This window comes from Prinia subflava, chromosome 9 (genome assembly GCF_021018805.1).
Source record: "Prinia subflava isolate CZ2003 ecotype Zambia chromosome 9, Cam_Psub_1.2, whole genome shotgun sequence".
In the NCBI taxonomy this organism is placed as follows: Eukaryota; Metazoa; Chordata; class Aves; order Passeriformes; family Cisticolidae; genus Prinia; species Prinia subflava.
In genome coordinates this window covers 19,055,857-19,294,386 of record NC_086255.1, presented here as the reverse complement: position 1 = coordinate 19,294,386, position 238,530 = coordinate 19,055,857, and the positions used below count along the sequence as shown (strand labels likewise).

General features: G+C 47.5%; 9 protein-coding genes across 13 annotated transcripts; 5 read left to right on the top strand and 4 right to left on the bottom strand.

The window, feature by feature from the left end:
• Positions 1 to 11,213: 11,213 nt before the first annotated feature.
• On the top strand, positions 11,214 to 13,827 carry ELOVL3 (ELOVL fatty acid elongase 3). Its single transcript, XM_063406420.1, has 4 exons — positions 11,214 to 11,326; positions 12,013 to 12,144; positions 12,678 to 12,829; positions 13,406 to 13,827. Exons 1-4 carry the CDS (start codon positions 11,214 to 11,216, stop codon positions 13,825 to 13,827), a joined length of 819 nt encoding a protein of 272 aa, XP_063262490.1.
• A 3,508-nt stretch (positions 13,828 to 17,335) lies between these two features.
• LOC134555083 (basic salivary proline-rich protein 2-like) lies at positions 17,336 to 18,614 on the bottom strand. The gene is made up of 3 exons (XM_063406437.1): positions 18,567 to 18,614; positions 18,313 to 18,461; positions 17,336 to 18,182 (listed from the first exon to the last, which is right to left on the bottom strand). Exons 1-3 carry the CDS (start codon positions 18,612 to 18,614, stop codon positions 17,336 to 17,338), a joined length of 1,044 nt encoding a protein of 347 aa, XP_063262507.1.
• Positions 18,615 to 21,032: 2,418 nt separating this feature from the next.
• Positions 21,033 to 42,740, bottom strand: PITX3 (paired like homeodomain 3). Its single transcript, XM_063405773.1, has 4 exons — positions 42,478 to 42,740; positions 28,473 to 28,613; positions 23,573 to 23,778; positions 21,033 to 22,554 (listed from the first exon to the last, which is right to left on the bottom strand). The coding sequence occupies exons 2-4, from the start codon at positions 28,579 to 28,581 to the stop codon at positions 21,991 to 21,993; spliced, it is 879 nt and encodes a 292-aa protein (XP_063261843.1). The 5' UTR covers positions 28,582 to 28,613; positions 42,478 to 42,740; the 3' UTR covers positions 21,033 to 21,990.
• Positions 42,741 to 49,050: 6,310 nt separating this feature from the next.
• On the top strand, positions 49,051 to 150,223 carry GBF1 (golgi brefeldin A resistant guanine nucleotide exchange factor 1). Of its 2 annotated transcripts, none has more exons than XM_063405752.1 (40): positions 49,051 to 49,302; positions 54,661 to 54,766; positions 56,068 to 56,134; positions 109,606 to 109,737; positions 114,787 to 114,905; positions 115,476 to 115,584; positions 115,948 to 116,008; positions 117,640 to 117,694; positions 124,406 to 124,541; positions 125,466 to 125,695; positions 126,151 to 126,319; positions 126,497 to 126,708; positions 127,271 to 127,369; positions 127,768 to 127,962; positions 128,271 to 128,457; positions 128,938 to 129,078; positions 129,631 to 129,719; positions 132,214 to 132,416; positions 132,838 to 132,961; positions 133,259 to 133,384; positions 133,976 to 134,058; positions 136,299 to 136,535; positions 137,477 to 137,570; positions 138,731 to 138,907; positions 139,365 to 139,429; positions 139,531 to 139,654; positions 140,226 to 140,297; positions 141,177 to 141,271; positions 141,716 to 141,869; positions 142,081 to 142,303; positions 143,552 to 143,715; positions 144,029 to 144,275; positions 144,671 to 144,870; positions 145,750 to 145,900; positions 146,247 to 146,377; positions 146,732 to 146,833; positions 147,411 to 147,524; positions 147,759 to 147,936; positions 148,137 to 148,274; positions 148,585 to 150,223. In XM_063405752.1, exons 1-40 carry the CDS (start codon positions 49,295 to 49,297, stop codon positions 148,869 to 148,871), a joined length of 5,604 nt encoding a protein of 1,867 aa, XP_063261822.1. In that variant the 5' UTR covers positions 49,051 to 49,294; the 3' UTR covers positions 148,872 to 150,223. The 2 variants fall into 2 exon arrangements, with proteins under 2 accessions (XP_063261822.1, XP_063261823.1); XM_063405753.1 differs by having other exon boundaries at positions 49,052 to 49,302; positions 144,671 to 144,858.
• A 3,609-nt stretch (positions 150,224 to 153,832) lies between these two features.
• TMEM150A (transmembrane protein 150A) lies at positions 153,833 to 162,910 on the top strand. The gene is made up of 7 exons (XM_063405778.1): positions 153,833 to 154,069; positions 155,795 to 155,842; positions 157,961 to 158,032; positions 158,177 to 158,244; positions 158,331 to 158,458; positions 159,258 to 159,435; positions 161,223 to 162,910. Exons 1-7 carry the CDS (start codon positions 153,990 to 153,992, stop codon positions 161,465 to 161,467), a joined length of 819 nt encoding a protein of 272 aa, XP_063261848.1. The 5' UTR covers positions 153,833 to 153,989; the 3' UTR covers positions 161,468 to 162,910.
• A 225-nt stretch (positions 162,911 to 163,135) lies between these two features.
• NFKB2 (nuclear factor kappa B subunit 2) lies at positions 163,136 to 173,907 on the top strand. 3 transcript variants are annotated; one of them, XM_063405757.1, is made up of 24 exons: positions 163,136 to 163,235; positions 165,974 to 166,157; positions 167,216 to 167,260; positions 167,611 to 167,689; positions 168,159 to 168,199; positions 168,299 to 168,397; positions 168,640 to 168,791; positions 169,386 to 169,492; positions 169,640 to 169,798; positions 169,885 to 169,989; positions 170,133 to 170,218; positions 170,334 to 170,472; positions 170,552 to 170,671; positions 170,769 to 170,954; positions 171,118 to 171,259; positions 171,396 to 171,510; positions 171,710 to 171,917; positions 172,008 to 172,177; positions 172,337 to 172,439; positions 172,553 to 172,782; positions 172,964 to 173,033; positions 173,151 to 173,323; positions 173,399 to 173,510; positions 173,606 to 173,907. In XM_063405757.1, exons 2-24 carry the CDS (start codon positions 166,113 to 166,115, stop codon positions 173,719 to 173,721), a joined length of 2,802 nt encoding a protein of 933 aa, XP_063261827.1. In that variant the 5' UTR covers positions 163,136 to 163,235; positions 165,974 to 166,112; the 3' UTR covers positions 173,722 to 173,907. The 3 variants fall into 3 exon arrangements, with proteins under 3 accessions (XP_063261827.1, XP_063261825.1, XP_063261826.1); XM_063405755.1 differs by having other exon boundaries at positions 167,150 to 167,260; XM_063405756.1 differs by lacking the exon at positions 163,136 to 163,235 and having other exon boundaries at positions 163,303 to 166,157; positions 167,150 to 167,260.
• Positions 173,908 to 175,340: 1,433 nt separating this feature from the next.
• On the bottom strand, positions 175,341 to 212,838 carry PSD (pleckstrin and Sec7 domain containing). Its single transcript, XM_063405779.1, has 17 exons — positions 212,650 to 212,838; positions 208,848 to 209,739; positions 208,665 to 208,767; positions 207,552 to 208,020; positions 201,579 to 202,022; positions 192,706 to 192,900; positions 192,126 to 192,206; positions 191,509 to 191,621; positions 190,663 to 190,721; positions 190,026 to 190,115; positions 180,435 to 180,478; positions 179,043 to 179,221; positions 178,144 to 178,214; positions 177,403 to 177,560; positions 176,970 to 177,114; positions 176,208 to 176,351; positions 175,341 to 175,957 (listed from the first exon to the last, which is right to left on the bottom strand). The coding sequence occupies exons 2-17, from the start codon at positions 209,613 to 209,615 to the stop codon at positions 175,718 to 175,720; spliced, it is 3,303 nt and encodes a 1,100-aa protein (XP_063261849.1). The 5' UTR covers positions 209,616 to 209,739; positions 212,650 to 212,838; the 3' UTR covers positions 175,341 to 175,717.
• An 8,006-nt stretch (positions 212,839 to 220,844) lies between these two features.
• On the top strand, positions 220,845 to 224,756 carry FBXL15 (F-box and leucine rich repeat protein 15). Its single transcript, XM_063405774.1, has 4 exons — positions 220,845 to 220,990; positions 221,788 to 222,038; positions 222,767 to 223,269; positions 223,638 to 224,756. Exons 2-4 carry the CDS (start codon positions 221,856 to 221,858, stop codon positions 223,825 to 223,827), a joined length of 876 nt encoding a protein of 291 aa, XP_063261844.1. The 5' UTR covers positions 220,845 to 220,990; positions 221,788 to 221,855; the 3' UTR covers positions 223,828 to 224,756.
• Positions 224,757 to 224,902: 146 nt separating this feature from the next.
• Positions 224,903 to 236,405, bottom strand: CUEDC2 (CUE domain containing 2). Of its 2 annotated transcripts, none has more exons than XM_063405775.1 (10): positions 235,908 to 236,405; positions 235,005 to 235,134; positions 231,854 to 231,945; positions 230,862 to 231,005; positions 230,475 to 230,536; positions 228,909 to 229,042; positions 227,895 to 228,065; positions 227,488 to 227,549; positions 225,779 to 225,839; positions 224,903 to 225,411 (listed from the first exon to the last, which is right to left on the bottom strand). In XM_063405775.1, the coding sequence occupies exons 3-10, from the start codon at positions 231,925 to 231,927 to the stop codon at positions 225,265 to 225,267; spliced, it is 855 nt and encodes a 284-aa protein (XP_063261845.1). In that variant the 5' UTR covers positions 231,928 to 231,945; positions 235,005 to 235,134; positions 235,908 to 236,405; the 3' UTR covers positions 224,903 to 225,264. The 2 variants fall into 2 exon arrangements, with proteins under 2 accessions (XP_063261845.1, XP_063261846.1); XM_063405776.1 differs by lacking the exon at positions 235,908 to 236,405 and adding an exon at positions 235,317 to 235,455.
• Positions 236,406 to 238,530: the final 2,125 nt, after the last annotated feature.

The window sequence follows — 238,530 nt, the reverse complement described above, 5'->3', positions numbered from 1 at the left end:
AAATAAGAGGTTGATGGGATTTGGGATTTATTTTCAGATAGAAAATATATTGCCACAAATTTTCAGCATTCCTGCCTGTTTCCAGTTGCACTATGGTGACCTTGTTGTCATCTCCTAGCAGATGAGTTTGGGCAAGGGGGTGGAGGTGGGGCATTTTGTCATCTCTGAGGTGGAAGAAGGCAATCATTACTGCTGCCTACGTGAGAGTTTGGATGTTTAGATTAGGCTGAATATAGCAAGAAAGTTGGCAAGCTTGCAGCTTGGTGACAACAGTAGATTGTTTTGAACTTGAAGAAAAAAGAGGGAGAGGACAAACACACCATATTTGCAAACTGGTGCACCAACAGAGACACCATGGTTTGATGAGGACAGAAACCTGCACATTGCTTTGTTTGCAAATAAAAGAGCAGACAGAAATATTTGAGACCCAAGAGCCTATGCAGGCTTATAAAAGTGTGAGTCTATTTTGATATGCTTCCTCCTTGCTATTCACAATTTCAGAAGGAATTTCCAGCAAGCACCACATGCAGCATTAGCATGTTGTCTCCTATCAGATATGCTCTTCTTGAACATCTCATGGCTGCTTTCATTCCCAAAGGTATTGCACAGTTAGGAGGTGGGTCTATCCAAAGAGTCAAGATATATGTAGTCTATTAAAAAATGGTTCCACAATTTGATGACAACTATTTCTAATGGAGTAAAGCACTAACCTGGCCAAGGACCCTGTGAGTAAGAAGTCAAAAAGCACCCCTGAAGTAAAGAGTCTTGCCTAGGAAAAGCTGTTTACAGGCTTAGAAACTGTCAGAAGCCATTCTGTAAGTCATACGGTGATTTTATAAAAGTATTTGAATATACTCATTAAAGATGAAGGCTCCTCTAGCTTTTCCAGCTTTATTTCTGTCCTCTGTAAATCTTTTCCTAATAAACACATAGCTTTCTCTCTTGACTTTTCTCCTTATTATTCTTTCAGTATTCAATACAGAAGAAAAGTATAACAAGGTCTTAAAGTAGTTATTAAGTTAAATTAGGAATAATGAGTAGCCTGTCACACTTTAAAGCCATGGTGGGGGAAGGGGTGTAGGTGAGCTTTATCCTTCATGCAGCTCTGCCTTCAGCTTGCTGCCTGATCTCTGGGCATGGTGCCTGCAGTTACTAAATGCCCTCCCTGTTATAGGTACTGAGGCAGGCACGCAGGGCTGTGGTGTAACTCGGGAAATCAACAAAATGAAACTGGGGTTTATGAGGTAGCAAGCAGGGAGCAACCTTTTTTTTTTTTTTTTTTTTTTTTTTTTTTTTTTTTTTTTTTTTTTTTTTCCCTCAAGGAAAAGTAGTATATGAGTCAGTACTTTTCAGAAGAGTGAAGAAGCCTCACCCAAGAGCTGCAATCCCAGCTGAGCTGTCCACAGGGCAAAGCTGCCTTCTGCTCCTCTGTCTTGCTCCTGGCAGGACAGGGGGATCTTGAGCAGGACCCAGCAACACCCGCAGGATGGAGCAACACCCCCGGTCTCGGTGCTGTGTGCGGATCTCCCTGCAAGGGCTCTGAGTGCTGCGGGGAGGTGTTCGGGGCACGCTTGAGCCAGCTTTTCAGGTTCACCCGGCCCCACAGCTCCTCACAGAAGTTCTCGGCGTGAGGCGCGGCAGCCCTGTGACTAGGAGCCTTTCTGGCTTGGAAACACCCTGGGTTTGCAAATGAATGTTTTCCAGGTGATGGCTGTGCAGCTCTGCCCAAACCCTGGGCTGGGGGCAGCTCCTCTGCCGGGAGCAGCTCCTTGTGGGGAATAGGGGAAGGGGTGAAGCCACACGCTCGCACGGCTCCTGTTATGACCCCTCTCCTTAACCCCGTGCCAGCAGCTGGAGCACACAGCTGGGCCTGGCACTGCCTCGGAGGCTGCTCCCCTGAAGGACTTTGCTACCAGCTCATAAACTACTGCTGCTCCAGCCCCAGTGTTGGCTTTGGAAGGGTCCCCGCACACTCCTGACAGCACCTCCATGAGAGAATCTGGCTGTGGGTTACCGAACAGCCACATCAATTCCGTATCTGGTTTTTCCAGCCTAGTAAGGTGGCGGCACCAAACTGTGTCAACAAAATTTGGCTAATAAAGAGGAGCTGTCTCCCTCTGCAGGTGAGTGTGAAAACGCTCCATCTGGCAGAGGAAAGCCTCGAGAAGACGATGATTTTTACTTACCCACCGTTTAATGACAGTAAGCAAAAAGCGCTTCTGTGACAGGAACCCCTTCCCTTTGCCTGTGCATGGCTCAGCCCTAGCCCCTCATCTTTGCCTGTGGGTATCTGCATCATGGCCCCATGCACCTCTCTGATGCTCTTGAGAGTGTGGGCAATGCTTTTTTCTGAAGCTTCCAGGTTACAAGTGTTTTCCACAGAGGAAGGCAACGAGCCAAGTTCTGCGAGTCCCCAGTCCCCAAGCGTGGCCATTTGCCATTGACAGCACTGCTGGAGCAAGCTAGTCCCTCTGTCCCCCCAGGGCCTCCTTAGGGCTGTGTCATGGCAAATGGAACTGCACAGCAAATCCTGAAGGCAGTGCGGTGGAAAGCAGCTTCCTCCCAGGTACTCTCAGGCAAGACATGATCTCAAAACCCAGAAATGCTCATGGTCCCTCCCAAACTGTGCTTTCGGAAGGGCTTCCCAAATCCTTGGAAACACCAAGGACAGATTACACACCAGCCAGGACCTGGGCACTGTGCCTTTCAGGACAGCTGAGGGCAGCCAATCACTCCAAATAGCTGACAGATATCTCAGAATACAGAAAGCTCCTTCCTTCTCCCTGAGCCTCTTCCCTCTTTTTCAGGGACTGCTGCTAAGATGCTTCTCCCTCCCCAGCTGAACTAATTTACCCCCATCACGACCACTCTACCTGCTGCTATAAAAGACTCTGGGTGGGATGTATCTGGGACCAGTTATTTTTCAGTTTCTTACATCTAGTCTCTGTGGTGCCTGTAGTAGGAATGGCTGTGTAGCAATGTTTTTAAGGAAAACTTTTGAATTATTATTTAGTAATACAACTGTGCTAGTGCTGTGGTAGTGGTGCTGCTGAGTAATCTAATCCTGTCTCCTTTGAATTCAGTTATAAGAGTTTCTATAAGTTCTTCCAAGATCAAACCATGTGCTAATGTAAAATCCAGCTATATTAGTAAAGAGCTTTGCAGAGCTGAGTATTCTTCTGTTATTGGCAATCCTTGAAAACCAGAGGGATACTGCTTGATTGTGAAGAAATAAGTGTGGTTATAGTGATATGCAGAACCACATACCTGTAGTTCAAAGGAAGTTGATTTTGAGAAATCCAAGATAACAAGGAAGGTTGGAAGAGTTATTGAAAACAGAATGGTATGGTTCACAAGGACAATGGCAGCCCCACATAGCTAATGTTTGCTTTTAGACAAGTACGTCAATAACTAGAAAAATAATACTCAAAGCATTCTTGAAAAGAGCACTGATTAGCCTGTATATCTTGATGAGGAAAAAAGAAAAAGAAGCAACCTTACACATTCTGCAAATGGTAAACCCTGTGTTATAATGCCAGCAGAGTTCAATAGATTCTTTGGATGGAGTTGAACTTCAGTGCCCTTCCTGCGAAGCCTTGGGCAAGGTCATCGATCAGTGCGGGCAGTGGTAATGCTGAATTTGGGGCTCTAGGCAGGGAAATATTAAAGGCTATGCCCTGAATCCACCAGTGATCTACAGGAATTGCTATTAAGAACAGTCCTTTTTAAAAACTAAACTAACTGGGAAGGTGGGTTGAATAGTTAATTTTCATTAAAACTAAACAGGTAAGAAGCTGAGATTCTTGGCAAGAATAAAAGACAACACTGGTAAAGCTGATCTTAAGAACCCTGCCTGTAGTTTAGGTTATGACGTGGGGAGGAGCTGAAGAAACAACTGCAGACCTTTTGGGCAGAGCAGAGACACCTTTCACAGTTGGGTGTTTGGATTACATCCCCTCCACCTTTTGTCAGGACTGCCCAGTAGCAAAAGGAGTAAGCCCCTATACTGTAAGAAGAGGTTGGGCTTGATCAGGGAAGTTGCATTACAGTAAGTTTTGTAACAAATCACTTGAAAAAACCCCAAATTCTGAACAAAGGCTTCAAGGCTCTTCTCCTTATAGGTCATACCTTGCTAACCAAGGATTCCTCTAACTGTATTGGCTCAGAGCTGGGTAAAAGAGTGTGGGTTCTTATTACCAAAATATTATCACTATTCCAAAGGTGTTTCATAAGGGGTTCTGCAAAAAGAGGCAAGTAACTGGTGGTGGCAATCCAAGCTTTACTGGGGATCAAATTAGTCTCAAGGCAGAACCAAATAGAATGAGTGCTGATTAGTTTAGCTTCATTAAAAGGCAGAAAAAAGCGCTTTCTGCTGGGGTTAGAGGAATAGCATTTTAGTCCCACTTCTGTAGCCAGGGGGTTCTACAAAGCAAAGCACTGAGCTTTGGTTTTGTGCTCTCAACATTGTCTGGGATTGGTTAATTTACCTGGACTCTGCAGTCTTCTGATAGACTTCAACCAGAGGAAAGAGGTGATGTTTTGTGCATGTCTGGTGTTGGTGTCACTTTTGCTAACAATGACAGCAGATGATTCAACTGGGGACTGGAGCACAAGAATGATTAAGTGGAGAGGGGCCAATATAAAGCCATTGGCAGAGTCTGGCTGTGGATGACCCTGGGGCAATTTTGCTAAGTTTAGCAAAGCAGAAGGTGCATTGTACTTTTGAGAATGCAAGGTGGAGACCTGTTACACACCATGACCAGTGTAGGCAACAGCTCACATTGGCAATTTTGTCAATGCAATAATGTTGTTATTGTGCTGTGGTTTATTTTACTCTTATTTAAGGCACAGGACCAGTTCTGGTTGAGAAATACTGACTGTTTGTACAAAGTCTCTCTCTAATGAACACTTCAGAAAACCCAAATAGGTATGTGCATGAACGCCTTTAGGCGTTCTTGAACTCAGCCTGAGCTTCGATTCTTCTGTGATAAAGGCGTAACTGATTGGGTTGTTCAAAGGACACCCTTGATCTTAATCAGAAGTCCTTCAATGGGATTTTTGTACGTGTGTTGGTTCAAGAACATTTTAGTTAAACTAGTCTCTGCCTCTAAATTTTTGACTGTGAAAACAGACACCAACAAATTAAATTAGCAGATTCTCTGCTAATCTCAGGTTTTCTGGATTCTGTATGTGTATCCAACTATTGTTTTCTGAGCAAAGTGTGAAGACATAGCAACTCCAGGCAAAAGCCCAGCTGCCCACTCAATGTACTTGTTTTAGTCAGTGTTCCCAAATACCAGTGGCCTCCTTACAGGCTTTAGAGAACAAAAGGGTTTGTAAATGATAGGGTATTGACAAAAGAGCTCCTCAGAGGTGATTTGCATCATGGATGTTTTACATGGGATTTGTAATCCTTTGCCTAAAGTTGATAGCATTCTCGTGAAGGGTCATTGCATGACATCTTCGGGTTAATAGCTCCTGATGTCACCACCATTTTGTTTAACCCTTAGGATGTTTAACCCCTAGCCCCTTTGTTAGTTTTTGTTCAAAGGTCTTTCAAAGTGGTAAAAGCAACTAGGTCAGAGAGCAAGAAATAACTTGGCCACTAGTAAGGACTTTGAGTGGTCCCTTTTGAGAGGTCTCATATTCCCATTCAGTGCATCTGCTTTGGGTATTTTTCACACTTGGAAAACACTGTCTTGCAAGGCAGAGGGAAGGCAGATACATCCAGTGTGTTCCCCATAAGGCATCTTTAAAAGTATGTATGTATGCATGAAGGGACAATACTTTGTCATGCTCTATGCTAAATTGTTCTCAAATGCCAAAATTTCTTGATGATCACACACATCTTTGAGAAGGACCATGCCCAAACCCTGCACAGTGAAGATCTGATACAGGTACAAGGACTGCTGATTATGGCTGTATCTTGCCAGGGTACAAAGAAGAGATGCTATTGCTGAGCTGTGTCTCTTAATGGCCTCCAGTCAAACATCATGCAGGGAGCTACAGTGAGGGTTGTTTCCTCTGATACTGCACTGTTGTTAAACCCCAAACTATTTGTACCAGCCTACTTGGGTGACTCTTGCAAGGCAATGAAGCTCATCTGAGACTGGGGAAGCAGAAGGAACACAGGTGGACTGCTTGCAAATAGTAGGGGATCCTCTTTTCCCCCTGGGCCTGAGGACATGTTTCTCCAGGGGAGGACAGTTAACACCTCGAGAGAGTCAGGAAGGAGCACAGCAAACCTCCTGCCTGCTCTTGCTTTCGGGTCTCTGTTCAGGAGGTGATGCCTCCCTGCACTTTTGCAGTGTTTGCTCCCATCTAATGGCTAAAGATCTGAGAACCCCTTGGTGGGGACCTTGGTGTCCCAGGCCGTGGTGGCTGATGCCAGAGGGTGCTCTGTGGTAGCAGACCTGTGAGGCATCGAGCCTCGGGTCCGGACTTGTTCATCATTACCCAGCACTGGGATGGGGTTTCCCACAGCTTTTCCTGCAGCTCTGATTGCTGGTGTTTATCCCTGTATTCGTTTACATCTCCAAAGGAATGCACCTGTGCCATGGTGGCTGGGAGAAAGGGTTACAGCTAAACTTGACAAAGCAGGGCAGTGAAGGCAAATCGGTAAATTTGCACAGGTCTTAGTCCTCCCTGAGTCAGTGTCTCCTGCCTACCTCCTGACTGAACATCTTTACACCTGACACTTGCACTGAAACTCTTCCCCCTCCTTGGAACAAGTGATGCCCACTGCCTGGGTTTTACCCAAGCCAGCTATTAATATTCTTTTGCAGACTGGTTGTAATGAAGCCTCAATCTATGCAAAAATGTCTGTGCTCATGTGTTTCAGGCTTTGGTTTTCAAATAGATATGCTATTTATTGTGTTGCATTACTTGCTGTTGCCCTTTCTAAACAAAAGTGCTGCCCACATATGAAGTGCCAGAAAATGTAAATAATATATCATTTTGCATCAGCTTTTGTATCTAGCGGTTGTCATAGAATTGTTTGGTTTGGAAGGGACCCAAACATCATCCAGTCTCAAGTCCCCTAAAATGAATAGGTACATCTTTAACTAAATCAGCTTGATGAGACCTCTGTTCAGCTTTGAATGTTTTGAGAGACAGGACATCTACCATCTCTACGCGCAATTTGTTCCACTATTTCACCACTTGTGTGGGCATAAGTTTTGTGTTAGCTGAGTGTAAGCCTGATAGCTCAGGATAACTCCTCCAGCACTGTCTCTGTCAAGCTCTTTGCTGCAATATGTGTTAAAACTGGGCTGCTTTCCAAAGTTAGAGAATCAATCAGGAGAGAAGGTTTGTTTCTTTATCCTTACCATTTCTTCTTACCAATTAAACCTAATTAAAACTAACTGTGATGTGTAAAACCATGCCTTACATGCCATGCCACTTCTGTTGGTGTCAATGGAGTTAAAAGATATTTTGATCAATAAACACAAAGATTGTTCTTTGTTTTCATGGTGTGGTCAGTCTGGTGAAAAAGCTGCCCTGGGACGACCCATATATGAAGTCATGTCCTCTGCAGTCAAGAGGGTCATATGGAATCAGGTCATTATCCTAAGCTTTGATGAAAGCTTGCAGTGCTTGCACAAGGAGATGCCTCCATGGCTTTCACTGTTCTGATGTGTAAATCACAAGTAACAATCACAGGCAGTACAACAAGCTGATTTGGAGGTGGTTTTGTGCAATAGCCCAGCCTCCTGGGCAAAATAACTCTCTGCTCTCTGCACTGGTGGGGCTGGCAGTGTAACTCAGACCAGCAAGGCCCAGCTTGAGTCAGGCTGACTCTTTATGTACTCTTGTCCTGCAGACAAGACCCCAGTCAGGGGTCTCATATTTAAGGCCAATCTGAACTGCATATTATACCTGCAACTAATTTTTTTTTTTTAATCAACAACACCTGTTTCCCTGTCCTCACCTTTGTGGATCAGGCAGGTAGTTGGTGGCAGTACAGTGACAGTCAGCTAGCCAACAGGCAGTTGAAGACTTTGGTGGCCACATTGCCTCTGACCCATAAATTATAATGTTTTGCCCATTTTATGGAAGCTGCTCACTTGACTCCTGCCATGTACCCACTATGTTTAAGTCCTACAGACTTTTCTGTGTCATCTTTTTTGTGTCACTTGCTATGGAAATGGTTGATCTGTGAGGCTAGGGACTTGTAAATGCTTGTTGTCCTTTATCTTTCCCAAAGTTTTGAGTTTGTTACTTTGTATTATTCTTTAAAAAGAGTTTATGCACTCTGTCTTTCTAGAAACCACTTCCTGCACTTTGGATTGTACCAAGATTTGGCATGTTGTTGCTCATTCTAAATGGTGCCTGGAGTCTTTCACAAATATCTTCATGCTCTCAAGTCTTGACAGAAGGCAAATGTGCTATCTACCACCAAAGCAGTCCTGTTGCAGAAAACTTATTTTAAGACTTGGGATTCAAATTATGATATTTGTGCAAAAATCAATTTTCTTGTGCTCTTGACCACAGGGCAAATAAGAGTGTAGGTGATGCTCAGTCACCATATCAGAAACTAGTTCTCTCTCCACGTGTATTGGTGAAAAAGTGAATCTTTACCAGAAAACTGAAACTCTTGTTGAAAATAGCAATTTAAGCTTTAAGTGAGAATTTCATCTATTTAGGGTTACCTTGAAGAAAAATTATTTCTGGAATGCTGTAGAAGCAGTCTTATGGGACTCAGCTCTCTGTAAGGATCCAATGTTATTTCATAGTCCTCACAAAATTGTCCTTTCTCTTTGGAGCCCTACCCAGCCATTTTGGGCTCAAAATAAAGATGTAGAGGCTTCTGTTCCATACGATCTCTGTCTCCTTCCCACTCAGTTGGAGGACAGAAGAACGAAGTGGTCCCCTCCCACTGATTCAGGACTGCAGCTCTGCTATTCCTGCTGTGTGTGAAACGTTGCTGGGGCTCCGTTTCCTCACCTGCAGCAGCTGAGCTCTGTGCAATTCACTGTGATGTGTGAAAATAAGCTCATCTGTTTATTTACAAATCTCTCTGATGTCTATATTGCATGTCAGCTTCTAAAGCATTCTGAGTCCAACAGAGTTTCTGAGCAGTGCCAGTGACCAGACATTGAACTTGGCAGCTCTCTGCATGCTAATCCACCCAGACTCAGGAGCGCAGACAGATGTATTTGACAGCAGGGAGAAAAGAGGATAACAAGAATGTCACAACTGCATCTGGATTGTGCAGTGAGCTTTCAGTCTGTGACAAAGCCTGCCTTATTAAGCAAGAAATGTGTCTCAGAGGACACCAAGAGCCTCATCCCTGCTATCTGCTGCTGTTCTTTACATGTGTTGATCTTGTTCCCATCTGCCAAGGAGACACTTGGGGAGGGCTGCCAGCTGCCTGCTCAGGTGGTACCAAAAAGCTGCAGTCATGAGCTCCTCCTGTAACTGTACATGCCACCACCTAAGAGATGGATGGACAGACCTGCCCTAGGAGAGGTGTTCTTGTTCATGTGGCATGAAACAGTTTCAAAATTAAAACTTTACTGAACCTAGAACTAGATTAGGAATAAGAAATTATGTCAATTTTGGGATGTTTTCTAGTCAGCTAATCCAACTCATCCTTACATCTCAACAGGTGTTTAAAGGTTTTTCCTCTTCTCATGTGGTATCTTATGTAAAGGAGGCCTTGTTTAAAAGTTTAATAGTTGCTAAAGCATAGGTGAAACAAGCAGGTATTTAGTACTTGTAGTGCCTCAAACAGCCAACAACTGTACTCTGTCTAAGAACAGCGAATCCACAGACAATATGTAGGCAAAGAAGTCAGCAACAGTGAAACCATTGTCAAGAACATGGAGAAGGATAAATGTATAAGGTTCCAACGTGGCTTTACTGCTGAATAATGAAACTCATCATTGACTTGTATGCATTAGAAGAGCAAAAAGTCTGTGTTACTGTGCTATCTCTTCTCTGCTCTAGCCCCTGGCTTTATTGGTGGTTGCATCTGGTCTTGTGGTGTGCAGAAGCCCTTGGAACAGACTAAAGATTCCTTCAGCATGTACCTGAGTATTCTGCCTGGTGATGCTACTGCCCAAAGCAGGTGATGAAAGATAAGTGACCCAGGAATGGAGACTGCACAATCCCTGATCTGCAGTCCTCTGGAAGGCGAAGGACCTCCTTGGAGCTGGAAACTCTAAGGTGAGAGCTGTGCAAGCCACAGTGGAAGCTCATGCCATGTACAGGGTATTTTCCCTGTGGGGTAAGGTAAAACCACTGCTGCTGCTATGTGTAAGCTGAACTTTCCACAGACACATGCAAGTGCTCTGCAAAATGGGGAGTATAAGTCAGGAGTGGTGCAAAGATCACCAAGGGATTTTAATTCCTGCATGTCAAATTCTTTCCTGATTTTCTCACACTACTGTGTTATCAAATACAGAGAAAATTGTGGATGCCAAATCCCTAGAAGAGTTCAAGGCCTGGCTGGATAAGGCTTTGGGCAGCTTGGTGTGGTGAAAGATGACAGAGGGGTAGGACCTAGGTGATCTTTAAGATCTCCTTCAACCCAAAGCATTCTACAATCCTATGAAATATCTCACCCAGGCAAATGTTCACCTGTTTGAAGAGGCAGCAGTTAAGCAGATGACTTGTGTGCAGGTGCAGTGAAGCCTGCATGAGGCAAACCCCTCTCAAGTCTGTGAGCTTTGGAGGGTGCAGCTGTTGCACATGTGTAAAGGCATAACACTTGGGAGAGACAGCAAGATGTGTGAAGTGACCAGAGGGTGCAATGAGATAGGCTGCATTCAGGGGACTTAGACTGTGCTGGAGCCATTTTCAGCTGCAGGCACTCAAATGGGAGATTACCCAGAACAGATCTAGTCTCTAGCAGTGGCCAGATGCTTCAGTCTATGGTGAAGAAGGCACAACAGCTAACTGCAGTCAGGCTGAGGGAATTTCTGCCTGCTGCTGGTGCCAGCGTTATGATCACCTTGCCCATCTGCTGAGGGATGAGCTGGGCTGCATGTGGAACTGGAGGACCTCCGGCTCAGCCTGACTGCGTGACTGCACCGTCCCCCTCCTTACCCAGCACAAGGAGTGGGAGGACCTCTGGCTCCCGTCGGACCGGGCGGCTCCCGGTCCCGCCCCCCGCCGCGGTATGATGCTGGGGCGGAGCGCATTCCCGGGACTATATACACCGTGATGTGAAGCGTGCGCGAGTGGCTCGTTTCGGGTCGCTCCCGGAGATGCTGAATATGGAAGTGAACATTGACCCGTCGGAGCTGCAGCCGCTGGGGGAGTTTGACTTCGAGAAGAACTTCAATCACCTGGCAGCCAGGAAATGGATGGAGGAGAATTGGTGAGAGGAGAGGAGGTTGCTGACCTGGTGCATTCCAGACCCTGGCTAGCCCTATCGGGTTCTGCTGCTTTGAGCAGAATAGGTGTGAGGATCTTCGGTTCCAAGGAGAAGAAGGTTGGGGATCTCTGGCTGCATACCTGAGGCTCTGGAGGATGGGATGCAGCAGTACATGTGGCAGAGCAAGCACTGGTCCAGGTGTGCTGTTGCTTGTAGGGAGATGGTGACATGACAAGAGGGCAAAGAGCACCCACAGATGGCCACTGCATGCCATCCTGCACTAAAGCCTTGGAATGTGTGGGATTTAACACAAGGCACTTGAGGCTCTAGCTTACATGAAACTGGCCTTTTTAGACATCCTGTACAGACATCCTCTGCCTGTAGAGTGTCATGTGTAAAGGAATAAGATGCACTGATCCATCTGCTTTGGATCCTGCTCACAGGCTGCCAGGACCTGCCTTCATCCCATCAAGGTCTTGTGGAAAACTCCATGATGTAGCAGTTCACTTTCTTTTGTTCAGTCCCCAGGGTTCTTGCTTGCTCACTTTTTTGTGACCAAACCCAACCTTAACACGAGAATGGGAAGTCTTTTGTTTCTTGGTGAGAGTACTTTGCTGGGGCTACAGAAGTCTGGCTAAAAATAGGTCAGTTTGGTCTTTTCCTGACTGTTTCCTCTTCTCTACTTGCAGGCAAAAGTCTTTTATTTTTTCTATTATTTATTTCATCCTGATCTTTGGAATCCAGCACTTCATGAAGGAACGGAGGCCCTTCAATCTGCGGGTACCACTGGCCCTGTGGTCCTTCAGCCTGACTTTGTTCAGGTAAGAGTCTTTCCTAAATCTGGAGACAGCTGTAGGCCTTCTCTCAAAACTTGATTGGTAGAAGGCCCTGGTTATCCACTGCATCACTAGGGAAATAAATTAAATTTTTCCTCTTGAAAGCCATTTCCACCTAGAGGAGTGACCTCCTTATACAAGTCATTTATTTCTCACCAGAAATACTCCAACAAATCAAATGAGTTGCAAAAGGGTTGCTGGGGAGAAAATCATTAGTGGTAGGAGAATTGTCCTCCGTTTCTCATCAAATGTGGCAGCTTTTGCTCAAGTGCCTCCTAATGCAGTGGAAGCAGGGGGTGTAATGAAGGACTCTGATGCTGTTTTGTCTTGCAGGAATAGGTTTTAAATCCTGGCTAAAACCTGCTAGGAAGTCTAAGAAGGCAAACGTTTGTTAAATGTCTCTGAGATTGCCCTGAGCATCAAGATGGAGTCAACTGAATATCCACAGGTGCAGAGCTATCAGAGGCTATGTTGAGGCCCTGGGCACAGTGTTCAAGTCTCCTCTGGTTTTCTTGCAGTTTCATTGCAGCCTGGCGGATCTGGAAGCAGATGGCCTTCCTCCTTCTTACCAAGGGATTTAAGCGTTCAGTATGTAGTCAATCTTTCTATGTCCACCCTGTTTCCAAACTTTGGATGTATCTATTTGCAATCAGCAAACTTGTCGAAATGGGTGAGTCTGAAACTTCTCCTTATCCTGTGTATTTGTAACAGCTTTGCTTTTACAAGCAGATTTTCTTTTACAGGTCTCTGTCTAAACGTTACTTGGAGAAAACGGTTGCTTATCCTTGCATGTGTTACTCATTTTCTTGCTCCCTGTTGCTCAATTCAGATGATATGCTTGCTCTCCATGGGGTTGCAGCCTGATGTTACTGTTCTGTTTGATCCCCAGGCAAGAGTCTGGACCCGCAATTCTGCACCATGGCAAGGGGGCAGCAGACAGGCAGGGAGGGCTGGGCTTTCCACACAGTTTTCATAGAAAGAAGAAGAGCCAGTCAGAAATGCAGCGCAGATAGAGCTGGGAAAGCAAGCCTGGGGCAAGGGGCTCTTATACTATAAACATGCCAGAAGGTAGCGTGCCTAAACAGTCTTTTTCAATACAGATTATTTCAATAGGAACCTAGCTTTTGGTGGGATCAAACAACATAATGGCTTCAGGATTGAAGCTTGCTTGGTCTGTTTCATGTGAAAACTTGTGCAACTGCTGTGCTTTCACTTGGCTAATGATACACCTCTCCCCCAACCCCAGGTGACACTCTGTTCATTGTTCTCCGGAAAAAGAAGCTCACCTTTGTCCACTGGTACCACCACTTGCTCTCGATGGTTCTATCCTGGTATGGCTATAAGAATATGTCAATTGCTGTGGGGTGGAACGCAGCCTTGAACCTCGTTATCCATTCTGTGACGTACTTCTACTACACTGTGACAGCCATGGGCATCCGAGTACCCCGCTCCATTGCCATGCTAATCACCACTGCACAGATGGTGCAGATGACAGGATTTGTAATAATTAACATCTTTGTCTTCTTCTGGAAGGATGATAAGCTCTGCCAAACTACCTGGTTAATACTTTTCCTTTCATTGGGCTTGTATACCACTTTATTGGCCCTCTTCTGCAACTTCTTTGCGAAAAGATACCTGAGTGGCACCCAGAAATCAAAGTGCAATTAAAACCAAGGGATGGAAGAAGAGATTGGGATGAAAGTGGAGAGAAAAGGAGAGGGAAAGGGGAAACTTTTCACTTCTGTCTGGAGCCCAAGTGCCTGATGGGATAGGTGTGATGGGGTTTAAGAAGAGATCACTGTGAGTAACTTCAAAGTGACTTGCACATTGGCCTTTGGTGTGTCTGTCTTGCAGTGGGTGGCATGCCAAACTGAGGTGCAGGTTATGGCAGGCTGGTAACAGGAGAAAGGGGAGGAGGCTGGGGGCTGGACACCTCAGGGTTGTGGTTCTTTTCTTTCTTCTTTCAAATCACTTGGGTTTGCTTTGTGCTTCATTTCCTTCCTGGGAACTGATAGAATCCTGCATGCACCCAGACTCTCCTTGGGAAAAAAGGTAGGGAAACTCCTCTCAAAGCAGCACTGCCCTCTCCATGGTCCCCAGTTTTGTGGAAGAATAGAGCCCAAACCTGCTGCTACTCTGCAGGGAAGCTCTAATAGATTACTGGTGGGAACAGCACTGAAATGGAAAATTCCTACTGTTTTTAAGGTTGTGTAGGGAGGGGGTCTGCCTGGGCTCTCACTTCTCCTCTATGATGCAAGGAACTGAATCCCAGGCTGTTACCTGTGGCGTGCCTCTTGTACAATATTAAACAATCTATTTCACTTGACTAGCTACAACCTTAAACCCTAAAAGATGAGCAGCGTCCAGCTCTGTTCTGCAGAGTGTGTCAGGCATTGCCAATGGTCCCAGCCCATGGCCAGTCTCATTGGCTGGGGTCAGAAGGGTCCCAGAAAAAACCCATCTCTAGGTGCATCTGCCACTGGGTGATGTGTTAAATAAATACTGTCATTTATGGACTGATTGATTGTTTTCTTTTATGCCTTTTTCATACTTGACCCTTATACAGAACTGTGAGAGGAGTGCTACCTTCTCTATCTTGATCCTGTGTCTTCCTGAGGGTTAGCGACCTGTCCAGCAGGCTGTCCCTCTGTGCTTACCCCTTCTGCAGTCATCAGCTGGTCATGCTGCCTGAGCGCCTCTGCTCACCACCAGGGAGCTAGAAGTGAGAGAGAGATGATAAAAAGATCAGGCCATTGTTTTACCATCTGAAATGAGCATGTCACTGTGCTTCATAAAGCCAAGATATGCCTCAGAGGATTCTGAGCCTCTGGGTGGGTGTTGGCTCCTACCTGGTGAATGAGATTTGGCCTTTCATGGCAGTGGACTGGAAAGTTACCACAGAGCTGTGGGCTGCACTTTCGATGCTGGGAGATGGCAGCAGCCTGTGCCTTGTCCAGCCTTCCCTGACAAGGGCTCCTGCTCTGGACTTGGCAGCATGTTGGGTAGTGGTGTAACAGCACCCTCCCCAGCTGTGGGAAAGGCACGTGCAGTCAGCTGAAGTGTTGGGGAATAGGAATAAACTAGCTTCCATATTTAGAAGGTCTCTTTAGAGAGGGGGTGGTGAACATATGGGAGAAATGGGGTGGTCTCTCTCCTGCATGGTGCTATTTGGGGCACTTTTGGTAACAGCTGTGGTCCTGGTGAAGCAACTACCATCTCTCCTGTCTGTCCACAGCTGCCCCAGGCATGTTCCCTCAGCTGTGTCGGGTATCTGTGCCAACACACAGAATCATAGAATCATCAAGGTTGGAAGAGACCTTTAAGAACATCAAGTCCAACCATCCACCCAATACTATCACTGTAACCACTCAACCACATCACCCAGCACCAGATCCTGATGCTTCGTAAACACCTCTGGAGTGGTGACTCCACCACATTCCTGGGCAACCTGTTCCAATGCCTGACCACCCTAATAGTGAAGAATTTTTTTCTCATATTTAATCTCAATCTCCCATCTCATCTTTGGGCCATTTTCTCTTGTCCTCTCTGTAGGCAGAGTAGAAGAGACCAGGTCTCACTTCACTGCATCTTCCCTTCAGGCAGCTGTAGAGAGTCATGAGGTTCCCCTGGAGTCTCCTCTTCTTGAGACTAAAAAACACAGCTTCCTCAGCCATTTCTCATAAGACAAGTTTTCTAGATCTTTCACAAGTCTTTCTGGGCATGCTCCAGCACCTCAATGTCCTTTCTGAAGTGACGGGGCCAGAACTGAAAGCAGTACTTGAGTTGTGGCCTCACCAGTGCCAAGTGTGGGGACATGATCCTTCCCCTGGTCCTGTTGGCCATAGTATTCGTGCTACAGGCCAGGATGCCATTGGCCTTCTTGGCCACCTGGGCACATTGCTGGCTCATATTGAGCCGAAGTCCTTTTCTACTGAACAGCTTTCATGCCATTCCTCCCCAAGCCCATATCTCTACCTGGAGTTGGTACAACACAAGTGCAGCATCCAGCACTTCATCTTATTGAACCTCCTGCAGCTGTCCTTATCCAACTGATTGAATCTGTCCAGGTGTCTCTGTAAAGCCTTCCTACTTTGAGGAGATTAACACTCCCAGCCAACTTAGCATCATCTGCAAATTTACTGAGAGTTTACTCAACCCCCATGTCCAGATCATCAATAAAGATATTAGGACTTGCCCCAAAACAGAACCTCAGGGAGCACTGCTAGCAGTCGTCCACCACCTGGATTTATCTCCATTCACCACAACTCTCTGGGCCTAGGCAGACAAAAAACATTGAAGAAATGGTGTGTTCACAGTTGCTCTTTTTCTACCTAAACTGCCTGAAGTAGTCTTGGTGCTACAGAGGTGATGCTCTGTGGGAGCTGGCTGATCCCCCTTGCTCTGCAGGTGCTGCCCCCACTCAGCAGTGCAGGGTCCACAGCAGAGCTCTGGAGGCAGGGCTCTGCATCTCCAGAATGTTTCAGGTCTCTAAGAGCTCTTTGTAGATCCATCCATGCAGGCTGCTGGAGTAGGAAGTATCTTTCAGGGGGCAAGAATCAACCCAGTAGAAGGAGGGTTCACAGAGAGTATCTTGTAGGAACTCTCACTCCCCCATCAAAGAGGCATTGCAGCTTTTCAAACAGCCACATCCCTCCACACAAAATGAGGATACCACCTTTCCAAATGCTGTCAGGAGGCTTTGCCTTATCCCCCTCCTGCCCTGTGCATTCCCTCCTTCTCCAGGGAATGCATATCATCAGCCAGCCCAGCATCCACAGCTTTGGTCTGCTGTTTTCTCTGGCAAAAGAAGAGAGAGCAAAAAACTCCCCAGACCCAGCTAAGCAAAGATTTTGCATTGCTGTTGTTGTTTGGCAAGTTGTCTGGAGTGCCTACCTGTGGGTGTGAGGAAAGTGGTGGTGCTTTCAGGGACTTGGGGAGCTAATAATAGCTAATAAGCTCCAGGTCAGTACTATTCCCCTGAAGCTTCCTAGAAATGTCTCCTCCTGGTACTCTGTGAAGAAAAGTCCTTCTTATGTGTGCTGGTGAGCTGAAATAGATACCAGGCCTGCTTTGGAGGGGATGTATCTTGAGGGTTTGTCTATTTTTGTTGTATTGGGGTTTTTTTACTTTGAGGGCATCGAGAGCAATCGGTTGCCTCCCGTGGAGGAATCCTTGCTCACGGGGAAGCTGTGGTCCCTGCTGAAGGCTTCTTTGAGGACCCTTGCACAGCCTGGGGGTGGATGAAGGAATGTGTGGAGAGTGCGGGATGCAGGGGAGCAGCCCCGCAGCTCTGGCAGGGGCCGGGCAGAGGACGGGCTGCAGGCACAGAGATGTAACGGGGCGGGACTGGACCGACCTCCGGGTTGCGAGAGCCGGTGAAGCCGGGCTGGGGAGTGGGGAGGGAGCGAGGGGGGCGGGTTTTCCCTGAGGCTGTATCGGAGTCACGGTGGTGGGGAGGTTTTCCCCTGAGGCCGTATCGGTGGTGGGGAGGTTTTTCCCTGAGGCCGTATCGGTGGTGGGGAGGTTTTTCCCTGAGGCCGTATCGGTGGTGGGGAGGTTTTTCCCTGAGGCCGTATCGGTGGTGGGGAGGTTTTTCCCCTGAGGCCGTATAGGTGGTGCGGAGGTTTTTCCCTGAGGCCGTATCGGTGGTGGGGAGGTTTTTCCCCTGAGGCTGTATCGGTGGTGGGGAGGTTTTTCCCCTGAGGCTGTATCGGTGGTGGGGAGGTTTTTCCCCTGAGGCTGTATCGGTGGTGGGGAGGTTTTTCCCCTGAGGCTGTATCGGTGGTGGGGAGGTTTTTCCCTGAGGCTGTATCGGTGGTGCGGAGTTTTTCCCCTGAGGCTGTATCGGTGGTGGGGAGGTTTTCCCCTGAGGCCGTATCGGTGGTGGGGAGGTTTTCCCCTGAGGCCGTATCGGTCCCGCGGGCGGCACCCCCTGCAGCCCGCCGCTAGGTGGCGCCGCCGCCCGCGCTGAGGGCGCTGGCGGCCGGGTCGGGCGGGACCCGCGGCCCCGACGGCACCGGGCCCTGAACGACGACCGGGACGGAAATTAGCGCCACCTCTCACGGCTGTAGACCTGAGCCCAGCTTTAACGTGTACATCAGCGGCTCGAAGGCGCGCACCCACCCACTTCGGAGCTTTACTGACAGCACGCACCAAGCGAGAGGAGCCGGAACATCCTCCGCGGGGTGAGCAGGATACGAGCCAGGGACGGGCCGTGCTGCTCCTCGGCTGAGGGGAAGAACCGACGGCAGGAGCCGAGGACGCCCAGCGTCGGTGCGCTCTGTGCTAACCTTCAGACACAGCTGCGGAGGAGTGGACAGCACAGGCCGTGCCAGTGATGGGTGCTAAAGTCTGGCCTTGGATAAGAAAAGTGCAAGGAAGAGTGTATTTAGATTTTTTTTTCAGACCTTCTCGGTGTGGTGAACGTCACACAAAGCAATCCTAGAATTAGTCATTGTTATCAATGAGAATTCTCGCGGAATTTCCCCCTCTTCAAAATGGGGACTGAGACTAAAAGCCAGGAACTGCACACAGTTAAATCCCCCCTCAAAAAAATAAAATTGAAAAACCAAAACAAAACCCAGAAAAAAATCTACCACACACACACAAAACCACACACACACACACACAAAGAAAATCCCAGAAAAAAACCAGGAAAAAAACCCCAAACGAACAGAAAACTCCACCAAAAAAAGAAAAAGCAAAAAACCAAAACCAAAAACCAAAACAAACCCACAACAACAACAAAAAAACCCGCAAAAACCAAACCAAAACAAAAATCCCAAACTAACTAAACCAACCACCCCCACCATCAACAACCAAAACAAAAACCAAAAACAAACAAACAAAAACCCACAAAAAAACCCCAACCGATCAAACAAAAAAACTGGATCAAATAGTCTCACTATGTGTAAGCAGTGGAGATGAGCAGGAGCTGTGGGCACATCAAGAACAGAATCTGGTCAAAATAATCCAATTTTCCTCTCTGACAGAGTAAGGGCATGGTGACAGAAAGCTTTGGCTGCCAGTCAGATGGCTTTTAAGGATGATCTACATGGGATTTGGGAAGGTACAAAACCCACTGGATAATCATACCCAGGGAGTTATCCACAGTTCACTGTTGAAAAGGAAGGGGTCTGTTGAGTGAAATTCCGGGACATCTGTTGTGGGTCTGTTTTTGCTCAGCACTTCCATTAGTGATCTGGATGATGGAGGAGAATGTGCACTTGCTAAATCTGCAGATTGGGAAGTATCCAGCGACAAAGTTATTTGCCTAACAGGTCTCCAGAATAAGAGTGATCCTGCTAAAAATGACATGCTTGGGGTTGCAGTATCAACAAGATGCATCTGGGGAGGTACTGGGGGCTTGTGAGAGAGAAGTCTTGGGTAAGGTCTGCAGAAAACGTGCTGTGTCTGTGCTGGACCAGAGAGCATGATGTCCAAGTCCTGGCCCCGTGGGGAAGAAGCTGAACGTGAGAGGCTGAACTGGTTAAGCTGCACCAGGAAGGCAGGTGGTATTTGTCAGACAGGAAACATCTCCCAGAGCATTCTGCTGCCAGCTTGCTCAATTAGTTATTTGCTTTTGGCCATCTCTTTTTTCTGTAGATTTTAAGGTTTTTCCCGTGGTTGTGTCAGTTGTTAGGTACCATTCTACAAAGAGCTTTCAGCTCAGAGCTGGTGTGTGGTTTGCCATCTGGTCTGGATCCTACGTGGTGCAATACCTCTGACTACAGAAACAGACCACAGCATCTTCTCCATACAGCATGGGAAGGAAAAACTTGAGCCAACTAACCAGGCTGCAGAGCCACTGGCCACATGTACCAGTTACCTCAGGTAGGTACTGAGTCTCTCCTGCTCAGGAATCAGAGTGGTCTGGAATAATGTTAATTTAAATGACAGCATGAAAAACCTCAGGCTGAAAAATCAGGCTGACACCTGTGACTGCTTTCAGCATCTGCTCTCGAATACCTTCAGAAGCAACTGCTGCCTGTGAAAGAGGCTTTGGCAAAGACTGAGCAGTTTATATGCTTGGTTTGTGAGAGACCTCTTACTGTGTCCTAGTGAGGATCCATTCTTAGCAAAGAACTTGCTTTCCCTCTGCATGCTGACAATATTGCAGAACACGGGTTATGTCAGATTTGCCTGTCCTATTCTTCCTGGTAGGACAGTTTGTTGTGAAGATACTTTAGGGCTGGTTTTTTTCTATCAAAAGAGGAAAGTAAAGTATTGGAGTTGTGTTTTCCCCTTGGAGCTTGTGCTTGATGAAGGAAAAGGTGATTGCACTGGGTAGATGTCCTGCTCCCCTGCTGCATGTGGAGCTTCCTTGGGCCCTTGGAGGGATCTGCTGCCTCCCTCTGCATTGGCTGAAGAAGCAGCTTTTCCAGGTGCCTGTATAGATTGAGAGGGCCACCTCTGTTTTACAGCTTTCCCAACAGAAACTGAGCATGGCAGGTTGCTGCATCTGATGTCTCCCCCTGGGGACCACTGCTCGGAGCCAGAGTGCCTGGGGGGATTCCTCTGCCCTGGGCTGTGGGAGCCCAAAGACACTGGCCCCATCCAGCACAGCGGGGAAGCCTGAGCTAGAAGCTTCCTGCTGCACTGGGTGCATGTAGACAGGAAACAGGGAGGGAGCTTGTTTTTCTCTTCCTACTCTGTGTGGGATTTTTTGTTCTGAGAAGCCAGGTGTTTGATATGTAAGTGAGGAACATGGAGTACTCTTCCAAACGTCGGCCCCTGTTCCAACTCAGACTGCCTCATGCTGGTGCTTCTAAGGATGCTCACCTTTACCTGGGCTGCTCACACTTGATTTCAGAATCTTCAGATGCAGGTTTGTGCTTTCAAAAACCACACAAGCAGAAGCTTAAAGGGTTTGTACCAACTTTTATTATCTTTTTTGGAAATGGGATTTGGGGAAGGGAAGGAGATGTGCAAGGAGGAGCTGATTGTTGCAGATGGGGATGTTTGGGATGTATGCTGGCAGCAGTGTGTCTGACCAAAATGACTGAAGCAGCAAAGCATGACAGCCAGCCTTGGAGGATGTGCTTCCTTTACAGCATTTTTTGTTTTAAGATCTACTTTGTCAGTTATTTCACATACAAAACAAGAAAGCATACTTTAATGTCTCTATATGTATTTGTATATATATAAGATAGATATATATATACACAAATATTTTATATTCTTACAACCCCCAGCTCCTAAAGGTTTCAAGTCTGAAGGGCCATGTGTATATATGCATTATAAAGAGATGCCAATTTACTGAGACAAGGCTTCCTTACTGGCTGTATGATAAATAAATGGGCAAGATAGCTTTCATCAAAATCTTGCACATGTGTAGAGAATATGGTTCAGCCAAGCACCAACTGGCAACCCCCTTCAAGCTGTCCTGTGTCTGGCTGTTTCCTGCAGGGGTGGTGTGAGGCTGCCTGTGCTGTCCCAGGAATTTGGGGGGCTCACCCCTGTGAAGCTTGGAGGGGCAGATGGAAACATGGTTGTGCTGCCCATGGGTCAGGCACCCTGCATGTTTGGGCTCCTATTTCCCAATGGGGCTTCCAGTAGATTCTTTTGGTTTATATTACCATGGAGGAGAAGGTTTGGTGGGCAAGGAGGGAAGGGGTTTTGAAGGGGAAAGACAGTCAAAATTCACCATACAATAGACAAATCTTCATAAAGGTTCGTCTGCCTGCTCGTTCTTTTCTCTCTCTCTCTCCCTGTCTCCCTCTTATGCTCTTATGTTCATTCTCATTCTCTGCAGGCCGTACACTGTTGTAGGGCTAAAGGTCTCCTTTTGTCAGGCTGAGGTCAAGTCCCTGGTTGGCAGAGGGCAGCCCTTCATACAGGCCTGTCCACGGCGTACTGGCAAGGGCTCAGGTTGGAAGCTGCTGTCTGCACCGCTGGGTAGGTGAAGTTGGCGTGCTGCTTGGCCTTCAGCCGCAGGCTGGCCAGGCTGGAGTTGCACGTGTCCCTGTACATGTAGGGGCTGGCTGTTGAGGCATAAGGACAGGCACTGGATGAGACAGCAGAGTTGAGGCTCGGGCTGTTCAGATTATTGATGTTTCCCAGGTTGTTGAGGCTAGGGGCTGGTACTCCGGTCACCGCAGTAGGGACCATGGATGAAGGCATGGTCATTGAGGTGATGGAGCTGGGTGGGGAGAACATGGGCTGGGAGGAGAGGGGACTGACGTTCATGGAGTTGAAGAATGGAAAGCTCTTGGCTGAGAGCGGACTGCTGGCAAGCCCCTTGGTGGCCCAGTTGTTGTAGGAATAGCTGGAATACATGTCGTCGTAAGGCTGCATCAGTCCATTGAACTGGGCTCCGAAGCTGTTCTTGCACAATTCAGCCTGTTGGTTCCTCTCTCGTTTCCTCCACTTAGCTCTGCGGTTTTTGAACCAGACCTGTAAGAGAGAGAGAGGGAGGGCATGGGAATTGCTCTGGCTGACCTGGCAAGGGGCCTTGCCCTGGTTTCTTTGCCCAGAAAGACAAGAGCTCTTGAAGGGCTAGCAAAGCTCCCAGGGAGATGGAAGGCTGAGCATCAGGAAAGAGCTGCAGCAAGATGTCTGGGCTTCAGGGCCATCTCCCAGCAGGAATCACAAAGTGGTCCTCAACTAACAAACAAAACCCCAAACCACTGCCATCTCACAACACACAGAATAACCCACCTCACTCAACAAACAGATGCCCTTTTTACATGAAAAAGAGAGAAAAATACTTGCTGTATTTCCAAGTGACCACAGCCAGGAGGAAGGGTTGGAGTTATGTGACTTGGGAGCAAAGTATTTGGGGAATGTGGCTTGAAAGCTGCTGAACAAAGGAAATAACGTCTCTTCTTTTGACTTTACCTCAGGACTGGTTTGGAGTGGGGTGTTATAGGTCTATCTTCTAAAAGGAAAATCTGTTAGTGTTAGAGGGGTTCAAACAATATAACTTCCTAGAGCATGGAAGCTGCTGGAAGGCTATTCATGGTGCAGCTAAATAATATTTCTAGTAGCAGAGAGAAGCTCTCACTCCAGCTGGAGCCCTGCCACACCATGCCTGTGATTGCACATTGGTTTGGGAACTCAAAAGAGTTCCCTCCAGCACGGGTAAGGCTGGGGAATGATGGTACTGAAAGGAAGGGGTCTGCTGGGTTAAGGCAGCCAGCTGGTGGGACTCTGTGGGGCAGAGCCTGGGTTTGTATCTACCTGTATAATTGCAAGGTGGCCCTGGATGGGGAAGGCACCACCAGGATGGGGGGCGTGTGTGGCAGGATATGTCAAATCTCAAGTGCAGACCCTGGTGAGGTGCTTCCAAGACAGGGAAATTTTCTAGTGCTCCTAATTCCTTCCTTGGTTCGAGGACAGCTTGGTCATGTATCACAGCAGGCTTCTTCCCCACAAGCTCAGGCCCAGGAATGTGGAAGGGCTGCAGTCCTACCCGGACTCGTGCCTCTGTCAAGTTGGTCCAGACTGCAATCTCCTCCCTGGTGCTCATGTCTGGATAACGGTTTCTCTGGAAAGTGGCTTCCAGCTCTTGGAGCTGCTGGCTGGTGAAGTGCGTCCTCTGCCTCCGCTGCTTCTTTTTGAGCGAGCCGTCTTCAGGGTTGGAGTCGTCCGTCTGGTTTTGCTGGGACTTCTCAGTGTCTGTGTGAGAAACACAAAGATACGAGAGATTCTCTGAGTTAACTTGTGGGCTTGGATGCAGCTGGGGGGCCTATCCTTGGGGCAACCAGTGCATGCTCAGTGAGGTCCACTTCCACTGCAGCCACCAGGAGTGGTCCCATCTCCCTCCCTTGTCCTTGCAAGCAGGCATCCACGCAGCACCAAAACCAATCCCCCCTTCATGCAGCACAGCTTGTCTTTGTTTAACTGCCACAACAGATGTTAGCTTCCAAGTGACTGGATTTAGATTTTCCAAACTCCCAATATTTGGGTTTCATTTGTCACAGTTCACATGGGGGATAGTGGCAAGATTTACTCAAATCAGAAGGTAAAAACTCTGCTTAAAACTCTCTGCCTAAGGTGTCTTTTAGAAAAACTGAACAGAAATTGACACAACACAGCAAAAGATCCGTTCATGTTTCTGTGGACAAGTGATGGGAAAAGGCAAATTGCAAATTGATAGCAAGCTGAGGCTCTTCAATTAATTATACCTGAGGAACATACATTTTCACTCCACTTCTTGCTCCTTTATGGTCTTACTTAGGTGCATATGTTTTGATTTTTAAAAAAATAGGAAAAGGCCTTTCTTAGACCTTACCATGAAGCATTCCAGCATCTCCCGTCTTTCTGTCCCTGCCCTCCTCCTGATTCACAGATCCTTCTCCTAGAGGAATCTTTCATTTCACTGCCCTTTAAATTAACATCTCAAAACTCTCCAGTGTTCACACTGATATCTCACTGAAATGTGCAGCTCAACCTCCTGCTTGGCATCCAGTCCATGTCTGCATGCTGAGCTTTTGGCTGCTGTGGGTGGAGGTGGGCAGCCAGCTGCTTCCATGTGCCACAGCCATGTTGGGGGCTATGCAAATACAAGCGGGCAAAATGCAAATAGGGGCAGAATGCAAATACAAATATCTTCCATTTAGTTGGCCTCCACAGAGTGCCCAACTGCTCAAATGTGACAGTTTCTTTTATGATGGAAGAAAGCTATAGCTTGTGTTTAATTCTGCTGGGAATCAAGACAAGTCACCATACCGGAAAACATATTCCAGTGAAAATAAATATTTTCTGATGTTTAACTCCTACCTCTGATCTAGAAGCCAGGTGAAGCATTTCCAAATGAAAATCAGGTCTTCAGCAGGGAGAGGAGGTGTTCTTTTACAATGGGAAATAGTCAGCTAAACTAAATAGAAATTTTTGCAAATAGCTACCAAACTGTTCCACCTGGAAGAACCTTTGAAAAAATCTTGACATCACTGGGCTAAAATTGAAATTTTTGTTTGGTTGCAGTTCTTTGAGAGGATGCTAGTTCAGAAGGCTTCAAAGTCCAGAAAAATCTCTACACAAAGGTGTCTGGTACAGCCCCATAATGAGTAGGGAGGCAAGGAGACAGCAGCCTAGAACACAGCTGAGTTAGTGAAAAAAGGGATTCCACAAGTCAAATGGATGTGCTCTGGAATAATAGGCTCTGTCTTTTCCATTTAGTTTTTATGGGGCATGCCAGAGGCCTAAAAGTATCTGAGCCCCTACAGAGACTGCTGCAGGGCACTGCTGTGCCAACAGCAAGTGCTTTAGTGGGCCCCAGACCAGGAAGATGCTCCTCTCCCAAGAACCTGGTACCACTTGTTCCTATGCCTGTTAATTCAGAAATATTTTCCTGCTGTTCCTGGAAAACCCTCCTTGTACTTGCCTTTCTTCAAAGGGAGCAATGCTGGAGTTGCAGAGAGCATTTGCAGGAGAGGTGCTGGCTCTCCAGGGAGGAAACCCTGGCTGTGGTCAGTGATTTGCTCCCCACCAGCCACCTCTAGCTTCTGTAGCACATCTGGTACTATCCACCACAGGAATGTGAATGCAAGGACAGTGAGATGGCCATTGCTCACAGCAGCAGGGTATAAGTTGGTTCTTCTGAGCAGGAAGGTGCTATGTCCTGTTCTCAGCATCAGGACCAGTTTGTGTTTCCATCCAGGCTGTACCTGTACAAGAACTTTCTCAGCACACTCTTGAAACAAAGCCATAGGAACTGAAAAGTGGAATGAAAGAGCTTGGTTGTGGTCTTGTGCTACTCTTCTCATTTTCATGAGCATCTTTGTTTGTGGATCCCATATTCAGCAGAACTCTTGGAAGCATGCTCTTAATGTGGATTTCTATAGCAGTTCTTGCCAAGAAGATTAATCTCATCTCTCTAGCTCAGTCCTCTAAACCAGTATTGGATGTGGGAGATTCCTGCACTATCCATCTCCAGAAGAGATTAAATGGGGAGTGATGCCACCCATCTGAGATAGTTATTAGAAATGGCTCAATACAGATGAACGGACAACATTTGGTTTGTTTGTTCATCTGCTGAGCCTGGGTTAATTAGGAGCCTGATGCATACAGAGGATGTGTTCTCACCAAGGTCCCTGACAAAATTCATTTCCAAAGGGGCTGCTGTGAAAAGAAGGCTATGCCCTAATCAGGAACTCCTGCCCAGGACTGCCCTTCTTCACTCAGGAAGAAACTATACCAAGAGGTAAAGAAAATGGAGTGAAGGTACCACTGGTTTATGGGCTACATCTGGGTGAAAGAGATCACAATATGTCTTGTTTGGTATTCGTCTTCTCAACACCCTCTGGGATACCTACTTTCCATAAATCTTAAGTCTAAGGAGAAGTAGGAATCCCAGCTTTGAGCCTTGAAAATCTCTGCAGTTCATCTTGGTGTCCTCTTTGTTTCCATACCTGCTACCTGTGTTTCTTTCTGTCTGTCATCTCTTTTCTGCTTCTTCTATAAGCAGGGAATAAGTGTCCTCTGTAAAACGTGCAGAGTTTTGACTGATTGCAGTGGGGCCCCAAACTGTGGCAATACAGGGAAAGAAAGGAGCCCACAGAAAGGATGTGGGTGCTTTGAATCCATGCTGAAGAGCACAATATGGGGAGATGTGGGGCAGTTCTATACCTACCTCACTCCTCATCCTTGCTCTCCTCTGACCTGTGCTGCCTGATGAAACCTAACAGAAGGGGGTGTCACAAACTATGGCATACAATTGGAGGACACTTGAGACCGCTGGGTACTAAGCCCAGACAAGCAATGCTTGTGTTCACTTCCTTGTGAACTCTTGTGATCTCTTACTTGTGTGGATGAACGAAGCAGGGCCAAGGAGAAGTAGGGAAGCTGCTCTCTTGAGGGGAGTCAAGAAGTGCTGGAAGTGCAGCCCTGCCCCTGTCCCAGGCAGCCCTTGGTAGCCAGCTCTATTCTGCCTGACACTGCTGATGCATGATGCAGAGGCCATCAGCCTCCGGTGCAAAGGCACAAGCTGCTAGCATCTGCATACAGGTAATGCTGACAGTCACCTCCCAGAACCATTTTATTTCTAGTCTGCTTAAGACAGTGGCGAGTGATGTAGCCAGGCATCCAACGTTTATTGTCACCCCAAAATAGGTTGTGGAATATATCTTGGACATGTTCGCCCACTCAGTGAAATGACTGTGGCCATAGCTGGAATTAGCTGCTCACGCCTAATGGAAAGAAAAGTCAGTGCCTAAACTGGCACTTCTACAGCATGCCAGGGTGGGCTCAATAGGGAAGGCCACTTGAATGGAGACACTGCCATGCATCCAAAGCAGCTGACGAGGAGCCACTGAGCTTGGGGATGTGCCCAACTAAGGTACGTGTGCAGTGGGGAATTTGTCAGGTGGATTCTCTGACTCTAGTTATCCCAGTGTAACTCCCTTCATGATACTTTCTCTGGGGAATTTTAATCTGCATCATTATCCTTATTAGCTTTTGTATGCGGGTGAGCCTGGAGGCTTTACACGGAGAGAGCGGGCTGTCCCCAGCCCTCACTCCCTCATGCTGGCACTGGCAGAAGCAGCTTTGCATTGTCCTGACACATCCAGAATAAGAAGGGATGGAGTGGTAACCCGACAGATGTAAAATCCAGAGGAAACCATAGCATTTGGTAGCTGATTTCTGAACAGGTGTGAATGGTGATGTTGCTTATTCAGAGCCTGACAAAGAATCCAGCAGACTTAGGGTTTGTTTGGCCTTTGGGAATGGTCAGAGGCACCTCTGTGGGAGAGCAGCAGAGCAGTGCACAAAGGCACAGGTGAGGAGACTTTTCCAGTTAAAGCAGGAGCAAGACAGTGCTTCCCTTTCTTCTCATCTTAATGCCTGAACCTGGAAAGTTCAGCCTAAGGTTTATCTTTACCATGGAAAGTTTAAACCCAAACAATTTAAACAGAGGTAAAAAAAGATAAAGGAGCAGTTTAAAATTAGGTGTAACCTTCTGTGCCTTCTGTGCCAACTTGCTATGTTGTGGGGAGAGCTCTCCTGCTCTGGGGATCCTGTTTAGGCAAACACAATAATATCTTGATTGGGCTGTGACCTGACTTGCCTGGCTCTGGCCTGCCATGGGCTGTACCCTTGTGAGCAGTGGCTTCCTGCAGCTAGGGCTAGATGACCCCACCACTGAGATGATGTTCCCAACCTCACAATAGCTGTCATTGCAATATGGACCCTTATGCCTTTTCCCTGCTTGTTGGCACAGCCATGCTGCTATGGCATTTTGCTGGCTCCAAGTACAATGGGAAACTGTTCCTCTGGGAGCACTGCAGCCAGCTCCTGCAAGCCACTAGCCACCCAGATGCAACCACAAGGATGGGTCAGGGTTTTTCTTGTGTCTTGAACATTGCACTCACCACTGTGGTCCTGCCCTTTGCAACTGTGCTCGTGTTGAGGAGTTCCAGAGTCCGAGAGAGACAAGGCTGGGCTGCGAGCCTCCGCGTCTGCCAGCAGGTTGAAATCCATGGGGCAGGGATGGGTGGTGGAGAAGAAGGAATCTGAAAAACAGTAGTCACAGGGTGATCAGAGAGATCAATGTGTGTGTGACCTCTCCTTACCACCTCCAGCAGGGAGGGAAGGTCTAGGAAAAGGAAAAGATCCTTGTGTGATCCTTGGACACCTTTGAGTTTCTTGGCTGGAAAATGGACATACTGGGCTTTCAGCTGAGCTTCCCTATAAATCAAAGATCATCTAGTGACACTTCTATTTGCAGCCTTCAGAGAAAGAGCCTCCAATTTATAGGTGACATTCAGACTGAAATAGCAACGCCGGGAGCATGCTGTGTAATGGAGATCTGAGGAAGTGTTTCTGGGCCAGCCAAGGGCTGTTAGCACCTTCCCCAGTCATCCCACCTCTCCCATCCTCCCTGCCCAGCTTCCCTCCTCTTTCTCCCTTGTTTCTCCATGAGCTGGTCAAGCCCCAGCAAAGCTGTTCAGAGAGCGCTACATTCACACATCCCCAAAGAAAAGCATTCCTGTGCCTGGCACTGATAGGAAGGCACATCTGCCTGCACAGCCACTGCTACAAGCACAGATCCAAGCAGCGCAAGTGGACCAAGCGGTGCACAGTTTATGAAGGCTGCATTACTTTGAATGGACCACAGCAGCTTCTGAAGCTTCGGCCACTCCCAGCTGATACCTCACCTTCTCAGCTAGGGATCCTTTTCCTCTAAGACACAACAGCTGATACACTATTTCAGGATCTGGGACCTCTGGGTCTAGGGAAGTTTGGACCAGGTGTTTGGGACTTTCAAACTTTAGTTGGGGATCATTTGTGAAGGTTGGATCCTGGGTGGTGAAGGATTGCCCAGCCTCTCAAATCCATGCATCTCAGGGAGGGAATGTGCTGAAGACAGTCTGGACTGTGTTAGTTTTTAGACATGTAAACAAGAGATTAATCACATAGCTGTTGCACCTCATTTGGAGGTGGATGACAGTGACTAAGAACGTATTTTCAGAGCTGTCTAAAGCCTCCTTTAGATAATTTGCACAAGGCTGCTGCCAGGGCCCTTGTCAGGGTTGATCCCCATACCTTTAGTGTGCTTTCCAGGCTGTGATGAGAGGGAAAGGAGCCATTTATAATGGTTATCTGGCTGGCTTCTGCAGCAGATCTCACTCACAAAACCCCTGCAGTTTTCCTTGCTCTTCACTTCACTTGACCTCCATTCACTGCCTCTCCCAGGTACTGGTGGGGCAGTCTCAACACCAACCTCAGTCAGCACTCTCTGGAAGCAGCACCAAATTAACAAGGACCTAGTTCTGGTTTCCCAGACCTTTGCCTTGCTCTGGGCTTCTCTTCTCCTGTGGGAGAGAAGTGGCAGGACTCCATCTTTGCCATGAGACTGGTTTCCATTTCCACTTCGTGGCAAGCCTGACCTTTGATGTCTGCTGGCTGTGTTAAGCTCCTGGCAGCAGCCAGGCACAGCCCTGTTGCATTCTGCTGTGTGTACATATATGAAGTGATGCGACAGGGGCTGTGTTTTCTTTAATACCTTTGCATGGAGTAGGGGAGTCCATCTGCTGCTGATATTGCCATGGCTTTTAGCATTACTCTCAGAATTATGCAGAAACGCGCGGTGAATTAATTCCATGGATTAAGTCTTGATTAAGATGTGTGTCACTTTGCTGTCTCAGAATTTATTAAGAGCCCTTCTTGAGTCTGCAGCAGATGGAATTTCTGCCCAATGTTTGTAGATGATAATTTCCCCTCTTCTACAGCCATTTGCATATGATTGCATCTGTCAAGCACAATTTCCTCTCTTCTAGAGCTTGACTCTGTACTGGACGATTTAAGGAGGAATTCAGATCCTTGCCTTGCTGTAACTCAAGGACAGTGTCCTCCTGTGCAGGGTCCCGTTTGCTCTTTTTTCCACATCTTGCATTGCTTTCATCTGTACAAACCAGTGTGAAGATAGTAAAACCAAGGGGAAAGATCCTACATAGGCAAAGTTCCATAGGTGTAAATGACAACACAACATACAAGGCTCAGGAGAACCTAGTCCTGGTATTGAAAATCTATGCCCCATCCTGGGCTGCACCAATGCAGTGGTTGCAAAGTTCATCCAAGCTGCTGGACACAACACAGCATGCAGGCCTGCCTCAGAGATACAGTGGGCACTTAGATTAAAACTGGTTATGAAGTGTGGCCAGTATTCAAGTTTAAACTGGGACTTGTGGCTGAGCACAAGTTTGCTTTGTGAACTGAATTTAAAAGCAGGAGAATTTCAGAGAGGAGATGTATGTATATATGTAATTGCATAACCTACTGCATGTGCCATATATGGTGGTGTCAAGGAATGCCTTCTCAGTTTGCTCTGAGCAGGTCATGGAGAATAAAAAACAAGGGCAAAGGGGTATCTGCTCAGCATGATTATAAAAGCAGGAAAAGTCTGCAATGGTAACAGCACATGAGGTCTGTATTTACCAAAGGCAACCCCATGCTACTGACGCAAAAGGCTGTAAGGTATTCTTCAAGATTATACAGCCCTTTTGGATTTTAAAAAAGGAGCTTTTGTCCACATTGGCTAGATCTTGCTGTAGGCAGAGACATTAAGAAAGTCAATGCTAAACCTTCATGGCATTTCTACTACGTTGTTTGCCCGGTCTCAAGGAATCAGTAAAATCTGCACCTCAAAAATATTTTTAGATAAAATCAAATGTACCATCTTCATCTGACTCTTCATCTCACTTTCTTTTAACATAAAAGAACGGATTTTTAGGGACAGCTCCTGTACTAGCAACATGCAGCCAGGCTTGCTCAGAGGGTTCAGTTTGGTAAAACTAGGCATGGCTCCCAGCCTGGTCCAGCACCTGTACATCCTTCCATCGATGTATGTTATTGCCTCTGAGGTAAAGGTTCCCAAACCTCTAACAGACACATCTCTTCTTCCAGTCACTGCCCAAATGTATCCTTTCCTTGGTGCCCATGTGAACATGCTGTGGCCACCTGTGCAAAACCCTCCAGCCAGACAAGGAATTGCCTTCTCTGCTCCACGGGCATAGTGGAGGGCAGGGGAAGAGCAGCCCTGGCTTTAGGCCGTTTTTCTTTTCAAATGCACCCCCTTTCTATTTCTGTGTCAGTTCCCAGCTGCCCGAGCCAGGGCCATTTAGGCAGTAGAAGGAGGACACTCCTTTGTGAGGAGGGCAACCTTGTTTACCTGAAAAGAGAAACAAGGGTCCCTGTGACCCGTATCCTGGTTCTCAGTAAAACACCGCTCCTTCACGTGGGAGCAAAGAGGCTGTTGCTTGGGTTAGGTGTTTTGTTTTTGGTTTTTTTTTTGGTTGAGGGTTTTTTGTTTGTTTGTTTCTAAGGGGTGGGAAGGAAATATAAAGGCTGACTTCAAGCAAAGTAAGGCCAGTTATAGGAGTGGCATTTGTGATGTGGGTCCTGCCCGATGAGAGCTCCCTAGAGACTGACTAGTGTGTGCTGCTCGACTCTCTGCACTGCCATTGGGGGGCAAGCTTCCTGCCGGACCTGCTTTGACAGGTTGATCCGGGAGTGAAAAGCTGTCTCTTACATTGTTTTGATGTTATTTGACTTCCCTTGGGCATGCAGGGGTGCTTCAGGAAGGACCTGATGCTTCAGGTTCCAAGATAGCAGTACAATGACCACTGATGACCCGAGGATAGGAGGGACGCCCTAAGTGAGCCTCTCTTGAGCAGATCAGCACAGCGCTGTGGATCTGTGAGCTCCCTGCCTCCAGCTGGGACAGGAGTAGCTGAATCTTCTTGGAACTGCTGATCTCCACAAAAAGTTCAGGGTTACCCCTCAGGCTGAAAGATACTCCAAAATCATTTGGAGGGAAGTGTCCTTTCATTCTTGCATCCCCTGAGGTGAAGGTATGATGTTACACTGGATTCTTAGGGTCAGAGCTGTCTCTTCCTGCTCCATCAATCGCAGAAGTCAAACTACTGCTGATTGCTTCACTCCTCCCGTGCTCATATTCCCTGTGTGCCGGCTTACTTTTAGGAGAGACTAACATTTGCAATGCTATTTAAATGTAGATTTTCAGGAAGATGATCTGCCTCTGTACTTTGGTCCCTGTGAGGGGCTGAGGTAAGGTGGAACAGCCCCTGCCTCTCCCTCTGCTCCTTGTCGAAGAGGAAGTGATTGAGAGTGTGCCTGTTCCCTTTCGGAACAGCAGTTTCTTCTCTGGATATATGTGTTTGTTCAGGTGATGGTGCCATCAGAGTGCCTGTGGGCTGGAATAACAAGTGCCACATCAGCACAGCATGTGAATCGTGCAGCAACCAAGAGTCAGATTCTCTTTGCGGGGCAACACAAGTGCTGCCTGTGAGGGGCTCTTTCCCCACTGCTAGAAAGTAAGAAGAATGGAGTGCAAAATGAGTTAATATTTGTCTCCTTGTGACTATAGCAATATAACTATGGGGAGACCAAGGTCACCCACTGCTAAACATCTCCATGTAGCTTTAAATCTCTAATCTTAATGGAGTTGCAGCAGGAATCAAAAGCAACCATTAATCACGGGAAGATAAACAGCAGCAGCCAACTGGTGACCCGGAGCACAGGGCCATTATGGGACAGGAGAGCAAGCTGCCTGCCTCCAAAAACATCAGGCTGTGCACAGCCTCAGGCTGCCTGAGCAGTGGTTTCGGGTGCACACTCAGAAGTGGATCATCGACCTCCAGCAAGGGCTGAGTCACAGGTTATAATAAACTTTATTTCTCGATTTAGTCCCTACAGCTGGGCAGTAACCCCTGAGCTCCTGAGGGTGACTTCATAGTGGTATGTGCTCCTTTGAAGCCTGGAACACAGTTTGTGCTTTTGTTCCTCTCATCAGTAGGAACTGCCAAAGCTTCCTGAGGCACTTAATGGCTTTGTTGTCAGAGCAAGTTGTCTGGCACTGCCCCGCACATGGATTGGGCTGCAGAGCACTGAGAGTCGTGCATGGAACTGCAGTAGCCCAGGCTCTTGCTGTCAGGCTTCCTAGCCACAGCTGGCAGCAAGGACCTGAGAGCTGGCAGCTTTCTGACGAGGGAGTGCAGGTTATTTCTCCTTTTGTGCATGGCTCTAAGGGGAAGTTCCCAAAATTGTGAGGTGGAAAGAGAGTAAAAGGAGGTAAGGTGCTGCCACTGACTTGTCTTATGATGTACGTAAAACTATTTGACTGTTCTGGGATTGTATCCTTCATCTCAGAAATCATGTAAATAAGCATAACTGAGCTGGTGGAGGTAATGAAGTTAAATTCTTTGAAGTGCTTTCAGATCCTCAGATGAGAGGTGCTAGGAAAATGCCCAACCATGCTGGACACCGCCTAATGCATTTCCTGGGGGCTAGATGCAGCCTGCAAGATGGGATTAGGCCACTCACTTCCCTCACTTTGACATGAACCTCCGGCTACATAGGACGATGATGGCTGAAACCTCTGCCCTAGGCAGCAGAGGGTTAATAAACTGCCTGTATTCCGGAGGATTATCACAATGGAAATGTCCCAAGGATTGACAGCTCCATACCCATGTCCACAGCAAAAAAAGCCCACAATGGAATGTGTCCTGTTCGCTTATTTGACGGGCTGCACTGTGCCCCTGCGCTGTAGAAGCACCCTGATGTCACCATGCCCATACACAGTGCATCGCTCCCCACAACAGGTGTGTCTGCAGTCCCCCAGACTGGTGCACAACCTGCCAAGCTGAAGCATTGGGCTCTGGAGAGGCAGGGTAATGTGCTTGGGCTTGGCTTAAAGCAAGTATTTTGCAATAGTATCTTTGGACCTCAATGCTACCCTCATCATACCTGGATAGCTTCTGAAGTAGCACACAAAATTTGGAAACAAATTGCTAATTTTAGCACTTCCAGACTTTCTGCAAAGTTGTTTTTTTTCCCTAAACTAAACATTCATAGTTCTTGCATTCTTGTAAGCATTGTGCTTCAGGTCTCACTGTGTTCAGCTGTGTTTCCAGTGTCCCTTGAACGCTATGCGTCAGTGGGGTATTTGACACCTTGGATCTATCAACCAGGACTGGGATTTTCATTCTGACAGATTGTGCAGATACATTAATAAGGCTATGCTTTGTTATGGCTTCTTTTGTTTATTAGGCATCTGGAACAAAATAAATCAGTAAAAGCTCAGTTTTGCCCAAACAACTTTGGATTGCACAAAGTTGCAGGCATGATGTAGATCCACTGTGCAGGAGTGCTAGGAGTGAGAGCACGGTCTGCAGTTATGGGAGAAGAAAAGTCCTTCAGGGAAATTAATCCCTTTGTTTTGGGGAAGGGAGAAAAAAGACTGATTTCAGTAAAAAATTCTGCCTAGGAAAATCTTGCAACTGAAATAAAGGATCTGCTAAAGTGGAGTGCCAGCACTGGCCTGGTCAGAACATACTGACTATTCATCCCCACCTGCCCTTGCCCACTCCTGCAACTCTGTCAGGCTGGCTCCAAAGCAACTTGTGCCACTGCTGAGGGATCTGCCTGCATCTGCATGAGAGGAATAGCTGCACAGCCACAGTGTACAAGGGATCGTGATCTGCTTTTGCAGAGCCAGGAGCAAGGCGAGAGAGTTGCAATCCAGGATCCTGAGCAGGAATGAGAGGTGCAGGCAGCCTGTCTGCAGCTCAGCCGAACACGCGCTGTTCATGCAGCAGCAAAGGCCACCAGGGCCTGGCATCAGCAGATCGGTATGTGTTGCTGTATTTAGTTGGGCGATTGTATAAATTTGACTAATTATTCTGGCAGTCAAAGGAAACTGGCCTGATTCCTATGGGGGCTGTGCTTGCAGAAGCTGGGCAGGGTCATTTCTGTATCTCTGTGGCTGTAAAGTTGGCTCATTTTAGGGAGGCCCAGATAGCTCTGTGACTCCAGCTGCTGTTAGGAGATTTGTATGCAGATGGAGGGCAGTGGATGAATCAGATGTTATCGAGGATGTAAATGAGTCTCACAATTAGTAAACACACTCAAGAAGGTTCCTCATCAAGTGGGTAATGCAGGAGGCTGAAGGTTGGGATGGAAGCCCTGCCACCAGCATGTCACACCACTGTGGCTGTCTGACCTCCGTGCACTAGAGCTGCCAGTGTCTGCCATCCATCATCACTTCTGGAAATATTTTCTGGGAACCTTCAATTTGATCACAAACATTTGGTCTATGACAGAAGTCAGCAAAACCAGCAGTTAGAAAGAAGTTTTTTTGTGGGGAGGGTTGGTACTAGATCATTGTTTTAAAACAGCCTGTCAGAGCTCAGTGGGTTGCAGAGCCACAAAGGGAAAAGAGGTAACTGCCTGGAGTTCTGTGATGGCTCCACCAACCACCATGGCCAACGAGCAGCTCTGTTGGTTAAGGCAACAAGAGCCCAGAAACTGCTGGCTTGCTCCGAGGGATGCGTTGTCTCAGTGCAAACCCGCAGTGCTGGAGGGGGCCGATGTCTGCTGTGCTTGGCTGTAAAGCTTCCTGATGATTTGTCTTTTTTCCCTCCACCGAGTAATTTGTATTTAAAATTTTTTTAAAGCTCTCTGGCAGGAAGATCCATGAAGAATGGAGACTGCCGTGAATAAAACAAGTGGACGATCTCAGCTCACAGAAGCCCTCCCCTCCTCCTTGCGATACTGCAGCTGGTAGGGCTGGGGCAGGAGGGGGGGGTGGCTCCGGGAGGGATGCTGGTGCTTGCTCCTTCTCCACCCAGCATCTTTATGGACCTTGCAACATGGCCTGAAGGTCAGCCTGTTTACCCAGACACTGTTTGAAGGGGCCGAGGGAGGCACTTAGCAAACACTGCCGGGGCCGATCCCGATCCCAATCCCGCAGTGCTTCGCCCGCGGCCTGTGCCCGGGTGTCCTGTCGTGCACGGGCGAATGCTGTGCGTACCGGGGCGAGGAGGAGGGAGGGCGGGTAAGCAGAGAGGGCTTCTCCCGGAGCCCCTCGCCCAAAAGCCCCACTCGAGGCCGTGGTAAAATGTCTCGTGGACCTAAATCCAGGGTACAACAATCACTGCAAAAGCAGCACCAAGAGCTTTGACTTTGGGAATCCTGAAATGTGGAGTATGGTGCCTAAGGACTGTGTACAAAGTCTGCCTCTTTTTTTTTTCCCTCCACTCCTACTCCACCTCCCTATCCCGCCTCCCCGCCCCCTGCCAAATCCTCAGTTTTTCCATCTGCTCGAGGCCGCATCCCATGCGGAGCCCTGGGAGGTAGGCAGTTTGGGTGGGTAGGGGAAGAAGCTGCAGAGCCCTAATTACTCAGCCAGTCTGGCCCTCGGGCGATCGCATCAAAGCGGCTCGGAGAGAAAAGGCATGGGGCAGAAGGATGTGAGCCATCTCACCACGCTGCTGGCCTGCGTCACACCACGTCCCGTCCACGGGCCAGCCTGCTCTGGGGACGGGGCTGTACCACCAAAAATGCCTCTGCCCGCCCAGACCCTGTCAGCCTGAGAGCAACCTCTGCTGCAGCTCCAGGGCTTCCCACCCTGCCCTGCACCTCGGGCATATCCGAGCTCAGGCACTGGGGCACTGTTATTAAAATCCACCCAACACAAAGTAAGCTGTGAAACCCTTTAAATGGGACAAGAAAGTCCATATTTTTCATCCCTTTGGTATTTCTCTCTGCTTAGGTGTGGATCCATATGGAGGCTGACCTTTATAGCTCAATTAATTTACCGTGATGATCTAATTTTTTTTTAAATTATCCTAGTACATCCAAGTCCTCTAAATCCTCTTCCTTATTTTGGAAGAAAACCTCTATGCATTTACTTTTTTAAAAAAACAGCCTTCAAATAAATGCAAACAAATAAACCCCAAACCCAACTCACAGAACTGGAAGTTGGGATATTGTGGCACCAAAAATAAAACTGATGGAACAAAAAGGGAATTTCATGTGGTTTTCATTGTCAAGTCTAAGCTCAGAAACAAACAGGAAATAAAAATGCCTAAAACAAAAGAGATTTCTTTTAAACTGTGTTCAAATCTAAGTGGGGAGCTGCTTTACGAGGGAGGGATTCTATGTTTATTTGCTTTTCAAAAAAAGGAGTAAATAAAAATGTCCACACGCAGACAGGTCAACTTGATTTACCGTTAAATCCTCATGTTTCACAATGGTAATTTATAATCCGCTTTTTTAAGAGAAAATTAGACTCATATAAATGGCAGCATTGCAAAGGGGAGAAAAGGCAATGAATGGTGGAAAGGCTGCTTCTGTTTTAAATAAGGTTGGGGGGAAGAAGGAATGGAAAGAGAGAGAGAAGAGAGGTGGAAGTAACTGCGAACCTCTAGTCCGCAGAGGTTTTATTCCATCGTGGAACAATTGTTTTATTATTCCATAATAATATGGAATAATTTGTTTTATTCTATCTTTGTATAATAATATGGAATAATTTGTTTTATTCTATCTTTGTACTTTTTCAGTTTTTGCAGAGAGCTCGGCAGGTGCTGAGCCTTCTAGCCTGTGCCACACCATTGAAGCTCCCCAAGTAGCAATTTAATGTATTTATTTGAAAAGAATAGCCTATAGGATCAGTGCTATGTGATTCACAGTGGCATATGTGCTATATCCTCCCAACCGAAGTATTTCTTAGGCTTTCAGATTTGGGACTGGGAAGTTGTTTGATAGGGGTTTACAAACAGCGATCTCAATCATAGTAGCTCTGATGGTGATTTTTAGGGGTTAATTTAGTGCACGCAGGACTCGGCTTCCCCAAGCTCAGGATCTGCTAAGATCCCCAGTAACTACAGCCCCATTCATGCATCTCAGAACATTTTGAATAGTTGAAAAATCAGAGGAACAAAATTAATATCAACTTCTGCAAATCCAGCTCTGGTTTCCCTCCTCTTTTGCACTATTCAAAAGGGTGTAAATGTTTATTTTCTGGTGGAGCTGTGGTTTAGGAGATAGCAAAGAGCATCAGACTGAGGGTCAAGGGACAGAGGCTGTATTTCTGACTCAGTTTAAGTAATTCTGACACAGCTCAATTTCTCCTCTGCTCAACAGGGATATTTCCCTTCATGCTAAATCATCCAGAGATCCATGTATAGAAAAGCTAGTAGGCTCCTAAGGAGAGCGATCGTAAGGTTCAGGTCTTCAGAAATGACTGTTCCAAAGCTGAACCCACACGTTACAAATCAGTGGGAAATTTCCTGTTCAGGGGTAGAGGCTTGGCTCTCTTCTTGAATCTGCTGGGTAATACTCTGACACTGATGGGAAGGAGAGGGACCTTCCTTGCTCACCCCCCACCTCTTTTTAAAGCCTAATAACAGAAATGTCTCTTAGCTTCTGCCCAGCTAGATCTCCTAGGTCTTTCCTGAAAAAAACTTCTAATATTTAATTTTTTTGCCGAAACCAAACAGATCTATTGCTAACAATCCCACAGGAATTACTCTGGCTAGGCTGCCATACCCGTCCTCCTCTAGGGTCAGAGGGAGATGAGGATTCAAGGAAGTCCTTTCTCACAGAAGTGACCCCCCTCTTTGCCGAGTCTGGCCCCGGTCCCTTGTGCTGCCAAGCTTCTAGGATCAGCCTGTGGACTCCCTTAAATGCCCCAAGGAAGCCCAGAGCTAATAACCAGCTTCATTCAATTCCCAGTCACATTATTATCCAATCTGCCAGAGGCATTAATATTCAGAGGTGAGGCGGGAGGAGGGCAGGGGTGCTGGCGAGGGGGAGCAGCACACAAAGAGAAGGAAGGGAAGTGTGGCGGACTGGCCTCAGAAATATTCCTTCTCCAGCCGTCCGAAACCTCAAACTATTTCAGCTGGGTGTTGACAATAGAGGGTTTTTCAAGCCTCAGCACGAACTTTGATACCAGCTGGTAGAGACTGTTCCCCAGCCAAGAGCAAATGCCCAGCCTTGGCAGAGCCTAATGCCCTCAGCCCCAGTGGCCCACAGCAAGAGGGGGAGCTTTGCCCCCTCTGCCATCAGGCCCTAAGTAAATATCAATCTCTGTTTTTTAAACTGCCAGATAAATATCTGAGCCTGCTCAGAAATGCCACAGCCTCCTGTTTCTGACCCTCCTCCCTCCATGGCACCACAGTCTCATCCCATTGTCTTCCTGATGCAGGGTGCACAGCTTGAAACCAGCAGTTCTCCCCATCTGGGACTTTGTTCCCAGACCCAGGTACCTCCCCTGTCCCCAAGGCCATGGCACATGTGCCAGGTCACGAGACAGACCTCATGTCCCCTGCTCATCTCATCTTCCTTTTGGAGCGGTCTCCTAGATCAGGTTTCTGGCTTTTTCTTTTTGGCAGTCTCCAAAGTCAGCCTCACCTCTCAATCTCAAGGTTTTGGGTAACATCTGACAGAGAGAAGATACCTTTTTTTTTTTCCCAGCTCTCTGTAGGGAACATTAACCAATACTTTTGCAATCCAGTCACAATTTGCTGATCTATTAATTGCCTGAATTAAGCTCTTATAGAAATGTAATAGATATTAATTGAGGCTTGCAACAGTTCCTCTGACAAAGATTAATATTGGTTTTTAAACCAGTGCCTTGGACAGGAAAATAGGTGGGCTTACATGGGCAGAATCAGGGCTGCAGGTCAGGCAAACCCAGGAACTACAGTAACAGCAGGAAAACCACCACCCTTGCCCATACCCCTCTCCAGGCTGGCAGGGAATGTCATCTCCCTGTGAGGTTCTTTATGAGGAGTACTGGGCATGGTGTGACTATTTGCTAACGAAAAATAATTTAAAAAATATTAAAATCAATCTCTGCTCTTCTTCAGCAGACATTTGTGAAAACTGAAAGCAGCTACCATGATTCTACCAGTCCTTCAGGAGCCAGCAGGCAGCCTTTTGTCCCTCACAGCAAGGCACCATCAAAGCCTGAAGAAACACGCATCCCTTCAGCTCACCATCAGGATGAGGGGCTTGGATGTGGTGCCACGAGCCAGGGAGACACTGATCCCATCACCAAAAATGTGGTCCTTTCCCTGTCTTTGGAGGACGGGACAGGAACAGAGGTGAGACTGAAAGACACCTTCCTGAGCAGTTGCTTTTAGCATCTCCCAAAATTGCAGATGGGAGTGAGCCATCTCACCCCTAGCATCCTGTGTTCCAGGCCACGGGCCATGTGTGGAAGACCCACAAGTTTGTCTGGGGGATGCCAAATTCCTCTCGTTGATTTCAGCACTGGATTCCACTTAGCAAGTGGACACATCGTGGGCCCATCAGTCGGGAGGCTGCTTGCCTCTCAGATGAAAGAACGGAGGAGGACATGAGGGACTAGTTTTGATTTCTGCATTGCCAGCTCGAAGCATCAGACGGCTGCTGCGGCCGGGGGCTCATCTCCAGGCTCTGCAGGGCACCGGCGTTCTGAAGCAGCGTGTTCCTCTGCGGCCCCTGTGCGGAGCCGAGCTCTGCACCTGGTAACGGGGAAGGGTGCGGAGCCCTGGGAGCTCCGGCCAAGGGACTGCTGCCCGAAGCTGCTTAACCCCAGCAAGGAGGGGAGAGGGGGCTGCGGCAACCCCCTTCAGCGCCTCTGCAGGGCCCTGGCGCTGCCGGGGACAGGAATCCAGCCCTCTCCCCTCTCGTCCCCTCAGCTGTCCAGCCGCGGGGGCGCCGGGTGAACGGCCGACAGGTGTGCTTCGCTCGGCGGCACCGGGCCCGCCGCCCCCCTCCCTGAGCCCACTCCAGCAGCTGCGGCAAAGCGCCGGCATCGGCCTCCGCCTCGGTCGCCCTCTCCCGCCGGAGCCGCGGCCAGCCGGGACGCACCCGTTCCTTACTCCCGCTCCGAGGAGGAGGTCGGGGGAAAGGACAAGGGGGTGCCGCACTGGCGGGCTGGCTCTTTCCCCGGAGCCGCACTCGTTGAGCGGGAAATAGACGGGGCAGCGGACAGTACCGGGCTCCGTCGGGAGCCCGCTACGGTTGGCCGGGCTTCCCGGGCACTCAGCGGGACGGGGGAACACCGCTCCGCACCGTGCCTCGGGTCCCGGGGAGGCGGGAGAGCCCGTGCAAGCGCCCGGAGGCCCGACAGCCGGTTCTGCCCGCAGCCTCCCAGCGCCGAGCAGCCGCGCTCCGCCGGGGACGCTCACTGCCCCCGGCAGAACTGCCGCAGGGTCGGCGCTCCCTCCCAGCGGCCCGACCAGGTCTGTTACTCCCGGTCGGGTCCCCGGAACCCCATCCGCCGGCGCGCCGCAGCCAGCGGCGTCCCGGGGCAGATTCGCTCCGTCCGCGGGGCCGGCTCGCTTCTTCCCGGCGCTACAGGGAGGTCGGCTCTGCTGTAAACAGGAGCCAGCCCTTACATAAATATCATTTATCCAACTGTCCAAAGCCGTCGGGCTGCCTTCCTTTTCCCCGGCGACATCTACCCGCCTCTGCTCCCTGCGCCTTTCCGCCCCGGACCCTGCAGACAGCTGAGCCGCAGCCCTCAACGCCGTTATTTACAGCGAATCCCGGCTAGTTTAAACAGCCCCTGCCCCGCTCGCCCGAGTGGAAAATGACTAAGTTTAGCAACGTCGAGAGACTACAGTAGCGCTTGTCGGGAAGGGGCCCGCGTCGGCCCCGAGGGGACGGTCGGGGCTGCGGCACCCCCACGGCGGCGAGTAGGGGTCGCTGGGCCCTGCAAGGGCAGAGCAGTGGAAGCGCCGTGTCCCAGTGCCAGGCGGGCAGCGCTCCAGGCAGAGATGGGGGACAGTTGGGCCGCGCACAGCCCCGGGACCCCTTCTGGATGGCAGGGCAGGGCTCTATCCGCCCGCTCTCACCTGGTTGCCGCCCCTTGACCCACGGGAGACGACGGAAAGTCGGCCTCGCGCGGGACTGGGGCTGACCCCGTGCTGCCGAGCAGAGCACACCGAGCCACCCCGCCGGGGATGCTCTTATCAACCAGCATTGAAAAGATGACCGCCGGCTGGGTAGTATGAAGGGGCTCAGAGAGAAAGGAGGGGAGAAGCTCGCCCGGAAGGCCGGGGAAGGAAAGGGACTTACAGTGGCTCCAGATGCGGGTTCGGTTGAGCGGACTTAATCCTGCGAGAGGGGCGAAGCTGACCGCCGCCCCACGCCCCGGGCTGCTCTGCCGCTGTCAGAAAGTAAATTCCCCCGGCTCGCCAGCCACTCTGCGCGTCCCTACCGGCCCGCGGCTCACGGGGAGGGCGGAGGCGGAGGGCGCCGGCCGACTGCCTCCCATTCACCCTGGCCATTCACTTTATGGCGGGCGGCCGGCGCCCCCCGCCAGCTGCACCGGGCGCCCCGCTCCCGCCCGCCCCATTCCAGCTGCGCGCCCGCCGCCGCCCGCCCCGTCCAGCGCCGCCCGCCCCAGCACCGCCCCCTCCCGCGCCAGCCAATCACCCCGCGGCTCATTTACATACGGCGGCAGCCCTGCCCTCCGATTGGCCGAGGGGGCGGTAGGCCGCGCCCCCCGCCTGGCCCCGCCCCGTCCCGCGCGCCGCTCAGGGTGAGCGGCGGGGCGGGCGCGGGGGCACGTCCCGGGCGCGGGGTTCGGTGCTCCGCCAGCCCCCGGTGCATGGACAAGGCACTCGTGTACACGTACACTGATACACCGCTCCTATCGCTGCACACACTGCCTAACTGGATCAGTGCTTGGCGACCCGGTACCCTGGAGCCCGTGCTGAGCATCCGCTTCTCTCAGTACTGGCGCGGCGAGCCTATTCGGGTTTTGCAGTTAGAGCTACCAGCCAGACAAAGGTTTTCTGGGCGAACCAAGTCCGTAGTCAGCTGGAAGCAGTGGAACCGTTCCGCTGCGCGATGGAGCAGCAGAACAGAGGATGCTTCATCATAGGCTAGTTACCGCACGCACTGTTGCGGATCTAGGCGGTACCGGCAGCGCTTCTCTGGCTATACTGTGCCGCTCCTACTGGGACACGGAGGCTTCTGGCTGTACGAAAAATACTGCGCTCCTGCCCGCTGATGAGTCTTTTGGAGCCCAAATGCTGCTCGTAGTTTGGATTCCAGCCTGGCTTCTACCGAAGTTCACGGCAAAATCCCGGAGTGTAGGGTGCGATCATCCCCTGAAATGTCCCCAAATGCTTGTACCTGCTACAGCAAGCCTTGAATGTGTTGGCACCCACATTTTACTCCAACTAAACAGGTCCCCTCTCTCCCACTGCTTATAGGGAGAAGTTTGCTGAAGCCGGGCTTAGCATCTCTGTCCTGCTTTGGGAGCCCAGGGGAGAGGTTTGTCCCTGTCAGGCTCTTCTTGATCTCGATGTGTGATTCTACAGTCTGCTTTTCTTGAGGTCACCCCCATGTCAACCTGCTCTCCAATTTATGATGTCAAAGGTCACCCTCAAGCTCTTCCACTGACATATTTTAAAGATTAGGAAATAATGTGAGAATAGTCGTGAATTTTAACCCTGAATGAATTACCAGCCATACTTGTGGAGCCTAATAAATGCATAACATGACATAAAGATACACGGGAAGACATGGGAAGACAAATGCACACGAAGCAACACAGGATGTTAAAAGAGGTTAAGCAGACCCAGGCATTATGGATTACTGTTCAAAAACATGCACTGACATGTCACATCAGTAGAAACACAGAGAGTTTAAAAAGAATCACAACATTGACACACTTGTGAGAAATAACCGTGGTTTTTACATGGTAGTAATGGTACTAATGGTAGTAATCTGGGGTTTACTGCTCTTTTGCCTGCCAAAAATGAGAGCAAACTAGATCACATCTGTTTCTAGCTCAGATTTTAATCCACCCCGGCATAGGTTTGTCTCCATTAGGAGAGACAGATACAGTGTAACAGCTCTAGCACTTTCCACAGGGCAGTCTACCACTACATGCCACAGCGAAGCAGAAAACCCTGCATAAGGTCTGCAGTAATGACGGGACCTTATTTTCTTTTCAGTTGCCTCCCTCTCCCTCCAAACCTTTCACCATCAGTAGCCTGCTGCAAACACAGTTTGTGCTTACACTTACAAGTAATAATGAAACAAGTGTATTTTTAGCTATTTCCCTTGGGCACTATGTCACAAGTTGGTTCCCTGTAGAGCACAGTGTAAAGACTGTTGGATTAATCCATCCGGGACCTGCAGAAGGAGTCTGTCATCAAGGCACCCTCAGTTTAACTGCTGGACTGACCCTTGAAGGGTGTCTTTGGGAGGGAGGGGTCTAGTGCTTGACGTGTAAATGTAGACCTTGTTGGTTAGTGCCAAGACCTCTTAGCTGTAGTGCATCTTGTCACGCCAGCAGGAGACTTCATTGCTGGGGAAGAGACCAAGAACTTCACATGGGTTCAGGAGACCAATGTATTTTAGACAAAATAAAATAGAAAAGAGAAAAAAATACAAAAGCAAACAAAACCAAGAGTGACCCTGATTCATGTCTTGGCAGAGAGATGGGATATGCAAAAGAAGGGAATTACTCAGCATCTTAGATACCCTTCCTTTTTCAACTGCTGGGAAGAGTTTGTTCTCAGAGAAGACCCTGTCTCTGCCACAGATAAACATGGTCCTCACATTGGATGGGTTCACTACTCTTGGAGAGGGTGCAGTTGTTGATGATCACAGTTTAGTTGCTGATGATCACAGAGATCTCTGTGTCTTAACTGATCTTTTGGCCATGCTGGGTCCATGCCATCAAATGCTTTAAAGATCAGGATTCAAGCTTGAATCTGGCTTGGCTTTCATGCCAAAAGATGGCCTAGAGAGCAGAGGTCGGTTTGATGCACTTGTGGCAGCCAGGGCTCCCACTGCAGCATGCTCTTCTAGTTGGCATTTGACAATCACTGTGGGCTTCATGCCCAGGTGTATCACGTAGCTGTAGTCTCGCCAAGAAGTGACAAAGATATGACTAATTGAGCCCAGCTTGCTCCTGCCACAAAGGCATGGCTTGCCTTGGCCAAGAAGAGACAATGAAAACATTACACTGGGAAGTTCACTGTGGGAGTTTGATGTCACTGGGAAGTGCAGGAGTGTTCTGGAGACATAGGCTAAGGTGAACAGCCGGCAGGGTATTTTAGATTTAGGAGTCTGCTCTGCAGCTTTAATATTGTACTTGGTATAGTTTGTACAGTTTTTAATAGTTTGTGTAGTTTCCAGAGAAGTGTTTTAAAGTGTTTTAATTGTTTCTGCAACAGCAGCTCTGTTGTTTCAGTTGTAGGTCCTGACTTGGATGCAGGTCATGTCAGATGCTGCACATCAGTTTTCCTTTGGAGATCCTTCAGCTGGCTTTGGGCTAATTTCCACCTGAGCTTGCTCTGGAAAGGAGCAACTGCTTAGAAACACTGTGTGCTGCACACTTTCAGTAATGGTTTTGGGGTGCCTAACGCTGGGGAGAGTGGCTGCACATAGTTTCTAGCCATGACAACTGCTTGTACCTTCTGAGAAAGTCCATCTTTCTGCCCTTTTGTTTAGAGACCTTACTACGCCTCTGAGAAGCAGCAAAAGCCTCCAAGAGGAGGGGAGGAAGTTTAATCTCTCTCAGACTACTTGACCTGCTGGAAAATCTCTGTATTACAAGTGCCCATGGATCTGATAACTGTGCTCTGTAGATAATCATGAGCTGGTAGTGCCTGAGCCAGACTAATGGACTGTACAAGGCTGGTGCAGATTGCAGAGGTGCAGGTGGTTGGCAGCATGGATCTCTGACACTCTCAACAAAGGCAAGCAGTTGGTGTGACATGGAGACATTGCTCTTTGCAAGGGGCTGGCTGCTCAGATGCCTCAGATAAAAGCAGGTGAGCTGACCAAGTACCTGGGAAAGGCCTGAGGGGATGATTGTCAGAGTTTGGTGAGTTTGCAGCCCTTCCATATGCTTCTTGCGGGCTAAGGAAAAATACTCAATACAGAAGCTGCTGAAAAGCTGAATCTTTGCAGTAAAGATAAAGCCAAGTTTTCCTGACCAGATAGCAGGAATCTGGGAATTTGCACAGACTGCTTGTCTGATCTTTGGTTTCATGGTACCATGTTGCAAATAAGATCTGGTGCATTATCTTGGAAATAAAGGGACTGGGGACTATCCTGTATGCTGGTCCTACACCTGGATCTTTTGGTGTAGAGTGCTCCCACTTGCCCACATGTGTCCATTGCTGTGCACCACTCACTTCAAACACTGCTAGATCATGCACTCCAGGCAACCCAGGTTTCCTCACTGCTGCCAAGCTGGGGACGTTGGTGCCACACTGTCACATCAGCAGGATTTTCTGTGCAGCCAGGGTGGTGCTGGGCTGTCTGAGGGCTGACTAACGCAGTGCTGTAGTGCGAGTGAGTGAACTCTCCTCCACAGGCAGTGTGGGGCCATACCACATTGTTTTTCTCTCCAGACAATGCAGTGCTGGATTCTAAGTAAAAATGCAAAGCACATTGCAATGTTTGCTCTTTATTAATGCACTAAGATGCATTTGGGTAAAGCAGAAGGCTCCTGCCTGGCTTGGTTTCAAGCTCCGTGACAGGCTTCCATAAATAACACCTTAGCAGGGTCCAATACACCAGATCTGACTGGGTGGGAGCCTGAGTTACACAGTGAGCACTGGAAGGGGCAAGAAGGCATGGAAGGGGGTCCAGACCCCTTCTTGGCAGGTCAGGCAGGCTTGACAAACCTGGACTGAGCTGCAAGGTGTACAGTGGCTAAGCCAGCACCTGAAATCCCCTTTCCAGAGCAGGCAGCAGATGGATGGAGCAGCAGATGAACTCCTGTGGATTTCAAAATGTCTGGCAAATACCACCAGGCTGATAGCATCTGCTAGAGTGGGGCAAAAGGGAAGGAGAAAGCACTAGCAACTAATTTGCTTGTTCTACAAACAAGCAGATTCATTCATTGCCTAGGTGGCATATGAAATCTGGGCTCAGTGAGTATTTGACTGTTTTATAGCTGAGAAATTCAAGATGAATTGCATGTATCATGGCTGTTAGCAGAGGCTGGAGAAATACATCTTAGCATCTGAGCCTATGGCTAGACCACTGGGGCATGCTCCTTCTTGTTTCACCTCTAGGGAATGTGGCTGCTTAACGCAATTACAGCTTAAATTTCCAAATCCAAAGACTTCCTGCATGCTGCCAGGCAAAGCCCAGCTACAGAAGGTCCCCTGGCGGTGTCAGAGCTGGGAGGTAATGGCAGTTTCAATGTAAGATATGTTGAATCTCAATCAGTCTGACAGCTAATGATACATGAAAATACCTGGCCATTTTTTAGGGCGGCATTGGGGTCAGCCTCAGATATCCCTTTGGCTGGCCAGGGAACAGTCCTGTTGGATGTTCCCCTGAGCCTTTGTCTGAGAACTTTCCTCAGCCACACTGTGGTAGATGAAGTTGTGATTAAAAGTGAATTAATACTTTTTGACCTTTTCACCTTTCTGTTGGCTCCAGTGATTTGTGTTTTCCCTACAGAGTGTAAGATTTTGGGGTAGCTGTTGCTTTGACAACTCTTAACACCTGTCACAAGCGATCCCCAGGCTGACATGATCGAAGATCCTAGAGCTGTAAAACTGTAAGGTAACTGCAAGGACCTTCTGTCCTCTGTCCCAAGTTCAATGGGTGGAGGCTTAAACAAGTAGTGACCCCTGCAAATTTCTGCCTTTAAGCACACCGCATAGATACTGGAGCATAGACATAGAAAGCGCTTGAGAAGGTGGGAGCAGCACCAAGAATTCATTTTGCCAAGCACTGTAATAGCTACAAAGCTGTGATTGTTTCTGCTGCAAACAGCAGATTAATGAAGTGGCTTCATAGAGCAGTTAAACTCCATGGTGGTCTCTGTCTGCCAGGCTCGTTGGGCTGGATGAGCTAAGGCTGCAGCTCGTGGTTTGCAGCCCAGCTTGAGCACGGAATCAGTTGTGTTCAGGTTTGAGAAGAGGTACTGGGGAGCAGGACTGCAGAGAAGGGAGAAGCGGCGTGTGCTCCTCTGGGCGCTGTCGTGCGCCGTCTCCTACCAGCTGCACTCTGTGCTTTGTTCAGTTGCATTCTCCTGCTCGCTCACGGGAAACAGCAGAGCTACGACACAAGGAGGTGTTCAGGAGAGAACAGAACGGTTGCAGGGGATCATCTCCCAGACGGCTTCAGCGGAGGAGCTGCAAGAAGCTGTAGAGCAAGTTGGGAAATACTCGCGAAACACGGCGGAGAGGCACTGCTTCCCTTCGGGGCTGTGCAGCCCCGGCGCTGACACCCACAGCCGCACACCCTTCGCTCGGGGCTGTGCAGCCCCGGCGCTGACACCCACAGCCGCACACCCTTCGCTCGGGGCTGCGCAGCCCCGGCGCTGACACCCACAGCCGCACATCCTTCGCTCGGGGCGGCCCCGACTCCCCACACGCCCCGGGGAGCGGCTCGGAGAGCCCCGGCCCACAATGCTTTGCGAGGACAGCCCTCCCGCCGGCTTCCGCCCGGCCACCCGGGCTGCGCCCGCTCAGGCGCGGCTGCGGCGCAGCACCGCACCGCGATTGGCCAGCGGCTCTGCTGGTTCCACCCTCTCGCCTCTCATTGGCTCTCCGCCGCTGTCACCGTAGGGCCCGCCTCCTCCGGTGGCAGAGCGTGTTCCCATTGGGCTCCGCGGGGAGCTGCGCGGCGCATCGTGCGCGGGTTGGCTGCCCGGGCTGTCCGTCTGCGCAGTAACCAGGCAGCGGGTCACGGTGCACCGGTTTCCACGTCAGTGCGAGGGAGCGGGGCCGGTGTCCCTGCCCGTGCCCCGCGGACCCCGCGCTCCGCGGCCTCGCCTCCGCCGCCGCCGGCAGGGAGGGGCGGACAGGGGGCGAGCTGAGCCCTCCCGCCCGCGGTGCCGCTCGCCCGCCCGGTTATGTGAAGCGGCCGCCGCCGCGGGGAGCTGGCGCCGCCATTTTGGATGCGGGGGTCAGTGCCGGGCAGCGACCGCCTGTCGCGATACTGTCGCGACGTGGGGGCGGACGGGAGGGAAGCGGCGGCGGGGGAACCTTGCGCGGCCAGCGGGGGGCGGGGACGGGACCGGGGCAGCCCCGGGGGCCGGGCGCGGGTGGGGGCGGCAGCCGCCCCTCCGGCCGGCCGGGACTGACACGCGTGGCCGTGCCCACGGGGCGGAGGGCCCGCCTGGCAGCGGGAAGAGCGGGGTCAGGGCTCTGGAGGGAGCTGCAGGGTGGGCTCTGCACCTGCACTGGCGTCCGCTGCCCTGCGCCACGGCGGCTTGCTGCTTGACATCGCTGGAGACAGGCTTGTCCTGGCATATGGTCAGCTCCCGACTGTTGCAGGGGAAAGCTCAGAGCTCTATGTTTTGAGTTGATGCGGGGGCATGTTTCATAGTTTCAACAGTATGAAATAATTGGAAGAAGGAAAATGCCCCTCACTATAATAATCTCAGGTTTCATTTTTACTATGCAGTTTTGATAGGTAAATGCGACTTGCCTTTCTTTCCTTGGTTCCCAGGCCCAGCCTCGCTGTTGCAGCTGAATGTGGAGGCTTGCAGAGAAGCTTGTCCCTCTCTTCCTTTCTAATGTGCCACCCCTACCATGTTGCTGCTGCTTATCTTTTAAAGGGCATTCTTAAATGCCCAGAATTGCAATAAATGCCCAGGACCACACAGTTCCTTTCCATACTTACAAATTATTGCTTTGCATCACTTTTGTCCAGGCATTAGGAACTAGCCTTTGGAGAAACATCCTGACTTCTCTGAACTTGTGCTGCCTGTGATGCTTTCTGTGGCACAGTTATTGCTTGAAAAACCTAAGCAAATTAAATTTCTGTACCTTCCATGTGAGGTTTAGGAGGAAAAAAAGGAGCTTTCTGATTGCCAGTTGATCTTCTGGGAAACAAAGTTGGCTGTGAGATTGTCAGGAGTTGTTTGTGATTCATTATGTTCTGTTTTGGTAGCAGTGTATTGTATCAGGACTCTGGTGGCCAAATCTAGGTCAGAGGCTATCTAGATTATTCCTGCATTGTCATAAACAGTAAAAATTTAGGTCAACAGAAGCTTACTTTGAAATATTACCTTTCTATGTTGTGGTTGTGTTGATTATTGGAGTAGTGTCACTGGGTTTAAATCAGGTGCCATAGCTGAGGGCTAAAGTTGATGATAGGAAGAAGTGACCTGATAGAAGTCTGCCAGACCTTGTTGTTTCTGATGCTAACTCTTGCTTGTTTCCAGAAGAATTGCAGACATTTTGCAGCAGAAGAGGGAGTGTTTCATAAAACTGTACCCAAGACTTCCTGTGGTAATACTAGGAATAATTTGGCTTCCTATCTATTGAGATGTGTTGGGCTAACACGTTCCAAGGTTGAGAAATGGAGTGTTCAGTGCATGTGTGAAATAACATTTGCAGGTGTAACTCTTGCCGGTGTTTTTGTATGAAGATTCTACGTGTGTTGCTATTTCACAAGTCTCAGAATAGTGATAATTATTATTATTATACATAGAACACTGTTGAAAGTCTTGACAACATTATAAATACGAACTTTTGTTCTTTTATGACATGATTAGGCATCAGCCTTTTCCCACTTAGTGTTCCCAATGCTGTTATCAGTGAGGCTGTGAAAGTGAACAGCCTCCCTTCTTCTCGTGGTGGCCCGGGCTCCTTGTTGCCTTGGTTTGAGGCTGTCCTCTTCACTGTGCTGCCTGCTGAACTTCTGTGCAGGAGCATATCTGAGGAGTAGTCTGCAGTTAAAAGCAGATGTGTGAATCTGTCTTGACAAAGAAACAGGAGTTTATATACAACTAACTGAAGGGTTAAGGAGCTAAAAAGCATTCAAAATTTAATATGTACCTTTCTTTGTTTTTTTCTTTTCCCTAACTTAAGACCACAGAACTGAATCCATTTGTTTCTGTATTGAGCCTGCTATCTTTTTGTGTTTGAATAAGATTTTTTTGCAAGAAAGGCATTTATTCTTGATTTGAGATCAAGAGGTATTGAAACAAAACCTCTACTAGGGAGGGTGTTTCAATTTTTTAAAATTATCTACGATATTAGTTCTGTTAACCTGTTCAATGCTTTTGCAATATCCCATTCTTCAGACCCTGCCTTTGTAACATTAAGCCTGAATTCAGGTTAACATTTTTTTCTTCTCTAAGCTGAACAAATGTCTAGTGGCTTTGCTTGACTCCCACCATGCTCTTATAAACCCAGCTGATCATTCAGTGCTGGTCTGGTAAATCATGTAACTTTTTTTCTCTGCTGCTTCACACCATTCTTTAGATACAGGCCATCTATACTGAGCTCTCAAGTGTGATCAGTTATTGCTTGTGGTGATGCTACAGTTGAAGGAACATGTACAGAAATTATCTAATCATTTAAAAGGGGGTAGCCTTTGGGAAGTTTAGCCATCACTGGAAATAAACGTTTAAGTTTTTGCAGGGGTGGATGATTCTTAGCTTACAAGGTACATATCTGTGAAAATAGTTGTTTCTCTTTCCTGCTCACTCTGTAGTTATTTTCTGTTTGCTTCTCCAACATGAAGTTGCAAAGGTCCTTTGCATAAGTGAGGCTATTTGGCTTTATGGTTTACTTTGGAATGTGTGTATGCTATTGCTTGGTTAGCTGCAAGCTTAAATATAAAGCAGTATTTCCCTCCATCTCTACCCACTGTTGGTGGGGAAGTGAGCTCTATGTCTGATGTTCAGAGTCTGAGTGTGAATTTGCATCCCTAGCATGATAGGTTGTTTCAGTTGCACTGGTCAGGTGGGTTTGTTGGTGTGCATAAAGTGTATTTTTGTGCTTTTGAGTAAAGTTATATTTAATGGAATCTGCAGTGGGGAAAGGAGTGTATTTTCATTGAGTCTTCTCAGACAGTTGGCAATGAAATACTGCCCTAAGATTTGCAGGGTTTTAGTATGTCAGGAGAGCCCTGCCAAGTAATGAGTTTTTGCACCCTTCCTTGAAAGGATCAGGTGAAAAGGAAAAGGTGTGTATTGGAGGTTTTTGTCTATTTTCTTCATATTTTGCTACTTGCAGTTAGCTGGGCATTTTTAGTCTTCTACATTCAGGAGAGATGGAGTTTAAGAAACTTTTTATTTAATTGTTTACTGTTAAAAATAAGGGAGAAGAAATAGAAGTCTTACAAGCAGATTCAATATATGCAGAACAGCATTTAAGCTTTGGCATCACTTTAAATACTGTCAAAACTATTGAGTATCTATATGTGCAAGGTTTGTAATATGTCTGTCTGGTATTTACATGCTTTTTGAAATAATGTTTCCATGCTAAATGCCTGGAATGGTGCTACACATTTTACATGTTCAGTACTGTTTTGAAACAGTGAAGACAGGAAAAGCTTAGGTTTGACAAATATGAATGTATATAGTATTTCCTCAGAGGTACTTCCTTGGACTAGAATTTTGAGCCCTGAAACTGCTGATGTAGAAATACGGAGAATAATGGAATTACTGAAAGAAAGAAATAAATAAGCAAGGAACTTTACATGAAGGAGAAATCTCCCATTCATGACTCGTAGTAAAGCAAGGACAACAGAGTGAAATAGAAGAATTCTGATCAATGGTATTTCAATGCAATCATATGAATAATGTATGGAATAATTTACTATTGAGGATGGGAACATCTCTCAAGCATTAGCCACATGAGTAGGAAGTGTATTGGAGGTTCTCTTATATATAGCTGTGGAGGAAGGATATAAACCTTTGTTCTTCAAGGCACAAGCAAATTACTTGGAAGCACTATTTGTCATGACTGCTCTTAAAAAATACGTTTGCCTTTGCTCTTAAATTATTGTCTTACACCTTGGAATACCATTATGTATAATTCATTTAATGAAATAAGCAATTTTGCCATATAATTATTCATTTTATTGCAAACATCTGAAAAAACGAAGCAACAAATCTGATACTTTTGATGAGGTATCTTTCTATAATACTTTGCTTTCTTTCCATTATTTATGGAGTCCTGAAGCAAATTAGCCTCTTTCATTCAGAGGATAGTTGTGTATTTGAAGCATTGTTGATAATTCAGACATGTTAATTAACATGGAGCCTGACAGATCCAGGATATATGTTCTGAAATTTCTGTGGTGATCTTTCTGAGGTCTTCAGGAATCCACCAAAACCACTTCCTTCCAGCTTTGCTTTTGTTACATGGGCAAAAATCCTTCTCATACGTGCTTTATTACCCCCTGCCTTCCCTTCCCAGCTGAGTCCTTTAAATGAGCCTGTCAGATTTGAAAGTGTTACAATCAGTGTTTCACCTGTTTCCAACCTTTTGCTTCCCTGTTGTGATTTCAAACTGGAGTCCTCATTTTCCTTTTGTTCTTCTGAAAAAGTCTCATTATTTGGCTACCATACCACTAAATCCGTCTCATTTACAGACATGGTGTCCTCTGACTCTTTGGGCTCTTTGTAAGTCCTGTTTATTGTTTATAAACATTTGTGTCTGTTCATCCCCCTTCATTCTTACTTCCTCATGCTTGACTGTATCTGGGCTACAGCTAGTATAAAGAGAACAGTAGTTTCCTTTTCTTTTCCTCAGACTATTACAGATCTTTCTTGCTTTTAATTTTTTCCCCTATTCTGCCTCTTTCTGGGTGCATCAGTTTAAGTTTTTTCCCTGAAAGACCTCAAACTATGGGAGAGTGTCTGCCTTTAGCTTTCTCACTTTTTCTCCCTGTGTTCCATCCAGTTTTGTCTCTAGTTTTGCTTTTTTCTTTGTAGGGTTTTACTCACATCTTTTTTACTTTCCTGCTTTCTTGAAAGCTTTGTTTTGTGAAGCAAGTGTGAAATCAATGTCTGTTATAAATTGCTTTATTTTGTCAATATTTTGAGTCCCAAAGAGATTTGCTCTGTCCATCCTATTCAACCCACTGATGCGTATTTAAGAGAATACAAGGTTTGTGTTCCATGTAGGGCTGCAGGAATTTGCATAAATCCTGGAGATGCATGTGTTACTGCATTGCCATGTCTGTCCTGGTACCCCAACACTTTATCTTTCTGTGAACTTACATAGACGAGAAAAAAAATGAGGAATATGCCTTGGCAAAGTGATCTCTTGCATTACAAAGATCCTCTTAGAACTGTCTGCTCTCATGGTTTTGAAAACACACTATGGAAAAGTGTCTTCTTTTGATAAAATACTTACGTTTGTTACATGTAATAAGTTGTATTTTGTAAATGCGCTAAACAAATCTGAGACTTACTTGCATCACTGCGGCCTTCTCTTGGTTAGAGTCAACTTCATTTCATCTGAGGAAGACAATTACTGAGAGAGGCTAGAGATTAATTAGAATTACCTTTATTTTCAGAATTGTCAGGATGGTGGATAAGAACATTTACATTGTACAAGGTGAAATCAACGCAGTGGTGGGAGCCATAAAGCGGAATGCCCGATGGAGCACTCACACACATCTGGTAAGTTGTCTTGAATTGTTGCCATATGTTGCAGTAGGTAGAAACTCCTATGGCAGAAACCACCTGGCTGTGGAAAAGTACCTCAGCTTTTTCTAGCACTTATTATAGTACTTTTGTAAGTAAAGTTGGAATAACTTTCTGTATTGTTTACATTGTTTTTTGGCTTCTCATGTGCCAGTGACTGCAAAAGCTGCAAAGCTGGACGTCTTCTACCTTTTTATCCTGTAAATCTGGAAACCCCACATTGTGTTCTGTGTGGGAATCATCTCATTTAGACTTTTATCACCAGGGATGTCATGGATTTTGCATATATGGTTTTATTTTATTTAGCACAATGTCTTTATGTATCTTTTGTACCGTCTTGGTGAAGACAATCTTCATCATGAAAGCTATGAAATAAAAATTGAGGAAGTCATTATATATATTTTTAAATTTTTCATGTGATATAGTATCTGTTTTCAGCTGTTTTGTTGCTGCCATCTATATTCCTGACTAAAAGGTATTAGTAGTTTCAGACTTGCTTTGGTAAAAAGCCTAAACACAGTGTTTCTGAGTGTAGCCGTGCTTTGGTGTGTTTATGGCTCCGCAGTGTGAAGGTGTGGCTGTGGTACCCTGTATCAGCGGTGCCCTCTGGAATGTGCCATGAGCAGCAGGTGGCTGCCATCCAGCACAAGCGGTGTCAGTTTGTCCAAGGGCAGGGCCCTTTCTCTTTCCAGCAGGCGTTTCTTCATTAGAGCTCGCGGCCTCTCCGTTTGAGCTGTGGGTGCGGCTGCACTCAGCTTGGAGAAACTGCTGCTCCTTCTTATTTTAATATCATAAAGATAGACTAAGGCTAAAGGATGCAGCTAATTCATATAAATATTGCACTGTGATTCTTTCTCTAAGTTATTTTAATGGCATAAAATGTCATTGTATTTCTGTTCCCATTACAATCTGCATAGATTAACATTATAGCAAATCCAGATGAGCCATTTCAATATGGTGTGAGTTAGATTTGCTGTGAAATTTATTGAACAGCAGAAGGCTCATCAGAAATACTTCTAAGGACAATAAAACCAAACCAGAATGCTCAGTCTTGGACCTGTGCTTTGACGCTTGAGCCGTATGATACTGGGGAGCACTGGCAGGAAAATAAAAATGCTTCTCTTAGATTTGATGGTGTAAACATGCTGACAGTGATAAACTCTAACCACAGCACTTCTGTGAATGTGATGGTGAGGTCTTTAACAGACCCATTATTCAGATTTGTCTGCAGGAATATTTTGCCTAATTAATACTTACTTCTTATATATTACCTATAGGATGAAGAAAGGGATCCCCTGCTGCATAGCTTCAGCCACCTAAAAGAAGTGCTGAATAATATAACAGGTAAGCTTCTACAGGAATCAGCAGCTGTGTGCAGCTGCTAGGGTATATGCAAATAAATGTACAGGTGTACTTATTTGTCTTATTTACTATCTAGAAGTAATTTATTGAAGAAGAAGAAAAGAGGAAATATGCATATACTTTTGGGCAAATTATGCCAATGTAAGCTAGCACAGAAATGCCACTGCTGTCACTGTCTATAGGGATAGCTATATGTGTGTATGTAAATATATTTTTGTGTGTGTATGCACACACGTATTCTTGTTAAGATGCATGTTTCTTTGATATACTGAAGCTTGTTGTAATATATGAAATGTGTATTATCATGTATAGCTTTTTTGTGATTTGTTTATGCCTTCTGATCTGTGAGTGATGGAAAAAATCTGCTTAGAAAGTGGTTTCTGTCTTTTTTTCCCTCACATTCTTTGGTTTGTTAGCTTTCATCATGTGTTATCATGTAATAAGTGAAGCACAGACCTCTGTTTCTATTTGAGTCTCTTGGATTTTAAGTGAAAGACTGACTTTGTGATCACCTGCACTGAAGGAAACTGGAAATCTATATTGATTAGAGAAATAGAACACAAGGCTATGGTGTGTATTCTGACCATTGCTTTTCTCACAACTCATCTTTCTCCCCCTCCCCCAACATTTTCTGGTTTTGTAGTTTCAGGAGTGATTGTTTAAGTGTAACCCAAGTATCTGTTGAGAGTCTGAAGGTGAAGCTAATCCTAAACTCCATATGGCATTCTGCATGTTCTTGCCAGGATTTTTCTTACTGATTGTAGTATTTGAAAGTAAACTTCAGTTCTGGTCCCTTTATTACAGTGCACTCAGAACTGCACTCAACCTTAGTTTGAGATGGACCTTTTGCATTTCTAACTGTGAAGCATGCTTATTCTTGCATCAGTGCTGAGTCTGGAATCCCATTAAAAGTGTGTTGCCTGGAAGCATGGTAGTGCTGCTTCCAGGTGATGATTACAAGAGGTGCTGAGGACACGTGCCAGTTCTAAACTTTTATTCCATCCTCTTTTGTGTCTGCCTGTAAGTGTAATGCTTTGCTTTTCTTTGCCAGGTTAACTTCTCTGGTTGTAAGCAGGATTTTTCTGTCACACCATGACATCTTAGGGAACTCCTGAACAGTTTGCATTTCTGGATAGTGTCTTTGTTCTGGATGTTGTGCTTGTACCTGGACTACATGACAGTCTGGATTTGTGGGTTCTTTTGTAAGCTCATCCACCTTCTGTAAGATATGTGTGCAGTCACCAAAAATGTATCGGGAGGAAATTTTACTTTTCTCCCTTCTATGAGATAATTTTTTTTTCTTAAATAAGCTTCCTGAAGTTCTTTGCCATTATTGCAAATATCTCTTCTCATCAGCAAGAGCAGGGATTGTCAGGATGCTCAAATAAATGCAGTATAAGTAAATGTCAGGGACTGGCCATTTATCTAGAGCAGCTAGGTAAAACATGCTGTTGGCTTGTTGGGGAAAAAATGCAAGTTCACTATCTGCTTACGTTAGAGAAAGCAAAGTTTAATGTACTGAGAGATTCAGATCTCCCTTTGTATTAGTCATCATATCAGTGTGGTTCCTGCTGAGATAATAATTGCTTATGTATGGGGATGATAGCATGTTGGTTTAACTACACGGGATTCTTTTATACAGGTAATTTCAGCTGCAGTGACTGCTATTTACTGACTTGTGTCTTGAGATGAGACATCATTGCTGTGCTCCATCTTTTTTCCATTTTAGACATGGACTTGTTCCCAAGCAATACTTTGAATGATACAGAGTCTCCTGCATCATCTTCCAGGCAATCAAAAGTCTAGTCCCCAGCATTGCGGGTTTTTGGTGATTTTTTTTCTCTAGACCTTCCTTTCATGTCTCTTTCATTAGCTCATGGAAACGCATTGCTTTTATATTTAAATTTATTCAAGCTGTAATCTTTGACATTTGAGTTAGCTTTTAGTACAATTTTGCATTTATAGTAATATATATTATGTATTTTCTCAATCCCCCAAGAACCCATTTTAATCTGTTCCGGATGCAAATTTCAGGCTGCCTTGTCCCATCTCCCCTCTTGCTCTCTCCCTCCCTTCCCCTCCCCCATGGAGCATGTTTGATCAGGTGTGGCAGGAATATCCACTGTCAAGCTGCGCCCTTTATATTAGTCAATATTATCCTTCCTTCCCTCCCACTCCCTTCATTCTCCTCTGGGCTTTACCAGTTGATTTATAATTTTGGAATTCTCATCGGAGTCTGTAATACAGTTTGTTCATTATTTAACCAAAACCTGTTTAATGAGCAAAGAGAGGCTATGTAAATGTTAGGCATGTTGCAGTGGAGTACCTTTTGTTCTCCTCTGAGCTAGTGGGTATTAACTCTGTCATGACTGTGATGCTGAAATACCCTGGTCAAGGGTATAAAGATGCACTGTATGCCCCCAGCAGCTAAAGATCCCTGTTTCAAGGTATTGCTCCTCAAGAGTAACTAAACTACATTCTGGAAAGCTTGCCTCCAACTGAGTATGGTACCCCATGCTGTTGTAACACCTCCGTGTGCTCTTGGAGGAAGCATGTAGAGAGGTGTGTTCCTCAGCACAAATAGTCCTGTGCTTATGGTAAGAGTAACTTCACTTCTACAGCTCAGCATACCTAGCTAAGGGCCTTGAACCTGAATTACATTTTGAAATTTCTCTTTAAAGTTCTGATAGATAAACTTCATTTCTGTGAGAATTTTACGTAGATTTATAAAAAGAGTTTAATAATTTGAAAGTGAACAGCGTGTCCACTCTGATCCACTGTCAGTTGATTTATTGGATACCATTTTTACATATTCATGGGCTGCATGTATTTTAGCTACTTTTGTTAGTGGTTGGCTGAAAAACAGAAAAGGAACATAGGGGTTTTGTTGTCTTGGGTGATGCACAAGTTAATCCTAGATAAATTTAATAGCTGAATGCTTACAATGCTAAGATGACCACAATAAGCTTAAGTGGGATGGCATGTCTCATATTTCTAGTGCTTAGAAAAAGCAGAAGGCAGTGTCCTGGATTATAACCATATGGAAGCAATGACTATCAAGCTTTCTCCATGCATGCCAAATTGAAATATAGCTACATTTTCAAAGGTTATTTTAAAACTGATGAAAATCTGTATTGCTACACGTTTGGATCTAGGGCCGCTGTCACCACAGTCTCCATCTGACTCTTTTTTAAAGTGAGCTGAGTACTGTGAAAAATATGTCTGGGTGTTGAAATATTTGTTCATTTTGTCAGTTTTGTTATGGATTCAGGTCACCAAAAGGAAGCTTATTTTTAATATCCAGTGATAACTGAGCGCTGTCTCTTTCAGGAGTGGTTCCAACTTAGGATGCTCTCTAGGTCAGCAGAGAAAGGTTTTATAACCACAAATAATTGGAAATATGAAGTAATTATAAGCCTGCTTTTCCATGATTTCATGAAGAGTGGGTTTCTTTAAATGCTTCTCTGGCTATTGAAGTCTTCAGACCATTCTGGTATGATGTAGAGGTAAGAGCAGATACTTCTGTAGTCATTCTTCTCATTACAGAATTTGTGCCTTGCTCTGACCAGGGAGATGAGTCAGTAACCAGGATTTTCGTGCCTGAAGTGCTGCCTACTGGTGTGTAGGATGGCTTTAGGACAGGAATGACTGGATACAACTGTCTTGTACAAGTCATGACTGCAGTGGGAGAAGTAGGTGTTTGTGGAAAGTGTGTGCATTGAGAGTCTATTTAAATAGGGTTTAAACTAGATAAACACACCTGTGAAGAGGTGCTTGTGTATATTTTAAGTCCATGAGTGCCAGACTGCAAGGTTTGAGTCCTTTTATCCTCTGGTGGTTCAGAGTTAGTGCATTTAAACAGAAGCTGCAAAGTAAGCTGTTAGAAGCACTCTGATTTCATGCACATTCATGACATTTTAAATGAATGCTTGTACAGTGGGTTCAGAAGAATCTTTTCATGGCTTATTTCAGACAAGAAGCTGCTGCAAATCTCCATCTTTAGAGGGTTGGCTGGGGCATTAAGAGCTGGCTAAAGGTCAAATGACTGTAACCGTAGGAGAAGCTTTGCCCAGTGTACTGACTTAATATACTTGTTACTGTAGCCATCAGTTTTGTGGTATGTAGACTTGATAGCACACTCACTTTCTCATGTCTGAGCTCTGTAAACTGTTTTTATGGAAAACCTGACAGTTGTATAAAACAATAAAGGAATTTTATCCTGATTTTGGATTAATGTCTGAACTTTTTCTGAAAGATCTAGTATTAAGAAGTGGTAAATTCATAGTAAATATAAATATGTGACATCTTCTCGATGCTGTTGGTTAGAATATCAGATGTTCATTCAAGTTAAGAAATCAGAAAAAGTGGTGTTAGGGTTTTTTGTAAAGGAGTGTAGGAATTAGGCTGTGTGAATTTGTGCTATGTAAAGTGTTGTGATGCTTATTGCTTTGCAAGTAACAGCAATACTGTATTTTATTTATTATTTAGATCTCGAGTTTCTGCTGGAAGTGCCTGAACTTACTGGCAAATAACAAATATGATGAACTGCATACTGTGCTATTTCTCCCATTGCTTTCATTGAAGGATAGAAATGTTATCTAGACCAGCCATTAAAAAAAAAAGCTTTTTTTCTGTTGCATGTCAGCTTCCTATCAACGATCTGGAGTGTTCACTGATCTTGTAGATCATGTCTGTTCTTGCGATAACTCAAAAAAAAGAAAGGGAATTTTTTTTTTAAATAACAGGTATCCATACGTGTTAACTTGGTATTTTTGAATACCAAGAAATTCAGGCTAACATTTAGCTTTTGTTGTGTTCTCTATGAATTTTTAAAGAAGAATGGAAAGGGTATAAGATAGAATAAGGCTTCTTCCATAGCTTTAACTTAGCCTCACTCTAATTAGTGGATGACAATACCATTTTAGTCTATATTGAATGACCTGATACTGTGTACAGAACTGGTAATTTATTTATCTTCATATTTTTTCTTACTGTAAGAAATAGGAATATTAAGGTACCAACTTAAATTCAATGCTTTGCTTGCAGGTTGAATCCAGACTTGAGTTTTACCAACTGTGTTTGGACAATACAGTAAAAATTGTCATTTTAAGAGCAAGTTTCTAGTCTAAATGAATGCACACATCCTCCCAACTGCACAGAAAATGTAAACCAATGCAGTATTTTTGCTTTGAAGCTGCAGGTGGTTCCAAATACTCTGAGTGAGCATCAAATTAATCAAATCACTGTGTTATGGCTGAGGTCTTTGAATCTTCCTGAAAGATATTTTTAGCATAGTTATTGATATTTTGGTTTAGATTTTCTTGGTGTTTTCTTGGAGAAATAATAAATCAGACTTTTCCTAGGTGCTTTTGTTAACCTTGTGCTTTACTTTCTAGGTGATCTTCCCAGAGTGGCACTGATGTGCTCTAAGAATTGTAGCTGCACTGCATCTGGGCTGGGAACTTCTCAAGCCCAAAATGAACACAAGCATTGTCATAATTTCACTTAAGATTTTGTTTACTTTCTGTATAAAGGCAGGAGGAGAAATGCCCTTGATGAAGAATAATTTGCACCAAGACAAGCACCATAGTCTTTTTCAAGACTTTTTTCTTGTGTACAGGACAGCATTTATGCAGAATGCGTGGGGAGTGGTGGTGTCACTGAGCTCTAATTGATTCTGTTGAATTGTACATTGAGCCCTTCATCACAGGCTACTGAATGAAATTAGAACCCCTGAGAAGGAGAAACTTGTCATTGACATATTTGTAACTAATACTGACAGACAGAAAGGGATAAACTGTGGTTGTGTAGAATCCTTAATTTGATAACTTTTTAGCTCTTGTGTTAATCTTCTGTTTTGTGTTTCTGAATAGTAAGAAACTTAATGAATAAAATTGAAAGAAGTGGAGTGAATCTCAGAATGTTTAGAGCAAAAAAACCCTAACCAAACTGGTAAGGTGGTCTTCACACCAGGTATTTCTGTATGTCTCCTGAAGTCCCTTATACAGTTCAGTCCCTTTGTGATTCCTCTTAAGCATCCTTTCAATACAGTTCTGAGTGCTAATGACTGGCAGGTACAGGCAGGAGATGGTGCTGTTGGAAGGAATTGTTTCCTGACCCCTAATCCTTAAGGACCCAAGGATTTAGATGGACAAGCACTCCTGGCTGTTGCTTGGAAGAGTTCCCACAGTAGGCTTGTTCTGTAACACCAGCCTTCTGTTCCTGCTGCAGGGCTGGGCTCTGAAGAGCTGCCACATGTGCATGGTGTGCAACTGACTCTCTCTTGTTCCACGCTTGTTGAGCAATTACTTTCCCACTTGTTGGGCACTCCATTATTTCCTTCAGTTACTGCTTCTGTGTGAAGTGGAGCCATGAAGGAAATGGCTTAATGGATGTACATTAGGGGACAATAAATTGCAGTTTCATTTGGTGGACAGGCAGTACCAGATGCTGCATGGAAGCTGAGGTTCCTCTTAAGTCAGCCATTGATGTTTTATATCGAGATTTTTTGATAGTGATGTTTTTGTTTGATGTTCAAGGGTAGTGAAAAGGAATTGTGCCCATTTGCATTATAGTAAAAACCCTCTGGAAGTAGGAGTACACATGAAATTGCTCAATTCTGCTAGCAGTTTACTAAGTATTTAGCTCTTCTGTTCTGTCACCTTCCTTCTTTTACCTGTCCTATTTCCTCACTCAGTGGATGCCGTCTAACCTGTTAAAAATATTGTCACAAAGGGGATTTATTTCAAAGAAGCAATAACTTGTGTCAGAAAGTGCAGGTGCATATTTATATAGTTGCATAATGTGTAATAGGACTGCCAAGAAGTGTTGATCGTGCATACACAAGAAGCATACTGAAGTATTCCTCATCTCAAAATCTGCAGTTTAAGAGGGTAGCAACAGAGAGAAATCACTGAGTATACAAAGTTGTTAAACACTTGAGGGTTTTTCTTAATTATTACCTCAATTGTTCCTTCAAACAGGCTGTTTTTGGCTGATCCCTAATATGGTTTATACCAAGGTGTGAGTTTGAAGGAGAGGTTTGAAAGAAGATACAATTGGGCAAAATGGCCTTTTCTTCAGGAGTAGTGCAGGGATCTGTGATGAAGTGCTGCTTCTCTCAGTGATTAGTGTGGAATAAGAAAGTCAGGAAGAAAAGAGGTAGAATGGCAGGAATTAAAGGTATGTGTAAATGTAGCAGACTAATGAAGAACATTGTTATTAAAATAGCAGATTGATTGGTTAAGGAACGTTGATAGTGAGGGGTGGCTTGCCTGTTAGAGGTAAACTTGCAGGACCTTTTTCTTTTTAAGGTAACTAGCTTTTTAGCTGTTTGAGTGTTGCAGAACACACTATTGTTGAAGGATTATTTTTTGTTTGTGCTTAGTCTAGAGGGTTTTTCTTTGCAATCAGAAAAAAAGTTAATCTTCCAATGGACGTCCTCATGGTAAGTTCTTAAAAAAATGTTGGATGGACAGTCAAGATGATATTAACTCAGTTGGTCAGAGCACGGTGCTGATAACACCAAGGTCGTGGGTCCATACAGGCCATTCACTCAAGCTGGACTTGATGCTTATTGTGGGTCCCTTTAAACTCAGAATAGTCTTTAATCAGTTGTCTTGCTTTTGTAATTTGTCTTTGGGAAATGATACAAGACAGCAGATGTGTCCAGGAAAGACATAAAACTGGTGCATAGTCCTAGGAAAACTCTGGTCATCTTTTAGATGACATGATTTTAACTTGCTTTTCAGCACTTTTCAGAGTTACAAAAAAAGTCAAAATGTGATGTATAAAGTCCGCAATAAAGCGGCTTGAAGATTGGGTCTGAGGTTTTGTGTTGGATTCTGAGGTGAGAGATCAAAGTGTCATGGATGAACTTTTATTGGTATCAACAGATACATTCTGAGTAATAACTTTGTGAGTGAATGGAAATCTGTTGTTTTGTTAAAAGAGTGAGGAAGGCTGAATAATTAAATGAATTAAATGAAAAAAATGAATGAAATATATGTAAATGTTTTAGGGGCAGTGAATCAGTACATTTCATCACAAAATTATAGGAGATAAAAAACGCATATTGAAAAGGAACATTTATCAATGGTCATTGTAGAAAAGGGATAGATCTACACTGATATTGTATGATGCACTGTATCCATCTGACTTGGAAATGGTACTGGAAGTGTTAAAACAACCTGCTCTTGCTTTGAGCTCCTAACTGGTAGATATTTCTTCTTTAATTGAAGAGCATGGATAGACATAGAATCCTCATCTGTTGAACTTCTTGAAGTTAATATATCTGTACTTTTTGCATGGTGCAGTTGTGAAGTTAAAACTTGTCAGTTCAAACCACTGTTGTGTTCAACATGTTGCGAAAGAAAAATCAGGTGTATAGTTTTGTGAGAGTTGAGGAATGGGTGAGACATTATTACAAAAACGCCCTAGTGTGAGATGAATAATAATGAAAAAGTAAAATATATTAATGAGAATTTGCACATCTGTGCCATAGAACTAAAGTTTGGGGTGAGACTGCCTTTAGCTGTCCTGTTAAAGTGAACAGATTGATAAACAGCTTATTCTAATGTATCTTGCACTGTAATTACAGTTACACAATTACAGTGCTCAAGGGGTGTACTTTATTACGTTTTTTTAGCTGAACATATTAAATTATCCACTGATGGTAGTTCTTTGATTATTTGAGCTCTAGCTATATCCTAATACAAGCACTTAAGCAGTTCTGTTTTCCAGTTCTGTCCTTGCAGTAACTCTGTTACTTGTAGACATGTTGAAGTAGTAAGTTAGAGAGTCTTTCAGAAAGTGTAAGCTGGTGCTAAGTGCTTGCATGACTTTAAATAATTCTCAAAGCTTGTGCTACTTTGAGATGAGATACTTCAAAACAGTGCTCTTCTCTTTTAATCACATTTAGCTTCATTGTGGGTGGAATTTTTTTTGTTCAGATGTGTCTTTGTGCCCTGTTACTTTTCATGAAATTGTAATTTTTCTTGATACAATGACAAAGTCTGTAAAGTGAATTAGATTGCACATAAAGCTTGATTAACTGCCTTGATACTTCAAGGGTCAAGTTGTAAATATCAGGAATTACTGAAACAAACAAAGATGTGGTTATTACCTTGACCATGGTGTACTGAAAGAGAATGGTCTGTTGGGTCTGGCTACAGCCTACGGGAGGAGCTTTATTTTAGAAATGAAACGAGTGGTGGTGGTAAAATATGGTTGCTTGTGTAAACATAGTTAGTAACTGCACTTAGCAGCTTAGATCTTCTTCAGAGTGAGATTAGACAGTTTATAGTGGCCTGTAGTAGTTTTATAATGAAAATCACTGTCATGAGAGCATCCAGGAGCCATCATTAGCTGATTTTCACTTCAGTCTGAGGTTTTCATGTTTTTCATTCAGAAGTACCATGTTTTTCTTTACATACTCAGCTCTTCTCTGTGTGAAAAAAAAGTGTTTTGACTGTCTGAAGTGCAAATATATTCAGTCAGATTTAAAATCTAACAAGCACAGTCAGATTTTACTTCTGTGCTTCCCTCTATTAAATACATTCTGCCTCAGCATGAGGTTAGCACTTCAGATGTGAACAGGCTGGTACAGGCAGAAGGAGAGCACAGTCCTGGGAATATTTACTTTGGTGGCATTGTTGATGATGAACATAAAGGTATAGAAAATACATGTGCTCAAGTATTTACCAGTCTGTTAAAATATGATCAACAGGAAGAGACTTTTTCAGTTGAAACAGAAGTACTAATTTAGATTTAGCAAAGAGATAAGTCCTAAACAACAGAATTTTCTGAAAGCATGTAACTTTTCTTTGTGTGATACAGGAGTCTGAATACTTTCATCATGAAAGCTTCTGTTTCTTAATGAAAAGGAAGAATAAGAGAAGAAACATCCATGTTTTGCAAATAAAAAAGTAGCACTTTCTTGGGGAAAAGGCTTTGCCAGGAGTGTTGGAAGCATAGGAGAGGAAGAAATAAAAATATTCAGACATTATAGAAAGCAATAGGATTCTAGCAGCAGCTGAATAGTAGTTCAAGAGTTGGAAAAAATAAAGAAATTTCAGAGAAAATAAATTGCAGAAGAAATGTATTATTAAATAATGAGAAGGAGAAGACCATCATAGACATCCTGGAATGCTTAACTTAATGGTTGTTTGGTAACTGACTATTGACTGTTTAAGCATTGTGTCACAGACAACATCAGGTTAAATTTTGCACACAGCTTCTCCCTTCACTTTTACTAACAATCCATTAAAAATCTGAAAGGGCAGCTCATTCTCGTTCAGCTGCCTTTAAATTGTAGGTATTTTCCTTCTTATGGTTTCTTAATGCTGTAGAGTTTTGCAGCTCATACTGGTCCTTGTTCACATGCACGAGGCGGAAGGTCACACACTCCCTTTCACTCTGCAGGAGCAGCAGGTGATGGTACCAGCTGTTCACATCCTTGTGTGAGATGCCTGAATTTGAGCAGCTGTATGAGGCTGTTAATAAACTCTTAAATGTAATGCAGTTCATATCTCGCCCACGTTTCACTTGATCGTACTGAGTCCTGGCCAGTATTTTTTTTAACATTTTTCAATTCCACCTGTAAGATGCTGCTTTTCTTCCTTGTATTTGTCTCTACTCTTATTGTGTGATGTGTTAGTCAGATGTTTGAAAAGTGTTCCAGTGTTGCAGATTTGAAAAGGAAAAAGTACCAGGAAACATGAAAACTGTACAGGGTTTAAGGAAGCAGGAACAATCTCTCTAGCAAAAGCATTTTAAAATTTTTAAGAATGAATGCTGCAGTGAAAATAATCTAGACTGTTCTAAAGGATGTTCTTGTCCTTAAACAGTACTACTTTTGGGTCCAAAACTAGGTGTGTGTGTTAGTTTGTTTGAGAAGAGTGGGTCAAAAGTGCTTTTGTTCTGAAGAATCTGCCTGCATCCAACTAGTTGAAGAAGTCTTTTTATGTGAATCTGATATTGAAAGAAGGCTACAGGGGTCTTTAATTCCACCTCGAGTAACAAAATCGGCCTGGCAGTGAGTTTTGATATAGCCACAGTTGATTTCAGCTTGTGCTTTTTATTTAAAACAGCTTGTTTGTGACCTGTTAGGACCCTCTGTTAAGCCTGTTAAATAAAGAGTGGAAAAGTTGAAACTGCCTGTCTGTGCTTTCCAGAAGAGGGGTGGAGGGAGCCAAAGGAAGGATATTTACCATTTTAAACCCTTTCTGCTCCTTTGTTCACTTCTTTCTCTTTCATCAATGGTTAGCCTCCCACTGCCTTCTCTGGAAGAGTCATGGTACCTAGAACTGAGAAATCCCTTGGTCCCACTGAGTGGCCACCAGTGTGATGACAGTCTCTTCTGGCTGATGAGGTTCTGAGAGGTGACTCTGCTAGTTTGTGGCAATGTTTAGGTGGATTTTTTAGTGGGCTTCTTTTTCCCTTCCTTTTGTTGCGGAATTGCATTTGTGGATTTGGAGTGGTGTTTTTTAGATTTTTTGAGGTGCTTTTTGGTTGCTTGGATTTTTTTGGGATGGGGTGGCTTGGTTTGTTTTTCTCCCATTGCTATAATCTCAAAAAACGCACTTTGGAATGAAAGTAATATTGATGTAGGAGCTGTGAAGATCGTCTTTTAGCAATGTGGAGGTGGGAAGAGAGTTTATTTTATTTGTTCCTTTGCTCAAAGGATCTCAGGGAGAAATTCAGCAAGAGTGAAGATAATGTTCAGAAGTTGGGTGCTAAGTGTTTTATAAAATTATGAAAATAAGAGAACTTAGCTGTGTAGTTAGGGTTGGAAGAAGATAGCATGGGGTCAGAAGTATATGGTAGAATATAGAAAGAACATAACTGCTAATAGAGTGAAGTGGTTTAGCTCAGATCATTCATTAGACCTTGTTCTTACTGCTCCAAAACTCAACTAATTTCAGCTGGTCAGCATTCTTAAATCAAGCTATCCACAATATAGAACTGATGTGTGTTGCTTTTCTTTAGCAGAGATGGCTCAGAGTTTTTTTCCTGGATGAGGAATTGGCTCTCCCATGGAAGATTAGGGCAGTAACTTCTTGTTAAGCATTGAGAATTTTTAAGAGAGTCTCAGAATTTCTTGCTGTACACGCAGTATTAATTGGCTGAAGTAGCCAGTTATTTTTAACTTCATGTTTCATATTTTAATTTTTTTAACTGTTTAGGTGTCTCTGCAAGCTATAAAGAAAGCAGTTGAAGTAAATAGCTGTATCAAATGAAGTACCTCTTGTCCCTGCTTCCAAAATAAACTGGGAATAATGCTTTACACATTTTGTCTCCTTTAACTCTACAGGCAAGCAAGAGAGGAAGCATGGATTAACATCTAGTGATTTCTAGGAGCTCAGATTCCTCTGTGCTTGGTCTGACTGACAGGGACATGTGGCCCAAGTGCATCTGGAAATATATCACTGGCAAAATTTGGTCGGGTAAATATAGCAGGAATGGGTTGTCAGGGCAGGAGACAGATTGTTCTGGGAAAGGAAGTGCTGTCTGTCTGTTGTCTGGATAACAATTTCTTATATTTCTGAGATATACCTATTTCTTTCAGTGTAATAAGGTAACAGCAACTTCTGACATACTTGCTGTCTTCTGCTGTAGTATGTTCTTACGGTGGAAGTGTTACCAGAAATGGTAAAATTGGTAGGAACAGCTGTAGAGAACTGATACCAATATTTTCTATGGTGTTTAAATAGTAATGCCATGCACTGTCTTCTAGTTTAAGCTCTCTTTGAAAAGAGTCAGGGACATGAAATGTGAAAAGTAACCCCCAGAGTTTCAGGATATGATTATATTGAAGAAACCTGACTTCTGCTTAGGTGCCAATTTGTTTCTAGGCCACATGGTAAGCAAGCAAGCAAGCAAAAAAACACCACCAGCCGCTTCCTGGAAAACGGGCTGAGAGCCTGTATTCTAAAATTCCTGTCTTTATTGGCAGTTGATATGTAGGTAGTGAGCAGGGACAGAAAAAGCCAATCAGAAGACTTTTCTCCAGCAAAAGCTGATTGGCAAAGACATAAAGCTTCTTGAAGTATTGTGATGTTGGTTAAAGTCTCAACACAAATCATACTGTTTGGGAAGAAAATGGAACCGTATTAGAGGGTGGCCTACAGAAGTCTATGCAGGCATATCAGTATAGACCTTATTTTACACAGAAAGGCATAATCATGGGCAGTGACAATTGAAATTGGAACAGATGCAGGCAGTATCAAATGTAATAGCAAATTACAGATTTTTTGCAATTTATCAAACTGTTGGAGATGACTACAGGCTGGAGTTGGTACCATTTGCAGCATTTTCCTAGCACACTGGGCTATTTTTTTATCAGCTTGCTCAAGAACATATTGAAGATAGAAGCCCTGACGATTTTGTGTGCAGTAGCTGTCTGTGTTTAGTTGCTGGTTCTGTTGCCTTTCCGGAGAGGTCCCATGCTGCTTCCCACCGTAGGGAGCTCAGTGTGGTGCCTTGTGATGTGGCTGTGTCTGGGGTGGGGTGAGCAGCCAACAGGTGCAAAGCATACCACACAAATGTGGAGGCAGGGAATTTGTGTCCAAGGGCATTGGGGGTAAATAACTGTAGTTGTAAAAAGTGTTACATGAATGCTAACATTTTCACTGAGTGTAAGTCTGTTCTGAAAACTGTCTCACAAACTTCCATATAATAAGCTTTCATTTCTATCTTCAGAATTCTGAAGAGCTTAACTAATGTTGAATTTTCTTTGGCTTTCAGAAAGAAATGGATAGTTTGCTGGAGGATGCAACTGATTCAGACTAGAGGTTGTACAAAAACTTTCTTTAGTTACAAGCAGTATGATAAGAGATGGGGTTCTGTGTTTTTTGAGTAAAACCTGCTTAAGTTAATTATTTTGTCAGTGTACAGTGTTCTTCAAAAGTATTTGTAAGCCCCCAGGATTAATTTGTTATTTCTTCTGATTGCATCAGGTCCAAATACTGCATGTCATGACACGGGCAGGGATAAAGCCTTGCCATTTCTTATTCAAAGTGCCAACTCAAGACTTGGTACCATTTACTAGCTGTGTTACATAGCATGGCTGGCTTGCCTAGCCTTTTGCAATGTGAACTTCAGCAGCAGGAACAGTTCATAAAGAAAAAGCAAATCATCTTTGTTTAACTTATTGTTACCCTATTGTCTGCATGCATGCCTCTTATTCTAGGTATTCCAGCTTCCAGCAATTGAGATTTGAAGTCTGCTCTGTAGAAGCCTCTGTTTCTCTTCAATGCTGTTCTTCAATGCCCTTTAAATCTAGTTCTTTATTCTATTTTATTTTTCCTTTGCCAGTCTCACTCTGGAATAAAAGTGAAAGGGCTAAGCTTCATGTTTCAGGTGGAATTTCACATCAAAAGACACCTGTGTTCTGTGATCATCAGGTACCAGTACATTGTTGTTTGTTGTACTGCATTAGCTGTCAATATGTATGACAACAAAAGAATTTTTTATCAGGTATCTAGCAGCAGAAATTAAATCAAGTATAACTTTGATTCAAAATCTGTTGTTCCTTCCCCCAACATTTACATTTTTTTAAATGGCAGAATTCTTTTCTGAACCAAAGGCAAGAAGCTGAAATTGTCTACAGTGCATTGAAAGTGTATTAAAAGAATCAGACTGTGGTATTAAAAAGAACTGCAGTTACTTAAATTGAAAGAAATCAAGAAGGACCAAAGCACAAGGTAAAGGGCTTTGAAATGGTGAAGTGTTATGTTCAAGAACAATGTAGTATTGGGAGGTACATGAGGGAAAGTTTTGGACCTGCTGATTTGAGGAAAGTGCCGAGAATACTTAGAACTCATCCACTGGAGCTTTTTCTCCAGGGATTTCTTCTGGAACCACTGTTCTATGTGGCTTTGCTCTGGATGTGTCTGCATGATGATTTATTCAGGATGGCTGTAGAATTACTTTTAACCATGATCTAGCTGTGTTGCTAGGTTTTGTCATTTAAATAGGAAGCATTTAATCCCCGTAAGTATAACTATTCTGCATTTTACAGTTCAGTTGCAACTGTCAGGCTAATAGTAAAGCATTATGATATTTAAGCCTTTTTGGTGATAGTAAACGCTGAGATGCTAATCTGTTCTCATAATCTCAGCTGTTAAAATTTATGAAGAAGATAGTTGTTTCATTTGAAGCCTTTAAATTGCTATACTCTTGTAACTATTAATTCTGGGACAAGAATGCACATCATTAGGTGATGAAAGGAGTAAACAGGAACATGAAGGTATATAAAATCTAAATATGAGTGTAGTTACTTTGTTCTTGATGTCCTCAAGAACACCTTTTAGGTGGTAAGTTTGTGGGAAGGGAGTTGATAATTTCTTTGATGTGATACTTTAGTGTCTGGTATGTTCTGAGCTGAAATTTCACTTCATGAAAATCACCTGAAGTATTAGGTTAACTTACTCCTGCAGTCTGAGATCATGACCTTTAGCTGCACAGAACCTTATTAGCTACAGCAGGCTGTTGTAAGATATTTATCCTTCAACCTTATTTTTGGTTCTAAGAGAAGCATCATTTAATGCTTAAAAATGGAAAAAGCAGTGAAAACAGGCCAATGTTTTATGTGTGTTGGGCATACAGCATACAGACCTTTCATGTCTATGTTATGCATGCACAGCTGAGGTTTTGATATGTGAAGAAATTGCCTGAGTTTCTTCTAGGGCACAAATAACACTTAAGGCCCATATAAATGCTACAGAAGCTGCTTTGCAAAAACAGAATGCTTTTCCAAAATGTTTTTAGCTTTGTCTTCCATGACTCCTGTTCCCTTTCTCTCTTTTGTTTACTTTCTGTTCATGCCTTTTTTCTTTTCAGTCTGTTCCCATGTAAGCTGTTTCTTACAAGTAATGTAACTTTTCAGTAGGAAACCCTCTCTATTTGTCTGATACAGTTCTTCTCACTTCCCATTCTTTATGTTCCTTGTACAGTCAGCACTGAGTTTTTGTTGGGCTTAATATAAACGGACTTGGAAAGGCAGGTGCTTCTGGATTTGAATTTATGAGACTTCCAGACATGAGTGTCATATATGCTTTTTTTTTTCTTCTCTTCTGTAATGCTCTGTAGTCTGTAATAGGTTGAGTTGTTACATTCATTAAACCATTCCTCACATTCCCTGCTTTGAAAGCTTATCAGGACTGCTTTGATTTAGTTATCTGGAACAAAAAAAAGCCATTTGTGAAGGTTGGAATGGAGCTCTGGAGCAATAATATATCAGAGATCAGATTCAGGTCCCAGTTGTATTATTCCTAGGGATTTATTTGCCTGTGTACACACAGGCAAGGAGTGGTGTGTATGGAAGACTTGCAGGAATGCAAATTGGACACATTTTGTTGGGAGCTATGGGGGATTTTCAGTGGTTCATAATTTTTCTAAGGTTTGTTATACATCAGGCAGCCACTGCCTCCTCTTTAAACCTTTAAATCCCCCCTCTTTTTCCTGTTCTAAAGGTCAGATTTTTTTGACAACTGTGTGCAGGAACAAGATTTGTTAAATCCCTTCATTTTTATTCATACAAATAACAGTGTTTGGTGAGCAAGAGTTACCCTAGAATTCAGAAGCACATAAAGCTCAGTACAAGCCTTCTGAACCTAAATTCGGTTCAGAGATGCAACTTCTGAAACTGAATCTGCCATCTGAATATTAACCCTTGGCATGCACAGGGAATGCACGGTAGAAATTTTATCTCTTTGTGTTGTTCAGTAGGCAGGCTTCACAGGCTCACCGGTGTCCTCTGAGCTGCAGAGCAGTGTCCTGCATCTTGTCCTGGGTGCTCCTGGGCTTAGGGCTCCAGGCTGAAGAGCTGCGTCTGGCTGTGCTCATCTAGCACTACTGGTCCCTTCTGGTGAAACAGCAAAATTTTTGAGCCTTTGCTGTTCTGATCCAGTCAGTGAAGTAACTGAGTCCCCAGTGTTAAATCCTCTTGAAGCTATTTATATTTTGGTTTTATATGCAACTCAGCTTTGAAAAAGTTACGTGATGGGCTGCTGATCTTTGAGATGTGAATAAAGACCAGGTATCCTATCCACATTGTATAGGGATGACTGACAGTGGTTTGCTTCTTGGAGAGCTAGTCATAGAGCATCATCAGTAGCTCTGAAGTCCTCATCCTTACCTTTCTTCAGGGTGGGTGAAGAGAAGAGGTTTAGGAGTGGGAAGTTCCTTTTCTTACCCATAATAGCTTCTGTAGACTAAAGCAGTTGACAGATGAGATCTGGCAGGTCATACTGTGGTGTTTTATACAATATTGTAGATCATTCTGATAAGCAAATTGCTATGCTGGCAGGGTGGAGTTCCTGTTGTGTAATTACTCATTAAAAAAAAATCTATCAACTCTGGGACAATGGTCAGGAGTTGTATGTTTTTATCATGTTGGATTTCATACTGAGGTGGCTGAGGAGTGGCCATATGTTTGCTTTGGTTAAGTCTCTTATAGCAGTTGATGATTTTGGAGGAAGGTGGAACAGACAGCTGCAAAGGCTGGGACGAATCTTTAGTGCTTGTTTCATCACAGCAGGATTCTCCAAAGTGAGTCTGTCTGCTCCTCAATTTTACCTATGCCTTTTACATCTGTCAGCACATCTGTGCTAGCTGGGAATAAGAACCATGAGCCTAACCAGTGTCACTGTATTTATATATGTGTATGATGGCTGCTGTTGGGTGCCCAGAAGTTGCTGAGCTTACATAGCATGCTTTGTGGAGAGTTATGTGCACAGCGCTTTTGTTAGCTTTGGTCATGCTGAATTTTGCCGATGCCATATCCACCCTCACACAGTGCTCATATACAGTATATTCACAATCTGTGTCTTACAGTTCCTTTCCATCACAGCTGGGGACACAGCATACATAACTTCAAGGATGCTTTTCCTGTGTCCATTTTGTGTATAGATGCAAAAGTCTAGGACAGGGAGGAGAATTTACAGAGCTGTTTTTGTGACTTAACATGTTTCCTGGATTTAACGTGCCTGAGACATCAGAAATAATCAGGCTGGGGTCTGATTCTGGAGAAGAATAAAGAAAAATGTCAAATATTTTAGCACAAATCACTGTCAGCTTGCTTTAATATTAATGTATTTTTTTGTTTTTAAGCTACTGTAAAGGCACTTCTTTGGACTTCATCTGCAGCTAACAAAGAGTTTCTGTACTGGGTTAAATTTAAATTGTCTAGTAGATGCAAACCTACCTGGTTGCTTCTTGCAAAGTTCTCACTGTCATGGTGAGAGTGGCAAACAGTTGTTTTGGAGCCCTAGGGATTGACCTCTGAGGCTGTGCCTGTTGCTACTGTTTAGAAAAAACGTCTTGGTTCTGACTGACCTCAATGTTAGAATACCATTTCGTCCTTGAGCTTGGTGTTCTGAAGCAGAAAGGTGATGGTCAAAAGTATTTTATTATGCTGTCTGCTAGCCGAGTAAGGATGCTTAAAGCCTGGCTAACGAAGAAGCGTTTTGGCAACTACTTAAATAACGCGTTAACTCATCACCTCTCCTGTGCAAAAGGCTTCTGGCTGCGAAGTGGAAAGCTGTGGTAGGCAAGGATGACTTAAGATGGACAGCAGCAAGGCAGGCCTGCTTGTCACTGTGCTTCGGGACTGTACGGCTGGGTTTATACCCCTTGCTCTTAGAGTGGGCAAAGCCTGCACTGTGTTCTATATTGTCCAGGATGAGGAGGGTTGTGTATGGGGGATGAAGAAAAGGACGTAGTCCGCTTTCTCAAAATAACAGGACAGCTAGCACCACCTTGGAAAACGACCTGGTCTGTGGAGGAAGCGTCTTCAAACAACATAGCTAGAATAGCTGAAGGGACTGTAATGGAATCTGTTGAAGATTAACCTTGGTGCTTTATAGGCGAGCCAGGCCTTCAGAAGGGTTTGACCTGAGTAGCAATTTTAAACATAAGGTCACGGTTAATCAGTCAGAATGAGAGGGAAGGGAAGTAAAGTGCAGAGAGCTTGTTGTCCTTGGTGATTGCATTAAGATACTTTGGTATCTCAGAGACTTTTCTTTTTTTTCTTTTCAATGATCAATTTAAATGCAGTCCACCCAACTTTCTGGAGCCTCAGAAAAATGGTGGGGAAGGCCATTTGGCAGGCATTAAGGTAACAGCTAACTGAAAAGGCATGAATAAAATTAAAACAAGATATAATTGCCTTTTGTATAGATAACCTGGCCTGCAGAGTCTTGATTATGCTGATAATATAGGCCAGATGTGACTTAAAATAATCCATGGGAGAGAAGGTGATTTCTACATGGATAATGAGCTGTCGGGAATCACAAAGGATTAATCTGTTAATGTGTTGGAAAGTAGGATGTAATTTATTTCAATGAGAGACATAGTTTATCTCTTTTGAGTAACTTTTTCCTGTTGCCTTTCTTAAAAAATGTTTGGGATGACAACTCCCACCCAGTGCTCTCTGAAAGACCAATGGGAAGGTTTCCTTGGTGTTTAAGTAACTTCAGAGGCTGCCTGATATGACTTACCACCTTCCTCCTGATTGCTTCTCTTACCTGTTTGGTGATGTCTTGCATCTATTGAAGGTGTTTAAAGAACATCTTGTAAGTTTCTCTTCCTTTTTGAATGTTGAATCACATTAATGAATCCCTTCAGTTGTTAGTAATAGATGTCTATAAAGAAAAACATGGTGTAAATTGTTTTTAAAGGATGTTGTTCCAGGATTCATAGACTGATGAATAACCAGGTGTAGAAAGGATAGTAGTAAAATTTCTTGTACCAAATCAGGTAACACCAAAGGTTTAAATTTTAAAGGTTTGGGATTTATTGTGGTGGTTTTTTGGTTTGTTTTGGGTTTTTGAAGTTTTTTTTGGGGCGTGGGCTATTGGTTTACTTGTTTGTTTTTTCTTCTGTTTGTTTTTTTTTGGTGTTTTTTGTTGGTTTTTTTTTTAGTTTAGGCTTTTTAAGAGGTGAGCATTTGATTTCTGTGCATAACTCAAACTGTTGAAATGATAGCATAATTCTTGCTGCAGCTCACATTACCCGAATCAGAGCCAAATGTACAATTCTGATCCGTTTGTGGGCTTTGAAGTATTTGTGGCTGGAAGCAAAGAGGTAGTCTTCTGGGATGAAATGTTTTCATCTGTGTAATCTGGACTGGAAGGAGCAAAAGATTCCCAAGTTTCCAGAAGACTTGAGGGAAATTGTAGTGATTAGTAGACGTCATTACAATGCACAGTTTCTGAGCTGCTGGTTAGGAGCTGTAAATCTGGCAGGTTAATGGCACTTTAAACAGGGAATGACAAGTTTGGTTTATGCCTGGTGTGAAGAAGGTTGCAACTGTTGCCCTGCTTCAGGAGCTTTCAACAATGTGCTGGGTGGATGGAGGGTCCCAGGCGAATGTAATTAATCAGGTTTGGGGTCTCTGGAGCGTTGACAGAAGCCCTGTGTGGGATACCAGACCAGCTTCTGAGCTGCAGCCGCTGGGTAGCTGCATGAACTCCCACCTGTAGGGTTTGCAAGAGGCTGAATGGCAATTGCTTGGCAACTGGACTGCTGTGTGGGGCTTTCATGATGGTATAAATCAGAGTGATAGTAATTCTGATTGTGGTGGGTGAAGGAGTGGTGGAACAGGAACTTGGTTCTTCTGTTAACACATTCTAACCTTAGCTGGCTACCTCCCTGCATCAGAACGGAGATGTGACACACTGCTGCATTGTGTTTCCCCTGGTTCTGGATGGCTCTTGTATTTCATCTGTTAGCTATAGCAAACAAATTGGGGAGCCTAATAATTTCTAGATAACCAAATCTGTCTTCACCATTCTTTGTTCATGCTGAGGATCTTTTCTCACTCTTTTTAGTTTCATTCCTTGTGTTTAGAGTGGTTGGTGGTATCTGAGCAGTCAGTATTTGAAATAGCAGGCATGGAATTTATCAGGGAGATTACTTGGTGATAGATTTTGGGTTTTATCATGATATGATGGAGTTAGATTTGGTGGTAAGAAGTACTCTACTCTGGAGAATGACTTCTTTACAGAACAGGGAGAGTTTCCTGTTCGCAATTTGGCATTTAAATTTTTGCAGCTTGTGTAAGAACTACCTTGAGGGGGGAGAAGTGGTGGGAGGGACTCCTTTGTCACAGGAAAATCCAGTCTAAAGACTGAAATATGGGACCAGTTTGTGTCAGAAGAGTACTTGCTTTACTACCTTAGCATTGCCAGTAAAAAAATTGTCTGATCTAGTAATGCTTCCTTCCTCTTCAACCCCAAATAATTGTAGCATGCCAGCTTTGTCACGACAAATACTAACTGCATTTCCTCCCTAAGGCTAAGTTTAAAAAATGAAGGCTAGAATTTAATTGCTTTCCTTTGTGACAAGAAACTCACTATGATCTCTGTGAATGCGTGGGATAACAAATATGGAATGGATTCTGAGAATTTATCAGTAAATTTCTTTATGCTGGAATTGATTAAAAATGGAGATATAGGGGTTTTGTCTTGAGTTGAGTTGGGTTTTAATGGACAATTACTTTTTCAAACTTGGTAATAGGAAATCTAGCTAACCTAGACATAAAGGCTTTAAAAAAGTTGTCCTTTAGCTCCACCTGAAACTTCTGCAGCGTGAGATGTGGGTGGATACAGCAATGGAGGCAGCCTGTTACAGGAGGTAACAGTTGTTCTCCCTGAGCAGCCAACTTCTAGGCAGAAATTTCATGTTGTTTTAAAGGACTTGGATATACCCACCAACAGGATATTTAGGTTAATTCATATTTAAAGGAATGGAAGCTGGAAAAATCACTTTGTCAGTCTGTGTCTTAAATTTCACTTTTGAGACTATAAGGCTAAGGACACCAATGTATAACACATTGAGTGATACAAGGTTGAAAAATACAGTAATATCGTGTAACTGGTTGTAATTCATACTTAGCTCAGATTTTTGTGAACAGTAAAAATTTCGCAGTGTTGAAATGGAGCAAATTGCTCTGCTCTAAGCTCTGCCTTTCATTAACCTTTTCTAACCCAGGAAATTATCATAGTATACAAAAGATGATTAAACTAACCTTCAGGAACTGCCAATAACGCCGTCATGTGATGTGGTGAATGGAATGTGGCAAATAGCTGATGGGTTGCTGTGAGGGGCATTGGATATGGGCCCTGTGCCTCCAAAAATTAGACAGCTCTATTAAAACAGTCATGCGTTAAATAACACATCACCAGGTCCCTTTGTGTTGCTTTATTCTCATCAGGTGTCGGAAACCATTAGGATCAAAGTTTTCCTTTTCAGTTAGATAATAGGCCTTATGAAGTGGAGGAGAGAGAAGAGAGACTGAGGCCAGCAGTCCTGGTATTGATTAAGGGTACCTTCCTAATTTAATTTTTTTTTCTGGACAGAATCAGTGGTTTGCCTGTGTACAGCCTGCAGGCAATAGAAATAAGTTTTCATTCTAGTCTTGAGTGTCAGTAAGGTGTTTTGTAGCACTGGACATGTATTGGTAGGGAGACTAAGTAATGAAAAGAAAAGTGTGAGATGAAGGACATGTAAAAGTAGAGATGAGTATGTACTTTTGCCCTCAAATTAGAATTCTACAGGTGTTGTTTTTTCCACTCTTCCAAGAGTTTCTAAAGATTATTGTTAAATTAGATGTTCAAATGCAAGTCATGCAGAGGGTACTAAAATAATATGTTTATTTATGCATGAAAATACCCAGTTTTCTGTTATCTTTGCACTATTGTTGTATTTTGTGCAAGTAATTCCCCCCACCCTGAGCCTCTTTTGTAAGCAATCACTTTACTCCCCACTAAAAATTTATCCATACTTTAAATGTTAATTTGTTTTAAGGGAGAAGGTGATTTTAAAGCACAGCAGCTTTTCTGCATAATACCATGTGTAGATTATCTTTCTTCTGTTTATCATAGTTCATTTTGAAAGTTAGTCTTGAATAGTAATGTGTAAACAAAACCCTAATGAATGTCTCATTCTTATTCATTAGGTTGTATCCCTTCCTCTCGCTTAGAAAAGAGGTGATTGAGAAGGTATTGGTGGGTCGTCAGAATGTACATTAATGCTTTCCTCTGATGTCCACTTTGTTTGCAAAGAGGACTGAATGCCTCCTCTTCTTGAATACTAGAGGGATTTAACTGGAACTGGGAAACAGATATTCTACTTCCTCAGCATACATCCAAGCAGTTCTGCTTCTGAATCATGAAGTAGTATTGCTTTGATTTTTAAGAGTAATTATCACTCATACCATGGTTCACTTGCAGATTTTTATAAGCTAATGGGAGCAGAATAATTGGGAAGAATTTTGATGGTCTCTATTTCCTGTTACTGGGGAGTATACTTGAATAAAAATAATGCACGTGGAATGGGTAGGGGATTTTTTTCCTAGCTTTTTAAAGTAATTACTTAAACTGTGAGGCAGTTGTTTTCCTTAATAAAAAATTCCTCCGTTTATGCATTTGAAGAAAGAAACAATATAGAAAAGGAGTTGGGCAAAAGTCCTCCCTTATGCTTTTGAAGTTAGGGAGTTACAATCAGCTCCAATATAGTGGAGTCCATTTGTTCTCAAAGTTTTGGTTATAGTACATTTGGGATCTGAAAAGCAACAGTTACAGGTTTATAATAAATGCAGAACTGTTTTCAACAGTGATTTCAATGAAAATAGTTCATGGGAATCTGTGAGTAGTTGTACTTCATTGATTAAATCAAAATATGAACTACTGCTTTAGCATATTAATTTTAATGTTATCTGTACTTTGATAGCTCTCAGAAGCTCCATGTATGGTTAAGCCAGTGGTTTTTAAGCACTGAGCATGCATAAATGTTTCTGTTTAAAGGGACACAGAGCAGAGAGAGGAAACGATGCTTCTACTTTATAGGTATAGGTATATAGGTATTGAAGCACAGAATTAACTTTCCAGGGCTTCTTAGGAAATCTGTTAAACACACCTTGAGGATTTAAGTCTGCCTTTCTTTTAGAGCTTTCTTTTAATGTGGTGTCAAACCGCAAAGCTGGTTTTTTGTATGTGGCTTGTTGAAGTGCATTGAAATGAGAGATTTCCTTAGTCGCAGTTTTTACTTTTCATTTTCATTTTAGGTTTTTACTTAGCCAAATAGAGAACTAAAAATAGGAGATTAAAATGAAATTCAGACACCTGTGCTTCTCCACTCCCCTCTTTCTCTGAGATTGTAAATTTCTTTATAAGGAGGAAGAAACTGGAAGAGTTCTGGGCAGAGGAATTTAGTAACTTTTTTTTTTAATATTGTCTAGAGAGCCTTTAATAATATTGTTTTTCTTAAAGGCACTGGGTCTTTGTGGCAGTGGAGATCTGCAGTCAGTCACATCTATTCTGAAATATTTCTGTTATAGGGACATTTATTATTCTGTATTATATTCTGTTGGACTGTACTGAATTTTTCTGAGCCCTTTGAGCATGGTTTGTTGGTGTAGCGCTGTGAATGTTTGTAGCACAATGCTAGAGAAGCAAGTCTCTAAGTACTTGAGCTCCTAAGCAGATGGTAGAGAAGTAAGAGTTCTTTCACAGACATTCTTAGCCTTTGAGCAAAGTAGAGATGTGAATGGTGGAAATTTCTTTACTAGTAGCAGGTTTGGGGCACTGTTCATTTTTATTCATTGGACATATTGATTAAAGAAGGAAATGGAGCAGTTTTCATGGCTGGAAGATGAAGACTGGACTCTGCAACAGCTGTGCCTCCTGCAGTAATGTCCTGCTGTCTGGCTCATGCTCTCTATTAGAAGATGACAGCACTGGGCAAACTTGACTCATGAGCTAAAAACAATCTAAGGTCATCCTGGCATAGGCTTTTTGCACTTGTGATGGGAAGAAAACTTTTGTGGAGCTTTGACATTATTGCTGATAAACTTAGTACTGAAATGGCTGGACCTGTTTAACTGAGGCTGAGTTGCTTGTGTTGAAATGATTGGTGTGAGCTAGAAATAGCACAGTGTCACACCTCACCAGCATTTGCTCTCTGTTACCTTGGGGCTGTGGATTCGCTGAGGGAATGCAGTCTCAGTAGATGACTGTGTTTTCTTCCCAATAGGTGAACGTGCCACATGACTGGTATGGAGTCCTACCTCGCAAAGAAAGCTGGCAGCATCTAAAATTCTAAATATAAATTCTAAAATACTTTTCATTCATTGATTCATATGCAGCCATGGTCAGGGAAAGGCTGGAAAAAAGATGCATGTGCAGGATTTAAATTTCAGGCCTACCTTCTGAACATCCAAAAGCACAGGTATAAACTAAAATTCTTTCTCAGCTACTCAGTAGCCTATGTAAGATTAATGATACCGTTTTGTTTCTGCTATCACTTTCAGCTGATACATTGCACTTGATTTAAAAGCTGAAGTGTGTTTGGAGAGAGACCACTCTTATTTCAAAAATGCCTCCTTTCTTCACTACTGAATTTAAACTTTGTAGTGGGAATTCAAACTCCAGGTGGTTATTCTTTCTTGGGTTTTTTTTTTTTCTCTTCTCTGTGAGTCTACAGAGAACTTTTGCTCCTTGGGCTGGTTGTTTGGCTTATTTAAACTTAATCGCTTACACACAAGAAAAGGAGGAGGGGTTTGTTTTTTTGCACCTATTACTGCTCTCCCTGCCTGTTCTCACCAAGGATTTGCAGAGATGATGGCAGCTTCGTTATTGACAGTAAAGCTGCCTCCTACTAACATGAGCTCACATTGGTTAGGGTTTGGAGACTGATGCGTATCTTGGGCTCTGATCATATCTGGTTGTCAAGAGAAAGCTCTATCTGATTTCTGCGCCTGATCAGTCACTGACTGATATGACAGCCCATGTGTCTGAAGTGTTGAGCAGCAGGTAAGTGCTGACACTTTGATTGGTCAGGCCACAGTTTGGGGATTGACAGCAATGTCTGCAATGACGTTGGAAGAGCAGCCAAGAATTTACTTTCAGTGGACAAATGGGATTAGTTACTATATTTAGCTGACATTAAGCTATAAATTATCTGAAAGGTGGAAAGAAATTCCACTCAGAGTTCATGTAGAATTTCCATTTACTAATCTGGCTGAACTGAGTCTGAATATTTATAAGGATCTTCCTTTACCATGTTGTATATGTTTTTGATAGATGTTCTCAGTACTTAATTTGTTACAACATTCAAAGAACCCAGTTAGAAATCAGGCCTGGGCTGTCTAAAGTCATAAATTTAAGCTCTGAGAAGCTTACATTATATTACCCTTGTTGTGAGAGCAGCCAAGTATTGGTTTAAAATTAGCCTGTTGGATGTTCATGTTTAGGGTTGTGGAGTTCCCTTTTTTTAATACTTCAGTTTTTATCTAGATTTTTCTGTCTTTAAAGTATTTGCAGACACACATTTATTACAGTCATTCTTAGGTAGTTTTTCAGAGGTAGAGAACAGTCTGCCATGCTCAGCTCTCTAAAGAGAAGGTAGATGGCCATTGGTGCTGTGTTCACCTCTCCAGTGTCTGATACCTGCTCCTAAAAAATTCAGTTAACCACTGAGTCATTCTTTACCTGTTAATGAAATTACCAGAGACCTCAGTTTGAGTCTTGGTGAGTTTTATTCCTAATACTCAGCCTCCTTTATCAGCAGAAGTCAGTCATTACTTACTCTTCTTAGATGAAGCATGTAAAGCAAGTATAGCACAGCTAACATCTAGGTGTCACAAGAACTTGCTTTCAGGGAGATGTTTGTCACAATCCCTAGATGATGACAACTTTCTTTGTCCAGTTATAAATAGACTTTTGCCTCTTAGTCCACCTTTATGCAATTCACAAGTTGAGGGGTGTTTTTCTTGCCTAATAGGTTATTTTTAAAAAAAATTACCTCAGACAATAACATTTTTAAATTTTGTTGATTTTTCTGTAATTAGGTCTGATGGAAAATAGTGGGGAAGTATTCTAGTCTCTGAAGAAAAGGGAGTAAATATAAAGTAACTTAGCTTTAATAAAAAGGTGTTTTGTTAGTTGACTTCTACCCATTGCTGTTTGTGGCAGGAAGCTTAGTTTGTTATATTAAATGTTATGCAAATTTTGCTTTAAGCTATCACTGCTTTTTCAATTGTTTAGTAATTGTGCAGCCACAATTCCTGTTTAAAGTTGTCCTTAGGAGAATAAACTTAGTGTATTGCTCTGCAAACTTTGGCTGGCCTTTTATATTGCAAAGGTTTTGTAGCTGAAAAGAGACTGGTTTTGATGGTCACTGTCTTATAGCTGGCAACTGATGGATTTGGGATGGCTGGAAAGCTGTTTTTCTTTTACATTTCTCTCTTTTGTTGCAATTCTTTCTTGCCCTTTTTCATACCACATTTCATATAGTTTTAATTTCATGTGTGCATTTTGAAGGATGTTAGTTTGAGGGAGGATGCTTGAGAAGTCTCATGGAGCAACTGAATAGGAGAGAAAGGAAAAGAGTCTGGGTGTGCTTACAGTGGAAAGGTGGCACTTTCTTGCTCTATGTATTTGATTTATCTGTGCTCATAGTACTGGTGAATTGTCTTTTAATAACTCAGTTTAAAAATTGGCATGTTTCAGCATGCAACAATTGTAATTTTGATGTTGAAGTACCAACTTTTAGAGAGATTTTTGATACATTGCTGACTAACTTGGTATTCAAAATACTCCAAATTGTTGAAAAAGATTGAAGGGGTTTTTTTTTACAGGTTTACAGCAGTATTTGCTTTCAAGTCTCATGCAAAGATTGCCATAAATAGAAGAATGGAAGGCTCAGATAATGGTTCACACTCTAGTTAGTTGTTGTATCTAGGGTTTGCAATACTTTATCTGGGCAACTTTTATTTCTTGAAGAATACTTCCTTTTCCACATGAAATTCTTCAAATTACTGCTATTTTTCTTATTTACTGCTGTAAATTGCAGTCTGTTGTATAAAGGATGCTAAAGGTATACTCTAGCCCATTAGCTGTTTGAGTTGTTTCTTTCTCAGTTGCTGATGTCTTCCTTTTTTTGAGAGAAGTTGATGTTGTTAAATTTAATTTGCAAAACAGGAGTGAGAACCTTTCTCCATAAGGCCATGTATCAACAGTGAGGTGAACCAGATTTCACCATCTTCCTTAGATGGTCTTGAACCTCCATTTTTAGAAAATTTAAAGACCCAGAGAACTACAAGCCAGTCAGTCCTACCTCTATGCCCAGCAAGATCGTGGAGCAGATCTTCCTGGAGCCTAAACAAAGGCACATTGAAAAAAGGCATCTAATTGGTTACAGTATGGCTGTACTAGGGGCAAATCATGCTTGACAAATGTAGTGGCCTTCTACGAGGGATTTACAGTATTAAGGGTAGGGGAAGAGCAACTGATGCCATCTACCTGTATTTGTGCAAAGTGTTTGACAGTGTCCCACACGATATCCTTGTCTCTCATCTGGAAAAACATGGATTTGATGGATGGACCACTCAGTGAATAAGGAATTGGCTGGATGGTTGCACTCAGAGTTGTGGTCAACAGCTCACTGTCCAAGTGGAGACTGGTGACAGATGGCTCAGCTGTCAGTGACAGAGCCCTCAGGGATTGGTATGGGGACCAGCACTGTTTAACATTTTTGTTGGTAGTGTGGGTGGTGGGATCGAATGCACCCTCTGCAAGTTTGTGGAGGACGCCAAACTCGGTGATGTGGTCAGTACACTGGAGGGAAGGGACCTTCAGATGTGGGCTGGTGTGAGCCTCATGAAGTTCAACAAAGCCAAGTGCAAGGACCTGCACCTGGATTAGGGCAATACAAACAAATACAGGCTGGGAGGAGAGTGGATAGAGAGCAACCCTGATGAGAAGGACTTGGGGTGTTGGTTGAGGGGAAGCTTGACATGACCTAGAGAATGTGTACCTGCAGCCCAAAAAGCCTGTCCTGGGCTGTACCAAAAGCAGTGTGGCCATCAGGCTGAGGCAGGGGACTGTGCCCCACTACTCTGTGAGACCCCACCTGGAGTGCTGCACGCAGCTCTGTGGTCCCAGCATAAGAAGCACATGGACCTGTTGGAGCAATTTAAAGAAGAGGCCATAAAGATGGTCAGAGGGCTGGAGCACCTCTCCTATGAAAACAGGCTGGGGCAGTTGGAGTTGTTTAACCTGGACAAGAGAAGACTCTGGGGAGACCTTACAGCACCTTCCAGTTCCTAAAGGGGCTACAAGAGAGCTGGAGAGGGACTTTTGACAAAGGCATGTCGCTGTAGGACAAGGGAGAATTGACATCAAACTGAAAGAGGGAGTGTTTAGATTAGATATAAGGAAAAAATTCTTCACTGTGAATATGGTGAGGCACTGGTACAAGTTGCCCAGAGAGCTTGCAGATGCCCAGTCCCGGGAAATGTTCAAGGTCAGGTTGGATAGGGCTTTGGGCAACCTGGTCTAGTTGAAGGAGTTCCTACCCATGGCAGAGGGGTTGGAACTAGATGATCTTTCAGGTCTCTTCCAATCCAAATGATTCTATGACTTTATTTTCTCAAGCTCTAGTACTTGAGCTATACTGCATAAGAATAATCACATATGCAAGTGCAATCACTTTATACGTGATTATTTAAAAGCGCTCTGTAAGTTAAACCACAAGAGGTGTTGGAGGCAAGTAGTTCCACTAAGTAAGGTTTTCTCTGCAAACATTTTTCACTTAGCCTAAGCCTTGTGAGTACTAGCTTGGGGCAGTAGATGAGACTTAATGTATAAATGGTAAATTAATGTTCCCTTTTGTCTCTCTCCTTAGGGATCCCTTGATAATTTTTTTAAACTTTTTTATTATTAGATGGGTAAAGGCTTCCCTATGCACTTCCAGTTTCACCCACTACCTCATGCTGGCGGTAAATAGTCTGCAAAAAATGTCATTTGCTGGTGGATTGTTTTTCTGTTTATTGGAGGTGACATGAGCAGTGGGGCAGCGGCAAAGAGGCCGTGTTGCCATTGCTAAATATACATCCCTGACAGTCTGATAATGGGTTCCAGGAAGTTCAGTGGAAAATTAAAACAAAGCAACATTTATAGCTGATTGAACTTGAAAAGCAGTTTTCGTGTTGAATGGCAAATATGTGGACTTCAGCATTCCAGGAGACTGATGCAGCTCCACTGGATGGGCCTGACCTTGTGTGCAGAATGGACTGTGGACACAGCAGCAGGCAGAATGGCTTCATCTATAGAGGACTTCATGGGGAGGAAAAATTTGCTATCGTGCACAGAAATAGTTCTCACATACGCCTATATTTATACAGTGTCCACAGGTCTGAATAGTATCTTTCGTATGAGGGTTTTGCAGCCTGTTAGCACTACAAGAATGTCTGTTACTGGGACTGTCTTTGTCCCTGCCAAAGCACTAAAAATACCCTTCCATCTATCCCCTTTCTGAAGCTGTAAGCAGGGTTTACTTCTGGTTTTGTAAAATATGGCAAAAGTTACAAATCATGTTCTCAACAGCAGTAAGTGGACCTTGGGTATAGAAGGCTCTGTTTTCCATGTCTGCCTTTCTGTGTTTAGAAGGTACCCCTACCCCCAAACCCTAGAAACTCAGAAAACAAATTAACTGAAAAGGTGTTTAATTATTAATATTATTCAGTCGTTTTTGGTTTATGAAGACCCAACACTCCTGGAAATGAAACTTGCGAGATAGAAGAGTAGATTTTTTCTGACAACATTGTGTCAGCTAAATTACCAGTTAGAGCTTTCACAGGTGGAACAGCAAGCTGCAAGCTGGATGCTGATTTCGACTCAAACCCGGCTACTAAAAGTAAATTTGATGAAGACTGCCTCGTTTAAGAGAATCAGAAATAGAATTTGTAAGTGAGCTGGCTACTACAGGTTTTAAGTACCTATTTTGGATTGGAGTGGAGTGAATGTTAAAAGATGACTAATGACTTCCACTTGGTCACAAGACTATAAGGTTTACTACTTTGTTTCTTTTGGCTGGTACTCGAGGTTCCACATTCAGTGTCAAGGGTGTGCATAGATGAAAACATGTCAAGTGCTCTAGCCTCTTGCAGTGTTAGAAGTTTGGGAGATACTGGTTTGTTGTTGAACAAACCATGATGGTGTTTGTGGATAGCTTGAAATCTTCAGGCATTTTTGTTTTGCTGTTTTTAATAATAATTTGGAACATGAGATTTAGAGTTCAGTTTTGTGGAGTTTTAAGTATCACACTTAATATATGGCAGTTTTAAAATCAGCCATTCTAAAGTTAAAAACATCTAAACATTTATGTGGCTGTATTTTCTGTCTGGTTACTTGCCCCCAAAAAATACATTCTGTGGTCTGCCTATATCTGAATGTGCATTTGGAATGTAAAATGTTTCATCCATTCCAAAATAGCTGGCCCACCACACAGACCCTTCCTTGATCATCTGAAATGGTTTGGGCTCCATGGCCTGTAGCATACCTTTACCTTTTAAAAGGTCCTTTGGGACTTCAGCTCATTGACTGCTGAGGGCTAGTGGAGTAAAACCTGTGAACATTGCATCTTGTTAAGTCTTGAATTTTCCTTCTTTGTCCTTTCCTTAAAAACAAACAACTCCCCAAACCAATCAAGACAAACAGATGTAAGAGTGTGAGCTGAGCACTTCCTTGCTGCCACTTATTTCTCATATGAAAAAGCAGCAGATTGTTTACAAATACAGAAGATGTCAGCTCCATCTCTGGTCCATTCTGCCTCTGGAAGGGTTGGACAGTGCCCTTAATGGAGCCCTTCCTGTCCGCTCAGCAGCATGACTCCACTTTGTCTGTTTGCTTGTGTTTAGTGTACAGACTTGGATAAACTGGCACCAGTCCCTTGCATCACTTACATGTTAGTGTAACACAAATTCAAGGCTTTTTCTGTCATGTTTAATGTAGTGATCCTTTTCTGTTCCATCGGTTGTGAGCCACTCGCTTCCAAGTGGCTGTACTGTATTGGGCTCTGTGCTGTATCTGCACTGGGGTTGAGGCTACTGTTGTGCCTGGAGGACCTGCTGAGCTGTTAATATCTTGTGACAGGCCTGTGCTCCAGTTTAAACTGATCTGTCTTTTTTTTTTTTTTTTTTTTTTTTTTTGAGGGTCTAGAGTTTTTCAGTGAAGGCAGAAAATACTGCTGACTCAACTCCCCCTTTTTCATCTGACATTTTTACCAACTAGTCTCCAGAATGCAGCTGTTTGACTGACTCTTACTGTGGTGCTCTGAATTAACTGTGAGCTGTAAAAGGCTACTCCTTTTTCAACACTTAACTGCATCTAAATCTGCAGGAAACCAAAACTGAACTTCTGGAATTTTATGCCAATGATTGGGGTTTATATTCTTCAATATCAGAGAAGTCGAGGCCAGGACCCTTACATGGGGTCTTTGCTGGGGCTACAGAGTGCAGCACTTTGTCAGAAAATCAGTTTGTATCCGTCCATTATTATGCTTTAGTTTAACATAAATTTTTAGGAAAGGACTTTTTCTCCGTTTTTAAGAACTCTTTCTGCTTGTAATGATTATTCTTGCCAAGAATAAAGCAGTCAAATCTGTTGGAGTCTGACATCCTTTTTAACCTCGGTGCAGTGAGTTGTCCTTTCAAATTCCCCTGCTGCTCTCATCCTCTCTGAACACAGCTCATTTTAGCTGTTAGTTCCACAAGCTCGTTTAAAACGAGTAATTTATTATGAGTAATGAGGTGTGTGCGTTTAAGTGAAAGAAAACAAATTGGCTGCTGTGCAAGCCTTTCAAATTCCTGAGTGTGCTTGGAGGTGTGGGTTACAAGAGCAGATAGCGAGTGAAAACAACTCTATGCCGGGCTCAGCTGCTCAAAGTATTTGTGGTGTTGTGTGTTTATTTATGAGCCTGTCTTTGCTGGGGATTCGCTGCCCTGTATCCTGGTAGAGAAGACTCACAGGCAGAATGAGGAAGCCCTCATTAATCTTCATGCTCTTGTTTAGAATTTCTTGTGCTGCCTGCTGTGGCTTCTGTTGGAGCAGGGACTGGCCTCTCGCAGTGAATTGAAATGGCTAAGATTAATATTAATCCCTTTAATACTGCAGCTCATGATATAGTCATTAGGTGACTTGGAACTAATCCTGCCCACCTAACTAGTGTGATTTATTAAATACACATGGAGGATTTAGTGTGAATACAGCTTGGTGGAATAGGCATCAAATAAATACCTCTGTGTATCTGTGTTAATGCTGGCAGATTGGGGCACAATTGCAGGACAGGCTAGGAAGAAACAGGAGTGCAAGGGATACTTATCATACGGTTCAATGGAGTTTACCTTTTTTGGATTAGTAGTAATGATTTTTCTGGCTGGACACAGCATGTGCCAAGAGGTAACTGCAGCTGAAATGAGGCTTAAAAAATAGAATTAATAGAATGGGGAAAGCATGAATACGTTTATATGCTGCACTCAACAGCAGAAATTGCTCAACTTCCTCGCTGTACTGTGAGGAGACAGCACATAGTCTTCATTGTCTGCCTGATCCTCCCAAGGCAGGGCACCAGTTAACATTCCCTCTGCAAACATTCAAGATGTAGAATAGGAAGAGTTAATTAATACTGAGCTAATGAGCATTAACCTGCTATTTCAAAATAACAGCGGCTTCTGTTGCAACAGTTTGGAAAAATAGCTGATTTTTTTTTTCTTATCTGCATGATAGAGGTCTCTGTGGAATTGGTTGTGATGGGCTATTTACTAGTTTTGATTAAGAAAGGATTGTTTAAAGCAACTGAGCAGAAAATGGTCTGGGTAAGCAGCGTCTGTGTATATAGTTCTGAAGGGATGACTCCTGACCTCAGCCCTAGTGACATACCCATTTTGACATGGTAGGGAAGAGAGATCAAAGGTAAAGTTGATCCATTTCAAGATGCTGGAGGTAGAAAATTGTGAGAGTTTAGGAAATGATTTAAGTTCAGTCCAAACAGTGACTATGAAAGCTGACAGGCTACGAGACTGAGAGCAACACAGGTTTCTTTGCTTATCATCTAAGAAACCTTTGTGTGAGCTGAATTAGCCATGTAAGAGCTGGCAAGAAAAGATTAAAATCTGTATGCAAAGATTTTAAGCTCTTTATGCCTATCATTTACTCTTTGCACTTTAAATCTTTTTAGTTAAAGCCACAAAATATGGAGCTTTTCTTGAGTTTGCTTCTTTTGAGATGCTTTCACTAGCTCATTCATGGAGAAAGGATGAAAATACAGACCCAGTATGACTGAACCAGTAGCTCTGAACAGGTTGGGGAGTAAACTAGGTTGTGGCCAAGTTATCCTTTCCACAATGTGGTCCAGAGGGGCAGATTTTTAAAGCCAGAGCTGCAGGCTGGAGAGACAAGTGTGAGGGACAGCACTTGCTGAGCTGTACCTGACACAAATTCAGAAAATATTTATTAGTATATTTTATTTTTCACTTAAATTTTCAGAAAAAAGAAATGGTGTTCTATGTTTGAAGGCTACTTGAACTGAAGAGGAATTACCTCTGTGGAAGTAGGACTTGCAGTTTGTCCTACTGACTTCCTCAATATTAGTAAGAACAGAAAGTTGCATTTCAAGCTGAAATGCTTACCCACGCAGAGATTTGGAAGATCCTGTTTAGGATCACACTAGTATTGAAGAGATGAGTTGTTCTGTACAACAGGACAGATACTATTAACTAACTGTGAGCCAGCCAGTTGTTCCAAGCATCAGTCTGATGCATTGCTCATGCTGTTAACTGTAGTTTTTCCAAGATTTTTTTTGCTTCTTCCTCCTCCTGAGCATTATTAACCAAACCTTTCTTAACCAGCTGTGCTGCTTCCACAAGTCCTACATACTCTTATTAAAAAAAAAAAAAAAAAAAAAAAGGTCTGTGCTTGTCATTTCTGCCCTATTTGGAAGACTTCTGCTTTTGAACTGAATCATCTTTGAGACGTAACCCAATTCAGACCAGACTGAGATCTGTGTTGTTAGCCTTTAAAAGGGGCCATAGGACACCTCATAATTTTTTCTATACGTTTTGTCACTTGGGATCCAAGTATGAGGTTGTCTGATGCTTTAAGTGGGATTCGTTTTGTTTTGAACCATGTAATAGAAAGCCAGAAATGTTTAATTGTGATGGTAGCAAATAATTTTTTAGTGAGATGAGTTTAAATGTCTGGCCTGTTTCATAGAGGGGACAGGACTCTGCTTGCCTGTTCAGTTGGCTTTATCAGTCAATGTGGGAATACAGCTGGGACTTCTCATAAGGGATGCAAGGTCATGCACTAACTCTTCAGAGACCATATATAATTTCTGATGGAATAAATCTGGTTGTAGCTAAGGAAATTCAAAGTATGCTAAATATGAGGCTAGCTGAAATGTATGTTTTGATCTTTTGCATTTGGGGGTTTTAGTTATAGATTGTCATTGGTTCTGAAATAACATTGTCTGATACAAAATGGTAACATTGTCAAAATAATTGTTGTCCTGTTAGTCATTTATCAAATAAATTTATTTTATCTAGATTTTGGATTTTATAGAGTAATAGTAACAGATTCCTAAGATTCATGTTTTTTCCTCTCTGACTATGAGGTACCCTCATCCCAAGCCCCCTCCCTAGCATTGCTGCAGCTCTTCAGTGGCTGTACAAGGACAGAGCAAAAGATCTGTTTTAAACACAGTGAAATTCCAGGCTGCCAGAGGATGTATGCATCCTCCTATAAGTCCCATGTCTTCCAGAGTTGCTGAGTTGATCGTTACTCCAAAAACATACTAGAAAGCTAAGAAACTAGGACTTACTAGAAATTAAAATTTTAATTTCTATATAAATTTCTATTAGCTTTAATTTAGGGAGTAGAAGAAGATACAGTCCTTGCTTCTAAAAAGCCTAATAATGAGAAGGCAGGGAGACTTTTCTGTTAGTTTACCTGGTGAGTGTTCATACACTAGTCAAATTATTTCTGAGTTAGTTGCTTAACTGAGAAATTTTTAATTTAAATAGGCTGCCGTTGTTATTTCTGTTTGTCTGTGAAAAGTACTTCACTTCATCCTCATTGCTTACTATCCAAATAGTTCACATTTGTATATGCTAATGTTTGTTCAGTGGCTGGGAGAGCTATTTAGGATACAATAAGGAAGAAGAATTGGGGTTTTTTTGTGTGTGAAAAGGAGCATTGACTGTGCAAGGGGTAACAGGATGGCTTAGTGACTGTTAGTAGAGGTACAGCAGGTGTAACTCAGCTGAATCCTGTTAGAATGCAATCATACATTAATTTGTATAGTAACAAGTAAAATGAAAAGTAAAATGAAAAATTTACAAAAAAATATTTTGTAAATGCCTCTCACAAATGACTTTCTAAAGCAAATGAATGCATCTAAAAATCAGTTAATAAATGATGTGTAGTGTTTTGAATAAAAGTATTTAGAATTAAAAAGAATTCTAAAAATACAAATTTTCATTTTGTTTTAATAATCAGAATAAGTAACTTGGCATCTTTCTTGGCAAGGCAGCTGCTTGCACTTTCATGGAAAACCAGAAAATATAAGGGATTGCTTCCCACAAGGTCCCAGAAGATAATAGTTATTGAAGCAGGAAATTAAGGTAGTTTAGATAATTAAGACAAGTTCCATTTTCTCCTTTTAAAGCATTCCATTTAGTGCCTGAAATTCCTGAAATTAAATAGCACCATAGCCCAAATTGAGCATAAATCAGGAGCTTTCCCTGATGGCATAGTTAACAATAAATAATGATGTCTTAACTGTAATTTCTAGTATCTTCTGAAGCTTTTCTTGCTAAGTAACCACAGTGATCATCATTCACACACATAAGTGAAAGAATAAAGACTGCACTCTGATCTGTTTTTAATATCTCTGCTCCCCAGAATGTTACATGAGATACCTTAAAATGAACAGCTGAATATGCTCTTCAGTCTGTGTCTGGTTTTGATGGCCTCCAGCATTGGAAGCCATGAGTAAAAACTTAGTCACAAGAACTTTGATAATTAGTTTTAGAGTTATTTAAAGTAGTTTGATGGTATCATGGAAGTTTCATATTTTTTCAAGTGGGCTTCTAAATCTAAAGGATGGAAATACTCAGCAGAAAACTAAGCCCCTGGTGATCACTGGGTTCTGTTTTGCTCTGTAGAATTGCAAGAACAGCAGAATGGTGGGGCTGGAAGGGACCTCCAGAGGTCTTCTGGCCCAAGTGTCCTTCTTAAGCAGAGCTGCCCAGGGCTGGTGGCTCAGGCCTGTGTCCAGGCAGCTTTTTACTGTCTACAGGGATGGGGACTGCACATCAAGATACTTTGAATTATTGGAAGGTACCCATCCACACCCCGAATCTGAACTTCTTCCGCTGTGTGGTGTTGGCACTTAGTGGTCTTTAAAGTACTTAGTTTTTCATGGTGTGTGGAAACAATATTTTTTTTTTTAAGAAATCTTTTTGTCAGTTTCTCTGCCAATATCTAACAATGTTCAGTGAACAATGTAACTTTGAGGCAGAAACAAATGTATCATTAGGGTCTCTAGGGTCTAAATTCAGTTCTGTAATCAGTGAAATTTAAAAATTAGCTGCAAGTATATTCCTCTAGTGATGATCAGGACAGGAAGTACAAGTCACTGTCAGTATGCTTAAAAGAATATAAATAAGAATATAAAATAAAGAATATAAAAGAGAACACCTTATTGCCATTCAGCCTAGGAAAATAAGCTCACAAAGTATTTTACTTTCATGTGATGTGACCTAGGGATGAATCATGGCTATTTTACTTGGAGTCTTAGTTAATTTCATTGCAAGAGATCACTGGGGAAAGATGAGTTTAGAGGTTTTTGTTGTTGTTGTGTTGTGGGGTTTTTGTGTTTGTTTGTTTCTTTTTTGGTTTGTTTTAAAATTGGTGTGTCCATTAATGAAGACAACTTGGACTATGAAAATAGGTACTTAAGGTCAGATGGGACATCTGTTACATAGTCATGGTGAGAGCAAGTGATTAATACCTTGCTTTGAGGGTCTTGTAACCTTTTAAGTTAGTTTATGCAGTGAAATGGATAGTGAGTGATTTACTGTAATCGGCTAACCCTGCATTTGCTAGTTCCTGTCAAGCAGGGATGGCTACAAAACAGTCCCTTACATATTTGAACAGAACTTTGTAGGCATTTAGGAAATAAAGGCAATAACCCAGATAAAGACTAGTATAATTCATCAAGGTCTTCCCTACCTGTCACCTTCTTAAATATGAATGTATTATAATCCCCTTTTGGAAAGGGCAGAGCAAAAAGTTTTCTGTCCTACCTGGCACAGTGTTGGGCATCTTGGAGTAATCGTGTCTGCTTCTCTCTCTAGATGTTTTGTCTGCCATCTTTCTACTTTTCCCTGTGTAGTTTGGTGAAAAAATGTTTTGAGGAGAAAGAAGTGTTTTTCAATATTTAATCTATTGACATTTACTAATTATCTAGGGATGATAAGTGCTAGCTTCTCTGTGCCTTTTTGTATTGATAACCCTCCTTGAGATCTCTTAACTCAAAGAAGATACATTTGTTTTCTAAGGCTTTCCTACCATTTTGTAATGGAACGGTGTTTGGTGAGTGAGACTTAATAGTGGTTGTCTTCTACCTAAAGGAGGATCACAAAAAAGGCAGAGCCACTTACATGGGCCAGGAGATCCATAGTCATGAATATGGATTAATTCCAGTTGTACTTGGGGGGAAAATGTATGAGAGTTAAATACTGGACATGGGAAGAGATAATGGAATCTCCATCCGTGGAGATTTTTAAAGTTTGACTGAACAAGGCCTTGAAGCAGCCTGTTAGAACTCCAGAGCAGTCTCTGAACGCTGGTTGAAGTAGATGACCTCCAGAGAACTCTTCTAATCCAAACCTTTCTGTGGTTCTGTGCTGGTTATCTTAGTAATTCTTAATATCCACTGTGTATTTGTTTGACGAGTGCTGACATAATCAGATGATCTTTAAAGTGCGCATACTCTTCCCTGTTTGTTCTGTACAGTTGCTCTTTTTATGTACTTGAATGGCACAAATGTCTTAAGTGTCAACTCAGGTGACTTCCATGCTGAAACATCTAGTCTTAAACAGCAGAATTATCTCAGATAATTGGCTTGGCTTTCCAATGTTCAAAAAAAAATATGGGAGCAGGAAAGGGAAGGACTGCTTCCTTCCATTTCTCCCAGCGCCTTTCTCTGCTTGAAATGTGAAGTGAGGCTGAAGGATTCTGCTGGTCCCTTGAGCATGTCATTATCCATTTGAAGGAACCTAGCAGGTGAAGCTAATATATAAGGAGCATTTCATTTTCTCCTACTCTCTCAAATGCACACAGTTGTGGATGTTTGTACTCAACAGAACCAGTGTGAAATTTAGTCACAGCCACAGCATGTGTTCTAATTTTCCGGGGAAACTTTCTCCCAGCTGTGGGTTAACCCTTTCTCTACTCCTCTTTCTGCCTCTCCAGCTTTTGGGAAGTTTCAGTGAGCAGGTTCTGTGACCAAGGAAGCCTTGAGAGATGGAAGAAGAATTAGTTATCAGTGGTCATATTGGGGAAGGGAATAAAATTAAGTAAGAATAGGTGTTGATGGGATGTGTGTAGGAGATTTGATTTGGGGGTTTTTAGTTACTTAAAACAATTGAAACAACTGTATTGAAACAATTGAAACAACCCTCTGTTTTTGTCCTATGCTATGACAAAATTAAACTGAAATTACACTGCTGCCATCAGCCTGAAGCTCACCTAGTGTGAGTGCTGCCATACTATTGTGAAGGTTCTGAGCCCAGTAAAGCTGCATTCATTTAGGAGTTTTGCTATTCTTACTCATAGGCTTAAATTAGATTTTTAAGGGAAGTGGTACAGATGCTGTATTGATGAGGACTGAAGGGAGTGTCTTTTTTTCCTTTTCTTTTCTTTTCCTTTCTTTTTTTTTTTTTCAAGCAGACATTCTAAGCATGAGAGCTTTTCCTCTGTGGAAGGGATCTGCTTGCAGGTATATTGTTACGGTTTTGCTACCACTTCTTGAAGCCTATTATAGTGAGGAATGAATGTGTTTGACATTCCTTCTCTGCACTAGAAAGGCATATTTGGAATTATATTTTGAGTTATCTGTGTGTCCTTCTATAAAAGAAGAGAAACTTTCTGTCAGCAGGAATGTATCTTTCTAGATTTTAAATCCTAATGTTACTGTGGTAAACAACCATAATCTAGTAATAAAGTGATTCCAAATCATATATCAGTGCTGAGTCATATTTTACACCATTCTTTGACAGAGTGTTGTTACAAGTATGGAAAGTAATGCCTGCTTAACAGTGCTCACAGTAACCATCAGGAGGCAGACAGAGGGGAATAAGGTACTGGGTTGTAGAGACACATACTTTGTAGCACACTGTCTTCAGCTGCTCTTTCTCTTTGGCCATATTAAATTATGTTGTGGTTTCCTTTGCCCACTCCTGCTCTTTTCACTCATATCTCTATTTGGATTCTTTTTGTACTGAGAGCCAGTCGTTCACAGAGCACCAAAATGACATCTCCAGACTGCCTGCTGCCAGATCACAGCAGTTTCAATTGGGAACTTAAAAGCTGAAGCAGGTGCTGGAAACTATTCTCCCTTTGGTCTGATTCATTGAATGCCAGCCTTCAGCTGAGGAATGGGGAAGGGAGGAGAATTGATTTTGTGACTAAAAATCTCAGACTGATTTATATTTGCATTTCTTCAAATAGTAGTGTGAAAATGCCATAAATGAAATCTGCATTTAGTGGAGCTTCAGGTGGTTGCAGTGTGACTTGTTTTAGATCTGAAGTTATGACTCTGGGCCAAGGTGCTGTTTGTTTGTTGACATTAATATCTGCAGCAGATTTAATATTTTTTTAAGAGACCACAGGAACAACATGCTCTGTTTCTGCTAGTTTTCTTAAAGTTTCCAAATTTGGTAAACTACAGAGGGTTTGGTTTAGAGTTGTTTTGTTTGTGTTTTAGTTTGATTTGCTTTTTCTAGTTCAGTTACAGCCTGAGTTTGCAGCTTCTGTTTAGAAAACTGATTTATAAAATCAAGAATGTTTTCTAGATATAGTTCTGGAGTGGGCCACTGCTTGGTATTTATAGATTGCTGCTACTAACCAATAGGAAATCCGGGGAGGGAAACTCTCTTTACTCAGTGGATGTTAGAGAGCCTGCATGTACAATTAGGCTTTTTGTTCCTGGTAAGCACAAATCAGAATTTAAATAGTTTAAGTAGGAAGAGACCTCTGGAGGTCATCTGCTCTGATGCAGTGCTGAATACAGGACCAACTTGTGAGATTGTGTGCAGGGTTAAAGCTTGCTGACTTCTGACTGTTTCCAAGGATAGAGCTTCTATACCTTCTCTGAACAAAATGTTCCCGTGTTTGACCACCCTTCTTTAGCAAATATCTTTCAAATACCTAATGGATGTTCCCCATATAGCTTCTGTCACTGCATCTCATACTGTTCTGCACTCTTGCATTGCTTAATTCATATTAGAAAAGATGTTTTTCATAAAAGTGTAAGGTTGTCTTTCCAGTCTCATGTGATTTGGCATGTTTGGACTAACTTAGAGACTTTTACATATGCTATTTGGGAGAGAAGGGACAAGGAATGCTTCTGCTGCTGGCATTTTAAAGAACTGGTGTTGATTCACATACGGCCCTGCAAGTCTGGGGTTTCTTGACTTGTAGTGTATAAAAACAGTAACAGTTGTGGAATAACAGCGTAGCACTGAGTTGGGATTATCAATTGAGTTTGGATGGTTGATTCCAAAACTTGATCTAGAAAGTGCAATAGCCTTTTGAGTACACGGCATTTTCTTCTCTGGTTATCGCTCAGCATTGACAGGTGGCAGTGCTGGAGGAGAAAGCCCCACAGCTGATTAGGAGTTGTCTGAGGAATGATTTTGGTAATGCTGAGTGGGCATGAGAGATTAGAGTATTTTGAAAAGTTTATCTTCAGACAGTGCTTACTTGTTAGCCTTATCTTTTTGGAAACCTAATTGAGATGTTACGAAATCAAAGTTTTTTTAAGAAGCAGAAAAACCTCATGTCTCAATGGTCTGCAACAGAATTTATGTGTAGGTGTTTGCAGGGCAAATACTACCTTGTGCATAATTTCTACATATTATTGGAGAGCCATGAAAAAGTTAAAGTGAACCATCATCTGGGTGTTTTTACCCACCCTTAATAGGAATAACTTTTGCCTCTGCTCATCACTGATCCTCTCCTGCTGCTTTTTTTGGTTTTTTTGTGGGTTTTTTTGGTGTCTTTGGTTTTTTTTTTTTTTTAGAAACATTTTTTTAAATTCAGTGTGATAAAACATCCGTTATTTGTAAGTTGATTGAGCATAAAGTATTTCATTATAAAATGGTCATCCATCACTGGAAGCTGAGGGCTGCAAAAAACATTAACTGTGCACTTTTGGCTGGAATGCAGCGTCTCCAGAGTAATGCAGCTTCTGTGTAAAGTATGCAGCATAAAAAAATCAACTGTTCAGGAAAACAGGTGCTTGCCTTGCTCTCCCAGGGCTTTGGGATTTCATCCCAAGTTTTTGTAAGGGCCCTCAAAGTCCTTCTGTTACCTAGAGTCACTTTTTGGTTTTAAGCAGTGGTCTCAAAGCTGAAAATGCTGGGGTGTGTCAAATGGTTTCATTCTGACAAGGCCGTGAGAATTTACTAGTAGTTTAACTGCTGCTCTTTAGAAAAAGATGTATATTTTCTCCCCCTCATTCCTTAGCTCTTCTGAAAATTAGGTAGCTTTTTTCTTTTTAAATCAAGTTCCTTAACACTAACACCCTAGAAGTGAGTGGCCAAGCACTGCCAAGTTTTTTCTCCAGTTTGTCCCTGTAAATCTCCTTGATATTTCATAAGCTCACCTGCTATTCTTCTGTGTGATAAACTATAAAAGATAATTTTGATTTCAACTTGTGTTATACAGTGCATGTAATATTCCCCTAACTTAAATATTAATGTGAAAAACAGCTGTTTTAGCTCAGAGTCTTACTTAACTTTTGATTTTGGAAGGATAGGGCAGGAAGCTTTTATTGGATTGCTATTGCTGCTTTTTTTGATAATATTTCCAGGCAATCTTATGGCACAGCACTAAAGACCAAATATGTTCCCTTTTCATATGAAGAGTTGAAGCAGAGATTGTGACTTGGGCCCAAGAGCATGAAGGGGAGGTGAGTGGCAGAGCCTGAGCAGACTGATTTGCCTGTCTGTGATCAAGGGCCTTGCTAGCACTTGATGGTCAGTTTATTTGTATATGTGCTTACATCCTGTCAGATCAAATTCTGTAGGTCTAGGCTTGAAAGGAAATCAAAAGGAAATTCTTGTGTCTTTGGCTTTTTACCAACTCCTGGGAATAAGTGCTGTTGAAGTGTAATGGTTCCATCCCAGAGGTCATGGCAGCAGAAATGCTAGGGGTGAGAGGTTAAAGCAGAGTTGTGTCCACTGACCTGTTCAGTGTATGTTGTGTATTCCAGTTGGAGAGCTGGGCTGTGTTGTGCCCTAGGGGAAGAGGAGAGGGATGGAAGAGGCTACCTAAGTGTGTGAGCTGGGGGCTGGCTTGAACAAACAGCCGTGTTTGTGTGAGCGAGTTGAAATTCTGCATTGTGCTGTCGCTTTTACATCATGGGCAGCACACAGTCAGTGATGGCCTTTTCAGGATCATTCAGCTGAACTTCTGAGCCACTCAGGTGTGATTTCTTCCGTCATGAACATGTACTATATCAAAACCATTAGAAATAGACTAAAAGAGATCTGTTTGATACTTTCTTAGATACTGTAACCAGTATTCTATTTCTTTACATAGATTTAAGGCCATTTTGATTCTTCACATATATTTTATTGTTTTACAGCTGATTCATGATTCCAGAGCATGGAAAAAAAAGTATTTAATGGAGTTGGGGATTGATATAATATTGTTTCCATGATGCCTGTCTTCAGATACATCCTACTTGGTGATCACTGAAGTTGAGTAGCAGATCTCTTCAGATGCAAAAACCAACAAAAAAAAAAGGTCAAAAGTGTTAAAACTCAGAATTCTGTTTCTTTTCATGTGTCATCAGGACCTTGTATCAGTGGCTTGCTCTAGCACATTGCAATATGCAGAAATTAATTTCTTTCTTCAGTCCATTTGCAAAAACATAGTGCTCACTTATTATTATAGGAATTGAGCTGCCTTTTAATACAAATAATATCAAAATTTTGGCACACGTATGTGTGCATGGATTATTGCTGAGGCGGGTGAAAGAAGGTTGCTTAATGTTTTTACTGTTTGAATGTCTTAAGGTGATGGTTGTGTTGGCTGCCAGCAGGCTGAGCTCTTCTTCCTTTTGCTTCTGTTCCACTTCTCTAGGTTTAAAACTAATGTCCCCATGATGTTTTGCATTTTGCTCTCTACAAGTCTCTTGTTTTGTTTTGTGGTAACTTGGTGTGTGGGTTCTTGAGCTCTAGGCCATTGTATTCTGCCATTAGCACCTGGGAATTTTACTTTTTGATAATATGGCGAAGCACAATGTCTCCTAGATTAGTTCAGGTTGAATAGAAGAATTTGTGCAAATCATAATAGCAAGGTACATTAAGCCTTTGAGAGATTTTTGTCATGAAAAGATTCTTTCCTCTTGGGTCATCAGGCTTTTCTTAATTTCATTCTTTGGATTTTGTCGGTCTCACTGATGCATTTTTGATTCTCTGGCAACACAAGAAATGTATTGGCTTGTTTGGGATTTGTTGTTCTTCAATTTCCTTCTAATTTTTCCCCTTGGCACTCATGGGCTTCCCTTGAGGAAAGGGTAAACAGAATGGAGTAACATCGAGACAGCTAATTGATGATAAAACTGTAATCTTTTTCTCCAGCCTCCTAGAAAGAGCAAAGCTTTCCTTTTCACAACATGGTGAATTTGCAATGAGAGCTCTATTCATAGCGTGGTAGGCACACAAAGCTGTGGAAAATTACTGTGCTTTAAAACACCAGGGAAGGAGTTTTAATTTCTCCTGGGCTTTTAAATTGCCTACTTAGCTTGGGCCTGGTACTGTGCAAGATGTGTAAAATATCATAGTGAAGCAAGTCCAGTGACTGAATAGGGTTCTGTAGAGTGTCACAATCTAATTGCTCTTTCTTCAACATGGGCCAATTTCTTTTAGAGAGGAAAAAGAGTGCTTAAACTTGACATACATCAAACTTGTACTGTCAGTAAGATGAGCGGCTAAGTCCATCCTCTGGACTTGGCAGAGTGCAATTCCCCACAGGTTTCATTTAGCCTGGTCTGTCTTGTTAGACTGGCCACGCTCTCTTCCTCGTATTAGGAGGGAACCTTGGGAAACCTGGCTTAATTCACAGCCGCAGCGAGATCAATAACTATCAGCATTTGGTCAAGGACAGATGAATTTGTCATGGGATGGCTGCTTTTTGATTTGGTTTATTTAGCTTTAGTAATTTCATTTAGAGTGGAGTGTCATTGGCTTGGAGGTGTGCCTGTGGGTTCTGAACTTCAGACCTGGTGCAGGTTCCTCATAAAAACTGGCTATTGTCATATGCATGGTGATTTTCTGCAAGAATCTTTTGAAACAGTTTCATCTGGTTCTAAACAGACAAAAGGTGAAGCTTGCCTTTATTCTACTTGCCTGGTTTTGATGGGATGGTTTTGTTTTGTTGGAGTTTTTAAGAGTGGATGTTAAGGTTCAGTTACCTGTGAAAATTGTTTGGCTTATTGAGCTTCAGACTAAGTAACTTCCACCCATGGGAGAAAAATGCTTCAAGAATGAGTAAAATCTCAAATCAGTTTTTGTGGAGTTTTTGGGGAGTTCAGTTTTCTGGAGTACAATTAAGTGTCATTACAATTGGCATTAACAGTTTAGAGCTTGTGTCTGTTTGTAAAAGCCACAAAACTAGTGGTATATTCCAAAACCTGTCAGAAGCTTAGATCAGCTGTAATACCCCATCTCCTTTCCCTCAGAGCAATCAGCCTTCCTGTAAGGGAGATCAAAAAACTATTTAAGCAGTTCTGAATTTGCTTATTTCTGTCATATGTAAATAATCTAACTGTGAGATGTCCTAGCAAAATCAAGTGGTGCTCTAATGCGTGTCCTCTACTGTGATGTAGGAGGGAGGGTTTCATGAAAACAAGGATGGAGTAGCATTGAAGTTACCCTTATTACTCTTCACACTGGCAAAAGATACACTCATGAGAGAGCAGCTTGGAGATGGGAGGCTTTTACTGTATAGTTACCTGATTTTTTGCCTTTCCTTAAAATTAGTCATGTCCTTTCAGAGGTGTTTAGGTCACAGGATGGGAGGAAATTGTCTAGGATTTGTACCAAAATCTACTCGTGATGACCTTCAATCTTAGTGTGGTGAATTACCCCTCAGCTCCCTTTAAGAGTTGTTCTTATTTTGAAGCAGTCTTTTGATTACAACCTCTGACCAGTGTGTGTCTACCATAGCTCAGAAAAAGATTTGTCAAGATGCGATTGTGCCCATCTCTGCTGTCTCCTCAGTCCTAAGAAATAAAAACAGAACTAAACAACTTCAGTTTTTGAAACCTCATATTCAGACACTCAGCAGTCCTCATGACTGGTGTTAGAAATTCCAGGTGGAGGAAGTAGTCATGTCTGTACTTTCAAGTCCATCCAAATAGAAACCATGGAAGTTTGCCTCCTGTATAGTTCCATACTTGTGTTGATGACATTTGCTTTCCTTGTGATTGAAGTGAGTATCTTCTGTTTCTTGTGATACCACTCTAGAACAGAATACCACAGCGGGGTGAAAAACACTTAAAGTAACAGTGGAGGCACAGCTGGAGTTTACAGCGTAGTTTTGGCTGAATATACTCTAACAGGTACCTGCTTATGAAAAAATGCCCATGAAATTTTAATGGTCAGTCAGACCAGCTGAATTTGAAGCACAGCATCAGATGAAACCCCTTAGAACTAATGGCTCATAGTGGTGGCATTGTCAGTACTTCTGCTTCACTGGTAGATATAAGTAATTCCATAGAAGACAGTATTTTAGCTGAGTTTATGCTGCCCTAACCAAAGAATGTGAAGAGTGAAATACTCAGTATGCATTCTGTCATGCTTCCCCAGAATAAAAATCTCAGTTCTGAGGGGTGCTTGAGATCTTGGCACCATGGAACGATCATTTGTTAAAGTCATGTTTAATGAAAGGGAGATAAACACATGAAGCTGGAGTGTGACAAATGAAAGCATTTGTGCCATTGTAATGAAATTAGGCAAACAGAACAGGCTTGACATCTCTGGGTTCCCCTTGTCAAACTGCATTTGTAATTCCAGCTTTGCATTCATGTGTGGCTGTGAATGGCACTGTTTCCCTCTTGGTTTGGTGGGCTGGGGCCCCTGAATGACCACTTTAATTCACAGGGCATTAGCTTTGAAGAGTATATTTTACAGACATCCTTAGAAAAGGATTGCAGTTAATTCATACTTCTCCTTCAGTGGTTTGAATATCCTTGATTTTTCGGCCTGTGTTTATGTGTATTGTATGGAAAGCTTTTGATACCATGTATTATAAGGAAGTATTGATTTCAGAGATGCACAAAGCTTGCTTCCGCACATCCCCATGGTGTGTATACCATGTTGTGCAATCCCACAGTATTTATGTGTTCTAGAAACTAGGATGTAAGCTCCTGGCTCCTCAGCTTCTCCCTAGCTGGCAGAATCCTGTTAAGAGCTTAGATTAGGACAAGACAATGCTATTTTTGTGAACCCAGAGAGAATATCCAATGGCTTTTGATGACTTCTTGTTTATGAAGTTTAGTGGACTTTGCCATTGTTTTCAGGAAGGAGAGCTAGAGCTTTCTCTCATAACACTATCTGCTAAGTCAGACTGTATAGATGGCAATCTTTCTTTCAAATCTCCTTTCAGATCAGAAAATATCTACAAATGTGCTACCGATTTGCACCTTGTGTTGCAAGGGCTAGTCTAGAACTTTCAAGAAAACAAGATGAAAACAACAACTAAGACCCTTTTGTAGGGGAGAGCTGGTAGAAGGTTCTTTTCACTTGAGACACTGTCTGTACCAGGGCTGTGTGGAGCAGAACATAGTTCAGGAACAAATGAATGCAGGTCATCTATAGCATAGCCTTTTTACACTTGTTATCCACCATTAATTGGCCATTATTGATCTGAGGTTAAATGTCAGAGTCAGAGTAAATTTGCTAGCTGGAAGTCAGGGAATGTCTTTTAGTTCAAGTGCAGAGTGGCACGTGTTCCAGTCAGTCAGGAGAATTTGTTTTTGGAGTGGTGGAAAACATGCTCCTCCTCTGTTTATCAGCTGTAGAGCTGCTGTAGTTGCAGTTTTTCCAGAGCACCTAGAAACCAGTGTGCATGTAATGTTCTGTGCCTGTTACCTAGGGACTCTGTGTAAAGCAAATTCGAGCTCTGCAGATTTTTAGAGGAACAAGTTACTATAATTCTATTTGCTAGATTTGTTAACTTCTAAATTAAACAGCTGATAATCACAGGACTAACTCCAAAGAATTTCTCATTTCCCTGCAATCCTGCATTTTGACCTGGCTGAGATTAAGCCAGTACTTATTTCAGCAGTTAAAATGTTTATAAAAATGCAGAAAGTGTGAGCACTCCACACTTTCAGACAGTTTTAAAAGGCAAGTACAGTTTTGTCTATTTTCCTTGTAACTTACTCAGTCTGACTTGCCGAGACTGCAGGGGCTTCTCATCCTTTGAGTGAAAAGACAGGATGTTTTGGTGTTTGTTGTGCGAACTGAGAATAAAGTACATGTCATGTAGGCTGGAATGGCAGTGTTTGCAGAAAGTGGTTTTTGAGAGTGACCCTGGAAGCACTTACTGATACTTCAATTTTCTGTGGCATTAACAAATTGAGCCCCAATGCAAGAGTCCTGAAAAGCTGAATTTCTGCTCTGTTACAGTGTTATCTTTTCTTTTTCTCACCTTAAGCAAAGAGAATGCCTGTTCATTGCACAGTTCTGTTTGTAAGCAGGGAACGTAACAGTGCCTGTGCAAAGCAGGGCTGTTGTCCGGGCTCGTCTGCACTGGAGGGGTGCGTGGGATACAAGTGAGACAGCCTTTCTGAGGGCTGGGCGTCAAAGGCCAACAGCTGCTGCACAAGAGGAGTCCAGGTCATGTGGTTTGGGTTGCAGTTGCCTGTCCTCGGGACAAATGATGTTGAAATAACTTGTCATAAACAATTTTTTCTTGTTCATTTACTCTGATTCGGAACGCATAGCCGATCCTGATAAGAGTTATTCAGGAGTGAAGAGTTGAACTGCCAGAGAAAGCAGCTTATGTGAGCGTTTTAGATCAGGAATGTGCCAACAGTGTGCTAACAATAAGAAAACCCATCCGAGTGGGACCTGCTCCTGCACTTCAGGAGAAAAGGGACGCCAGAGGTCTGATGCTGTTTGTTTGCTGAAGTGCCAGAATGGCTGGATGGGATTGCTGAAATGGGAGTTAGGTGCTTAAACGTGAATTAGTTGATTAAATATCATTATAGACATGTGTGTCTAAGTGCAAATAATCCATAGGAAGAATGGAGGAAAGCACTGTGGTCTCAAAGGAATTGTGTCCTCATTAAAATTGCCAGCCTGAAGAGTTGGCTTTTGGGTACATTACTTAAGATACTCTTTCCCTTCATCTCCATTTCCATACACTGCTTTAGGCTAGCTGAACATTTCTGAGTGCTGTGCTGATGCTGGCCTCTGCTTGCTTTCGGAAATTTTGTTGAAAGGACCTGTGTGAAAACAATGAGTAGTGCCTTCCAGCTGGTCCCCAAAGCAGACAAGGCTCTTCATTTAAGCCTAAGTCATGTTTTAATATAATTTTTCCCTGGCTTTGAGTAGATTTTAAAGGAAGGCTGCTTGAAGGAGTCCCTTGTGAAATTTTGTTGTCTTTGTGGATAGTTATTCCGTTTTTCCTCTTGTAATACCCTTGACTGAAGTCATGCTTGCAGGTTTGATGTGTTTTCGGGTGGGTTTTTTGTTCATTGTGTGTTTTTTTTCCTTTGTTTTTGTTTTTGCTTTTTTCCCCAGAGCTGAAACTGGTAACTTTAGCAGAGAACCCTCCTGTATTTTTAAGTTAAAACACTGAGAAATGTCTCTTGATAGAAAATATACTTGGCAAAACATCTGTATAGGCAGTTCTCAATTCTCTCACTGGTTATATTTACCTCACTTGTAATGCCTGAACCTGAATCTGGCAGAATAAGAACCAGAGCTGAAAATTCAGAGCTACTTTTTTTTGGAATGTTGTTACAAACATCAAATATGTACTTCCAAAATTTATTGTATACCTTATGTAGCCTTTGTTTTGTCAGAAGAAATTATTAAAGTAATAAATTATTTTGCTACATTTTCTGAGGTTCCCAGATATTTTCAGGAGAGCACAGGATTGCTTTTACAGTTAGGTGATGGCAAGACTTCTGTAGTGTCTCTTTCGTGAAGTTTCAACTTGTTGGGCAGAACACTTCCCTCTAAAGACTATGGTCCTAGCTTACCAAAGTATTGTGAAAAGAACACTATGAATTTTCTACTGTTCTGTGCTCTAGAGCAAACATGAGCTGTAGTGGAAAAGCTGGCATGCAGAGCACCTTGCAGTTATAGCTACTGATCCAAAAGGGCTGGCAGATCTGTTCTGGACACTGCCACCTTTGGTGTACGAGGCTAAGAAAACCTGCCTAGGAAGGAGCTTCTGAACTAACGTCATTGATCTCAACAGGACTGAGTTAAAAGAAGAGAAGATATGTTTGATTTACTGGCTTGTTTGCAAAATTGTCACTGTGTTAAAAATGCAGTAGCTTTAGTAGGTAGGTGGATTTAAAAATCCAGGTAGCTTTAGTGACACTCTCAGAAGCTGAACCCTCTTTAGCCTGTGAAAGGGTTCTGTTTCAAGACAGGATACAGCAAGAATAGCTGTATCACAGTATGTACAGTAGGAGTGTTTTTCTGTGCTCCCGAACTTCCTGCTGAAGCAAAGGACCAGTACTAAGATTAAATTCTGCCTTGAAAAGGGAGCTGGTGACCCTTGTAAGTCCTCTATTCTTGCAAATGGTAAGAAGAGCCCATTGTAGTGATTAACTGAATACTCCCCTGGTCTGAGCAATAAGATTGGTGTTTCGTTGACATTTAGATCTTTCAGACAGTGGTCCTTTAGTGGGTGAGTCGTGCACTAAACATGCTCTCTTTCTGTCTAGCATGTTTTTATGTTTTTTTAATACCACAGTACCAACTACCCAGTCTAAACAGTTTTACAGCATAAACCATCAGTATCAGAGAGCTTAATGTAAAGTGCTTTGTTACTGTGAAGTCTGCAATCTCTGAATATTAGGGAAACTGGCCAAAGTTGCTGTGTAATCAACAATATGTGCCTAAGTTAAATCCTAATTATGACAAGCTGTTTTGTGATCTTCATGTAAGTTGCGAATTTCAGTTAGACTGCAAGGGAATCTGATCTTTAACAACATTAAGATTTACAGTTCTAATTGAAAGCGAAAACCTGATACTCCCCCTACTCTTGTAAAGAAAATATAAGTTTGTTGTTCCAAAAGATGTATTAATGGAGAGTGTGGTGTGTATCCATCCTCCGCTACCAAGTGTGTTTTCATTGTCTCATTCTATCGTGCAGTGATGAAGTCCCATTTTTCTTAGTAACCAAGTGCAGCTTTTTCATCCTGAAACTCACTGGTTTGAATGAGGCTGGAGGAATTGACAGGATGATAATCTGGTCTGTAGAAAGGATCAGTTTAGGGAAAGAAGAATTTGAGTTTTGATCCCTAGTCTTACTGTATTTAATGCTGTCCAAGTACTTGTAACCAGTCAAGTGTTCTATAAAGCACACTTAAATAAGCATTATTGTAAGTATGTCTTATCATCTGGATTTCCATGTGCTGTTGAGAGGTGACACAATTGTAATGTTACACCAGCATATTATCTGACAAATTGGAGAAGTTGTTCTTAAGCCAAAAATGTTGAATCATCATGTTCCTTTTAACCCCTCACAAGTTAGTGGTGTTGGCCTTATTTGAACTGGTGGCTGAAATGTAAGAGATGGCATAAGGACTCCCAAAGTCCCTTTTTAATTACAGTTTTTCTTTAGTTAACAGAACTTTGATGTTCTTCCCTGTGCTCTTAACTTTTAAAACAGCACGTGTAGTTTTTCTTCCTTTGCTTCCTTGCCATAATTTGACAGTTATGTTAACATACTTTCTGACAGACTTTTTTGCTTTCATACTTAAGACTTCTCAATAGGAACTGTGATAAAATGGAATTTCACTTATCTCAGAATAAGGAGTTTGGGTTTTTCCCTCAGCAAAATAATTGAATTATGTTGGTAAATAGAAAAGCAGCAGCTTGTCTAAGGATTCAGGAATTGCAGGGTTTTTTTCTCCCTGTCTCAAAGAAGCTCATATGACACATAAGTTCAATATTTGATTAATGGTATAAATGCCAGTGATCCTGTGACACTATTAGCCATTAGACTTGTTAACTTTTATTAGGAATAAAAAGTAGGTTTCAGCAAGTTGAGCCAAGTGTTTTACTTAAATATTTCTGGTCTCAAAATCATTCAAGTTACTTTTAATGCATCCTTCTGTGCCTATGTACTGGCTGTGTTGTGGTTGCCTTCACCTGCTTTTTAATGATTTTTCTCCTAAATCCCCTTCAGGGCTCCTCATTTCTTGATTCCTCCTGTTTTATTTGGCTGAGTTTGGTTTTTGTTTTGGTTTTGGTTTTTTGTTTGTTTTCTTGGTCAATTTCCCTAGTTCTGGTTATTCTCTTCTGTATTTCTTTTCCATTCCCAAAGCGTCCCTTGATCATCTTGCAAAGTTCAGGAAGCTTGTTAGCTGTTTTTTCTCCAGCTCAATAGCTCAGTGCCTTCTTGTACTGCAGCTTTAGAGGGGATCCTTCCTGGCCAAAACAGCAAGTACAGAAGAGTGCCCTTTTTAATTGTTTGGTTGAGAGGCTTATACAGTTATGTTGAGAGCAAGACAGAAGAGTTTTTAAGTTAGGATGTCTTGTGGGGTTTTCCTGTCTTTTCCAAGCAAACATTCAGTGTTGCAGAAATGCAATTTGTATTCAGGCAAAGAGCTGCAAGAGGTCCAATGAACCTGGTTGTACATTTGTACTCTGCATGTGATTATCACGGTGTTTTATCTATAGTAGGATGTTACAGAGGAGGCGGAAGGTGGGACAGGGTCTATATAGTTCATGGGTTCACACAGTTCCAAGAGTATAATAGGAAAATGCAACTAAATCTGCCAATGAATTAAAGCATAAATTTAGGCAGCAGTGGCCTCTGTGGTGTTTACAGAGTGTTCCTACAATCAGATTTTAGGAAGCTCCAGAAATCTGTTTTGTAGATTGCAAGAAAGTGAACTTTACAAGGCATTGCTTGTAAAATACACACATATACCTATGTGTGTGTTTGTGTGTGTATATGTAGACGCAACGCTGACCTTCCAGCCAGCCTTCTGAAACTAACCTAGAGCAGGCTTTTTTCCCCTCTGAGATGAAACTTGCTGTATATTCTTAAAGAGAAAGTGAATCCTAATGAATCAAGTCTAATTGTCTTTTCAAAATTCTTTTTATTTTGCAGAGCTATCTGAAATTGAACCTAATGTGTTTCTTCGGCCTTTTCTGGAAGTAATCCGTTCTGAAGACACTACAGGCCCCATAACTGGATTGGCACTCACCTCTGTGAATAAGTTCCTCTCATATGCACTAATAGGTATGTTATGTGACTTGGTGGGATTTACCAAAATGCCAGCCAAATGCAGCTCTGTGAGCTGTGTCTTTGGCCAAGATACATGCTTGCAGTCTTAATGTGGAGATTGGGGAAATAAGAAAATTGTCTTTAACACTGGGGAAATCAGCATCTGCAGTTTGTTAATATCTTACTGGCTGATCTTTCATGGTGCTACAGCAGTGTCTGGAGACAGAGCCAAAGCCTCTGCTCTTCCCTGGCTGCTGTGTGTGCTTAGGGCCTGCTGGTGGACTGTGCTGGTCACCAGCTGCTTTTTAATGCCCTCCAAGCAAAAGGGCCGGGGAGGGAAGAATACCAGCGTGGATGACAATGGTGCAACATGTGGAGACACAGTAGGATTTATTTAGTTTTGTGGAGTAATATTTCTGCTCTGGAGTGAGGATGATTTTTTGTCGGATCCCAGACCTTGTCCAGTGGTGTGCCAGTACTCTTCACTTTCCACAATTGTCATGGCAGAGGCCATACTGCTGCTGCCCGAACTTTCAACTTTGCCCATTCTCCTTTGTGTCTGTGAAAGACTGGTAATGTGCATGTGGTCAGTTCCCGTGGCTCAGCTGCCTTGTAACTCATTAGCTGGCTTTCTGTCTGCCATCAATGTGTCATCCTGTTGTTAGTGGTACTCGAGTTTTCTCTGTAAGTTCTGTTAGTACTTTGTGATCGTATCTGTGCAAATTACAAAGCCTGTTGTCTGTGTTTGTTTATACATAGTCTCACTTGAGGAAAATTATTTTCTCTGTTTTGCTTCCCCTGAGTTCAGATTTCTCAGTTCTTTTTCTGCTTTGCATTGTAAGGGAAAACTTTGAATTTTTGGTACTGTTGTTTTAAATATTTACTTCTTTGGACATAGCATGAAGGCAGTTAGAGAAAGAAAGGGCTTTACGTCAGAGAAAATCACTTCTGTGGGAAAGACACAAAACTAAAATGAGCAAAAATAGAGACTTGCAGGAAAAAAGATTTAAATGTCGGATGAAAATCTAGTTTATGAAAACCTGAGTTAGTGGATAGTATTTGATACAATTAAGTGGCATGAATATAACTAGATTGATGCAATAATGACATAAGTTCCTAGGATAATAAAGAAATCTTAAAAAATCAGCCTGTAAAACATGTCTCCCTGAAGGATTAAGCAATAATGCAAAATAGAGGACTTTCAGCATTACAGTGAGGGGTGGACTCTTCTTGTGAGCTTTTATGATCTGTATCACATGTCCAGGCAAATATCTGCACAGGCAACTGACAACAAACACTTGATTTGAGGCAGAAACAGGAAAAAATGAGGTTAAGAATTTGTAGCCTTCCTCTAGCTGCTTGTTGTTTAGAGTATTAATTGGGTCACTCCAACAAGAGTGCATCCCTATAACTGTTGGTGATTGTGTGTCTTTGGAGTAGATAGAGGAAGACTCTCTGCCTGGCTTTTTTTCTGAGGCAGAACCTGTAATCTAAGACCTTGGTTGTTGCTTCAGGTGACATTCAGAGCAGCCTTGTCCTTTGTGCTGCTCCAGATACCAGTTAGACTGGGATTAGTAGTGCTGGCTGAACATCTGGCTAGGTTGTGTTGTTAAATGAAAGCTTTTTGGTATTATATTTTCTTTTTGTAATATGAGACTAAAGGTAGTCTAAAGGCTGTTTGCCTAAACATAGGAAATGCTTAAAACTGTTCTTAATGTGTAAATGTTTCAAACCATACAGAGCAAGAGAGAAGGATGTTGGCATAACCATGATAGGGAAATTGCAGTGTGGCAGATATTTACAGCATGTTTTAGGGCAGCATAATGACAGGTGAAGCCAGCACTTTTTAAAAAAGTGACATTAGCTTTGTCTGTTTTGTGAGTGGTTGGTTTTTGCTGTACACACTGGGTTGAAAACCAGGGTGCAGTGAAAGGGCCAAACTCCTGTGATAAATATCTTTGTTTAAAATGGCTTTCTTTTCCCATTTCCAAAGTATTTCATAGCTAATCCTTGTGCAGTCTCATTGTTTTTTTATTCTGTCACATGTCAGAGGTGGTTATCTGTCTCCTTTTTAGGCCAGTATTGCTGAGGCGTATGTTTTAAAACCAGTTAGAAAAGAATAATTCTTGAGTAGAGTTTAAGACTTCTGATGTCTAGTAGTTTGAATTTCAAATTCACTAATGGTATAGTGTGCAGTCACAGCTCAGATACAATTACTTGATATCCACCATGTGTGTGTCTTAGCAGGAATAGTTAGCCTTACAGTGATTATCCTCTGCTCTAAGTACTTCTACAAGTTTTAGTTGATAAACTACACAATAACTTTTGAAGTACTAGAAAACTGTTTGGCAATACTAAACTCCCATTGATCTTTATCCCTCAGAGTAGTTATTTCCTTGCTCAGCAGTTTCACAGTAGCTAGTGAGCTGTCAGCCTACTGGATGAGCTCAGACCTTAGCTAGAGGAAGACTAGTGGCTAAATTTCAGAATTGGGTTTTCTATATTTCCCTCAGAAAAAGCATGAGCTCTTTTTATTGTCCACAGCAGCTTCTGGCTCCATTTCTAAAGTTAGCTTTCCCTGATATTCCTGAAAACTACATATCTGTAAGTAACTGTTGCTCAGCTCCCAGTGAGAGGACATGCTGTTTAAGGAGTTTAAAGCTTGTTCTCCCCTCTACCTTGTCTGTCTCCTTGGTGATTTATTTAGTTCCATTAAAGGTGTTGCTGAGCAGGCTTCTGGCTTTCCTGAATTCCCACTGGTTCAGAGCCTGGATTTTCTGATTTCTGTTTATTCTTTTGCCCAACTGTTGTAAGACTGCACCTGGTATGAAATACGTGTGTCTAGATAGGGTATCTAGATCTTTGCATTGTAGATGGCAATTTTCAAAGTGTTACTGTGCTCACTCAAACTTCTTGTTAGTGATTCTGAGCAGGCATCGATACATCTTTCCGTACTGTTTTCTCACAAGGGAACAAAGATTTTTTTCTGTATCTTGTTTCTGTAAAGTAGAAGTATCTGTGCTTTTAATTGAACTCAAGAGGCTTTATAAATTGACCTGAATTTGTAGTGCTGTTCCAGGGAGCCAGAACTGGAGTAGTCAGGCGTGATGTGTGTTGGGAGAGAGGTGTTGAAGGTAGGGGCTAGGACAGCAAAGCAGTACTCACAGATGTGTTAAAGAAGCATGTGCACAGCTTGTTTGCATTTCCTTTTCGCACAGACTGTTTATCTGTAACAACAAGTAAATATATCCCTAAGACTAGAGTAACTCACATCTACTGGAAAAGGTGACAGTGAAGTGTCCTGCCTGTGGGAGCCTTTTGTGCAACCAGTTGCTTTTTCGTGTTGATTCCCACTGGGCTGCGTTCCACTGTGGTTATTGAGGTTGGTTAACAATAATGCTAATGTAGGTGCTGGCATTGTAACACCACTGGTCTTTGCCTAATTTAATTAAGACAATTCAGAATGAGCCTACACCACCACTGGTGATTTAAGCTATTACCTCCATGAATAAGAGTACATGAGATACTAACCTATGACTGATTTTATTGCCTCTGGTAGAAGAGTAGTAGCTTCTCACTGGATTATAAGCCATTATTGAAGGTATGCAGAGGACTGCTTTTGACAGCCAGGCCTCTTACCTAATATTCCCATATCAGCTTCCCCCTGTCAGTTTTGTATCCTGTTGTGTGCTGCTGCTAAACTAGGTGACCAATTGGTTTGAGAACAGCCTTCTTGATAGCTCAGTGAAGTTTGCCTGGTAAACCAGGAGAGGAACTCACTCTAAACTAGGCAAGATTTCTCTGTGTGTGTGTGTGTGTGTGTGTGTGTGTGTGTGTGCGTGAACAATGTCAAAAGTAAGCAAGATCTGTTCTTAATAGAAATGTGTAAGAGATGGCAATGGCAAAGGGCTGTTCCTGTGCAAGTTTATGTGATTCTGAAGTACACTAGTGCCATTTCAGTTTCATGCAACTGTGAGAAATTTCTTATCCTGGAGCTGCTCAGGATAAGAGTGTGGTAGAGGTTGCTGTCTCTGGACCACAATAAGGGCAGCTTTCTTTAATACCAGGGGCTTATAGCCCTTCTTAGAAGTGAACATTACTGGAGTCAAAGAGGGAATCTGCAAAATTTCTCTGCAAAGCGTACAAGGTCTTGCGTGGTTCCTCTGTCAGCATCCTTCTCGCTGGAGTTCAAGAGGCCCCATTGCCAATTAATGAGGTATTAAGCAATGTTTAGGTTGTCTCCTTTCTTTCCTAATGACTGTTTAGGTAGAAGGGTATCAAGATTCTTGCACAGTGCCATATTGTCTAAGTGAGAATGAAATCAAAGCCAGAGGCAGCTTTTCTGAAGCCACTGTAATGTAGCATGAGATACAGTTACTAGCAACAATCTCATCCTAAACATTCTCTCAACTGCACCATTGTTTGTAGCTGCAAAAGACTGAAATAGAGAGAAGGAGCCTTGATGAATGATTGGAGTGGGAGGCCTGCAACTCTGATATCTAAACTGTGATTGTGTCTGTCTGCTGTTTTCTCTGGGGAAAGCTACTGGTCTGTTCCTTCCCAGCTCTCGTTCCTTGAGAGGGATGTAGAACAAGAGACAATTTTCACTTCTCAATTTAGTGGAACCTGTTTGGCATTTTCTTCTCATGACAGTAAATTTTAGGTTCCCTATGTTTAAGAGCTGTTTTTTCTTTATTCCTAAGGAGGCACTGAATGCATTTAATAGCTGATTGTGCTGTATTGTAAGGAACAGAACACAGTCTTAGAAGTTAACTTCTAAAACATAGAGAATCAGAAACAACATAATTGTAATTATTTTCTTTGTTAAGTTATATCTTTTTTCAAATGTAAGCACTTTCTTGATATAGCTTTCTGAAAGCTCACAGTTGTAAAATTTTTCTGTTAGTGGAAGGTGAATTATGTTCTTGTTGGGTCAACTCACTGCAAGTCACATAAATCGAGGAAGCTGAAGGTCACACAGAATCTCCATGTAGATGTCTCCCCACAGAGGTGGTGAACTGTAGATTGCTGTTCCCTGATGCATATTTTTATTCTGTTATTCAGATCCCAGCCATGAGGGCACAGCAGAGGGGATGGAGAACATGGCAGATGCTGTCACTCATGCTCGATTTGTGGGCACAGATCATGCGAGTGATGAGGTCGTCTTGATGAAAATCCTACAGGTAAGAGGAGAGAAATGGTAATTACCATAATGGTTGCTGCCTGTTGTGGAACATATCCTGTTACATAGAGATGAAGAGGAGGGAGCAATGTTTTGACTCTGTAGGAGCTTAGTGACAGACTTTATTTTTAAACAGATGGCTCATATACCTGTGGTAAAAGCTTTTCCAAATGAAAATAGTTAAAAGCTTACATTAGATGATTTTAAAATTATGAACTTGATAATGTGGTAGTGTTGATAAGTCTACGTTATGCATGATCTCTGTTGGGGCCGTTAATTAAGAATATGGAGCTCTCAAACTTATTTTTGAGAAAAATTCTATGTAGAGACAAAACTATGGAATGTATACCTCTTTGGTCTATGTAATTCTGAGCAGATATCTAGTTCCTGAATAATTATTAATATTGGGTAGCATGCAGCATATCAGGGGTCTTGTCTCCTAATTGACTTCTTGAGCACAGCATTCAGTTTGAAATTACTCCAGGAGTCTTTCTTCAGGAAACCAACCTCCTCTTGGGCATGCATGCAAGTGTCCTTGCAGTGTGGTCCATATGGGTGCTGTTCTTCGCAGGTGCTGAGGACGTTGCTGCTGACCCCAGTGGGAGCCCACCTCACCAATGAATCGGTGTGTGAGATCATGCAGTCCTGTTTCCGCATCTGCTTCGAAATGAGGCTCAGTGGTAGGTTTGTGCATACTTCTCCCGTTAAGAACCTGATTTCCTCAGCATTAACTAGTTCATTAACATGTTGTAGAGCATGCATCCATGGAAAGCTGCTGCGCTTTATATTATTGTGTCTTTCTACAACTTCATGGAAAATTTGTTGGGCGTTCGCGGCACAAGTTTGGTTTGCTCTTTTCCCCAGCTGTGTAGCGCCACCGTGTGATGCTGTGACCGTTTGCAGTAACACGGGGTTGGAGCTGGTTTTAATAAATTTGCCGTAATCTCTGTAAACAAGACTCGGAGGGGAGTCTGCTTGAAGAAGCCTCTTGATAATATCACACTGAGTAATGACACCTGTGTTATTTGTTTTTGTCTTCGCAGAGTTATTGAGAAAATCTGCAGAGCACACTCTGGTCGACATGGTGCAGCTGCTCTTCACAAGGTAAACCTGCTTGTGTTTGCCTCAGCATTGCCGAGATGGCCCTCTAAGGACAGAAAGATTCCACACTTCCACTTAAGGGCCCTCAGAAAAATCATCCAAAATGGTCATTATTTAGAGGTGGAAGGGGATGAAGGATTTGGCACTTTTCTCTAGGGCTGACCCTGTCAGACTGAAGGGAGACAGAGGTAAGGAAGGTTGCCTGGTTTAAGGTGTCCTTTGAGGAGAGATGGGCAGCCAAGTAATGAAGAGCTTTAGGATAGAGAACCAGTTTCAGGGCAGAGAATGCAAACTTCACTGAAAAAAGGTGCTCTAAAAAATATAGCTCTCTTTAGCAGAGAGAATAGAAATGGTGTTGAATAGCCACATACTGATTTCAAGCTGAGAGCTTTGACCTCACTCATCAACAAACGTTTGAAACTCTGGAAATCCTGTGTCTTGGACAAATGTTCTGTCCTTTTCAGCACCCTTCAGATAATTAAGATGACTTCTTTAAAACTTAAGTAAGTTAATTAACTTCAAAACTGTTTCTCCAAATAATGAAGTAATCATAGACTTTCTCTGGGTATTGTAAAAAGGAAAATTTTATAGGTACAGATATTCTTCCAGTAGAAAAGGATTTTGGTGAAACTGACAGCTTATGAAACACAGTTTCATCCTATTTTTTTCCCATTGTCACACATTTCCAATGGGATCTCAGGGTTTTTTTCTCCTCTGCATGCCCTACATTGTGCACTGGATGACTGTTTGGGCAAAGTCAGAATCAATCTCAAAGAGGAGAGACCACATTACCTTTTCTCCAAATGCATAAGTGAATTTTACTTGGTGCTTTTTCATTTCTTACTGTGTAATCCTCTCCTCTGTCCTTCTTGATAAGGCTTGGAGACACCATCACCATCTGTGGCTGTGGACATTGGGACAGAGATGCAAGGCAAAGGCAGCAACTGCAGGGGTGGTTCAGCTGTCTTGCTTTCCAGAAAAAGAAACAGCTAAAGCTGTGCTCCGAGGCTTTTATACCCTCATCAAGTAAAGACAGAACTGTAGTAAAGAAACAGAAGAGAGAGCAGGGTGTGTGGAATTGTAGAGCTGTACATGCTGTCGTTTGGTAGCACAGGTGAGAGCAGTCTACCTCATTCTGATACGGGAACTGTTTATCTCCAAAGATTCAACATCTGCTGCCCTCCACAACTGTGTTTATATGATGCAGAACACAGGATAACTGCTGGGGTTTCTACAAATTCAAAGAGAAGAATTGCCATGACTAGTAATAACATGTACACTGCAAGATGTATGGATGACACTGACTCAGCAGCTGTTTTTAGCAGCATCAGAGAAACCTGTTTTGAACAATGTAAATAGTCCACTGCTGAAAACATACGCTGAAGGAAAAGAGATGGTCTTTACATGGCAGGAAAATCAATATTAAAAAATAGCCATTAGTAGTAATAGCGTGCAAAGCACCTCTCATCTCTATTTGTGTGGGAGGAAAAGACATTAGGAGAGTTCTCTTTGTGAAAAAACCTAATTTGAGTTTTCTAGTATCTGCAGCATGACCGGAAAGACCAGCCTGTTTCTTTCCCCTTCTTGTTAATCCATGTAAGCTTATGTATTTTGGCTTGCTCTTTGTATTTCAGGTTGCCTCAGTTTAAAGAAGAGCCCAAAAGCTACATGGGAACAAACATGAAGAAGGTAAGACTCAGCACTGTGTTGACTGTTCTGCTCCTGTCTTTGGCTTGTGCTCATTTCTATTTTGTTTGTTTTCACACTTGTATTTCTTCGTTTCTACAAGTGCCAGTTCACTGAAAGAGCATGTTTAACCGCATAAATGGGCATAGATTCATTAATTGTGTAGGACTAAGTCCACATAGTCCAGTGGCAAGTCTTTTTAATGATACTGCTGCCTAAGTGAGACAGTCTGGATTCTGGGAACAGCCATCAGCTGCTGTGGGCCAGAAAACCCCAGCAAGTTCTGGGACCTCATGGTGTCATTGTCTGGTTATTTGCTGTTTTCTGCTCTCTCTCCAGCTTCTTTCTCATCATTCTTTGTTCACTACAAGTCTAATACTGAGCTCTTGGGACATATTTTTCTCCAGTTCCTCCTGTGTAGAAGGGAAACTTTTTGAGGCTGGTGAAACAGCATGAAAGCATGAAATCGGCTTTTGTAGAAAAAGTTTTGGTGACTTCTAGAAGGGGTATTGTTCTGTGGTGAACACCTTAGTTCACATGATCAATGCCATCTCTGTCAGCAGCCAAATCAAAGTAGACTTTCTTTATCTCCCTTTCCCTAAATGTACAGTTTTCTGAGCATGGAAGTTCTGGGTTTGCTCAATGCCACCATCTTGATCAATACAGTGAGGTTTTTAGCAGCTGGATTCAGTATTTCAAATACCATGATGTGACCTTATATGATTATTAATGTAGTAGTTTCTTTTAAGAGAGGTCCTATTGAGAAACTGCGTGTATACTTCTATATTCTTAATATTCCATGTGGAGAATGTCAGTAAATGTAATAGAGTCTGCTGTCAAGAGCAACAGAATGGGGAAAATTGCTAGAGAAGAAATAACAACCTTTCAGCTTAACACTGAATGTACAGTTTATAACTTCCACTCTTTATTTCAGTGAGTTGAGAAAAGGGACAGCATAGGGTAAGCATACATTTCAGAGCCAGTATAGCAGAGTTTTGAGAGACTGAATGCTTGGTTGTAGGAATCTGAAATGTAATAAAGCTTAAGCCTTTACTTCTTGTACAGTAAACTCCTGACTGCTTGTTTCCCTTGCTGTGGGAGAAGTCACAGGATTTGTGATGATGGTAGGCTGGCATACGGAAAGCTAAAAGAGATCAGGCTAATGTGTGGCAGGTATCAGGCTTTGTCATGGTCTGTGTACAGAAAGTGTTCAGTGAAGGTGATGGAGTTTAGGAAGGCTGCCCTTACCAAGTGATGGCTGCTCCCAGCCCGGTTAAGTGATGCTCTGTCTTGTGTCCAACCTGTGCAGTTACCCTGTACTGTCTCTTTGCTCTGCATGCCAGGAGTGTGCCCTGCAGCCTTGCACTCTGCCAGGTTATTCTTCTCTTTGGGTTTATTTTGCTTTGTTTAAACCATGCATTTGCCTATCTTTCACAGATTTCTTCAGGTCTCCTCAACAAACTGGAGCTAAGTAGTGGGGAACAGCCCAAAGCCCTGAACCAATTAGAGAGGGTATTGATCTTTAAGAACCTGAAGGTCTCTCTCTCCCTTCTCCCTTCTTACCTTACTCCCCTCTTCCTTCTCTTGTAAACACCACCTGAGAGATAGTTACGTTGTGTGCAGCAATTCTCCCTCCACTCATTTGACACAGCATGGCTTTTGGAGACAGTGCATGCCGTGGTTGCTTTGCAGTGTTGTGGCTGCAGCCGGGGCAGGCTTGGGAGGGAGAGACCCTTGTTTTTCTGCAGTATTGAGTGTCTTGGTGAGTGCCACCTAAGACACCATCACAGCATCCTCTGGAGGAAGGGAGTGGGAGGGCATGGGTAAGATTTGACAGTGAAAACCCAAAAAAAAGAAACATAAAAAGTGTAGATTTGTCTCTGAATTGTTGTGTGTCTTGCCTGTTGATCTTAATTATAGACATAGCTCCTCCATATACCTGATGAGTCTTTTGACGCAGCATGCCTTAAAATTTTTGTAGTCCAGGTGAATCTCTGAGCTTTGTTACTTGGTACAGGGCCAAAGAGTTCAATGCTTTCTAAAGGTTTTTTGAAGGAGACTGCTGTATATTTTCAACATCTTTGTTCATGTTTCTGCTGAAATTAGGTACGTGTCCAGCACAGTGTATGCTAATGGGGGATCAGTGGGGCCAAACTGAAACATGTTAGTGCCTGCTAATTCCCCTAGCAAATACTTCTAAAGAAATACTGTAGGCATGCAGATTATTTGGTTTGGATCAGTCATAGTAACCCTGAAAAACTAACTGAGACAGGACTGTTCTCAAGTTTTTCATGTTGGTTCATAAACTTAATGTAGCTTTATTTTTTGTCTGCCATTAATGTTACTTAGTCCAAACAGAGCTGAACAGAACATTGAGAAATGCCACTCTTTTGTCCTGTGTCTAAGACAAAATAGTTATACAAAGAGGATAATTTGAAAGGCAGTGGCCCAGGACTTGCAGATTTATGCAGAGTTACACAGGAAAAAAGACTAAGAAATGTTTCCCTTTGCAGTAGAAAGTGTTCTAGGTAAACATTGGGTTCTGCTGTGGGAGTTAGCAGGAAGATAAATCTGAATTTTCACAGATTTTTGGGGTGGATTTTGTTCATAGTTGCCTAAGAGGCAAAAATGCATTTCACCAAATAACCTTCAATTAGTTGTTGCAGTACAGGCAGGTACGTAAATGAGATGACTGGACTGCCTCGGTGTCTCCAGGACTTGGATCGTGGACTGCGTTCTCTCTGCATGCTTTTGTGTCTTGAACGCTACTTGGTGTGCTGACCAGTTCCATGCTGCATCTAGAATGAGCTCGTGTTTTAGTATAATCACTTTCATTACTAATCATTGGCCCCTGCCCTTTTCTCTTGAGGCTTACAGTATCTTATGGAAAAACAAACGAGTACAGGTAAGGTGGCTTGTAGAAAAATGAGATCTCATGGACCCTTTAAAAAGAATCTTGTAGTATTACATTTTTCTTTACCTCCTAGACCTTAGCTAGGGTTTTATTCGTAAAACCTCATCTATCAAAGGAAGCATTTGGAGTCTTGTAGTTTTTTTCTTCTATAATTTTGTGAGCATTTTTTATGCAAAGATAACTCTGATAAATGTAATTGAATCTGTACAGAATTCCCAGATGAATGAATAGTACATCTGAGCTCCCTCTCTCATTTCTAAAGAATATTTTTTAAATACTAACATTAAATGATTTTTACCATCAAAAGTACAAGCTTAATGTAGTCTCAAGGATGCTGATAATTAAAAGCTCTAATATCACTGAGCACGTAAGAGAGAAGGAGAGTTTTAGATAATGTATAAGATTCAGGATATGTTAGTGATCTATTAAATGCCATTTAGCTGCTGCATTTAGTCAAAAAGGCAATGTTAGGTTTAAAGTATCAGTGTGTTAACATACAGTGAAGCTTTCTAGAGAAACTGTTAAATGCCTTGGAATTGAAAGCAAAAACAAGATTTAGAAATAGTTCCTTTAGTCAAAGGCAAACTGTACAAGTGTTTTTTACAGTTTTCATCCTGATATTAAAAGCAAGGAGTTGTGAGGTTGTTATCTTTTAATTCAAAGAAAATCCAGGAGGAATGGTGTTACTTTGCTGTCCTTTGATACATGTATTGTTTTAGAATTCCCAAACTCCGTGTTTGTTTATTAAAACAGCATTTAGCCTCTTGACACTGGTGAAATGTTTTTATTAAGCATTTCTATTTGCTTCTGCAAATTTTTAAAGCTGTGCAATAGTTTGCTTCATTGAAGCAAAAGGAGATAGCAAAAGAAAATGAGGGATGGCAAAATTATATGGACGTAGTCCTATGTAGTCCTACTGGGTAATTCTAATAAAAGGATACCTGTTTGTGGAGATTGGGTGGTATGAGATGGAAAAGACCTACTGGGTAATCTCATCTCACCCCACCCATCCCTCCACTCCCTGCAAAGAAAAAAAGAACCGAAACAAAAAAACCTCTCCCTCCCTCCCCAAAACGCCCCCCTAAAAAACCAAAACCAAACAAATAAAACACAAAAAACAAAACCAAAAAAACCTAACCCTCCAAAAACATGAAAAGCCAAACCAAAACAAAAACCACAAAAAATGAAACCCACAAAAACCAACCCAAATCAAAATCCCAAAAAACACTGCAAAAAAAAAAACCCACCTAAAAAGCTCAAATAAACTTAGATTCTGGTCTAAATGATTTGTAGTGTGATTAAATTTTTTGGAGTCTTTAAAATTCAAGTAAGTTTTCTTGCTTGCCTGACTACACTGTTTCCCATCCATATGAAGGTGTTGTGACTCAGTCTCTGAAAGACAGTACAGGTTCATCAAAATGATTACATATGGGCCTGTATCTTATGATCCTCAAGATGGAATCTTGGAAGTTAAAACACCAGACAATCACAGAGGGTAGATTTTATGTCTGAGGAAAAGTGCTTTTTTGGAAGGGCTAGTGTTGAATTGAGATGGTATGTGGTGTTGTATGAAAGGGGAGATTAGAAATAGTAATTAAATTGTCAGGTTGGATTGTCCGATAGAATGTTTCAAATGTTAGGTGTTTCTCAGGGGCACTGAGATGTGAGGGCAGAAGGAGCAGTGCATGGTTAGCCTGTATCAGTAGCTCAGCTCCATGTTGCTGATTCAGTTTTGCATCCTGCTGGAAGTAACTGTTAACCTGGCAAATAATGACAACAAGATTTATTCACTAGAAGCAAAGTCTGTTTTGAAATCGTGTGAAACAGACTTTATTTGGTTTAACATACAATGCTTCCAGGTTTCCTTCCTAATGAAAGTAGTTCAGTACAATGAACCGTAAGTCTTCGGATCTTATTGTATAAGTTATTGAAAAAGGAGAAAAAAAATACAGCTATTTCTGTAATAGTTGGTAGGTAAAACTATCTGATCTAATTTGTAGCTTAAGCCTTTAATAAATGCAACTATTAGTAGTATTTAAGGCTCAGATTTTAGAAATTGGCAAGAATCAAAGGGAACACATTTTATATAGCCCTATGAAGCAGTAAATAGGAAAGATGAGAGAGCTGATAATTTTGACATGAAGGGATTGGGATCCATAAGCATTGTTAAACATTTTGAAATCTGCAAAATTTTATTTTTAGCTGTGTGCTTGTCATGTAACTATTTGCCAGAAGCTGTGATTTAGAAGATCCTTGCTGCAATATTTGAAAGAAATAACAAGGAGCAAAGTAATTCTGAATCTATTAATTAACACACTCAAGGAAACTGTAGCGCAGCTAAAACCTGGGGATTAGTCATCAAACAAATACAACTTGTGGTGTGAAGGAAGTTACACAAATGGTTTACTGCACTGGGATATAACATTTTCCCAAGCTTTGTTTAAATGGGAAGAAGTACAGGCTGAGGCCGTATACAGGGAGTTAGAATTCTACCCAGAAAATAGAAAGAGAAGGAAAAACAGTGATGGAACCTAGAAGGTTTATTGGTATTTAAGAGCAGTAGTAGCTGGAAGGAGGTAAGTTGCAGAAAAAGGAAGAGACTAAAGAATATAGCTGTCTTCTACGTAAGTTAAATCTGATGCTAGACATACAAGAACTAAGGAATATTATAGCCCAAAACAAAACTTAACTGTGATAAATTTACAGAGAAGAACATTGAATAGAGACTGGTACTGAAACTTGCTGAATGGTTTCCACGATGTGCAAGGTACCTCTTCAGTGCTTAAATCTGCACCCAAACTGAGGAGGTGGCAGCATCAGAAAAGCCAACTGCAGTTACCAAACACAAGAGTAGATGGAGTCCTGTACCTGGAGAACTTACATTGGCAGAACTGGTTTTCATGCTGGCTAGAGCCATTAGCTATGTGACTAAATACCATACTGTTCCTAGGAAGTTCTGGAGCATTTCTGCATGCCTGGAATAGCGGTGCTATGCAGCAAGTGCCACACAGTCTGCCCTGCTCCTGCTTTTGTCCTTGTTTTCCTAGTCAAAATTCTGTGTACAAACTAGAAGTCGAATCTTGGTAAACAAGGATATCAAGAGTTATGGTTAGATTTAGATCTGGGGAGAAGTAATGACAGAAGACAGGTGAAAGGAGAATGAGGTTTGTTTCTAAAACACTAGGGTGGTATTTGCAATGTAACATGCACCAGTAGCAAGTGAAGTGTTAGAAATACTTGTTAATAGTGAGCATGGAGGAAAATGAGCATGGCATTGCTACAAAGATGAAGAGTGAATTGAGGCAAGAGATGAGTGACAGCTGCAGCATACTCATGCTTCATTCCTAGCTTGATATATAGATGGTGAAATTTTAGTTTCATGTCAAACCTAACTAATGCTTACTCAGATACTTTAATTGATGCCCTTTGGAACTCTATGAGCTTTGGTAGAAGCAAAGAGATTTGAGATGTGTAGGTCTAAGAGAATTTTTAATCCTAATTTAAAGTTCGGAGGTATTGGTAGGGAATAGGGAGTGCTGTGATAATTGAACTGTTAAGCATACATTAGAGCAGAGTAACTGCAGTTAATTGTCCCTTGATTTAGATGTGGAGTGTTGGCTAATATATGGGGATTCAACTGGTTGTTTGCATGATTTTGAGGTGGTGATTAATTTGTGTGATAGATTTAAGTACTTTTGCCTGACTTTAAAGTTTTTGAGGTGGCCTTTGTGAGTTGTCTTGTGTAATCCATTGTGCTATGTGATTTTGCAATACTGATATTAATGGTTATTGGTTTTCAGTTGAAAATGAGAGCTGGAGGAATGAGTGAATCATCAAAATGGAAAAAACAGAAGAGATCACCTAGGCCTCCTCGACACGTAACTAAGCCCTCTCCTGGGACAGAACAGTCAGCAGGCAATGCTACTAATACCACAGGTAAATTGAAATCTTTTTCAAGAGACCAGACAGCACCCATGCTAGAGTTTTTTTGAATCTTTCTATTTTATTTCTTCTAATACATTATTTTGCATTAATTATTTTCATATTAGTTTTCAGTGACTGTAGCAATAAAAGATACCATAGCTCTTCAGGTACAGGAGAATGAGTTTTCAAAAAATTTCTTCTCAGAAAGATTGGTTAAACATTGAAATGGATTGCCCAGGGAGGTGATGGAGTCACAGTCTCTAGAGGTGTTTAAGGAAAGACTGGATGTGGCTCTCAGTGGTCTGGCTTACATGGTGGTATTGGGACATAGGTTGGACTTGATGATCTCAGACGTCTTTTCCAATCTAATTGATTCTGTGATTCCGTAAAGAACACTTAGATTCTTGGAGCACTACATTTTCATATTTAGAATAGTAAAAATTCTTCACTACTTATATTTCAGATCCATCTGAATTGTAATGCAGTTGCATTTGTTTAGGAAGAATTAAATTGGTCCTGCTTTAGAATCAAGTCAAAATTCTCACTTTGAAGGAATGGTTAATTCTTGATGCGAGTATTTAAAGTGCCATTGTTTTAAAAAGTAAAGTACACCTTTTAGACTATTTTTAGATTCCTTCTTATGTAAATCCTCTGCACCGTTTATCTAACTGTGTAAGTTACCTAATTTGCTGAATCAGTCAGACTCCAGCTATTGTGTTAAATTTGGAGAACTGCTAGTATCTCCAATGTTCATCTATTTAATTCATTAATACCTATCAAGAGTAATCTTATTTTATCTGTGTTCTCTCACATTAGTGTGCTGCTGAGACTATTTGCTGTGTGAAGTAGTAATGAAAGAATTTGCTGTGTTTAATGTATGAATTTGTGGTTGAGGGACAGAGCAATACTAACCATTTTGCTTCTGTTTCTCCTCAGCAAGCGGAGTTGCTTTCATAGATGCTCCTTCTCCCAGCTCCTCTGGGAGCTCAGAAAATGTTTCATCAGCAGTCAGCCCTGTTACAGACAGTGGGTTGGAGTTGTCCTCACAGACAACATCCAAGGAAGACCTTACAGATTTGGACCAAGTCGCTTCTTTGGGACTTAATGCAGGAACACCTTCAAATGAGGCCAAAGCCACTGAAAATCAAAATCAGCCTGACCTCCAGGTACACGAATGTAATTTGCAAAGAAAAGTTCCAACTCCCAGCATAGTCACTTCTCCCCACAACAGTAATGCTATTGAGAGGATCATCGAGCTGCAGATATTTTGAATGGTAAAAAATGCTAGGAAAACTTAAACAGAAGTAGCATGCTGAAGTTGTGTAGCATTTAAAACAAAAAATAAGAGCACAATTTTGACCTCAGAGGCAGTAAGAATTGATAGTTTATAGGAGTAATTTTGAGGTAAAGTCCTTAGTCTCACAACCTAGAGTTATGTAAAGCTTCTGTAGAGGCTCTCTTTTCTCTTAAATTTTGTTTTTCTGATACTCTCCCATTAGTGACCTGTATTGTTTTAATGGTTACAGATTAACTGCAAACACGTGAGACCTTTTTTTCACTTGTCTGGCACTTGTTAACTCTTCTTTTGCTTCTTTCATTCTCAAATGACATTTCAATGAAGAATGAAACTCTGAGGGAGGAGAAGGTCCAATCAGCTTCTGTCGAGTCTATCCCTGAGGTCCTAGAGGAGTGCACATCTGTAGCAGAACATTCTGACTCTGCCTCAGTTCATGACATGGACTATGTAAATCCCCGGGGAGTACGCTTTACTCAGTCTTCTCAAAAAGAAGGTGAGAGGTGGGCAATGCTGCTAAAGTCCTGTCTCATTTCTACTGTTTTGTTTCACTTCCTGCTAAGAGGCTGATAAGCTCCTATCCCTTAGTGAGTCTGTAACAATCAAATTTTTAACACTTGCTAGGCAGCTGCAAAAAGAAAATTCAGATTGCCAATCTCTCATTTTCCTTTAGGAGCAGCTCTGGTCCCATACGGGTTGCCATGTATTAGAGAACTGTTCCGCTTTCTCATCTCGCTCACCAACCCTCATGACCGCCACAACTCTGAGGTGATGATCCACATGGGGCTGCAGCTGCTGACTGTTGCCCTGGAGTCAGCACCCATTGCCAACTGTCAGTCCCTGCTGGGACTCGTGAAGGAGGAGTTGTGCCGGCACCTATTTCAGGTGAGTCTGGCTCGTGTTCGCATGGAATTTGGCACTGGAGAGTCAGATACAAATTTCTATCAAAGAGCATATTGAAATTTAGTATTGTGAGGTTTGGCAGGTCTGCAAACAAACTCTCTCCTGCACTGCAGTGAGAGTTCTGAATTGCAACAAATGGCGCTGTTGCAAAGCCAGAGAAGTTGTCATGCTATTTTCTGCAGACCAGGGCCAAGAGTGTGATTTGAATGAACTGTTACTGTGGGATAACACTGTGTTTTGATATAATTGGTTCTGAGGATGGTATATATAATTGGTTCTAATTATGGATGGCAAAAGAACCAAGTTGTATTACGTAAATTGTTACCACACACAGATAAGAATTAAGTATATTCATCCTCACTAGCAAAAAGTGGGACCAGGAGGTTGAGCAAGGGATTGTTTTTTAAAATATCGTTGCTATGTTGGGCAGTGTGTGGATCTTTGGTTAGTTGCAGGTGGTGCCTGCAGTGCCATAATACTGCTACTTATAGCACATAATGACTTGCCTTTGTAATTCTTAAAGAGTTTTTTGTTTCTGGTTCAGCTATTGAGTGTTGAACGGCTCAATCTGTATGCAGCCTCCCTCAGGGTGTGCTTTCTTCTCTTTGAGAGCATGAGAGAGCATCTGAAATTCCAGCTGGAGGTGAGTTTTTTGAGTATTGCTGGGTGGCTCATTGGCCTTCAGTTAAATGCATATATCTGGACAGTAAAATAGAGTCTAAGTGTCAAATTATGTTTGTATAAATGACTCAGTGTTATGGGTAGGCTGTGTAGGCCTTTTTCTGTTGGGAAATCAAATGTCCTTGAGACTGGTACTATGCTGCCTGCCTTCAGACTGTTTTTTTAGAACTGTAGATCCAGGTGCACAAAATGGGAGAACTATTGGAAAACTTTTTACAGCCTCCTTCAGAATGAGCCATCATTGAAGATGGAATGTTATGGGGGAAGGTGAAGCTTGAATCTCCCTCTGCAGTCCTCAAAGCTATTCACTCTCCTGCTTTTTTTCTTCCCTTAAACTGAGCTGCCCTGTGTTTCTGCCAGATGTATATCAAGAAGCTGATGGAAATAATTACTGTGGAAAACCCAAAGATGCCCTATGAAATGAAGGAGATGGCTTTGGAAGCCATAGTTCAGCTGTGGAGGATTCCCAGTTTTGTGACTGAGCTGTACATAAACTATGACTGTGACTACTACTGTGCCAACCTCTTCGAGGAGCTCACCAAGCTGCTCTCCAAGGTGCTGAACTGGGGCAGAAGGGGGCAGCCACTGACTCAGGGCAGAACTTAAAATTGGGAGTGTGTAAAGGGCCTGTGGCGAGTGCACTGTAGAGATGAGGAAGGCCATTGAACATCTGGAAGCAGAAGAGAAAAAGAATAGTCATGATGCTTTAATAATATCAGAGCAAATAAACTATTAGATACAACCTAGAAAGCTTAGAGTGTTCTGTTCTAGTGTTTTGCATTCCCCTAGCTGTGGGGGGAGACTTACCCTGTCATGATGAGAGAGATATGAAAGTTGACTAATACTTTCATTTTATTTCCCAGAATGCCTTCCCAGTTTCTGGACAGCTGTATACTGTCCATCTGCTGTCTCTGGAAGCATTGCTGACAGTGATAGATAGCACTGAGGCACACTGCCAAGCCAAAGTGCTGAGTAACATACATCAACAAGAGAAGGATGTTGTCAAACCCAGCCCAGAAACCATCAACAGCACCAAAGAAACAAGCAATAGTAAGACCCCTTTCTTTGATATTTTAATATTAAGCTTAGTGTTGTGCTAAACTTGGAGATCTCATTTTGGTTGCTGACATAGTAAACTCCTTAAATACATGTTTTCAGTCTTCCTGCTGCACATTTTTTAACTACACACTGATGTTAATAACCTTGCTATTTGTAAAATCTGCAGATATTAAAATTTATCTCTCATGAGGCTTTATATAAAGACCATGTCAAGACTAGCAGTCGCAACAGAATAAGGGTATGCCATGGAATTCATGCAGACAAGATACTGAGGATACTGCAAAATCATGGTGCTAGAAGGAGCTCCTTTGAATAAGCACATGTTCAATGTAGAGTGATCAGTTCATTATTTCTCTGTTGATACTTTTTTTCCTTGGCTTACGGGTTTGTTTCTGCGTAGGTGTTTGGATTGGGATTTTTTTGTGGATTTTGTTTGTTTGTTTTCTTATTTATTTGTTTTAACTTCTACAGATACTGAGAGAGTATTCAGTGAGGGAAAATCTTCCAGTGTAGTCTCAGAGCCAGCTGGGGCATGTCCTCCCACCAGTGGATGCCTTATGGCTGACCAGATGAAGGAGAGCTGCATGGAACTGGAAGGAGGAAGTGAAGCAGGTAATAGCCTTGGCAGTGCCCTGACACAATACCCCAGGTGTCTGTATCCTAAGAATGGTCATGACATTTGCTGACAGGTCCTGCTAGAGTGTAGACCATGGTAGCTATTGCATTCAAAATTGGAAGGAGGTATATGATGAATGTATGTTTATTATATGTGTGCTTTTTATGCCAACTAGCTGTTATATTTCTTCTGGGAGGAATTAGATCTGGGGGGCACTTTGGGTCAAAATGTGTAAATTCACAGCAGTGCTTAGAGTTTTGAAGTAAGTTAGGGGCTCTTCAGGGAATCAGTAATGTAGATAGCCAAAATAGCTAGAAAATTAAATCTTGTGGCTATGTGAAATTGTCTGGGACAAGAAGCTACTATGCAATTATGCTGAAGAAAATGTGGGTGGGAGGAATGTAGTAATTAAAGTGAAGTGTGACTGCCATTTGCAGGACAGCATATTGCAGCAAAGAGTCCATGAATGAAAGTTATTATGGGACACTGTCATGCCTGAATGCTACTCTGGGGATAGGTTTGACTGTAATGATGCTTTGTCATTCTAGCTGAGAAGAGTATCCCCAGGAGACCTACTCGATTTTCTTGTATCCTTCCAAGTCCTCAGGAACTTATGCAGATTAAGAACAAAAAGAAGGTATGGTTTGAAATATACTACAGGTGGATCTTTGAGTGTTCTCCTCATTTCCCATCCCATATGGGCTTTGCATGACTGATCATATCTCAGAAATGCTGAGTTCTGGTCTCTGCTGTCTCTGGAGGCATAGTGTTGCTAAAGGTACTCTATGCTAATGGCTTTGTATTTATCTACTATTCTGTGTCAAATATCTGGGACTGGCCTGCTCTTTCACCTCCAGAGACAGTGGATGAATATATCTTAAGTCCCCAGGGGTTACATGGGACTGTTTGGGTTGTTTTGTTGTGCATTTCTGAGAATTTGTCTATTCACATGTGTTCTTTGTACATATTTTTTTCTCTTTGCACAACATATGCATGAAATAGGCTCATTTCAGGTGTGAGAGATTACTAAATTTCAATATGAAAATGTTCTCAATGAAACACGAGTGGCTGTAGTAGTGGGGGTAAGGAGATGGTATAGTGGAAAAGAAATGAATGTCTTTGAAGGATTCACTGGTGGTAAAAGAGAAAGGAGTTTTTATTTGTATGTGACTAAAAGGCTTGTGGCTTCTCTCTCCAGCGTAGGGGGTTTCATTTTACATTTTTATAAGGGATTAATGGTCATATTTGTTTAAACTTACTTAATCAAAAATAGAAGAAAATACAGTACATTTCTGCTACCATACTAATCTATGCCTTGTGATCCACTCTGGCATTCCCTGGATCTGAGTTAATTCAAAGCATTGGCTTCTCTCTAGGAAGTTTACTGCAGTACTTGGAAACTTTCTTCTTTACCTGCAACACAGTGCTGCACTGGGGTAATGGTAACTGGCTTCCCCAGCCACAAGACAGTGGGGGGAAGTGATCATCAGCACATCTTCAAAGGAACCACCAAGTTTTGGCCTTAAATCTTGCTTTCATAGCAACTTTGCTTGATGGACTCTGTAAGTCCATTGTTGAGAAGGGCGCTTGTATAGTGCTTACTCTATTCTAACTGAAAATCTTTGGTAATACTCTGGCTTTGCTTTGCTGGAAAACAAGTTTAGAAGAAATCAAGAGTAGAGAGCAGCAAGATGTTCATAAATCTCTGAGTCTGCCCAGGGAAAATTGTTTTCTGACTCTAAATCTCCTAGTGGTTTCATCCTAAGCACATAAACAGGGCACACCAAACACTCAGCTTTAGTTATGTTGATGCTGACCTGGCACCAGCATGTTCTACTTCCTTTAACCTCTGAAGTACTAAATAACCACAGTTGGAAGGAACAAAAAAGCCAAATAAAAGCAGAAAACAAATTGTGCATCAAACAGAAAGTTTTCTTTGATCTTTCCAAAGGCGGTGACCAGAATCTCAGAAGCACAAGACTGACATGATTGTAAATGCAGTGCAAACTGCCAGCAGTCCAGTCTCTGATCAAGTGGTTTTAAGAAGTCTGTGGACGTAATAAGTCCATAGAATATCTTTGGTTTCAGGATTTACAGCTAAATCGAAATGCTGCTATAGTGTTATACAGTCCCTTCAGGCCTGTTTGACCAGGGCAGTGCATGGTTATTCTTTTGTTATGGCCTCACTGGGTCTTGGTGTAGTCCATGCTATTTCAGAGTCTGTTTCATTGCAGTTTTGAGGATGCTCACACAGGCAGGGGAAGCAGAGACCAGAGGGCTGGAGGCTTCTGAGGTACTGAGAAACCCAGGGGGCTAGTAATCATGATGGTCACGAATTTAGTTCACTAGGTCATTGCTAGCAGTCTGATCGTGATAGGAGCTAACAGGGAACTGACATTTATTCTGGTTCCTTAGTAAAGTTCATACCATTGTTTGTGCTTTTGGTTTTTCTGAACACCACCAAGAGCATTCAGTTAACCCTTTCATAGTTGTTTTATTACACTGTGACTATGGTACAGTCTAGTTTCCTAGGAGGGCAGATTAGGTGACTTCCTTTCAGAACCAAATATGTAGCTGCTCTTCCCAGCCTACAGATAATCTTGTCAGGCTGGAATACCAAATGTTCCTGGGACCATCTCTCACTAGGAGAATGTTTGCTAGTTCTTAGTTTTAGCTTTTGCAGCATTGCTTCCTTACACCTGCTGAATAAGTGCTGAGGATTCTTGCTGCCTGTCTCTTGATGGTGAGGTAGTTATGAGAACCTGGAAGAGGACAATAGAGCAGTTGTAACTGGGTAGGGCTGATCTTGCCACATGACTGAGGTTTATTTGCTCTGTTTACAAATGAAAGCAGGTGAGGCATTTGAAGTAGCAGAGCTTATTGCTTGATTAGACATTAAAACTTTTCAGAGATGGCAGCTCATGCTTACTCTGTCCAGTATTATTTGATGGTGAAACCTCGTGATGAATGCAGATTTTCTGTCCTTCATTAGCCTTTTTCTGGATTACACAGTACAGTAAACTTGATCATGCTGAGGTTGATCTTTCTTCTGTTTTGTTTTTGGTTCAAATGCTAAGAACAGTCTAAAGTAAATACACTTCAAGCTTTAATTATCAGAATGTCTCTTGCAGCTCCTGATAACTGGCACAGAGCAGTTCAACCAAAAGCCAAAGAAGGGGATACAGTTTCTGCAGGAGAAAAACCTTCTTGCCACTCCCATTGACAACAATGAAGTGGCCAGGTGGTTACGGGAAAATCCCCGTCTGGACAAAAAGATGATTGGGGAATTTGTGAGTGACCGTAAGAACATAGACTTGCTGGAAAGCTTTGTTGGGTAAGTATGTTTCTGTATCTCGTTAGTCAGGAAACAGTGAAAGTTAAGAGTTTAGTAATAAAAAATGCGGTAGAATGGTAGTTCCTGGAGGCATTGGATTTCTATTATTTGGTTCTCTCTGTAGTGCCATGTCTTAATGGTGTGCATCTCTTGCATGTGGTAACACCTTAGATATATTAGAGTATGATATTTGAGCACCTTTCAGCAGGGCCCGTCTCCATGAAGACTGGAGAGATAATTACATACATAATCACTTCTAGGGTTATTGACTCTCTTTTCTTGTTTCTTGGCTGTTCATGGTATATTTCTTTTCTTCTCACCCTCCTCTCTACTGTCTAAGCAAACAAGATTGTAGTTATTAAGTTTATCCTACCTTTCCCATTCTGTTTCAGCTTCTCTTTGCATTTCATTGTTTTTGCAGGACTTTCAGCTTCCAAGGTTTAAGGCTGGATGAAGCCTTACGACTTTATCTAGAGGCCTTCAGATTACCAGGAGAGGCACCTGTAATTCAGAGATTGCTAGAAGCCTTCACAGAACATTGGAGGGTGTGTACTTGGTGGCAGAAAGCTCAAAACTGCATTGTTTCTTGTCATCTGCTTGCCATGATAGACATGTCAGATCAAATGGCCTATATAACTGTGCTCTACAAGCAGCAGCTGTTGTTTTGTAGGATCTGGCAGTGGTAAATATATTCCTGGGCTGCTTTTTAGAAGCTGGACCCAAAACCTGGGATTTTTGTTTGTCCCAGAGATGATTCAGTACTGTGGTTAGGAAAATGGCTGTTTTGCTCACTGGTATCGCTGTTCCTGTAGGACTAATTTGTGCATGTATTTGCCTTTCAGAAATCAAATGGGTCTCCGTTTGCTAATAGTGATGCCTGCTTTGCCCTGGCCTATGCAGTTATCATGCTGAACACTGACCAGCACAACCACAATGTCCGCAAGCAGAATGTCCCAATGACTCTGGAGGTGGGTGTTTCCAGTGCAGGCGTCTGTCTTCTGTGGTTTTGAAAACAGTGTAGTACCTCCTTTTATCTCAGTGGCATTGTCTCTTTTCTTTGGCTTTCTTCACTCGTGTTACACAGTAAGCTGGAGAGCAGCACCAAAGCTGGGTACAATTTTGAGAGAGTAGCTGTAGGCAAGAGACAGCCTGAAGAAACAGGAGCTTGCCAGAAAACTTAGCAAATTCTTCAAGAGGCTTGTGTGTGTGTGAGCAATCTGTATTCTCAGGCATAGTAACATGAAGATTGTTGTACTGCTGTGGGCTTCTAGAGGGTTCAAGTCATGTGAGTGCCAGTGCAGTGGTACAGGCTGCTGTTCTGATGCCCAGCCTCAGCTAAGCACGTGTTGTGTCTCTGCTCTTTCCTTGTGAGAATAGACAGGAGACAGTGCACACTGCTCCCACTAGGAATAACAGTTACCTTTGAATTTTGAGTCTGCATGTTGAAGAATGCAGGAACATTTCCTTCTGGCCCCATGAAAAACAAGTGGAGTACTGATCTTAGCCAAACAGTTGAAGTTGGAGATACTAGGAATTAATGTTGGTGTAACTTCTTTCAGGAGTTTCGGAAGAACCTGAAAGGTGTGAATGGAGGCAAAGACTTTGAACAGGACATCCTGGAGGACATGTATCATGCCATCAAGTAAGACTTAACTTGCCATCTCCATGTATTCAGAGAGCAAAGTAGAGTTGTTGGGTCAGTGAGATATCTGGAGAATATGGAGAGAGACTCACCAGTCATGTGCCTGTTTGCCGTAGACCAAATTCCAGCTCCATGTGAGGCTGTAGTAAACAAGCCTGTCACAGCAATTACATTTGGATTTGTATCTTGGATTTTTGCCATGGTAGTTTAATTCAGTTCTTAAAATAGATTTTAAAAAATATGTTACTTCTATGAATATGGAACATAATGGCTGAGCAAGACCAGCACATGAGAAATGCTGTATCTAAGAAGGCTCTGTTCTCCAGACTATCTAAGAAGGCTCTGTTCTCCAGACCAGGCCTTTGGACTTTTTATGTGGTTCAAGAGACAATCTCATCCCCACTGCAGCACTTGTGCCCTGACACAATATGTCCAGGTCTCTGTTTAATATATTTTGCTTTTGAGCTCCTCAGATGCTGCTGTCTACACCAGCCTCTTCTGCTGCTCCTGAAGCTCTTGGCACACAGAGCAGTACTTGAGGAGAGTTCTTGGTGGCTGAGGTCCTTTAGTGCACAAGCTAGCTTTGGCTGGGAAGCTTTAATAATAGCTCAAAAATCAGTAAATCAGTAAATCCAGGCCCAGGCAATTTGGAGCTGAGAGGATTACATCTCTGAGCAGACAGGATGTCACTGAGTCTCAGCTGATTTCCATCTGCACTGGCAGGCAGTAGCTGGTGCTGGAAGCAGGTGTCATTAGGCTGACCCTCCCTTTTGAGCCTTCTCCAGGAAGGTGGGATGATGCCTGTACTGCATATCTGGAAGTTCAAGACATAGCTCTACTTTTCAAACTTTTGATTGGCCTCTCTCCCCTGAGGATATTCTTAATGTTTTGAACAGCACACTGAGCATATACACATATCTTTGTCACCCAGTGCCTCTATCCCAGTCTATTTCCCTTTATCCGCCCTTCACCAGATATTTTGGCTTTTCCGGTATGTTCTATGGTTAGAATAATTGATGTATCATTTCAGCATTGTTCCATCTCAGATAAATTGCCCCAGAGTCATAGTTGAGATTGAGGAACTATTTGTTTATTTGTATTATTAGGGGAAAAAATAAGACTGCAATCTGTATGAAGTAGTGTGTGATCTCTTTAGGGTCTTAGCATTTCACTTTTGACCACATTTTCATTTCCTGAAACCTTCCAAGTAAACCCATTCACTTGCTCCTGTTAATTTCAATCATATATTAAATTTTAGAAATAATGCACCGTTTACAGTAAACTTACTTTCTATATTATCCCAGTAATAACAGCTCTTGTCAAAATATGCCAGCACCTGAAACTGAGAAGAGCTCATTTCTTATGCATAAATCAAGAGCAGTTTTTGCAGTTGTTGTTAGCACATGAAAATTGCCTCTTTGGCAATTGAACTATTTTTTGATTGTTGCAGAAAGAACTCTTCAGATTGGCTGTAATCTGCTATTCTTAGTGGCTTTGAGGCTCTCATTCACTTAGTTGGTCATTTGCAGAGGATTTTCTCTTATGCATTGATACTCAAGTCTAGAAGAGTATGTATTGAGGCTTTATATGTTTTAGTCTAGGATTGCAAGCAGTACTTGGGGATTAATCATAATTGTTTTATTACTGTATAGCTTCATCCAAGTTAGAGTAAGGAGCTGTGGTACCCTGGTTATAAATCATCCATCATACTTTTGTTTTCTTGTTTTAATTTTATACTACTTTACTTTCTAATATTTGATTTTGGCATAGCATGAATATTTCCATTATTCTTATGCAAATATACTCTTGCCTACTGGTGACTGCAGCAATGTAACAATTTAATTTTAACTGGGATTAATGATACAAAGAGAGCATTCTTAACAGGTTGAGAGCTGAATGGAGGCTGAAGCTTTGCCAGTGTGCTGTCCAGAATTTCCCATCATTTAATGGCAGTATGTGTTGTGTTTTGCACTTGTAGCAGTAGGTACCTGCTTCTTCAGTACTGACCTTACACAGCTGCTGCTGTGTGGTTCTGAGAACCACCAGACTTTATATTCAGGATATCTAAGAAGGGCAAGCGAAGCAGGGAGGCCTAGGAAAACAGAATGTTTCAGGAGCTGGCAAAATCATTCCAGAACAGGTATTGCTTAGCTCTGGGACTACGTAATGAAAGGCACTGTGTAAATGTTAGGTTTGGCTCAGAATGAAAAATTCAATCTTTCTGCTTTCCTCCCTTGTAGAAATGATGAGATAGTGATGCCAGAAGAACAGACAGGTCTGGTGAAGGAAAACTATATCTGGAATGTCCTGCTGCATCGTGGTGCCACTGACGAGGGAATATTTCTCCACGTCCCTCCTGGAAGCTATGACCATGACCTCTTCACCATGACATGGGGGCCCACCATTGCAGCACTTTCTTATGTTTTTGACAAGAGCTTAGAGGAAACAATAATCCAGAAGGCTATCTCTGGTTTCAGGTAACTCTTACCTTGATAAAGACCCAGAAGAGTAAAAGTGGGACCATTGGATCCTGTTTATCTGCTAGAGAGACATCAGAGTGAACATCAAATGTTGCTTTTCCTAGCAATTGGAAAGCACTTTTTTTATGATCTACAATCCTCTAGTGTTCTGTTATTTATATCATTTCATCCCATCTTGGTCTCTCTGGCTTGTCAGTCACTGTTTAGCTTGACTGCTGTTGTAATAAATCAAAGCACCCGGGGTACATATTTTTAAACTCCAATCTGGTTACATTTAAAGGACCTGCTGGCACAGCTAGGCTGTTTAGAAGTGAGGAGGGAAGCCACTCAACTGGTACAGTGATGCTGACAAAATCTTGATGTAGGGACAAAACTTTTCATGTGCATGAGTCCATAGCTGTGGCTGAATGCAGTGGGGGATTTTCTTTTCCTTCCCAGATGACCAGGAGGCAAAAAACTTGCCATCTGTGAGCAACTCAATTGGATTGATCTTTGGTCATGCTTAGATCAGACCAAATGATGCTTTAAGCATAGTTTTAAAGCTTTGTCAATACACTGCACTAGCCATAATATCTTGGAAACTGGACTTCAACACTACCACCAATCTCAGCAACCTCTTATATCAGGACAGGAAGTTGGATATAATGCTCAAGTGCAAGGGTCTGTCTGTTTGGACTCACTCCTTTAAAGTGATCCTTGCATGAGCATAGACAAATATCAGTATCTATGGATAAGGATTGAGCTTATTTAAGCAATAATAGTAGACTTCTATACATAAGCATTCATTATGAATGCATGGAGAGGAAGGTCTAAAATGGAACAGAGAGGGTCTTAGATTTGCAGTCCTATAGACAGACTTGTCTGTGTGTGATTAGGCTGACCCTCCTGATTGTCTGTGCTGACTTAGTACATTATTTTCTATTTTCTTCTTCTCCCAGGAAATGTGCAATGATTTCTGCTCACTATGGCCTTAGTGATGTGTTTGACAATCTCATAATTTCTCTCTGCAAGTTTACAGCTCTCAGCAGTGAGGTAAGTTTGCAAAGAGGGGAAAGAAGCATGACTTTTACTACACTGGAGTTCTCTTCCTCAGTTAAGCAGCAATATTTGCGTATTTTAGTTATCATTGTATCTGTAGGTCTCTATGAGCCCCTGCCCAGAGTTTTCTGGAGGAGGTAATGGGAAATGTGTAGTGAAGTGGGACTTCCATAGGACAGATCCAAATATGCAGATTTTCTTTTACTCACAAGTGTCAGTTTGTGCAGAGCAGAATGCCTTGATGTAGAATTGTTAATTCACCTATTTGATCTGAAGAGACTTAGCTCTCTTTGTGATCCCTAGCAAGTTCATACATTTCAGATACTGTCTATTCTGTTACAGGGTTTATGCAATGCCAAGGGGGACTGCTTTGTGAGATGTACTTCCAAAATAACTATGTTAAGTTAATAAGGGTTAAGTAAGGATTTTGTCCACATAAACAAGAGAACGTCAAAGCCTGTCTCTTGTCAAAAGGAAGATTGCAATGACCTTAAGTTACTGCAGAATCATGGAACATGTTACACTGTTTGAAATTAGCTCACATGGTTGCTGTTTTTTTTCTTGTTTTGGCAGTGTATGCTTGGTTGGTTTCAATGACTTCGTACACTTTTTGTATTTTGAAAAGCTGTGAGTGTGTTGAACAGATTATGAGGATCTGAGATCCAGCAATCTTTGGCAGAGACTTCATGTTAGGATTGAATTACTTTGAACCTTGCTGTTAGGTAGTGGTAGGAGCAATTTTACAAGTCAGTAATGGTTTTGGCCATAGTTTCCTTCTCTAACAACATGGCAGAGTAACTGCTGCTTCCAGAGGAGATGTGGTACTTTTTGTACCACATCTTTGTACTTTTTGTACCAGGCTTTGATCCTGAGCTGAGTTCCTGTAGCAGGATAAATCAGTGGGTTTTCAGCATGCACTTTCAAAATGTTCCGAGTTGTCATTCTTGGAGGGGTTATATCTAGGTAGTTCAATGATCCAGCTTGTATCAGGTGAGCTACCTTTTCCTTGTTTTGGGCTAAGTGAATGTGAGCTGAGGAGTTATCCAAGTACAGAGAATTGTTATCTTCCCAGAACCAGTTCTGAAGCATCTGCCCTAATTTCTGTTGAAAACATCTCTTTCTGACTGATTGCCACCGCCTCTTCTTTCCTGCAGTCTATTGAGAACCTGCCCACTGTTTTTGGAAGTAATCCCAAGGCCCATATTGCAGCAAAGACAGTGTTTCACTTGGCCCATCGCCATGGTGACATCCTGCGAGAGGGCTGGAAAAACATCATGGAGGCCATGCTGCAGCTTTTCCGAGCAGAGCTGCTGCCCAAGGCCATGGTGGAGGTAATAATTAGCTGGCTGGTGGATAAACTGATGAGTTAGGGGAGTGGGAAGCTGGCTTTTCAGATCCAGCTCCAAAAGCAGGAGCTCTCTTTCAAAGGCCTGGCTTTGGTTAAGTGTGTACAGAACTTAGAAGCCTCTGAAGGGTATAGTGTTCAAGTTATGTGCAGCTTCTTTTGTAGCTTGTTTAATTTTTTCTCATTTTATTTCTTGTTAGATTTGAGGAATTGCAGCATTTATTTTACTTGAACAGATTTTGAATGTTGTGCAGAAGAGGGACACGCTTGTAGGCATGAAGTACTAGACAACTGCACTGGTGTTAGATGAGAATGGCACTTTACTGGTAGGATAGAGGAGTGAAGAGCTGGGTTTGACTGCACAGACAATATAATGGGATTGGGGAGGAAGGCTATGAAGAAGTGGACAATTGGTCAGATACATGTCCTGGTCTGTGTTCCAGGTTGAAGACTTTGTGGATCCTAATGGCAAAATTTATCTGCAGCGTGAGGAGACACCATCTAACCGGTGAGTGGCGTGGATGTCCCAGGCAGTCTTTTCTGTATCAAGGTTGGAAAATAACATGATTTCTTGTTTTTTTACTGATGCTGGTGTCTTCTGATTTGCAGTGGTGAATCAACAGTACTGAGTTTTGTTAGCTGGCTCACGCTCAGTGGGACAGAGCAATCTGGTATGAGAGGGCCATCTACGGAAACACAGGAGGCAAAGCGAGCAGCTTTGGAATGCATAAAGGTAACCTATAGGCTGTAGAAGAACCTGTTTTTTTCTTGATGACAATACTGTGTGGGTAACAGGCAACAGAAGCATAAATATGCATGCTGCTTTGGCAGGATTGCAGGTAACAGGAGACTTGAGAACTGAAAGAAACTACAGAGGATCATATCTGGATTGACAGCTAAACAGTCTTTTGTGCTGCTGTGCACAAAGGCACATCAAAACAGGAATGATTCCTCAGGCTGGGATCTGCCCTGGGTGTCACAGTCCTATATTTAAAGACAAATTAATGAATTCTCAAACAACTAATCTTTTCCAAGACAGTGTAAAGGTATATGGTGCCAGCAAATTCTGAACCTGGGGTTTGACCACTGTGTGGCCAGAGGAATTACCTGATAAAATCTGTCTAGCACAGATCAGGTTTATTAAAAGTAATTGATGTTAAAGAGCGAACTGGTTGGAAGGCATTTTCCTCCAGCTAATAACAACTATCTGTGTCTTTTCTGTGAACATGATGTGTTTCTGGAGGATCTGTTTGTATGCTTTCCACAGCCCCCAGATGCACAGTTGTCTTGTCTGTATTTTGCAGCAATGTGATCCTGAGAAGTTGATCACAGAAAGCAAATTTCTCCAACTTGAATCCCTCCAGGAGCTCATGAAGGTGAGAGAGATATTGGGCAAGGGACTGAACAGTAGTGGAACAAGTATGCTATGCATGATAGTGGATATGTGCTGTGTACTCACTTAACTCCTCTGTCCTCAGAGGAGGCTTTGGAACTGTTTGGGATATGGAACTAGTCTTCAGTTCACCTGTTAAAAGTAACTTCTGTGCTGGCAGACACAAATTGCTCTGGCAGTAGAAGAAAACATTAAATTGAGGAATGCATTCTAAAAGCCTTGAGAACTCTTGGCAAATGTTTGAAAGTATTTGTAGTTCTGTGTCAGAGCTTAAAGGTTTTCATCATTTCAGTTGTGCTGTGTACCTAACGAGAGCATTCTAAGAGGCTACTCTAGAGGCAAGAGCTGTACAGAAATATTTGACAATGTGTCCCTAAGTAGTATGGCTGCCGTGGGAGATATAATAAGGCTGGATTAATTAGCCTTTGGGCTAGAGAAGCTCATCTCCCTGGGGGAGTTTCATCTCAGTTCTGGGGGAACACTGTGCTCCTACTCCAGTTATGTCAGGAATTCTCCCTTCATGTAGAAGCTGATGGCTTGAGAAGAATACTCTAGTATTTGTAGTCATTCTTAGGTATGCCTGCTTTTTCTGTACTTCACATATTATTAGTAAGAAGCTGCTGGATATCAGAGTTCCTCTTCATCTGAGACACTTTGTCAGAGTTTAACATCTTTTAAGTTAATATTACATTTTGCATAATTAAAAAAATATTTTCCCATAGATTTGACCTTTCTATCAATGCCTCTGACTATGCATGACCTCACTAGGCAGTGGAGTACAGTTTTGGCCAGACTTGAAGCATTCTATTGGTTCCTCATTTTTGGGAGCTTGTGGTTCATGAAAATATCATGGTTCTTCCAGGCTCTAATCTCTGTGACTCCTGATGAGGAGACGTATGATGAAGAAGATGCAGCCTTCTGCTTGGAGATGCTCCTACGGATTGTTCTAGAGAATAGGTATGACTTTGAAATATATGCACATCCACTGTAATGTCCCTGCTTTACTGCAGCTGCTGCCTGGTCCAGGGAATGAGTTCCTTATGTCCATGATTTGCCAGCTGAAGCAGCATGTGGCTGTAATTTCAGGGCTTAACAATTCCAATCTAGCATGTGCAAACAGAAAGGCTATTAGCTCATGAATTAGTACATGATATCCTGAAATCTGAAGAATATAAACTAAACTCCAGAGGGAGAGTTCTCACACCTGATTGCTTTGCAAGTAATGAGTAAGAAGTTTGATGGTTTTGTTGTTTCTATGTGTCTGTTCTTGTATATCCCAACTGGAATTTTTAATTGAAGTTAGGAAATAATGAATTGTCTATAGCTGTGGGAGAGGTTGCTGGATCCTGCTTGTCTCACATCCTTTCGTTCTATCCCTTCCCTCCTCCTTGTTGTGGCTAGGGACCGTGTGACCTGTGTCTGGCAAACTGTCCGAGACCACCTGTATCATCTCTGTGTCCATGCCATGGAGTTCTGCTTCTTGGTGGAGAGGGCAGTGGTGGGGCTGCTGAGACTGGCCATCCGACTGCTCCGTCGAGATGAGATCAGTGCACAGGTAAGGGGTTTTTGAAAGGCAGTTACTGGGATTTTGTGGCTATACAGTGACACAGGAAACCAGTTGCTGTAGAATGGACCCATATTTAATCTGTCTGTGCTGCAGGTAACAACAAATAGCAGTTGTAGCTAGCTCTAATAGATGGAGTACATTGCTCGAGAATGGAATGTAAGTAATAGGGCCTGTTATTCTTGTCTCCTTCTCTGGACAGGTTCTCCTCTCATTACGTATCTTACTTATGATGAAGCCAAATGTGCTGTCCAGAGTTAGCCATGAGGTTGCCTATGGCCTCCATGAACTCCTGAAGACCAACGCTGCCAACATTCACTCTGGGGATGACTGGTACACGCTCTTCACCCTCCTGGAGTGCATCGGCTCTGGGGTGAAGCCGCCTGCAGCCCTGCAGGTTACAGCAAGGGCAGATAACGACACAGGTAAGACAGGCCAGCTTTTGCTAGGAAATCTGATGCCTGCCTGCCAGATAAGCAGCTGCTTCCGCAAGCTTTTCAATTAGCAAAGGGGACTGCAAGAAAACAAAGCTGATATTAAACTACATTAGCAAGATTAAAGACCAGCACCTGCTGTTCACTCCTCATGGTCTGTTCCTGTCTCTATTCTGCCATCTCTTCCTACTCAGTGAGCAGCAATCCAGGTGCTAGTCCCTGGGGGGCAGTGGGAGGAAAACTGATATCAGTTCTGGCAGCTGTAGGAGGTCTTTGCCCTACCCAAGGAGCATTTTCTGCTGGTTGTGGTTTGGTGCCTTGGGCACCGTAATCTCTTATCTGGGCACGTAATGTAAACCCAGCTGCTGTTCCTGTTATACTTGCTTCTTTTGTGGGACTGATTCTTCTCTGTCCCCATTTTAAGGTTCTCATAGAATGAGTTGTTCTTTAAAATTGTATTTCCAGATCCATTTGTAGTCCCTGAACTATTCCCACAAGACCAGTGCACTATTTCTCACTTCTCTTGATTGTGTTAGAAAGGTGCTCTTTTCAGCAAATTGTTCAGTTTTGCTTTAGCCAGCTGTCAATATATTTGAGGCTGATGTCTTCAGACTTCTAAAGCAAAGAGCAATAAAGGACTTTTCCAGAAGGCTTTGTTTTTCTCTGCTTTTCTAGAACTTCTTTCATAGGTCCTGATGCTTTGTGCTAGACAGATGGGAGAAGCATGGTTTTCTAAAACACTTATGGACATGGCCCTCTGATTAATGCTGAGCTGTGTCCTCTTATTTCTCTCCTTTCTTTTTTCTTTTTTTTTTTACTGCTTCTGTCTTTGCTGATAGAGCAAACTGCTTGACTTGGCACCTTGCACATCAAAACGTTAGCTCTCCACCTCCTTCTGAAAATGTCTGGTGCACCCTGTTCACAGCAAGTCTGTCTGTCTGCTGAAGAGTTTCTAGATAGTGTTGAACAATGGAGAGAATGAGTTTTTACTTCTAAATAACATATCAGTAACTTAAATTTGTGCCTTGCAAGGGCTTGTCTCTTGGGACATGTGAAATTTAAGGTTATCCTAAATGTCAGGGCAGGTAGATCTGACAGGTGTAGAACATACTAATAACCACTTGAGGTTCCTGGTTGATGTTGATCTGACTAATCTGGATTGCTCCTCCCTTATCCACTGTTACTCTTGCAAGTTCTCGATTTGGCTTTGATCTAAACCCCATGCCTGTTGTCTTTCAGGTGCTCAGTCAGACAGTGAGGTGTCCTCCTCCTATCATCCAAGTGACATGAGCCTGGACCGCGGCTACACCTCGGACTCCGAGGTGTACACAGACCACGGCAAGCCAGGCAAGATGCATCGCTCAGTCACAGATGTGGACGTCGTGAACAGTGGCTGGCTAGTGGTGAGTAGCCAGTGGGCTTCTGGTGCCCAAAGGAGACTGCTCCTACCATGGTTGTGGTAGTGAGTGAGCAGAGGGTGTGGTAGTGAGAGAATGAATAAGACAGTAGAAAAGAGAGCTGAGGGGAGCTGATAATGTAAAAGCAGGATGGGGAGAGACAGGTGGAAAGGATAAATCTTTGAGGCAAGTGAGGAAGAAAGGGAAATGGACCATACAGAAACATGTTGGCTTCTGAAGAAAGGCCCTTTCAGTGTGTCTATGAGATGCTTCTTGTTATGCTATCCTCTCTTGCTTATCTGCTTGCTGTGGCCTGCAGGTGGGGAAAGATGACATCGACAACTCCAGATCCACTGCTGGGCTCAGCAGGCTGGGTCCATCACCTCTCGTCAACCAGTACAGCCTGACAGTGGGGCTGGATTTGGGTCCACATGACACAAAGTCTCTAATGAAATGTGTCGAGTCCCTGTCCTTCATCGTGCGGGATGCTGCCCATGTTACACCTGAGAACTTTGAGCTCTGTGTCAAAACAATCCGTATCTTCGTGGAGGCCAGCTTGAATGGGGGTAAGATGGCCCTTCACTTGTCAACCAGGATTCAGCTTGGGGTGGCCAGATGGCAAGCAGTGTGAAGTATACTGTCATGGAATGAGTCCCCAACCCAAAGAAAATGGTCTACCAGGAGAAAAGTGTCCTGTCTTCTGCTAGCAGCAGGGACCTTATTCTTATCCCCCTTGCAGGGATGGAGGGGAGGTCTGGCGTTGATGTGCAGACAGCAGTATCAGCTCTTGCGGAAAGTTGTTCCTGAGGGGCCCTGGGTCCCCTTCAGGCAGGTCGTGGTCATTTCAGAGGACAGGGCCCTTCACTGGGGATATCAAAAGGTGGCTGACCCGTGCGTTGAAAAGCAGAACATTTTGTAGTGGACTGTTGTATATGGAATGTTGTTGCCTTTTACATTCTAGGCTACAAGTCCCAGGAGAAGAGGGGGAAGAGCCACAGGTATGACAGTAAATCCAGTCGGTTAAAAAAAAAGCCAAAAGACAGCTCCACACGGCGATCCCGGGTCTTGAGCCAGCACCAGGCGCACACACACAGTGATGAGGACGAGGACGAGAGCATCCCTGCCAGCTACCACACTGTGTCTTTACAGGTTAGTCAGGACGTAAGTATAGCAAGGATTTCCTCCTCTCCTTTCCCATTCTTAGGGTCTGGCTAGGTAATCACTGGAATTCTTTGTGGGGCAAGGGAGGGCTGCATCCTGGATAAGTGGGCACTGGATGGCAGAGGGTGTCTGTGGGGGCAGTATGTGGTTCTGCAGTGAAAGAGGAAAGCTGCAGTTTGTACTGGCAAAAGCAGACTAGCAATGGAGAGAGAGGTCCTCTGAAAAGCAAGGAGGAGGTGGGAAGCTGTGAGTCACTGTAGTAGGTAAAATGGATTAAGGTCATTTGGAGACATGAGCTTCCTGTAGGATTAGCAGGGAGTCTGACAGGGCATCTGAGCTTGACGAAAGGGGAAAGCCCTGTTGGCTGAGGCACTGGAATTCAAGTACAGAGGACTAGGCTAAGGGAGTAATTTCTCCACAGCTGGTACTTCAAAGGTATGAAGGCACAGGCCTGCCGACTGCCAGGATGTTGGGTCTTAGTTCAGTAGTAAACTGGCTAGAGTTCTGTCATGTGCCCATACAGGCAAGGGAACTTTGCATGTGCTTCACATGCCTTTTTTGTTAAGAAAAAAAAGTTTGAGCTGTTCTGGAGAGCACAGCTGACTCACTGGGTTTATCCCTCTGCCTGGGATAAAGATGGGATTGGCATGGCTACTGAACTGACATAAATCTTGTTGAAGATACCTGGCACTTGACCACTTAAGGAGGGCACAGACAGCAGGGCCTGACACCATCTCTATAACTGTGCATGGCTGTGTATATACAGAAAGCAGGCTTGAGTAGCTTGAGCCTATTAGCCTCGTTTGGAGAACAGCAGAGATCAGAGCTGCTTCAAAATTTAAAGTCTTGTGTGTTTCTTACTGTGCCGTGTACTTGCAGCTCCTGGACCTCATGCATACCCTGCACACACGAGCAGCTGGCATCTACAGCTCCTGGGCAGAGGAGCAGCGACACCTGGAGACAGCGGCCAGGAAAATCACAGCGGACTCCCGAACACTGTGGTCCAACTGCTGGTGTCCTTTGCTACAGGGTAAAGCCATCCTGGTGATGAGATGAGCAGAGACACTTCCAAAGTAATGGCAGGAAATATCAGGAGCCAAGAACTAACTGCAAAAAGCAGGCATAGGTTGTTTTTAGGTCTGTTGTAATTGAAAAAGAACTTGTATCAGATTTGGAAAAACATCTTTAGGATGAGTTAGATCCAGAAACATGCTGGCAGCTGTTAGTAGACTGCCAGTCTGTGGTCTGGAACAAGTATAATCCCTTTTTTTTTCCACAAAGAGCTTTTGATCTTCACTAGACTTTTTACTCTAGACTGAGGAAGTAGGGATGTGACACTCTTCCTGTGGGCTTTGATCTGAATCCCTCTCTTGCAGGTATTGCCTGGCTGTGCTGTGATGCCCGACGCCAGATACGAATGCAAGCACTCACTTACTTGCAGCGAGCCCTCCTGGTACATGACCTGCAGGCCCTGGATGCCCTGGAATGGGAGTCCTGCTTCAACAAGGTAACTGCCTGGCTGGGATGGGCATGTGAGCGGGGCAGCATTGTCATGAAGAGCAGAGCTGTGTGCAGGAGTGTTGTCCTACTTCAGCACTGTCTTCTTGAGCAGTGTGTTCACTGCAACAGACAAGATGTTCTCTATTCTAGTCCTGTGAAAAGTTCCTCTCTCCTTTGGCTTCCAACAGGGCCTTTTGGAGTATGGAAGTGAATCCACTCATGTGCACATCCAATTGCTTCCATCATGTCCTCTGCCTGGAAGCCACCAGTCCCAAAAGCCAGTGTCTTTCTGTAAGACTGTCTGTGAAAATCTCCTCAGTCATTTTTCAGCTCTAAAATACCCATGTGTCTGATCCAACAGGTGCTGTTCCCTCTGCTAACCAAGCTACTCGAGAACATCAGCCCAGCTGATGTTGGTGGGATGGAAGAAACTAGGATGAGAGCCTCAACACTACTCTCCAAGGTGAGCACACCTCTGCTGCCTGAAAGCTTAGGGGAAACCATGTTCCTCAAGAAAACCGAACTGTTTGCTGTGTTTGCTTCTCAGCATCTCTGATCTGGACAGGTGTCAGGGTGCTAGTTTGACTGTCCTCAGTGCCGGGCTTGTCCACCAGCTTCTGCTGCTGGGACATGCCTTCTTTCCAGAACTGCCTCCATGATTCTAGCCTTCGGAAAAGTTGCCAGGAAGAGGTTTGTGACTTTATGATAGAGGAAAGTATTTCACTCAACATTAGTTGAAGACAGTCTGTTCTTGGGGTGAAATGATGTGTGTCACAAGCTGATAGTCGTGACCTGAGGCAGAGGTCTGGAAGGACTAGAAGACATAGTGATGCAGACTGCAGAGGCCTTCCACAAAGGAGACAAGATCCCCTCCTTCACACATGCAGCTCAGAAGAGTAGAGGCCTGTGGCATCCTCAGGCTAGTCCTGTGCATGTTCCCAGCCTGCCACAAGGAGGGGCAATCCAGATTTGTGAGACTGGCTTGTCAGTGAGCAGCAGCCCCTATACTACTTGTTGATGGTAGCTGTGTTTTTTCCCAGGTGTTCCTACAGCATCTGTCCCCACTGCTCTCACTGACCACCTTTGCTGCCCTGTGGCTCACAATCCTGGATTTTATGGACAAATACATGCATGCTGGCTCTAGTGACTTACTGGTAAGGTGCTGGATGCAGTCCTTTGGACAAGCATTCATTGCATTTTAACCTTCTAAATTTAAAAATGTTTTGATTTGGTCTGGGGTTTTGGGTTTTTTTAACTTTTTATTCCTTTCCAAACCATTTTGTTCCACGGTTTCTTGCCCTGGCCACATTTTCCAAGGCAGCCCATCAGCTGTTTTGAGCTTTGGTTCATTGCTATCTGTCCGTTCTGTGTCCTGTCTCTGATTATAGCTGGAGGCCATTCCAGAGTCTCTGAAGAATATGCTGCTCGTAATGGATACGGCTGGGATATTCCACAGTGCAGACTCACGGACAGGATACTCAGATCTCTGGGAGATCACCTGGGAGCGCATTGACTGTTTCTTACCTCGGCTGCGGGACGAGCTCTTCAAACAGACAGTCATCCAAGGTATCAGAGCAGGGAAACCTTAAGAACACAGGTTCTGCACCAGTGCTTGCACCTTGTCCAGTACCCAGCTGCCATAATGCCTTGATGCTGATGAAATGAGTTGTAGGAGGCTTGGGAACTTGGCACAAGGGCAAATTGAGGGAGGGCGAAAGGAGTGAGCGAACTGGTGTGTGGTCTCACTGTAGGTTTTGTCTTCCCAGATCCTGTCCCCAACATACCAATGGAGCAGCAGCATCAGAAAACAATAGTGTCTACCCTGCCCCCTTCTCCTGTGGGGGATGTGAGACCATCCACCCATGTGGCTCCTTTGGAGAAGCCTTGTGAACTGAGTGTCAGTGGTGAGTCCTGTTTTCTTTCTTCTGGAATCACTTTCCCAGCATGGTGGCATAGAAAAGATCTTGCTTTAGCATGATCTCCGGTGACCAGGTCTAGTGTTGTGAAATGTTGTGCTTCCATACGGATAAGTTGTTGCTGAGGCTTTGGGGTGGGCAGAATGCCTGTGATTGACCCCTGCTCTTCAGAGCCTTGCATGAAGGGGCAAATCTGAAAAGGTCTCTGAGCTGATTTTCAGCCCTGGTTAGTTTTGAGCTAATAGGTGACTTTGTCAGGACCTGTGTAAGGATCTATTTTGTCTCTTCCTTCTTTCAGATTCTGAGAGAGTCACTGCACCTGCCTCACCCACCATCAGCACCTCTGCCTCTCCTTCCTTCCCAGCATCAGCTTCAACAAAGTCAAGCCCCGTTACAGACATACCTCCTACGACAGCACAGCCGCCGCTCATCCTGCAGCCTCTTGCCTCTCCCCTGCAGGTTGGGGTGCCACCTATGACTCTTCCAATCATTCTTAACCCAGCCCTAATTGAAGCCACCTCTCCTGTTCCCCTCTTAGCTACTCCACGGCCCACTGACCCGATGACAAGCTCTGAAGTCAATTAGTTGGAGGGTGCTGGAGAACTGTCTGCTGAGGAGGCTCTCTGGGTGGAGGATGCTGGCCAAATGTTCTCTGGTAGTGGGCATGTTTGTTTTAAAAGATGATGCTACTCTGAGCAGAGAGGCTGTTGCCACGCTCCTCTGGAGCACATTCTGTCCTGCTCCCTTCTTGTGGCATCACCTAGAAATCTACCCAAAAATCCCTGTCTCCATGGAGGAGTGCCCAGTTCCACTGAGCAGTCTCCTTCCTGCCTTTGCAATCTCAGGGGCCAGACAATGCCTGTGCCCAGCAGCCTGGGACCAAGCTGCCACCAGTTCATCTGGTAAAGAGGGAAAACTTGTTGGTGTAACACCAGAGAGGGGCTGCAGTACAGGACTGCCTCTCAAGATCACTCAGTCCAGTCCCTGGGCAATTCCTCAGCCATTCCCTAGCTTTCATGCTGACTCTTCTGGTTGCACTGCTTTGTTTGGGATCTGGGCATGCCTGGGTTCAGCAGGTAGAGAATTCTATTAGAAATGTGGATTGCTTGCAGCACAGCTCCCAGATTGCCACATAGGGCTGCTTGCCTGCTGGCACATGCTTTCCTTCCTGCAACACGAATGACGGCAATTCCCAAGCCAGATACAGATTAAGCAGCAAGCAAGTCTGATAGGGGCTTTCATCCCTGCTCCTGTAAATGTAATCAGCCTTTCTGTTTGGAGAAGGCAAATCCAGAAGGCTCTGCATAGCTGAGCAGATGAGAAGGAAATGCTGAGAGCAGAACACCACAGCCATGTCTCACACAGCACTTGTAGGGCCACTCTGTGTTGTGTTGTTTGCCACTCGCTACGCATTGGTCTCTTGGTGAGCAGCCCCTTCCTTAGGAGAACATCCTCTTCAGCTGCAGATGTGGGATCTGTGGCACCTGCTGACAGATACCCAGCAGGTCTGCAGTGGTTTCTCTTGGAAGCTCTGAAGAGATCGCACCTTTCTGCATCTTCTTGTTGGGATCCCATCTCTTTCTACCCCCAGAAGGCCCCTGCAGCTGAGGCCCTGGCAGTGATTCTTGTGCTTCCATCTTGCCGCAAGGAGATCCCGCTCTTCCTGCTGCCCCTGTCCAGAGCAGAGCTGGCTGCCTGGCAAGCGCTGCATTGCTGATCCTCCTCCTCCCTCGACTAGTTGGCTAAATTCACAATAATTTCAATCTTGGAAATCCCCCTGGTGACTGGGAGGGGCATGGGTGGGACTCCAAGCCAGTGTATCCTGTATGGAGAGGAACCTGCAGTTGGTGTGGGAATACAACCAGTGTACATACAGAGTAAATGGCTACAAATCCAATGGACTTTTTACAGTGTAATAAATACATCCTGTAAATGAATGTTCCAGTGTTGCACTCCTTTTCTGTCATGGAACTTTGGCTCAGAGCTTTGGGAAAAGGGGAGTTTGCTTGTCAAGACATTGTGCCTTGGCTTCATATACCAATATCCTTCAACGGAGTGCTCTGTCTGGAGGGAGCACAGGGGGACTTGTCAGCTCAGGGAGGGGGCTGCAATGGTGGTTAGCCGTCAAGGAATGGTTCCCATCATGGACAAAGCAGAGCTGTAATAGCAAGATTGGCTCTTTCAGAAGGCAATAGTTTATGTGGGCTGTAAAATTTCTGGTGTTACATTGGTGTATGCTCATGCACTACCAGGACTGAGGGCAGAGATGAGGGCTGAGGAGCAGGTGCTCTGCTAATCTCACCATGGTGGCAGAACATAGACCTTGGTGACAACTCAGCTGACACTGGTGATTATCTGATGAAGAAAAAATCCTTGTTTCTATGGACAGGACTTAGAGTTGGAGAGTGCATGAGAGATGCTGGCCTCTTCCAGGGCTAGTTCTTGCCTGGATTTGAACAACTACACTTCCCTCCTGGTATTTTCTACTTTGTTTCATGTCAAGATCCGCACAGTGCTGTCTATAGTGTCCTCAGAGCTGTGTGAGGCACCAGTGCGTTCCCTATTCCAAGAGACTCCTACAGACGTGGTAAGGGGGCTAAAAGCGTGGGAGTTTGCTCGAATTGCATGAGAAAAGGTCTAAATATTGCATAATGGAAAAATAATGTGCATACTAGGAAAGTCTGGTTAATAAATCCTGGTTCCCTAACTCCATTTGTACCATTCCTGGAATATTTTCGCTGCTGCAGCTGTCTCTTCCTCACCCTCCACTGCCTGTAGATTGTGTCTTTCCAGCCCTTAGATGTTTTCATTACTGTATTTGAGTCCTTGTGCTGCTCATGGTGCTTCTGTATCCACCCCCCCTCTCTGTCTTGTCTTTCTGAGTCTTCAGTTCTATTTACAGCTCTGTTTTTCTGCTTGTTAAAAGCTTTAGATTATTAACTCTTAGTAAACCATTGCTCAATTGTCAAGTGCCTCAATGTCAGGACTGTTGCCCTCTGATCCCCAGGTGGTCCTCTGACTTTCTGGGGTGGTGTCAGCTAATATCAAAGCCCCGTTTTGCCAGCTGCTTTCAGATAGCTGTTGTGGGCACATGCTATGTTTTAACCTGTGTTGGCAAACACAGCTTTTACTGAGAGCATTACATCTTAACTCAGACAATTACGGTGCAAAGCAAAAGCCACCCAAGGGAACTGCAGGAAGTGGGATTAGAATGGAAGGAATGTTGAATGGAAAGACAGAATTGCACTTTAAACAGTTCTCACTAGACTGTAAATAGGAATGGACTGGAAAACCAGAAAAAGATTTTTTGAATCTTTGGATTTTGCAAAAGTAAGGTTTAATGTTACAGAGGAAGAAAAAAAAATCAGGTAAGTATTGAACTGAAAAGAGATCAGAATCAAGGGACAGGTAGCATGTGTTACCTGATATGTTTATCAGTCTCTTGAACTCTGTGAGTTAAATTACATAAAAGCTGGTTATACTACTAATGGCTGCTGGTGAGGAGTGGTGTTTACAACAGTACCCCTTAGATTTGTCCTAGCATATATTTTTCTAGTCTTGGACTTTCTCATTTTTACTCAGGGTCTGACTAAGTATTTTCCAGAGGAGGCTGAACAGAGATCATTTTGTTTTCGGTTTACCTGCATCTTCTGTTTCCATTTACATCAAGGACTTCTAGTGCTAAAACAGAATAGAAATATGTACTGGGGTTTAGCATGTACCTGTAGAACACTTTACTGTGGAGCTGGCATTTTCCTCATTGGTATGAAGCTTACTAGTGTGAGTAGTCCTATGGAATGATAAGCCCTGGCTGTAAGCCATAGATTTGGCACTGAAACTTGTGAAACAGAAGCACTGCTGCTTTTAGTTTCAATTTAAAAATTGGACCTGAGCATACTCAAAAGGTCTTAAGAAAGATTTTCAGGAAGTATCAACAGTGATCTGGATTTTTAGAAGATACTCTCAGTCCTATAGCTGCCAGCTGTTGAACTCCTCTGGAAAAATTTATACCTGTTGCAGAGGCTGATGCGTGCTGAAGTTACTGCGCCCGGCATTTTCAGCCCAGCTGCACCAAAGGCAGCCCGGCAGAGCTTGTGCTTCTCACCCGTGGCCCTGGGGCGGGCCAGGCCCTGCCCGGGCTGCTGCAGCCCGGGCGCTGCTCCCACAGCCCGTGGGGTGAGGAGGCTGCCAGGAGAGCCAGGGCCAGGCCTGCTGCCTGCCGGCAGACAGCAATGCCAGGGGCAGCTCTGGGAGCACGACTGCTCATGAGCAAAGCCCTGGAGTGCAGCTCTTGCCCCGAACGGATGGGCTGAACAGCAAGGAGAGACCCTGGGCCTGTGAGGACGCTGCTTGGGGCGCGATTCAACGCAGAGGATGATGAGATCCCCCAAGACTACAGGTCCCAGTGTGCAGTATGCTCCTGCGGTTGTGTAACCAGCGCCCTGGCCCGCGGGAGGTGGTGGGCAGCCAGGGCTTCTCTCCCACGCAGGCCAGGGCCAGAGCTGCACCCGGCAGCTCCTCTCTGCAGAAGGCAGAGGGAAAGTACAGGCTTTATGAGCACCAGATGCTCCGTGCTCAAGGGCTGTGCACAGCCCTTGGCGACACAGGATGTGTTGGGACTTGAAAACACATTCCCCACAAGGAGCCGGGGGCAAGAGGGCAAGTTATTGCTGAGTTCCCAATAGGGAAATGGGACGGCCCTGGCCTTACCACATCCCTGCTTCTCTGCCAGGGGAAATTGTGCTTCCTTTCCTCACATTTCTGTGTAAGAAAAATGGAAATTTCTCTGGGCAGCAAGGTTGGTGGTTGGCTGCTGAACTTAATCCCTAGTTGTAGAAAGCGTCTGGGAACAGAGAACAAGGTAACTGGGTCAGGAGTTGTGCGCAGGCAGGGGCTGGCAGCGTGGCTGCAGCCATTTAGTGAGAGCACAAGGTCAGTCACTGCTGGGGTGCAAACAGAGCCCTGTCCGCAGGAGGGAACGCTGAGCCCCATGGAAGAGGAGTGAACTGAACAAGGCCTTCTCTGCCTGGCCCCTCCCTGTCGCAGTACCTCCTGCCTCGTCTATGACAGTGCCCTTTGGGCCAGCTTGCAGGAGCCCACAGTTTTGCGGATGTGGGCCTAGAGCTGGTGTTCGGGCAGAGACAGCATCACCTGGAGCTGAGGGGAGTGAGGCCCCAGCCCGCAGCCGGCTGGCGATGCCCGAGCCAGCCTCTGCAAAAGCTGTTCGTGTCCCCAGCTCCCGGGAGGGGTGTTGGCTGCTGGCCGTGCCTGCCCTCCCCGGCGCCCTGCGGGAGCCTGTCCCTCGCCGCGGCTCAGCCGGGCGCGCTGCGGGGCCGCCGGCCCCGCGGAGCCCGGCGTTCCCGGCTCCGTGCCCTCCTGCTCCGGGCTGCCCTCCCCAGCACTCCCACTCTCCCGGGCCGCCGCGGCCGCCACGTGGCGCCGGGGGCCGCGCCGGCCCGTCCCGCTCCCCGCTGCCGCCGGACGGGGCGGGCCCGGCCCCGCCGCCGAGCGGGACCCGCGCTGCCCCGGGGCGGGGCCGGCCTGCGCTGTCCCGGCGCCTCTCCGCACGGCCGGACCCGCTCCGCCCGCCAGCCCGGCCCCGGCCCCGTCGCCCATGGGGAGAGCGGCCCGGCGGCGGCCCGGTAGCAGGAGGCAGCGGGGAGGTTTCCCCGGCGGCCCCGCTCGCCCATAGCCCGGCGGGGCATGCCCGGCCCCAGGATGCCGGCCTGGGGGATCCTGCCCGTCACGCTGCCTGCCTTCACCATCACCGGCATGTGGATCGTGTGAGTGCCGCGGGGTCGCCGCCAGCCCCCCACCCACGGGCGTTTGGGCCGGGGCCCGGGGCGGATGCTGCGGGATAACTGAGGGCCGGCGGTTGGAGGATGCTTTAGGGTGGGATGCTGCGAGGTAGGATGCAGCGGGCAGAAGGTTGCGGGGAGCCGCTGTTCCCGGTCATGTTGGGGCACTTCTGGACACTCAGGGGCTCCCGCACCTCCCTGAACCCCCAAGCCGCCTTTCGTGGTCCCCGCATCCTCTGCAGCAGCGCTGGCATGTGCCTCCCTGTCCCTACATCCCTGACACCCTGCGGATTCGCGTGCCCCTGTCCCGGCGTGAGCGCGGCTGGCGCTCAGGTGGCACCTGAGGCATCGGGAGCCGCGCTGCCAGCCCAGGACACAGCCGCGCCAGGGCTGTGTCCGCACGTGGGCACCCATCCCGTGCGGTGGATGGATGGAAGGGCCTTGTGCTAGGAGTAGAGGCTGTGTCACTTGGGTGAACTGTACTAGTCCACCCCAGCAGTCCCTTTCTCAGGCCTTAACACTGGTGAGCAGTGGATGAAGGACTTTTCTCAAAGGCACCAAGAGGTTCAATATAGGTGATGGGACTTCCTGGGGTGTGGGATGGAGTGAATGTACCCCATATGGATGCAGGTTCCTCCAAGAGCTTCCCCCTGAGGTATCACCTGTCTTTCACAATCAATCCCATTGTGGAACCTGGTGCTAGGAACTTACGCTCCAAGTTTTTTCCTTTGACACCTTGGAATGCAAGGGCTGTCACCCGTGAGTGACCCTGGGGGACAGATGCTCCTCCAGACCAAAACAACACAGGTGGGAGTTGCTGCTTATGGTCCCCACAGCCTGAGCTACCCTGGGAGTGGCCCTTTGGAGACCTGTGCTGGGAGATGGCTCGGTAAGGGGTCTGCCCCTTGGTGGCTGGGAGTGCTGATCCTTGGTTTCCCCCACCTGTCCTGCTCTTTGCCTCTGTTCTGGGATCATCCTTTTTGCAGCCCAGCTGTTAGATGGCCAGCTCAGGAAGCAGAGGAGTTTTCGTACTGGTGCTGGGGCCTATTTTTAACCTGAGCTCTTCACAGCTGCCAGTGATTTGAACAGCAGGGTGCTGCCCGCTGCTGTGGCTGCCGGGCAGGAGGGCTCCTCGATGGCTGGGGTGGGGGCCATGAGGCTGAGACCCCCTGGAGTGGAGCAGGATGCTTGTCATGAGCCCCTTGTTGCACTGACTGAGACACAAGGGTGACTCCTCAGTGAAATGCTTGATGGGGCTGATCTGCCCATAGTGCCCTCCCAACGCTCTGGCTGCTTTTCCAGACTTCTTTTAGCTCCATTGCTGGCCAGCCAGGGGCTGGGGGAAGCACGGCAGGGGCATGCCAGGGATGCTCTGTGACAGAGCAGTCCCCCAGAGCCCGTGGAGCACAGCAGCAGCTGCACTGAACTGGAGCAGGAGGTGGCTCTCAGCAGGGATGGGGGTACAAGGCAGGGGAACCTGGTCTCAGCAGTGGGAGTTCCACGGAGCATGTGCTCATGCACTTGTTTTTCTTTTTCCTGCTTGGTAAAGCTGGGAGGTGCCACAGGATGAGTGCTGGTCCCTGGCAGGCAGTAAAGGCTTGTACCCTGTGCTCTGGCAGCTAATTCCTGGGGCTTCTCTGGGTGATGGCAGGGAATGGGGATGCAGGGAGGCGGGTGGCTATGGTAACCCTGTTGTTGTCTCGCCTCCAGATATGCCATGGCACTGTCCAACAACCACATCTGCCCTGTCCACAACTGGTAAGGCCTGGGGGAAGCAGGGGCTTTTTGGCACATCCTGGCTTGATTAAACACCTCATAATGCCAAGTCTGTCCATACCTGTCTCACTTGAAGTATGCCAAGCTGTGCCAGACCACTGGGTAGCTGAGGCACTCCCTGCACTATGACTGTGATGAAAGGGGGTTGGGGACGATGGCAGAGGTGGGAGCATTAAAGGGGCACAGAGCCACCTTCTCCCCCAGCAGACATGGTGGTGACAGGGAGCAAATGCCACAGAGTACGTGCCTCCTGCCTGGCTGAGTGCCTTTTGGGAGCAGAACAGCTTGGGGACGAGCTGCTGTCAGGGCTGGGCTGCCCTCCCTCCCCTGCCCGGGCTCGCCTGTGGTAAGGGCTGCTCTGGTGAACAGTCCAGCCTTGCTCCAAACCAGGCAGGGAGAAGGAGGCCATTGAAAAAACACAGCATGGAGAAAGTATGAAAATAAGTGGTCAGGAATTACAGAGCACTATGTGTCTCCATGGAAAAGGTTGTGACTTGCTTGCTTGAGGCTAAATCTGGCAGTGCCAGGGGGATGGGAAGGTCCTGCAGCACTGGACACCCCTTGGGCAGAGCTGCCTGCAACACCCCCAGATGGGGGATGAGGCGTGGAAGAGACAAGGGCTGGGAAAAGAAACACTGTTTGGTCTCTTGGCAACTCCTTCTGCAGGGTTTTTGGCTTGTAGCGTCGCATTAAAAATCTGCCCAGAGAGATCCATGTTAGTTTAATTCTTGCTGGAGTGTTTGAAGAAGTGAAAAAAAAAACCTGCTGCCATTTCCTGCCTGATGGCTGATTCTGCCCTGGGAAGAATACGTGTGTCGGGTTGTCTGTGCTGCACAGCCAGCCCTTAATGACAAATAATGCTTCCTGGCCTTAGGCCGCTTGCTTTAAACAAAATAATAATAAAAACACCCCTCCCAAACCAAACACGACCCCAAGAGCAGCCTTTGAGGAGGCCGTGGGGCTCCACCACTCGACTCGCCTGGGTTTAGTGGTTGGAAAACAAAGCTACCAGTAAACTGAGGAGACTGAAAAAACATCAGGGCCCAGCCCTTTCCAAAACAGCTTTTTTAACCATGTGCTTGCTGCATAGCCAGAGGTGGTAGATGGGTGCCCTGGGTGAGGGACAGGGCAGTACTGTCCCCCTGCAGCTCCCCCCACAATGTTGTCCCCCCTCAGTCTCCCCTCAATGTGGGACTTGCGGTGTCTGAAGAGGCCCTTTGGGGTAGAGAACCTGGCACTCACTGCTCGTAGTGTGAGCAGGGGGTCTCACTAGGCCATGCCAGGCAGAGGTGCTGTGTGCCTGGGGGACGCTGCAGCAAAGAGGCACCCAAAATCCCACTTCCAGTGTGTGGCAGCTCCTGGGAGAGCTGTGAGGGTGCATGAGCCCCCGTGGTGGAGGCTTGGTTAGGGTTGCAGGCAGCAGCTGTGGAAGGGCTGTAAGAGCTCAGGGTGCCTGGACTCAGGGGCTGTGGGTGCAGGAGGTGCTCCCAGGGCACTGCAGTGGGTGCAGGCAGCAGAGCCCTGCCCAGCCCAGCAGTGCTAGGACCACCCCGGGTGCACTGCTGGTGTGCCTGGCCCCAGGGCAGCCCAGGGGCGGGCTCTGGTCATGTCCCTCAGGCAGTGCCTCCCTCCCAGGTTCGGTGGCACTGCCCTGGGGGTGCCTGTGGGGGCCATTTCCCACACAGCTCAGCATTCCAGCCCATCCCCTGCAAACCTGGAGCAGTCAGTGGCTGCGTGCCCGGCTTCACTGGTGCTTCCCTCCTGGGAATATGTGAGGGGGCTAGCAGGCTCCTGCTGCTGTCTGGGTGTGGGGCTGCCAGAACCCCCTGAGCCCACACCCTGGCCCATGCAGCCTCTGCCCTGCCGTGGCCTCTCCCTCACAGGCTGGGGCTCTGGGTGAGCAGCAGAGCCAGCAGGAGGGAACAGGCTGTGGGAGCACAGGCATGATGCTGCCTGTTGGGCAGTGGGCAGCTCCCTGGACAGTGTGGGCACATATCTGTGCAGAGTAGCTCGGCTGGCCTTGCAGGGCCTGTGGGCAGGAGACAGGAGGGTCCTGCCAAGCATCTCGGCTCTCCTGACCTGTCCTTTTGCTGCCGGCAGGAGTTACAACCAGTCGTGTGACATGGATGGCCCCAGCTCCTGCTGCACGCTGGATCACATCCCCCTCGTCAGGTGAGCAGCCTCAGGGTGGGAGCACGGGCAGAGCTGCTCTGAGACCCCTCCAGGGCACCCCAGGAGGGTGTGCTGAGGAGAGAGCCAAGCACACACCTCAGTTTCCCTGTCTGAGGGCTCCGTGGGCCTTGTTTGTCCCCACAGCAAGTGTGGCACCCTGCCTCCTGAGAGCTGCTTCTTCAGCCTCATCTGCAGCCTGGGCTCCTTCATGGGTAAGTGCCTGCTGCTGGGGAAGCAGGGCTGGGAGAGGCTGCCCTGCACCCTGCCTGGCAGTGACGGGGCTGTTTCCCTCCCGCAGTCATCCTGGTGGGGCTGCTGCGCTACGCCCACCTCCTGGAGCGCCTGGGGCCGTCCCTCCTCAACACCCTGGGGCTGGCTGCTGGCTGGGTTTGCGCTGCTGGCCTCACCATGGTAGGCAACTTTCAGGTAAGGCATCTCCTCAGGAGTCCCTGGGGTAAGGGAGGAGGAGAGGGCCTTGGCTGAAGCTGTGCTCAGCAGGGCAGGGTTTGGGGTGGTTGTTTCGGTCCAGCGTGCCATCCATACAGTCCTTCCCTTGCCCTGAGTCAGTGCTGTGCTTCCCAGGGTGCTGGGAGTTGTCTTTGTGTATTCATAGTTCAAGTCCAGATTAAGCTGCTGGGTTTGGTTTAACCCTTACCTGAGCCGAGCCCCTCTGCACTGTGTGTCCTCTCCACGGGCACGTGCAGGGGCAGGGACATGCTGTTCGGGCTGCTCCTGATCCTGCCCAGGGGGTGGCACCAGGAAACTGTCGGGGCATAGCCCGTGCTCCCAGGGACCGCAGAGGGCCCAGCAATGCTCAGCCCCTCCTGCACTGCCAGGCCCCAGCCTCCCGCAGCCCTGCAGCAGCCCCGGGAGGAGCTTTGCAGGCCCCGATCCCCCTGTGCCCAGCCGTGGTGAGCGGCGCTGGGCCGTGACCCTCAGGAGGGGTGCAGGCAGTCCCTGGCGTTGCTCAGGGCAGAGGGCAGCCCCTGGGCACAGCAGGGCTGCTGGCCCACGGATAAAAGAAGCAGAGCTCTTTGAGATCCCAGCAGTAGATGCTGGATCCAAGCTGCTCTTCAGCCAGGAGTCAGGCACAGGGTGAGCTGCCTGGACCTGCTCCCAGCACTGTCTGCACCCCTTCCTGGGCAGGAGTCCAACTCCTGGGGCAGAGCCATGCTGTGACAGGCAGTGTCCCAGGGTGTTGGCACTGATGGTCTCTTCCCCACAGGTGGATCACGCCAAGGTGCTACACTACATTGGGGCGGGGGTGGCCTTTCCCACCAGCATGCTGTTCCTGCTCCTGCAGTCCATCCTCACCTACCGCATGGCCAAAACCCGAGGGCAGTACTGGACCGGCCACTTACGTAGCATCCTCACCATTGTGGCCTTCTTCACCCTCGTCTTCAGTATCCTGCAGGGTGTGGGAAGATTGGGAATAGGCTTGGTGAAAGGTGGTGCTCACAGTGGGGTATGTGCCCTGCACTCTCTATCCTTTGCTCTAGCAGTGAGGCACGGTGCCAGGAGAGGAGCTGGGCAGGGCACTGAGGGTGGACAGCGCCCTGCAGGTGTAGGCTGGAGGAGCAGCAGTACCAGGGCTGGGCAGGGGCTGAGGAGGGGCAGGGATGCTGGTGGGTGTCTCTTGGGGTGCTGGGATGCCCCAAACCAGCCCTGCTGTGGCTGCTCCAGCCCAGCCACCACTGCAGGCTCCAGTCACACACCACCCAGGTCTGGTTAATTGTTGGGGTTTTTTAATGGGACAAAGGTATTTTGCGCCCGTGGCAATGCAAAGTCCATCTGGATTACCTCACTGACCGAAGCTGAGTACAAAAGCACGGTGTGCAGGTGCCAGGTGAGTGCATGGCAGCACCTCTGCAGCAAGAACTTCCAGGCACTCGACAGCCAACCTGCCCATGGGACAAGAAAGGGCTTGGTGAGCAGGTACTGGGGTCTGCAAACACTTTGCCAGGGAGGGAGGGCATGGCATCAGGTGGGCTGGAGCTCAAAGAATGGTCCCAAGTGTGTGGCTGGGAAGTGAGGAGCTTATTTGGGACTGAGGTTAGGGATAAATTGGGAAACAAGGGAGTGGTTATTGGGCAGGAAGGGGAAAAAGCATGCAGTGTCCATGGGTCCCAAAGGGGCTGCTAGGGTCTGGCTGAGGCGAGCAGCACAAGAGGAGCCTGGGGGTGCTGGAGAGCCTGGCACATATCAGCAGGGTCCTGCTCTGTCACCACAGCAGGCAGGCAGGCTGGGAAGCAGGCAGGGAGCTGGGAAAGGCAGGACTGCTGCAGGGCCATGCCAGCTGGGAGGGACAGGAAGGGCATGTAAGGACAAGGAAGATGGGACTGGTGTCCATCTGCTGTGGCCATCGTGCTCTGTAAGCTCTGGGGACTGACAGTGGGCAAACAGTGAGCTGTGGTGAGGGCAGTGTGGGGAAAGGGCTGGGATCTTTCCTGATGGGATGGGGGGAATGAGCAGAGGGCTCTGCACTGTATAGATCAGGTCTCTGCTTTTGCAGCTCTCCCAGATCTTGGTCTCACCTGCAGAAGGCATGGTACTGCTGGAGGCTTCTCCTGGAGGGATGTACATGCCTCCTCCCCTCACTCGTAGTGGCTCTTGCAATAGGTTTCCCTGGAGATTTGTGGTGAGGATGAGAGAAGGATAAAGTTATTCCAGTTAGTGGTAGGATCTGTAGAAGTGGGAGCAGGCCCTCTCTCTGGGGTGGGCCAGCCTGCAGCACAGGACAGGAGGTGCTGCAGGACTGGGATGCAACAGTCCTAAACCTGTTTCAAAGGTTTTTATCATCTTTGACCTGTCAAAGGGGAGGATGGGGACCACCAGCCTGGCTTGAGGAGGAGGCAGGGAGTGCTGAAGTTGAGGCATCTGGCACCTGGCTTGCACTGAGACCTGCAGCTTGAGCTCTTCCTGCCCTGGCCTCTTCAGATAATCCCAGCCTGGCATCAGTGCCATGAATTACCAAGGCTGGTTTGGGCATGTGTGCCACTGCTTCACTCATGCCAGGGCCCTCCTAGTGCTGGGAGAAGCATGTGGGGGTTTGTCAGTGTTAGGAGTGCTGATGTGTTTCCTGCAGAGGATGGGTACTCAGGTCCACCCCAGCATGTGGTAACAGTGGGACATGGTCCTCCATGGGGTGGTTGGGGTTCAGCTGTTCTTTCCTTGACTGGGATACCCTCAGGTGGCGTGTTCTTCATCCAGGAGAGCTTCGTGCTGCAGCACGTGGCTGCCTTGTGTGAGTGGATGTTCATCATTGATGTCCTAGTTTTCTACGGCACGTTCACCTTTGAGTTTGGGGCCATCTCCACAGACACCTTCCTGGTCCTGCTGAAAGCCAGCCGGGCCCCCAAAAGTTACAAAGGCGAGAGCAGCCTGTCCAGTACAGCCCATATCCACAGCCATGTGGAGGGCCTGGCTATGGCCTGACCCCCACAGGAGGCAGCCCACAGTGGAGACCCCAAACTGGGCTCTGGCTGTGACTCCCACCTTGAATATGTCTGAAAACCCCGCTGCCGTGTGTGTGTGTGTGTGTCTGTTTGTGTGTTTGTGTGTTTGTGTGTTTGTTTGTTTGCGTGTGCACCTGGGCCTGCTGTGTCCTCTACTCTCAGCAGGAGCTGTGTCCAGCGCTCCTCTGGCAGCTGCTGCCCCTGCAAGAGCTGTCCCCTCCCTGCCCACAGGGTTTGGGGTCACTGCTGGGCTGTGGGGATGCCAATCTGGTGCTATCAGCAGAGCCAGGATCTGCCAGTGAGCCTCTGAGGTAGCCTGGTCTGAGTTAGGCTGCTGAGGGCAACCACACAGAGGTTTCCTCCTGTAAGGGATGTGGAGGAACAGGGGCCTCACCCTCCCTTCACCACACAAGCCTGGTGTGCTGGAAGGGGGTGAGATCTGTTCTTCGCTCCTCCACAGGGGTAAGGTTCAGCTGAGCAAGCCTTCCAGCTGGCTACTGTGCCTGTCAGAGGAGCCAAAAAACGGAGTGCCTTTTCCCTTCCTTGGGAAGTGACAGCACTGCCAGTCTGTCTGCAGCCCCGGTGAGGATGGCAGCAGGGGTCTCTCCCTGCCTGCCTTCTCAGGTGGGGATGGTGTCTCACTCTGCTGCAGGATGACACCAGCAGCCCCAGCTGGACTGTGCTGACCCCCCCCACACCAGGGCTCTCACTGCTCAGGGCCTTCTATGCCATCAGTCAGCAACTTTCCCCACATTTTTTCAGCTTTGAGAACTGCTGAGGCAGGTTTCACCTCCCTGGTGTCAGCATTCCCCTGCTTCCAGCTAGTTTGGGAAATGAGTCTCCAAATTTACCGTCATGCAGGGGATGTCCCGCAGGCACCGTGCCTGCAGAGCAGTGGACTTCCACTCTGTGCCACTGCCCGCCGAAGCTGTCCCAGAGACTGCAGCCATGGAAAGGACAGGCACTTCTGTAGGAACAGGGGAAGCGTGTGCCCCGTTCTTCTGGGACTCCCAAATCCGTCCTGTGGTGCCTTGGGCAGTGCTCCCTGGTGGAGCCCATCCCGCTCATCCTTGGGCTGAGGTGCAGCCCGGGGTGTCCTGGGCAGGGGTTGGGGTATGGAGAGGTGTGAGTGCTGTGTGTATGTGTGTGTGTGTACGTATGGATCTACAAATATATATATATATACACATACATATATATATATATAAAATCCCCTTGTCCCTGGAGAGGGGCATTTGCTGCTGCTGCTGTGCGCATTGATCAAGTTGGGCTTTCCTGTTTGCCCACCTTTTCCAAACCGGCCTGTAAATCTACCAGTATGTGTAGTTCAAAGAGGAGCCTTTCTGACTTTTGTATCTAATATATTTTTTAAAAAGTATATATAAAGACAACAGTGAATTTACAATAATAAAAGTGAAAATCAGCCGTGGGTGAGGCAGATGCTCTTTCCCCGCTGGAGTAGCAGCTGGCTTTGGGAATGGGGCGGAGGGTCCCGTCCACCCCTCGGAGGACAGCCGTGAGCCCGAGGCTCGGTTCCGTGACCCGAGTGCCAGCCAGGTGGCGGACAGGCGATGTCACCAGAATGCAGCAGCCTGGAGATGTCCGTCCCTTCGGGGGTCCCCTGGCCCGCCCTGCCGCTGTCTCCGCCGGGCGGAGCCGGGTCCGGGAAGCCCCGGGAGGCGGAGCCGGCTCGGGACTTTCCCGGTACCGCGGCCGGGGCGCGGCGGCCGGCCTGGGCTGGGGTGAAGGTAAGCGGCCGGGCCGGGTGGGGGTCCTGGGGGTGCCGGGGGGATGCGCCCGAGCGGCGGGCAGGGCTGCCGCGCCAGCGGGAGAACGGGTCCCAGGGAAGGGGAGTTGAGCGATCTAGAGGTTTAAAGTTCCTGTCCCAGCGGAGGGTCCTGCGCTCTCCCTCTCTCCAGCAGCTACGCCGGTCCCTGGTTGCCTCTGGGCCGTCCATGGGGCCAGCTGGGGTAGGGGGTGTTGGGAAGATCCACGTTGGAGAGACAGTTGCTGTCTTGGAGGGGAGAGGAGACCGCAAGTCCCAGCGCTGGCGCTTACACCCTTTCCCTGCCGGTGGGGAAGTTCCGTATTCTCTGTGTTGCCAGTGGGTTCTGCCCCGTCCTGCAGCTCTCCCTCCTTCGTCCCGAGCCCTGCCTGCGCTGGAGCAGGGCTGGCTGGCTGCCAGCTCCGAGGGGAATCAGATCCGTGCCCGCAGGCTCGGCAAGCTCCGGCCCAAACGGAGCCGTGAGCACCAACACGGCAGTGGTACCGTGGGCAGAGTGGAAACTGGAGAGAGTGAGAGACAGCAAACGCAGGGCTGACAGTGGGAGGGGTTCTCTGAGGGCATACAGCTGGATTAATAGTTCATGACAGCAGAGGAGCTGATTTACAGGCCCTTAGAGGAGAAAACCAGATCAGTGGGTGGCTGGGGTTTGCCAAAACCAACTTGATAGCCACAATGAGAGTAAAGACACTAGCAGAGATATACAAATGGCTTCAGTGCTGAAAGACAGGCTGTCAGAAGGGGGAGGCTTAGAAAGTCGTCAGGGAGAGGGGATTTCTCTCTGCCATACTTGGTGGTCAAGGACTTGGTTTCCAGGAAGGATCTCAGAGCAAAGTCACTGTGAACGTGATATAAGAGAGACTCGGCAGCCTCTTGCCAGTAGCTGTAGGGACTCCAGGGACGGAGCAGAGCACAGGATTTAAGCAGAAAGCAAGGCCAAGTATTTAGGGCCATTGTTTGCAGGTGTTAGCAGACCCCAGGGAAATCAAAATGCGAAGGGAAGGGTATGTTAGAGGAGCAGCCAGCTGAGAGGCTGGAACATGTCAGCTGTACACTGGCACAGTTCAGAGCAGGGCTGTACTCGTGCTGCATTTCTGGAGCACCCTTTCCCATGGCTACTAAACGCTCCTGCCTCAGATAGGCTGATGTATGTTTCCCTCCTGCCTGCAGGGCAACAGCTCTGCAAGTCAGCCGACTGTCATGGGAGGAAAGAAAATAGCACCTGCATTACTAGGTCACGTTCAAGGAGCTGCAGGCATGGAAGAATGGCTTTGACTCGCACTGCTAGCCAAAGGCTGGCCCTTAATTGAAGCAGCCTGGCTGGCACAGGGAGGCTGTTGCCATCTGGCAAGGGTGCTGTGGCAGTGCTGCCCTCCAGGGCAGGGAGCTGGTGCTGCTCTGGGCAGTGCCTTGCAGCTGGATTGCTCCTCTTTTCCCCCATTTCCAGCAATGCCCAGAGAATCCTTCCTGAACCCTAGGAATGTGTGAAGATGGGGAGGAATTAGACAAGCAGATGGGGTCTGCAGTTCGAGCTCATGATCCAGGGCAGGAGTGTTGGGTAACAGAGCAGGGCATGCTACTGATGGAGGAAGGAGATGCATTCCCTTCTGAGATGTGTGGGGGATAAAAGCTGCGTGTGCTATGCTCCTAGGGGAAACCCCGAGTCCTGGGAGCTAGAAGGGCATGCTGTTTGGCACAGGAGGCAGGACTTCACCTTGAGAGCAGGTCTGAAGTTGCCTGAGGTCGCTTTTCCAGGAACAAGGAAGCAGGTGGTGACACCATCTCTGCTCAGCAAGCAAGGTGGGCTTCCTCCAGCACACACTGCACAAGTGTGCAGGGATATGGCAACCTCCAGAGAGAGCCAGAGCTGTGTGGGATGGGGAGACGCAGGCATGACTCCATGAGATTCTTTAGTCATGCTGTTTGCTGCAACAAGTGGAAGTGTCCCGGGCAGCAGTGAGTGAGCTGTGAAAACCTCTCAAGAGGAGCTGGAGCTGATGCCACTGGAGAAGGGGAGTTATGCTATTCAAGGAGCATAGTCAGTTCTTATCCAGCAGCTTCAGGCCTGGGCTGCCCCACCAGGCTCAGTGGGTAGGGTAGGTGGCTGTTCCCAGCACACTGAGGAAGGTTGTTTGCCCCTTTGTTCACCTCTGGAAGATCTGTGCCAGCAGATGGTGGAGGCAGGCTGAAGCTGCCCAGGTGGGATCCCAAAGCAGGCAGTCTGTGCTGCTTCCCACGGACCAGCAGGGGGTTGTGTCCCTGTTCCTAGGCCTTCGGAAGCCCCTGTAGAATGGCAGGAGGAAGGTCTCCACCTCATTTTGCACTCCTGGATTTCTACCTTCACCTCCTTCCTTGCACTCACCCCTGTGCTTGCAGGTCCCACAGACCCCACATCCCAGGCTGCATGGCTGCCTGCAATGCATCTCCATGCTTAGGTGGCAGGCCAACCGGGAAGAACCTCAGGCTTGGGGTCACAGGACAGCCCCTTTGGAAGACTTGAGTGGCTGAAAAATCTTGAAGAGGCTCTGTTCAGCTTCTGAAGAATATGAGTCATGCACGGATTGAACAATCCCCTTCCTTCCCCTCTTCTCCCACACACTCAAAATCCCCTGAGTGGGACCTGCAGCAACCACTGATTCGGAAATTCATGGTATGAGGGCATCGTGAAGTCAGATACAGGGTTTTTTTCTTTTCATTGGTTAGTGAGAAGAAATGCAGAGCGTGCCCATGGGCTCTCCCCTGACCCTGCCCCTTTGCTAGAAGTCGCCGGTGGTTTTCTGTGGTCAGGCAGACCCTGACCCCAGCTGAACTCCTGTCTGTGGTACTGGCAATCCCTGCGGCGATGCTGGGGCTGGACGGGTTGCTGAGACCAGCCTCTTCCTCCCCGGTGAGTAGGAGGGTGTGAGCGTCGTGGGCGGCAGGGACGGGCCCCTGCTGCTGGCGGTGCCTTGTTGGGGTCGGCGGGAAGCATCCAGTGCCGAGTGCTGGGGCGGTGGGAGAAGATCCCACAGCGAGCTGTGGGGCTGCCGCTTCCACTTTGAAGCCAGTGGGAAGGAGGCAATGGGAACACGGATAGCGAATGCCTCTCTCAGGCCACCTCCGCGGGAAGGATGCAGGGGCTGCTGCGTAAGTTGAAACTGGGGAGAGGGAAAGCACCCTTTTGGGTGCCTGGCAAGCGGCTGCAGGCTCTGCTTCGGTCTGCAGAGTTCTGGGGAGATTCCCCTGCCCAGGGGGGAGCCAGCGGGCTTGGGGACAGCACTTTGGGGCGACTCCTGTTTTGCGTCCATAGGGGCTTGGAGACATCCCGGTGCGGGAGACACATCCCTGGGCAGGGTGGGACGATGTGGGGTATGACCTTGGGGGACCCAGGGGCTGCTGCGGGGCTTTATGGGGCGGCCGGGCGGTTCCAGCCGTGCTGCTCTGCAGGTCTTGCTGGGGGACGGCTGCTGGCAGCGCTGCGGGGACTGGCCCCCGCAGCGGGACAGCGGCCGGGGACGGGGGCGGGTAAATCCCTCCGTACTCCCGGGGGAAAATACGGCACATCTGGCGCCCCGGAGCTGCCAGGCAGCGCCCGGGCGAGAATGGCCGGGAGAGGCGGGCGGGAGTGCTCCGGGATTTCCAGCCCGCCCGGGGCTCCGAGTCCAAAATTCCCAGGCGAGGAGGGGACGGCCCGTCCCTGTGCCCCGGCGGGCGCAGGAGCAGCCGTGCCGAGCAGAGCCCCTCTCCGAGCCGTGCCGGGCCGACCCTCGCGTCCCGTGTGCGCGTCCCCCGTGCCGTGCCCCTGCCCCGAGCCGGCTCGGGCCGTGCCCCGGCCGCGGCGGGGCGGGGCGGGCCGGTGACGCGCGGTCCCGTCATTTCCCGCCTCGGCGGGGTTTCTAGGGACTTTCCGGAGCGGCGGTGCCTTCCTGCAGCCCCGCTCCCCGCTCAGCCCCCCTCTCCCCGCAGGCCGGCGGCCGGCCCCGCGCCGACATGGACGAGCAGTTCCCACCCGTGAGTGCGGCACGGACCGGGTCGGGTCGGGTCGGGTCGAATGGGCCCGGGAGGTGTCGCTGCCTGGTCCCGGTCCCGGAGCTGGGCAGGGGGCAGTGCCCGACCCCACGGGTGGGGTGGGAGGTGCGGGTCTGTGCCTACGTCCTGGGTGGGAGGTGCGAGGGTCTGTGTCAGCCTCCAGGGTGGGCACTGAGGGATCTGCACCTGCCCACCTCTTTTCCCGGGAAGGGACAGGGACCTGTGCCTGCCCCGATGGGGTTCTGTGCCAGACTGCCATCACCCGCCCAGGGTAGTTGGGGGATTCCAGCCCCAACACACTCATCACACTCATCTTCCCTCCCATCACCTAGTGCCTGGATGGGATTGACTATGATGACTTCAGTTTTGGCTCCCACATGATGGAGCAGAAGGAGCCCCTGATGGAGACAGGTAAGGGCCTCTCCGGCTGTACCCTTCCAGGGGTCCCCAGCTGCAGCGGAGTTTCCCAGCAAGTTGACTCATGCCTCTTAGTTCCCAGAAGCACCACAGGCTTTGTCCTTACTGGTCCCACTGTGGGCTGTCTGGGAATCCCTGCCCCACGCCACCAGGATGGGGCTTGTTCCATCTAGGCCTGCTGCTCAGTTTACCAAGTACTGCCAGGTTGGGCTCTGACCTCTCGGGGGTCCCTGTTCCCCAAGTGACAGAGCATCCTCTGGCCCTCTCCTCTTCCTGCTACTCTGACTGCTATTCCCAGCTGGACTGTGACAGCACAGGGTTTGGGGGCTCTGAGGACCCCCATGGGACAGACAGGGGTCACATCACCTTCAGTGTTGTCCCTGTATCTCCAGCATGCTTAGTGAGAACATGCACTTTGGTTATCCTGTGTTTCTCACTGGTACCTCTCCTTTCTGTCCTCCAGTGGAAGGTCCCTACCTTGTCATTATTGAGCAGCCCAAGCAGGTAAGTACGTCACCCAGGTAAAGACAGGTGTAAGTGTCACCTGCTGCTCTCACAGCATCAGGCTTTGGCCGCCCTTGGCTGACCTCTTTGCCTCCACAGCGGGGTTTCCGATTTCGGTACGGCTGCGAGGGCCCTTCCCATGGGGGGCTGCCGGGAGCGTCCAGCGAGAAGGGCCGCAAGACCTATCCCACTGTCAAGGTGAGCACTGCCTTGGGAGGGGCATGGAGCAGTGTCTGCAGCCATGCATGAGCATCAGGAGGGAGCCTTGAAGGAAGGACAGGGAATTTATAATAAGCTCTTGTGTGTCTCCTGGTGCCGCAGGGATGGGAGGGCTGCAGCAGGAGGGGTGCTGGCCATGGAGAGGGATAACAGGGATTTGTAGAGAATCCTTCAGGCTCCTGGCTTATTGCACCTGACCCTTGTCTCCCTCTTCCCTGCAGATCTGTAACTACACAGGGATGGCCCGGATCGAGGTAGACCTGGTGACGCACAGTGACCCTCCCCGTGTACATGCCCACAGCCTGGTGGGCAAGCAGTGCAACGAGGCTGGCAACTGTGTCACAGTCGTGGGACCCAAGGACATGACTGCTCAGTATGTGCAAGGAGGACCCAGGGTAGCCTCTTGCCTATGTGAGGTGGTTGTGGGTGCTGCCTGCAGCTTATGAGATGGGGAGAAGATAGGGATTAGTGCACCCTGGAGCTGGATGAGGTCAGACGTGTTTAGACAAGTTCATTGTTACAACTCTTTCCTCTGAGCATTTTGCCTGTCTCGGGGTTTTGACATATGCAGCTTATTTTGAGCTTCTGTCCTTGAGATTACAGCTCCCCAGCTTTGCAGATGGCTTTTGAAGTCAGTCTGAGTCACAGGTTATTCTGCATCTGCTGCAGTTGCTCTCACATATCCATCTCTGGCTCAGCTCAGTACCATTTGCATGGCTCTGGCCGTCAGTCCTCCTGGTCTTGTCTTTGCCAGCCCTTTGGACTTGTCACCTGTGGGAGCCCAGTGGGGCTCCTTTCCTCTCCTCTGTGGTTGCACCTCTTCTGCCACACACACACTGATTCCCTGCTGCCTGAGTGGCACTGCTCTGTGCTCAGGTCCTTCCCAGCTGCACGAGTATGTGCCCCTTTGAGCTTGCTGCTCCTGGCCTTGGTGCTCCCAGATCCCAGCAGGTTCCCTCTTCTGCAGGTTCAGCAACCTGGGTGTGCTCCATGTCACCAAGAAGAATATGATGGAGATCATGAAGGAAAAGCTGAAGCAGCAGAAGATGCGCAACAGGGGCCATCTGCTGACGGGTGAGGGCAGCCTGGGCGCTCAGTGGGCCTTGGCACCACGGGCTGACAGCGGGGGGCTGGGCTTAGCGTGGGGCTGGGGTGGGTGGGAAGGGACCTGGAGCACTGTTCTCCCATCTAGCCTGACGGTTTGTCCCCCTGCCCTGGCAGAAGTGGAGCTGCGTGAGATCGAGCTGGAGGCGAAGGAGCTGAAGAAGGTGATGGACCTGAGCATTGTGCGGCTGCGCTTCACCGCCTACCTCCGTGACAGCAGTGGGAACTTCACGCTGGCCCTCCAGCCTGTCATCTCAGACCCCATCCACGACAGCAGTGAGTGTGGGGCCAGTCAGGAAAGGGATGGGGCAGGAGGGGTAAGGACTTCTGCACTGGGACTCCCAACACCTCTTGCTCTGCAGAGTCCCCTGGAGCTTCCAACCTGAAGATCTCACGGATGGATAAGACAGCAGGCTCCGTGCGGGGAGGAGATGAGGTCTACTTGCTGTGTGATAAAGTTCAGAAAGGTAAAAGCCATTCTCTCCAGACGAGACCTTCTGGAGGGGCTGTGGCAGGAGAGATCTGGGGCTCCTGGGTGGTCAAGGGTCTGTGTCCTTGGAGCCTGTCTGGGGCAAGGAGACAGGTGGTGCCAGTGCACTTGTCTCCCCAGATGACATTGAGGTGCGGTTCTACGAGGATGATGAGAACGGCTGGCAGGCCTTTGGAGACTTTTCACCTACAGATGTGCACAAGCAGGTACAGGGGAGGTGGGGAGTGTCCTGCTGTGCTTCAAGGCAGATGAATGCCCTGTGGGGTGAGCCCCAGCACCAGGGATGAGCAGAACCTCATGTCCATCATGTCCTGCCCACAGTATGCCATTGTCTTCCGCACACCCCCCTACCACAAGCCCAAGATCGACCGTCCTGTCACCGTCTTCCTGCAGCTGAAGCGGAAACGGGGAGGGGATGTGAGTGACTCCAAGCAGTTCACCTACTACCCAGTGGTGGAAGGTGAGTACCACCTAGGCAGGCTGGCATGTCCCCTGCTGCTGGGGCTGCCTCTCACCCTGCTGCCCCTCTCTCCCTACAGATAAGGAAGAGGTGGAGAGGAAGCGCAAGAAAGTCCTGCCTCAGTTTCCTCAGCACTTTGGCGGTGGCTCGCACATGGGGGGTGCTGGCGGTGGGGCCGGGGGCTTTGGCTCTGGAGGAGGTGAGTGGTGATGCCTCTTCCCCCTCCTCTCTCACGTGGCTGAGGTCTGGCCCTGGGGGCTCCCTTCTGCTCACCCTTCCTCTGCCTTGCCCCGCAGGTGGGAACCTCAGCTTCCCATACTCCCCTGGGCTGACCTACAACAGCATCTACTCACCCGGCCCCCACCCCGTGGGGAGCTACCAGGGGGGTGTGCAGATGAAGGGCCCCAAGGTAGAGGGGCCTGAGAGCGACAGGAAGGCGCCTGCAGAAGAGAGCACATATTGCAAGGAGCTGCAGAAGCACGGTAGGAGGGGCTGAGCTTGAGGGAGGGCTGGGACACGTCACTCAGGAGAGGAGACATGGATAGGGGACCTTTTGGGGTTGTGTGCTGCTCTCCACACCTGGTGGATGCAGAAGGGTGGATGAAGCTGCTGCTCCTGGAGGTGACATCCTGCTCTGCCCCCCAGCCCAGCTGTGCCAGCTGTGGATGCTGGCTCTAGCCCGTCGCAATGCCCATGCCCTGCTTGACTACTCGGTCACCGCCGACCCCCGCATGCTGCTGGCGGTCCAGAGGCACCTGGCCGCGTCACAGGATGAGAACGGAGACACGTGAGCACAGGAGGGGTTTGAAGGGAGACCATGGGGGTCTTGTTGTCTGTCAGAGCCGCTATGGGGGCTCTGAGGGCAGCAGGGAGTACCTGGAGAAGAATGGAGCTGACCTAGGGGCATCCCACTCTCTCTACAGGCCTTTGCACCTCGCTATTATCCATGAACAGACAGCTGTGATCAAGCAGCTGATCGACATCATTGTTAGTATCCCCAGCCAGCAGATCATCAACATCTCCAATAACCTCCAACAGGTACATGTTTTTCAGAGCAGCCAGTTCTCTACCTGCGAGTAGTTCCTCACTCCTGTTTTCCAACTTTGGGGGCTCCTGTAGCTGCTCCTGGCTGAGGGGAGGCTGCAGATCTGAGCAAGTTGCAGCTACTGGAGAGAATGGTGGTGCAGGACTTGGCTCCTCTTGCGAGCGCTGCTGAGGATGTGCTGCTGTCCTGCAGACTCCACTGCATCTGGCAGTCATCACCAAGCAGCCCCAGGTGGTCCAGCTCCTGCTGCAGGCCCGCGCTGACCCGACCTTGCTGGACCGCTACGGCAATTCCCTGCTGCACCTGGCACTCCAGGCTGGCGATGAAGAGATGCTGAGGACACTGCTGGCTCACCTGGGCTCAGCTGCCCCTTATCTGCTCCGCCTGCCCAATTTCCATGGTGAGTGTGGCTCAGGGACGATGGGCAGGACCCCAGTGGTGCCACCATGGGCTTGGCCAGAAGGCTGCTGAGCCTATCCCCATCTTGCAGGCCTCCTGCCTGTGCATTTGGCTGTGAAGGCAAAGAGTTTGGCTTGCCTGGACCTGCTTGTCAGGACGGGAGCAGATGTGAATGCTGTGGAGAGGCAAAGTGGGAGGACCCCACTGCACCTGGCTGTGGAGATGGAGAACCTGAACATGGCCACCCACCTGGTGAAGAAGGTATGGAGCGGCTGGTGTAGGGGTGGCTGTGGGACAGGGATGGGGTGCAGCTTCTTAGAGGCTCCTGGCAGAAATGGGGGCTCCCCTGAGGCCTGGGGATGACAGGGTGTAGGAGGAGTGCCCAGGCAGTCCATCCTCATGGCCTCACACCTTTCGTAGCTGGGAGCAGATATCAACAGCCGGACTTTCGCCGGGAACACCCCCCTGCACTTGGCTGCTGGCCTGGGCTCCCCCACCCTCACTAAACTGCTCCTTAAAGCTGGTAAGGCACTGCCCCTCGTCCTTCCCTCCCCATAGCTCTGGCTGCCTGTGCTGCGTGGTGCCAGGCACAAGGTCAGACCCGTGGGCCTGGCTCATGCCACCCTTTCCTGACAGGAGCAGATGTTTTGTGTGAGAACGATGAGCCCATGAGCCTGTCCTCGTCAGAGGCCAGTAGCGACACGGACACCGACCCGGAGGAGCAGGAGCTGGCCATGGATCTGGGGGAGCCAGCCCTGGCTGCAGAGCACAGCACCAACTCCAAGCTCTCCACACAGGGGCACTGGCAGGCAGGGCACAGGCAGCGCCGCTGCCACACGTCCCTGGACCTGACCCGGAGCCAGAAGGTGTGTGGCACAGCGGGACAAACTCGCTGGGAGTATTTCTGTGCAGGCCACGGCATGGAGGGGGCAGAGTTCCAGGAGATGTTCCTGTGCTCCTCCGTGTCCTGCAGAGATCCAAGGTGTGAGGAGGCAGTGGGGGATCGGGGCAGTGCTTTGGAAGATTGACACCCATGTCTGTCTGCAGGTGCGGGAGATCCTGCTGCAGGCCTCCCAGCAGGGGCCTCAGGCAGAACTGCCCACTGCCCCCCAGCCAGGTGAGCAGCCCTTGCCCTCCCATCCCCCCCAACTCAAAAGCACCACACCTAGGCAGGGTAACGCCCTCCCAGCAGCAAGGATGGGCAGCCTGTGATGGGGGCACCTCTTTCACACAGGGAAGGTCCTGTCACTGGACAATGAGGCGTTGCATGGGCTGGAGCAGTTGCTGAACCAGGACTGCAGGGGGTCAGATTGGATCGAGCTGGCCAAGCGCCTGGGGCTGTGCAGCCTCGTGGAGACCTACAAGGACACGCCCTCGCCCAGTGCCAGCCTCCTGCGCAGTTACGAGGTCAGTGCCTGTTCGGGTGCCTCTGGCCCCTCGCCTGTCTGGCCATCAGCCCTGCTCAGTGCCCTCTCTCCGCAGCTGGCAGGTGGCAGCCTGGGGGGACTGCTGGAGGCACTGGACTCCATGGGGCTCCACAACGCCGTGAGGATGCTCCACAAAACCGAGGCCCTGGAGAAGCTGCAAAGCACAGGTACAGAGAGTGAGGGCTGGGGCTGGTGGGCAGGAAGTGTCTGTGCTGCCCTGCTGTTGCCCCATTGCTAAGAGCACCTGGGGATTGCTTTGCAGAGCTGAAGGAAGATAGTGCCTACGGCAGTGAGTCGGTGGAGGAGGAGCAGGGGCCCACACTAGCCCTGAAGCCAGGGGGTGAGCTGCCTCCCAGCCAGCAGCCACAGGTGCACTGAGGAGCCAGCCAGCAGCCCCTGTGACCACACTGGAGCTGCACTGTCCTCTGCCTTGCCTACACAAGTGCCTTCTGGACTTGGGGTCCGGCTGCCTGGACTCAGGGGGATGGGATGCAGCTGGCTCCTGCCCATCTCTGCTCTTATTTAATGGTCCCTCTTCTGAATAAAAGGACACAGGTTCCATTAGTCTTTGCCCTCCCTCTCTCTAGCCCCAGCCATGAGCTGGGCACTAACCTCTGTGAACGCTGCCTGGGTCTGGAAGTCTGGCAGCAAGGAGACAGCTGCCAGCCCCTCCTCAGCATCCTTTGGTGCTGGGGCTGTCCCCAGCCATAGGGAAGAAACCACGGCAAACCCAAGAAGTGAAGAGTGAGTTTTACTTCAGTAACTGAGAGAAGAAGCTGTACAAAGGTTTTTTCCCCCCCCTACCTCCCAAGCCACCTGGGGCAAGGGTGGATTTTTTTTTTTTTGCAGTAGACTCAAAAGAGCAGAATAAAAAGTTTTGACACATTCGCAAAGTCAGTGCTGAAACTAGCCAGGTCCCAGGCGGCTGAGAACTGCATGTGTGCCAGCCCCTGGTCACAGCCCTTCACTGTACCTGGACCCCTTTCTGGACAATCCTGCAGCCATGCGCCATCACTTGCACCTTGCTCTGGACAGGCATCCTTCAGCCCACTCTGGAGTGGTGAGGGCTGCCCCAGCCTGCCCCTCACCTTGGCAAGGAGGGAACCTGTTGCTGAGGAAGGGGCTGCACCACTGCTGCTGCAGCACAAGGACTGCAGCACTGCAGACCAGGCTTTCCTGGCAGCATCTGAGGCCCCAGCCATGCATTGGAAAAGAGATGGGAAGAAAAGCTGGATCCAGCCTGTGCTGGACCCATAGGGCAGGGGGACTCCCATATCAGCCCTGGCTCCAGGGGCCACCACCCCATGGGGAGTACTTACACACTGCTGCCCAGCATGCCCTGGGTATGATGCTCACACCCAGGCAAACAGGGCCAGTCCAAGCTGCCAGCCGTGGGGGGTGGAAAAGGGGTCATGAAGCACCAGTGCATGAGCCTCCCATGCAGCCAGACGTGCAGCAATGGGTGCTGCCATCTCAAGGCTGCCTCCTTGGTACTGGCAGCCACAGGGCTGTCTCCCTGAAGGGTTGCTGGTGCTGAAGTGGAGCTGGGGAGCAGGCAGCAGCAGTACGCACAGTAGACCACGCTCGGCTTGCTGCAGGGTGGGGGCGTGGGGAGCTGGATCGCCCCCTGAGTCCTTTTAAAAACCTTTCCCCCAGAATGCAGTGCCTACAAGATATGGCTGGGTTTGTGGTTTTGTATTTTTTTTAACAGTTCCCAAAAAGCTTCAAAAGTAGCCCCCCAAAAAACCCTCCCAGGTGGTCAGCTCGATCTGGTACTAAAAAGTGCAAAACTGTATCACAAAAACTGTTCAAAAGTTGTAAGAAAGCGAGGAGGGTGCAGAGGTGATTGAGGTGGCAGGGAAGGGACCAGGTGCTGTTGCCCTGGCTTCCCTGGCCACCAGCTCCAGGAGAGGGGACAGTCTAGGGCTGGCCCCCTCCCATCTACCCCCATGGCACGATGGAGCTGGAGAAGCAGCCGCTGGCTTTGTTTTTCTGCGTTTGTCTTTTTTTTTTTTTTTTTTTAAGCCATTGAAGAATTGAGCCCAGCGCATAGGTTTCAGTTGCTCCCTCTCCCCAGGGCAGCAAGAGCAGGTCCTGCAGTCAAATGCAGGACAAGGAGGAGCAGGAACAAGTCTCATGGGGCCAGGCAGCTCCTGCAGGCAAGGACCTGGGACTGTCCTGCTCTGCCACTGTCTCCAGTGGAGGGGCCATGGCCCTGCATGGCTGGTGCTGGCAGCAGCAGTAGGGCTGTCACCCCCTCCAGCTTGTGCCGCAGACAGATGGACACATGCAGGGCCTCAGCAGGCACACAGCCTCCACCCCCGTGCCGGGGGAACAGGAACAGAGCTGCAGTGCAGGCAGCTGAGCCCCACACTTACGACTTCTGGGGATGGCCAGGGGGCTGGCGGCCAGCGCGCTCTGAGACGTTGCGCTTCACCTTGGTGGTCGTGCTGGAGGGCTCTGCGTTGAGTGAGGGGCTGGAGCGGGACTTTTTCAGGCCATCATCCTCCCCACCCGCTGTGTCAAAGAGGGTGGACTCAAATGCTGCCAGGTCCTCGGAGCCAGCCTTCAGCTTGGCCCGCAGCAGCATGGCATAGGTGCCATAGCGTGATTTCTGAGGAGCACAGTGCAGCAGAGAGAGAGGTTGGCAAGCTGGGTACTGTCTTATGGCCAGCATCCCTGCAGGGGGGGATGCTCATGGTCCCTCCAACCCAGCCAGCATCCCAGGGCAGGAATGCTCGTGGTCCTAGACCACAGCAGTGGCAGTGTAATTCAGCTGATGGGATAGGTTGGCCATCACTGAGGATGGCCAAACAGGTAGGGGCAGAGGGCCTGAGGGCAGAGGGGGGGATCTTCCAGCTCACCTCAAATTCCAGGTACTCTTCTTTCTGCTTTAGCTCCTCATACTCCTTGCCTTTCACCTTCTTCTCAGGCAGTGAGGAACGATGCTCCAGCAGCTCCGCTGACATTGTCTTGAACTTGGTCTCATGGTTTTTCACCTGCTCCTCCTGGGAAAGGGTAGCACCATGTCAGTGCCCTGCTCTGTCCCCCTGGTAGTGTGACAGGGCAGTCTGGCCGGGGACAGAACAGGTTTTACCCCTTCTAGGAGCAGCCAGGATCTCAGTTTCTGCTGCTGGGTTTGATTTTTTTTTTCTAATGGCAGGCGAAATTACAGGCTCTTGGGGGCAATCTGCACTCACCTCATAGGGGGGCTGACTGCAGTCTTAAAGCACAAGAATTTAATCCCTCTAAAACTAGGCTGTTTTTTTTTTTTTTAAATCCTTTCTGCTCTATGAATAACTGCCCTGGTATGCACGAGTGCCAGCTAATCCCCCCAGTCAGTTGCCTTTCAAGGTCCCTGGCAGGACCTTGGAAGCCGTGGTGTGAGACCACTTTCTCCTCCATGGTCTGACCATCACCTGACTCCAGCCCCAGTGCCAGGAACAAAACCTCACTGTCTGCCCCCAGTCTCAGTACCCCCTTTCTCTGTCTCCCCCTTGGCCCTTCACCTCACTGGGGAGGCAGCTGGGTGCGCGGCACTACCCAGATCCCTCCACGGGGAATGTGCCACTGGCAGATCCAGGGGTTTGTCCCTGGCTCACCACTGTCCCCACACTGGGGCCCACCTGAGACAGCCTGGTGCAGGAGCTGGGCAGCAGCGGGCGGCTGAACTTCTTCTGGGAGCCGATGGCTGCGGGGAAGGGGGGCGCAGAGAACATGGCTGCCACCACGTTGATGCGCGTGATCCACGAGTGCATCTGCTCCGGGTTCCTGAGAAAAAAAGGCCAAAATACAGATGAGCTAGCTTTGTCAAAGACAGGGGGATCTACTCTGCAGACAAGGCATCTGGGACTCTACCCACAGCTAACCTGAGCCCAGCAGGGTAGGAAAAAGAGGAGTTGGGCAAAGCTCAGCACTGACACCAGGTCCTTCTCCTTACAGAAAGGGCCAGGACAGGAGAGAGCAAGGTGGCCCTAAGCCCCATCCCACCCTACACTCAAGTCAGGGGCGTTCCTGTTCCCCAGTGTGGGGCCTAGCCACGGATTCTGAAGGACTCACTGTGCTTGGAAAAGGAAGACCCTCCAGTCAGCTGTCCTGAGGTAGAAGACATTGGGTCGCTTGCTGTAGTCAGATGCCCGGGTGGCAAGTGAATGGTGGATGCTAATTGCATTCTTCAGTTCTTCTTCTGCCAGTGCCTTCCCTGGCTTGTACTCTTCCTGCAAATCAGGGGGTGTTTCAGAGCCAGCTCAGGGATGCACCCCACCATGAGTCAACTCTATGAGATTTCAAGAACTGCAGACTAGTGCTGGCTGTGGCAGGGCTTGGAGACCACCGACCCTCCACCAGGCAGCTGTGGACTCTGCTTCCAGCTCATGCTACACTCCTGGAGAGAGGCTGCGCAACCCAGGCACATTGGCTTGGCAACAGCACAGGGGGCTGTTCCCCACTGCTCCCAGCTCCCCGTGTGTGTGCCTGCACGGAACTGGATGTGTAGCCCAGCCCTCCACTCAGCGGAAAGACGCTGGTGCCCCTCTCTTCCCAGGCAAGCGCCCTACACACAGCACTCTCAGCAGTGCCTTTCACTGCCCAAGCTGTACCCGAGCGCCCTGGAAACAGGGATGCCACCACGTCCCCAAGCAACAGCCCAGGCATGCAGGGTGCTGAGTCTGCTTAGGCCAGGCTTTGCAACACTGTGTGCTGCAGGCCCCCTCTAAGTGCTGCGGAGACTGCTGTGACCCACTCTCTGGACTGGGGAGAACCCCTCTCCGTGGTGTGGATGTGGGAGGTCCTGCTGCCTACCTTCTGCAGGTAGAGAATCATTCCCTTCAGGATGGCGTGGAAAGGCTTCCAGCCGCGCTTCCCTCGGGGTGCTGCCGGGGAGGAGACAGCAGCTCAGACATCAGCCTCAGAACCGAGCGGGGGGAAAAGCCACCCCACCCTCTTCCAGCCAGCCCTGCCACAGCGCACGTCACCCCACCCCCGGGACGGGCAGCGTGCCAGGACTGTCCCTGTGCACCTGAGCCCGTGCAGGCCGCGTGGCTGGCAGATGGTGCTGCTGGCAGGGGGGCTGCTGCTGCCTCCCAGGGCCAGCGCTGTGCTGTGCTCCCCCGTGCCCCCCCTGTGCTCCCCCGTGCCCCCCCGTGCTCCCCCGTGCCCCCCCTGTGCTCCCCGCCTCGCTGCCTGTGCTCGGCTTCGCCACTGCCTCTGTGCTCGGGCATGGGGACAAGGCAGTGCCGCCTGCCAGGTAACGCTGGCTTTGAAGGGCGGCTGCATCTAATCACATCTAGGCAGCATTAGACGGCCAGGGCTTAGGAGGGATTTTATGGGGAATATGGTGAACGTGCCTGGCAGTGCCCAACCAGCTGCAGCCCGCTGTGTGCCTTGTCTATCACACCACAGGACACTTCCCTTCATCCACACAATCCTGTGGCAGGGTTGCAACCCTGAGACCCCCCACCCCACCACCCTGCCTGCCCCTTTCTCAGGTCTGTGGGCAGGGAGAGGCTTTCCAGCTCCCCAGCCTCAGGGCCGACATTATGCCTGGCACAGCCAGCCAGACAGGGCACTGATGCTGCAGGCTGGCATGAAGCTACAGATGGATGTCACATAGTGACTCCTGCCCTGCTTCCCATTCAGTTCTGGAGTTCACTGGTACCCTCTTGCCCCAGGTGGCCCCCATGGGCTCACCAGGCACCTACTTTTCTTGCAGTCGGGATCAGCGTGGATCTTGCGGACTAACAGCCCGTGCTTGTAAGTGGCAATGCTGGAGTCCTGGGAAAAGTCCAGAAAGGGGTTACTGCAGCTGCTGATGCGCTTGATGGACTTTGGGTTGGGATCTGCCAGCTCCGAGAGGGACTTTCGCAGCTCCTCCTCATCTCTGCCAATCAGATTTGGGTGGGGAAAGAGTTTGTTACCTTTCTGGGGACAGCAAATACCAAGTTCCCCACTGCTCGGTGCTACTTTTAGGCCTGGCTTCTGAAAGGGAACCTAGGAGCAGCAGGCCAGGATGAAAAGTCTTCCATCAGCACAGGTGAGCATCCCAAACCTAGCCATGCCCGTGTGCCCTTGTCTCTCTAGACAGCTGAGCTGCTGCCTGGTCCCTTGAACAACAAGGCACTGGCTTTTGCTGCTGATTCAGGGTGGGACCTCTGCCTGCCCCAGGGAGTGAGAAACCATTTTTTGGGTAGGGGTGCAACAGATGCCAGCCAGGCTGATGAGCCAGGGGTGATGGAGGAGCAGTACCCCAAGGCTTGGCACTACCACAGCCTCCCAGCCCATGGCATACAGGCTCACAGCTGGTAGGAAAGAGGGTACAGAATGGACCATCCCCACAAGGAGAGACCCAGGCTCTGGTCCCCACATTTTAGGGGTGACATCCAGACCACAGGGCCCAGAGCCAGAGGCAAAGGGGTGCATGGAGACTGTGGTGGAAGGCCTTGGGCAGCACCATCCAAGGACAGGAGCAGGTGTGGGCAGGATGCAGGCAGCCCGCTCCCACCGGGTCATGGCCCCACACTACAGGCAGGCAGCACGGGTGTCGCTCCCCCCCGCCCACAGGAAGATGTGGGAGCCCAAAGCTGCTGCCTCCTCACTCCCTCAGCTGCTTGCTGCTAATTAAACCCCTCAGCATCTGCCGGCGTCTCCATGGCAGCGGTCGAGCACATCGCTCAGCGCTGGGGAGCACCGGGCTGATTAATCCCTGCAGCGCAGGCGCTGCCACTCCTGCTGCTGGAGATGGCAGCTGTGGGCGAAGGTGCAGGCAACCTGTGGGGCCCCAGCACAGCCACAGCACCTCCAGAACCTGTCTATCCCCACCCCAGGCACAGCCAGAAAGGCGCAAATCCAGGCCAAAGCTGCAAGAAGCCAACCTCAGGTGGCTCTCCCCCAGCACGATGGAGAAGGGGCCCCACGGCAGTGCTGAGGGCAGCCAACGGGTACATTGCCTGCACCCCAGCCCAAGCTCCCTCTCTTTCCCTCATCCTCACAGGGGCACCTGCCCTGCAGCATCACGGTTCGTGTGGCCTCTGGGGCTGGGTGGATTCACTGCCCACCCTGTGCCATGCAGCAGCATCCCCCGCAGGGGTACTTACATGGCCCATTGCAGCTTCTCATTCTTGATGGAGCCATACAGCGCCTGCAGAGAGAAGAGTGGGGAGTCAGCAGGAGAGCGGTGCCGGGCTGGGGGTGTGCTCCGTGGAACACAGGAGGCACGCCGGGCTGGCTCAGGGACACTGGAAGTTAAAGTAATCCCAAGTCAGTTTGTTCTGGTTCAGCCCTGTTCTGGCTAGGCTAGACAGTTGACCTCGATTTAAGGTTACAGACACCTCGTCCTGGGGACCGCAGAATCTGCAAAGCCCCCCACACCCCAAAGAAATGCTGGGGATGGCCCTGGCATTTTGCCCCCTCCTACCCTTTGTCTCTATCTGCCTGTGACAGTGCCACAGTGTTAGCAGCATAATGGTGAGGCACTTGTCATTTCCAAGTGCTTGGGAGAAGTGTTTCTCCCTATTCCAAGGTGTTACAGGCTGGTAAAAATGACAGCCTGCAGGAGGCCTTAGCCCAAGGAGAGCAAGCTTTTGGGACAGACTTCATTGGTGCATACCTTCAATCTCCTCAGTGGAACCTCAGCCTGCTCCAGGGCCTCCAGAAGCCCCATTCCACAAGAGACCACAGCCAACAACTTCACCGCAGTCAGCCACCCACCCTGGGCTGGCAGAGATCAGCTCATGGCAGCAGCCAGCACTCCATTGCTCCCACAGGAACACACTTCGTGAGAGACTCAGCACCGTGCTGGCCCTGCACTGGTAGAGATCCTGGCATGCTGTCCTTCATAAGGCCCTCAGAGGACCTTGTCCTCTTGGCTGGTCAAGGCAGCTGCTTGGAGTGGCTGTGGCCTGTCTCTACCCCCTCCCCAGCACTCCCAAACACTTTTCCCTCCTTGGAGATCCAAACACCATCCATCTGAGCAAGACAGGGTCTGCTGCCTGTATTTCTGCACAGGAACAAGCTATGCCTGCCTGCAGCAGGATACTCGAGGGCCCCACTCCCAAGTGTTTGTCCGGTTTGAGCTGGGTGCAAGCCAGCAGTGCTCAGCACAGCTCTGCAGTCAGGGAGGCTCCAGAAAGGGTTTCAATACAGTGCACACAGAGGGCTTCAGAGCAAGATCTGGAAGGCATCATCCTTGGAGGAAAATAATCAAGTCCTGCACAGGCTGCTCATGCAGCTGTCAACATCTATCACTGGTCCAGAGACTGCTGCTGAGAAATCTTGCTGGTGGCTGAGAAAGTACAGCTGGAGGCGTGCAGGGGCCCGGGAATGCTGGCCAGCAGACAGGCCCCAGCGGTGTCTGGGGAAGGGACATCCATCACTCCCAAGAGGGACAGCACCCGGACGGAGCGGGAACCCAGCTCCTTCCACACTTTCCTGTTGGGGAAATGCTGGCATAGCACCAGCTTGTTTCTCAGGGGAGGGAAGGATCGTCTCAATCTAGCAGGCAGGAAGTAGGGTTCAGTTCTCTCCTGGGAAGACAGGAGACCTGTAAAGCGGTAATGGCCTCAGAGCCTGAGAGAAGATTTGATCCCAGAACCATTCATGTGGTCCCAGTGCCAGAGGGGCAGGATGCTAACTTGTGAGCAGGAGGTACCCACCAGTGGGCTGGCAGCAAGGCAGCCAGAGGAGCAAAGAGACTTAGAGAAGAATCTGGGAGGAAAAAAACAATCCAAAGCCCTGCAGAACATAATCTGGGAGCAGAACAGGGGGATAAGCAGGATCTCAGAGCAATGTGGATGATAAGGAGTTTCTATAGGAAACAGAAGGGAAGGGATCTTACTCACTGCCAGGGATGCAACTGAAAAATGCTGAGAACTAACAGACACGAAAAGGAGACTTAAAAATGGAACAGAGTAGGGGGCACTGGAAATGGCAGAAAAGCACCTCAGGGAGGGCGGGCAGAATGGCACATGGCTTGGCTTCCATCTGGCTCATTGGTGATACACAGAAGTGTCATCTCCCTGCCCTAAGGAAGGGAGATGTGAGCCAGCTGAGCAGAGATTTTGGATGGCTGGGGAGGACCCTAGCCACGTGCAGGGCTTGTGGGAGGATTGCTGCTAAATGGTGAGTGAATGAGCCAATAGAAGAAGATGTTCGAGGAGTGATTTGGGATGGCACAGGGCCTGCAGTACAAAAACCTGGGCTCTGGGACTCTCGGTGAATACTTCAAAGACTGAACTGCCTTATGGCTTCGAAAGACTCCAGCTGCCCTGCTACAGGCCCCAACAGCATCCCACCAAGCCCATTTCCAGCAGGGGCTGCCAAGTACCCCACCTCAGAGACAGGAAGGAGGGGCTGCTCAACACTCCTGTGTAAGGGGACAATGAGAGGCAAACAGGAAAACTACGGGACTGAGAGGGCAACACAAAGCTTTACATCTACACTTAAAACCTGCCAAAATTCTGCTTGGCTAAACACCAGCCCCAACCAAGACCAATCTCAGGTACAAAGCTGGTGGACTCAGCCCAAGTCCTAGCTGAGGAGATGCATTCCAGCCACAAAGCCCATCCTGCTGTTCTAGTCCTGTAGCAGAGCCACTGCCTGTCAGTCCACAGAATTCTGGGCTCTTTGGTGCACAGATCGTTTCTGCTGGGCAAGTGCAGGTGACGCAGGTTCCTGAAGCCTAACTCACAACCACGTCAGCAGAGACCAGACACCAGACTCATCTCTCAGCCAGTCCCTCTCTCCAGACTCTTTGCTCCATGGATTCATTTCCCCTGGGCTGAAAGTACAGCAACTCTTTGGCATCTCTGAGCTTGCAAGTACTACTCAAGAGAAAGCTGGGCACTGGCCACCTGCCACTACGGATGACGACCCCAAGCGTGGTTGGGTTTTTTTGCCATCGCTGGGTTATGAGCTCACTGTTGCAGCATGCCAGGCCAATCAGCCAGCTCGGCCCTAGACATGCGCAACGCTAAAGAGACCTAGGAATGTACTGTCCCAGTGGGAATTCTAACTGAATCAACATCTTTCTTTGGTGTTTTCCCTCCCAAAAGTAGGCTGAGAGGCTGTCCGTGAGTCCTGCTCTGCCAAACGTCTCAAGGACAGTTGAGGGGCTGCACTGGCAAGAGGCAGGCAGCTCTGGTGTTCCAGCCCAGCCACAGGGCCAGTCCTGCTGGGGACAGCCTATATAAGCAGGGTAGGGACAAGACACTCGGCTTCAGCTCCTCAGATCAGACCAGAGGCAGTGATGGTCTGTGGAGCTGAGTAACAAGCTGGCCTGAACACAGCTTTGCCACGGGACTGTACTGAGGGCTTGAGCCCAGCACTCAAGTAACAGGTGAAGGTTGAGGCAGGAATTTCTGCATCTGGATGAGGGTTTTAACCCTTTCTAGAGTGCCTCTTTTATGCATCATTACTCTTATGGACACATCCCCTTTTCAGTCTGCTAGCTCCTCAGCTAAACACAGTGCTCAGCTCTCCAAGCAGCAAGATGCCCTGTGCATATCAAGGCTCCCCTTCCTCTTGTCATCTCTGTGACCGGCCATGGATTCACGACATTCAAGACAGACTTCACAGCCACCAAGCACCCTCCCTGCAGTCATTCTACCTCTCTCTGTGACTGACAGCATTTAAATATGAAAGCTCAATTGCTGTCTGTCCCCAACTTTTCCTTAGCGAAGTATCTTTGCTACACCCAGCCACAAAGCTCTGTGAGGGCCCCCAGGCACGCAGATGCCCCAGCTGCACAGATCCAAACAACAGGGTCATATCAGGGCTGTACGTCAGATGTAACTGTACCTATGTCAGGTCCCCAATTCACTTTGGCAGCCCACACCCGTCCCTGCATCTCCTGCACCTCCACAGCATACACAACCCATGCTCAAGAACAACTCATCACCTGGCACATACCAGACCTGCTGCATACACCACTGTGTCCCTCCCACCCCGCCCCCCTCTGCTGCAGAGGGGCTCCTGTGTGCACACAGAGCAGACTGACTTGGGGACAGACTTTTTTCCCAGTAGAACGGGCTGCCACGGGGTCAATGTCCTGTGCATCACCTTTCACCCTGCTGCAGTCATGGGTGGCAGCAGGTGACAGCTACCCATCCTGGCCCCACACTTTTAACTCAGTAACACTGTTAGCTGCATCAAACTCTTTCAAAATATTTAAAACACTTCTTGCCCAGGCAACTGTCACCCCCAGGACAGCAGACCCTTCCCAGAGCAGCTCCAGAGCGCGGGAAGCAGCGGCCGAGCATCTCCCAACTGCATGTTTCCATCCGAGTGCGTCACAACTTAATGCTGCCCCCAGTCCGTACTGCGCTATGACAGCACCGCGGCTTGGCACGGCCCCGACGGCCCCGCCGGGCTGGTTCTGGCCACAGGGGCAGCCCAAGCAGGTCTGGGGTAACCCCGACTGCTCTGCCCCAGCCTGTCTGCGAGGAGGGGCCGGTGTGGGCTCTTTTCCCGCTACTACACCGGAGGCAGGCACCCGACCGAGGCACGACGCGCCCAGAGACAGCCTGTTCGCTTCTCCCCACCTCGGACCGATGCGCACCAGCCTAACACCTCCAAAACGGATCCCGGCTCACAGCGAACAAGCTCCAGGCAGTAAAAAGCCCTTTTTTGTCCTGGCAGCCACTCCTTCCTCTCAAACTCTGCTCGGCTGGGAGCCGGGGCTGCGGCGCTACCCCTCCGCGTTGCCTTGCGGCTCTCCCCGACACTCAGGTGGGTCCCGGTCTGCCCTGGCTGGGCTGGCCAGGGCACGGCGCAGTGCAAGCCCTGGCAGAGAGCCCGCAGAGCCTGTCACTTACGCTAAGCCGTAGGGCAAGTCCCAGCGGTACGGCTCTGTCCTGGATTCCTCTCGCAGCGATGTTTTCGAGCAAGCACTGCTGCCAGACCACGGTAAGCGGCGCAATGTCACCCAGGTCTTGTCGCGCTCCCGCCACCCCCGTGATCGGGGTGGGATGGCGGGGGGGGATATTCAGGGTTGGAGACGAGGACCCTCGGGCGGAGGGGGCACGGCGGAGACCCGGCTCCGCAGAAAGCAGGCAGCAGAGAGGGATTGGGCTGCCTGCTCGCTACATCCGTACCGGGGCTGAGGCTCTTGCAGCGGGTGGGACGGCGACTGTCCGGGCAGAATCACCCGCCCATGTCCCCGCTGGGGCGCAGGGCGCTGCGCATCCCCCAGCGGCGCCCCCCGCTTCCCCGACCCGCCGCTTACCGGCTTCTTCTTGCGGCGGCTCTGGATGCGGCTGACCACCAGGTCGGTGTAGAGCACCGGCTTGAGGGTGCGGGAGCGCTGGGGCCAGCCGTAGCAGAAGGTCTCCACGCCGCGGTAGTTGCGCCCGTAGCGCACCGAGCACATGGAGCGGGACCGCATGCGCCCCGCGCTGCTGTTGATGCTGTTAACGCCGATCATGCTGCCGGTGGCGGCGAGGGGCCGGCGGGGCGCCCGGCGAGGAGCCCGGCGGCCCTGCCCTGCCTGGCCCTGCCCTGCCCGCCGCGGCCGCTGTGCCGCCGCCGCCGCCTGTTGAAGCGGGGCCGGGCCGGGCCGGGCTCGGCGGCGGCTCCCGACAGAGGCGGGGCTGCCCCGCCCCGCCCGCCGCAGCCAATGGCGACCCGCGGCGCCGGCCGCGCCGAGGGGCCGGCGGTGGGCATCCCACCTGCGGGGACAGCGTCCCTGACGCTGATGCCACACGAGTGGCCGGAGCTGCCTCCGGTGCACCAGCTGGCCGTCCCTGCCTTCTCTCCGCGGAGAGCGGGAGCAGGTGGCCGTGCTCTCCTGGGGGGCCCGCAGTGGTGACATCTCCCGAGTTCCAGGGGCCAGGTGGCACCTCCACTCCGTTCCAGCTAGGGAGGCTTCAGAGCTGCTGCTGCAGCCCGGCCCACACCAGGGACCTACAAAGCCGGTAGGAGATGGGCCCAGTGGAGATGTGCTCAGACTTTCCATCTTCAATACCCACCCCACCCTTAAGCCTCTTGCCTGTCCCTCTCAGGTCAGGACGGAAACATCAGTAGCCAAAGTCACCCAGCTGGTTATGGGCAGGACAGAGATGCTTCAGGCAGTTGCTCCTGTGAAGAAGCAAACAGCTGGGCATCCTTGCAGAAAGCACGAGGATCGATGTGTAATTTAGTTAGACTTCACTGAGCAGGAGATGCAGCCAGTGGAGAGGGGGAAATTTTCCACTCTATCCTAACTGTTTGGCATAGTGATCATTTGGCACAACTTGTGAGGGAGGGGGCATGGATGTCTGGCACATCAGATGTATTGGGCTACCTTTGAGGCCCAGGGGAGCCACAGGAGACAGGGGCAGGGCAGCCTATCGCTCCCAGGGGAAAGAGGCAAAAAAAAAAAAAAAAAAAAAAAAAAAAAAAAAAAAAAAAAAAAAAAAAAAAAAAAAGCCTGAGGGATTAGACTGAGCAATCGTTCCTGTGATTATAGCTCAGAGGTGGGAGCCAGGGCTCTCTTCCCACATTGCTAATCACTTACCCAGCACTCTGAGCGTCTGAGCCCTGCTGTTGTGCCTCCAAGCTGGAAGGTGGGGGCCCATCCTACCTTCCTCCCCCGAGGACCCGACTGCATTGTCAGGCTTAATTCATTAACATCTGCGACGTCCTCCAGGCTCCTAGGCTGGAAGGCAGCACAGATTTGGCTCACTCCTGCAATTGCTAAGCAGTGCTGGTGAGAAATGGGGCCCAATTTGGCCCTACTATTGTTTCTGCCAGCCACTGAAGCACAAGGTTAAGCTAAAAAAGTAAGGAAGATGGGGACGAGCTAAGGCTCCACAAAGTGATCAATCATATAAAGGTCAAATCAACATCTGAAATGTAACAGACAATCTGCAACGGTGAGTGAAATCCCAGGGGGCCTGGGCTGCAATCACACTGTCAAGAGAAAAGCAATGTCTCAAGAGCTAACCAAAATATCACCAGCTCCAGGATGTCCTGCTTCCACCTCCTTCCTTGTTGCATGGGCAGCTGCCATCATATGGCCACAGGAGTTCAGGTCTAAGCCTGCAGATGTGGGCACCTTCAGGCACAGCATTATATAGGTTCTTATATCCCTGGCATGGCTCCATGCCTGATCAGGGGGACATCTCAGCTGGAGAGCTGGGCAGCCCTGCCTGCAGAGTATAGTTCTCCAGGGGAACTTTCAGAGACAGAGGAAAGGGTTTCCAGCAGCAGTGCTGTGCAGTAATGAGGCACTGGCAGTGAGGGGGATGTGATGCTCAGCTGTGAAAGCTCTTCTAGTGTTTTCATTGCTTCTGCATAAAACTGGGACTGTTTACATGTATTATCTAGTAGCAGATAAAGTTCTCGTCTGACTCAAGCTGCCACATGCTCTCAGGCATCATGCTGCGTTTATCTTGGGACTCCCTGCAGCCAGAGACGAGGGGAGTGCTCTGGCTCCCTGTGGGTCTGTTCTTGATGATGTCCTCAGATTCACAGGGGATGGTGGCTTTGTGCCCCTGCAGCCACCTAGGTCCTGCCCTACTGCCCCAGTTCCCTGGCAGTGAGTGCTTTGGGTGAGAGCCACCTCCAGCCCTCCAGCTCTGAAGTCCATGGGGTAGCAGCCCGTGCTGTCCACCCAGGCAGGCTTTGAAGAGCCCCCAGGACCTTCCTTCTGTGGTGCTGAAGCTGCCCAAGACCCGGCCTAGAGCTTTGGGAAGCTCCTGTGAAGCCTACCATCCCTTCCCCTCCCCTTACCCTTAGGAAACGCGTGTGCTCCTGGAGCGCTAAAATTAGCCAGCCAGCTGTACGGCACGCTCGCACAGGAGCCTCAGTCCCCAGGCACAGCCTGCCAGCCAGGTCTGCCTCGGAGGAAGCATCCTGCTCTGGCTAACAGGGCTAATGCAGGCTGACACAGACAGGGCAGCAGGAGAGCCTTTCCCCATTTGTCTGTGCCTGAGCCTGTGCAGGGACCACAAAGCATCAAATAGCCAAAAGCCGTGGGCAGAAGGAAAAGAGTGTCTTCTCTAGGTGAGCTGGCTAATGCTGCCCAGGAGAGGTGCAAGCATCCCTTGCCAGTTCTCCCCCCAGCACAAGTCAACAGCACTTTCTCCATCTCACCTGCCCCAGAAACCTACTCACCCCTGCATGGGCAGGGGGTTTCCAAAGTGGAATGGTGCTTCAGGTGAAGAGCTCAGCCTGCCCTGCCTGAGGTTCCTCACGCTGTCTTTCACTCCCCCTCCCCGGCAGGGCTCCTGTACAGAGGCGGCTGAGAAGCAGCGGTGGGAAGCACTGCAGCTGCAGAGGGAACAGGCCATTTTTAGCAGAGCAGCCTCCCAGCTGCTGGGCTGCCGGCAGAGCTGTGCGGGGCTGTGCTGCAGCACTGCAGCCTCCCTCCACTTCCTCACAGCCAGCAAAGGTCTTGGTCCCTGCCCGTAAGAGAAAGCCTGTAGTTCATGGCACTTCCACACTGTCCTATTTCCCTCTGTCTGGGATCTGATGTGGTAACTTCATCTCATACATGTTTAAACTGCTGGTGCTGTGAGGGGCTAAGTTTAATAGGGCAATGCCTCAAGTGTAGGCACCCAACCACAGGGCAGTGAGGGATGCAAAGGGGGCACCAAGAAGTCTGGGGAGCTCAGATACTCCAAGGTGCAGCAGCACTGAAGGGCCAGGGTTCACATTTCATATGTTTTCATCCATTTTGTGTGTTTAAAGCCTTTCCTGGAGCTGGGTTTAAAATTAGAGGAGATTTTTTCCTGAGTAACTCCTTTTACTGGTGAAGTGTGGGCTGAGAGGGAGGACAGCCCTATTGAGAACTGCTGGTAACCCCTTAATGATGGGGTGAGCGACACAGCCAGAAATAGACCCACAAAGGCTGAAAAGGGAGCTCAGCTTTTCATCCTCTGTTGCCTTTTTTCATCAAGCACCTCCCCCACGTTGTGGCTCCAGCACACTGTGGGACCCATCTTCCACATCAGGAGTATTTGCCAACTGTAGCGCTTCACCATCAGCAGCAGTTTCTGCCTGGCAGACCCCATGGGAGCTAAGCCTATTCCCAGGGTCTGAGACAGAGAGACAGCAGCTCAGAAAACCCTCCTGAGAGCAGGTGAAGCAGCTTCCCAAAGAAGCACAGCAGTCCAAGGCCAGAGGTGCTTGCTGAACATTGCTCTCCCTGACCAAGCCCCTCTAGGAACTGGGTCAGGCAGGGAGAAGGCAGGAATCCCCCAGTCACACCAGTGTGGTGAGTTCCCAGCTCCGAGGCTTTAACCTCCAGCCCAATCTCCCCATTGCAATGCCTTGCCCATGTCACCTCTGCCACCAGAGATGTCTCCAGTCCCAGGGCCCGGCCAAAGTTTTGGGCCCCAGTGCTTCAGGGAGTCAGAAAGGGCTGAGTACCACAGGACTGATGCCAGGGAGCCTCTGGCTGCAGCTGGTAAACCAGCCCTAGTAAGCTGCCCCATGTATGCTCCCTTGCTGGCAATACAGGCACAGCAAGAGCAATGAGGGAATCAGAACCCCAGGCAAAGCTCCAGTGTCGTGCTGGGGGAATGGAGCAGCCCATGTTCCCCTCAGCAAGGCAGGAGCACAAGTGCAGGCGCAGGGACCATCACTGTTCTTACATGTAAATGCATTTTGTATTCATAGCATCTCATGTAGCCCTCCAGGTGATCTAGCCCAAAACTCTCACTTCTGCTCCTGCTGCTTGGCCAGTCATGGAGAACAACCAGATTTACCTTGAGTAGCTCCTTGGGGAAGTCAGTGCCTCCATTGAGTCCCTCCAAGTTGCCAATGAAGTCGGAGCAGGACATTCTCTTCCCAATGTTCTGGGGGAGTCACGGGGAAAGAAACATCACAATTACCTTTGGGACAGAGGTCTTTGTTGGCTGGAGCAGGTCCAATAGCCCAGGAACAAACAGCCCACCTCTGCAGAGGGGCGAGGGACCAGCCAGGTCTCTGGAAGGCTGTTTGCAGGTATGGGGAAGCTGCTGGCTTTGCAGAGACTCCAAGAGTTTTAAATAGCCTCCTTTTCCAAAACTGTGTGCTCCCTGTTCCCAATGGCGGCTGGTTTTGGAGTCTCATTCCCACCATCTTTTCCTATTCAGTTTTCTTTTCCATCCTCTTTCCATCTCTATATCTTTCAGCTCAGCAGGTCTCCTGCAAAGGCCTTTGCTCTCCTTCATCAGCCCCTCCTCTAGTTTAGCCTTTCTTGCCTCTCCTCACCAAACACATTAGGGGTGACCAGCTCTTATGGGCCCGGGGTCCCATGCCTCCTGCTCATGTGGCACTGTCCTCACTCTTCCCTGAGCACCTACAGTTCCAGGGTGGTGATGTCAGACAGGGGACAGTGGAGCCATGGCAGTGGTAACTTACATGTCCATGCAGATCTGTGTTTAGCAGCATCAGGGCGCATGTGAGGGTGTGGGCTCCATCTGCAGCACAAGCACAGGAAAGGAATTAGAGCTCCCAGCCCAGCCCTGCAGCTGGTGCTGCAGTGCCTCAGCATCCTTGGAAGGCTATGGGGTCTCTGAGCCTCCAAGACAGCACTGAGCCCCCTGCTCCCACCCTGGACACATGCAGTGCTGACAGCCTGTAGGTAAGCAGGTAGGAGGCCGCTGGTTCCAAACCTGAGCATACAAATTTTCCCTTCCCAGCCTGCTGCCCCTATAGCCAGGCAGTGATGCTGTAGCTAATCCTGCAGAGCTCCTAGCATGGCAAGGTAGGACTGACACAGCTTCTGCCAGCCAGGCAGCCCAAACCTCACCTGTCCCAGAGCCAGCCCAGAGCAGAGCCAGAAGCAGACCCATTCTGTGTGAATGCACACAGAAGAGGTGCAAAGACACGAAATAGTACGAAGTGGGTGCCTGTGCTCCCAAAGTTCTAGGCAAACATTTCCTCACTTAGATGTTCCCTGAGCTGAGGGTCTGAGAGCTGGGGTCTATTTGGTGAGGAATGTGCTAAGTGTGTCTCTTGTGCTAATCTACTCAAGGTCAAAATTAAGGATGGGTTGAGCCCTAATTATGCATCATCCAACCAGACCAGGCTTTAAAAAAAAAAAAATAATCTAAAGAATCTGTCATTTGAGGGAGATGACATACTGGGGCTATCTTCTAAGGCATCAGTATAGGCTCTCTGCCTGCTCTGTGGTTTCAGTTTGAGCACATTCACCGAGCTGACAAACACAAGTCTCCTGAAACACACACATGCACAATTTTTTACCTTCTGAAGAGATTGCATTGGGATTACACTCGTAGTAGCGCTGGGAAAAATGAGCCAGCACTCGCTCTCGCTCTTGCGTCTCTCCCATCAAGGCCAGCTCTTTTAGAAAGGACCTGAAAAAGCAGCAGCAGCAGCACTGGTCACACATGAAGCCCACCTCAGTTTCTGCAACTCACCCTGTGAGGGAATGAAGCTGTGTTTCTGGTTTTGAGACCTCCCTGTGTGCTTGATGAAGCCCTGCTTTGCACATCCCTCCAAACCCACTGCAGGACTTTCCTCCAAGCCCACAGCACATTACAGAGACCTAACACCAATCCCAGGAGCTACACTGGGAAAGGAGGTAGGTATAACAACAGAAGGATATGAGTTATAGACCTGGAAGGACAGGCTTGGGTGAACCTGACTGTCATTCAACTGCACTGACCACTGAGTTAAGACCAGGAATGTTTTTTCTTGGTTGCATGGCTGAGAGACCATCTTGGAAATGACCCTCTCCTATTTAAGAGGTAAGAGGATCTCCAGGTGGCAGCCATGGGGTCTGCTTGCAGAGGGCACGGTCTGTTGGGATCCCACTCTGATGGCCACCACACACACATGTACACATCCTCAGTTCTGACCTGAGAGCCTGATCCAGACTCATCCCTGTGAACACGAAGAACTTCAGATATTCCCCTGCCACCATCCTGCTGAACTCGTTGCTGAAATAGAAAAGGGGGAGAGTGAGAATGGGATCGACCAGGCTGTGGGGACAGCCAAAGGTACACAGGGATTGGGTGGATTCCAGAGGCTAGGAGCTCCCCAGGGTTGCAAGAAGTGTGCCAAGTACAGAGACACCCCACACTCCCATGAAACTCAGAGAAGTCATCCACAAATTCACTGGAAATACTGGGCATGTAAGAGAAAATGGAGAAGCTATAGAGGGAAGGGCCCACAAGAGGTCAGCTAGCCACCCCCCTGCCCTAACACCTTATTGAAGCATCCAAGATGCAGCCATGGTAGGAAGGTACGAAATTCTGGATGTCTCCTAGGTTTTAAGACCTTTAGAGGGAACACCTGGTGCAAGTATACCAGTCGCAAGGAGTGGGTTTTGAGATCCTGCCAGCCTGGTGCCCCACAAGGGCAGCAGCTGCAGGTGCACTGCGGGTGCAAGTGAGCTCCTTGCAGAATGGAACATTCCTTCCCAATACCCACACGTACTTCTTCCCCAAGTGGCGAGCCACATCTGCTTTTTTAAAGCCATCCAGGTTGTAGAGCCTCTTGGCCAGACGTTTGGCAGCCTCCAGGTCAGCCTTGTGTCCATTGGAAAGGGTGTCGGTGCTGCCCAGGGCCAGCTGCTCCACACTGTCCATCTCCGACTCTGAGTCTGAAACCAGCTGGCTCTGGGGGCGGTCGCTGCAATAAGAAGGGACACTCTGTGTTAGCCTGCCTACAGATCCCCTCCCTGCTCAGCTTCTTGGGAAAGGCACGTTCCTCACCCTGCTTTGGAGACTAGCTACTCACTGCTGGGACCCAGGATGAACTGCACTGGTCAGAGACACTCTGAGGTCAGCTAAGGGAAGGTGTAGGAATGCAGGTTTGGCAGATGGGACAGCACCAGTGACTGACTGGACCAAGGCATTCAAACCAACATTCATACTGGATGTGGAAGGAAAGGACAACTACTCCAAAGTCCCCCACTTTGAACCTGTGAAACTGTATGTGTGGGCTTAGGCTCTGCCAAGCTCAGCTGTAGCAGAGACTTGGTGCAGAAACATGTGCACATCACATGCTGTCCTACAGCTCTGTACTCATTTTTTAATCCAGACAAACTCCTCATGCTGCTCTCAAGTGCAGTTTCTACCCAAGACAAGACAACTCTAATTCCTTTGTTCACCTTTGCCCACCCAGTGATTTCAAAGCATTACACAGAAGGCAAAGCCAAGACAGAGAACTGTGAGGACAAATGAAAACCCTCCCAGCTCACAGTGGAGTGCAATCTTCTCCGGCTGCCCATCAGCTCTCAGCCCACCACGCCTTAAATGGCCATGTTAGGAGACACTCTTGGCTTGGCCCCCGAAGCAATCTGACTCAGCTGTGCACAAGTTATCCCAACCAAAAGCTGGTTGAATCTAATCAACAACAAATGTTAAGCAACTCTGACCTCGCCCAAATTTTCTGGCAGCCCTTACAACGTTCCAGTCCGATTTATTTTTAAAAGTCTCTAATTGAGTTTTAAGAGGCCTGCTCTCCTGAGCCAATTACCCAGGCCAATCTCCTTGAGGCTCTGCTTTTTTCAAGAAGGACGAGCCTCCTGCTCAGCACTGCCTGTCCCAGGGGAGCCCTGCACAACACTGACACGCTGCCTCATGCCTCGGGGGGCTCTCAGGTGCCATCCTCTCCATCTTCCTGTCAGCCTCAGCCAGCATGCAGCAGGAGAAGCTGCTCAGCACTCAGACCTGTGGGTCAGACATTTCCCTGGTGAAAGCAGCTCCAACACTCTGCAAGTCCTTGGAGAGATGTGCTTTGCTGGGAGCACTGCTGAACTCAGTGGTGCCAGGAGGTGATTGTGGTAAGACCGAGATGGGTGCCTGAGGCAGATCTGTGCCCACTTGGCTCCAGTCCTCCCCAGGGAGACCATCTATCACTCCAATGCACCCTGGTGGAAGCAGCCACAAGAGTGGTCAGAAGATCACCATGAGCTCACCAGGTCTGGCTCCACCAGCTCTGGGGAGCTGGGCAGGCAGCTTCCAGCATCGCTGTCTGCATCATGAGCACACCCCATCCTGTGGGCAAATCTCCCACCTGCCTAAAAGCTCTTCTCCTCCCAAAACAGCCACATCCAAAGGTGCCGCTGGCATGGGCCCTGGTGCCTGGCTGTGCCTTCACTGTCTGGCAGGGTCAAAGCTGCTCTGAGGGGTGCCAGACAGCAGAACAGGCTGGGTGCTGCTGTGCCAGTGCTGGGCACACACCTGGGCCCCACTTCAGCTCCTGGTGTGGCTGCAGTAACTGTGACCTCAACCAAGGACAGAGGTCACATGCTCTTTGATTCCCAGAGGCAGAGGAGATTAATCCATCCCAGCAGCTGGCACCTGCTAGCCATGGGTTATGGTGACTACTTTTTTTTCGCTAAAATCCTTACCTGTTATCACAAGAGCACAGGCACTGTCCCCTTTGCAGTCCAGCAGTTCCAAGGGTGCTTTTCCAGCCACAGGCTGAGCTACAAAATGCAAAGCCACCCCTCCAACACTCCCCATGCTCTAACTGCATCTCCAGAGCAAGTGGCTGCTCAGTTACCTTCTCAAAATCTTTTAATTCTTCTCTGCACTCATCAGAATGAGTCCTGATATCCTTCTGGACCTCATCTATCCTGCCTTACAGGTTGTCCTCCTTCACATGGCCAGTTCCTGGAGTGTCCAGGGACAAACCCAGAGCTCTGAATCTCCCCCCATGACCTCTCTTCCTAATCTATGGTCCTCAGCTTTCCTATCTAGTGCTGAGCATCCAGGCATGGGGCCACTTACAAAATCTCACTTGTCCTTCAATACCTGTTTCTCCCTGCAGGGTCCCAAACTGTGACTACAATTCCTGCCTTGCTTCTTGCAATGGGCATGCAGGGATCTCAAACCTTGAGTCTCAAAGTAGCTCTACCAGTGGAATCTGCTGCTCCCTCCCTCACCAAGTCCCAGTATTGATTTGGTGTTTTACAGCAAAGCATAACTTTGCTCTCAGGATGAGGCACTATTCAACCATGCCATGAAATGTTTTTTTTTCTAGCACTCAAGGCACTCTCATACAGGTAAATATGTACAGTCAGCCTCTGTAGGCTCAGTACGCCCCTTTTGTGGTACCTATCTGCTACCACTCAAAGTCCCAATTGGCTTGGAGAATATGCAGCTCAAAGACAGAAAAACAAGAGCCCAATTCTCAAGTAAATGGAGAGCAGAGCAAGAGACGTGTCCATGTCTGAGGTAATTGAGGTTATGCTAATTTTCTCACCAATGAGCTAATTGCAGGTCTCAGGGTGAGGGTTTTTTGGAGAATTTAGTAAAGTGACATTTTAGTTTGGCTTGAAGAAACACTGAGACAGTATTTTTTACATTAAATACACACTTAAGGAATAAAGATCAAATTTGATATTGTGCAAGTATCCTCGGTGTGCATGAAATAAGGCATTCCTGAGCAGACACAATGCCAGCTCATCCCTCTCCGTGCTGCCACCACTCACATTATTGGGAGCACAGGGCCCCCTGTCACCTCAGAGGTGTTTGCTGGAGCCCTTTGTGCAGCAGTGAGGCACATCTGGGGCTCTCTGCAAGGAGGGCATGTGATCCAGCACAGGGCTCAGGGCTCACCCTGGGACAGAGGCTCTCACTGACCACTTCCCACCCCAGCTCAGCAGAAGGATTTGTTGTACTCCTTGCCCTGGAAAGCTGCTGCAGAATCACAGTCCTCCTGCTCAGGGCCACCATACCAAACACACTGCTTCTTCCAGGTCAGATGGTTCTCCAGGGCTCAAATTTTCCTTCTCAGGGCCAAACACTCCTTTCCTGGAGTTGGATCATCATCTCATCCCAATATTCCTCCTCTAGCTGACTGCCTGGAGCCCAGAAGCAGGGACCCCAGCACCTTCCCTGGCTGCAATGCAGTGTGTCACTGCAGGAGTCCTGACATCCTCTCCACCATCAACCAAGCTTACTTGGCACTATGTTCACTCGGTTTTGCAGCAACCAGGACCAAATCTTCTCTCCTGGATGTGGAGCAGCAAGCAGGCACTAGTTTTGCAAAGCCAGGCCCAAGGGGCTGACCTCCACCTCCCAGATGCCAGCAGAGACGTCTCTGCATGGTGGGACCCTTCCTGCAGCAACAACCTGTTCCCAAGGAGCTGAGGTGTGCTCAGTTGAGCTCCTGCACTGTCCAGGTGTGTCCTAACACAGTTCCAGGCAAGACACATGCTGCAGGAAAATCCAGACCTTTAAACACAATTCAAGTACCTCTGCTCCCCACATGAGGCTGGTTTCATCCTACACCATGAAGAGACATGGCAAGGAGCCTGGTGCAAATCCACAGGGGACAGCGCCATGAGGCAAAGTAGCACTCTCTCCTCAATTCTGGAAGGCCCACATGTATAGCTAGATGCTCATTGCCTCTGCCAAGCAAACCAAGCCTGCCTAATGTTGCTGCTAAGAATGTACCAGACCGGATCTTTGGCTGAGCTAAATGAACGCAGCTCCCTCCATCGGTCTCAGTGGAGCGACTTTGATTTATGACAGCAAAAATCTGGGCCAGTTCATTCCTCACAGAACTGAAGCTAGGGCTGGGAGGACACTTGAAGGTCAGCTAGACCAGCCTCCAACCACAGGCACGGCTGGTTGTGCTTTCTGGCAGCTCTGGAGTCCAACAATCACCCAGCCACAGCAGCACCCATCAGCATTACTGCTGACAGATCCAGATAGGACTGAATTTTGGGCAGCTGTGCCCCTCCTCAGTCTTGTTTCTCTGCAGACTTCCAGAACCTCTCCTGCAACAACAGCATTCTCTGGAGATTTCTATTTGTCCTCCATCACCCCATCCTACCAGCTCTTCTTGTGAGGGACACAATTGCTGCTGCAGAGGACAGGGACTGACTCAACAATCCCACCAAACAATTTCTGGAGCCAGCTGAGAGCCCTAAATATCTAGTTACTCACCTGCTGGATGGAGAGTGGTCATCTCCCTCAGAGACACAGATGCCATAGGGTCAGCACAGGAAAACCTAGGTGTCATGGACCCTTGGGCCAAGACCAGCCTAGGGGCTCTGAGTCAGATCCAAGCGCTGGAATTAATGCCTGACACTAGGGCTGCATCCCACAGGTGTGTGCTGCTGCTCACGCTTTTGCAGGCAGACCTGCCATCCCTGGGATCCACTGTCCTTTATGCTGTGGTGGGCTGATGTGTTCTATGTCCTGGCTCCTGCTGCTCTTCATGGCTTGACGTAGGGGAAAATCCCCCCTAGCCTTGTCCTTTATTTCTTACTGTGCCAATGCTTGTGAGGAGACTTCTTCATCCTGCACCCTAGCCTTAGCTCCCTACAGTGCTATCACCCCAGCCCACCCCGTACCTCCCTTCCCCCATCTTCATCCTTTCCTCGATGTTCACCTTCCTCTGCTCAGCTCTCAGCCTCAACCTCCTGCATCACACCCCAAATCCACCCCACTGGGCCCAAACTGGGCACAGCCCTTCAGGGCATCCTCACCAGTTTGCCCAGTGCTACCTGGGAGCTCAGGCCAGCTGAGAAACCTGCGCTGGCCCTGGGAGGGGAGGGGCACCGGCTCCCTGACCGCTGCAGCAACAAGAGGAACCTTATAAAGACAGGCGGCGGAGCTGCCTGGCAGCGCCGCGCTCCAGCACCCGCCACGGCAGCGCTCAGGCAGGGCCGCAGCTCTCACCGCGGGCGCACCCCCGCCCGGGGCGGCTGCCAGCGCCGCGGGCTGCCCGCTCCTCCCACACTGCCGCAGCTCCAGGGCTCAGCTCTCCCTCTAGCGAGGCTCCAGGCGTGCTGCCCTCGCCGTGGTCTCGGGCCCTTTTCCCCAGCGGTTTGCAGCCCCGCCTTTGGTGTTGCCTCTGCCGCCTACCCCTCTTTCTGTCCCACCGCAGCAAGCCCCGATGAGGGCCCGGCAGAACCTGCCTTGCTCGGGGGGCGAGTCACGTCTCTTCCCTCCGCGAACAAACCTCAGGGACCGGCACGATTGTGCCCGGGGCCAAGGCTGGCTCCAGAAGAGTGGGATTGCAGGGAAGTTGGGCAGCTGGATTTCAGAGGGCTTGCACTCCCAAAGAGATGCAAGTTGCCAATTTACATTCCTACCGGGCTGATGCCCCACAGCCTACCTGTATAGGACTGGGCAAGCCAGGTGACCCTCTGGACACCTGCTTGCACCCAGCAGGTTGGCCAAGTCCTGCAATGTGGTCCTGCAGTTGCAGAAGTCTGGCTGTCTCCACTGAAGTAATCTCTGCAGTCCCCAGGGCTGCCCCAGTTCTTGCCCCACCATTTTGCCAGCACTGCATCTGTCCCTGGCTGGCCTCCCTGGGTCCAAAAGGGTTCTCTAGCCCTGGGAGGCTCTGCAGAGGTCTGTCACAGCCATAGGGACAACCTGCTTTAACTGCAACTCTCTGCCCAGTGAGAGCAAGGGACCTGCACACTTTCACCTCCTGCCCAAATCAGGAGATAACCTGCTAACAGAGCCTGTGCTTGGGATGTCACTGTGGGGTGTCCTGCTGTGGGCAGGGCAGGGAGGGGGTTCAGTCTCCACTCCATCCCTTTCAATCAAGCCTGCTGGAGTAGGTGCAGGCAGCCCCGAGGAGGCCTTTGTAGGTCTGCACTTAGACATACTTCCTACATACAAGGTCAAGATAAAAGCATGGTCTTAACTATTATGTGCTGAGGTACACTAGAGCCTTGGGGTAGGCAACAAGGCTGCATGACCCAAGGTCACTGGCTGTGGGGGATACCCCATCAGCCCAGCAATGAGGGACATCACTGATTGGCCATTCCTGCCACTGAGGGAGGTGGCGAGTCACAGGCTGCAAGGCTGTCTCCAGCCCGGATTCCCGACCCCAACTATTGCAACAGTTAGTAGCAAAGCTTTTGGGGACACAAGGAGGACAGCCACAGGGCAGCACATGCAGACCTAGACCCACTGGTGCTCATCACCAGTCACACCAAAGCCCTGCAGCCTGAGGTCACCTCTGCCAACCCTGAGACTGCCAGACAGTGTTAAGCATAGTCTCCACTACAGAGTTCCCCTGCCAAGGGTCCCCAATCTACCTGTGGTGGTGGCAGTCAGTGTGTACTGCTTGTGACCATGGACAGTGCTGAATGCCGTGCTCTGGCCCTGTTGGCACAGGTGATGATGCACTATAGTGACTGCAGAGGTTCCTTAGCTCCTTTCCTCATCAGTTTCCATCAAATACCCCTTAGTGGGAGAATTACAAGGATAAGCTCTGCTCGATCAGATCAGCCCTGCCAGGCATCAGGACCTGCTGGTTCCAGTTCATAAGAACCTTTGAGCAATCAGCCCAGATACTTCTTCCTCATACTACTTGGAAATCTTCGGCTTCATGCTCAGCTCCACTGAGAGTCTAGAAAGTCGGTAGCACCAGTGATGGGGAAGAGTAAACTTCTTGGACCTCTCCCTTGCCAGAAACCCCTGCCTCCTGAGGACTGATCTTGCAGATGATGGGCTGTCCCAGACCCTGGTGCCACAGCCTTCCCTGCTTCCCAACCTAGTTCCTGCTTCCAGCCCCAATCTCCACTCCTTTTCCCCGCACCAGATGGCAGATTCCAACCACACCTGCCCCTGTCAGCTGCTGCTTGTGGGACTGTGAGGGGAGGCTCACTCCATGCTGGACAGCAGAGAGCTGGACTGCTCCCTGCTGGGGACCTGCAGCAGGGCCCTGCTCCTCCCCTCATTTCTCACTGTCTTTCCTGCAGTCTCTACTTCAGGCCACCACTGGAGCCAGGGCACCTGCTCACCTGCTGCAGGGCAGCATGACAAATCAGAACAGCCCAGGACATGGGCAAGAAACAGGGCCTGAACTGGACAAAAAACGTGCTGTGCAGGGACCTACTGGTAACCAAGGGAATAGTTTCTAAGCAGGGAAAGGTCGTTGCTTGGGACTCTGCATGCATGTGTAACAGAAGGTGAGATTGGCAGTTATGGTGCTATGGGAAGCCCAGGCCTTGGGGTCCCCAGGCCAGGGAGCACAGTGGGGGCTGCAGCTGCATTTCCCCTGTGTTCCTCTGTCACCAAAGCAGAGGTACCTCTGCCAGAAGAGGAGATGACAAGAGGCTCAGCAAAGATCTGGGGCAGCTTGGGGGATACACAACATCCCTCCACAGCCTGTGTTGTAGCACTGCTTTGAAATCTGAGCTAGGAGGCGAGTACAGAGCCACAGGGTCCTCGGCACTGCCAGCATGCTCTGTGCTTCACTGACTATAAACCAGTGAGGAATAATCTCTGTTAAACCACCTCACTGCTGCTCCTGCTGCTGGCTGTGTCTCTGCACCCTCACACCTGCCTGTGCCCCTGTATTGCTGTGCTGTGGTACAATGGCATCCCATGGACAGTTAGTCAGATACTGGCCTTTTGGTTTCTCCAGGGTGCTGTGTTTCAGTTCCTTGCCTCGGCACAGGAATAGGAAGCCAATTCTTTCTGCAGAGAGCATTGATCATGGCTGGATACTGTCACCCTTTACTGCCATGTGCTTCCCAGATATGACCAGTTTAACTGCACAAATCTTGTCAGGCCTCTGTGCTACCATGTCTCTGGCTTTAGTGCCCCAAAGAAAGGGAAGGCCAAACCCAGCTCCCCTCTGCCCCAAAAGACCCTTGGACTGGCCCAAGGGCCACAGAGCTGATGCAATATCCCACTCCCCTCTCTTGACTGCAGACACCAGAGAAGACACACAGCTTAGATCTCCACGTGGCCACCCCAAGCTGAGCCTACAAAGATGGCACAGACTGTGACCAGAAGTGACTTAGGTTTGGTGTGGAAAAGACCAAAGCCTAGAAAGTGAATGAGGGATTCAGGATGCTCATCTTTGCCTTTCATCTTTCAGCATGAACAAGGCTAAGGAGGTTCAGGAAGCCAGAACAACAGGCACAAGACCATGCGACTCTTGCCTTTAAGAAACAAGTGGATGTGGTACAGATGGCAAGGGACAAAGTCCCCAGTAGGGAAACGTCAAATTTCTACTGGTAGTCAGCTTCATCTGGCATCTCCCCATACCATCACAGATTCTGGACTGCCTTGCAATGAAAACCACCACAGCATTGAAGTTCTGGCATTCCCTGCTTGAAGAAAACCTCAGACTCCTCCAGTACCTAAAAAGCTGGCAAAGATGAAAAAGGAGTTGTGCTCCCATCAACATGCCTACCCCAAAACGATGGTGATCACTGGCCTGATCAGCCACTGCCTAGAAGATCTAGCACACGCAGTCCCAACCCTTCCCCAGCAACACAAGTTAGGCTCTGGCTGCAAACCAGACCTCACAGCATTAGACTCCACATCAAGCCTTAGGGGCCCAGCTGGACAACAAGAACTTTGGTCACTCACCTTGTATTGGAGGCCAAAGGAGTGCCAAAGCTGTCCTCTGAGTGGCAAGGGCTGTGTCGAGTGCCCTTCCTTCGTCTCCCGCGTTCCTCCTCCCTCTCTGTCCAGGGGGCATCTGTGGCTGAACTGGTCCCAGAGTCAGGCTCTAAGTGAGCCAGAGGAGCAAAGTTCTCCTCAATCACCTTGGCGCTGTCTCGGATTTTTCCCTGTATTTCTGGGGTGAGGGTTGGGAGGTCAAAAGTGAAAAAGGTCCCATGGGTACGGGCTGGGGAAGGAAGGATGTCAATGGAGTCCAGACTGGTGTAAGATGTGCCTTTGGCTCGATGGGACTCCATGATGGTCTCAAAATGCTTGCTGAAAGAGTCCATGCCATCCTTGGAGAGGCTGTGCCCCAGAAGGAAGGGCACTGGAGACTTGAGCATACCCTGTGTGTCTCGGTCCATGATCCTAGAGGGAAAGAAAGTGAGAAGAACTGATCATTGAAGAGCAAGGGATCAAAACTCCCAAACAAAAGCCCACACACTGCTTCAGAAGGAAACTGAGAAGGGTAGAAATCTCTCCTGAACATCTGCAGACCACCAAGGAAATGCCTTGCCTGCCCAAGACACCATGGGAAGCAGGACGGGGCTGGCCTCCCTCCAGACATATGCTTCTCCTTTAATGTGCCACAGACTTTTGTTCCTTTAGTGGCTCATCCCCATAAGAAGCTTATGAGATGGCTACTGCTCCCAATCACTTGACTTGAGCTTAGATCCAATAAAGGGCTCAAGTACAAGATGCAGGATGTGGTTCATCTCCATTTCCAACCAAATCTGGAAGTGGCTGAATTTTTCATGAGCCTTCAGAGCTTCTATCCCCAAGAAGGCTCCTCCTGAAGCTGCTCAGGACAGCATGACATCTTCCTCAAAGAACTGCAGTGTGGGCACTGAGTACTATGCTCAGAGCATGACCAACACTCACCTGCAAGGTTGGCTGGCTGTTTCCACAAGGTGATGTTGAGTCCTAGGAGACATGTGTGACTGAGCATAAAGCGATACTGAGCTCTAGATTTCCTCAGGCAGCACAGAGGGAGCCTCACACCCATCTCTAGGCTTGGGGATATGAGCTGCTCTATACCCTAGAGGCCATGATTGGTCCTAGTTCATCATCTTGTCAGCCCCACAGAAAGGCCCAGCCTGTCTCCAGTGCTGGTCTGGGTCCAGCCCAGCATATAAGTTTCTAAACCCTGAATCCCTGAGTGTTTTGTCCTATAAATGAGGTGAAGAACAGCCTGCTCACCTACCTAAACATGTGACAATATGGATGTTTCCAACCCAGAGAATGTAAGTGCTTCAGCAGTACAAGCACAAACACAGCCCTAAAAGCCTACTTTACTCATAAGCTGCTATCATTTTATTAAAGCACCAGAAAAGCACTTGTTATGCCACTCTCTTCTCTGATTAAAGGAGAGGAACTGCTCCAGCCTGTCATAACATTTGTTATGAACAAACAGCTTCCCACAGAAGGCTCAGAAGATGCGTTGCTGTAACACACACCAAATTATTTTCATTCATTAGCCTTCACATGCCACTCAAAAATTGTCACACCCCAATTACATCAGCAGGCCAAGAGCTGGCAGCTTGACTCCCCCAGAGTGCCAGCTGGTTTCAAGGGGAGTGCAGTGAAGCCAGACACAGGTACACAAGGCAGGGTGCAGGCTGAACTCACCCATCCACCAGTGTTTTCCTGGCTCTGCAGCACCATGTGACACTCTTACAATTCCTGTAGGAGCACCACGAGCAGCCATTTCTGAAGTGGCTTTTGGTGAGGACATGGCAGAAAAGACCTTTTTAATAACTACAGATGTGCTTTACAGATGCAAATGTGCATTCTCCATCCTTCCCACCCAGACTCATGCTACTAAACCAAGCTAATCCTGCTGACTATTTTGCACCTCGATTCCATAAGGAGGGTGAAAACTGTGATAGGGAAGACAATGCCAGCAGATTGGCAAAGGCATTTTTGAAGGAAACTTGTTTCCAGGAGAGGTAGGTGGGCTCATTTTTGTGATCAAGTATATTGTCACCAAGCCACAGAAAAACCATGTCTGTTTTTATCCACACCATCCAAGCTCTAGAAACAACGTCTTCACCCCAAAATATCAAGAACAAAGTCATTCAGTTCCAGAAGGATGTAGCTGCAGCAGCATGGGAGCAATATTGCCTACTCAGACCTAGATGCTTCATTAGACCCTGCTGCACTTCCCAGCTCCTCCACGCTCTGCCCTGGTCCCCCAGGAGGGTCACTGCACTGAAACCAGGCCAGACAAACCCAGCTGAGGAAAGAAGGAGATGCAAAAGCTGTGAGCATCTGTGCAAGGGTGACACGCAGCAGGAAAGCAAATAGGTTTGCAGCCTTGAGCTGGTGCAAGAGAGGCCGTGAGCCTTCCTCAGGAGAGCACCAGGCAGACATGGAAGGGAAGCAGATCCAGGAGCCAACAGCACCTCAGGCAAGGCTCTGGGTATGGGATGTGAGCAACCGGGTTTCTGATGCACCTGATGGCTGAGGGAGGGGAAGGGGCTCGCCCCACTCTCCCTGCCTGCACGGACATGCCATCCCTGGCACGGGGGAAGAAAAGGGGAAAACCTCTCCTCTAGCCCGCAGTGGTTTTAACTCTCTGCTAAATGCTCCTGTGACCCTCCAGACTCCTGACTCAGCCATGCCCCACTCCTCCAGCTCCAGGTTCCTCCAGCCTGCACAGGTACAGCAGCTGCTGTGTGAGGATCTCAGCTGAGTGCAAAGAAAGTGAGACTGTTCAGCACTGTCCAGCAGCTGCTAGCTTTATTCCTCTCAAAAAGCTCTTGTACAGACTTCAGCAGCTCCTTGCAGTCCCGCCAGGCTCCTTTGCACCACTCCTCCAGTGTGGCAGCAGCCTGCTCTTAGGGCTCAATGTCCTCAGTCTGTCCTAGGCACAGGTACTGACCACAGGCACTGCAGTCTCCCCTGAGTGTCCACACTCCCCTGCCACATCCAGGCCATCATGCTGTCCCCTGCCCATCCACAGGAGCTGTGGGCACCTCTCCTGCTCATTGGCAGGCCCCTGCCAGCATCTCCCCGAGTGTCCCCTCTGCAGCCCGAGCCTGGTGCTCCATCCAGGAGCATCACCCCGAGCTGTGGCTCTGTGGCCACTTTGGGCTCGGGGACAACACACCAGAGGCTTGATGCAGGTTAAGCACATGCTTAAGCATTTGATGAGACTGAGACCATAACCATTTTTCTAATCCCCAACAAGGCTTGCCCTGTGGCTATTTTCTTGCCAACAAGCAGCAAGCACAAAGGCTCTGGAAAGGCTTCCCAAGCAGCAGATCTAAGGCTTTTCTAGGCAAGGCTTGCAGGGAGAAAAGGCATCATTGCCTCCCATCAGCCCTCTGTGCTCTCGGGGGAGCAGAGCATTCTCTAATAAAGTCTCTTCTCTCTTATCACCTCAAGGCACCCATGCTGAGGGCCAAACCAGGCTCTTTCTATAGCTTAGCTGATGCTCAGGGAGGAAGGGAATCGAGCCTGCTCAGGGAGGAAGGGAATTGAGCCTGCTCTCACTGACAGGTCTCGGCTCTCTGGGACTAATAGGAATAAAGAGTAAAAGCTTAGACTAGTCATTAGAGCCAGTAGATATAACTCTGAATATATTCAGGAAGCAGATTTGCTGGAAACAGACAACATTTCTTCCAAACATTTCTTCCATTGCTTTTCATGTCTTGTTGATCTGGTGTAGGTTTTTGTTTGTTTGTTTGGTTTGGTTTTTTTTGTTTTTTTTTGGTTTTTTTTTGCTGTTAGTATGCTCTCTTATTTTGGTAGGGTAAATCACAAAAGAAGATTCCGAACTTTGACCAGAATATGAAGCACAACAAGGTAGTACCACGCCAAAGTCCCCCTTGCAGGGGGTGCTAAACCCTTAAAGCTAGATTTTCAAGGAGATGTATATTTCTACAGGCTGAAAATCAGCATCCAAATGCACTTCAGTGGTTTTCTAGGGCTGATCCTTCCCAGCAACCAGGACAGGCCTGGGGTTCAGCAGCTCCTGCAGCAGCAGAATGGTGCCAGGTCCAGGAACCCAGGGTGGCTTCTTCATCCCCCCAGCTTCACCCCTCCTGTGAGCAGGCAAAGCAGAAAGCTTGAAGAAAAAAACATCAATACTGGTGACTGGTAAACAGGCATAAAGACTGCAGCTGCAGAGCTCAAAACAATGTGTAAGCAAAAACCCGGGGCTGTGATGCAGGGACTGAACAAGCTTGCAATCTGAGCCTCGTGATTTTCAAGACACTGTCTACAGGGTCTGCACTTACCAGGGAAATATTCAGGGGGCTGCAGGGGAAAAAAATCAACTGCTCTACAAAGAAGCTGTGCCAAAAGAACATGACACCCCCATATACACATGGGTAATTTTACTGGGAACACCATCTTTTAGGAGCAACAGTGGTTGTTTAAGGATACATCCAAGCTTTCAGCACTGGTTGGGGAGCTACAGTATGGTGTCTCAGAGGACAAAAAACAGGTCTAGGCTTATAGCTCATACAACTCACAGTGCGCCTCAAAGATATTTGGAAACAAAATAACACTACGCAAAAAATTGTTATAGCAAATTGAAGAATTTAGAGTAAATTTACACCTTACTCAAACATTCATTTGGGAAAAAAAACCACATTACAAATGGTTTATTTTCAGCTTTTCTCTAGAACTCAAATTTTTGAGAACAGGGTGGCTAGCATGTATTTGTCCCCTCCAATGGAGATGGAAGGGCTGGACAAACTGACAGGAGTTCAGCTCCCCTTGAGATGCATGCCTTACCTCCTTGTTAGCTCAACACCTTCCTTCTTTTCCTTCCCAGTGCAGGGGCACTACTGTATTAATGTATTATTAATATATGTTTTTCATTATTTTTAACTTCTGCTGACAGCAAAACCTCCCTAATTTTTTCTTCCACCTAAATGCTCCCCACCTACCTTCTGCACAGCTAGGTGAGTTCATGCTGCCACGTGGCATCCCAGGTATCACCCTGGTTTTGTGCTTCCCAGAGGATACCTGTCCCTACTCCTATAGAGCATTTGCTGATGATGCTGAATCTCCTCAGCTCAACACCCTTGACAATACACGTCAGAACACGCCTGCACAGTGCCTTTCCCCTCCAGGTGGCTGTCCTACACAGTGCTCTGGACCTGAGGATGCCCATCACTCCTCATGGTCAAACTACCACTCCAGCAGAAACTCCATGGGCAAAGTTTCATGCTGCCAAGCCAAAATGCCATCTCCCATATGTGCTAATTGCCAGTGCCTGGCACGGGGCAGAGAGCAGCTGTGAGCACACTTGCTGCCCATGGACAGGCAACTGAATGATAATCTTGGTGCCAGCCACTCCATCAGCCTCCCAGCACAGGGTGTTTCGCCACACATGTGAAAAATGGCACAGAAGGCAACAAAACGCTTTTTTGATCCCAAGTATCCTCTATGCTTTCCTGAACATGGCAAATACCTAATGAGGCTGAGCAAATGGAACTGCTCTCGCTGCTGAAGCACAGTCATCTGTGGGGAGGACAACCCAGCAGCACCTGGCAGCCCAGAGTAGCTCCAGAACATGACCTGTGCTCTGGAGTCCTGACACTGCCACCCCAACACCTGGCAGCACCGTGGCAGGATGTAATCCACTGGCAGGACTCAGGCTGGAAGCCTCGACTCAGCTGGGCAGCCGGAGCTGCAGGGCTCACCCCAGCTGAGTGAGGCCCACAGCAGTGCCCACTGCTGGATCCCCTGTGCTGGCTGGCTCTTTCCATAGGGCAGTGAGGGCCCCCTCCCAGTCCTACCCCCAGCCCCAGGACCCCATGCACAGCTTGCATGCTGCTACTGCGAATTTTGTCTCAGACACTTCAGCAGAGCTTGTTTTGCCATGCAGGGTACAATAAGGAGAGTGAGAGGAGCTTTTCGCCCTTGCACACGGAGCCTCACCTTTCTCTGTTTTCCTTCCTCATCGCCTCAAACACCTCATCATCCTCGTCCACATCCCTGTTCTGCAGCCCATCCTTGGAGCACTTGGTGCCTGGGGCGGGGGGCTCCTCTGGTGTGCTGTTCCTCCTGCCAGGTGTGCCCACAAAACTTGGGTTGCTCTCACTGTCCTTCTGGCTCTCAATTGCTGAATCCACCTCCTCCTTCTCAGCCAGGATATCATCGATGTTGGTTTCACGATAGCACCTCAGTGGTACAGTGTCCAGGTCTGTCTCAGAGTACTTCACTGTCCTCCTTATAATCCCAGTTTCACAGGAGCCAGGCTTCTCGCTGCCCAAAGGAGAGACTTCTATCTCCACCTCCACATGGCTCAGGCTGTGCTCAGGTACCAATGCTGGTGGCTCGGCTGGCAGAGGGGAGGCAGACTTCTTGGGGAGTTCAGCCAGAGGAGCGGAGTCAGGGGCAGAGGAGCCTGCAAGGAAGGCCCAAGCATTCATAGCTACAGGGAGCTGCAATGGGGGGCTCTGAGGGGCTGCTCCTGCAGCACCACACACACACACACACATCTCCACATCCCCCCCCAAGAGTGTGGTCACATGTTATGGAATCATACAAGCTTGGAAAAGACCTCCAACATCATCAAGTCCAACCTTTGACCAAATACCACCCTGTCAACAAAACCATAGCACTAAGTGCCATTCCAGTTTTTTCTTGAACACCTCCAGGAACAGTGACTCTACCATGCTGAGGGACATAGGGGAACAGTGAACACGTGGCAGAAGGAGAAAGAGTGAGAGAGGGAGAGAGGCTGTCAGTGCTAGTGCATCTCCAGGCAGCCCTGAGACCCCATCTAAACCCAAAAGCTCTTCTGCAGAGGCAGACAGGGACTCTTTGTCACCTCTTTTGCATGGCCACAGGCGGCTTTGCAGGGAGGTTGGTGCACACACAATCTGACCCCAGGAGGACATAGGCTGGCCAGTCTCAGGGGAATCTCAGCTCTTTGTTTGGCACAGAGAAGACCCAATGGATGGGCAGCCCCAGTGTGAGTCCTGCCAACAATACAGTCTTAAAAGCAGGGGTGGGCCAAACTGATGGCATCCACCTGCAACTTCTTACCTGTCTTTGGGGTATCTGAGGAGCCATAGAAGAATTCCCACTTGGCCTTGGCAATGCGCTGGGCATGGGCAGAGCTCTGGCGGGGATACAGCCAGGTGCTGGCCTGCGGAGAGGAGAGCAGTGAGTGGGCAATGCATCCTCAGGGCAGAGCCCATGCCCAGTGTGGGAGACCCCGGTACCTACTTGATGTCGGGGCTCTGTCTTCAGGGGACTCCTGGAGAAGGTGGGGAACTCCTCTGGCAGCCCATTGGATAGGGATCGGCAGAGGCAGCTGGTGTCGAGGGCACAGAGCTCCTTCCCACAGGGCCGTGTCCCCCCTGGGGTCCTGCCCCCGGCCAAGAGCGGGTCAGATGCGGAGGCCTCCAGCTTCAGAGTGTGCAGGAGCCGCTCCTGAGGCAGCGGCTGGGGCTGGGGGGACCCCACGTCCCCACCGAGCTCCAGACTGCGGCTGAGGCTGTAGGGACCGTTCTCCCAGCGGAGAAGGGGGGTTGTCGGGCAACCCAGCGTCCGCACGCTGGCCTTCTCAATGAAGCGGAAGGTGACCACAGAGCTGTGTCCCTCTGGGGCTGGCGGACTGCGGTGGCCCAGGGAGGCGACAGCTGGGCTGGGCCGGCCCCACCGAGGGGTGCAGGGGGCAGTCAGTCGCCCCGTGCCCGGGCAGCTCCCGCTGCCGAAGGGCGCAGCCTCAGCCGGCCTGCGGGCCAAGGAGCCGGTGCTGTTGTAGAGGCCGAGGGGGCAGCGGCGGGCGTCGGGCGCCAGGCCCTTGCGCAGCAGGTGCAGGCGGCCGGCGTTGAGGTTGGGGCTGAGGCAGGGCGGGGGGCTGCACCGCCCCGCCTCGGGGCTTCCCCCCGCCAGCCAGGGCCTCCGGTTCACCCTGTGGGCAAAGGGCGGGGGAGAGGCAGTGCAGCCCTCCTCGGCGTGGAAGCGGACAGGTGCCCCTGCTTGGGCCATCCTGCCAGAAGAGGGCACAGAGGTGTCAGGTCCGGAGCTCGGCAGGGTGGCACAGGCACAGCAAGGCAGGTTCCCAGCACCCCTGAGACGTCTGAGACAAGAGGCGATGCATCCTCAGGTAGCCCTGAAACAAGGGCAAGGAGCTGGTTAGGGAAGGGAAGGAACACAAAAGAGTCTGGGGCCATGGGGACGACAGGCCAAAGGTGCCCTGCCCTCGTGGCAGAAGAAAGATATGCTCCAGGTGAGACAGCCCCCAGCAAATCCCCTTCTGCTGCAAGAAGCAGGCAAGGTTCATCAAGGGCATCACACCAGCACCATTGCAGGGATGCTGGCAGCCCTTTGCTTGGTCCCCAGGCACCCAGAGTGTTTGCTTTCTCCCTAGGGTGCCAGGATGCTCAGGCACTTTCTCCACAGTTCAGCACCCCAGACATTGCAAGAGAGTGCACTATAAAATGGGTTTCATTCATTCTGCTTTAGGCTGAATATATTTACTACCCACAGCCTACAGCCTACTAAAGGAAGGAGGAAAAAAAGATATCTACTGTATCACTGAGACATCCTCCAATTATACTTGTTCAGGGAGTTTAATATGAGCAGCAAGGGCAAGGAGCCTCTCTCTTTGGAGGTCAGCCTGGGTTTAAACTGTGTCACACCAGCACATGTCGCAGCCACTACTGATGGCGCAGACAGAGATGTCAACACCAGTAGATTCAAAAAGCAATGGTAACAGACAATCCCAGCCTGGGGGAACACAGCAAGCCTGCCCTGCACTTAGCTCACTCGCCTGCCTGTCTCTGCCCAGAGACTGTACACCTGGAGATGAGACCAGCCACCCAACAGCAGCAGGTGGGTGGCTGCAGGGAAAGGCAGGACCCAGAGCCCCCATCAACACCACTGGCAGGACTGCTGACATTTTTCTTTCACCCAGTGGAGCTAAAACTTGTACTTATCCTTCCCTGAGTTTCTTCTAATTCCTAACGTGCAGAGAAGACTTTGCCTTGGCTGCTTGTGCCTTCTGACAGATGCCAAGATACTGAGCCCCTCACTTTGATCATTTGAAAGTGAGAAACCATATGCCAGCTGCAAACAGGAAAGCATGATGTTCTTCTCCCTGTTTCCAAGTGCAAACCAGACAGGATTAAATTCCTAAAAGAAGTGGGGCTGAATTTTCAAGTGTTTAGGCTCCAGAGATACGCAGACAAAACTATTAATGAAATAACCCAAGCCACACATGTGGGGTAGGCACCTATCTATCTGCTCTATCACACTGCTGAAAAAATCTGTCCTGCTGAGCAACAGCAATCTCTAATTGACTCACTGCAAATTTTATTCTCCTGATAAATTTATCATATACTGTTTTTACAATATTTTCCCCTGGTATGGTTATGTTCACATTCAGGGTTGCTGAAGTTAACTGCTAAATAATAAAGATACGGGCTTTATATATTTCAAATGAAATCCTACTTTTTATCTCAATGCAGACTGACACATATGCCAAGGAAAAAACTTATCTCTAGGAATAGTTTGCTCTCACTGTAACATAACAAATCTACAAAAACCAGCCTATCTCAAAACATGTGAGTTATTACTAGAATAAATGGGATAAGCAGAATGTCCTCATGATTATTAAAACAGAATTATCAAATTTAGAGCAAAGGCCATGCCTGCCTTTGACCTACCAAAGCTGGATGGCTACACCATGCAGTGGAGTGAGCTTTATTTTTAAATAAAAGGTAAAAAGCACAAATGCAACTGAGATGAAAAACCAGCGATGGAACGTGTTGCAGCTTCCTGCTTGCTGATTTCAATTGTGAATCAAACGGATGCTCCTTAAATCACTGTGATGAATGGGTTGGGCTATAAAGCACTGGTGGGCTGGAGAAAACCTTGCTGGTCCCTCTGCCTAAAGGCAGAAGAAGTCCTGCAAAGAAAATCTCACAGGGTGTCTGCCTGGGCAACCCTGGGCACGCATTCAAAGAGAAAAACTCAGGAGCTGCAGTGTAATAGCCAGCGGCTGCACATCATTGGGGGATTAATTTTTTTCAATAAAACATCTCACAAGAAACTTGTTCCTCCTGGCTGTCTCTTCTTGACGGCCAAAAGAATGTCCAGGGATGCTTCTTGGGCATTGCTTTGAGCCATACCCAGTGCAACAGGGGATGGCTGCTCCCCATGCAAGCGCTTGCCTGGCAGAATGGGGTGATGCGGAGCGAAGGCAGCAGGCAGCAGGAACTGCTTACGCTGCGGGGGAAGCACACACCCACGCCACGGGAGTGTGGGGACAAGGCTGGGGGAGGATGAGAAGAGAATGGGTGAAGAACGGGATAGAGATGGGAGAGACGCAAGAGGTGCAGGGCTGGGGTTAAATTCAAGCGATGGGCCATGTTTGTGCTGGACATGGAACCCCTGGCAGGGAATGGGGGAAACCAGGCTGTGGCTGCCGGGTTACCTGAGGGAGCTACGGCAGAACCGCCCCTGGGAGGTGACTCTGCCCTCCGGAGGGACACAGAGCATTTTGAGGGGATGAAGCGGTGACCGAAGCGGGATGTTTGGAGGCCCTAAGGCTGTGGGGCAAACCAGTGACCTCTTTCTGGTGCGGTGTCTAGGCAGGGGACGTGTCCCCACCTAGGAGCTGAGGCTGAACATGCTCTTCACTACCCGACCCCCCCTGCTCGGCTTTCCTCACCCGGCACCTCCCGTCTTGGCGGGATCAGCCCTGAGTGGATGTGACATCCATCCGGATGAGGAGGGAGCACCCCCGGCCAGGGAGGCCGGCGGAGCCTCCCGCCGCGATCTCCCTGCCTGGGCACCGGTCCCGCGCCCGTCCCGCCGCACCGGCACACGGGGCCGGAGCGGGTCTCGGCCCCGCCAGGTGCCACCGCAGCCCCGTGCCGCCGCTCGCCGGTCACCGCCGCCGGGAGGGCGCAGAGCCGCCCGGGTCCCCGCAACAACTGCTGCAACTTTCCCCGCTCGCCCGACGCCCCGTTTCGGCCTCCGGTCCCCGCCGCGCCCCGCCCCGCTCCCCGCGTCTCACCGGCAGTGCCGCCGCCGCCGCCACCGCATCCTGGGCGCCACTCCTCCGCGCTGCTGCCGGCACGGCGCGGCTCGGCTCGGCCCGGCCCGCCCTGCGGGGCGCGGCGCGGCACAGCACGGTACAGTACGGCACAGTACGGCACAGTTCGGTGCGGTGCAGGTCGGTACGGTACGGTGCAGCACGATGCCGCCGGCCGCAATCCGCCGCTCCCTGCCGCGCTAATCCCGGCGCGGGCCCGTCACTCCGCCCCGCTGACAGCCACGGCAGCCAATGGGAAACCCCCGCCGGGCGCCGCGTCCCGCCCCCTCGGTGGCACCGGCACACGAGGAGCGGCCGAATTCACACCGGGTGCGTGTGCCCATGTGCGGGCAGGCCGGCGGGTCCCCCACCCGTGTAGCATCCTCCACATGCTCGGGTCCCGGTGTGCGCACCCCTGTGCCGGTGCGAACCTGGCCTGGTGCGCTGGCAGCACTGGCAGCGCGGCCGCGGAGGCCGGTGTCCTGTTCCAATGCCACACGATTCGCGTCCCCAGGTCCTGGCGTGCGTTTCTCCGTTCTTCAGCGTGAGCATCAACACGAACGGCCTGTCCGTGCTCGGCTGCATGCGGGTTACTGTGTGACCACCACTGGCCCGTGTCGTGCATGAGCATGCATAGCCCGTGCGTTGTGCCCTATACCGAGGGTACAGGCTCCCCTGTGCCCCGCCATTGCTTAAGAACTACGAAAATGAGAAGAGATGTTGTCTGCTATGTTGTCCAGGCTACCAACCAACATCAGCAAGTCCTTGCCTTAAAGCACAGGCTCTGTGCCAGGGACTTATCTCTCAAAGGTCATCACCCTAAGCCATGGGTCATCACTACAGCCGTGGGTGCCAAAGTGTCTCTGGCCAACAGGAACTTGCAATCACGGTGTCACTAGGCACTACAAGGATGGTAAATGCCACATGAAGAAAATCACTTCTAGATACAAAGGGGGGAAATCGCCTATCCTTTGTCTCCTGCCTAGGCATGGGGACTCCACTGGCACCAGTGGCACATGTAAGTAGAGCTCATATGGCACAATTTGGTACCAAGGTGAGGGGTGCTGTGGCAGGGCTTTAGAACCCTGTACTGCCAGTGCACTGGGTCTGCATGTGGCAGCCACTGGGACTGGCAGCCAGCACTTTGTGCCCTCACAGGTTGCCAGATCGATTTGCTATTAAAGAGCATTTTATTACCCAGCCCAGCAATCATTATTAAATGTGTGTGAGACAAGAAGCCCAGGGGACCTGGGCTTCATGTGCGCATTGTGTCTGCAAGAGAATTTGGGAAGATCTTCCTCTCCTTGCTACTTTCCTTGTCTGCAGCAAGCCCAGCTCCAAGCTCACCTGCCCTCACTGTCACCCAGAAAGTGTGTCTCCTTCTGTCCTCACAGGCATGGGGAAAAAACATCAGGCAGAGCAGGCTTTCCTCATATTTAATGCATCAAAGTGCTGCCATTTTCTCCTTCCTTCTCCAGGCTCCTGCCTGTGAGGGGCCTCTCTCCCCCACACTGAGGACTGTGGGACTCAGCTGCCTTAAACACAGCCGGCTTTTCTGGCAGACTCCAAGAAGCTGGGCTAATTAGGGGCCTCACTACTGAAGGATCAACGACCTGATTCCTTCAGCAGCTTCTTGATGGCAGGAGGGTGGGGAGGGGGAAGGCTTTACTCTAAGCCACAGCCAGAGTGACAAATTTAACCAAGTGGAAGAGCTCAGAGCTTTCCCAGTGTGTCCATACCAGGACAAGGCATGTCTGTGCTTTCCCAGCACCTACAGGAAGCTCTGCAGAAGGTAAGAGAGAGATCTTTTCTTGCCACCCTGACTGGAGATCTAGACCATTCATAGAAAACACATTTCTGTCCAAAACATGTGTTTTCCCTGCCGTAGCAGTAGCTGTTGCTCTCCCTACAGTGTCCTGCTCCATATCCCCACTCATCTTCCCACAGCCCTAAAACTCATGAAAGATGTGTCCACATACAAGGGTCTGACCAGCACTAACATAAGCCTCACTTGGATCAGGGTTTTTCAGGATTTATTCCTGGCTGTCCTGATCCCTCCTGCTGTGAATCCCTCCCCAGCTGATGCAGGACAGGAGGCAGCAGAAAACCCCTCTGGCAGATGACAGAAGGGGAAAAGGTGTCCCCCACACTTCACCTCCCAGCCCCAACCCAGTGGGCTTAGCTAGAGAGATAGGAGTGCAGTGCACTTGGAACCTTCTTTACTATCATTTTGGTGCTCCAGGTCCTCCAGTTCTTGCCTGCAGGTACCATGTCTTTCCTGTATTAGAATCTACTCAACTCCAGGCCATCCCTTTCAGCCTCCCAGGTCCTGCAACAGGGAACTTCCAGGAGTTTTCTAAATATTGCCAGCACTGTCCTTGGTCATCTTTGTAAGTCTGCAATAAAGTTTTCCCTCTGAAAGGCAAAAGGGTCTGGGTATCATCAGAGCAGCACAATGATGAACTTCCAGCTTGGAAGAGATCAACCTGACATGTCATAGTGTCTGAATAACTCTACAGGTCTAGGTGAAATTTGGGTGACAAGGGGTTAGACAAGAGCTCTTTCCCCCAGGTGGCTCCAGGAGACGGTCATCCTCAGCTTGCCCTAAGGCACATGGATAAGTCTCTAGAAAGGTTCTGCTTACTTGGGGTAAACATTGTAGTGCACCCCAGAGCTGCTTCTCTGAGCCTAGGGGGGCTGTCAGAGCCATTTCCTCTCTGGTGTGCTTTGTGCTAAAGGCATCGCAAAGGACACATGGGCATATTGTGCCTCACTGCTGCCAAAATCAGTGGGGCTGTACTGTAGCCTCAGGGCACAGTGTAGGCCTGTAAGGGGGATGACAGTCACTCCATCAGTAGATGGGCTCTTCTCACCTAGCTGACAGGAAGCATCATGGAAATAACAACTCCAGCCACACAGGCAATGAGTCCCAGTGAAAGCAAGGGAAGCTGAACTCCCCTCCCTTCTTCACTGAGGGCTCCAGGGCAATCAATTAGGTTGCATATGTTCCCTCAGGGCCTAGGCATAACTACATGGCTCTAATTAATGCCTTCTACCTCCAGTGCCAACATCCAACCACATCCTAGTCATATATTAAAAATGCCATTGCAGCACAAGCCAAATCTTTAATGGGCTGATGCACTTATCTGTTATTCCACTAGGCTTGCAGTTGAAGATAAATGGAGAAAATACCCTCCCTTGGACAGTCCTACACAAATGCTGTTTTGCAGCTTGGTCAGGGCAGAAAGAAAGTGCTGGAGATCCTTCCTGAAGCCCCTTCCACCCAAACCTGGAACAGGCAAGAGCAAACTCATACTTTCCTGTGTCTCTTGCAGCTCCCCTGTGTGGGACACTCATGTGGCACTGTGGCAGGATTTTTCAGGGTGAAATACATTCTAGAAGAGGATACAGACTGCAAAATGTCTTACCAGAGGGAAGAGCCCATGCGGACTACAGTCTACACGAGGGATAGCTGCTGCCTGCCCATCTGCCAGTGCCCTACCCAGTGTCCCAGCTCCCTACCTTGTGCTGCTCCCTCCTGCAGGAGGAACAGGGGCTTGGAAGAGTGGAGCTGTGGAGAGATGGTAGCAAACACTGTGTGCTGGGCCTCAGAATGAGCTGTAACAAAATATTTCTGTAATGCCCCAGGCACACTGACTCTTACAGAAATCCTCTCAGACTCTGTCCCAGTGCAAGGCAGCACCTGCACAGGGAACAGGCTTCATCCTGCACCAGCATTGCTCTGTCAAGATGAAGGCAGAATTGACAGCATGAGAAAACCTGTCCTGAGGATGTGGGAGGTGGGGCCTCAGCACAGCTTGAGCCATAAATAATCTCCCTACACAACAGTTAGGGGAACAATTGTGTGGGAGCATCTCTTGGTAAAAAGATGCTCAGGCAAAGATGATCTTGAAGGAAAGCGAGGGATTTCTGAGTGGTGGGGTGGGTTCTCCAGTGAAGACAGAGCTTCCTGGGTACCAGCAGGTCATTCACCAGACCTGCCTTACCACGGTGAATCACTGCAACAAGAGACAAATTTAGTCTTAACCCAAATTACCCGTGCTCTGGTGTAGCCTCACAGGAAAGGCTTGTGCTGCAGCACAGATCTTTAGACTGCTCTCCAGTTAATCTATGCAGCAATAAGATGTGATCCCTTCCCCATACCTTCAGACTCAAGATTCACATGGGGAAAAGTGAAAGGGTGTAAAGGAAAGTGAGAGCAACGAATACAGAGTATTTTATGCAAAGAGAGACAGTAAGCCCCAGGCAGAGTCTGACCCAGCACAGGAAGAACAGTCACATACAGGATTGTGCAAAAGGCCTTGAAGGTCAGTTACAGAGGAGTGATTACAAATATATCCAGAAAATTGAGCAAAATGGCTGTCATGGAAATGTGTGGAGACAAATGCAAAGGACACATTGAAAGTTTGAATGCAGGGGATTCATGAGTGGGATGCTGCAGAACAGCCCTGTATTTCCATTTAGCTGGGAGCTTCTCATGCATAATCCTCTTTCAACCTTGACTTGCAAAACTTGGTCTCGCTTTGCTTCTATTTATTTATTCTTTTAGCCCTGAGTGTATAGTCAAATTCTTTTCTGAATAACAAGTAGGAAGGTGGTATGTACAGGGAAGAGTTGAACAGACGTCACCATGTGTTCTTGTTTCACCAGCTTAGAAGTGGCTTCTGGTTACAGTGTGCAATCTCAGCACTGACTGACAGCAGAGCTTACCCTGTGAGCTCAATACCTTCTCCTACGCAACCAAGAAGTCCAGCTGTGGTCCACTCTAAGTGTGAGAGTGATGGAGGCTGTCAGACTTATCCTGCAGCCAGAGAAAAGATGGAGCCAAACCCTTTGAAAGAACCTGGTGAGAGTCCAAGAAAAAACAGTGTTGAGAGGCTATAGTGAACTTCTGTGGTACTGCATTCACGTAACTCTCACATCGTAAAGGAGTGAAGAGTGCAGAGCTACTGGTGTCCTTGACAAGATCTTGACAAGTTTCTTGTCCCACTTGAGACTAGTAGAAAACTGTAAAGAAAATGGCCCCAAAGTCTTTGCAAGGCTGAAAATGTTTAGCCAGCAAGGTGCCAAGCTATCATATGAGGTGATAGATCCTAGAATATTTGGATAATGTTGGCTTGGCATTATAATAATCTTCTACAAATAAGTTGTACCTTTGGACAGCACTAGCTTCTGGAAACCCCAGCAGGCTTGCAGAAACCCAGCCAATCTCTGAATACACCTCTGACATGGAAATAATTGAATTTTCAATGCAAGGGAAAAGTCAAAAAGGCATAAGTAGGGGAGACTTGTCCATTATAGCTAGCAAATCAGGAGCATATCTGGGAAAAAAACCCCAAACTTGGGCTCCTGGCTTGAGGTCAGCCCTTCTAACCACAAAACTTCCCCTTCTTCAGGGCCCAGTTTCCTAAATCTCATCTCCACTTCCTAAAAGGTGAGGTGATGACCAAACTGCTTCTCTAGACTCTTCAGAAGTATAGCTGTGCATCAGCACCACCTCGCAGCAGTGGAGCTGGCTGAAGTCTCTGTTCACTTCAGGGGATGTTAATGAGGGTGAAGATGCCGTGCCCTGGCTCTGCAAGCTGCCAGCACCGTATGTTTCCAAGGAATATACAAGAAAGCTGCAGCAGCAGCAGTTGTTGTGAGCTAAGCTGCTTCCTCCCCCTGGGCTCAGCTTGGTCTCTCATTACTGTGGATCAGCTCAAGGCCTGATGCAGTAGCCCTGCTTTCCCCCACAGGACATCAGTGGCCACCAGGATATCAGGAGTGCCAGGGAGCTGAACAGTGTCCCCTGCATGTTGAAGGTACCTGTGCAATACCCTCCCTCAGCTGTCCTGCAAGAGCTGCAGGTGTCACAGCCGAGCATTCACCAGGTCCAACTCAGAAAGCTGTTTTGGCAGACTTGTTTGAGGTATTATGGATCAAATAAAAATGAATGTCCAACTGAAGATTAAAAATGAGACTTACAGACACCTCTCAAGAAAAATGCAGACCCAACTTCGGCAGAACATATTCCAACAGAAGGGCAGAAGCTCACTGCAAAATCTTGATTGAGGAGAGCAGAACAAAGCTCTGGTTCTTCAAGCTTGTCTGTTTTGAGCTGTCCCTTTACCACAATGCTACAGTGGATAACACCCCCTCAAGCCTTGTATTGCAGTGCTGTACAGGCATTTCACAACTGCTCTGCATAGAGGAAAGCTTGATAGACATGAGCACAAAACCAGTAGTGGTTTGGAATCCTTACTATGGTGTAGACCTAGGTTGTTGGGTTCACTGAACATCCTGCTGGTGTAAAGCTGTGTCTCAGCATACACCTCTACAATGCACTAACAGTCTCTGGTGCTCTTTCTGCATCTGCAGACAACCTGTGGATAAAAAATAGAGCAATATGAACATTTCACAGCTGGAAAGTATCCATCATTTCTAGTACCTCACACATAGACCTCAATAGCTCTAGCCAGCCAACTGGCCAAACCCCTCACAGGCCAACAGCTCTCAGGCCCTTGGGGCAGTTATAAATCTTGGTGGCCCTGACAAGCCTCACATCCAATTTCCACCACTCCTGCCCATAGGCCCAGTAATTCTATATATTAAGGGACTCTGCACTTTTCTATTTCACAGTGGGAAGTCAAGAACAGAGTGCTAACATCACAGGGAAAGGAAAAACTGCCCCAGGACATGGCCAGGGGCATTTTTAACTCCAACAGAAAATTAAAAACCCTGCATCACTTGTCCTTTAAATGAGAAATGCACTGTGCTAACTCAGAGAGCCACTGGAATCCTTGAGGAGGAGGTGCTACATGTCTGGGGGCAGACAGGGTGGGTAGCTTCCCTCAGTGGAAAGAAGACCTTTCCGCAAACCAGCTTCTATGTTTTGAGGAAATGAGCAGAGCTGGGTGGACAGATGGGTCATCGCTTTCCAGGAAATTTGGGACCAGGGATTTGGGATTTATTTGCTGTCTGTGGGCCCTGCTCTTTTGCCAGGTGGATTTTTTATAGTTCCTATGCCCGCAGTAATTAGCAGCTCGATGCTGCACATGCCAGCAGGTCTCAGACCCGAGACAGAGACGGAGCCACACGCCCTGTGCCGGCTCGGAGGTGTGGTGAGCGAGTGCCGCCCCAACGCGGGCCGGGCGCCTGCCGGTGGCCGCTCCGCACACCGACAGCGGGGAGGAAGGAGCAGCGTCCGTGTCTCCGCGGTCGTTATGGCAGCTGCTCGGACAGCAGCCCGGGCCGCTGCTCCGCGGGGGCTGCCAAGGGGAAGGACCCCGGGGCTGCGGAGGCCGGTGGGGGAGCGGGGGAGCGGAGCGCGAGGAGCCGGTTGGCAGCGAGGGAGGATGTGGGCTGGGAGCTGCAGCCCCGGGGCGGGGACAGCCCGGTACTGGCGGAGGAGCGGAGCCCAGTGGCTGCCGGTCGGGGGTACTGTGAGAACTGTGAGCCCCAGAGACTGGCCTTTCCCGGGGATCCGTCCGCTGCTGCGGGCCGGCAAGGGCGGCACAGCCCGCTGGGAGAGCCGCGGAGCCGGGCAGGCGGCTGGGGCTCTGCGGGGCCGTCGCTCACCGGCAGCAGCGCGTCCCGGCTCCGCGTGGTGCTGATCGGACAGCGGCGCCGCGCCGCGCATGCGCCCGCCCGCCGGGGCAGGGCCGTGCGCTGGGAACCGGTGAACGGGGGCAGCCGGTGTGCGCCCGGGAACCGGGGCCGTGGGCAACCGGGGCCGTGGGGAACCGGGGCCGTGGGCAACCGGGGCCGTGGGGAACGGCGGCAGCCAGTGTGCGCTGGGATCTCGTGTGCACTGGGGAAACGGGATAACTGAGGAACTGGGACAAGCGGTGTGCACTGGGGAACCGGGATAGCTGCGGGGCTGCAGCCACCGGAGTACGCCGGGGAACTGGGGCCGTGGGGATCTGGCGTGCACTGGCAATCTGGGATAACTGGGGAACTGGGACAGGCGCTGTGCCCGGGGAGCGGGTGCGCCCCATGAGCTGGGGCACCAGGGCCGGTGTGCGCGGCGCGGCGCTGGGAGCAACCTGCGGGAGTCGCTGCGACACCAGTGGGCCCTGTGAGCACCGTGGCCCGCTGTCCCGCCCGGCACTCCCCGCCGCGGCCCGGGGCCTCCCCGTGCCCCTGGGCCGGTCCCGGTAGCGCTCCGCCGCCGGGGCGCGGCCTTGGGGCGGGGGCCGAGGGCGGGGCGGCGGAGCGCGCGCACTTCCGCCCGCCGCCGTGACGTCACGGGCGGCCGCCGGTGTCCAGGGCGGGTGCGGCGCCGGATGGAGCGGCCGGGGGAGCCCCGGCGGGGCCGCAGGTACCGGGGGCCGTGACAAGGCAGGGCAGGACGGGGCTGGGTTGGGCTGCCGCCGCCGCCGCCTCGCCACGGTGCGCTGCGGCGGTCAGCGGGGCGATGTCCTGGTCCCGGCGGCGCTTTCGCGGCCGCCCCGCTGCGGCGGCGGGGCAGACGGGGGCAGCTCTGGGGCCCAGCGAGGCTCCTTGGGGCGGTGGGGCAGGAATGGCCTCGAGTGAGGAGCCTCCCAGGTCTGGGCTCTGCCGGGGATTCCAGCCACAGCTCGCGGGGCTCCGGGCTGCCGGGACCCCTCTGCCCCTTCCCTTCGCGGCCCGGGGCCTGATCTTCGCAGAGATGCTGAGTGTCCGCTCCTCGGACGGAGACTCCCTGGGGGGGGACCCCGAGCCTTGTTTCCCCCCGCGGGAAGGAGCAAGTGCCTGGTCTCTCCCCCTTGCAGGGTGCCCGAGTGGCCCGGCACTGGATGCGGGGACTGGCTGACAGGTAGAGCGATGCTCGGACATGAATGCCGGGCACAGCTCCTGTGCCACTGGTGCGGTAATGCTGCAGCAGCTTCTTGCTGCTTCGCTGAGGGACAGGGCAGCTCCTTCAGCAGCTGATGGAAAGCCCCACCCAAGCTCTCCTGGAGGGCACTGCGGGCAGGTAGACTCGGATGCCTGAGCAGTGAACGTCCCAGGCTGGGGAGGTGGTGATGCAGGCGGCAGGCATGTGCCCTGCTGATGTGCCTAGCCAAGGGGCTGTTCCCTGTGGGCTGATTGTGGAAAACACCGCTGAGTCTGAGTCTTTCTGCCTGTTCCTCCTAGAGGCACCCGGCAGTAGGTGTGAGCTGATCTTGCCTGGCTCCTGCAGTAGCCTGGCTCTCTGGTGTCTGATGATGAGTGTGACCCCGACCAGGGGATGCCTCCTGGACCTGCCCTGGGAAGACATCTTGGTTCCACACATCCTCTGTCATCTGCCACTGCAGCAACTCCTGAGCCTGCAAAGGGTCAGCAAGTCATTCCAGTCTCTCATCCAGCTGTACCTGGCCAACATGCGCTGCTTTGACTCAAGCCAGGTATTGGATGGCTCTGAGGCTGGGGGAGGACACAGATGTCCTACTGCTCTGGAACTAACAGGGGAGCATCTATGTGGGGAGAAGAAACCCTTGGCAAGGAGGGTAGTTTCTGTTCAGGAGCTTGGGTTAATGGTTCAGGTGTCAAACTGGACGGATGGGCTTAGGGAGGAGAGGCAGTGATTCAGGGCCCAGCAATGCCAGTGTCTTGAGTAAGAGGCCCTGGGAGGAGCAAAGCTGGAAACTCCTCCCAGGCCATTATGGGGCACTGGCTGGCAGAAACAAGTTTTGGAGTGACATGTCCTCGTGAAGGTTGTGCAGTAGGTTGGATCCGATGGGAGATAACTCTGTACTTGGTCTTCAGGGAAAGTTTGTCCTATTCCTGGGAGCCACTGTCTGGGACTGGGAAAGTAACTGCTATTCTGTGAGGACACAGAGTAGTCTAGCAAAGAGATTTTTGAAGAACAGAGGTGTGGAGCTCATCTTGAGTGTGTAAATGCAGGAGTGATGATGTGGGATGGAGAAACCAGAGTATCATCTAGATTCTGGCAGTAGCCTTGGCATGAGGTGAGCAGAGTCTGATGGTAGGGTTTGCCCTGGGATGAGGACAGGGGATGGCTTTGGTCACTATTGTCACAGAAGAAGAGAGGAGGAGAGAGAGTACTTGGTGAGGACCAGGCTTATCTGAAACCCTGGGGGGATGCCTCATTCTTCCTGGGTTCCCCACGCAGATTGGACCTGCCATCCCTCGAGCCGCTTTTGTTAACCTGTTGAAGGACAACGAAGTTCTGCAGCAGCTGGCACTCCAGAACTGCTCCGACTGGCTGACGGACCAGGAACTGCTCCCAGTCATTGGGCAGAACCACCACCTGCACCAGATCCAGCTGAAGGGCTGCGCCCAGCTCAGCCGCCACGCGCTTGTGGCCATCTCGCTGAGCTGTCCCAACCTGCGCCAGCTCTCTCTGGCTCACTGCGAGTGGGTGGACAGCCTGTCCCTGCGCAGCCTGGCCGACCACTGCAAGGCGCTGGAGGCTGTGGACCTGACGGCCTGTCGCCAGCTGAAGGACGAGGCCATCTGCTACCTGGTGCAGAAGTGTGGCAGGCTCAAGTCTCTGTCACTGGCTGTCAATGCAAACGTGGGCAACGTGGCAGTCGAGGAGACTGCCAAGTGCTGCCCAGAGCTGGAGCACTTGGACCTCACGGGGTGTCTGCGAGTCAAGAATGACTCCATCAGGTACTGAGCAATGTGGGGAGCCAGGGTGGGGATGGCAAGTATCTGGGATGGGGAGAGGAAGAGAACCAGAGAGGAAAGTCAGATTTTGTCACGCTGAAAGCAGTGAGAGCTTAGTCTGGGAGAGAAACCACTAGCAGGCCCTTCAAGGGAGTCACTGTGTGCTACTGACAACGAATTTATCAGCATATCATGGAGGATTAGGTCTGGGATCCAGATGTCCCTTGACTTTATCTCATACCATCATGAGTCCCCAAAGGATAGTGCATGGATGGCACAGTCACGAGCGCTGGACTGCTGGGAGTAGAGAAGAGCATGAGTGCACTTAGGAGTCATGACTTCCAACTTGCATGTGCTCTGTTTCTTGGCAGGGTCCTGGCTGAGTACTGTCCCAAGCTGCGCTCGCTGAAGGTCAAGCATTGCCACAACGTGGCGGAGTCCAGCTTGAGCATCCTCCGAAGCCGTGGGGTGGAGCTGGATGTGGAGCCTCCGCTGCAGAGGGCTCTTGTTCTGCTGCAGGATGTGGTTGGCTTCGCCCCTTTCATCAACCTTCAGATCTAGAACTGCTGCTGCTGGGGAGGGGGGGACTGACACGGTGCTGGGATCCCAGAAGGATGCCGCAACTGGCTGCTGTGGAGACGTGCAGAGGGAGACGTCAGTCCCACTGGTGAGGCTGGCGTGAGTGGGGCTCACTCTTTCCTCTGGGGCTGTTTAGTAGCCAGAGAGTTCCTAAGTGGACTTCACTGGTGCCTCTGGGGAAAGCAGCTCCCTCTGCAGTGGCGTGGAAAGAGCGAGTGATTTGCAGGAACACCATGGTGCTGAACAGGCCTTGGTCAGGCCAGCTAATAGATAGGATTTATTATTTGTCGTATTTTAAGTCTTTAAGCGGCAGCTGTCCAGAAAGCAGGGAGTGTTTGATGGGGACCGTCCCCTGGGGTGGGTGTGCAGGGCATGCCAGCAGAGCAGTGAAACAAACCAGACAGCTGGAGCAGAAAGAATAGCTACCAGCCCTCCTCTTGGGAGAGGGCAGGCCCCTCTGGGCTCTGGAGGAGGGCACTGAGCCTAGCTCCAGTCCACAGCTACTGGCTAGCCTGGCACCAAAGGACTAGCATGGCCCAAGTGCAGGCAGCATGTCTGCCCAGGCCAGCATGCTGGTTCAGGCTGCAGCAAGGTAGGAGTTGTTTTCAGGGGGGAACGTGCTCCTAACGGGAGTTTGACTGACAGAAAAATGCCAAACCTAGCTGTGCTGTCACTGAAAGCAGTTGGTCATTGTCATTTGTTTCTTCCAGCATCTGACTTAACATTTTAGTAGTGCCCAGGCCTGCTACAGTATTTTGCTCCCTGTTGTGTGGCTGAAGCTTTGGCTCTCAACAGTGGTGAGAAATGGCAGGAGCATTGACTCTGCTATCAGCTGGAGTTTATGGAGAGAGCTGCAGATTGTGTTGGCAGGGAGAACCTAGTTCTGGAGTTGAGCCTAAGCCCTTTTATCCGCTAGGCAGTTAATCAAACAGCAGCTGCATCTTGAGAACATGATGAAGAGAGTAATTAGAGGAAGAGAGGATGACCCTGCTCCTGTCTTTGGCCCTCAGAAGGACTGGAGGCAGTGTTGTAAAGCATGTGCATGCTCTGGCTGAACTACACACCAACTCACATCATCTTTATTAATACTGGCACTCAAAGGAACAGTGCACAAAGACTTGTTAAAAAGGTTGCTGCAAAAGCACATGCCACATCTCAGAGCTAAGAATGTCTCATGCAAGGAATAGCAGAGAATGCCTAGGTCCTGGAGAGCCACTGCCGTGTGCCCCTGGGGGCAGAGGGACTGCTACACAAGGAGAGAAGTCTCCTCAGGTTAGTTGAGGAAGCTGAAAGCAGTGTCCTGGATTCCAGTTAGTTCAAGTTAGTGGCAGGTGGAGTTGCCTCATTCTTAGCAGCACACATCCATCCTGCCATGCCTGGCAGTGAGGTGGAAGGCTGAAGAGCAAGAGGACCTGGCTGTCAGTGGAACTTGTACTTCCTGGCTGGTTTTAGGCTGATGTAGGTTCTCTTCATCTCCTCACTCTCAGGCTTCTTGATGTCTTTGTACCTCTCTCCTTTTGTGCTCACCACCTGGTTATCAATATAGCGGATCAACTTCTTGGGAGCCTGGAGAGGAAAGACATTAACATCAAGTGGATGGACAGCCACACACTGTTAGAGAAAGGGAGGGGGCAAGCTAAAGCAGAGCTGCACTGTGGTACGTGGGGGGGCTGCTTTACCATGGTCTGTGTTGGGAATCTTGGCCAAAACTGGGAAGGATGCTCTCTGATGAGAGGGAGCAAGAGCCATGGTAGTCAGGAATGGTCAGAACTGACAGTCCCTGCAGCACCTGAGGTGAGCTAATCTTCCCTTTTTGATTGACGGGTTCTATGAACAGACCTGCCTTTAGCCTGCCCTGTTTTTTTGGACTTGCAGCCTGGTTTTTTTTTCAGCCTTGGGACATTCAAACTGCTGGTGAGCTGGGCCTGCTTACCTCTTTGGGTGGAGCTGGCCGATGTGTTTTCTGATCGTCTGCACTATCCACCATCATGTACCTGAAACACAAGAAGCATTTAGTGAACACTAACATACATTGCCTGGGGCTACTCACCGCCTGTGTCCCTTCTCCCCTGGCTGGTTTGTGGCTGTGCAGTGTGTCCTACTTGCCTAGATTGCAGCTAGGAGAACTTGATGTTCCCCTCTGGATGAAATGGGCAAGAAGTATGTCATCCTTCTGGTGAGAATGTAGCAGGATTCTCCTGGAGTAGCATTCTTAGCTGTATGTGAAGGGTATTGAAAACTGAGGTGGTTGAGAATGCTGATAGCCACTGCAGAACAGAGAGAGGTACTGGTGTGCTCTGCCATTGGGGCAGCTTTGTTCCTTCTCAATCCAAGTGGTGGCAGCCAGATGAGACATAGGTGAGACTGCAGGACCAATCTGCTGCTTTTGCCCTGAATGATGGTGTTCCTTTCACACTCCTCCTACTACTTGACTGTGAAACAGGTCTGTGCTGGAAGCAACTTGATAAAAGCATCACCTCATCTCCTATGTAACTGAAACATCAGGGTCCAAGCATTTGCTTGCAGTACTGCTGAGTTGCTACTCTGAGATTTTGGTGCTGGTTTAGCACAGGTGACCATGACTTCTCCCTCAGTAGTTAGTGTAGTTGCTCTTGTGTATCTTCAGCTATGGCGATCTGCTTTCTGTACCTGTGCTTGAGTGATGCTTAAAGTACAGGATGTTGCCAAAATGTCATTAAAGTGAAGTTCTCAGAAATACAACAAGAAGCGGGTGCTTTTTTGTTCCTTTGCCTGTCACTCTTGAAATAAGCCTGCACAGGAGATGGGCAAGGACAGGGATCACTACTTCTGCCTGGATGCTGTTCTGCCTTGCTTTATCTTTCCTAGCCCATCAACTGTTTATCCTGTCCCTGGGGAGAATGTAAAGTGGAAAAGATGTGGCTGGATAGACATGTGGAAGCTGCATGCCTGCATGAGGCTGCTCATGAAATATGAGATCTTAAATCAGATCGATGAAACCACACTGTGGGTTCTCCCATTAAGAATTAAATGCTTTTAGAAATGAATATAGCTAAACTAATCTAAAGCTACTTTCCCAGGAAGTCCATAGGAGTACTTCAGAGAGGTTTCTTTAAATGCATTGAATTCACACCTTCAGCAATTGAGATTTAATCTTCCCAGTGCAGTCTCTTGAAGGTATCTTTAGCCTTGTTTGGACTGTCTCCAAGAATAGAGGTTAAGTATGAGTTACTGTAGTTCTACAGGTCACCATGTGTTTGTTACCTGAGCTGCAGCATGATGTTTGTGCCTTGGACCTTTAACCAGGACCTCAGCTAACAGCACTGTGACTTACACTGTACTATAAGAGGGTGAAACCTTGCACGCAGCCAGTGCTGTGACCCAGCTGGTATAGGTAATGTGTTTCTGTGCCAGAGCTCTAAAAGAAACCAAACCTGTTCTGTTGTTCACGCTTTGTGGGTTGGTTGTTTGTTGGGGTTTTTGTGTGTGTGTGTTCGGTTGGTTGGTTTTTTCATTTTTTTCCTTCTTCCCAGCTGTGATTGTATTTGTGCTTAGATGTGTTTGGCTAATACCCACCCCTAGTTGTTTATAGACCACACTGTTCCCCAAACATCTTAATTTATTTGGAGCAAAACAAGGGGTTCTTTGCTGCTGGGTACTTACTTCTGTAGGATGACCTGTTTTAGTTCGTTGTGGTTGGGTGTTCTGCGGGGCCTTGCCAATTCCTGGGAGGAGACAAGTTGGTGTGTGAATAGCTAACAATATGACAACAGGGCATACAGCTTACCCACTAGCTCAGTGACCCCACCGCTGGTGGAGTACTCCAGCCCCTGGGGGAAAGGGGTGCCAGCCACAGCTCCACTGGGACCCTGGCTTCACTGTGGGCACAGCCTACACAAGAGAGCTAGAGGAGGGAGAGGGGCTGTCACTCTGCACCATCCTCCTGGCTTATCGTACATAAAGTTTCTGCAGTCAAAATTTCTGCTTGTAGCAGACAGCTGTGGCACCTGCATGTTCCTGAGCTCTGCCCTGCTCCTTGGTCCACTGCCACCCTGGTCAGAGTACAGTACCTTCACATTTGCACCTCCTGGGCCAATTTCCACCTTCTCCTCCACAATTAACTGCACTGCCTCTTCCAAGTTCCCCAAGGCCATGGCGAGAGCCTTCTCTGCCTGGCTCACAGTACAGGCCGGGAACATCTCCAGTAGCAGCTCCACCCCATCCTTCAAGTCAGCACCTTCCTAGTTGGAGCAAGAAACAGAGGTAAGCTGGGGATGCAGTGAGGAGAGGTGTCCTATGGTAAAGGGCCTCTGGTTTCTCATGGTCAGGAAATTCAGCTTGCCCTTTGCTGAAAGCTCTCTCTCCTTACCATGATTACTAAATCTGATACCTGAAGCTAACAGGGGACTGTATCTTTGGAAAGACCAATTCCTCACTCTCCTTTAATCTCCTCCCTCTGTATTTCAACTTGCTTTAAACCACAGCTTCTGTAACCTGACTCATCTGTGTGGTCATGCTTAGGAGTGAGGTTTCTGGACCCTGTGGTGTGAATGCCTGACTCATGCCCACCTTGTGAAGTTATATGTACTTTGATTAGAAAGGAAAGGGTCTGCTAAACACTGACCTGACGCTACATCAGAAGGAATCACCATAGCAGCATTTGCTAGAATGCTGTGGACATAGAATGATTGTACTGCAGAGCAGGAATAGATCAGTAGTGGAGAAATAGCAAGCGGGGTGCGGGGGAGGAAGGTGGGGTTGATGTGGAAGGTGCTGCAGTATCTGTAGTTGCTGTGGGACCTGTGAAGGTACTGGGACAGGCTCACTCAGCAACTGCACTGGCTTACCCTTTCCAGCCACTGCAAAGGATGAGCCAGAGCACTGGCTCACAGTCTGTCAGCACATAATTTTCTGACAGTCTTGCTCAGTCCATAAAATGGAAAAGAACACGGACACAAGTGATGCTGTGTTGCAGCCTATGCTGTGGTTCCTGCCAGAGCTGGAAAATGCCCTCAGGTGGTGCTGATGGCCTAGTGCTGTGTGACTGTCCCCAGTGTTCCTGCTCCTCTGCGGGGTACTCATACCTGGGCCCCGGCTCCGTCTGTTAGAGTGCACAGTCTCTCCCCGTTGCAGGCTCCAGCTCCAGGCTCCTGGCCCTTGGTGAGGTCTTCAGAGGGCGCTTCACTCCTGCTTTCCACAGCCTTTTGGCCAAGTTTTTCTTAAAGACACAGTGATATCTCCTGAGGAACAGTCCCACTAAGGCTAGAACTCTGTGCTTTCTGTTGGCATTAGATTGCTAGTGCACTGTGTGCTGTGGGATTGCATGCCAAAGCAAATCTCTTCTTAAGTGACAAGGCTTGGAAGCACTACTGTTTCTCCTGTCCTCAGTGGGGATAGCTGCTCTGCTCCCGCTGATCTGCAGGAAGTCAGTGCTAGCACATGCTGGAGTACCTGAATTCTGCATTTCCAGGCTGTACAGGGCATGGGCTGCTCACAAATTCAATTCTACTTTTCAATTCTCAGTCCGCTAGCGCTACGGTTGTGGATACTTCCATTTCTAAGAATTCCCTCATATTTGCTCTATCTTTGAACTAAGGTGTAGTTTTGATTTTAAACTTGGGAATATACTGTGGTAGTCCCCAAGCTGCATGCAAGCCAGCACATGCTGTGATCAGGTGACCTGTTGGATCTTTTTTTACAGGCTCTTTTTCTCACTATAGGAAGAACCATTTCACTTTTGTTCTGTCCTAAGACTGGGATGGTGCTTTTCTTCCACACTCTGGCTACATCCGGATCCTCAAAGGGTATTATGCAGGGGAGCAGAGCAGAGCAGTAGATTTTGTCAAGTTCAAGAAAGCAGCAAGTAAGATAAAAGACAGGACTGTCTATTCTACATTGTGTAGCCTTCCGGCAAGACAGCAGTGATGTTGCTAGACCAGCAAAACTCAGACTGGTTGTGTCCTGGAAGGTTTGATATCCAGGCACTGCAACCTGTCTGTTCTTTAGTGGAAAGTACCCATGGAGTTAATTGATCTAGCAGTCCAGCTGGTCTGTGAATGCTGAGGTTAAAAAGGGTCATTGTCACAGTGTAGTCTTCTGCAGTCCTGCATCATGCAGGTCAGAGCACATCACTGGATTTTGCATCTGTGCCAGGGTTCATGGATGAACAGGAACTGAGCTTTGAGAATGCTCAAAGTTGGATGTGATACATGTATTCAGCTGGATACTCTATTTGATGATGCACCTGATAAAGGCTGCCCAGTGGTAGTGCCACTTAAGCAGATGGCTGTCAGAGGCAGGCAGAAATTTCAGAATTAACCGGCTGCAGAATTTCAACAAGCAGCCCTGAACTGGCTATTTCTTTCTTAGTACTCTTGCTCTGATCTCAATAGAGGTATTTGGAGAATTGATCAAGTGTTTTTCACTCCAGTATGTCTTGGACAGTATTCCAGTGACTCCAACCTCTCGTATCCTGATGTGAAAAACCTGACTGAACATTGAAAAAAACCCCAAACTTGTCAATCAATTCAGGCTACCTTATGAGTTACTAACTGTGGCAGACAAGTTTGTATTTTATTCTGTGACTGTTCAACTATTAAGACTAAAATATGTACAGATCTTCTTGTGCTGAAATTGTTTGTGTAACTCACCTTTGTTGCGAGCTTCACCAAGCCTTTCTGAGAGGGAGAACATCATTTCACAAACATCCCCACTGCAAGAGACAGAAGCTGTATAATTAGCATGAGGAATAAAAGCACTAGCCTATCCTACATGGCTACCATTTTATAGAAAGACGAGGTTTGATGGGAAGCCCAGTAAAATCAACTGGTATTTCAGATGGCCAAGAACCTACTTGCAAACTATATTAGGATTAGCATCTGTGTATTCAGGCAAAGAGTGACTTATGATGGCTCAGGTTTAGTACTAATACATTTTCAACTAGTACATTTTCAACAAAAGAATTTGTAGTACTGAGGGACTTGGGGCCAGGCCCCCAGTGCATGGCATGCACATACAGATTAGTAACAATCACATACCTGTGGATTTCTGCAAAACCAGGGATATATGCCTCCATCATTTCCACAAAGGTGTCCATGTCAAAAGTCTCTTCAGAGGACTCTGGTGAGCCCAGCTCTTCCAGGACACCCGTGATATAAGAGAAGAAAACATCATCCATCCCACTGGAGACAAAGAGAACACAGGCAGCAGAGTCAACACAGACCCATTTTTTCCTTTCTCTCCATCCCCATTCTGCCTAACCTTGTGCCTTTCTAATACAGCAGCAGAAGGACCTATGTGACTGTATGTTATGAGGGGATACCACCTGTAAGGCCAAGCAGCAGGTGGTCAGTGGTTGAGAGGGAAGCATTAACAGATAGAGAGTGCATGTGGTCCTGCTTCCTGGGCAGCACTGAATGGAAGCCCCAGCGTGTGTTCCAGAGGCTGTGCTCCTGTGGGTGCTTCAGCTGAGCTAACCAAAATATTCCAAATGCTCAAGACCTTGGCCATTCTGGTATTTCAGAATGACTGGTATTTCAGGTGAGGCCATAGTATTCTCTTAAGTTACACTTTCTTTGGGATACAGAGTTCTCTGCTTGCTGTTTTCCATGCTTGTGTCACTGCTGCCACCAGCTGCAAAACTAGCTGCTGTGTTCCAGCCTCAAGGTGGCTGTATCTCTGCATGCAGGCAGAATTTAAAATAGGGAGAGGCCTGACATAGATCATTCTGCTCAGAAAGCTGTTTGGGAGCGCTATGGAATGAAGGAAATCCTATATCCTAATGGGTATTACTGGACAGGAAATTAATCATCTTGGTCATCAAAGAAATGACATTGCTAGATTGCAATGCTAAACTATACTTGTTCCAGCATTCCCATCAGAGCCTGTGCAAATTACCTACATCCTGGATATGACTTAAAGGAGAGCAACACAAAGCACAAGAAAACCACAGAATTCAGTATAATGCACAGAGTGACAGTGCAGAGTTCAGGCTGGAACAGTGACACTGGAACTGCCTATCTCAACATACCTGAGATCTGCTGCAGGGATGTGGGACTGGATGAAGTGTGTCAGTGTGTCTTGGATGATTCTTTCAAGCTCCATTTCTCTCTAAACCTTTTTCTTTAAAAAGAAGAAGAAAAAAGAAAACTCCATGTAATTTTAATAAAATCAAAATAACAAGATCAAAATGCAGGTATGGTATAGGTAAGTGTGTTCTTCCCATGAGAACAATTCAAAAATGTCTTGTCATCTTCGGGTAACAGCAGGCAAAGATATCCGTAAAAAGCTGCGATACGAAGATCCACTGGAAAAAGGAGCCCAGTATCTTGGGCCCCTCCTGACTGTGTTAATGCCGTCAGTATGCAGCTGTACCATACATTTTAAAGGTCCTCTCCAGGAAGCAAAGCTGGAAATGCAGATGTGTCCAGCCGCAGGACCCAGGAACACCTTCTGAACTGGAAGATTGTGCTTTTCAGTGGCAAAGAAACAGGGAGTGGGCTTGTACACTCAAGTGCAGAAAGGGGTGGACCTTCCAGCTAAGAACATAGGCACTGATGCTTGGACTTGACTCAGGAATGAGTGGGAGGAAGGGTAATGTCTCCTAAAGAAAGGACATCCTAGAGCGTGTTTTACAGGGAAATACCAAGCAGGGCACAGACAAGTAGTCTGCCAGCCAAAATATCAAAGGTCTCCAGGTCAGGCATGGACTGCCAGTGGAATCCTGCCCAAACAGGAGCCTGTTGTTGTACTCGGTAAATGAGCCATTCTACAGTTGATGTAGCTGCAACAAGGGGCACTTGATAACCCAAAACTCAGGGGAGTTCTAAGAATCACAGAGCTCCTACAGAAGCAGTGGCAAAAGGGGGCTGCCCACAGCCCTGCTTCGGCTATCAGTACTGAGCCTGGACTGAACAGGATGGAAAAAAAGCTGTATCTTAATCATTCCTTCTCCTTGGAGCCTACAGAGCTGCTGGGTGGGCAAATTTGTATAAGTACCAAGTTCTTCCTAGGAAGGAAACCAGCATTCAGAGAAACTGGTATGGTCATTGGCCAGAGAGGTTCCAAGGGTCATCGTGCTTCCATCAGTGCAGCTCTCTCATTTCAACCACATTAACCTGACCAGACCTGTTTGACACAGAACTCATGGAACAGTCATATAGCTTGCTAACAAACAATTCTGGTGTCCCATGGGAATCAGAAAGGTTTGGCATTTCCCTAGATGAGTCTTCCAGAGTTAGCAGGATATAAACAAAACCACCCCATGACACTCAGCCAAATTTAGAATTACATAACTCGGGACATCAAAACACCTTATGCATTATGCCTTCAAATGCTACACTTCTTCCAGTGATGACCTGCAATAGTTAAGGGGGAGATTCACTAGGAGAGCTTCTCCTATGTGCTCAGTATTGTGTGGGAGTGACTTACAATGCACAAAATGATATTCAACCCAAAGGCAGAAGAAATCACTCTCCTGAGAGCTCAGTTTTCCTGAAAAGATGTTACCATACTTCTAAACTTCCAGTCATAATTGCAATGTGGGTTTTAAGATTACATCACTGGTTGTCAGTGATGCAAATATATCTGTGAAAGTCCTCCTGCATTTCTTGTTGTTGCAATGTGGGTTCTGTGTAACATTGCACAGAATCTATTTTTAAAAGCATATGATGAAATTATACTCCTATTGCTCTGTCACAGCTACAGCCTTACAGTTTTGCACTGTCAGAACATGAGACCTTTAGCTCCTGGAAATCCCTGTCACTTTTCTGACAAACTCCAGTCTTTAAACACTGGGTTTTTTATGAAAGAGTGAGCAGTAGAGCATTGTATGTCATCTCATTAAGACAGGCTTAGTTTGAAATACCAGGAGTGCTTATTTGAACCACATAACATCGCATGGCATACGTATTTCCTCACCTCAGGCAGAGAAAAGTGGTATTAGTTCTCAAGTTATGAATGTGAAAATTACGAATTTTCTGTATTAGATACTCTGGCCAGCAACTCAAGAGGGTTTCCAACCCTATTGTCAGAGTTGAGAACCTACCAATCTCAGCAATCTCCAACCCCTTGTATTCTCCTTCTCAACATGTTAATGTCAATTTTATTTTGTTGATTTGGTGGGGTTTTTTGTAAAACAAATGTAGAAATAACATCCCTCTGGAAGTGCCATTGTTCTTGTGGTGTATGAAATAGCTACTTATGTTATATTGAAGAAAAGTTGGTAAGAATCTGTCTTCCTCAAAAAAAAAAAAAAAAAAAAAGGTGAGAATCCGAACTGTTTGCATACAGCTAGATTGTTTTGGAAGGCTCTTTCAACTCCAACTTCAGTAATCATTCTCAAATGGCCAGTGTAATGGAATGGGAATGACTGTGAGCCTTGGATTTGTTACTAACATGATAGACGAGCAATTTAGAAGAATCTTTCTGAACTAAGGAACTGCCATTTGGATGTGTATCAACTTTTATGGGATCATAAATTTGCCTACCAATGGCTAGAGGTTTCTGCCAGCGGAAGGAGTTGGGTGTTGCATCCTTGGATGTTTCTCAGAACAGGTTAGAGCAAGTTTGGGTAAATTTGATCTGAGAAGGTTCATTTAACTGAAGTGTCAGTGATTATTTTTATGTGAGTGAGTAATGGGACAGGGATGGTTCACTGAGCTCTCTGAATTTTTTTTTGAAAAAGCACAGAGTGTATCTTATGCTGCTTGGTGTGTCTGTGCTTGGGGAAGTGCATTTCTCTAGGATATAAGGCCCTCTCAGTGCAGCCTGTGATATACAGGCTTGTGAAACTCCTCAAAAGACACATGTGCAGGACAGAGAACAAACTGTGGCTATACTCCACTGAAACTATGTAACTCAAACTTTTCTGGATTAAAAGAAAACTTTCCAGGCTAAATTATACTTTACAGACAATTTCAGTGCTTCTATTTTTTGTTTTTCTTGCTAAAGAAGGGGCTTGCACCACATGGTTGCTATAGGAAAGCAGGCTGAGGTCACTGTGTGTGTTAACACAGTTAACCACTTAATGCTCTAAAATGAATATAAGACTTCTGTTTATAGCTTAGTCCCAGTAAACTACAGTGATAGAAGATAGTGATGCCAGTGGCCAGACTCTGCCCTCCCCTCGGGGTCTGCGCTGAAAGCTGCACTTGGATGCTCTGCTGACACAGGGCCCTTACCGGAGCAGAGGTGTCACCTGTGCGAGGTCTTCGGCCCACGGCCAGTGTTCATGAAGTCACTTCAGTGCCTGCAGAGGAGTCGACAGTCCATCCTACGACTGCCAGGCCCAAGCCATGAATGAGAGAAGCCCTTTTTGGGAAAGGAAAGCTGAATTAGCTGAAGCAGGAGCACAGAAGAATCATTCTGTATACTAGGTGTCTTCACGCTTTATGTCACTTGTGACCGTTTCCCCTAACACAGATGGTACAGCTTTATTCTTTGGAATAAAATGTATTTTGTGAAAGGATAACGTGGCTCTGAGAACGGTGTACCTGTCAACCTTCAAATTCACTGCGATGTTGTGATGTTCTTCAACATCCACAGTTCATGCAGCAAGGCCAACAGCACTCCCTGCGCATCACCAACGTACTCCGAAAGCCCCGGTGGCCTCTTCGCCATGGCCAAGCAGGAGTTGTCTCTCGAGGTTTTAAGGAGACAGACCGGAGAGCGAGCACCGGTGTTCCTGCGCGCAGGTCGCCACGGCGGAAGCCCCACGCGGGAGCGGCAACACGGGCTGTGCGCTCGGGCTGTTCCCCGCCATCGGCGGGCCCGCGCTCCCCCGCCGGGGCTCGCCGGCGAGGCCCGAGTGCCCGAAACACGCGGTGCGCGGGCCGGGTCCCCCCGCCGTGCCGCCCGCACCGTGGGTCGATCCCCGCACCGCGGGGGCTGCGCGTTACCCTGCCCTGGCCCGTCTCCCGTCCCCCGCGCTGCGGACCCCGGAGGAGAGCCCCCCTCCCGAGTTCCCGAGCTCCCCGGCGCTGTGTCCCGTATCCCGTATCCCGTGTCCCCTGTCCCCTGTCCCGCGTCCCCGCGGGCGGGGCGGTAACGGGCGCGCGCCGCCGCCGGGGGGGGTTAGCGGTCACCTGATCGCCCGCGCGCCCCCGCCGCGCCGTCCTCCCTCCGCGCGGGGCCCGCGCGGCGCGCGTGAACGCGTCACGTGAACGCCAGCCACCGAGGCGCGCGCGGCCCGGCAGGGCAGGGCGGCTGCGCGCTGCCGCTCCCGCGCCGCCATCTTTGGTGTGGGCAGCGGCCCAGGCGGGCGCGGGGCGGTGCAGGAGCGCCTTGGGAGGGCTCCCGGGAGCTGCCTTCCCTGCCAAGTGCTAGAGACGCGTTCCCGGTTGAAAGTGGCACGCTTTGAAGTGTTTGGGCCAGGCTGCCCGACTCTTTGGTCAGCCAAAGCTCTGTCACGGGATACTCCCTAAGCTGCGGCCCGCTTGCAGTCTCCTGGCTAAAGAGGCACCCCGCTACACCCAGGCTCGGCGAGCTGCCGTGTAAACATTCATTCCGCCAGTTTGGAGGATTGCTGTGTGTCTAGGGCAGGCTCAGGCAGTTCAAGAATCACCGAATCACTTAGGTTGGAAAAGACCTCTGAGATCACCGAGTCCAACATGTGACCGTGCACCAACCTGACAAGGCAGCGCGGCGGGATGGGGGGACAGGAGCGGGGCGGGATGGGGGAACAGGAGAGGAGCGGGATGGGGCCAGGAGCGGGGCGGGATGGGGGCCAGGAGCGGGGCGGGATGGGGGACAGGAGCGGGGCGGGATGGGGGCCAGGAGCGGGGCGGGATGGGGGAACAGGAGCGGGGCGGGATGGGGGAACAGGAGAGGAGCGGGATGGGGGAACAGGAGCGGGGCGGGGTGGGGGAACAGGAGCGGGGCGGGATGGGGGCCAGGAGCGCAGGTCTTTCCCTGCTCGCTGCCTGCACTCGCCCATCCCCAGTCAGGTGAGCGTCTCGCTGCTTCCTGGAGCACTGTTGGAGAACTATGTTATGCCAGGTGCTTCTTCAGAAAAATCCTAAAGCACCGACATAGTTGTTCTCCGACTCATGCTCTTAAGTCATGCGTTACTAAATACCAAGCGAATGAGCCTAATTCTGCCTTTGGCAATACAAAAACAAACAAAAAAACCCCAAAAAACAAAACAAAACATAAAAACGCCAAAAAAACAAAACCAAAAAAAACCACCACAAACAAACAAAAAAACCCAACCAAAACAAAAAAAACCACCCCAAAACAAAAAACCCAAACGAAACAGTAAACAACAGTAATGCCAGCTGGGTAGGGAACATCACACTCACTCCAGTGTTAGTAAGAGTCTGTTTCCATTGTTCATCTCTCTTGAAATGTACATACATTCCTCCATTGACACTGTATGAATATATGTGATTGTAGGAGTATCCACTGCCTTTCATTTTATCTGCTTTTGACTGTTTTTAGCTGCACTTATCCATACATTAGCCAGAAGTGCTACATTATCTTTCCTTCAATCTGTGTTTTTGCCTTAGTAAATAGTTTGAAATCCTCTACCAAGACTGCTATTTCTAGGTTTCAAATTGTGTGGCCCATTGTGTAAAGAACATGCTGAGAATGCAGCTGCTTCTGGCATAGGCTTCATCACAGTGAAGTGGAATTTTTGAAGAAAATAAAGTTGCACGTGTAAAGCCCTGTTCTGGGATGACTTTATGATGCTGAATTGTATCCCCATTTTTCTGTTTAGCCCAGAAATAAGTTTTGTGCCTTTAGAAGGGGTTCCAAGAGCGAAGGGGGTAGAGGAAGCGCACAGTTTGGGTGCAGAAAGTGTGCTTGCTCTCTCTCATTCCTTCTCACAGACTGTGAGAGCTCTGCTTTTAGTTATTTTTTTAAATCTAGCCAAGGCAGAGAAGTTCCCTGGAACTTCCCCTTGACTTTTCTTTTTGTTGGGACTGATTTGCCCTGCTCTGGACTGAAAACCCAGAAAAACACCTGGAGCCCACTGGGGCCCGGGATGCAGCATTTTCCATTTTCCAGTGCGCGAGGGACTGATAAGAGACTGAGCTAGCTGAGCTACACCCCACAAAAAGAACTCTCTCTGTATTTGCCATCTCTTCAGAGCAATGAGAGATTCCATTGTTTATTGTTATGCTTTTTTTTTTTTCATGTTTGTAAGTATTTAGCTTGTTAAATAAACAGTTTTTTCCACTTTTCTCCAAGGAAATCTTTCCCGAACCAGTGAGGGGGAGGGGCCACTTGAATCTGCCTTCTAGAGGGACCCCATTTGGAAGTTTCCTCCCAAATTTGCCCTAAACCAAGACAAACCCCTAGAAATTAACAGTTTTTAAAGCTATGACAAACAATTGCAGTTACCTGGTTTGACCTAACTTCTCTTGTCAATTCTTAACTGAATTAGAACACACATTCCTAAACTACTTTATGTTAAGAGGTTCTACCAGCTTTTTCCAGGTAGTTCATGGCATCCTATTCATCAGCAGATTTAAAGGATTTGTTTAGCCTCAGTCCTCTTTGTAGTTTCCTTGGCTTGCTTGGAAACCTTGAGGCCCATAAGAAATTTTGAATGTTCTCAGATACTGCCGGTTCAGACAATTCTTACAAATCCTATTATTTTTGTATCACAAATTTCAGAACAACAACAGACTGGACCTCTGTTCATTGTTTTTTCTGCTACCAAGGCTTTGAAGGTGACCATCAGCTGGGATGATGATGGGAGGA

Excerpts from the sequence above, each read along its gene's own strand:
- LOC134555083 (XM_063406437.1), bottom strand. The coding sequence starts at position 18,614 with ATGACTAATTCTAGGATTGCTTTGTGTGACGTTCACCACACCGAGAAG. Across the intron at positions 18,462-18,566 it reads ACGTTCACCACACCGAGAAG|CTGTGTCTGAAGGTTAGCAC; the intron begins GTCTGAAAAAAA and ends ACTCCTCCGCAG. Across the intron at positions 18,183-18,312 it reads GTTCCGGCTCCTCTCGCTTG|GGCCCGGTGCCGTCGGGGCC; the intron begins GTGCGTGCTGTC and ends GTCGTCGTTCAG.
- GBF1 (XM_063405752.1), top strand. Across the intron at positions 124,542-125,465 it reads CAATGCTACTAATACCACAG|CAAGCGGAGTTGCTTTCATA; the intron begins GTAAATTGAAAT and ends GTTTCTCCTCAG. Across the intron at positions 141,272-141,715 it reads CGGATTGTTCTAGAGAATAG|GGACCGTGTGACCTGTGTCT; the intron begins GTATGACTTTGA and ends TGTTGTGGCTAG.
- CUEDC2 (XM_063405775.1), bottom strand. The coding sequence starts at position 231,927 with ATGGAGCTTGAAAGAATCATCCAAGACACACTGACACACTTCATCCAG. Across the intron at positions 229,043-230,474 it reads TGGTGAAGCTCGCAACAAAG|AAAAACTTGGCCAAAAGGCT; the intron begins GTGAGTTACACA and ends TGTGTCTTTAAG. Across the intron at positions 227,550-227,894 it reads CAGGAGGTGCAAATGTGAAG|GAATTGGCAAGGCCCCGCAG; the intron begins GTACTGTACTCT and ends GTCTCCTCCCAG.
- FBXL15 (XM_063405774.1), top strand. The coding sequence starts at position 221,856 with ATGATGAGTGTGACCCCGACCAGGGGATGCCTCCTGGACCTGCCCTGG. Across the intron at positions 222,039-222,766 it reads GCTGCTTTGACTCAAGCCAG|ATTGGACCTGCCATCCCTCG; the intron begins GTATTGGATGGC and ends TTCCCCACGCAG. Across the intron at positions 223,270-223,637 it reads GTCAAGAATGACTCCATCAG|GGTCCTGGCTGAGTACTGTC; the intron begins GTACTGAGCAAT and ends GTTTCTTGGCAG.
- ELOVL3 (XM_063406420.1), top strand. The coding sequence starts at position 11,214 with ATGCTGAATATGGAAGTGAACATTGACCCGTCGGAGCTGCAGCCGCTG. Across the intron at positions 11,327-12,012 it reads AAATGGATGGAGGAGAATTG|GCAAAAGTCTTTTATTTTTT; the intron begins GTGAGAGGAGAG and ends CTCTACTTGCAG. Across the intron at positions 12,145-12,677 it reads TTCAGCCTGACTTTGTTCAG|TTTCATTGCAGCCTGGCGGA; the intron begins GTAAGAGTCTTT and ends GTTTTCTTGCAG.
- PITX3 (XM_063405773.1), bottom strand. The coding sequence starts at position 28,581 with ATGGATTTCAACCTGCTGGCAGACGCGGAGGCTCGCAGCCCAGCCTTG. Across the intron at positions 23,779-28,472 it reads CAAAGGGCAGGACCACAGTG|ACACTGAGAAGTCCCAGCAA; the intron begins GTGAGTGCAATG and ends TTTCTCACACAG. Across the intron at positions 22,555-23,572 it reads TGACAGAGGCACGAGTCCGG|GTCTGGTTCAAAAACCGCAG; the intron begins GTAGGACTGCAG and ends TCTCTCTTACAG.
- TMEM150A (XM_063405778.1), top strand. The coding sequence starts at position 153,990 with ATGCCCGGCCCCAGGATGCCGGCCTGGGGGATCCTGCCCGTCACGCTG. Across the intron at positions 155,843-157,960 it reads ATCTGCCCTGTCCACAACTG|GAGTTACAACCAGTCGTGTG; the intron begins GTAAGGCCTGGG and ends TGCTGCCGGCAG. Across the intron at positions 159,436-161,222 it reads CTTCTTCACCCTCGTCTTCA|GTGGCGTGTTCTTCATCCAG; the intron begins GTATCCTGCAGG and ends GGATACCCTCAG.
- NFKB2 (XM_063405755.1), top strand. The coding sequence starts at position 166,113 with ATGCTGGGGCTGGACGGGTTGCTGAGACCAGCCTCTTCCTCCCCG. Across the intron at positions 167,261-167,610 it reads TGGACGAGCAGTTCCCACCC|TGCCTGGATGGGATTGACTA; the intron begins GTGAGTGCGGCA and ends CCCATCACCTAG. Across the intron at positions 170,955-171,117 it reads CAAGGAGCTGCAGAAGCACG|CCCAGCTGTGCCAGCTGTGG; the intron begins GTAGGAGGGGCT and ends TCTGCCCCCCAG.
- PSD (XM_063405779.1), bottom strand. The coding sequence starts at position 209,615 with ATGGCCCAAGCAGGGGCACCTGTCCGCTTCCACGCCGAGGAGGGCTGC. Across the intron at positions 179,222-180,434 it reads GAGAAGCTGCAATGGGCCAT|AGATGAGGAGGAGCTGCGAA; the intron begins GTAAGTACCCCT and ends TCTGATTGGCAG. Across the intron at positions 177,115-177,402 it reads GTCTTCCTTTTCCAAGCACA|GAACCCGGAGCAGATGCACT; the intron begins GTGAGTCCTTCA and ends TTTTTTTCTCAG.